At 39.5% G+C, this 264,728-nt stretch overlaps 4 protein-coding genes and 1 pseudogene across 10 annotated transcripts; 3 read left to right on the plus strand and 2 right to left on the minus strand.

Moving 5' to 3' along the window:
- Positions 1-27,084: 27,084 nt before the first annotated feature.
- On the plus strand, positions 27,085-105,180 carry Fam81b (family with sequence similarity 81 member B). Of its 3 annotated transcripts, XM_021180658.3 has the most exons (10): positions 27,085-27,220; positions 27,592-27,689; positions 30,206-30,270; positions 59,878-60,121; positions 65,561-65,679; positions 72,953-73,082; positions 78,379-78,485; positions 99,059-99,194; positions 101,299-101,494; positions 104,749-105,180. In XM_021180658.3, the coding sequence occupies exons 1-10, from the start codon at positions 27,211-27,213 to the stop codon at positions 104,880-104,882; spliced, it is 1,239 nt and encodes a 412-aa protein (XP_021036317.1). In that variant the 5' UTR covers positions 27,085-27,210; the 3' UTR covers positions 104,883-105,180. The 3 variants fall into 3 exon arrangements, with proteins under 3 accessions (XP_021036317.1, XP_085687070.1, XP_085687071.1); XM_085830944.1 differs by lacking the exon at positions 27,085-27,220 and having other exon boundaries at positions 27,596-27,693; XM_085830945.1 differs by lacking the exons at positions 27,085-27,220; positions 30,206-30,270 and having other exon boundaries at positions 27,596-27,689.
- On the minus strand, positions 76,116-77,576 carry LOC110308419 (small ribosomal subunit protein uS15m pseudogene; annotated as a pseudogene).
- Positions 105,181-116,458: 11,278 nt separating the features above from the next.
- Skic3 (SKI3 subunit of superkiller complex) lies at positions 116,459-203,568 on the minus strand. Of its 5 annotated transcripts, none has more exons than XM_021180671.3 (45): positions 203,502-203,540; positions 202,892-202,961; positions 197,235-197,298; positions 195,624-195,772; positions 193,723-193,813; positions 190,135-190,278; positions 189,685-189,776; positions 188,845-188,920; positions 188,246-188,386; positions 183,704-183,802; positions 183,500-183,608; positions 178,786-178,926; positions 178,011-178,112; positions 176,918-177,057; positions 174,753-174,839; positions 174,210-174,313; positions 173,075-173,201; positions 172,279-172,458; positions 171,491-171,615; positions 169,768-170,021; positions 168,286-168,388; positions 166,404-166,580; positions 166,164-166,308; positions 165,950-166,028; positions 165,799-165,860; positions 164,805-164,861; positions 162,886-162,954; positions 161,736-161,810; positions 160,622-160,763; positions 158,019-158,112; positions 156,012-156,089; positions 153,461-153,585; positions 152,388-152,511; positions 150,606-150,824; positions 149,405-149,477; positions 145,669-145,722; positions 145,381-145,492; positions 143,796-143,924; positions 133,097-133,218; positions 131,181-131,339; positions 126,105-126,257; positions 123,355-123,485; positions 121,117-121,240; positions 118,660-118,754; positions 116,459-117,922 (listed from the first exon to the last, which is right to left on the minus strand). In XM_021180671.3, exons 5-44 carry the CDS (start codon positions 193,810-193,812, stop codon positions 118,680-118,682), a joined length of 4,692 nt encoding a protein of 1,563 aa, XP_021036330.1. In that variant the 5' UTR covers position 193,813; positions 195,624-195,772; positions 197,235-197,298; positions 202,892-202,961; positions 203,502-203,540; the 3' UTR covers positions 116,459-117,922; positions 118,660-118,679. The 5 variants fall into 5 exon arrangements, with proteins under 5 accessions (XP_021036330.1, XP_029324193.1, XP_029324192.1 ...); XM_029468333.2 differs by lacking the exon at positions 203,502-203,540 and adding an exon at positions 203,445-203,468; XM_029468332.2 differs by lacking the exon at positions 203,502-203,540 and adding an exon at positions 203,062-203,408.
- A 116-nt stretch (positions 203,569-203,684) lies between these two features.
- Positions 203,685-231,823, plus strand: Arsk (arylsulfatase family member K). The gene is made up of 8 exons (XM_021180643.3): positions 203,685-203,953; positions 208,404-208,533; positions 210,589-210,748; positions 217,704-217,980; positions 220,607-220,778; positions 225,816-226,040; positions 227,177-227,401; positions 230,066-231,823. The coding sequence occupies exons 1-8, from the start codon at positions 203,819-203,821 to the stop codon at positions 230,443-230,445; spliced, it is 1,704 nt and encodes a 567-aa protein (XP_021036302.1). The 5' UTR covers positions 203,685-203,818; the 3' UTR covers positions 230,446-231,823.
- A 3,861-nt stretch (positions 231,824-235,684) lies between these two features.
- Gpr150 (G protein-coupled receptor 150) lies at positions 235,685-238,040 on the plus strand. Its single transcript, XM_021181091.3, has one exon. The coding sequence runs from the start codon at positions 236,048-236,050 to the stop codon at positions 237,317-237,319; it is 1,272 nt and encodes a 423-aa protein (XP_021036750.1). The 5' UTR covers positions 235,685-236,047; the 3' UTR covers positions 237,320-238,040.
- The last annotated feature ends 26,688 nt before the right edge of the window (positions 238,041-264,728 follow it).

Consider the following 264,728-nt stretch of genomic DNA (forward strand, 5'->3'; position numbering starts at 1 on the left):
CAGCTGCTGAATCATTTCAAAGTTTATTTGGAGTCTTAATATACTGGAATGGTACCAGATGTGATGGCAGGAACATAATCCCATAATTCAGAAGGCAGAGAGACAAGCAGAGTTCTGTGACTTGGAGGCTAGCCTAGTCTACATAGTGAGTTCAAAGAAAGCTGCAAATGGATATTAAGACCCTACCAACTCTGTGTGTGTGTGTGTGTGTGTGTGTGTGTGTGTGTGTGTGTTATCATGAAAACACTTATGAGAATATAGAGATGCACACAATGAAGCGATGAAAAATGAAATGATAACTGAGACTGGTGGGACATGCAGTGTAAGAGCAAGAATAATAGCTGGGTCACCAAGATTGACTGTCCAAGGAGAAAGAGGCAGTGTGATCAAAGCATAGTGGGTGGAAGATCCAGGCAGCACTATCCAAACTGCTGTGTACCTGAGGCAATGTTTCCAAAACTGCAGACCTTGTAACGTTAGAAATGGTAACTTTAGTTAATGCAAGGAGAAACATTTTATATGATATAGTCAGAAACTACATGTGCAGAGAGATCACACTTAACTCCAACAGGGAGTAAGAAAGCCCACACAGCAGCTTCTTCTGCAGGCTGCCTGTGGCACCTCTGGTTCCTAAGAAAGCCCCTGGCATGCATGTTCAAGAGCCAAGGACATTTTGATGGAGAACGGGGATCTGCTCTATGCCACTCTCCTGGCTCCTGATATCCCAGCATTCCTTTGCCTGCCCCATCTTATCATTTTCTCTGCTCCCCCCTCATATCTCTCAATATGTAACTGTCTCTGTGTCCAGATCACCTCTTTTGCTAAGGACAGCAATCTTATTGGATCAGAGCCCATCCTATTTTAAATTGGTTACCCTTGGAGACCCTGTTTTCAAATAAGATCCCCTTCTGAGATACTGAAGGATTTAAAAACAAGTCCAGCAATAATAAAAGAACTATATGAATGACCAATTTCCACACAGGCTTTGAGAATCAGGCTGTCCTGGCTTCAGTTCATTAAAGTAGAAATGTGTCACTTTATAGTTTTGCTGCCTTGAGGATGTTATGTTACCTGCTGTAATTGTTTTTTAATTTATAAATGAGTAGATATCCTAACATAGATAAGTAGTTACAAATTATTTTTATTTTGTAAACTCTTATGTTTTCAAAGAACAAAAGGAGTTAAAACAGAAGGCTTGAAAGTTAATTTTGCCAAATGTGGGCAGGACCAGCCAATCTGTTGCCAGCTCCTTCCTCCTGGGCACACAGCTATGTTGTATTTCCAGCCTCACGTGCTGTGAGTTGGCCACATGGTGAGTTTAGCACTAGAAGAGAAATAGGAAGAAATTAATATCTGCTTCCAGCCCTGTCCAATAAAAACCTCCCTCCTGCAAGCTTCTTTTTCTATGATTAACTCCTAATTGGAAATGAATTCAGAATTTAGTGAGCACAGAGCCACAGTGCTCTCATACTGATTCTGATTCTGGTCCCCCTAGAACACAAGGGACACTGTCAATACTCAGTTTCTACTAGAGGAACACACGTATTGGGCTAATCCACTTGGTGTTTGAGTACTATGACAGCCATTATTTCTTGATATACTCCAAATACAGACATTAAAATTACTATCTTATATCTCAAAAGGACAAAGAACTTAATATCAAAAAGTCTACAAAGAATATAATTGTAGAAACAGGACCAGTGCTTCCAGTTGAATAGCTAACTTAAAGTACACACAGTTACCTTGATTTGTTAATTTATTCATTCCCTCAAGTGTTAATGAAACATCGAGTCTCAGAGATGGATGAATCTACACTACTGAGATTCTTGTGCTCAGACAGGGTTCTCAGGCCTCTCTTGGGCTGATAGCTGGGCTGCCTCTTGTATGTTGCTTTATTCCAGCCAGATCATTCTTCATGGTGCCTACATCTCCCTAGTATGCTCATAGCTCCAAGTCCAGGGAGCAGGAGCAAAGGTCACTCTTATTTCTCCTGAAAATTTTTAGAGTGAGATAGGACCAGATCAGCTTGAGTCATATATGCTCATATCCATCAGAATGTTATAGGCAGGCAGATAGTATGGGTCAAGAAGACAGGTTGCAGTCACACCCAGAAGCAGTTTCACCAAGGAACTGCGCATTGTCCAGAAAGGAAATGGGATCCATGAGTCCACAAGAGTGGAAAACCTGTGATATAATGATCTTTAGGGTACAACTAAACTGCAGGAACTTAAGTGTAGCAAGGATTCTGCCTAACTTCTCAGAAGCATTTGTAACAAGTCACTAGAGAAGCATTGGTGCACAAGGAAGCAGTCTGAAGATTAAAGACAAGTGAAGATAATCAGGCATACAACATAACTCAAATAAATGAGCTTTTATTTATATGCAGATGTCAACTTCTCAAAGTCCAGAAAACTTACTAGTTTAGAATGGGAGCTCTCTTTATTAGAATCAAAAAGAAAAAAATGAGATAAATTTGGGCTACTTAATTTTTTTATTTTTCTATCTTTCATAATATTTTATGTACTATTGGCATCATCCATATGAGCAAATGCTTAGAGACAGTCAGCACTTAGTATTGTCAGAGCTGTGAGCCTCTTCCTTCTGCAATCTCGTGAACTTTCTCCTACTTAATACTTAATAAATAGTTAAATGTCCAGACAAGTACAGTATCTCAGACTTTCAGTCTGAGTCCTACAGAATTCAGTGTTTATCTAGATCCTTCAAATCTAGATCCTGGTTGCAGATTCTCAGACTTGCTTAAGAGGGAAGAGTGTAGACAGATTGTTCAGATTATAACAGCATGCTGGATTTACTTTCCCGTTTCCAACAATCTAGTTAAAGGTACATAAGAGGCAGCTCAGCATACATCTTTTAGAAATAATTGGACAATGGAGAATTTTCAGGTCCATGTCTTACAAAAGCCACAATGCAGTTCTCTACACCCTGGTGTTTGCAGGCTATTTTTCTTTTTATTATTGCTGCTATCATTGATTCAGTCAAGTCCTTCAGTATGGCTTCTCAAAGCCTTTGTGGATTAAGCTTGCCTCTGAACAATCTGTCTACACTCTTCCCTCTTAAGCAAGTCTGAGAATCTGCAACCATCTTTATGAATTCAAATCTCCATGTAAGACTATGCTGTCAGTTTTCTCTTCAAAGGAGAAAAAAAATCCACACTCCTACACACCCAATTATTAGTTGGAATGCTTTATAACACACATGTCAAACTTCTGTTTGGGAAATGATGTATTTGCAATTATTGGGAGGATCATTAATTGGAAAGATAAAATTTAGGAGTTTTTCTTTACTAGAGAGAGTTAACACTTTAGATTATTGTCAATATCAAAGATTTTAGTCATTAATTTTTTTAACAAGTACCTACTGACTTCCTAAGTTTCAGTCATTACAATCTAGGTACAGCGGTATTTAATCTTTTGCCATTATGTCATGGCACAGTGATCTATCTATAGAGTAATGGGGAGACATTCAAGAATAGCTATCCAAGGACTAGCATGGCACACATAGCACAGGTTCGACACACCTGTTAGGAGCTGGGGATGTGACACTAAGGCAAACAGACTCAATCCTGCTCTTACAGAGGGGCTGTAGGCAAGGGGTGCAAATACATAGACTACCAACAGGAATATGATGGTGTGAAAAATGCTGTCAAAGGAGTCAAATGGGTCAAAGATGGAGAGTTATAGCCGGCCACATCTGAGGATGCAACTGCTGAGCTGAGATCAACATGGAGAACAAGAAGGACACTCTGTCCAGCTGGACTTCGAAGGCCTTCTGGGCAGAAGAAACTCATATGCATAAATTCAGAGGCCACACAATGATTCTCCATGCTGCAGAAAGGACACCAGGGTGACTAGACTATGGTTTCCACTTAGTATCACCATTAAATCCAATTCAGAGGCTAAATATCCTAGACTCAATGTTTAATATCTTAGACCCAATGTTTTGAACCTAATGTATCATTTGAGCTTACTGGATAATAAACTATTAAGCAACTTTTATACTGAATGATTATTTTGCATGTACTTGGGGAGTTTTCAGTTATCTTAGATGATCATTAACTCTGGGAAAACTCTAGAGATTCATTGTGACACTTAACATATTGAAAGCATCAACTTCCACTCCAGTGATGAGAAGAGTTAACATACTTCCCTAAACACCCATGTTATTGCCAAGAAATCCATTATGCCTGAGCAAATCTGGCTGGCTATTTGTAGCCATCTGGTATTTAAAGTAAAACCCATTGTAAAGAACTGGCTACAATTTTTGGAAAATACAAAAACCAATCTTGATTTCAACATAACCATGAGTCTCATATCTATTTAACAAAGCTGTACTAGTCTTTGCTTCTTGATGACTGATTTTAATCATATTTCAAACGATCTAACAAAATGTCATGAAGAAAGACTGAGAGAACATTACTTTACTGTGTCTTTTGAGCTCAGCAGGATGCTAGCATGGGCTCCATCTGCTTCCTAAAAGCATGGGGCCACTGGGAACAAGCCAACCTGAAGAGGACAGAACGTTGACTGTGTTTGCAGCTCTGATACAGTTCAATGGCAGAAAGGAAGAGGGGATCCCTTAGCAAGGAGCACAGTAGTCCTGGGGAGGGTCTCTAACTTCAAGATGACTAATGTGTAAGTTCCAGGACCCCATTCATTGAGGGCTCAGACCTCAATTCTTAGTGAACTAAAGAATTTCTCCAGCTTCACCTTTAGCCAGGGTAGAAAGAGGTATAACTACTTAACTGTTTTAATCACTAAGTAAAATAATAAATGTAAACTGAATGAAAGCTTTCATTTTTATTATTCATTTAAATTAGCAGGTAGTCTACACAACTACCGGCAACATAACTCTATGTCCTTAAGGCAATCTGGCAGGTATGGAGGGCAGATAAAAGGGCAACAAGCCAGGAGACTTGTCTTCTACCTGTTCCTCCCAACAACCACCCAGTGTCTGCTGTCTAAGAACAGAGAGTTCAGGAGGAAAAGGCAACCCTAATGTCCTCACTGGTGAGACACCCCCGACACCCACACCCCACACCCCTCACCCCCGTCCCCAGAATTATATACAATCTTGAAAACCAGACACTAACTTGACCTTCTTACTTCTATGTTTTTTCTCCTAGATTCCTAGGTTGGAAATAAAACTTCTATTAATTCTCCTTCCCCTGAATTTATAGGAATCACCACTAGATTTCTGTTCCTGACATGGCAACCAGAAGCTCTGAAGCTTCCTTTCAGATTGTAAAACATCACAAATGATTTCAGATATTCACCACTTGATGGCGATATTTCCTATTCACAACCTACCAGCAGCTGTCAAGCTTTATAAATCGGCTCTTCACATAAAATGCTCTCTGAAAATGCCAGGTTTTCTTCAAAGGAAGATCATGAAACTTGAGACGTTATATTGAAGCATCTGTGTAGAAATAGTAACAGATTCCTTTTATTTGTAGATCTCTTTTATTGATGAGCATACTTTCCTCAACCTTTAATAATGAGCCTGGAGTCATGTCAGAACTGGTCCCATGTCTCTACTGTTAGGGCAGTCTGTTCCCTGACAGCATCAACAGGAAGACAACAGTGAGCTAATGGTCTTCCAACCGCTTCATAAGTCTTCTTGACCTGGCCCAAGGCTTTGCCATTAGTGTATTGATGATTATCAGAAAGCCCTCCCCAGAGAATCTGCCCATGGACTGGTCTTATGTCAAAGGAATCACCTGAGTGTATGGCAACATTAGAGAGCTACTGGCACATGTGCTAAAGTCTCTGTCTTTCTGACTTCACCTCTCACCAATCTACTCCTCAATCTTTGGTCTCCCCTTTCCTGGCTGCCTTTCAATTCTTCATATGCAACATATTCTTTCCAAGTTCCTGAGCACCTGCTGTTTTTCCTAATTGGAATGCCTTTGCCCCACTGGCTACATACATTGTAAAGAATGAAAGAAAGTCAAAATACAGCTATTCTTGCTCAGAGCAAAGATACAAGAGCCAAAGGACCAGAGTGCCTGCTGCAGATAGTGTTTTCTAGATGTGACAGGGAGGCTTCATTCCTTTCAATTTCAATGATGTGGTTGCCTAAACAAGACCTGTCTAATGATAACATCAGTCAAACACAGTAATCATGCCAACATGGGTGGAAAATTTTCACAAGACCCAACCTCTAGATGAATAGCTACAAGTGAGAATCAGTTTCACAAGACACCATAGGTTATCAAATCCCAAATGGTAAGTGGACTCAACAGTGTGTGTGTGTGTGTATGTGTGTGTGTGTATGTGAAAAATAAAGAATTTGTGAATTTGTGAGAATTTTGTGAATTTATGAGTTAGTTGGGAGGTACTGCAATGGGTGGAAATGTCGTATATAAAACACTGATGTATGAAATTCTCAAAAGCTATTTTAAAAAGAATTCCAAATTGAGGATATCAGAGTTTCATCTAAAGCAGATGACACTACCAAACACAGGGCCATGTGAACACCCAGATCTTGTCCACAAGACAGCTGGTCCCTGCTTTTGTTTATGCTCTCCAGCTAGCCAGCTCATCATCACCAAACTCATCACTTCTAGTTGTCCCCTTCTAGCTACCATATTCAAAAGTCTAGCTCCCCATTCAGCCTTTTAGAAAGCTTCCCATGTAAGCTCTGTAAGAGGAGCAGCCTACATCTTACTTTGGCTTTGGAGTTTCAAACTATCTGGAATGTACAGACAAGCAGTCAGCCAGTTGCATGATGGGTTAGCTCAGACAAGCAGCCAGCATGGTGCATGATGGGTTAGCTTGTCAACGTGCTTTAGGCCTAAAGATACTGAAGTAGGACTGGATTCATCAGAAAGCAAGCAGAAACCTATAAGGGTAATAGATGCTTGAGTAAAACCAGTACAAAGCTATTCTCTTCTGAGGAACTGCCTCTTTGTTCCCCCAGACAAGGCTTGCTTTGTAGAATTGCTTAATAGCTTTTATGAATTCTATACTAGACAAATATTCATATTTTTATTGAATAGTGGAAACATCCCAGGCACTCTATGCGCTATATTTAGAAGACAGATAGGTTTTTATAAAATCTCCTGGATGTCTCTGAGGGAGATCGAATAAATAGTGTTCAGACTCTAGAAGCTCCACAATACAATTCTGATAAGAGTCCCCAGAAGTGACAGGGCAAAATCCCCAAAGTCTGTTCTTGCTTCCAACACCATCTATATGAGCAGCAGATTCAGGACCCCTCAAGCACATCCCCGTGTCATCTTTTCTCTCTTTGTAGTTCTGGGCATCAAACTCAGTGTCTTCGGCAGGTGCATTAGTCCCTCATGCACACTTCAACAACTGGATATACAACTGAGTTCTTAAAGGAATTGTATTTTCTTTCTGCCAAAACATAATTCTGAGTAAAATTTAAGCATAGGCGTTTTTCTTAAAGGCATTTAACTACTTTTAAAATTCTACAGAATTGGTTGTGTCCGTTCAGTGGTTTTATAGCCTTTATAAAATAGTTTGATTCATTAAAGAAAGAAATATTGTAAGTCAGTTCTCAATTCTATGGGTTTTCAAGTCTCTCCAACCCCAAAGACAGACAGACAGACAGACAGACAGACAGACAGAGAGACTAACACAGAGACAGAGATGGTTTAAATGGATAGTATTCTTCATTGGTTATATTTCTAACTCACATCTAACTCACAATACTGTTCTATTTGTGCTTTTTCAGGGTTATTTCATAATCAAGTCAATATGTCTGTTTCGAACTTTAAAATGACTTGGGTGTGCCAGGCAGTCTACTTGTGCTCCTCTACAGTGTTCCTCTGCAGTGACCCTGAGAACTGCTTAGTTCCACCAACCAGCCACTGATGCCAGGGATCCTGCTGTATTGCCAGCATGTTGCTGTTAGTTGACAACATTTTTGTCTGACTTCTGCTAAAATTAACCTCACTCAGAATACAGTCTTTCTGTTTCATCGGCATAATTACTGGCCTAAAGTGCCTTCCTAAAGCTGTTGTTTATCATGATTCATGCAGCAGAAAATATACAATTTGGGTTTTGAGAGCCAAGGAATGACAATTCAACACTGTGAAATTAAAAAAAAAAAACAATCAGTATTAAAACCTCAATAGAACTGAAGGCTCCTTCACCCTTAAGGAATGACTGTTTTGGTGAAGGACATATATCTGTATGCTGACATGTCTCCTTCCCCTAAAACTCAGTGAACAACCATGTCATAGCTCACCTTGGCCAGGTTAACTACAGCATGGATAAGCCACACACAATGGCTCAATGGGGGACCGCTGCAGTTATTGTCTCAGAAGTGACAGACCATAAGTCCCAGGGCTCCTCTGAATGCTTTCTTTCCTGCCAAGTGGCTAGAACATCACCATTAGTGCCTTGTTCCTCAAGTTTACAAGTCCTTAGTTGATGGGCTATATATGACTAAAATCCCAATTTAAAAAAAAAAAATCTAACATTCCCCAGGGAAGATAACCTAAAAGTTTTCTTCCTCTGTGTAGAGGGCAGACAGATTCTTCATCTTTTCCCCCTCCTCTTCTCCCTCTACCTGCAGAGCCTCACTTGAAGCTCAAGTCCTGGTCCTGCTTTCCTCCTCCACTGCCCAATCACAGACTCTAACCTTTTATTGACCAGTTAAAATTGGGAGAAGGTTCATATAGCATCATTTTTGTGTGAGGATCTAGTCCTGGGGAGGGGGGAGGTGCAGAAAGGGGAGAGCACATCTTGAGAAACCAGTATTTAGCATTAGAATGCAGGCAGCATCAGACCAACTACAGTTAAGTGTTGTGTTTTCCACCTTTTTACCACAGACTTTTCTTTCAAGGGAAAAGGATTATATGTCCCAGTGAAGATTTTGAAGCCACAAAATCAGCGTCCAAAGAAAGTCATCCTTTTATTCTCTATAGCTCTTGACCCTCCTTTTTTTGTTTTTTTTTGTTTTTGTTTTTGTTTTTGTTTTTGGTGCCATGCTTATTAGCAAACTTCTTGTCAAGTCTCCATAATTTAAACATCTACAGCTCTAGACCTATCCTGTATTGACATAAGCAGGTTCAGATCCATGTATTCCAAAGGCTTTCTCTGTAGCCTTTTGTCAATTTTTATAATTCTCAAAGAAAAATGTAGCTTCTCCTCAAGGTTGAGATTGCCTGATTTCATCCATGACACTGTCTTACCTCTGGCATGTTCCCTAGCTTCCTTTCCTGGGCACTGATTCATCAGATTATTTTATTGACTTTATAACTTTTTATAATTTTATTTATTCTTGCTGTGATGGAGAAGGGGAGGATTAAAAGAAACCAACTCTAGAAATTCAGCTTTACTTTCACTACTGCTTAGTACTGATCACTGTATCTTTGTCTTTGAAGCCAGACCCCAGGGCTATTTGTCTCCTGACACATTATTCACAGTGGATAAACATTGGATCAATAGCCTGAAACCTCAGTAAAAACAATATACTCCTTCTTGCTCTGAATCTTTCTGAAATTGGGAGGAACTTAAACCTACTATGGAAATCATATTTGTCTTGCCTTTTTTTTGAAGGGTCATAGTCAAAAATATGTATTTATAAGCATACCTTCCTTAAGGTCTCTAGTGATCAATGCCACATTAGATTCCTCAGGATGAAGATTCTACTGAGCGGTTTTCTAAGCCATTAGTGCAATAACTAAAAAGTCCTAAGCAAAGTAAGAGTGGTAACCCGGTTCTCTGTCAGACTGTTATTGGCCATATTATTTCCAAGAGCAGAACCAAAATCTGTATTAACAGAACCCCCTTTCACATATTTCCTTCTTGAAAGTTCTTGACTCAACAGGACCCTGTTATAAAAAAAAAATGGCTATTGTTATCTCTATTGCTCTCTAAGGCTTCTTCCATATATCCCCCATGTCCATTGAGTGTTGCTTACAAAATATACCACTTTGGTTTACTGGTTCTTTCATCACACCTTATTAGCCTCTCATTGTTATTCAGAGTCTCTATTCTCTGAAATCTAGACAGAGTCATCCCAGTTAGATGCTTTATAAGATTCAGCTCACTGCCATAAGACCTGGCTTTCCGTTATATACTTGCTTGTGATTAATGGGTTGGATGAATCTTCTTGGTATATAAAGTTTCTTCTAGAACTGTGCAGCTGACTCACAACTATCTGAGCCCATTCTTTCCCACTTATGAAGAAAGATGTGTGCTTTATCAAAAGGAATTTACCAACTAAAGAAAACAGAATGTGAACTTGTCAACTACTCTCCATCAATTTTTCTTATTTTTTATAAAATCTCTGAGACTTACACAAGAAAACAGATACGCTGCAAGGGCAAGGCTCCAAAAATACGAGTCACAATTCTTCAGTAAGCAAGAATAATTTTCAGAGTTATCAAGAGTTGCCCGAGGGAAAAATCAAAATAGGCTCCAATCCCAACACTGCTTGGAGGAGAGACTGCAAAAAGGACAAGATCAGTGGCTTTTCATGAAAAGAAGTGATAGGTTTAGAGTTTTCAAAACCTACTTTAATAAGGGTTCTCAAACACCTCAACCCCACTTCTAGCCTACCGTCCAATGGCAGCGGAGAAAAGATGGCCAATAGGACAAGGGGATGTGGACGTGTTTAGAAGTAGTTCTTTGGGGGTGATTCCAATCTCTGCTTGTCAAGATAACTGCAGTTCAGTTCAATAGTGTCTGGATACCAATAGTCCAGTTCAAAAACATGAATCAGCAATAGCAGCATGATCCAGCAGAAACAGCCAGGCCTCCATGGAACTGTCAATGAGAGCAACGGGACTAACTGGAATGCCAGGAATTCTCAGCTGTGCCCCTCTCAATGAAGTGAAGATCAGAGAAGATGGAAGATCAATGCTAGCTACTCAATTGTCCCATTGCTGTCCATTGAGTGCTACTTATACTCTCTCCAAACATCATGTGTCCTCTCATGGGTCTTGCTTCAGCCAAACATCACAGAAGTCTGCATCACATGACACACCCGGAAATTTCCACTTCATAGCCCCCTTTTTGTTTAAAAGTTGTTCTTTGCTTTAAAAGTTGGGCATAGTGGCACACACCTTTAATCCCAGCATTTGGGAGGCAGAAACAGGCAAATTTCTGAGTTCAAGGACATCCAAGGAAGGCTACACAGAGAAACCCTGTCTCAAAACAACAACAACAATAACAACAACAACAAAGTTGTTTTTTCCCCTAGGATTAACAATCTACATGCAATAAAAAATAATTATAAAAATCATAAAGCTAGAACTTTACATCATATTGTAAATAAACAGCTTATGCATAATAGTCTAACAAAACAACCCTACGTTTCTATTAATATACAATATAATACACAATATATAATAAAATACAATACTTCAAACAAAACTACCTTAAATTTCTATCAATATACAATAAAAACAAAACAACCTTAAATTCTTATCAATATACAATAAAAATAAAACAACCTTAAATTTCTATCAATATACAATAATTTAAACAAAACAATCTTAAATCTCTACCAATATTCAATAATTTAAACCTACGATTCTAGATAATGATAACCATAACACATCAAACAACCAAAACCATTCACCCCAATTTAAGAATCAGGATGACAATCTTCTTATAATTGCTTTCTGCTGAATTGGCAGAAGAATCCTTGTATGGAGCCTAAGGAGGATGGGGATGGGAGGGTGGCTAACCTGAAATAAGCAAAACAAAACAAAGCTAGCTATAGCATTTGTTGCCCAGTCTCTTTTGTTATCCAGTCTCTGTGTTGTCTGTCCAGTCTATGTGTTTTCCAGTCTCTGTGTGACCAATCATTTGGGCTAGCCCTTTTGAAGCTGGTGTGCATGCATATTTTGAAGACATCAGTAACGGAGCAGTCTGTGAAAGTGTATCATCCAGACTTAATTGCTTTATGAAGACATTCATGTCTCAGATAAGAAGGTTTTTCCTGGTCAGATCTAATCTTTGCCTGTTTCCATTGGTTGGCCTAGTTCCTCAGATTTTTTCCAATAACCCAGTGTCTCTCAGTTGCTGTTGTTCCTATTTTCACCAACATTAAGAAAATTTAAAGTTAACAAGCATTTAGACTGTCCCTGGGGGTTTTTACTCTCCCTTTCTGTTTAATAGGCATTTCTTTTAAGGTAGGATTGGCTTTTTCTATAATTGCTTGTCCTGTGGGATTGTGTGGTATACCAGTAACATGTTTTATACTGCAATATGCAAAAAAATTGTTTCATGCAGGAGCATGGTTAGTTTTAATTTGTGCAGGAATTTCCATAATTGCCATTATTTCCATTAAGTGTGTAATTACACAGTTGCCCATTGAAACCCTGTGTACTTGTCAAAGGTATGGTGTATATACCTTTGTTTTCCAAATTCTGAAAAATGGAAAACATTCATCTGCCAATTGTCATTTATTTTGGTACCCCTAGAGTAGCAACCGGTAGGTAATGGAATTTGATTTTATAGAGAACATGCTGGATTTTTTTTTCCTTTGGCTTATTGCTAAGTGATAGAAAATATTTCTTTAAACCTTTCCCATTAAAATGATGTTTCTCATGAAAGTTTGAGGCTTCTAACACATTTCCTATCAGCAATTGGTCAATTTCATCTTTTCCTTGAGCTAATGGATCCGGCAGAGCTGTATAAGGTCTAATAGGAGTAATATATAATGGATGGTTTCTACTTGTGTTGGCTTGTTGTATAAATAACAAGGTTAATGCTGACTTACGAGGTACAAATTCAGCAATCTCTGTATACAAAACAATGTTTTCTGCACATAAAGAATCAGTAATTATGTTAAGAGATTCCAGATATTGGTTGGCTATAACAATACCATAAGGATTGCATATAATTGATTTTTGAACTGATATATACATACTTTTGAGCACCTTGTTTATTTTGTCTGATTTAAGAATCTGCCATCCCCATCTTGTTTGCATCCATATAGAATGTTGGTGTCTCTGGAACTGGTGTTCTCTTTACAATATGTGAAATAATCCAATTAGTTCATTTTATAAACTGTATACATTTTCTTTTTGGATACTTGTTATTAATTTTATCCAAGTAGTTACTACAAGCTCTTTACCAATCTTCATTGGTCACCCATAATGTTATAATCTCAGTGTTCGTAAGAGGTGTTACAATTTCAGCCACTGCTGTTCCTGACAATTGAGATGTTCTTATTCTACCTTTTATAATTAATTCAGAAATATTTTCTGTATATGTCTTCAATTTTTACTTTGCTTGTAAGCTAAAAAAAGAATCATTCCATAATACTATCTTCCCTTTGCATGATGAGCCCGGTAGGAAAATGAATTGAAGACAAAATGAGCAAAATACAATCAAATTTAGGATTAATTTGATCCACATATATATCTTGCAGTCTTTGTTCTACAAGAGTTAAGACTTTTTCTGCTTAAGCTGTTAGATATCTTGGACTGTTTAATTTGACTCTCCTTGTAATGTTTGAAACAAATTACTTAACTTACATGTACCTAATCTAATTGTAGGCCTCAGCCAGTTAATATCTCCCATTAATTTTTGTAAATTGTTAAGTGTCTGAAATTTGGATCTATACTTTTTGTGGTCAAATTTTTTATTGATTGCTTTTATAACCCAAACAACTAAGTGAATCTCCACTTTATTTTTCCTAGAGCAATCTGTAACCCCCAGCATGGCAGAATTCTTTCTGTTACCTTAAACATATTCTCAAAAACATCTTTATCAGAATCAGCAATGAAATGTGATCCATAAGTGACATATTAATGGAATTGCTTATGGATTATTTCTAGTGGTTGTTGCATAAAATACTGACATAAAGGTGTATTATTTAACATTCCCTGTGGAAGTATCTTCCAGTGGTATCTCTTTAGTGAAAGACTACAATTCAAAGTAAGTAATGAGAAGGCAAACCTTTCCCTCTCTTGTTCATGCAAGAATACTATGAAAAAGTAGTCTTTCACATCAATTATTATTATAGGCTATGATGTCAGTAACAAAGATGGTAAAGGAAGTTCAGGCTGTAACTGTTCTTAAATCCTTTGTCATCATTCACTTTCCTGATTTCTTTTCTACAACAAACACTGGGAAAAGACATAGGCTAGTAGACTTTTCTTGTTCTGGTTTGAATATGAACTGTCCTTCATAGGCACACATGTTTGAACACTTGATCTCCAGCAAGCAGCACTATTGGTAAATGTTGTGGAACTTTTACATGCTAAAGCCTTGCTGAAGAAATTGAGTTGCCGAGAGTTAAACAGACCTTGAGATGCAAGCCAGCCTCCTGCTTATGCCACATGTCTTCCTCATCTGTTGCCATGTTTTCTGCCATGATGCACCATATCCCTCTGAAACTATAAGCCAAAATAAGCATTTTATCTATTAAGTTGCTTTTGTTTATATATTTTATCATAACAATAAGAAAGTAAATAAAATATCTTTCTACATAGTTGGTAAACTCACTCATTCAAAACATGCAGCTATCACAAGTCATTCTCCATACAGAACAGTCAAACGTCTGTTTACTTTTTCCAAAAGCAAATATTGTTTCCCTAAGAATCTAATGAATCTCAAAAAATAGACTTTTATGTGTAAGTTGTAAGAAGAAATTAGGAAGTAAAGGTTTCAGAGGAGGTGATAGACAAGGTTGGCTAGAATTGTTCTTTCCCAGACTGATCACACACTCATCCAGATGTTCCCAAACACACATCCTTGCTATCCTCAGATCAGTTCCCTGTCAAACACTTTCTACAGCTTCTGAATTTCCCAGCTTCCTTGCTTTGACTGGATGAATGAAAGTCAGAATGACTACACTTTCTCAGCTACTTAGTTCCATCAAATAAAGATCACACATGATCTAAAACATTGCTGCCTTTACTATGAGTTGGAAGGCAAGGTCTTGCTGAAAGAATACAGTTTCAAGAAGGCCAAATGTTGTGTTCTTTATACCTTTTTATTCTTTTGTTATTATCTCATTGTTTTAAAATTAAATTGTCTTTGATAAAGGAAAAAAAAAAGGTATGTCCTGAAACATGTGTTCCTCGGGAAGAGAGGGTTACACAGTTATACATCTTACAGAGAATAAAATCTCATGAGTTTTAATGAGGGACACAGGGTATTCCAATGGCACAAGAACACTCCCCAGGGCTTTCACTGCACTTTCTATTGGTAAGACAGAGTACATAAAATATTAAAATCTGTCCTAAAGCCATTTAGCTAAATGTATAGCAGTCTGGGGCCAAAAGTACATTCATTGATTTCAAAACTAGAATCTATTTTTATGCTTTTCAAGCAGCGATCTATGGTGACCTTGAAACACAAGTGTGTTTTAAACTCAATGGTTGGGGCCACCAGTCTTAAGATTCAACAAAAGTTCCTGAAGTTCCTGGGGCCAGCACATTAGGAAGGCTGCCCTCATCCAGCTTTTCCCTTGGGCTGTCACTGACAGGGACTAGGGACTTTCATGTAGACTCCTGGATCCAGAGGTATGTGTGGTACATCTCTGATTTCATCTGTATTCAGTCCTGCAGCCAGTATCATTGAGGTGTTATAAACTAACTTACAAAGAAGCACAGGCTTCCTTGTCACTCCAGTAAATGCCCATGGGTCTTGCAGTCCGTGACAAAGTTATTACTCCAGTGGTCTGGGTGTGAATCTGTAATTTGTAAACCTTTGCACTTGCACTTCCTGTTCTGTGGAATTTAACTTCTAAGCTTTTGTTTGATACTGTGTGTTAGCATTCTGTCTAAAGTTACCTAGCAACAGCCAGGTAAGCTCCTCCCCACAATTACCTGGCAACAGCCAAGTAGGCTGCTTGCCCCCTCCTCCCTCTCTTATTCTTGCTTCCTCCTTGCTTCTCTCTTACCCTCTCCGGCTCTTCCCTTCTCCCCATGGTCAGCCTCTACTTCTCTACTCTTTCTCCCCCTTTCTCTACCCCCTTAATTCCCCTCCCCATGCCCTCAATAAACTCTATTCTATACTATACCATTGTGTGGCTGATCCCTCACGGGGAAGTGATGCCACAGCATGTAGAGGCACCCCTTTCCCCATATCTGACTACACCTTCGAGAAAACATATCCCTCTCTATCTTTTTATAAACACATCAACTACAACCAAGTGTTTAGAAGAGAAACTTTGTATTCCCCCCACCCCCAAAACAAACAAACAAACAAGTAGACTCGGAAGGCAGGGAACTGAAAAGATCCTGGAAGGAGGAGGAATACCCTGATAAACAGGAAGTAGGAATAAAAGCAAATTACTAGCTGACACCTGAGGGCAAGAGGGAGGTGGCTTGGCCCTGGGAGAAAGGGGGTGGGGTGGGCTAGGTAATTAAGACCTGCAAAAGCAGAAAACACTTCCAGCCCAGGCCAGAGTTTCTGAAAATTCATTCACATGAAGGACCTAAAGAACACTTTCCAGGAACATACAGCAATGGTAAGGTTACCAAAGTCGTCTCATGACCAAAATTACCTTCTCTGCCGGCTTCTTTCATACCTTTCTAGAATGAATGAGGTTACTCCCTTGAGGTTTTCATTGTGTGACCCTTGAATCTCTGACAATAAGCTTGTGTTAAACCTCTTGAGCTGGTGCCTACATCCCTGTATTTTAAAGAAGTCTTCCGCACATTTGCACACTAATGGGTCAGATGCTCGACTAAGACCTTGTTCCCTTATCAGGTACAAAGTCTATGCTGAAGAGGGTAGGTACTTTCTAATGGACAGCAGGAGAAAGGCAGGCAGGAATAGAATGGGACAAGCAAAATAATTGTGGGGAAAGAAGTCTTCTCTCTCCCTAATTGTCAGTGGAAGGTGCTAAGCAATAAGAGCACACCCCTCCACCCACCTCCCACACCTAGCCTCCTGTTTTAATTAGCATGTATTTATTGTATGTAGTGATGAGTTTCACAAGGACATTTATTGCAAGTGTATGATGTACTTTGACTGTATCATTCCAGGAGAAAACCACCATTCTCTTCTATCCACCTTCATTCAGTAGGTACTCTTCCTTTTTCACTTTTGGTTCTTTGAGACAGAGTTTCTCTGTGTAGCTCTGGCTGTCCTGGAAACATCTGGAAATCACAGTTGATTACTTTTCTATTTCTATTCTTGTATTTACATTGACCCCCAGAACAATCATTAAAATGCAAAATACTCAGAATCCTAAAAAGATGATTCCAAAAGTCCAAGAGTGCTAAGGTACTTGGTGGAAGGTCTGAGGATTGTATCTGTGTGGAATAGATCAGCTAGATCCACTTATTCAGAAACAGTCTAGGACATTCATGCAATGTTCCATTAAGAGGAGCCCTCTGAGCCCTCTGAGTTTTAATGGCTAAAACATGAATTCTTTCATTCACTTAATTAAGATTTATGGAGGCCCCACATAAGAAACTACACCTAGAAAAGTCAATAAAATTGACAAGTTTGACATAGAAGAACATGAGCTAACGCTTATTAACTATTTTGTTCAATGAACTATTTCTAAGAACTTCATATACTGGATTACTATATTACTACATGAATTATTATTTGAAAAATTAGTAAAAACTACAATCTGATTTTGTAGGTGGAAAGTAAACTTGTGCAATTTACTCAGATTGCCCCTTGTGGACATTACCACATAGTAAATATGGTATACAGAGAACCTACTGCCAACATTTTGCTAAACAGAAAAAAACTTGAAGTATTTCCACTAATACAGGAACAAAACAAGGATGTTCACTCTCCCCATTCGTGTTCAATGTAGTTCTGGAAGGCTTAGCTACAATGGTAAGATAAATGAAGGAGATAAGGGAATATAAATAGGAAATGAAGTATCTCTATTTGCTGATGATATGATACATAAAATATACTGAAGACTCTGTTAGAAATTTCCTATAGTTTATAAACATATGCAGCAAAATAGCAGTATAAAAAATTAACACCAAGAAACGAGTAGCACTCCTAGCTACAAATGACAAACATACCAAGAAAGAAATAAAGGAACCAGTAATCCCATTTACAATAGCCTCAAATTTTTGTGTGTGTGTGTGTTTGTGTGTGTGTGTAAGAAAAAGACCGAGAAAGACAGACATTCTTAGAATAACTATAACTAAGATAAAGATTTGCATAATAAAATTATAAGACATTCAAGAAAAATACTGAAGAAGATACAAGATGCTGCTCATGAATATACCCCTCATAGTCATGGATCCATATGATTAATATTGTGAAAATATCCATTCTACAAAAAACAACTTATACATTCAATAAAATCTCCATCAAAATTCCAATGCAATTATGTGCAGAAATTTAAAAATAATTTTAATTTCTTTATGAACACACACACACATAAAGGCTAGTTAAAATATTCCTGGACAATAAGAGAACATCCTTGATTCTAAGTTATGCTACAGAGCTATAGTAATAAAAGAAAAGCATATATTGGCATAAAAAGAGACATGCTGACAAAAGGGATGTAATTGAAAACCTGGATATAATTCCATGCAGATACACCCATTTTTTGTTGTTGTTGTTTTGTTTTGTTTTGTTTTTTACAAAGACACCAAAAAAATACATAGTGGTAAAAGACTGCATTATTTTAAAAAGTAGTAATAAAATAAAAACAAAAAATGAAACCCAGTGTTGATCAGATTGGATAGCTATGTACAGAAAAATGAGACTCTTACCCAGCAAAAAACTCAAGTCCACATGGATTAGGTACATCAAAAAACTAAAACTGCTTTAAGATTTTTATCTTACACAATGGCTAAGATTATTTTTTGAAAAGTAGCAAGCCATGCTGGTTGATGTGGGGAAAAATAGACACTACTGACTGCTGGTGGGAGTAGAAACTGAGGCAGACACTGTGGGAATCAGCATAAATATTGTTCAATATGACAAATATTCTATCATGTGATCTAGCTATACTACTCTTGAGCACATTCCCAAAAGGCTATCCTACTACAGACGTACTTGTTCATCCATGTTCACTGCTGCACTGTTCACAATAGTCAGAAAAGGAAAACAGCTTACATGTCCATCAACTGATGAGTGGATCATGAAAATATGATGCATTTACACAGTGGAATATCAGCCACCTGTTAAGAAAAACAAAATTATAAAATTCACAGGTAAGTAGATGGAACTGGAAGCAAGTTCATTCTGAATGAGTACGGTGGTTTGAAATGAGATGTCTGCCAGAGTCTAGATGATTTCAATACTTGTTTCTAAGTTGGTGGCACTGTTTAGTTAGGAAGGTATAGGAGGTGTGGCATTGCTGGAGGAAGTTTGTTACTGGGGCAGGCTTTGAAGTTTAAAAGCCTTGTGGCATTCTCAGTGTGCTTTCTCAGCCTTCTGCTTGTGATTCAAGATGTGAGCTCTCAGTTGTCTCTGCTTCCATTCCTGCCTGTAGCCATGCTTCCAACCATCAAGGGGATGGACTCTTATGCCTCTGGAGCTCTAAGCCCAAATCCTTCCTTCATTCCTCAGCTGTCTTGGTAATGGTGTTTTATTGAAGCAACAGGTAAGTAACTAACACAGTTCAGTAACCCATAGACAGAAAAACAAATACTGCAATTGTTTTTCTTATGTGTATGTAATTGTTGATTCTTTCAATATGTATGAATTAGAGTACCCATTGGGATTAGGAAACTAGTAAGGGGATATGGGAGAAGAGGAAAAATTTTAAAGCAGAGGAGAATATAATGACAAAAAGAGAAAAAGGAAACAGGAAATATGAAATGGGGCAGTGTGGAGAGCCGTGAGCAATCGCCATTACAAGATGGCGTCGGCTTCCACTGTGCCTAACTGGTAAACAAGCAATGTGTGCAGGTGCATTTTTGTTCTGAGTTGATTACCTGGACCTATGGTTAAGGGAAATGCAATTGCTGATTCAGCCACCAGAGATATGGTTTTATGTTTGGCAAATGGACATCACGCATATCCCAGCTTTTGGTAAATTACAATATGTACATGTGTCCATCGATACCAGTTCTGGTGTCCTACATGCCTCTCCCTTGACAGGTGAAAAAGTAGTTCATGTCATATCCCACTGCTTAGAGGCTTGGGTTGCATGGGGCAAGCCTCTAGTGCTGAAGACAAACAATGGTCCTGCATATACTTCTTTTAAATTTAGTCAATTTTACAAACAAATGCAAGTGAAACATATTACTGAATTGCCCTATAATCCACAGGGCCAAGGCATTATTGAAAAAGCTCATCGTACTTTGAAACAATATTTACAAAAACAAAAAGGGGGGATAGAGGCTATGACGCCAAAGATGGCTCTATCCCTTATAATATTTACTCTTAATTTCTTAAAACTGGATAATGCTGGGAGATCACCAGCTGAAAGGCACGGACAATGGCCTCAACCACCCAATGAAATGGTCAAGTGGAAGAATGTCCTTGATAATAAATGGTATGGCCCGGATCCAATATTAATCAGCTCCAAGGGAGCTATTTGTGTTTTTCCACAGGGTGAAGATAATCCACTTTGGGTTCCTACGCGACTGACAAGGACCGTGAAAGATCAAGATGAATCCCAAGATGATCCTGTTATTCTTACTCCTGATGATTGAGACCGGGATAAGTATGCTTTTGTGGGCCATAGTAAGATCATGGCCGGTACCTTTACTGTACATTCCAAGTCTTCTATCTTGCCTTTGTTTTTGGCAACTGAATATTTTTAAAGAAAAAGATTATCTCTAATTGGGCAGATTCCATTAGCCAAAATAAAGTGAGCTCTGGAGTGTTATTTAATGCTTTAACGCAAGTTGCTCAAGGAGCACAGTCAGGCTCAAGTGATGTTGGAAATAATGTAACTTCACCTATAAACATCACCATGATTATGATAAAGGGAAATGTGACTATTCCCAAAAGATCACGATGGCCTGTTGGCAATGCTACTGCTATATGCAGCGTGCCTTGGTGCCATCCGGACCTTGCATTTCCTATAGTTTTTTCACCTTGTCAATCAAAAAAATTTTCCTCAGAAAGAAATAGCAAAGGGTTTTGTTTTGTCACCTCCATTGGATTTTGCTGTAATGAATGATAAAGGAGATGCTACAGGAAAAGAAAATATTTGGTCATATTACCAATGGATTCTAAGTAATGAGGCAGGTGCTAGTACCAGTTTGTCAGCCTTTGCACGGCTGACTGGAACCTTTCATGAGATATTGAATGTTGCTGCCACACTTTCCAATATCTCTGCTCATTTAGATAATGTGACATCTAATAGAGTTATCAGAAATATGAGTACTTCTCCAGTAGAAGTCTGTGTTAATCCTCCATCTTTCTTTATATTGGCTGAATTTCAAAATAATATAGAATGGTTAGATTATACAAATGTCACTTGTTTTTTGACACAATGCTAGAATAGAACTAATTTCTTAGCCTTAGTGGTACATTTACCAACCTTTGTCCCTGTTGAGGCAGATCCAGAGAAGTTCCCAATCATGAGTCTTGTTCGGCAAAAGAGAGATTTTGGAATCACAGCTGCCATTGTTACTGCCATTGCAGTGTCCATGGCATCAGCGGTTACCGCAGGAATTGCTATGGCCAATCAAGTTAATACTGCTGACACCATAAGTCAGATAGCAGAAAAAACGTCTGAGGCATTGCTTATCCTGTGTATTAGTCAGGGTTCTCTAGAGTCACAGAACTTATGGATAGTCTCTATATAGTAAAAGAATTTATTGATGACTTACAGTCGGCAGCCCAATTCCCAACAATGGTTCAGTCACAGCTGTGAATGGAAGTCCAAGGATCTAGCAGTTACTCAGTCTCACACGGCAAGCAGGCAAAGGAGCAAGAGCTAGACTCCCTTCTTCCAATGTCCTTATATTGTCTCCAGCAGAAGGTGTAGCCCATATTAAAGGTGTGTTCCACCACACCTTTAATCCCAGATAAAAGGTGTAGCCCAGATTAAATCTCCTTAAACTCGGAGATTTAATCTTCTGGAATCCATAGCCACTATGGCTCAAGATCTCCATACCAAGATCCAGATAAGGATCTCCAAGCCTCCAGATAAGGGTCACTGGTGAGCCTTCCAATTCTGGATTGTAGTTCATTCCAAATAAGTCAAGTTGACAACCAGGAATAGCCACTACAATCCACTACACCCTGCAAAGGGTGGATTCTCATATCGCCTCAGGATTAATGTTAGTGAATCAAAGAGTAGATATTTTACAACATAACATAGAACAGATGATGGATGCCATACAAATGAGTTGTGTGGCATCAACCCCGCATGTGTGCATTACTCCCATTTGGTATATTAACAATTCTTTCATCAAATTACAGATTTATCGAATTATCTGAAGGGGAACTGGTCGCAGGAGTTGGAAAGGTTGCAGACGAAGTTGCAGATACAGAACCTGGACCTTAATGGAACCAGAGTGAAACCAGTGACCCTTGGAGATTCACCTCTTGGCTTACCTCTGCATTTTCTTATTTCAAGGAATGGGTGGGGGTAGTTTTATTTGGTGCTGCCATCTGCTGTGGGCTTGTGTTCATGCTCTGGTTGGTTTGCAAGCTCAGATCCCAACATAAACGTGACAAGGTCGTCATTGCTCAAGCACTTGCGGCCATTGAACAAGGGGCCTCCCCCGAAATCTGGTTATCTATGCTCAAGAATTAGTCGGCATTTGAGTTCTTCATTTTTTTGGCTGGCCTCTTTTGTAGAGTTCACCCTAGGTCATTTAGTAGTTACTGTCACATAGTACTGCGGTATCCTGGGACGGGCAACTTTCCTCATGCACAGATCAACCTAAGACACAGGGCCCGGTGGCAATAGGGTTACCCTGTGATGGGAAAGGCTGTGACATTAGAGGAACGACCTAAGACAGGAGCCACAGCAGATGGACATAACTGCAGAGGCCTAGACCAGCCTCATTTTAATAAAACAAAAAGGGGGAGATGTGGAGAGCCGTGAGCAATTGCCATTACAAGATGGCACCGGCTTCCACTGTGCCTAACTGGTAAACAAGCAATGTGCACAGGTGCAAGAGTGAATTCATGCCAAGTCACTGCCCATCCCAGGGCGTAGCAATGAGGTGATGGGCAAGCAACAAATCAGGTGCTGACACGCCACTCCAAGGTGTATATAAGCAGCACCATTTTCCGGGGTTCGGGGTCTTCCTCCTAATGAAGCAATAAAGCTTGCTGCAGAAGAATCTGGTTGTCCAAGTGTGTTCTTGCTGGCGAGAAACTAGCTCGGGACAGGGCAGGGTAGAGGAAGGAATATGGGAAACAATAACAGTAAAGACCCTTTTAAAAAGCCATATGGAAACTAACTACTGTTGAAACTTCCTAAAGTTAGTACAAAATCACAAATAAAAAGAGTTTAAAAGGAGTAACTCTATAACAAGAGTACAATACCCAACTAGACACCACATGCTAGTACCAGGAATAGGTTGTCACTTTTGCTGAATTGTTGGCCATTGAAGTCCCACAGACCCCAAAGCATTATAGGCTATTGCTGTTGCTCTTGGTTGCCCTCTAGAACCACATTCTTAAAACATAGAACATGGAAAAAAATCAAGTTTGGTACAGTCCTAGAAGCTTCATCCATATTGATTAGCTTTCATAGTGCTGGAAGGTGCTATGCACAGTACTAGAGGATGCAAATTCTGGGACTCTCCTGGAAAGATATGCTCACTGACACAATAATGGTATGAACATTTTGAAAGTAACCAACTACTTTTTGATTGAATTTAAGGCCTAGTCTATAAAATGGTATCCATATCTGGCATCCTTTTCAGGGCCTAAAACTTGTCAGTAGGTAGGTCTTAGGCCTGAGGAGAAAAACCTAGTACTATTATTCTGCTAAATGGACATCATATTAAAATGACTCCTGATGACTTATTGCTATACCTGTAGGTCAGTGCATCTCTCAGCTCTCATCAAAGAAACTTCTTTTGGTAGTAGATGGCATTAAAACAGAGATCCACAGCTGATAACATAGAGAGAATAAGAGACTGTAGAGTACTCATCCCTAATTGAGACATGAAAGTCATGCCAGTCCCTTTGTAGAGGAAGGGGGCAAAAAAGATAAAAGCCAGAAGTTGTGGAGAACTAAAAGTAAAAGTGTTTTCTGTACATACTACAATAGTCACACATATGAACTTATGTTTGTGACATCTGTGAACTCATATGATTGTGACACCGGTGACAGCACTTGTACCAGCTCAAGCCAGACAAAGTTCCAGCATGTGGGGGTAGGTGAGCACAAAGTTCTACCCCTAGCTAAAGATCTATTGGCATTTGGAGCTGCCAAGAGTGGAAGAGTCATTTTCTTTAAGAGTGTGAGCCTGGGTAGGTTAAGCACACTCTAGGACAGGCCTAATCCCAAGAGTATTTGAGCAACAGAAATTGGACTTGATGGGGGTAGATCTCAGAGGAATTGAAAATCAGGGTGAATGTAATCTAAACACATTGTATAAAATTCTCAACGGATTAATAAAAATATTTTTTTAAAAAGATTGTCCTCCAAAGAGCAGCTTAAAAAGCTGAATGAACTCACTCTGATACCAAAGGAAGAATTAAACACTCTGCCAGGTGATCTCTATGTTCTGTTTGACAACTAGAGAAGTCATTTCATTCCAGAGGAACAAAAATATACTTTTAGAAATCTACTTGCTAAAATGTCAACTCTCTGCTTTCCTTTGGTTCAAACACAGAGAACCCTTTTTGCAAGGAAGACAAATCTCCACATGTTAGCAGAATTCTATTAAATGTGTCTTTTGTGGGGTTGGGGGAGTTTTCACAAGACTAAGGTTTAAGAAACTTGGGAGCTAGTTGACTTCATCATTGACTCACGTGGGTTATTTAGCGTCGCTGAACTGCCTTGTAATTTTATTTGTAATATTTGTATAGTCATACTACCTTCCTTAACATACGAATCATGAGGTAGGCCATGAGGAATAATTTATAAACATTAAATGGTAAACACAGATCAGAGGTTTCTGTAAGACCAAAGAAGGTAAAATCAGAGTACCAAAGAAAAGGACTTAAGGCCCAGAGAAATATTCCATATCCAAATGAGTTTCCCTGGGTGGGGGTTGCCTAGTAGTGCTGAGACACCTCGTGGGGGCAAAAGGGAAAAGAAAGGCAGAAGAAGTTGAGTGGTTCAATAATAGCTGCCTACTTAGGCCCACGTGGAGTGAGGCTAGGTCAGCTGAAGACATAGCAGATACGCAGATCTGCATAGCCACATACACTGTTTATGTCGGTTAAAAATAGTTGCACCTTTCTCAATACTCTTTGATTCTATCCATCAGAAAACAGTTTTAGTAGATTTACTTTGTTAAAATATTCCCTGGTATGTACCTGAGAAATCATAGCAAATATAAAAAATGTACAGTGTGATTGGCAATCCCTAAGGCAAGCAGTGCACATAGTTTTGTCTTGAATGATCCTAGACACTGATCATCCCAACTCAGGAGTATTTCTTAACATAATTATTGATTATCAGAATATAGTCATTTTAAAAAAAACATGTTTAGATTGAACTTAAAGATTTTGGGGTTTGTACCTTAAGTTATAATTTTACTAACTCTAAATTAGCAAGAGTCATAGATCATTGATGTCCAGGAAGGATTTCACATACACAGGTCATAAGTAATGGTGTGTGTGTGTGTGTGTGTGTGTGTGTGTGTCTACGAGTGCACGTGTGTATGTATGTGTTAAACACACTCATTAGTCTATGAACAAATCAGCCATGAATATCTAGAGTCCAAATCAGTTAAACTATCCATTTAAGTGGGGCTCTTTTCTCTAGCCAAATACCATGGTTTAAACAATGAGTTTAACTAAGTTTGGTTGTACAAGACTGTATTTACAGGATTCTGGAGACAAGCAGTAGGATTGTGAGATCAAGGTCAGCCTGAGCTACACATCAAGTAAAAGCCTATCTTGAAAACAAAACAAATTTAATGAGCGAAATAATCCAAAAAGATTGGTGAACAAGATCAGATTCGGTTGTTTTTTTCCCCCCTGGAGCAGACCTTGCTTGAACCCATTTCTTAGATAACTCCTTGGATAACTGCCTTGTTAAATAATAACCAGTAGTAGTTACCTTTCAATTGCTTGATTCTCAGAAGAGAACTGTAAGCATGCAATTACATTTAATGGAATAATATCTGTTGCATTTAATCAGACACTTGATGGGACGACTATTGGTTCATCTTACAGAAGAGAAAGCTACAGCTTGCAGACGTGATGCATATTTTCCATAGTACATAAGGAGTCTGGGTTTCAAGCCACTCTCTTGGAACCCAGAACCATCTAATTTCAGTGATGGATTAGTGTCAGTCTCACTTGGTGCTGGATAAAAGAGTAACTGGACTGGGGACCATAGTCTGCTTGTAAACCCATTCTAGCTTTCAAAGCTTAGCTTAGCATTACAGGATATAATATTGGAGACAAAATCATGAGCTGTGTTTATCTCTGGATCAAGCTTTATCATTCACCATCCTAAACAGCCCAAAGTCCTTGGAGCGAGACAAATCCAGAACTGTAGTTTGAATAGTAACCAGTAGCTTTATTTCTATATATGAAAGCTAAGCAAATAATAACACATATGAATTCTAATTTTAAAACTGAGAAAAACATTTTAAAACTAAAATAGTTCACTTCATTGTGCAATTACTGAATAAAATTTTCTTCTAAGCCAAAACCCAGTATTTATTTAACTCCGGACCCAGGCCATCTGTTATTGCCACTCAACTGCCCATGGTGTTCCCCTAGTGGCCTCAAGGATTTAACTTCCTCAACAAGCATATGTGGACAAAGATTAAGTAATAGTTTTCCTTTTCTTCTTTCCTACTTCTAATTTGATGGACACCATGCTCTTGTCAAATTCATCAACTAAATCTCGTGTAGCATTTGAAATATTGGATCACGTTTCATTTAATGAGACAAAGTGAATGAGCAATTGGAATTGAGAATCCCCCTCCAAAAAACCTCATAAATCCTAGAGAGTTGAGCACTTGAGGTATGAGAGGGACCCCACTGACATCACAGATCCCTTCAAGTCACAATGCTCCTCAACTGCCCTTGGAAAGATGTTTCAGAAGTATGAAGATTTTAGTTTGAATGTAGTCAGAAATCCTTAGTATTTTGGCTTTTTAAGAAGGAAAGCTTAAACAACCTCCAGAACATATTTCTGTTCTCTTTCAAAAATAAAATGCAACTCAACAAAAAGTACTAATAATAAAGCTGGGAGATCAACTTCATGACTTCAGGTATCTATCCATGGACAACTCAGTTTTTAAATGTCTCATATTTCCCACTTACATTTCTTACTATATATAAACAAAGTAAAAAAAAAATCTCATAGACCCTTAGCTCTTCTCTTGGACACAATTGGATGTATCTCCCAATATTTTAGGTCTATTTAATCTCAGCTAATGCTTTTGGAAGTACCTGTGGAAATATGTTCTGCTCATCAGCTAGAGATGTGATTCTGGCAGGTGAGGGAAGTGGGGTGGGGGAGGGGAGAGGCAAGTGTCAACAAGTTGGAAGCCTCTCTTTAACCTTTGACACCTGTTTAGAAACTAGCTTCAAATCTTAAAATGCCACCAATGCAATCTGATTCTGCATTCTGGTTGCCTAGAAACAGATGTAAACACAAGTGCCTCTCTGCCTGCCGAAGAACAGCCTGATCCACCTGATGGCCCCCTTCCTGGCTCAGTCAGTGACCAAGAAAAGAAAGCAAGTACTTTCAGATATTCATATTAAGAGTGGAATATTTTGTTCAGTTGCTCTGAAGCTGGGGGTTGTCTAGAGCTTGAAGGAATCCCAGAAGAATGACTGTCTGTTTTTCTGTAGTTCCTGTTGTTTTGCCTTGATAAAGTAATGGAGCAGTGAGGTTACCATTTAAAACAAAACAAAACTCACTTTCTAAATATCTTAACTGGATTTTTTAATATGGGGCTAAGTTTTTTAATTTGATAATGATTCATTGTGATAGATTCTTTAAGAAAAAGAATAGTTATATGCAATGTTTCCTTTTTCAGTACTTCTCAAACTTTGTATTAATGATAAAGACCATGCAAAGCAAGTTATGTTTTGGACTTTGGTAGGTCTAATAACGCCTGAGCAGTCCCTTCTTATGAAAAAGGTACCAGAAAGCCAACATGACCTCAAGCACTGGCTTTAGGTCTCTGTGTTAGATTGGATGGTTGCTTAACTTCAATTTCCTCTTAGAGAAAATAGGTTACTTAGCCCTTGCTTTTGTCGTGCATTCCAGATTCACAAGTAAATAGGCTCAGTGTATAGTGATCACATGGTCCGTTGCTTCTCCGGTCCTCAAGTTCTTCACCTATAAAAAGAATCATCTTGAATTAAAGGAACTTTTGTCACATATGATGAAAACAATGATACTGATCTCATAGAGCTTTTAGAGCAACAAAATCTCTATACACGAAAGGATTCCATAGGCTAAAAATTAACAATATTTTAAAATGCACTGTGAACAGATGAAAATTGGCTCATGTAAAATTCCCATAAATAAGAAAGTTATTTGTGAAATAATTTTTACATACAACCACATCTTAGCACCTAAGAATACATTGAAAAAGCATATACATATATACACACTACACCCCCAAAGTAGACATGATGAGAATATCCTAGTAATTCATTTCCTTTGTATACACTCATTCCCCTTGGGGTTCACTGGAGCAGTGAGAAGGTGTCTGGTGCGAAGTCAATGATAAGTTCAGGACTCAGAGCATTTGCAGTAGCAAACAGTAGTGAGAAGATGTGCTAGGGTAGAAATCTGATCTGGTCCTCTAGGAACAATGGATGGTATCCAGGACACAAATGAATACAAGAGTATTCGCTAGGGCAGTGGTTCTCAACCTTCCTAATGCTGGTGACCTTTACTAAAGTTCCTAATTTCCTGGTGATCCCCAACCATAAAATTATTTCATTGCAATTTCATAACTATAATTCTGATACCGTTATGAACTGTAATGTAAATATTTGATAGACAAGATATCTGCTGTGTGACTACCAAAGGAGTCATGACTCACAGGTTGAGAAACACTGCTGTAGAGGAAGTCTAAGCAGGGACATATCTAACCTCATGCAGAGCCTAATTCACAGTATGTTCATGGACACTGTACTCTCTTAGAAGCTCACTGGCCCCCATCCCGAGAAGCTTGGAGCCTGTTCTGATAGCCTCCTGCTACCTGTGCTGGATCAAACCATCATGGCCACTACAAATTTTCTTGATAATAGAATTGCCTAGTTTTCAAATTTTGTTTCTTTTTTAGAGGAGGGGGATTTACAATTCAGTGTCTTAGCCCTAATGCAGGAAATGGTTGATTTCATTAAACAAGCTAAAGAACTAATTTCTGAATATTTTCTTAAACCCTGAGTAATTTCTTAATATTTTATTCTGTTGTTTTGTTATGCAGTAATATAACCCATGTAAAGTATCCAGCAAACATATCATGCTTAATTTGTTAACTGAAGAAGACTATCACTTACATTCCCTCCGCTGAATCCAGCTCAGTGGTTGGCTATTAAAATTAGAATAAGACTTGCTGTTTTGAAGCTTTAAAAAATGTATTAGACATTTAGTTGTTTTCCATATAAAGAAATAGAGAATATACTTGGTATCTTTTTTTTCTCATAGAAATGTTAGCAAATTATCAACCTTTGGAAGAAAATAGAACCTTCTAGAAGTAGCAAAATAGTGAATTAGAAATTTTCAGCTAAGTGTTCATACAGCTAACTTGTTTCATGCTACTAAATTATACATGTAGCTGTTCTATACTTTATTTAACATCTATAATAATCTGATATATAGGGTTTTTAGAATATAAAATTACTTAGATTGACTAGCTTTCTTGTGTGGGGCTGTTTTGAAAATTAGCTGACTACCCTAGGAAATTACTATGTCAGGCACAATTCATTGTCCTTGGAATTCTTTCAAAACCCAGCCAGTAATCACTGGAGCTTTCATTTTGCAGTTTTCATCTAGGAATGATGTATGGCTTTAACTTCCTGATGTGTTAGCATACCTATGAAGTGAAGCTCTTTAGGAGTGCCCCAGAACCTAATTTCAGTTTCAGTCAGTATCAATACAAGCATGCCATAGGTAAACTGTGGTATGTATTTTATTTAAAATAAAAACATTTATTTAAAGACAAGATATTTGAAGAATAGCCCACCACAGCATCACAGGGTACATTATGAATCTGTCATCTCTGTTTTAGGTAAGATTATCTCCAGTCAAAATGTCAACTAAGAACGCTACAGATATAGTTGAATATGTTGACAAGTAAGTCTATAAGTTAAGTCTATTTCCTGCATTTAATGAGTCAGTGGAGATTAGAATGGCTGAAGGAAACTTTTCAAATCATGTAAGTAGCTCTCTGCTCTGAGAAAACCTGAACAGCCTTAGACAGACAAAGTTCACTGTTTCTAAACACACGGTGCTACCTTCTCTTTAAGTGACTTCATAAACTCATACAGATCTGTTGGGGAAATAATACAACTGGGCCAGAAGTGACACATAATACAACAGATAAATAACTATAACTTCAAATTAAGCCAAGCAGATCCATTGACACTGTGACATCAAAACAAAACAACAACAAAAAACAAAACCCAGGAAACTTCAGACATTTTAATTATCAGAAAAAAAAATGGACTTTTTAAAAAAAATCAAATTCCACTACATTCTTACTTACAATGCTATACTTGGAGGCCATTGGAGTGGCCCACAGAAATTGGACAGCTCTGGTTCTTAGGATACAACTATCAGTAGATGCATATTGTTCAAAATACCACAGAATTTTATGTTTTTGGGGTGGCGTTTCAGAAGCACCGCATCTAGGTTGGAGCTGTCTTCTCTTCATGGAAGGACTGTTGTCTAGACTCCCATTAATAGCTGCAAAGCAATTTCATCATGGCCCTTGCACTATTGCTCTTAACTCTGGATTTGGGAAATGTAGTTCTTTTTTTTTTTTTTTTTTTTTCACTTGCAAAAATGAGAAGTTCCTGGTATCTACTGCAGCTTCAAAATAATCCAAATTCTGTAATATGCATTATAACCACAGGAGAAATGTGGCCAAATAAACAAAATGCATCAAGGAGAAGAAGCATAAATAGCAGTCTGATTTTTAAAGTCATCTTTGACGATGAAAATTATGAAATTTTAAATTCTGCTGTTCTCAGCCAAATGAATTTAATTCATTTCAGCACTCCGGTGTTTCTATTCTTTCCATGCTTTGCATATCCTGTAATTGCTCACATGAGTGTGGATTTACTATTTGGGAGGGTAGAGATCCAAACAGGAGAAATTATTTTTCTTAGTGTTTTCACATGCGCCATTATATAAATGAACTAGGAACAATGGATGTAGTACTTTCTGAATTAGTCAAAAGACATATTAGCTAACTTTAGCATCCTAGAAAAAAGAGAGTTGTTTCCACCTGTCTGCATGTGACAAATAGAATTAGAAATCATCGCTCTGTCCTAGTGAGATAATTCCAGTTGGAAGGCAGAGTGAGCACGTTCCAGGAGATACAAGAATAAACTCCTGGGGAAGGATAACAACCTTAAAATTTAAAACATTTTCTTGGGTTTCATTGCAACAAAAGGTTAACTACATTTATATATGTACTTTATATGTATATGTCTATGAGTATGTGTGTCACTGTGCACATGCAGAGGTCAGAGGGCCTTTGGGAGTTCGGTTCTGTCCTTTGCATGTGTGGGCTCCAGGTCACCAGGCTTGGCAGCAAACACCTTTATGTGCTTAGTGATCTCATCCAGTTGCATTTCAGCAAAGTTAAGACCAAGACTGGCTGCTCCCAGCATCCATTCCTGCCCCAATTCCCACTCACAGTCCCACCCCTCAATGCCTAAGTCAGGTGCCTATTTTATTTATACCTGAGCTCCTATGGTGCTCTTCCCTTCTATTCTCTCACACTGCAGCCTCAAACACAGAGGCTCTGGAACCTTATGCTTTTTAATAACCCTGAAGTAGTCTATCATGGTGCATCAACTATCAATTTTTGATGAACTGTAGCTGACAGACATAATGGAGAGGAAGGCAGGTGGTGGGGGCAGGGAGGTGAACTGGATGAGCTATACTAACAGAAGTGCTTATGGGATGCTGAGTAGCAGAAAAACAAAATGGCATTCAGACACTGCAACTATCACTGCAGAATTCTGAATTGACATATTTAATACAACAAACTCAACTTTTCTTTAAATAACTGTACCCTCTAAATCACCAATTGGCAACACATGTACTGGAATGCCAAAGAGGCACTTTGACAAGTGAAGATCATTGTCCACTTGTGAAACTACCTTAGAATGCATTACATAGCTTCAGGGAGTCACCCTTATAGACATTTATCATTATGTTTAAGGGTAGTATTCAAAAAAATGTACTAATAAGCTCGCCAAAGCAAAACTTGAATTACAAAAGATATTATACCTAGCCTATGAAAAAGTTCAGCTTAGAGAAAGGCATACTTAAGAGGCTGGATAATTGACTGCTCATGGAGTCTTTCTTGGCCTGTCAATTGTAGTAAAACCCACATAATTATCTATGTGTGATAATGTTAGGTCATATTAATAACACATGTGTGGGGCAACAGAATGTTTTCAAGTATTTATAAGACAATGGTGAAGATGTCTTCCTATTAAAGGGAGCAATTAGTTCTAAGGTGCATATTGGTTTGCTAATCTGTGACTAGCAGACATGCTGGCTTTATAGCCCTGTACATATGCCTATTTAAACTTAATGAATGGAAGAGCACCAAAGTCTTGTTTCTTATTGCCTTTCTCATGCTGATAGAATGCACACTAGTGGAGTCCAGGGCTTCCACAGCGTCCTCTTGAGGCCACAGTAGCTCAATTGGCTGTAATAGAGAAAGCTCCCTTCCCCTTTGTAGTCAGTTTCTGTCTTCTATGTAAGAGAGTAGGGTTTCAGTTGATCCAAGATGAGCTCTTGATACTTCTCAATTAATTCTGCCCATGATTTCCATCTACATTTTCTTATGTAATAAATTAGGTGATTGAAAATTCAGAACACATATTATCCTTTCAAAGGATTTAATTTTGAATGGAAAACAAATTGTGTGCATGAATCTCTTATTTTTATTTAATGGGCTATTCCACAAGGAGATAATTTTTTTCTCTCACCTTGGAATCAAATCTTTCCTGAGGTCCCTTCTCACCCTTCGGAAGCTGGTTATTAGTTATTTACTAGTATTTGCAAGCTCTGGGCTAGGGACTTACAAAATCACCAGTGAGCAAAGTAGACAAAGATTCCCACTTTCACCTACCTTTGATTCTGATAAGGAAGAGGCACAGATTGCTGGTAAGCCAGGCAGGACAATTTTTGCTTACAGGTTAGCATTTGAGCAGACCAGGATATGGACAGGTAGACACCTGGGCAAGGATGAAATTTGTCAGGCAGGAATGCAGAGGGGTGAAGATGGTTGGAGTAAGGCTAGAAATATAAACACATATTGATAATATCAGATATATGGACTCTCCAGTCTGTCTTGCCTAAGGTGAAATTTCTAAGTTTCCTAAATCAAAAGGAGGCTCAAGAAACAAAATTATAGTCAAGGCATATGTCAACAACTCTCTTGAGGGTACATTTTGGGAAGACAGGGGTCTAGATGCTAGTCAGACAGCATTTAAAATTGAAATAGATAAAATGTTCAATACATCAAATAAGACAATAAGTGGTATAACATCATAATAGAATGCCTGTCACTGTCCTAAGAAGACCTGGCAATGACTGTCTTCAGACCCTGTTTGCCACATTCTCACAAGGAGAATTCTTAATAGCCATTATATCAGAAAGTGACCTCATTAGAGAGTCGGGTCATTGCAAGTATTGCTAAGATGAGGTCACTGTGGAGTGAGAATGTCTGCTTATAAGAATGTGGCATCTACATATGCCCCAGTACAGGGGAATGCCAGGGCCAGGAAGCAGGAGTGGGTGGGTTGGGGAGCAGGCGGGGAAGGGTATAGGGGGCTTTTGGGATAGCATTTGAAATGTAAATGAAGAAAATAGCTAATAAAAAAAAAAGAACTACAAAAAAAAAAAAAAAAAAAAAAAGAATGTGGCATCTATATTTGTCAGGCTCTGGCAGAGCCTGTCAGGAGACAGCTATATCAGGCTCTTGTCAGCAAGCACTTCTTGGCATCCACAGTAGTGTCTGGGTTTGGTGACTGTATATGGAATGGATCCCCAGGTGGGGCAGTCTCTGGAGTCTCTGCTCCACACTTTGTCTCCATATTGCTCCCATGAGTTTTTGTTCCCCCTTCTAAGAAGAGCCAAAACATCCACGCTTTGGTCTTCCTTCTTCTTCATGTGGTCTGTGAATTGTATCTTGGGAATTCCAAGCTTTTGCCCCCAGAGATCCCAGGGGGGATCTAAACCACCAACCAAAGAGTACACATGGATCCAGCAGCATATGTAGCAGAGGCTGGCTGTGTCCGGGCATCAATGGGAAGAGATCCCTTAGTCCTGTGAAGGCTCAATGCCCCATTATAGGGGAATGCCAGTGTGGGGAGGCAGGAGTGAGTGGGTGGGTGTGCGAACAGCCTCATAGAAGCAGGGGAAGTGGGGAGGGAAGAGAAGGTTTTGGGGTGGGGGGGACAAGGGGTGGGGAAACTGGAAAAGGGGATAACATTTGAAATGTAAATGAAGAAAACATCCAATTTAAAACAAACAAACAAACAAACAAACAAAAAAACGAAAAGAAAGAATGTGACATCTAGGGTCTAAAGACAGTCATTACTAGGTCTTCTTAGGACAGGGACAGGCATTCTTTTTTTTAAACTTAACTCAATTTATGTCCCACCCACTGCCCCCCTCTTGGTCACCCCCTCCCAACAACCCTTCCTTCCCTCCCCTCTCCCTTTCTCCTCTGAGTGGGGGGGGGGGGGAGGCCCCTGAGAATCCCCTCCACCCTGGCACGTTAAGTCATTTTAGAGGCTAGGTGCTTCCTCTTCCACGGAGTCCACACAGGGCAGTCTATCTAGTAGAACATATCCCACATACAGGCAACAACTTTCAATAATCCTTCCTCCCCCGCCCCCTGCTCCAGTTGTTTGGAACTCTCATGAAGGCCAAGCCCCACATCTCCTACATTTATTCGGGGAGGCCCAGATCCATATCCTGTATGTTCTTTGGTTAGTGGTTCAGATTTTGAGAGCCCTAAGGGTTCAGCTTAGTTGACTTTGTTGGTCTTCCTATGGATTTTCTATCCCCTCCAGGGCCAAAATCCTTCCTCCTATTTTTCCATAAGAGTCGCCAAGCTCCAGCCACTGTTTGGCTGTGGGTGTCTACACCTGTATGAGTCAGCTGCTGGGTAGAGTCTCTCAGAGGACAACATGTTACTATCTACAAGCATAAGAGTATCAATAACACTATTGTGTTAGTGATTGGTGCTTGCTTATGGGATGGGTTCTATGTTGGGCCAATTATTAGTTGGCCATTCCCTCAGTCTCTGCTTCATCCCCCACGGTGACAAGCATTCTTTACTGATGTGATTCTCTATGCTTGTTACCATGTGAAGAAGACAGATCACTCACATCGTGATTCATGAGACTGGAAGGCAAGACTCTGTTGCTAAGCTTTGGCTGGGACATGGCAGACTTCCCTGTCATTAAGTACAGGCAGTCATTGGTTCTATGTAATCTGCCTATATTCACTTTTGCCTATCAGGAACAAGTTGCTGGTGATGAGTGGGTATAGCCACAGGCAGTGTGTGCTACTCAAAGACCCCAAAACCCATCAAAGCAAGGCTGCTCAGAAGAAATCCAGTTATCTCTGCCTCAGGAGGGTCTCAGTTTCTGCCATGTCTCAGACCCCATTCGAGCACAGACCAAATTCCATCTAAGTTCCCTAGAGAGACTTAGTGAGGCTTCAGCAGGAAGAGCTGTGAACCAAGACTTAAAAGATGACCAATGTTGGAAACAAAGTCCACACTCAAAAGTGTGCAATGGAGCATACACACACACACACCCTCTCTGAGGGTGGTGCAAAGGCACTAGAGAGAGGCTTTAAATGCCTAGCCAATGCTGTAGCAAGGGAGGAAAGATGAAGAAGCCTGGCGAGATATTTCTCAGCTGAGACACTATTAACTTCCAAGTCTCAGGAAAAGTTTATGTGACAAATGTCAGTGTAAAGTTGAAATAAAATTAAAATACAGTTCTATGAGTGAGGTGCTAACTCTAAAGTCTCTCTAGAAATAAGATGACACTAATTCAACTCCTTTATGTCTACTGTGCTAAGGTCTCCCTTCTAACAGCTACCACCAATGTTAACATACCAGGACTGTGATGGTCACCAGCACTCTGTAGATGCTGAACAAAAATGTTTATTTCACAACCTTGGAAGCTAGAAGTCCAAGGTCACAGAGTCAGCAGATTTGGTTGCAATGTTTGCAATACTCTTACTTCCAAATGAGGCCACATTCTGATATAAGGGCTATCAAGACTTCAACATATATTTTTTGGGTCACAGTTCAGCCCATTTTGCTACATAAAAATTGCAAGAATTTGAGTTCAGGCCTTTCAATTTGACATATAAGTATTTTTTATACTAAAGTCACTTAGACATACATGTTATTTATAGAGAGGTGAGGTGGAGGATGGCTTGATGGCACTACAAATTCTATGTGAACTCCAAACATCCTCAGCCACTGTTACTGCTGACATACATTTTATTTGTATGTGCAATTCAGACATCCACCCTGCTTCTACACACATGGGTTTTGCTTAAAACCTTTACCCACTCTAACAACCTCACAAGAAAAGATCCCATTGTACCACATGGTATTAATTTTGCAGTCTTCTTAAGACCTCATTGAATATGAGACATTCACATTTTATTGTACACAGCTTTTCATTGAGAAGATCCACATTCAATCTCTCTAGTCTCTTGGCTGTGCCACTATTTGGAATTGTCTCTTTTCTAGTCATGTCCCCATGTAGGCTCTGTCCTGGCCCAACCCTATCAGTCCTGGTTATCTGTCTGGACTCTACTCAAACTTTGCATTGCCTGTCTCACCCCTCAGAACACTCAGGTATTTTACTTATTTTAAACTCTTCAATGGAAGCTTGCTTCCACAATTCCAAGGTCCACCAGATGAGTGGTTATAGACAAGCAACAGAGACCTGTTTTTGGAAATATTAAACTGAACTCCAAGTTCCCGTGCTTAAACATCTCAGATCAGTTTATAATGACATTTATAGAAGGACTGGGTCCAAGCCTTGTACTTACAAAATTTTTGTATCAATAGAAGAAATTTATACCAGTGAAAACCTTGATTTTGTATTAAAATAAATTCTGTAAAAATTAAGAAGTCATAAGAAATTATGACTTCAACTTAGTAACAATTATAAAGATTTCAACCCAATGAGTTTATGGGTATATAATCAACTCTACCTATTTCCTCTCTGTTCCAATTATGACCATTACTAAATTCCCTAAAAAGGCAACCTTAGAATAACCACCTCTAGGAGGAGAAGGGAGCGCCATCTTGGTGCCGGGACTCCACCAAACTTAGGAACTTAGTCTGCACCACAGAGGCAGACAGCTTCTGGGACAGGCGGGAGCCACAGAGCCACTGAGGCAGCACCCTTTTGGGGCCACAGACATCCGGCACCCTCCCAGCCAGAGGACAGTGGTCCCACCCTGCACGGAGCCCTCTACCTCAGGAGAAGGGAGCGCCATCTTGGATCTGGGACTCCACCAAACTTAGGAACTTAGTCTGCACAGGTGAGAGTGTGCACCACAGAAGCTGACAGCTTCTATGACCAGCCAAAGCAACACAGCATCTGGGAAAGGTCCTGTTTTAGGCCTTCTTCTTTGGCCAGGAGGAGGTCCAAACACCAGATATCTGTGTAACTTCCCTGTAAGAGAACTTGTCAGCAGAGAGTGCTCTAACCACTGAAACTCAGAGGAGAGAGCCTGTCTCCCAGGTCTGCTGATAGACGGTAATCAGAATCACCAGAAGAACAATCTCTAAACCGAGACAACTATAACAACTCCAGAGATTACCAGATGGCGAAAGGTAAACTTAAGAATCTTACTAACAGAAACCAAGACCACTCACCATCATCAGAACGCAGCACTCCCACTTTGCCCAGTCCAGGGCACCCCAACACACCTGAAAAGCTAGACCTGGATTTAAAAGCATATCTCATGATGATGGTAGAGGACATCAAGAAGGACTTTAATAACTCACTTAAAGAATTACAGGAGAACATTGCTAAAGAGTTACAAGTCCTTAAAGAAAAACAGGATAACACAATCAAACAGGTAGAAGTCCTTAAAGAAAAACAGGAAAACACATCCAAACAGATGATGGAAATGAACAAAACCATACTAGACCTAAAAAGGGAAGTAAACACAATAAAGAAAACCCAAAATGAGGCAACACTGGAGATAGAAACCCTAGGAAAGAAATCTGGAACCATAGATGCAAGCATCAGCAACAGAATACAAGAGATGGAAGAGAGAATCTCAGGTGCAGAAGATTTCATAGATAACATCGGCACAACACTCAAGGAAAATGGAAAATGCAAAAAGATCCTAACTCAAAACATCCAGGAAATCCAGGACACAATGAGAAGACCAAAACTACGGATAATAGGAGTGGATGAGAATGAAGATTTTCAACTCAAAGGACCAGCAAACATCTTCAACAAAATTATAGAAGAAAACTTCCCAAATCTAAAGAAAGAGATGCCCACGAACATACACGAAGCCTACAGAACTCCAAATAGACTGGACCAGAAAAGAAATACCTCCCGACACATAATAATCAGAACAACAAATGCACTAAATAAAGATAGAATACTAAAAGCAGTAAGAGAAAAAAGCCAAGTAACTTATAAAGGCAAGCCTATCAGAATTACACCAGATTTTTCACCACAGACTATGAAAGCCAGAAGATCCTGGAGAGATGTTATACAGACACTAAAAGAACACAAATTCCAGCCCAGGCTACTATACCCAGCCAAACTCTCAATTAACATAGATGGAGAAACCAAAGTATTCCACGACAAAGCCAAATTCACACATTATCTCTCCACGAATCCAGCCCTTCAAAGGATAATAACAGAAAAAAACCAATACAAGGACGGGAACCAAGCCCTAGAAAAAACAAGAAGGTAATCCCTCAACAAACCTAAAAGAAGACAGCCACAAGAACAGAATGCCAACTTTAACAACAAAAATAACAGGAAACAACAATTACTTTTCCTTAATATCTCTTAATATCAATGGACTCAACTCCCCAATAAAAAGACATAGACTAACAAACTGGCTACACAAACAAGACCCAACATTTTGCTGCTTACAGGAAACTCATCTCAGAGAAAAAGATAGACACTACCTCAGAATGAAAGGCTGGAAAACAATTTTCCAAGCAAATGGTATGAAGAAACAAGCTGGAGTAGCCATTCTAATATCTGATAAGATTGACTTCCAACCCAAAGTCATTAAAAAAGACAGGGAGGGACACTTCATACTCATCAAAGGTAAAATCCTCCAAGAGTAACTATCAATCCTGAATATCTATGCTCCAAATACAAAGGCAGCCACATTCATTAAAGAAACTTTAGTAAATCTCAAAGCACACATTGCACCTCATACAATAATAGTGGGAGACTTCAACACACCACTTTCACCAATGGACAGATCATGGAAACAGAAACTAAACAGGGACACAGTGAAACTAACAGAAGTTATGAATCAAATGGATCTGGCAGATATCTACAGAACATTCTATCCTAAAACAAAAGGATATACCTTGTTCTCAGCACCTCATGGTACCTTCTCCAAAATTGACCACGTAATTGATCACAAAACAGGCCTCAACAGATACAAAAATATTGAAATTGTCCCATGCATCCTATCAGATCACCATGGACTAAGGCTGATCTTCAATAACAAAATAAATAATAGAAAGCCAACATTCACGTGGAAACTGAACAACACTCTGCTCAATGATACCTTGGTCAAGGATGGAATAAAGAAAGAAATTAAGGACTTTTTAGAGTTCAATGAAAATGAAGCCACAACATACCCAAACTTATGGGATGCAATGAAAGCATTTCTAAGAGGAAAACTCATAGCTCTGAGTGCCTCCAAAAGGAAACTAGAGAGAGCACACATTAGCAGCTTGACAACACACCTAAAAGCACTAGAACAAAAGGAAGCAAATTCACCCAAGAGGAGTAGACGGCAGGAAATAATCAAACTCAGGGGCGAAATCAACCAAGTGGAAACAAGAAGAACTATTCAAAGAATCAACCAATCAAGGAGCTGGTTCTTTGAGAAAATCAACAAGATAGATAAACCCTTAGCCAGACTCACTAGAGGGCACAGGGAAAGCATTCTAATTAACAAAATCAGAAATGAAAAAGGAGACATAACAACAGATCCTGAAGACATCCAAAACACCATCAGATCCTTCTACCAAAGGCTATACTCAACAAAACTGGAGAACCTGGATGAAATGGAGAAGTTCCTAGACAGATACCCGGTACCAAAGTTGAATCAAGATCAGGTTAATGATTTAAACAGCCATATATCCCCCAAAGAAATAGAAGCAGTCATTAATAGTTTCCCAACCAAAAACAGTCCAGGACCAGATGGGTTTAGTGCAGAGTTCTATCAGACCTTCAAAGAAGATCTAATCCCAGTTCTTCACAAACTATTTCACAAAATAGAAACAGAAGGTACTCTACCCAACTCATTCTATGAAGCCACAATTACTCTGATACCTAAACCACAAAAAGACCCAACAAAGATAGAAAACTTCAGACCAATATCCCTTATGAATATTGATGCAAAAATCCTCAATAAAGTTCTTGCTAACCAAATCCAAGAACACATCAAAACAATCATCCATCCTGATCAAGTAGGTTTCATCCCAGGGATGCAGGGATGGTTCTATATACGGAAATCCATCAATGTAATCCAGTATATAAACAAACTCAAAGACAAAAACCACATGATCATCTCATTAGATGCGGAGAAAGCATTTGACAAGATCCAACACCCATTCATGATAAAAGTCTTGGAAAGATCAGGAATTCAAGGCCCATACCTAAACATGATAAAAGCAATCTACAGCAAACCAGTAGCCAACATCAAAGTAAATGGTGAGAAGCTGGAAGCAATCCCACTAAAATCAGGGACTAGACAAGGCTGTCCACTTTCTCCATACCTATTCAACATTGTACTTGAAGTCCTAGCCAGAGCAATTCGACAACAAAAGGAGATCAAAGGGATACAAATTGGAAAAGATGAAGTCAAAATATCACTTTTTGCAGATGATATGATAGTATACATAAGTGACCCTAAAAATTCCACCAGAGAACTCCTAAACCTGATAAACAGCTTCGGTGAAGTAGCTGGATATAAAATTAACTCAAACAAATCAATGGCCTTTCTCTACACAAAGAATAAACAGGCTGAGAAAGAAATTAGGGGACCTGAGCAGCTGGGGCGCAGGGTCTGCTGACACTCGCCAACTGCCCACAACACCCGCCACAGGATCTTAAGACTTCTGGTGAGGGGAGCACAGCTTCTGCTCCAATCCAATCGCGCGGGACCTGAGACTGCATTAGTTAGGGAAGCAGAAACCGGCCTGAGTAGGGCCACAGGCCTCACCCGGCCGGATCAGCGCCAGGGTAGCGGGAGCGCAGGGTTGCCTGACACCCGCCAGCTACCCACGACCCCCGCCGCAGGATTTTGGGACTGCTGGTGAGTGGAACACAGCTTCTGCTCCAGTCCAATCACGCGGGACCTGAGACTGCTCTGGTTGGGGAGAGAGAAATCCGGCCCACACAGGGCCACAACCCTCTTCCGGTCAGAAAAGCACCTGAGCAGCTGGGGCGCAGGGTCTGCTGACACTCGCCAACTGCCCACAACACCCGCCACAGGATCTTAAGACTTCTGGTGAGGGGAGCACAGCTTCTGCTCCAACCCAATCGCGCGGGACCTGAGACTGCATTAGTTAGGGAAGCAGAAACCGGCCTGAGTAGGACCACAGGCCTCATCCGGCTGGATCAGCGCCGGGGTAGCGGGAGCGCAGGGTTGCCTGACACCCGCCAGCTACCCACGACCCCCGCCGCAGGATTTTGGGACTGCTGGTGAGTGGAACAGAGCTTCTGCTCCAATCCAATTGCGCGGGACCTGAGACTGCATTAGTTAGGGAAGCAGAAACCGGCCTGAGTAGGGCCACAGGCCTCACCCGGCCGGATCAGCGCCAGGGTAGCGGGAGCGCAGGGTTGCCTGACACCCGCCAGCTACCCACGACCCCCGCCGCAGGATTTTGGGACTGCTGGTGAGTGGAACACAGCTTCTGCTCCAATCTTTAAATAGTGACAACGATAACAACTAACCCCAGAGATTACCAGATGGCGAAAGGTAAACGTAATAATCTTACTAACAGAAACCAAGACCACTCACCATCATCAGAACCCAGCACCCCCACTTCACCCAGTCCAGGGCACCCCAACACACCGGAAAAGCTAGACACGGATTTAAAAGCATATCTCCTGATGATGATAGAGGACTTCAAGAAGGACGTTAATAACACACTTAAAGAAATGCAGGAGAACACTGCTAAAAAGGAAGAAGACAATAAAGAGGAAGCACAAAAATCCCTTAAAGAATTGCAGGAGAACACTGCTAAAGAGTTACAAATCCTTAAAGAAAAACATGATAACATAATCAAACAGGTAGAAGTCCTTACAGAAAAACAGGAAAACACATCCAAACAGATGATGGAAATGAACAAAACCATACTAGACCTAAAAAGGGAAGTAGACACAATAAAGAAAACCCAAAATGAGGCAACACTGGAGATAGAAACCCTAGGAAAGAAATCTGGAACCATAGATGCAAGCATCAGCAACAGAATACAAGAGATGGAAGAGAGAATCTCAGGTGCAGAAGATTCCATAGAGAACATCGGCACAACAATCAAGGAAAATGGAAAATGCAAAAAGATCCTAACTCAAAACATCCAAGAAATACAGGACATAATGAGAAGACCAAACCTACGGATAATAGGAGTGGATGAGAATGAAGATTTTCAACTCAAAGGACCAGCAAACATCTTCAACAAAATTATAGAAGAAAACTTCCCAAATCTAAAGAAGGAGATGCCCATGAACATACAAGAAGCCTACAGAACTCCAAATAGACTGGATCAGAAAAGAAATACCTCCCGACACATAATAATCAGAGCAACAAATGCTCTAAATAAAGATAGAATACTAAAAGCAGTAAGAGAAAAAGGCCAAGTAACATATAAGGGCAGGCCTATCAGAATTACACCAGATTTTTCACCAGAGACTATGAAAGCCAGAAGATCCTGGACAGATGTTATACAGACACTAAAAGAACACAAATTCCAGCCCAGGCTACTATACCCAGCCAAACTCTCAATTAACATAGATGGAGAAACCAAAGTATTCCACGACAAAACCAAATTCACACATTATCTCTCCACGAATCCAGCCCTTCAAAGGATAATAACAGAAAAAAACCAATACAAGGACAGGAACCACGCCCTAGAAACAACAAGAAGGTAATCCCTCAGCAGACCTAAAAGAGGACAGCCACAAGAACAAAATGCCAACTTTAACATCAAAAATAACAGGAAACACCAATTTCTTTTCCTTAATATCTCTTAATATCAATGGACTCAACTCCCCGATAAAAAGACATAGACTAACAAACTGGCTACACAAACAAGACCCAACATTTTGCTGCTTACAGGAAACTCATCTCAGAGAGAAGGATAGACACTACCTCAGAATGAAAGGCTGGAAAACAATTCTCCAAGCAAATGGCATGAAGAAACAAGCTGGAGTAGCCATTCTAATATCTGATAAGATTGACTTCCAACCCAAAGTCATTAAAAAAGACAGGGAGGGACACTTCATACTCATCAAAGGTAAAATCCTCCAAGAGGAACTATCAATCCTGAATATCTATGCTCCAAATACAAAGGCAGCCACATTCATTAAAGAAACTTTAGTAAATCTCAAAGCACACATTGCACCTCATACAATAATAGTGGGAGACTTCAACACACCACTTTCACCAATGGACAGATCATGGAAACAGAAACTAAACAGGGACACAGTGAAACTAAGAGAAATTATGAATCAAATGGATCTGGCAGATATCTACAGAACATTCTATCCTAAAACAAAAGGATATACCTTCTTCTCAGCACCTCATGGTACCTTCTCCAAAATTGACCACATAATTGGTCACAAAACAGGCCTCAACAGATATAAAAATATTGAAATTGTCCCATGCATCCTATCAGATCACCATGGACTAAGGCTGATCTTCAATAACAAAATAAATAATAGAAAGCCAACCTTCACGTGGAAACTGAACAACACTCTTCTCAATGATACCTTGGTCAAGGAAGGAATAAAGAAAGAAATTAAGGACTTTTTAGAGTTCAATGAAAATGAAGCCACAACATACCCAAACTTATGGGATGCAATGAAAGCATTTTTAAGAGGAAAACTCATAGCTCTGAGTGCCTCCAAAAGGAAACTAGAGAGAGCACACATTAGCAGCTTGACAACACACCTAAAAGCACTAGAACAAAAGGAAGCAAATTCACCCAAGAGGAGTAGACGGCAGGAAATAATCAAACTCAGGGGTGAAATCAACCAAGTGGAAACAAGAAAAACTATTCAAAGAATCAACCAATCAAGGAGCTGGTTCTTTGAGAAAATCAACAAGATAGATAAACCCTTAGCCAGACTCACTAGAGGGCACAGGGAAAGCATCCTAATTAACAAAATCAGAAATGAAAAAGGAGACATAACAACAGATCCTGAAGACATCCAAAACACCATCAGATCCTTCTACCAAAGGCTATACTCAACAAAACTGGAGAACCTGGATGAAATGGACAAGTTCCTAGACAGATACCAGGTACCAAAGTTGAATCAAGATCAGGTTAATGATCTAAACAGCCCTATATCCCCCAAAGAAATAGAAGCAGTCATTAATAGTCTCCCAACTAAAAAAAGCCCAGGACCAGATGGGTTTAGTGCAGAGTTCTATCAGACCTTCAAAGAAGATCTAATCCCAGTTCTTCACAAACTATTCCACAAAATAGAAACAGAAGGTACTCTACCCAACTCATTCTATGAAGCCACAATTACTCTGATACCTAAACCACAAAAAGAACCAACAAAGATAGAAAACTTCAGACCAATATCCCTTATGAATATTGATGCAAAAATCCTCAATAAAGTTCTTGCTAACCGAATCCAAGAACACATCAAAACAATCATCCATCCTGACCAAGTAGGTTTCATCCCAGGGATGCAGGGATGGTTCAATATACGGAAATCCATCAACGTAATCCAGTATATAAACAAACTCAAAGATAAAAACCACATGGTCATCTCCTTAGATGCGGAAAAAGCATTTGACAAGATCCAACACCCATTCATGATAAAAGTCTTGGAAAGATCAGGAATTCAAGGCCCATACCTAAACATGATAAAAGCAATCTACAGCAAACCAGTAGCCAACATCAAAGTAAATGGTGAGAAGCTTGAAGCAATCCCTCTAAAATCAGGGACTAGACAAGGCTGTCCACTTTCTCCATACCTATTCAACATTGTACTTGAAGTCCTAGCCAGAGCAATTCGACAACAAAAGGAGATCAAAGGGATACAAATTGGAAAAGAGGAAGTCAAAATATCACTGTTTGCAGATGATATGATAGTATATATAAGTGACCCTAAAAATTCCACCAGAGAACTCCTAAGCCTGATAAACAGCTTCGGTGAAGTAGCTGGATATAAAATTAACTCAAACAAATCAATGGCCTTTCTCTACACAAAGAATAAACAGGCTGAGAAAGAAATTAGGGAAACAACACCCTTCTCAATAGTCACAAATAATATAAAATATCTTGGCGTGACTCTAACTAAGGAAGTGAAAGATCTGTATAATAAAAACTTCAAGTCTCTGAAGAAAGAAATTATAGAAGATCTCAGAAGATGGAAAGATCTCCCATGCTCATGGATTGGCAGGATCAACATTGTAAAAATGGCTATCTTGCCAAAAGCAATCTACAGATTCAATGCAATCCCCATCAAAATTCCAAATCAATTCTTCAACGAATTAGAAAGTGCAATCTGCAAATTCATCTGGAATAACAAAAAACCTAGGATAGCAAAAACTCTTCTCAAGGATAAAAGAACCTCTGGTGGAATCACCATGCCGGACCTAAAGCTCTACTACAGAGCAATTGTGATAAAAACTGCATGGTACTGGTATAGTGACAGACAAATAGACCAATGGAATAGAATTGAAGACCCAGAAATGAACCCACACACCTATGGTCACTTGATCTTCGACAAGGGAGCTAAAAACATCCAGTGGAAGAAAGACAGCATTTTCAACAAATGGTGCTGGCACAACTGGTTGTTAACATGTAGAAGAATGCGAATCGATCCATTCCTATCTCCTTGTACTAAGGTCAAGTCTAAGTGGATCAAGGAACTTCACATAAAACCAGAGACACTGAAACTTATAGAGGAGAAAGTGGGGAAAAGCCTTGAAGATATGGGCACAGGGGAAAAATTCCTGAATAGAACAGTAATGGCTTGTGCTGTAAGATCGAGAATTGACAAGTGGGACCTCATGAAACTACAAAGCTTCTGCAAGGCTAAAGACACCATCAATAAGACAAAAAAACCACCAACAGATTGGGAAAGGATCTTCACCTATCCTAAATCAGATAAGGGACTAATATCCAATATATATAAAGAACTCAAGAAGGTGGACTCCAGAAAGTCAAATAACCCCATTAAAAAATGGGGCTCAGAACTGAACAAAGAATTCTCACCTGAGGAATACCGAATGGCAGAGAAGCACCTGAAAAAATGTTCAACATCCTTAATCATCAGGGAAATGCAAATCAAAACAACCCTGAGATTCCACCTCACACCAGTCAGAATGGCTAAGATCAAAAATTCAGGTGACAGCAGATGCTGGCGAGGATGTGGAGAAAGAGGAACACTCCTCCATTGTTGGTGGGATTGCAAGCTTGTACAACCACTCTGGAAATCAGTCTGGCGGTTCCTCAGAAAATTGGACATAGTACTACCGGAGGATCCAGCAATACCTCTCCTGGGCATATATCCAGAAGATGTCCCAACCGGTAAAAAGGACACATGCTCCACTATGTTCATAGCAGCCCTATTTATAATAGCCAGAAGCTGGAAAGAACCCAGATGTCCCTCAACAGAGGAATGGATACAGAAAATGTGGTACATTTACACAATGGAGTACTACTCAGCTATTAAAAAGAATGAATTTATGAAATTCCTAGCCAAATGGATGGACCTGGAGGGCATCATCTTGAGTGAAGTAACACAATCACAAAAGAACTCACACAATATGTATTCATTGATAAGTGGATATTAGCCCAAAACTTAGGATACCCAAGATATAAGATACAATTTGATAAACGCATGAAACTCAAGAAGAATGAAGACCAAAGTGTGGACACTGTGCACCTTCTTAGAATTGGGAACAAAATACCCAGGGAAGGAGCTACAGAGACAAAGTTCGTAGCTGTGATGAAAGGATGGACCATTTAGAGACTGCTGTATCCAGGGATCCGTCCCATAATCAGCTTCTAAACGCTGACACCATTGCATACACTAGCAAGATCTTGCTGAAAGGACCCTAATATAGCTGTCTCTTGTGAGACGATGCCGGGGCCTAGCAAACACAGGAGTGGATGTTCACAGTCAGCTATTGGATGTATCACAGGGCTCCCAATGGAGAAGCTAGAGAAAGTACCCAAGGAGCTAAAGGGATCTGCAACCCTATTGTTGGAACAACATGATGTACTAACCGGAACCCTGGAGCTCTTGTCTCTAGCTGCATATGTATCGAAAGATGGCCTAGTCGGCCATCAATGGAAAGAGAGGCCCATTGGACTTGCAAACTTTATATGCCCCAATATAGGGGAATGCCAGGGCCAAAAGAATGGGAATGGGTGGGTAGGGAAGTGGGGGGCGCTATGGGGGACTTTTGGGATAGTATTGGAAATGTAATTGAGGAAATTATGTAATAAAAATATTAAAAAAAAAAAAAAAAGAAATTAGGGAAACAACACCCTTCTCAATAGTCACAAATAATATAAAATATCTTGGCGTGACTCTAACTAAGGAAGTGAAAGATCTGTATAATAAAAACTTCAAGTCTCTGAAGAAAGTAATTAAAGAAGATCTCAGAAGATGTAAAGATCTCCCATGCTCATGGATTGGCAGGATCAACATTGTAAAAATGGCTATCTTGCCAAAAGCAATCTACAGATTCAATGCAATCCCCATCAAAATTCCAACTCAATTCTTCAACAAATTAGAAAGTGCAATCTGCAAATTCATCTGGAATAACAAAAAACCTAGGATAGCAAAAACTCTTCTAAAGAATATAAGAACCTCTGGTGGAATCACCATGCCGGACCTAAAGCTTTACTACAGAGCAATTGTGATAAAAACTGCGTGGTACTTGTATAGTGACAGACAAGTAGACCAATGGAATAGAATTGAAGACACAGAAATGAACCCACACACCTATGGTCACTTGATCTTTGACAAGGGAGCTAAAACAATCCAGTGGAAGAAAGACAGCATTTTCAACAAATGGTGCTGGCACAACTGGTTGTTATCATGTAGAAGAATGCGAATCGATCCATTCCTATCTCCTTGTACTAAGGTCAAGTTTAAGTGGATCAGGGAACTTCACATAAAACCAGAGACACTGAAACTTATAGAGGAGAAAGTGGGGAAAAGCTTTGAAGATATGGGCACAGGGGAAAAATTCTTGAATAGAACAGCAATGGCTTGTGCTGTAAGATTGAGAATTGACAAGTGGGACCTCATGAAACTGCAAAGCTTCTGCAAAGCAAAAGACACCGTCAATAAGACAAAAAAACACCAACAGATTGGGAAAGGATCTTTACCTATCCTAAATCAGATAAGGGACTAATATCCAATATATATAAAGAACTCAAGAAGGTGGACTCCAGAAAATCAAATAACCCCATTAAAAAATGGGGCTCAGAACTGAACAAAGAATTCTTACCTGAGGAATACCGAAAGGCAGAGAAACACCTGAAAAAATGTTCAACATCCTTAACCATCAGGGAAATGCAAATCAAAACAACCCTGAGATTCCACCTCACACCAGTCAGAATGGCTAAGATCAAAAATTTAGGTGACAGCAGATGCTGGTGAGGATGTGGAGAAAGAGAAACACTCTTCCATTGTTGGTGGGATTGCAAGCTTGTACAACCACTCTGAAAATCAGTCTGGCGGTTCCTCAGAAAATTGGACATAGTACTACCGGAGGATCCAGCAATACCTCTCCTGGGCATATATCCAGAAGATGTCCCAACTGGTAAGAAGGACCCATGCTCCACTATGTTCATAGCAGCCCTATTTATAATAGCCAGAAGCTGGAAAGAACCCAGATGTCCCTCAACAGAGGAATGGATACAGAAATTATGGTACATTTACACAATGGAGTACTACTCAGCTATTAAAAAGAATGAATTTATGAAAGTCCTAGCCAAATGGATGAACCTGGAGGGCATCATCTTGAGTGAGGTAACACAATCACAAAGGAACTCACACAATATGTATTCACTGATAAGTGGATTTTAGCCCAAAACTTAGGATACCCAAGATATAAGATACAATTTGCTAAATGCATGAAACTTAGGAAGAATGAAGACCAAAGTGTGGACACTATGCCCCTTCTAGAATTGGGAACAAAACACCCATGGAAGGAGTTACAGAGACTAAGTTTGGAGCTGTGATGAAAGGATGGACCATCTAGAGACTGCCATATCCAGGGATCCATCCCATAATCAGCTTCCAAACGCTGACACCATTGCATACACTAGCAAGATTTTGCTGAAAGGACCCAGATATAGCTGTCTCTTGTGAGACAATGCCGGGGCCTAGCAAACACAGAAGTGGATGCTCACAGTCAGCTATTGGATGGATCACAGGGCCCCCAATGGAGGAGCTAGAGAAAGTACCCAAGGAGCTAAAGGGATCTGCAACCCTATAGTTGGAACAACATAATGAACTAACCAGTACCCCGGAGCTCTTGTCTCTAGCTGCATATGTATCGAAAGATGGCCTAGTCGGCCATCACTGGAAAGAGAGGCCCATTGGACTTGCAAACTTTATATGCCCCAATACAGGGGAATGCCAGGGCCAAAAGAATGGGAATGGGTGGGTAGGGAATTGGGGGGGAGAGTATGGGGGACTTTTGGGATAACATTGGAAATGTATTTGAGGAAAATATGTAAAAAAAAAAAAAAAAAAAAAAAGAAAGAATAACCACCTCTACCTCCAAAGCCAAGGGAACTGGGACAACAACTGTTCATAACTTCTTCAAGCTGAATATGGGTGTTGAGATATTTTTGAAAGGGGGAGGGTAGGGAAAATGGGGAGTTGGTTGGCCTTAAGAAGGTCACACCAATGATTGTATTAGTCTCTGATGTGTGTCCTGACTGGATCCGACTGAAAGTCCAAACCATCAGGAGTTCAAGCAGGTCAGTTTAGCATGTCTGATGATCAGACTCGCCAAAGCTGTATATTCTGTAATATACAAATCTCAAAACAAAATTTTGGTACCATCAAGATTACTTCATTTTTGATTCTCTGGAATCTAGCTGTCTGGGGGGGAAGGGCTCCCTCTATCAAATCTGATCCACGTTACTCTGGAAGGTGGACAGACACTAATCACCTTCTCTAAAAATGCAAAGACAAATCCTTTCTCCCCAATCGGCGTATCCTTGAGCCAATAACCAGAAAACCTTTATGTTGACCTTTATATTCCCAGAGGAGTAATATAACCACAGAACTCAAAATCACACCCATTTTGAAAGTTAAAACAACCCAAAACAAATGAAGTAAACTAAAATACTGTATGTGCCTATTCTTAGGCCTTTTCTATTTTGCCAAGCAATAACTAATGGCTAATAACCCAAGATTCACGTGGAGCCCATGTTAGACAGAATTTGAGAATCCTGTGAGGCGTATTAGAGCAATACATCTTTATACCTTCTTTCTGCTTGGCTCTCTTCCTAGAGCAGTCATTCTGTTACACCATATATCTGTTCAGTTCTCTACCTGGAGCCACAGACATTTATTAATTAATACCTCTTATAACAGGTAATTATCACTGTCCTCTCTACTTGGAGTCAGTGACTAATTTTCCCTATCCTGGTTCTGAACCGTGGGTGAAAATCTTTGTCTCAGCCAGCGCTACCCAGCTACTCACTTAAAAAATAAAAATAAAAATAAAATAAAATTCTAATTCTCAGGCAAATAATCTTAAATTTCTAGTGGGTTCTTGCCCAACATGTTGGTTCACCCCCTGTTGCAGGAAATATTAAATATTCTAAGTTCCCCAGCTTCTCCCAGCTACTCTGAGCACTGGCAGTCTTGCGGGGCAGTTCTTATCTCTTGGAGACTCTCTGACTCAGGGCTCCAAAATCTCTCCACCCAGCTCGCTATCCCATCTAAAAAGCCTCTAACTTTCTCCTCTTCGTCCATCCAACCTGGAAGTTTTGCCTACTCGCCCAGTGATTGGTTATTCATCTGAGGGAAGGTTCACAAGAAGTCACCTGAGTACATGACTCATTCCTTGTTCCAGACAACCTCTCATGGGAAAGCAGAATTAACATCAAAATACAGGCATCACCAGGGCCATCTACAACGGAGAACCTATTGTTGGTTATAGACAAGCAACGGAGAACCTATTATGGACAGACAAGAAATGCAGAAACTATATCAAATACATATTTCTAACTCACCATTTCCATATTCTCATTGTTGTGATCATAAAAAGAGAAAGAGCTATAAGAATATGTTCTCGTGGGGTGTGGGGGAAGGAGGTGCCTCAGTGGGACCATGCTGAGGCATCTCTTCCCCCTGAGGGACCAGCCATACATAGGTATAAGGTATAGTATAGAATAGAGTTTATTTAGGGCATGGCGATGGGGAGTTAAGAGGGTAGTAGAGGCAGAGAAAGGCAGAGCAAAGGAGAGAGTAGATAAGTGGAGGCAGGCCATGACCATGTGGAGAGAGAGGGAAAGGGAATGGAGAGAGAGTGGGCACAAAGGGGCAAGAGGCAAGAGAGAGGCAAGAGGGTAAGAGAGAGAGAGAGAGAGAGAGAGAGAGAGGGAGGAGAGGTCAAGTATCCCCTTTTATACTCGGCCAAGCCTACTTGGCTATTGCCAAGTAACTGGGGGTGGAGTTTAGACAGAATGCGAATACTCATAGAATTATTTTTGTAAGCCATCAGAATAGTGGCTACATTTCTACATTACATTTTCTTACAGGATGCTCTAAACTCAGAATACAACTAATCCTTAAAGTTGATCTCCTGAAAATGTAGAAAACCTTCTCAGTATGGCTTTATTGTGTTTAGAAGAGGATTCAAGCTCTCCTGTTTTTGTCTCTGGCTTGCACAGGTTTCCAGAATGGTTATCTGAAGTTCCTAAGTAAATTTAGTGCTCTCTTCACAGGGACAGAATAGGCAGCAAAGTGAGGGCCCGTGTACCAGAGTCTCTGCCAGCCACAGCACAGCTGGTGTAAGTCACACCAACTCCCAGGGAAGCAGAACTCAGAGTCTGGGGAAAATCTGTTCAGATTCAGCTACAGTCAGTGATGTGTGCAAAGCCTCTCTGGAGAGACCCTCAGGATTTCTTTATCCTGTGGTTAGTAATTCCATCTGGATATGTCTGGAATATTGAGTTATTTCTTCTCTTCCAAGGTTAAATTTAAAACAAGATCCCCTTAATGTAGCATATTAAGATATAGCTGGTTTGGTTTTGTGTTTCTAAAACAAGGATAGTCACACAATTGCCAGTGAAAGCTCTCAGTTTATAACCCCTTTGAGAGTAACCTAGTGATTTGAATAATAGTACCATTAGGAATTTCCATTACATTAAACATATTCATAAATTTGTTCTTCTGGTTATTGCACAAGTAAGAAAAGACCTTTCCTTAGCAGTGGACATGGCAGGAGAAAGCAAGGCCTTTGACATCTGAGAATTCTGTGACTAAAACTAACAAATGGTGAGCATTATTAACAAGCATGATAATTATGCTCTAGGTGACAGAAAGCCTTAGGCATGACAAGAAACCTTCCAGACAGCTCTCTAGACAGAAAATACCTTTAAAATAAGCCTTTAAAACCACAGGAAATGAAGAACTGTAGCCTAGCACTTGCATATATCCTTAGGAGTCTCCATGATGCAAACACATTTGCATGATAATATGTGCTGTCTCCATAGTGTCTGCAGTAACATGCCCTATAGAGTAGCAATACAACTCAGTCAACTCTGACAGACAAGACCAGAGACAGGTGAGTTGATGGGCAGCCCTGCTCCACTGGTCTCTCTGCTGGGAAAGGTCTTCTTCATGCTCTGTATAAGAACAATTTTGATCACAGCTTATTGCATCTCCCAAGAAGAGGGTACTTGGGTCCATTATAGCCCAGGACTGTAGCATACTTATATGGCACTGGTTGGTCTAATACCTGCTATAGGCTTCTTGCTATCATAGGATTCTCACTATCACACCATTCATAACCAAACAGCAGACCATTCCTGTTGGCCCTGTTTGAAGATTCAGCAACTGAAACCCTTATTTTCAAAGCAACGATGGAGCCTGTATTTCATCCACAGACTATTGTGCTTTCTAACTTGCCAGCATGTTTCTGAATGTCTGCAGAACATGAGAGCTCATGTTTCACACTTCAACAACTCATTTTATATCCTGACTTCTCTTATTCATGGCTCACACTCCCAACACTGTGGTGCTCAATCTTCAGGGAACATTTGAATCATGTAAGTGCTTTCCTTATACATACATGATGGCTCTTCTGACCCACTCCAACATTGTTATAATAGGTCTCTGATGGAACCAACAAATCTGTACTTTACTATTCTCCCTGTACTCCCATATCACCAATTCAAATGTCTTTATGAGAAACATTGAATTACACTAAGTCACAGAGTAAAAATTTAGTAAATACTTACTAAGTGCTATATGCTTATTTGTAAATCACTAATATACAAGCAGGCAAGATGGTTCAGCAGGCAAAGGATGGGCTACCAGGACCTCCACACATGTGGTGTAGACCCCATGCTCTCACACACATATACATACACACACATACACAAACGTGCACACACACATACACACACAAAATAAATTAGTAATGATGTAATTTTTAAGTCACTAGGTACAGAAACATTGCTTTTGCCTGCACATAACAGAAACTCCAAGCAAAAAAAGCTTAACTATAAAGGCACGAATTAGCCTATATAATGATGACAGCAATGAAATCTAGAGTTTGCTTACTTTGGTGGCCGAACAAAATCATCAAGCAGCCAGGTGTTTTCTGTTTTTTTTTTTTTTTTCCCAGTGTTTCCTTTTGTTTTGTACTCACAAGATAAGTTCAGATTCCCAGCACCCACAACAAATAAAAGCCAGGTGTGGTGGCAGAAGTCTATAATCCCAGGGCTGGAGTACACAGATCCAGGAAGTTTGTTATGGGTTCAGGTCTAAGACATACCTAATGAGAATTTTCAGGTTTTGTGTCCCCTGAACAGTGAGTTAGACATGTGAATCATGATAGACCTGGAAAGAGAAAATGGCACTCCCAGCAGTAGAAGGTAAAAAACACACGTACGTGCCTGCTGAATTCTGGTCCTTTGTAGATTGTTAACATATGATCTACCTTCTCTTTGTGTATCACAGACGTGCTTTGTTTGTTACATATAGTCTTGGTGAGAAAAGATTTTCATATGTTTCATATATTTATCATCTGTCTCTCTAAGACCATGAGCCTAGAGGTGGGAAACACAGGCAAGCTCTGTCAGACATACAAAGGGCCCTCTGTCAGGTCTTTACTTTCTGCTACTTGGCAAGAAGCAAGTTGAGAGCCATTGCACTTTGAGCCTTGCAGGGGCAGGGGAAGGGGAATCCCATGAAGGAAATGTCCCGATCACGTGTGCTTCCTGTTTTCTTGTTATTGTGACTCAGCACTTTACAGAAGCCTACAGTTCTGCCTGGTTCTTCTCAAAGGTCCCAAGAGTCTCAAGTTTCATATGAGTAGTTTGTCCCCAGGGCAATAGAGAAGCCACAGGTAATGCTTGCTTCCTATTCACCCTCCCCCACACACTGCCTGTCTCTTACCCCAAGCCACAGAGGCCTTCTAACATCTCCAAAGAACTGGACATTGCCTTCCAAAGCCATTTAGAGCAAAGCAAGGCCTTCATGTTCACACACACAGCATATAAGCTGCCTCATTGAATCTGAGGAGACTTAAGGAGACTTCACTAAAGCAAGTTCCAGAGCAGGCCACCTGCTGCCTCCTGGAAGCCTGCCCAGCCTGGGAGGGGAATAAACTCTTCCTTCCTGAGAGCACAAGTGGCAGGCACATTATAACATCAGTGTATTTAAAAACTCACCTATTTCCTTAAACATGAGCACATGCACACACACACACACACACACACACACACACACACACACACACACACACGGCTCCAGAGTTTTTCACAGTTTTCTCTTCTCAGGTCTTCCAAGTTTTTATAGGAACTCTCTCAGGTTGAGAGAAGGGTAGTCATGCTAAAGCAACATTTTTGTCAAAACTGTTATCAACCCAAAAATTTCACCCCAAAGACCTAAGTCATTCAGGTCCCTTGGTTCTGTGCTTTGTCTCAGCTGATTTATGTGTTTTCAAGGCAGATGTAGATCAGCTGCCATGGTTTTAAGAGAGAACTCAATGAAAACCACTGGCGTGCTCTCTCTCCCCCTCCCTGCCTCCCTCCCTCCCTCCCTCCTTCCCTTCCTCTCTTCTCTCTCCCTCCTTCCTCTCCTCTTCTCTCTCTTTCCCTCTCCTCTTCTTCTCTCTCTCTCTCTCACATACACACACACACACACACACACACACACACACACGAGCGGGGGGAGGGGGGGAACCCGAGGAAATCTGGAAGAAGCAGAAGGATGTAGCTGACAGGAGAGGAGCCTGTGTCCTGGTTTAAGGTAGAAGAGGCAGTGAGAAGGGCCAGAATGCTAATGTGAACTTTGAAACCAGGTACATGCCAATAGATACTGAAGGAGTCTGGAGGCCAGCATGGGCTTTGATTTGTAACCACAGATATAGCCAAGGGAAGTGGTTCTTTCTGGCAGGCAGACTCCCACTTTACTGGCTCCTGAGAGTTGCTACTCCTATAGTCTAGCGTAAACAGAGCAGTGACTGTCATCTTGGAGTGATCACTGCCTTTAGGGGAATTGGGGTGCCTTTTGGACCTGCCAGTGGTCACATTAGTTCTTGAGGTTCTTCCTCTTTAAAGTCTTGAGTTCTCAAGGTGGCTAAAGCTGTTTGTGGCCCCTGAAGCCCCATCTAGAGCTAAGAATAGAATTGTATGATCTTGGGGCAGCCTCACCAGTGATTCTGCAGTTGCTAGGACTCCTGGGCAGAAAGGAAGACATTTTCCATAAAAACAAAGGCTGTTTCAGACATTCCAGATTTCTCCATGATCATATGCCAGGCCCCGGGCCTCTAGTTAATGTCAGGAAGCATCCAGGATTGGATATAGCTGAGGTTTATAATGAGGTAAAATAGAGGCCCAGGTGGACAGTAGGGTAGAGTAGGGCCAAGATGGATAACTCAGTTCTTTTCTATGTAAATGATGCTTGTGAGGATGTAATGTTTGCATGTGACCTCTGTTTAGACCACGGATTCTGCAGCAGCAGCTTCTCCCCCTTTCCTAGATACCTACTGAGACACTGTAAGTCTCTACCTGACAGACAATCCCAGTGGAGTGTCTATACGCACCTGGTATCTATAAGGTTGCTAGGAAATGTGGTCTGGTTAGCCTCTAGATCAAACTCAACAACAATACTGAAAATGCGTTTTCTCCATGACACATGTGCATGCACATACAAGGCACCAATCACGGTCAATTGCATTGTCTTCCCCAAATTCCAACTATTGCTACATTTTCAGATAACACCCAATACTCTATTTCTAGATATATCTCAGTCTAACCAATGATATATATATATATATATATATATATATATATGTGTGTGTGTGTGTGTGTGTGTGTGTGTGTGTATGTGTGTGTGTGTATATATATACCAATCTCACTATCTCATTTATTTTTCCTTACAGCTAATGTTTTTTTAATTGCAACTTTGATTAAAGGAATCATTGCTCATTAAAAACAGATTAGAATCTGTAAAATAACTGCTTTTCCCAAGCTCATTTCTAGTCTCTCTAGCTTCTGAGTGCTTAATCTCTATGATGTCTGTTCTCCCCTTGTGTCCAGAATCTTTGCCTTAATCTCAGGCCACCAATGTTTTGGGTACATCATTTTCTCTATTTCTTATCTACTGCCATATAGCAAAATCTGGCAAAATATAGTAGCATAAAACACCAAATATTTCCCCCCAATTTCTGTGGATTGGCAGTTTAGAGAGGCTCCCTAGGTGATTTGGGCTCAGATGGCCTCACAAGGTTATAGTTGGTTATTATCCAAAGGCTGGGAGATCTCTCTTGAAGTGTGTAATCTCACCAGCACATTGCTGGGGACCCCCCCCCCAGTTCCAGCCTGCTTGATTCATCAGTCTTTTCACAGTCACATAAACTGCTTTTAAATCTTAGAATCTGTCCATACACCATAGTTTCAATCAGTCAAAGCGACAGGGTGCCATGATGAATCCTCCAGAATGTTCTCATTTTAAAGAAGGAAGACTGGACAAGCTCACCTGATAAACATTTTATTCTTTGCTCTCTGTTTCTTCTGTTTGAAATATAGGCATAGCATGTCAAGGGGGTACAAGTACCTTCAGGCTGCAGGTAAAGGTATGCTCCACAGTGGTGAGGGTCCCAAAGGAGCTTTCCTGTTTGAAGGCTTTCCTGGTCTAATATACCACTGTTGGGCCATCTAACCTCTAGACTTCTGCTTACATAGACCCAATTCCCTATTTTCTTATGACAGTCTTTGAGAGTATTTACTATGCACACCTGTATACAACACTAGCTGATACATGAAGTCTCACACTGAAATACACCTTTGTAAAAAGTGTTCTTGTAGGAGCTCTGTGTGTCAAACAAAAGTCCCAAGGGAAAAAAAGACGCTTTTACTAGACCACAGCAAAATTAAAGTCCCCAGGAAATTTAATAGCACTACAGACTAGTTTAAAGTTAATATAATTCTTCTACATACATCTAATGAAATTGTAGCCTTTAAAGAGGTCAGAAACCTGCACTCAAGAGCATTGGCAGTGACCTGTACTCAGGAATAAAATAATCAAGTACATTAGTCATGTGTCTAGAATTACCTCAGGCAATTATCTACCTATTCCACAAACCATTTTCCTTCTCTGTGAAGCTAATATAATACTGTTAAACTCTAAGAAGATAATGCACAATATAAGTCACCAAGAGAAAGATACTGTATAGTATGTACTGTCCAGTTTTGTTTGGCTATAAAATCCTTTTGTGGTGGCCATTTTACTTACTATTCCAAGACAGATCTTCATAGAAACTCTGTAAACAGTATTGTGTGTGTGTGTCTGTGTGTGTGTGTCTGTGTGTTTGCATGTTGGACAGAAGTTGACATAAGGTATCTTTCTCAATCATCCTTTGAGACAGAGTCTCTCACTGAACATGTAGCTCATCATTTGGCTAAACTGGCTGGGATCTGCCTACCTCTATCCCCCACCCCCCCCCAGGGATAAAGTCACGTGTTCCCCACTGTGTCTGGTCTTGGATGGGGATTCTAGAGATATGAACTCAGCTCCTCATGTTTGCACAGCTGGCATTTTACCTACAGGTCCCAGGTCCCAGTTTGGTATATATATTTTTGGTATATATATATTTAACCTAAAAAAAATACAAGTTCATATATATGAATTTGTTTACAAGGATACCAAGACATACATCACTGAAGAAGGCTTCTCTCATCTTCCTTAAGGTTACTGTTAATTCCTTCCCAACTATTACCATTTTGGCTTTAAAATTGTTATCATTGTATATGAAATAACTCCAGAACTATGAGACATTTAATACAGTTCCAAGGCATAGTCTCATCTATTCCTTAGATGTGACACAAATCAAGCATTTGAATATTTCAAAGGACATGGGAAAGAAAATGAAAACGTAGCAGTAAGAAAGTGAGTTCAGGCTCCTAGTGTCTTGTTTTGAATGGAAATAGCTCCCATAGGCTCATATATACTTAGTCCCCAGTTGATGAACTGTTTACGAAAGATTAAGGCAGTGGTTCTCATCCTGTGGCAACCCCATTTGGATATCCCGCATATCAGATCTTTACATTATGATTCATAGCAGTAGCAAAATTACAGTTATGATGTAGAAATGAAATAATTTTATGGCTGGGGGTCACCTCAATATGAGGAACTGTATTAAAAGGTTCCAGGATTAGAAAGGTTGAGAACCACTAGATGAGGAGGTGTGATTTTTGAGGTTGCAAAAGCCTACACCAGGCCCAGTGTCTCTTTCTGCCTGCTGCTTGCGAATCAGGATGTAAAGCTCTCAGCTACCTCATGCCTGCATGATGCCACACTCACCACCACGATGATAATGAACTAAATCTAAATGAATGAAACTGTGAGCAAGACACCAATTAAATACTTTCTTTTGTTAGAGTTGTCTTGGCCATGGTGTCTCTTCATAGCAATTGAACAGTGACTGAGACAGATCCATGTTCACTCTTGTAACACTATGGTGTGTCCTTCTTCTGACCAGGGGCTGCCCCTTTCTTCCTGCCATGCCAAGCAACCAAACAAGTCAGCTAGAAGACAGGCTGAGTAACCAGGAGCGCACCGTAGCCTTCCTCCTTGAACAGGCCTTCCGAATCAAGGAGGACATCTCTGCTTGCCTCCATGGAAGCCAGGGTTTTCGAAAAGAAGAATCTCTTGCCAGGAAGTTACTAGAAAGCCACATACAGACCATCACCAGCATCGTCAAGAAACTCAACCAAAACATTGAGGTACATCTGTTTCTATGTTTTGCCATCACCACCCACCAAAGACTACTGACCGTCCAAATAAATTTTCAATTAAAATGTACTGCTGCTGCTACTCCAGAGAAAGTTAAACTTTAGACAGCTCACTATGGTAAAACGTAACAAAAACAAACCTTTCCTTAGAAAATGCTGTACATCATTTTTGAGACCAAAGAAAACAGGTTAGTATGACAGACATTGGGCTCATAGGCTTTCCTATTCTAGGTCTGTAAGGCTGACATACGTTGAAGTAGAGCTTTGTGTATTCGTCAACAAACTGAAGCCAACAATGGCCCTGCCACCCAGTCTTCTCTTCTCTCTGGCCATGCTAGCCTCCCTGCTAGGCATTGTGTGCTCACTGTAGTCAGACCATTTTCCCGTAGATAGCCCTTTGAATGTTCTGTATTTTCTTGAAGTTCCTGCTCAAATGCTCCCCTGTATGATAGCACTTCCCTTACATCAGAATCACCCCTTCCCTACAGTTTCAGCCTCCCATAAACTTTACTCTTTCTTTTTTTTTTTTTTCTTCGAGACAGGGTTTTTCCATGTAGCCCTGGCTGTCCTAGAACTCACTCTATAGACCAGGCTGGCCACAAACTCAGAAATCTGCCTGCCTCTGCCTCCCAAGTAACTTTACATTTATCCATAGCTCTTACAACTGAGCATAAGATTGTATGTCTGTCTGTTGTCCTTCCATATAGTACAATCTCCATGAGGCTTATATTTAGTTTAATTCACTGCTAAGTCACACACCAGCCTCCTAACCCCCAAAAAGCTTCTCTCTCTCTTTTTCTCTCTCTCTCTTTTGAGACAGGGATTTTCTGTGAAGCTTTGTCTAAAAATGATTTTTAATATGTTAAAAGAAACAAAGTTTTTTATCAAACAAAATTCCTACATTAAATGAAACACATTTCAATTACAGGCCTTTTGTTCAGAGTTCTAAGGGTTTTATATATCATGAGTCTACCCGCATAACTTTTGGCCAAGGGATCTGGAGTTAATACTTCAGGCAAAAGTTCAGAAATTGTAAAACCATGAAAAGTGACAACAATATTCTGCTCTGTACTTTCCTCATCAAGTACCAGTGAAATTTTGAGACAGATTTATTTTTTTTAAATAGAAAGAAAACCAGACAGCACACATGGGGTTAACTCAGTACAAGTGGCTTCTGTAAATTTAATCTTTGCGTATAGGTCTAGTGGGTGTAAGTTGAATCTTCATGTGTAGGCCTAGTGGATGCCACAAGGCAACCAGAGGATGGTGAAAATGTAAAACTCTCCATGAAGTCATAAAACTGAATGTGTGAACACTGTTTCCACTTCCCAGGCAGGTTGGCACATGCCTGTAACCTCAGCAGCTGCAGGCTGCTACCAGAAAATCACACGCTCCAGGACAGCCTGAGCTACATTGTGAGACTTTGTCTTGCAAAATCAAAAGCTGGAAGTATTGCTCAGTGGTAGAACACTTGCCTCGCTCATGCAAGTCCTGACACTGATCCTCAGGACCACAAAAATGCATTCAAAGTTTTAAGGTAATCAAATTAAACGTGGCAAAGCAGAAACTACTAGGCTAGCATTGGTAAAGAACTCAGTTAAAGAATATTGTATAGGGAAATGGACCCTATTCCAATATTTTAAAGGAAACTGGAGTCATCAACCCAGCTGGTCTATTGGCATTTTGTCTCTAAAGAGATATTGAAATATGAAATAATGTTTAACTCAAGTCTTTGAATGAATTGGTAGAAGGGTATCTTCCCACAATTGCAGCAGAGTGAGTGGCTTGATCCTTTTAAAGGTCAAATAGCTTATTTGAGACATGCTGGCCTTGAACTTGTGACCCTGCCATTGCTTTCCGAATACTGGGGTTACAAGCATGCACCACCAAACCCAGACAAACAAAAGACTTTTAACTAGGAATAAACTGTAAGTTTCAAAATTAATTTATATTTTTACTCAGTAAAGGAAATGTTTATGCTTTATTGCAGGGGATTTTCCCTAGTTACTGAAAGCAATGTTTCTTCATTATTCATTTGAAAGTTTAGGAAAAAATTTTGAAACCTAGGAAAATATCCTCACAATCCTACCACCTAATGGCTGTCTCTACAAACACCCAGAGAAATTCCCTCTAGTCCTTGCAAGCATTCTACTTAGGAGACAGACTCTCAATTCAACCACAGTCATTAGCATGAAATAAACTCACATCACTAAAATCTTTTTACATAAGTTATAGATCATGATTTCCTTAATTATTTTCTTAATATTGAAATATCCTTATGTGTAAAGTTATTTCTACAATATATATTCTTGGAAATGGAATTAGTAGGGTGTAGACACTATAAAAGCTCCTGATATATGTTGCTAAATTGGCTTCACAAGCCCTGCACTAATTTACACTCCATTAGTGTTATGTGGTATGCTTTACACTGGGCCTATGCCAAAATCGAAATTTATTATCTCAATCCTTGCTAATGTACAGAAATGAAGTACTAGGTTTTTTCTTGAAGATGTTGAATCCACTTGTTAATCTGCCTATGATAATTTTTATTTCCTATGTCATTTGCTAATATATCTTTGGGGCTTTTAGCACTTTTTAATTATGTTCAATACGATTAGCTCTTTTATATAGTAAGGATGATAGCCAGGGGCACATTATTAAACATTTAACAATAAGCTACCCATATGTCCCATGCTGTTTGACTCCACTTTTGTTATTAGTGTTTCCACTATGACTTTAACCAACCATCATGGTGCCCCAGCACACAAAGATGAAAAGACCTGTGCAGGTCAGCCTCACAAACAGGTACATGGTAGCTTCCTGACATCAGTGAAACACTTGGAAATGACATTTGTCATGTCTTCTTGTACTTTTATAGCTTAATTGTTTTTAAAGAGCATTTATATAGAGTTAAACATTTAAGTATTCTGTATTGGAACTAAAAAGTAACTAAAATACTGATATCTTTTGACATGGCCCTGCCCTAATGTGCACCACACACACACTCACACACACATATGCACTCTACACACATCCATCACACACCCTACACACACATACACACATACACAAACCCTACACACACACACACACGTACACACACGTGTATGAACACATGGACACCCATGTTTTAGTGCAGCTATTCCTTTCCCACGGTTACAGAAGCCTTCAATATGTTGCTATGTTATAGTACAGGACAATACTACATTGTGCTGAGATTGCAATATGTCGTTGCTATACTGATTTACTTGGTTTTGTCCTAGAAAGTACTCAATACTGAGCAGAGCTGGTTCCTTTTCCTCTGTTGGTGTTTGTTTGTTTGTTTGTTTGTTTTGGGGTTTTTTTGAGACAGTCACTCTTACTGTCCTAGAACTCACTATGTAGACCAATCTGGCCTCAAACTCACAGAAATCTCTGTCTCCAGAGTGCTGGCATTCATGCTGGATTAAAGGTATACACACCACACCATGCTCATCTCTGGTCTTTATTGAAGGAGAAGCAATGCAAAAAACAACACCGAAAACTATGCTTTAATGTTTACCTTTGAAAACATACACACTGTTTTATTAAATTTTCACTTTCATACATTTAATCGATTTTGTTTCACTTACATTTCTCCCCACGCATCTTTCCATATGCAGTTCCCTTTCTTGTCCCACCCTAATGTTTCAACCCCTTTTTAAAAGTTTGAACCCTATTTGAGTCCACTTTGTGCTGCCCATATACTGAAGGGCATGGGGTGGCCACAGCCTTACAGAAAACTGACCATCCTCCTCCAGAGGCCTCCTTTAGTCTGTGTCTGATGTTCAGGTTTTCCTTGCTCCTAGATTGTCCCAATCCACCAGTCAGAAATGGGGAAAATCTATATATAGAAGGTCTTTTTCAATCCTAGCACTCACTTTTTAAAGACTCCTTTTGGTTTGTAAAGTGCATCAAATTTAGGCAGAGTTCAGGCATTTTTCAGATGGAACCGAACTTGAACTTGTTTCTTCCAAAGTACTGTGCTTTCTTTCTCAACTAAACACTTTGTCATCATCTACTGACGTTAGTCAACTAAAACAGACTTTTAATAGATAGGCTTTTTTTTTTTTCATTTTAAGTTAATAGTTACAAATTGGTGTAAGATATTTTTAAAACCACTATTCCCAGCACACCACCTTGGTACCAACTTAGTTAAATGCCAGGATACGATTGAGATGTGACTACTAGGGATAAGTTTTTTAAAATCACTATAGAATGTAGAGTAGACCCTCTTTAAAATGACGTCTAGTTGGGGTTTTGTCTCTTCCATTATTTGGTAACTTGTTTTACACTTCTTTCCTATGTATATATTTTTGGCTGTGAGCCTAGCCTTTAATGACTGTGCCTTCTCTCCAGCCCTATGTGTATATATTTTAAGAAGCTTCCACTCTACTAGGTATCCATATAAGATTCAAATGGCCCGTGTTGTTATTTGTCCCTCCACCATAATTCCTTCCTAACTCCTCTTGGCTTCTTCTTTTTATTTAACACTCCTGTGCCAGACTCTGCCACATCTGTCCATAACTATATACTTTCTCTTCCTTGAGAGATTTTCCCAGACTCCCTAGACCCTTTACCCCTAAACTGGGTTACATGCAGTGTCACATGTCTATTGAATATTTAAAAGCTACTCTCCACATATAATAGAATACATAAATATTTGTCTTTTGGGCTCTGAGTTGGCTCCATCTATTTATCTGAGAATTTCATGATTTTGTTTTTTATTTAACACCTGAACAATATTCAATTTTGTAAAGTTACCACATAATCATTATCCATTCATCTGTTGGTAATCATCTAGGATGTTTCCTCTTTCTGGCTATTATGAATAGAGGAACAATGGACATGGATGAGCGAGTGTCTCTGTGGTAGGATGTAGAGTTCTTTGGGTAAATGCCCAGGACGAATACAGCTGCATCTTGAGGTAGATCTGTTTTCAGCTTCTTGAAGAACTACTATACTGACTTACATAGTAGATGCCAATATTTTAAATTTTCTGACTAGCGCTCAAAAATTATTGAGATCTCATTTACTCCTGGCAGCATTCAACTGAAACTACATCAGCTTCCCTCACTTAAAGCAAAATTCAGTTTCTCTCTCTCTCTCTCTCTCTCTCTCTCTCTCTCTCTCTCTCTCTCTCTCTCTCTCTCTCTCTCTCTCTCTCTCTCTCTCTCCCCCTCTCCCTCTCCCTCTCCCTCTCCCTCTCCCTCTCCCTCTCCCTCTCCCTCTCCCTCTCCCTCTCCCTCTCCCTCTCCCTCTCCCTCTCCCTCTCCCTCTCCCTCTCCCTCTCCCTCTCCCTCTCCCTCTCCCTCTCATCTCATCTGTGTAACCAGTTTAATATGGATTTTAGTGATGTTTCCTTATCATGAGAATTTGGAAATTAATGATGATCTTACCTCAAAATTACAGCTCCTGGAAGACCAAATAAGAATCCGAGACCAGGTGGCCACAGGAACTAACTTTGCAGTGCAGGATCTAAACATCAAACACATACAAGGAGTTGGAGACCTTCGGGGAAGAGTAGCCAGGTGAGAAGAAGCATGTTTAATTCAGGTTTTCCAGCTAGCTGTTGGCTAGTGAATATCTGTCAGAAGAATTTTACATTAAAAAAAAAAACAAAACAGTTTACATCAAGCTAAGTGGGTGACATTGAAAGTCTGAATGCTTGCTGTCAGTTCCATTAACCCTTACGTAGAATACCCAGGTTTGTTTTGTTTTTGTTTTTGTTTTTGTTTTTGTTTTTTCTACTAGAAGTTACCAGAGTCTTGTCTTTACAGACTTCTCCTGCCCAGGTGCCAACAGTTATTCTCAGAACACCCATATAAAGACACAAAATCACCACATGTAGTACTTCTGAGAAATAAAGTACTTAAAGTGTGCAGTGATTACAAATCAGCCAAACAGAAAAAGGTTTCAGTAACATCTTTTGTATGACAATTAAATCAAGAGTTAATAATGTGTGATACAGGAGAACAATCTATAGATAATGACAATGGTAGAAATATGGATAGATACATCAGAAATTAGGGAATGTCAATGACGGGACTACCTTGACAGGCACATGAGAAATTACTTGTGAGTGGGTTACCACAGCTATCTTCCATCTCTATATCTCTTGCCAGATTCTATTTCCTGTTCTTTGAATTTTCCACCTTCATCTTATTCGTTCCAACGTGTAAATCACCAATGAGAATTGGATGGCTGATATCTAAGTCAAATGTCTTAGTCCATCTATGCAGCTATCACAGAACACCCAACACTAGGTATTTAAAAGAACCAGACACTCAAGTGTATCTCAGTTTCAGAGTCTGGGAAGTCAATACTCCAGGACAATGCATTCCACTGTCTTGTGAGGGCTGCATCTTCCAGCCTGTGTGTCCTTGTGTGTCAGACACCTGAAGACTTCCATAAGGGCTTGGATTCTATTCATCTTCCATTGCCTACCACCTGTCAGAGGCCTTGCCTCTTAATTTTATCATACTAGCAGCACTTGGATTTGAGAGGACAGAGAGTTAAGTCAGAGAATTCTAGGATATGTATTTCATCAGTTGAACAAAATGCATTCATAGTCGAGCCTGGTGTCATATATCTTTCATCACAGTACTCAGTGAAAAGCAGGTGGGGTTCTGTGACTTTGAGGCCAGCCTGGTCTGCAGAGTGAGTTTTATGACAGCTGGGCTACTTCAAAAGACCCAATTGCAAAACAAACAAAAACCAAAACCAACTCATTTACTAATTCATCATTTACAATACACCAGGCTAAGATTCACAACACATCCCTTCTTAGTAGCTCTTCAATGTCCATCGGGCAAAACCAGCTATATCAACAGCTTGCCAGCAATGAGGATAATACTGCCCTGCAAGCCTGGTGTCCTGTGACAGTGTTCAAGCCAGACTGAGCAGAAGAGGCAGCTCAAGAAGGCAAGACTCAGAACAGACTCCAAAGTATCTGTAGTAATGATCCAAGAGAGGTGGGAAAGACACTTCACACAGGAGGGAAAGGCTTGAAGAAGAGTAAAGGGAAGGTCTGCTGGGCATGTCCCAAGCCTGACCTTGGGGACAGTGTTCCAGTTATGATATTGTTGGCATATTTATTCAAGTAAAGATGGGAGATAATGTCAAAGAAACAATAAAAATTGAAAATGAGGAACTTTGTAGGCCAACGTAAAGTGTTTGAACTCCATGTGAAAGACTGTAAATAGCTAGAAAAGGATTTTAGATAAGGTAATGGCATTCTAATAATATCTGAATTGGTGGTACATATGGAACAAGGGCATAGAAATTAGATGCATTCTATGGCAGCAGCCCAGGGTAGAGGTAGGTAGGCCCTGAACTACATCATTAGTCATAGCTGTTTAGTGCAGAGGACAGACATAGGAAAATAGAATCTATAGGATTACTACATGAATCAACATTAATTAGGACAGAGGAATACATGTCAAAGGTTTCAGAATACACCCAAAATTTTGATCTGCAAAGTAAAAAATTATGAAATGAGAGGCAGGTAGGACAAATAAGTAGAAGGTGCATTGGTCCCAAAAGTGTCCCTTCTGAGAAACCAGTAGGATCTTAGGCAATGAGCAAGGCATTCAAAGGGGAAGCTTAGGGGCAGAGATAGGGGAGGTGCCCTGGATTTTTGTTGTCCTCCAACACAAATAACTTAGCAGTACTGGGAAGGATTCTATGGTTCTGAGATGTTGCTTTATTCCCCTAAAAATACAATACTGTTTAGGAAATAATGTTCAGGGTTAGGAAGTCATCAGAGAAAAATTAACTGATAATCCAGAGACTTAGTAAATAAATACAATATTTATATATCATTCTATGTTTATTAGACAATATCTGATACATGCAAAAGAATGTTTAGATTTGGGTGGGTTATAAAAAAACGTAATACGATAAACATGAACGAACCTTTGGCCGGCCTTACTTAATAGGTTTTTGAAAACTTAAGCAACAAACACTTCCTTTTGAATGAAATATGATTTGGTTCAGTTTGGTGGTATACTGATAACATTTAAATGCTTATTTTTTTCTTATAAATTCTATTTTGTATATAAGGCAAAGAACAAATGGATTCAAAGTAGCTAAGGGCCTGAGAGATGGTCCAGTAGGTGTAAGTGTTTGTAGACTAAGCCCGTAGACCTGAATTCAATCTCCAAACCCAGAGTAGAAGGGGAGAAGTGATTTCTTAATCTTCACAGGTAAGCATTAGCACATGTCATACTGACACACACACACACACACACCTATACACGCACTGGCACTCATACACACTGACACACACACAGAGATTGTTTTTTTCTTTAAGTAACTCAGAAATCAATAGAATAACATCATGAAGATGTGACATTCTTTTTCCTTTGCTCCAATTTAATTTATTTTTAAATATTATTTTGGAGTCAAATCCCAGGGACTGTTCCCAGGCTAACCATATTCTCTATCTACTACTGAACTCCATTCCTCTTTATTGCCCTCTGTCTCTCTTTCTTTATGTCTTCCTGTCTCTCTGTCTTTCTCTATCTCTCTCTGTGTCTTTCTCCATGTGTTGAGACAGAGTTCTGCTGTATTACTAAGGAGAGCTGAAACGACTAATTTCCCACTTGCTCCTCTCAAGGACCTGGATGTATGGGTACTTGCCAGTACATGCCACTGTCTCCAGTACTTTCTAAGCCTTCATCCTCAATCTTAAGTAGTATCCATAGGGCAAGGTCTTGTTTCTCCTTGAAATGTCTAATATCTGTGGAAAATTCTGAAGACTATTTGGTTACCTGAGACAAACTCTGGCTAGAATTTGTCAGACTTAGATTTTTCCTCCCTCTCCTGCTTCTTTTCTGTGTTTTTTTTTTTTTTTTTTTTTTTTTTTTTTTTGGCCAAGAAAAAAAAAAAAGACTAATGGATAAGCCAAGGCATCTTGATTACTGCCTTTCCACATTCAGTCATTTAAATTCTAATTAGCATTTGCCATTTTCCATAAGTGAAATTAAGTTAATTATTTTAACATAATTCCTAGCAAGCACTTTAGTGTTTCATTAATCAGCCTCAATATTTAAGTTTAATATTTAATACTTAATTAAAGTTCTAATTCCTTGGATTTTTACTTCTCCCCCATCCCAATGTATTGGTATTTTAAAAGCTGATACTTCCTTTGAAGTGAGTTTCTCACTGTGGTACAGCCTCCCTGTGATATCTCTCTTCTGGCAGATTGGTCTTGAGTACAAAACAGATAAAGGTGAGTGAGCACGGGGTACCCACAGGAATGGTCATAACTTACAGCCTGTAGCAGCAGCAGCAGCCAGTGGCCAAACCACTGCCATGCTTGGTTCATTAGGACTACAAATCAAACTTGTATATTTTTTTAAATGAGAAATCATGTTGATTTGTGATTCAAAGCAATAATCATGTACTTCGAGTATAAAAGTTGAGAGAGAACATTTCTGTCTATACAGGACAGAATGAAGACATTTTGCTCAACTCTCCTTCAAGATATCTCAGAGCTAATGGAAAACTTAAAAGGAAAAAAACTTTCACTTTTAATATAATGTGGAGTAGATCAATACATAGATATGATAGATGATAGATAAGGAGATGGATTATATATAGATTGATAGTGTTAGATGATAGGTAGGTAGGTAGATAGATAGACAGACAGACTCCAAAAGGCTGGAGAATATACTTCATGAACAGAATTGCCCAGAAATAGAAAGCAAGACAAACTCAATGTCTCCCAGTTTCAAAGAAACTAAGAGAAATGAAAAACTTGTGAACTTATATGTGACTCTGTCTAAAGGTGACACATAAATTCTTTTCACACATAAATCTTCAATGAAGTTATTTTTCTCTTTAAAATGTGAACCCATTACCATGAGGGATACCAGAGAGTTTTAGAGTTGTAAAACAGAAGGGCATGTGAAAGTGGCCTTAGGAAGCTTAATCACAGCTCTTTTAAATCTCTATATAAAAGCAGAAGGTTATGGGACAGAGTTGAAAGAAGGTGCACCTCAGCCTTCTAGACAAAATAAGAATGAAAGAAAAATACTGCCTTAAGTCATTTTTCCATGTGTGTGAGAGCAGACTGCCTCCTTTAAAAACGTAAGTATCCATGTATGCTTGAGCTCTCCTTTTAAAATCAGAAAAGCAAAATCTGACCAACCAAGAAATAAATTAAAGGAATGGTGGGATGGCGGTGCCATGGTGTATAATGAAAATGCAGTAACTGTAGAGTTTTTAGTTAGAGAACACAACTCAAGTACCATACAATTTGACATTCTAGAAGAGCAAAATGTTTACAGAAATGCCAAAGGGGTAGATATATAAATTTATTTTTATCTCTTCCTGCCCCTGCTTTGGGGAAGTATGGGCAACAGACCCTGTCTGCAGTTGAGATGGCAAGTATAGAACGCCAGCCATTCCTGTCTGTGATGGCTTTTGAGGTACCTTATTTTAGAAATAATTATCTCCTGTAATAAAGAAGTACACAGCCAGCCCTCATATCTGTGGGTTTTATATCTACAAAGACAGCCAGCCTCAGACAACATGGTTTATAATGGGCTTGTAGTAGTAAAATTATCCTAGAAAAGGATGGACACAAAGAACAGCCCCAGGGAATAGAAAGCACTGCTCTCAGAAGTCTCTGGTCAACCTTGGATTTCAGCTTTGTGGTTAGGCTTTGTGAGGAAGTCAGGAGTCACTGTCAAATAGGTAAATAAGTTGCCAAGCCCATGTCTATGCTCTTAGAGTGCCAAGAACTGTCTAAATAATTCACTCATCACAACCTCCTGTCCTTAAATAGCACCAGTAAGAAATACTATTGGGAAGGCTACTTAGAGTCCTGGGGGTTGAGCAAGCAGCATTTCAGAAGGCATAGGCACACATCTGCCAATGAGTCTATCATCTCCTAGTAGTGTGGGGTAAAAATTATGCATCTGTTACAATGCATCAGTTTAGCATTATTGGCCCCTGAACAACTACTTTTTCAGTGTAGAAAATCAAAACTTAAGTGTTAAGAAACTCATTCCATATCACAAACCTAACAAGTAGCAGAGGAAAGGCCCAAAGCCTGGTCTATGTGCTTCTTAGTCAGCAACCCGCATTGTGCACACCAGCTGTCCCAGAGCTTGGGAAGTAAGGAGAGTGTGGCAGAAGGGGACAGGAAGTAGTGGAATCAGCAGCAACTCCTTTGTACGCTTGGGGGTTATATGGTCTCAACATGGATTCACACGAGAGCATCCTAACAAACCAACCAACAACAGAGTTGCCATTCCAACGATTATAGATTCTATACACAACTCTGTACAACAGTTTTGACCATGACATGGATGCATAGTATATGGTTCTTGTTCTTGATCAGACTGACTCCTAATTTTGTCTCCCACAGCCTCCTGCCTCCCAACCATAGCCTTCCTTCACAGAATGCTAGACAAGATTACTATCTTAATTCACTTTTGGCTCCAAAACTCTTAAAGAAAAAATATTAGCTCTGGGGCTTACAAACTATTAGTAGTCCTAAGATACTATGTTATTTGACATGATAAAAATGAAATTGCAGTTCCTAGTAAATGGCTATGACTTGATGGCAGTTATTTTATAGCATGACAACTGTCTGAGAGGGTCTGAGAGCTCAGCCTTATAGAAGGGCAGTTCTTTGGTGCTCTGTCTTCAAATTCATTCAAACAGGAGCAACAGCTGAAACTGATCCTTAAGGCAGCAAGGAGCATCCCCAAGAGAAGCTTGAGACACAGAAGAGAAAGGTTCCATGTTTTCTCTGCCATTCTCTGTCTCTCTGTCTCTCTGTCTCTCTCTCTCTCTCTCTCCACACACACACACACACACACACACACACACACACACACACACACAGAATTCCTTTCCTAAAATACTCAGTGCAGCCTAAGGACCGATGTACATTCAGGTGGCAGTGTGAATTGCCTTTGCCCCATGAGACAACACGAATTTGAGACAAGTTCAGGAAGGGAAGTTTTGTTAGGAGCTAAGAGAATTGGACATTGATTTTTGAGGATAGAGTAGAATATTTTGTTTGATTGAGACTTTTTTTTTTCCTAGCAAAAGGGAAATTGGCAATTGGCAGCTGAGAAAAGAAAGTAGATTCAGAACTTGATAGAGAAAAGGAAAAATTATCATAATTCCCTAACCATAGGTAAATGAATATAATATCCAAACACCAAAATCTATAAAAATCACCTAGCTTAACCAGGCAAGGTGGTACATTTCAGCACAGAGGAGGCAAAGCATGTATATATCTCTGTGAGTTCAGGGCCAGCCTGGTCTACATAGCAAGTTCCAAGCCTGTCAGAGGTACATAGTAAGATATTCTCTCTCTCTCTCTCTCTCTCTCTCTCTCTCTCTCTCTCTCTCTCTCTCTCTCTCTCTCTGTGTGTGTGTGTGTGTGTGTGTCTGAGAGAGAGAGAGAGAGAGAGAGAGAGAGAGAGAGAGAAACCGACAGACAGACAGACAGACAGACAGAGAAAAGAAAAAAGAAGAAGAGAAAGAAGAAAGTAATGATTGAAGGAAAGAAGGAAGGGAAAAGAAAAGACAATTTTGTGAAGCTGAAATGCAGTCTCTTTCCACTCCCCATGGTGTTCCTACAGTACCTCGATGCTGTGACTGAGCCAGTGTGACCAAGATAGCCTCTCTCCATCTCTCCATACCCCTTCTCATATCTGCCAACATGTTATTCAAAGAACTGGAGAAATTTGGTGTTAAGTGAATGCCTAGATCATACTGTAGATTTTACAGTTTGTGAGCCTGCTGATCTCACGCAGATTTCCATCTTGACCCTAGATGTGATTCAAGCATTGTGAAGCTGTCCGGAGACATCCAGTTCATCAGGCATGAGTGCCGACAGATGGAGAAATCAGTTCAAGAACTTGCTTCTTCCCTAGAAACCATTTCCAAGAACTTGGATGTGAAGGTAACTGGAAAGAGATAGGATTTGTAGGGCATTGCAAGCTACTATCAGCAGTATTGTGATAGCTCATCAAAAGGCCTACACAGAAAAGAGAATCCTTTACCTTGAAAGATTTAACATGAAGCTTATTCATATACGTTATTAGTTCAGTCAGTTGAACCAACAAACATTAAATGAGTGCCACTTGTGTCCCAGCACAGGCATCTACTGTGAGCATGGGTTGCTTCCTTCACTGCTGATATTTGCTCACTTGCTGGCTTCCTTACACACTCTGGAGCTCAGAATTATACACAAAAGCAGTTCTCCTGGGAGATATTATTACTAAAGGCCCAACATTTGTGTCACTGATAATGTTACATATCTATTTAAACCCTGTGGTGGGTTAGATCTTTTATGAAAAGATCTTATACTGAAAGACTCCAAAACTCCCAAAGGGAGGCACTTACTCAAGCCTCGGGTCAGCCGCGCACCCAAGAAGACACTGAGACCGGTACTTAAGATGTATAGAGAGTAAGATTTAATACAGCAACGACAAGAAAGCATACAAAAAGCACATATACCAGATATCTGGGGTCGAAACTCATGCAGCCTGCAAGGTGCAGAGGAGATTCGGCAACTAGCCCAAATTTTCACAGGCTTTTATAGGAAGGAGGCAAGGGGGGAGCAGGGCAGGGAAAATACAGGTTTTACGTCACTAAGAGATTCAGCCAAGGGTTTTTCCAAAGTGCTTTTCGCAACGCGTCCCACACTTTGGCCATGTACTTGATTCATTGGAACTGAGGTTTTTACTCACACCCTTATCTCAAAAATGTCCCTGGCACAGTCCTTAGTTGAGAGGGGTTGGACTCCGGTGTGAGAGTTCAGAATGTACTCTGGGGTGAGAAGTTCTGGTGGTCAGTAATTTTCCTCTTTCCTCTTTCAATACTTATACTTAGATCATAGACACTGCTTCTTTAATGGACCTGCCTAGTACTTGGGCTTTCAGACTCACCCTTTCTGCCCAGTGATACTGAGCTACCTGAAAATCACTACTTAACTAGATTTGACTCTTTCATGTCCTGTCAGTAGGTGACACATTCATTCTCGTTTCCTAGGAAAACTGTAGTTGCAGAATGGGTTTTCTCACTGATACTTGTTATTATTTCAGACCCTTTGAGAGGCAAATATAATGAAAGAATCAGATGAGCAAAAGACTCATTAAGGGACATCTGTGAGGAATAGTGGAGAGAGATCTGGATGGGCCAGAGAAATAGAAATCTGACTCTTGTGTCACAGACAGGGAAGGAAGGACTCTGTGAAATGCCAGGAAGAACGTGTCATCAAGTTCCATGAATGAAAAGTCCCTATGTGAGGAGTGGCACTCCTGGTGCTGGGATGGAGGGTTTGGGAAGGACACTCAGGGTACACCAAACACTGGGTTTTAAGCCCAGTAGTTAAGGTTTTGGGCCAAGTATGCTGTCAGAGTAGCTGTCAGAGACATGTGAGACACTATAATTAAAAGAAAAATTAAAAAAAAAATCTGTACTCAAATAGCTGGACTTTGATTTCTTCATATGCACGCTGTTCTATCAATTTCCACTTAGCAAAGTGCAGACACATAGCCTTTGCTTTTCTTCTTGCATTTGGAACATTTCTAAATTCCCTTTGGATCACAGTGATTACTTGCTTATGCACGGACGCTGGGAAAGAGTGAGCCAGTGCTAGTTGTTTGTGAGCATCATGGGCTGGGACATACATCTATTAAATAATCATTGTGTGAGGGTTAGTGTATGATTTAAGCTGTAGTAGTATTTCTTTTATTAACTGGTATGCTCTTGTTTTGAGGACATAGATGTTTAGAACTCAACTGTCATCTTGGCAGATTTTTCACTTGATGAATATGTTGTGTCCTTCCTTATCTATTTTGATTAGTTTTGGTTTGAAGTCAATTTTATTATATATTAAGAAAGCCACACCAGCTAGCTTGGGGTTCATTTGCTTGGAATATCCTTTTCCATCACTTTCCCCTTAGGTAATGTCTATCCTTGATGTTGAGGTGTGTTTCTTATATGCAGCCAAAGGATGGGTCCTGTTTTGTACTCATTCTGTTAGTCTGTGTCTATTTATTGGGGAATTAAACCAATCAGTGACCACTGATATCGATATCTCATTGAGTAATGATTGTTGGTTTTTGTTTTTTCATTGGTGGTGGTGGTAGTGGTGGTGTGTTTATGCTTCCCCTCCTTTGATTTTGCTGATGTGAGATTATTTTCTGCATTTTTGTGGGTGTAGCTAACTTACTTGGTTTGTACTTGTTCTTAAAACACCTTCTGTAGTACCAGATTTATAAATAGATATTGTTTAAATTTGAATTTATTATAGAATATCTTATTTTCTCCATTTATGATGATTGAAAGTTTTGCAACACATCTGTTCACAGCTTTCTGGATTTTAGAGTCTCCATTGAGAAGTCAGATATAATCCTAATAGGTTTGCCTTTATATTTTACCTGGTCATTTTCCTTTATAGCTTTTAATATTCTTCCTTTGTTCTCTATGTTTAGTGTTTTTATAGTTCTGTGGTGAGGGGAATTTCTTTTCTAGTCTATTGTATTTGGGGTTTGTATGTTTCTTGTACCTTTATAGGCACCTCATTCTTTAGGTTAGGAAATTTTTCTTCTATGATTTTGTTGAAAATATTTTCTAGGCCATTGAGATTCTCCTCTCTCTATTCCTATGATTTGAGCATCGGTCTTTTCATAGTTTCCCAGGTTTCCTGGATGTTTTATGTAAGGAGTATTTTAGATTTAATATTTTTTAATGGTTGTATCCATTTCTTCTAGGTATCTTCAATGACTGAGATTCTCTCTTCTATCTCTTGCACTTTGTGGTGAAGCTTGCCTCTGTAGTTCCTGTTCAAATTCCTAAAAACTTTCATTTCCAGGACTCCCTCAGTTTCTGTTTTCTTTATTGCTTCTCTGTTGCTTTTCAGGTCTTGAACAGTTTTTTTTTGTTGTTGTTTTTTGTTTTTTTTTTTTCCCCACGGGAACAGACTTTATTAGTTCACTTGGGTCTTCTCTGGTAGGGCATTTGAAGGGTTCTCTGGCACCCCTCATTTTTTTTCTTTTTTGGCAGCAGCTGCAGCAGCTTTTAAGGCCCTTTTTTGCTTCTTCAGCTTTTGCACCTCCTGGTAACCCCGAATGCACAGAGACTTCTTGGCCAGGAAGCGGCAGTGAACCTTTTGGAAACGCAGAGGGGGTAAGGTATATTCCATCCTCAGCTCCTTGCATGTCTTTTCGAAGACATCATAGTTGGTTTGACGGAGGATTTTGAGCAACTTTTTCCTCCGGTCGATGCTCATCAGCAGATGGCGTTTATGGGCTTTGTCCTTTCGATGTTTCTGCATGTGTTCTTCATAATTGCGGATCCTGACAGTCAAGGCAATGATTTGACCTTCCAAGGTTCTGGAATCCTTAGGGTTTTCCACAATCTTGTTCATCAATTCTTGCTTGATTTTTAACTTCTCTTTCCTGCTGGCCATTTCCAAAGACAAGATTCTTTTCACAACATCATCAACCTTCTCTATGCTGGGGATGATGTCCTTGTATTCTTTGATGAACACGGAGGAGGGTGTCCTGCTCGCGCGGTGAGCAGTAGACTCGGAGGCGGAAGGCCACACTGCACGGAGAGCAGACTGGCGCTACTTCCGCCCCTCGGCGCAGGGACTGGGGCCCTGTGTCACCGCCTGGGCACTAATGGAGCTCAGCGGCCCGCAGTGTGGTGACTCCCGACTGGAGGGGGGGGGGGGGGCGCACCGCCACTGTCCCACGGTGGATCCAGGTTAGATGGGCGGTTTGGGCGAACAGTTTTGTTGTTGTTTAAGAGATTTATTCATTTCCTCCAATTGTTTTCCTGGATTTCTATAAGGGATTTATTCATTTCCCCATTAAGGATATCTGTCATGTTCATAAAGTTGGTTTTAAGGTCACTGTCCTGTGCTTCAGCTATGTTGGCATATTCAGGGCCTGCTGTGGTGGGATATCTGGACTCTGATATTGCTCTAGCTGTAATTATTTGTGTGTGTGTGTGTGTGTGTGTGTGTGTGTGTGTGTGTGTGTGTGTGTGTGTGTTGGAGTCTGGGTATCTGGGTTTGAGGTGCTTATAGGTCTAGGTGTTGATTTCTGGGTTTGCCTTGGTTGTATTCCTTGGTTTTTGTATCTTCCCTAGATTTTTAGAGAGTGCATTTAATGGCTGAGTGTTGCCTGTTTTACTTGTCTGCTAGTCTGGTATGTTCACAAGAACGGTTGGTGAGGGCTGGAGTGATACTCGCTGGTGTTGGAGGTGATAGGAAGACTAGGCAATGGAGAGATATACAGGAGGGATAGGCGGGGAGTGGGGGAAAGCTGGTCATGGTATTCTGTTCCAGTGCTAGGAGCAACGATGAGAATTGTGTCTGGGATAACAGAGGGATGAGGAAGGTCTGAGAGCAGCCTGCCTGGTCTTCTGGCAGGTGAACCATTTTCTAATGCAGACATGATCTAGGCTTCTTCAGAAAGAAAGTCTTAGCTCCAAACTTTTTCTCTGTAACTCCTTCCATGGGTGTTTTGTTCCCAATTCTAAGAAGGGGCAAAGTGTCCACACTTTGGTCTTCGTTCTTCTTGAGTTTCATGTGTTTTGGAAATTGTATCTTGTATCTTGGGTATTCTAAGTTTCTGGAGGATGGACATCTAGAGACTGCCACACCCAGGGATCCATCCCATAATCAGCCTCCAAATGCTGACATCATTGCATACACCAGCAAGATTTTGCTGAAAGGACCCTGATATAACTGTCTCTTGTGAGGCTATGCCAGGGCCTGGCAAACACAGAAGTGGATGCTCACAGTCAGCTATTGGATGGAACTCAGAGCCCCCAGTGGAGGAGCTAGAGAAAGTACCCATAGGTGGAACAACAATATGAACTAACCAGTACCCCACAGAGCTCGTGTCTCTAGCTGCATATGTAGCAGAAGATGGCCTAGTCGGCCATCATTGGGAAGAGAGGCCCCTTGGTCTTGCAAACTTTATATGCCTCAGTACAGGGGAACGCCAGGGCCAAGAAGTGGGAGTGGGTGGGTAGGGGAGTGGGTGGGTAGGGTATGGGGGACTTTTGGGATAGCATTTGAAATGTAAATGAAGAAAATACCTAATAAAAAAAGAAAGAAAGAAAGAAAGAAAGAAAGAAAGAAAGAAAGAAAGAAAGAAAGAAAGAAAGAAAGAAAGTCTTAATGAAAAACTGCTGGAGGCTTTGCTCTCACATAAAAACATCTTTACTTTCATTAGGTAATGCAGCTTTTAGGAAAGATAGAGGCATCTGCCTCTGAGCACACCTCAAATTTAAAGATGGTTCGAGGAGATTATCATCATGAAATAAACCTCTTAGAATTCAAGTAAGTAAGTAGATGATTTTTAATTTTGTTAAGTGAATGTCAAAGAATTTTGTATAATGAAAACACTGGCAAGAAATAAAACCTAATCCAGAAATTTAAGCCTGGACAGGAAATAAAGTAGCCAATCATTCCAGGGGACGTTCCAGGCCGGTGTAATTTATACAGTGTTTATAAGGAATACATGTGAACACTAATTCGAACATAATTTATATTATTTAAATTTAAAATGTTACGTTATTAGATTTATTTATGGAAGCATGTTTGGCAATCGTAGGAGGACTTGAGGGTGTTGATTATCTCCTTCTAACATGTGGGTCCCAGGGTTCAAGTAAGGTCATCAGGCTTAGTGCCAATCACCTTTACCCTCTGAGTCATCTCACTAGCCTGTGAATATTAATATTGCTGTTTCCTTTGTTTACCAGCTGGTATGCAAAACTCTCAAACTTCCTATAGTGTAATTTTAATTTATTACCAATTTACATGAAAATATATCAGTGTAAAATTTTACTGAACACAGGTGATTACCAAAGATTATCTTTGGATATGCTTTAGAATAATTTTGGTTTAATTATGCTGTCTCTTCCTCTTTGCACTCACTGCTTACTTTTTTTTTTTTTTTTTTTGTAATCCCTTTCTGAATCTGGGCTTTACCTTTCCAAATTTACTTCTCCCCTACTGAAGGAGAAAGTAATAAAGAGGATTGAACTAATGTTTGGATGACTGCCACCAGTCTCAAGGTTCCCTTTCTTGTTTAAATGACCACTATGTCCAAGAAATATAGCACAAAGAAACCTGGCTACCATGATCTGAGCATTTCTTATATCTTGCTCTTCCCTCTCTGTCCCACAGCACCTGGGAAATACCATGCTTTCTCAATTCTCCACATCTCTTCTGAATTCATATTGACCACAAGGGACACTGTAATATTTGAACCTCAAAGTCACTAAGCTCACAAACCACAGGAAGACATAATGTATACTTTAGTCATAGTAAGATGGAAAATGTATGTAACCCGAAAAGATGGCAAACCAGTTATTGCTAAATTTTAGAGACATGGATTTCTCAAAGGGAACATATCAATTTCTTTATATTTAGGACAACTTTTCAGATTATAACATCCCTGTCCGATAAGATCACTCAGTAAGCAGCTATATGACTGATTTAATTAATCCCCTTACTTTTGGATTAAGACAAAAAATATTCCAAGGGAAAGTGAAAATGCAAACATTTTAAGATATACAATTTAAACTGAAAGCTGTTGCAGCTACCATGGAAGTTAGTATAGAAGCTCCTTAAAAAGCTAAAATAGAACTATCATATTACCCTGCTATACCACTCTTGAGAGTATACATCTGAAGCAACTCACTCAGGGTACCACAGAGACGCATGCACATCAATGATGTCACTTTTTTCTTCACACCTAAAAAATGCAATGAACTTAGATGTCCATCAACACATGGAAGGGTAAAGAAAATGTAGGACATATTCAGTGGAATTTCCTTCAATCATAAGGAAAAATTGAAATCATAAAATTTATGGGGAAGTGGAATTGAAAATAATTATGTTAAGTAAAATAATGACACTCTCAGGAAGACAAATATTTCATGTTTTCTGTTATCTGGAATCTAGAAATGGAGAGATGGCTCAGTCATAAAAGGCTAGGCTCACAACCAAAGTGTGTGGGATCTAAGTGTATGTGTACATGTGTGCATGTGTGTGTATGCATGTGAATGTGTGTGTGTGGTATGTTCAGATCAGAAAGTAGAAATGAAGCAATGAAAGAAAGAAAAAGATGTCCACATGGTGTGTGTGTATGTGTCTGAGAGGAGAAGAAGGAGGAGGAGGAGGAGGAAGAAGAAGAAGAGGAAGGGAGGAGGAGAAGGAGAGGAAGGAGAGGAAGGAGAGGGAAGAAGGAGAAGGAAGAAGGAGAAGGAAGAAGAAGAAGAAGAAGAAGAAGAAGAAGAAGAAGAAGAAGAAGAAGAAGAAGAAGAAGAAGAAGAAGAAGAAGAAGAAGAAGAAGAAGAAGAAGAAGAAGAAGAAGAAGAAGAAGAAAAGAAGAAGAAAAGAAGAAGAAAAGAAGAAGAAGAAGAAGAAGAAGAAGAAGAAGAAAGAAGAAGAAGAAGAAGAAGAAGAAGAAGAAGAAGAAAAGAAGAAGAAAAGAAGAAGAAGAAGAAGAAGAAGAAGAAGAAGAAGAAGAAGAAGAAGAAGAAGAAGAAGAAGAAATCCCTGTTGTGATAGTTTCTGGTTTCTATATGTTTTGCCTAGGGAGTAGCATTATTAGAAGCTGTGGCCCTGTTGGAGTAGGTGTGGCCTTGTTAGAATAGGTATGTCTCTGTGAGTGTCTGTTTTAAGACCTTCGTCCTAGGTGCCTAAAAGTCAGCATTCTGCTAGCAGCCTTCAGATGAAGACCTAGAACCCTAAGCGCCTCTTGCACCATACCTTCCTGGATGCTGCCATGTTCCTGCCTTGATGATAATGGACTGAACTTCCGAATCTATAAACCAGGCCCAATTAAATATTGTCCTCATAAGAGTTGTCTTGGTAGTGGTGTCTGTTCACAGCAATAAAACCCTAATTAGGACAGAAATTGGTACCAGGAGGAGGGTGTTGCTGTCATATGTATGACCATGCTTTGTTTGGAGGAATGTGGGTTTAAGGACTTTAGAAAGCAGTGAAATGCTTTAAGTTGGGCCTAATGGACTATCCTAGTAGAAATAGGGAAGACTTTGTTGCTGAGTGTGATTTGAACTGTGCAGACCTGGCCCAAGAGGTTTCAGTGGAGGATAATTTCAGAATGTCGCCTAGAGATTATTTTTGTGGTATTTTGGTGAAGAATGTGGCTACTTTTTGCCCTTGTCAGAAGAGTACACCTGAGTCTAATGTGAAGAGATTTATGTTAATTACATTGACAAAGGAAGTCTCAAAAAAGCCTACCAGAGTCTTTGTTCTCTAGTTAAGTCTCATGAAGAGCATTTTGAACAAGCGCAGTAAGCTTAGAAAAGAAAAATATAAAACAAATGGTTCAAGTATTAAAGGAGAACCAGGAAGTGAAGTGGAACTGAGTCCTATGTTCTGGGAGATATAACAGATTAACGGAGCAAGATCCTACCTAGCTAAGTTTAGATCCAGGATTGGTGGTACAGACTTTTCCCAGGAGACAAAGCTAAACAGATCTCTGAATTCCAGGCCAGCCTGGGACAAAGCAGGTTCTAGGTGAAGAAAAGCTTAAATCCAGGCATGGTGGTACACACCTTTAATCCCAGCATTACAGGAAACAGACTTAAGCAGATCTCTGAGCTCAAGGTCAATCTACAGAGCAAGTTCCAGGAAAGTCAAGCTTAGGCAGATAGAGACGGAGTTTGAAAACAGAAAGTTGGTAATCGAATAAGGGGAGCATATTCCAGCTCCAATAAGCACCAGAACTTGGCAGCCTCAGTCATTTGGCTCTGGCTTTAGAGTGGACAATAGAAGGGACCACTGGGACAATTGATGCTGGCTATCTGGAGCTAATAATTGAGTGGTAATTAAGAAGAGACCAGCATCACTGAGGTGAAATCTTCTGGGAAGTGTTTTTCGAGAGCACAAAGAAGTTGTGTTCCAGAGATAGCTAACATTGTACCTAATGCTGCAGCTGTACTTGGTAATATGTAAGAGTCACCCAGGTGGTACTGGTTTTGAAGGCATGAAGGGGTCATGAAGAGGAGCTGAGGCTCGGCACTGTGAAAGGCCATGGAAGGTAAAGGTTCATGCTCAGTTATAGTTGATGGCCCAGGACTAAAGGGGTCATGAAAAGGATTTGAGGCTTGGCACCATAAACAGAGCCTATGAGAGGCTATTGTTGAAGCCTACTTGCAAACCCCAGCATACTGGAGATTCCAGTACTATGGGATGATCACCAAGAACAATAGTGGCAGTGGAGTAGATCAACCTGATTGTAGAGTGCTACAGAGGGCAGAGCTGGAGAAGGGATGTCAGTCCTTTGGAGGAGCCCAGAAGATCATATGTGGATCCCAGACAAACAAGAAGCTATAAAATTAAAGTTGCCTTGGAGACCCCAAGTTATTCAAAATGCCAGAGCCATAGGCTATCTGCTAAGGAAAGCTGCTAACAGGGAGTGGAACCAGCCAGGAGAAAGAAGTTTGTTGCAGTCAACAAAGATGAAAAAGGAGTTGGAGATCTGAAAACTGCTTTGATATCAGACATGGAGAATCATAGTTTGGAGTTTGCCCAACTGGTTTCCTGTCTTGATTCGGGGATTACACTTAATGATTGGATGGATCTCAGAAAAGACTTTGAACTTTGGACATTTAACATTGTTATAGACTATGGGGACTTTGGAAGTTGGGCTACATGTACTTTTTAAAATTATGCTATGGCTAGACATGGTCCCCACAGACTCATATATTTGAATAGGTTGGGGCTAAGGAGTGGAATGTGATGGTTTCTATGTTTTGCCTAGGGAGTAGCATTATTAGAAGGTGTGGCCTTGTTGGAGTTGGTGTGACTTTGTTGGAGTAGGTGTGTCACTGTGAGTGTAGATTTTGAGACCCTACTGCTAGGTGTCTGGAAGTCAATATTCTGCTAGCAGCCTTCAGATGAAGATTTAGAACTCTCAGCTCCTCCTGCACCATGCCTGCCTGGATGCTGCCATGTTCTTGCCTTGATGATAATGGACTGAACCTCTGAACCTGAAAGCCAGCCCCAATTATATGTTGTCCTTATAAGATGTTGTCTTGGTCATGGTGTTTGTTCATAGCAGTAAAACCCTAACTAAGACACCTGTGATATAAAAGCAGAAGACTATCTAGGGGAAAGAAGGAGATCATTAAGAGAGGAGAGAACAGTGAACGACAGGCATAAATAAGAACAGCACACCCTTAATCCCCACAGTGGAGGAAAGCAGGGGCAAAAGGAAGAGGCAAATGGCTCTCTTGAGTTTGAGGCCAGCTTTGTTTATAGAGCTAGATCCAGGTTGACCAGGGCTACAAAGAGAAACCCTGTCTAAACAAAACAGAAAGAACAAAATGTACTGACATTTAAGCACAAAATGCCATAGCAAACCTATTACTTTGCATGCTTACTTTAAATTTTAATTAGCATGAGATAATAATTTCTAGGTCAAAGAGTATATTTTCAAAAAGAACTTAATTATAAGGAACTTGAAAATAAGAAAACAACATACAGTAATATTAACCAGGCCCAAAGTCTATAGAACTCAGTATAGAAACTTTTAAATAGTTAACTGGTTGGATTTTATAAGTTTCTTTCTCTTTCTTTCTTACTTTCTTTCTTTTAAGATTTATTTATTTATTTATTATATGTAAGTACACTGTAGCTGTCTTCAGACACTCCAGAAGAGGGCTTCAGATCTTGTTACGGATGGTTGTGAGCCACCATATGGTTGCTGGGATTTGAACTCAGGACCTTCGGAAGAGGAGTTGGTGTTCTTATCCACTGAGCCATCTCACCAGCCCCCATTAGTTTCTTTCTTAAATAGTATAGAAGTCTGCAGTTTATGCAGCCCTGGGCATGTATCCCTTTTAATGTTTGAAGTCTATCAGACGGAAAAATGGATGTGTTGTAATTTACATCATTTTCACTATTTGAACCCCTTTTCTGTGATTTGCCTAGTCTCATCATTTGTCTAATTTTGCATCACAATGTTAAAGCTATTTCTTATCAACTTGTAGGATTCCTTCCCATTAAGGCTCTTCATCTTTTGACTTAAGTGTGTTATAAATGCATTTTGACTAAATACAAAGTCCAGTGAGTAGATTGTTTAAAGTCGAGTATCTATGTTTTAACTTGGCACATTAGGTTTTATCATTTATCAAAGTTGCTTTTAAACAACAGTAAGTATTTCTGCAATGTTCCAAAAGTATGTCACTGCTGATATTAACATTTTGAGACATAAATTTACATTTTAAGTGAATTATGTATAGACTTTGCATTTTCATGATATTAAGGATAAATTAAAATAAGCAACTTCAAATTTAGAGACTTTAGCTAATGCCCATTAATTGAACTTTGAAACCTTGATGTTGTGTGATAGTGTGATAGCTATCATTTTGACACCTATTACTAAGTCTAACAGCAGACATGTGCATTGGAATTCTCTGTGGAGCCACTGCCTACCTGAGACACTTTAGCCAGCTAAGTGATATCCTAAGTCAACGTTTAATGTTTATATAGTAAGAATCTTTATATCATGAAAAGCAGCAATCTTTTAATTAGGGTTTGGCAAGGGCAGCCCATGCCAGTTACTACCTAAATATTTCTTATGGCTGGTGCTGCTTAGCAGATAGCTATTTATAAGAAAAGAAAAGAGGCCATTAGGTGAGTGGTATAAGAGCATAAAATTTAGTCTTATTGCCTAGCCTTGGAAAGGTTATCATGGTAGAAAAATATTCAAGAAAGGAAGACCCCTATGGCATCCATCTTTGTATACTTAGCATGCCACACATTCAAACTCAAACAGAAGCTGATGAATGAATAGGTGAACTTTGAGAATTTATGTATGTAACTTATGCTAGGCACAAACAGGTGGGAAGAAAGCATAGGTAAGTGAGATGCTAAACAGACAGAAAGCAAGAGTCAAACTGTTCAATGACATAAACAGATATAAAATTTAAAATATAGTAGTTGTTCATAAATACCTACCAATCTTTTAGAACTCAAGATTCCCAGGGTAGATGGGCCTGCATCTCAAGTCTTATCATTCCTCAAAAGACAGGGAAATTTTGAATTTTTGTGATTAAGTGATCTGCCCTAATCAAACAAGCAGTGAGTGCTTAACTGGAAAGCTCAGGTAGTCACTATCCATACATTTTCTATGACATTCATTCATTTTTGTTTATTTGGTTCAGTGCTAGAGATCAAACCCAGGGCCTTATACATACTATATGGATATTCTATTCATACAACCTACTCCTTAACATAAATTAATTTAAGAGAACTAGTAGAAATGAAGTTAGGAGAGAAATATATTAGTATTAATTTCTCATTTCTGAAATGAAACTCAAAACTGACTCAATCTCCAAAAAAAAAACCACAATAGCTACCATATACACCTAAAAACAATAATTATAGAAATGAAATTATCTCATGTGTTTATAAGTTTGTGACAATCCATTTTTTCTACTGTTTTCTCCTTTTTAATTTTTTTTTACATTCAATTTGTCAAAGCCACAGTTTTAAGTTTTAAAAATCTTTAAGTCTGCATCTAAGAAGATGATCATGTAATTTTTTTCTTTGAGTTTGTTTATATAGTGGATTATGTTAATGGATTTTCATATATTGAAACAACCTTGCATCCTTGCGACGAAGCCTACTTGATCGTGGTGAATGATGTTTTTTATGTGTTTTTAGATTTGGTTTGCAAGAATTTTATTGAGTATTTTTGCTTCAATATTCATAAGCGAGATTGGTCTAAAGTTGTCATTTTTGGTTGGGTCTTTATGTGGTTTAGGTGGTTTAAAGTGAATTAGGTAGTGTTCCTTCTGTTTCTATTTTATGGAATAGTTTGAGGGATATTGGTATTAGGTCTTCTTTGAAGGTCTGGTAGAAATCTGCACTACATCTGGCCCTGGGCTTTTTTTTTTTGGGTTGGGAGGTTTTTAATGACTACTTCTACTTCCTTATGGGATATGAACCTGTTTAGCTAGTTTATCTGCTCTTAATTTAACTTTGGTATGTGTTATCTGTCTAGAAAACCATCCATTTCATCTAGATTTTCCAATTTTCTTGAGTATAGGCTTTTGTAGTAGGATCTGATGATTTTTTGAATTTCCTCCATTTCTATTATCTCTCCCTTTTCATTTCTGATTTTGTTAATTTGGATACTGCCTCTGGGTCCTTTAGTTAGCTAGGGGTTTAGAACCAGCTTTTGGTTTTGTTGATTCTTATAGTGTTCTCTTTGTTCCTATTAGGTTAATTTCTGCTCTGAGTTTGACTGTTTCCTGCCTTCTACTCCTCTTGGGTGTTTTTGCTTCTTTTTGTTCTATAGCTCTCAGGTGTGTTGTTAAGTTGCTAGTATAAGATCTCTCCAGTTTCTTTACCAGGGCACTTAGTGCTATGATTTTTCCTCTTAGCAATGCTTGCATTGTGTCTCATAAGTTTGGGTATGATATGTAATCATTTTCATTAAATTCCAGGAAGTCTTTAATTTCTTTATTTCTTCCTTGACGAAGTTATCATTGAGTAGAGACTTATTAATTTTCCATGTGTATGTGGGCTTTCTGTTGTTTTTGCTGTTATTGAAAACTAGCTTCAAACCATGGTGATCTGATAGGATGCATGGGATTATTTCACAACACCCCTTCATGTTAAAAGTATTTGAGAGATCAGGAATTTAAGGCTCATACCTAAACATAATAAAAACAATTTACTGCATACCAACAACCAATTAAATGCAGACAGACTTGAAGCAATCCCACTAAAATTGGAGACAAGACAAGGATGCCCACTTTCTCCATATCTATTCAATATAGTACTCGAAGTGTTAGCTAGAACAATAAGACAACAAAAAGAGATCAAGGGGATACAAATTGGCAAAGAAGAAATAAAGGCATCACTATATGCAGATAATACGACAGTATACACAACCAACCAAAAAATTCTATCAGAGAACTTCTCTAGCTGATAAACAACTTCAGCAAAGTGACCAGATATAAAATTAACTCAAATAAATCAGTAGACTTCCTTTATACAAATGATAAACAGGCTGAGAAAGAAATTAAGGAAACAACTCCTTTTACAATAGCCACAAATAATATAAAATATCTTGGGGTAACTATAACCAACCAAGTTAAAGACCTGTATGACAGTAACTCTAAGTCTTTCAAGAATGAAATCAAAGAAAATCTCAGAAAATGGAGATCTCCCATGCTCATTGATTGACAGAATTAATATAGTGAAAATGGCCATCCTACCGAAGGCAATGTAGAAATTCAATGCAATCCCCATCAAAATCCCAACACAATTCTTCAAAGACATGGAAAGAGCAATTCTCAAATTCATCTGTAAAGGCCAAAGACCCAAAATAGCAAAAATAATTCTTAACAATAAAAGAAATCACCATCTGGGGAAATCACCATCCCTGACCTCAATCTTTACTGCAGAGCAATAGTAATAAAAACTGCATGCTACTGGTACAGCAATAGACACATTGATCAATGGAACATAATTGAAAAACAAGAAATAAAACCACACACTTGCTTGATGTTTGACAAAGAATCTAAAAATATACAATGGAAAAAATAGAGCATGTTCAATAAATGGTGCTGGTCTAACTGTATGTAGAAAAATGACAATAGACCCATATTTGTCACCTTGCACAAAGCTCAAGTACAAGTGGATCAAGGACCTCAACATAAGACCAGATACACTGAATCTAATAGAAGAGAAAGTGGGAAAGAGCCTTGAACTCATTGGCATAGGGAGAAATTTCCTAAACAGAACTCCAATGGCTCATGCTCTAAGATCAAGAATTGATAAATAGAACCTCATGATACTGGAAAGCTTCTGTAAGGCAAAGGACATAGTCAATAGACAAATCAGCAACCTACAGATTGGGAAAAAATCTTCACTAACCCCACATCTGATAGAGGGATAATATCCAAAATATATAAAGAACTCAAGAAGCTAACCAAAAAACCAACCAACCAAACAAACAACCCAATCAAAAACTGAGGTATAGAACTAAACTGAGAGTTTATAACAGAGGAATCTAGAATGGCTGAGAAGCACCTAAAGAAATGTTCAAAGTCTTTAGTGATCAGAGAAATCCAAATCAAATGACCCTAAGATTCCACCTTATACCAGTCAGAACGGCTAAGATCAAAACCTCAGGTGACAACACATGTTGGCGAGGATCTCGGGAAAGAGGAACACTTTTCCATGGCTGGTGGGATTACAAACTAGTATAACCTCTCTGGAAATCAATCTGGAGTTTCTTCAGAAAATAGAAAATAGATCTACCTGAAGACCCAGCTATACCACTCTTGGGAATATACTTAAAAGATGCCCCACCATGCCACAGGGGCATGTGTTCCTCTGTGTTCACAGTGGCCTTGTTTGTGATAGCCAGAAGCTGGAAACAACCCAGATGTCCCAGGACAGAAAAATGGATACAGAAAATATGGTTCATTTACACAGTGGACTACTATTCAGCTATTAAGAACAAGAACATCCTGAGTTTTGGAGGCAAATGGATGGAACTAGAAAATATCATGTGTGTGAGGTAACTCAGACCCAAAAGTACATACATGTTATATACTCACTAATAAGTGGATATTAGCACAACAAAAGTACAGAACACCCAAGATATAGTCCACAGAATTCAAAAAGGTCAACAAGCTAAAGCGCCCAAGTAAGGACAACTAAGTCCCACTTGGGAGGGAGAAGAAAGCAATCACAAGGGGGGTGGGAGAGTAGGGTCCTGGGAGGGAATGTGGATGGGGGTCGGAGGGGAACCAGATATGGTATTAGGTGAGGGAAAAGGACAGAAGCCCTGAGGGCCAGAAGAAAGAATGGAAATAGGCAACCTCAGGAGGTAGGAGGTTGGGAGGACCCTCTAGAATGCACCAGAGACCTTGGAGGTAAGAGGACTCATAAGGAGGGACCGTAGATGAAATGCCCAAAAGTAAGGAAAGGGAACTTAAAGACCCCACCTCAAGTAGGAAGACAAGGCACCAAGTGAAGGAGGGGGTCACCGTCCCACTGTCAAAACTGTGACCCATAATTGTTCCTGTTTGAAGAATTACAGGGATGGAAATGGAGAGAAGCCTAAGGAAAAGAAGGTCCAGTGACAGGCCCAAAGTGGGATCCAGCTCAAGACCTGACACTATTACTGAGGCTATGGAGCACTCACAAAAAGGGACTTACCATGACTGTCCTCTGAAAAAAACCAACAAGCAGCTGAAAGAGTCAGATGCAGATATTTGCACCCAATCGATGGACAGAAGCTGCTGACCCTTGTGGTTGAATTAGGGAAAAGCAGGAAGAAGCTGAAGAAGGGCGGTGCTGTAGGAGGACCAGCAATCTCAACTAACCTGTACTCCTGAGATCTCTCAGACACTGAACCACCAAACAGGCAACATACACCAGTAGATATGAGGGCCCCAACACACATACATCAGAGGACTGCAGGGTGTGGGTTCAATCAGAGAAGATGTACCTAACTCTCAAGAGACTGGAGGCCCCAGGGCGTTTAGAGGTCTGGTGGAGTGGGGTGGAGGGTGGGGACATCCTCATGGAGACAGGGGAGGGGAGGAGGTATGGGATGTGGAACAGTTGGAGAATGGACTCGGAGAGGAATAAAATCTGGAGTGTGTGTGTGTGTGTGTGTGAGAGAGAGAGAGAGAGAGAGAGAGAGAGAGGAGAGGGAGAGGGAGGGAGGAAGAGAGAGAAGAAAGAAAGAAAGAAAGAAAGAAAGAAAGAAAGAAAGAAAGAAAGAAAGAAAGAAAGAAAGAAGAAAGAAAGAAAGAAAGAAAGAAAGAAAGAAAGAAAGAAAGAAAGAAAGAAAGAAAGAAAGAAAGAAAAAGAAAGAAAGAAAGGAAGAAAGAAAAAAAGAAAGAAAGAAAAAAAGAAAGAAGACTAAATTAAAAAAAAATCTTCAAATCTTCTAAAACTGGCCATTGAATAATTCTGGCATGGAACTGCACTGGGGTCATGAGTGGCCTGGGTAACACTGATTTAGAACGGAGAGTTGAAGTATGCAACCTAGGCATTTGCATCATTAGTCTTCACTACAGCTCTGTGCCAGCCTCTGTTCTGCCTTCAATTTCCAATTAAGTCTCCCTAGAATTACCCTGAGTGTGAAATTTAGCCTTGTTTCATCTATATAGAAATTAAACAACACCAAAATGAATAGCCTGCATTGTCCTAAGGACTCTGACCATAACTGAAAATCTGGCTTTTGTCTTAAAACAAACAAACAAACAAACAAAAAAAAAAAACATTTTTAAGGACGATCTACCTACCAGTCTGTCTGCCTGATAGTATCTATCTGATTTAGTTAGGGTTTTATTGCTGTGAACAGACACCAAGACCAAGGCAACTCTTATAAAGGACAACATTTAATTGGGGCTGGCTTATAGGTTCAAGGTTTCAGTCCATTATCGTCAAGACAGGAGCATTGCAGCGTCCAGGCAGGCATGGTGCAGGTCGAGCTGAGAGTTCTCCATCTTCATCTGAAGGCTGCTAGGAGGAGACTGGCTTCCAGGTAGCTAGGATGAGGGTTTTAAAGCCCATGCCTACAGTGACACAACAAGCCACACCTACTAATAGTGCCATTCCCTGGGCCAAGCATATACAAGCCATCACACTGTCTGTCTGTCTATTTATCTATCTGCCTATCTAGCTATCTATCATCTACCTACCCACCTACCTAATCCTGGTTGAACTACCACTACACTAGACTTGATGATCTGGTAAATAAACTGTAAATTCATAAAATAAATTAATATTATATTTTAACCACTAGTTATATAATCTACAGAATTAGTGTAAATCATGTCCATATTCTTAGAGAAAATTCTAAGCAAAGATTTACAAACTTATTTTACTTTTTCTTTGAAGAAAAAAATGCTTTTAAAAAGGCCTTTCTGTTTTAACTTATTACTAGCAGATGTAATCTGATTTCTAATGTTATCAGGAAAGTCATTCTCTGATTGAAGGCTGGCCTTGTAACAAAAGAGTCACAGTAGTAATTGTGTTTCTGTATTTATTTTAATTTCAGAAATTCAATTAGCAACACACCCTTAAAGAAGATAGTACTTGGGTATAGTTAGTGTTTTCTTGTTCAGAGAGACATCCATACTGTATATGTGATAAGAGAACAAATGCTCGCATTCATTACAAGCAAAGGTGATCCTAAAGTCTCTGTAAATCATAACAATTAATCCTTCCCCCAGACATGGAGAAAAAGAAGATGAAAGTCAAAGCATATTAGGTTTCTAAATAGCTTGACAAGTTTTTTTTCTGACCATTTGTATTTTACCTTTTAATTTATAATCCTTATTATTAAAAAGAACTTAAAAATAAGTAAAAATATAGCACAGCAAAATTAACCAGACCCAAAGTCTATATGTTTTAGTGGCCTGCAGCACAGTTAGAATAGACTAGCAGAACAGAAGCTGTGGGACTGCTCATTAACTTTTGCACTCTCGGTGTTGAATGTATTTTATTCATGTATCTACTATCAAAACCACAAATTCTATGACAGCATCTAGAAACTGGATGCTCCACGACAGAACTAGTCAAACAATTAGCTTTCAGAGTTTTTCATAGCCTGTGTCTATTACCTGAAGTTTGTTCTTCCTCACTCCCATATATTTACATTCTTGCTCCTTTTTCTTTATATTGTGTTGTATCATATATACATTTTTTACACATATGCATACATTATTGGCTAGATTCTGCATATGGGAGAATGCAATTAATTTCTTTTTGAGACTGTGTAAATTTGCTTAATAATATACATTCTAAGTCCATCAATCTTTCTGCAAAAATTTTAACTTCATTTTTTAGAGCACTGATCTATGAGTATAGCACGACATAATTAGGGTTATTTTGTTACTGTCCATTGCAGTTGGTTCCCATATAGCCTCTTAAATGTCCTTCATCTCCATCCATCCTTCAGTACTCCTTTCTCACCAGATCCTCCCATTCTTGTCCCTCTCTGTCATCCTCCAAGGCTCTATTCTATCCATAAAATCTATTCTACTTCTGCCTCCAGGAGAGATCTATGTGTCTGGCCTAGCCCTCTCCTCTATGCTTATCCTCTCTGGGTTTATGAGTGTAGCTTGGTTATCATTTATTTAATAGTGAGTTTACAAATATAAGCGAATACATATCATATTTATCTTTCTGGATTCGCTATATCTCACTCAGCATGATTTTTTTTCTAGTTCCACACATTTGCCTGCAAATTTCATGATTTCTTTTAAACATGTGAACAGTACTCCATTGTGCAAATGGAGCACATTTTCGTTATCCACTCTTCTGTTGAGGGGCATCTAGACTGTTTCCAAGTGCTACCTCTTATGAAGACAACAGTGCAAACATGGTTGAGTGTCATTGTGAAAGGGTCCCTGCAGGTGTCATGGCAGGCAGGGAAACACCCACAAAGAGATAAGAATCAGAACTTGCTTCAGCCTGACTTGGCCTGGATTAAACTTTGGGAGCCTGGTGACAAGTGGTTTATTGCCAGTTTATTTAAATGCAGTACAATTTGGAAAATAGTTTCCTGGTGTAATACAATTCCCAGTGCACAAGACTTGATTACATTAAAACTCAACTCAAAGTACTTTGCTGAAAGCGTTTATCAACTGTAGGAGTTTCTAACTCCATTATCATACAACAGTGTTGGATTTTGTCAAAGGCTTTTTCAGCATCTAATAAGGTGGTCATGTGATTTTGTTCATTCATTTTGCTTATATGGTGGATGACATCTATTGATTTCTCTATATTGAACCATCTGTGCGTCTCTGGGATGAAGCTACTTGATCATGGTGGATGATCTTTTTGAAATGTTTTTGCACTTGGTTTGCAAGTATTTTACTGAGTATCTTTGTATCTATTATTCATAAGAGAAATTGGTCTGTAATTTTCTCTTTTTTTGTTTTGTTTGTTTTTGTTTTTTTGTTTTTGTTTTTTGTTGAGTCTTTGTATGTTAGCACAGGGTAACTTGTCAGGAGCCAACTAGGATAGGCTAAGGCTAGCAGGTGACCTTCCTGGAGGTGGCCCATCATGTTTTTGGTTGGTCTTCATTTGGTGAGCTCGATGGCAAGGTTCCAAAGAGACTTCATCTCAGGATTGCTTCTTGCAGATGATATGCCTTTCCTGTCAATTATTAAATTAGTATAATAATCCCTAACATAAAGATGAACTCTCATGGAGTGATGCTATTTAGCTGAATTAATGAGTCTATAGAATTCCTGATTTGATTTAAATAATTTTAGGAAGAAAGTTTTCAAAAATGGTCTTACTTGCTATGCTAGACAGATGTAATTAAGTATTACAAGAATAGAATGCATCTACTTCTCATATAGTAAGTGAAGGCTGCATAATAAGAAATACTTTTTTTCTTTTTTTTTAATTAGATATTTTCTTTATTTACATTTCAAATGTTATCGCCTTTCCTGGTTTCCCCTCCGAAATTCCCTATTCCCCCACCCCCCGGACTCTGCTCCTCTACCCATCCACTCCAACTTCCTTGGCAGTTCACTCCAACTTCCTGGTCCTTGGCATTCCCCTATACTGGGGCATAGAATCTTCACAGGACCAAGAGCCTCTGCTCCCATTGATAACTGACTAGGCCATTCTCTGCTAAATATGCAGCTAGAGCCATGAGTCCCACCATGTGTTCTCTTTGATTGGTGGTTTAGTCCCAGGGAGCTCTGGGGGAACTGGTTAGTTCATACTGTTGTTCATCCTAGGGGGCTGCAAACCCCTTCAGCTCCTTGGGTACTTTCTCTAGCTCCTTCATTGGGGACCCGGTGCTCCGTCCAATGGATGACAGTGAGCATCCACTTCTGTATTTGTCAGGCACTGGCAGAGCCTCTCAGGAGACAGCTATATCAGGCTCCTGTCAGCAAGCACTTGTTGGCATCCACAATAGTGTTTGGGTTTGATGATTGTTTCTGGGATAGATCCCCAGGTGGGGCAGTCTCTAGATGGTTATTCCTTTAGTCTCTGCTCTGAAATTCGTCTCTGCAACTCCTTCGATGGGTATTTTGTTCCACCTTCTAAGAAGGATTGAAGTATCCACACTTTGGTCTTCCTTCTTGAGTTTCATGTTTTGCAAATTGTATCTTGGGTATTCTGAGCTTCTGGGCTAATATCCACTTATCAGTGAGTGCATATCATGTGTGTTCTTTTGTGATTGGGTTACCTCACTTAGGATGATATCCTCTAGATCCATCCATTTGTCTAAGAATTTCATAAATTCATTGTTTTTAATAGCTGAGTAGTACTCCATTGTGTAAACGTACCACATTTCTGTATTCATTCTTCTGTTGAGGGATATCTGGGTTCTTTCCAGCTACTAACTATTATAAATAAGGCTGCTATGAACATATTGGAGCATATGACCTTATTACAAGTTGGAGTATGTTCTGGGTATATGCCCAGGAGTGGTGTAGCTGGATCTTCTGGTGGAACTATGTCCAATTTTCTGAGGAACTGCCAAACTGATTTCCAGAGTGGTTGTACCAGCTTGCAGTCCCACCAGCAATGGAGGAGTTTTCCTCTTTCTCCAGCATCTTCTGTCACCTGAGATTTTTATCTTAGCCATTCTGACTTGTGTGAGGTAGAACCTCAGGGTTGTTTTTTTGCATTTCCCTGATGATTAAGGATGTTGAACATTTTTTCAGGTGCTTCGTAGCCACTTGGTATTCGTCAGTTGAGAATTCTGTTTAGCTTTGTACCCTATTTTTTAATAGGGTTATTTGGTTTTTCTGAAAGGAGTTACAGAGAGCAAGTTCAGAGAAGAGACTGAAGAAATGGCCATCCAGAGACTGCCCCACCTGGGGATCTATCCCAGAAACAACCACCAAACCGAGACACTATTGCAGATGCCAACAAGAGCTTGCTGACAGGAACTTGATAAAGCTGTCTCCTGAGAGGCTCTGTTAGTGCCTGACAAATACAGAAGTGGATGCTCACAGCCATCCATGGATGGAGCACAGGGTCCCCAATGAAGGAGCTAGAGCCATCATCAAAAAAAAAAAAATTCTCCTTCAGTAAGATGAGAACTAGCACAGAGACTCACAACAGAGAGTGAGAGACCTTGGCACACTCGGACCTAATGGGATGTCTTCATTAAACTTCTCACCTCAGAGGTCAGAAAAATATGTGGAAGAAAAGGTAAAAGGATTTTAAGAGCCAGAGGGGATGGAAGACACTGAGGAAACAATAGATATGGCACATATATTAACTCACACATACTATGTCAGCATGCACAGGACTTGCACAGGTTCAATTCAGACTGGGTCCCAGAACTGAGAGGGGAAGCAGACACATCTCCCATCCCTAATCAAGAAGCTATCTCCAATTGAAAACCACTTGCAAATGAAAAAATGAGTTATTCATTTATTGGAGAAAACTTACTGGATGCATTATCCTCATGTTAGTGTAGGCCCCCTGCCTAGCAGTAGAAGGCCAACAAAAAAAAAAAAACAAATGGCACTGTGTTAGAATTTTGTCCTGTATTGCCTTGTCTGAGCGTTTTGTTTTGTTTTTATTTTCATGGCCTTTTGCTGGTATATTATGGTTTCCAATTTTGTACTTTTGTGGAATGTGTGTGTGTGTGTGTGTGTGTATGTGGAAGGGTTATGGATTTGCTGCTGTTGTTATTTCGTTTTGCTTGTTTGAGAGGGGGGCTTGGAATTGAGTGGATGGGAAGGTGGAGAGGACTTGGGAGATGTTGGGGGAGGGGCTACGATGATCAGGATTTATTGCATGGGAATTTTTTTTCAATTTAAAACATTTCCTCCCAAGATTAAGCATTTAGGAAAATATCTAACTAGAGAAGTGAAAGACATTTACAACAAAAATTTCAATATATTAAAAAAGGAAATCACAGAAGATACTAAATGATGGAAAACTATTTCATGCTCCTAGGTAGGTAGAATAAATATTATAAAAATGTCTATACTACCCAAATCAATATTAAACATATTCAGATTCAAAACTTCTAAGTCACATTTCACAGGTATAGGACAAATACAAGAATTTATATGGAACTACAAAAACCCAACACAAACACACACACACACCATAAGTAGCCAAAGCTATCCCAAGGAATGAAAACAATGTTTGAGATTTATACTACCTGACCTCAAATAATACTACATAGAGTTATAGTAATAAAGACAACTTGATTTTGATACAAAAATGGACCAATAGACCACTGCAATAGAAAAGAGAACCTAGAAATAAAATGGCAAAGCTATGCCCACTTAACTTTTGACAAATGAGGCCTGGTGGTTTGAATGAGGATGATGCAAGAGCTCAAACGTTGAATACTTGGTCTGCAGTTAGTGGAACTGTTTGGGAAGGAATAGAAGGCGTGGCTTTGATGGAGAAAGTGTGTCACTAGGCATGGGCTTTGAGGTTTCAAAAGCCCATACCAGGCCCAGATCTCTCTCCTTCCCCCCCATCCATCCCCTCCCTCTCCCCTTCCAGCTCCCCTCTCTGTTCCTACCCATGGATCATGATGTGACTGTTAGCTACTGCTCCAGTACCATGTGTGCCACCATGTTGTTCCCTGGCACTATGATAATAGCCAAGCCTCCAATTAAATACTTTCTTTTATAAGAGTTGTGTTGGCCATGGTGTCTCTTCATAACAATGAAGATGCAAGTGAATATCACATTAGGTAAAGGGTCCTCCTTCACAGGAGTTATTCAACTCTTGTTAAAACTCCTGTTACTCAACTCAAGTTAAAAGGGTTACTCAACAGAGAAGTAAGTCTGAATGAATGGAGAACAAGAGCAACAAAAGAAGCAGTCCGCAAAGAGGAAAGTGTTGATCCAAATAGCACTGCCCACACAACACTCATTGAACTTATTTGTCTGAGATCTAACAGCAATTAGACATTTTCATGGGTGATTGGGAGTCATGACACTGTTAAAAACAAGAAAAGAAACTGATTTCGTGTTCTTTAATGACAAGGAACTCAGCTAAATCAAGATACAGTTTATGTTGGTGTCAAAAACTAATGTGAGAAAATTTAGATGTGATGAAGATCGGACTTTAATTATCTTACTTTCTCCAGTCCTTGCCTATGTGATGCAAGTCAGGGTTTGTCACCTCTAACATTACTGATGGCTTGGTTGCATGATCTTGGCTGTATGCATCAGGAGGATGTGCAATAGCCACCATAGCCTGTACACTAAATGTCAATAGTGCCTCCCAGTGTTGACAGTGAAAATTGTCTTCAGACATTACTCAATATCCTCTGCAGTTTACAGCCACTGTTGTATATAGAAATTACTTTATTGCACCTATTTTGAGGTGGTTTTTCTCTCTCCTTTTCCTTCCACCTCACTTCTCTTTTGTTTTGAGACAACATTTCAGTCTGCAACCCTGTCTAGTCTACAGGTTAATAAGTAGACCAGACTTGCCTTGACCTGTGAACAATCCTGCATCTGCAGGCAAGTACTGGGATTATAGTTGTATGCTAAGATACTCAGCCGACATTTCCATTTGCTAATATGAATCCAAATACTTTTCATGACAGCCAGAAAGATATACGTATGTGCCATGAGTCCCTCACATCTTAAGTGATTTTGAAGGATTAATAATATAATCTGTACCTAATTTTGTCAGAAGAATATCAGAGCAATTATTGCTTTGTCAGCACTATTCATTGAGAAGGATTTTATCATCAGTGACACCACATATCATTCCTGTCAGTCTAATATTATGGCCTGTTCCAAATAGGAATTTGAAATTGCCGTATTAGGGACTACTCACACACTTCCACAATTTCTCTCTCTCCTTCTCAGATTTACTTCTCTGTCAATTCAAATATAATTCCCCTTTGTGCCACTGAGACACTCCACAGGGACATTTTATGTCAACTCTGCCTGTTTACAATGCTTTTAACCTCTGAAACAGTATTCACTCCCATTTGTTCAAACCTTCTGTTGTTATCTGATGATCGTATACTTCATCACAACAGCCAGCAATCCCTTTCTGTGTATTCTTCACTTCAGGGTTGGTGGTTTGGGTTCTTCGTTTTGCCGTGTGAGTGACTTGGCACAAAACCATCCACTCAGATCCACCAGTGGAAAGGAGAGGGTTTTGATGATTTTCCCAGGGCACACATTACCCAAAGCTACACCTTAGACACTGCTCGGCTGAGGTACATTTGGGCCTTGCCCCCACCTTCCTCTAATGACATTGTCAGTCCCTTTTGCTCTTCTCCTTGCTTCAGGTGGATCTTGTAAAGCAAGGGCCAGAAAACTGAAGCAGTTGAGTCTGACTGAAGGTGATGCATTTTATACTTTTGAGTAATTTTTTTTTTAAAAAGTATACTACATGACCTATAAATATTTTGTGAAATTTGACTCTGGGTATACAGAGAGTTTGAACAGAGCAGAACTATGCTATTTGTGTTGTTTATGGCTACTCTCCTATGACGGTAGCAGCATTCAAGCTATAGGGCCTGAAATACTTGCAATCTGGCTCTTTACAGAAAACTTGTCAGTCTCCACTGCAAAATGACTTGAGCATTTCTTTCCCTCACACAGAGAACTTCAAGCCTTGAGGGGATTTCCACATGGATACATATGCATTTCTGTATGAGAAAATTATCAGTACGCTTACCATATACCTGCCACCGTGTAGGTTTGCATTCTGAGGTTCACAAAAGGCTGCTGAAAGTGGCTGGCCTGGACTCCAGCCTCGGGCAGGACCCACACCTCCTAAGATGCTCAGGCCCGGAGACATTACGCTATTATATGTTCTTGATGATAAATTTTTAAATTTATTAATTTTATTTATATTTACATGTATTTATTTATAGATTTATTAAATTCACTTATTAAAATGTTTTCCCTTAGATTTAACTCACTTTCTACAAATATATATGAAGAAGTTGAAACCAATCAAAAATGGACCGAAAACCAGTTTATCAAGTACAGAAAAGACCACCTGAGCCACATGAATGAGTGTCTGAAGGTTGTGCAGGAAAAGCTGGTAAGGCGCTCCTGTGTCATGAGGCTAACAGCAGTGCATGGTGGCTGCCCCCAGCAGTGACAGGAATCTCTGCTGCATGGGCGAGTGCTTCTATTTTAACACCTCTGTAGGAGTCCAGGGCCTGCCTCTGGTCCAGGAATCGCCTCTCCAGATGTGGGAACCTACATTTCTTAGAATATGCTCTCCCTGTTCCAAAATAATTTGAAAACATTTTCTTTTTCAAGAACGGGAGGAGGAAGAGCAGCAGCAGCAACAATAACAAACCACTCTCAGCCCAAGGAATCTTCTCTGGAGCTCTCCTGTAGGGATCTGGGGCTCTAGACAAGTTTCCTAGGTGACGCTTGACCTCATGGCAGTTTAAAAGCTTCCGGAAGACAAGAAATTTACCCTATTTGAGATCTATAACTAGATGCAGAGTTATCTGTTATTGTCGTTTTGTTTTTGTTTTTGAGACAGGATCTTACTATGGAGCTCTGGTTATTGTGGAACTTGCTATGTAGATCAGGCAGGCCTGGAGTTCACAGAGATCTGCCTGTCTCTCTCTACCTCCTTAGTGCTGAGATCAAAGGTATGCCCCACCATGCCTGGCATAGATCCAAAGGTTTAAGAACTCTTTTCTAGATCGTACCCTGTGAAGCAAGTCCCAGTTTTCAGAGTGAGGCTGATGGGGCATAATGAGAAACACACCTATGTGTGGCCTTCCAGATTCTCTCATTGCTACTGGAACCCCAAGTCCTCCAAGAAGGGATAGCCCATGGCTGCCTCCCATAAAGACTGTACAGAAAAGATGTCTTGAGAACTTCGTTCAGTAACACAGTAACAATGTCTCTAGCCCACACATGAGTCTGCACATACCTGAATGAGGTAGAAGCTTTGTTGTTGCTATGACTAGCAAAGTCTTCGTTAGATTCATGGCTGCCAAGTGAGCCTGCTAGTTCTTCAACTCCTAAAGTACTCAAAGCCCTCTACCATTTATAAGCAGTAGTGGGTGATCCTGGGTCATTGTAGGGGGAAGAAAGAGACTGAATCCACCGTTCTTAAAGCAAGCAGTAGGAAATAGACTAACAGGAGTCATGGCATTTGTGCCCAGTCTGTCCTCCCTGATTCTCTGTAGAAAGCCCATAGGTCTAAGGCTGTTACTGTACCCACACTCACACCCTAGAATCACTTGGTGAGCATTTCTATTGTGCTAATTCCTGCATTGCATCATACACCAATTAAATCAGAACTCCTAGGGGAAGGGTATGACCTAGGGGATTTAAAAAACAAAGAAACAAACAAACAAACAGCTTGAAGTAGAGAGTCACCATTTTCATTGACTGGGGTCCACTTGGAGATGTAAGGTTCTATAGAGTACAGATTATTTGTAACACTTAGGAATACATCTGTTATCTTCCTTTGTGATACTTATTTAAAACTATCCAAACTAAATTCCAAACCTTCCAGGCACAACAGCAATAGCAGCCCCTCTACATAACATGTAGATGACAAAGTCAAACTAAATGTCTTAGTCAGGGTTTGTATTCCTGCACAAAACATCATGACCAAGAAGCAAGTTGGGGAGGAAAAGGTTTATTCAGCTTACACTTCCGCATTGCTCTTCATCACCAAAGGAAGTCAGGACAGGAACTCAAGCAGGACAGGAAGCAGGAGCTGATGCAGAGGCCATGGAGGAATGTTATTTGCTGGCTTGCTTCTACTGGCTTGTTCAGCTTGCTTTCTTATAAAATCCAGGACTACCAGCCCAGGGATGACACCACCCACTATGGGCCCTCCCACCCTTGATCACTAATTAAGAAAATGCCTTACAGCTGGATCTCATGGAGGCATTTCCTCAAGGGAGACTGTTCTCAGTGATAACTCCAGCTTGTGTCAAGTTGACACACAAAACCATCGAGTACACTAAGCAATCGACTCTCACACTTAGGAGCACAGTTAGAGGCACACACTGTTCATAGTCTTCATGAGAAAAACAGCCCTTTCTTTAAGCCAAAGCATAAATCCATTCCGCTGCTAGTTTGGGGTGTTATCACACAGTCTGTCTGTCTGTCTGTCTGTCTGTCTGTCTCTCTCCCTCTCTCTCTCATTTTTTTTAAATTTTAAGGAAAAATCTGAGAATAAGATGGAAGAAAAAATGCTGCAACTTTCAAGCAAGTTGGAGAATTTTATGAACTCCCAGAAACAGGAGGCAGAAGTAAACAAAGTGAAGGCCATAGAAAATAAAGTGTCCAAGAAAATGAGCCAAATAGAGAAGCGGATCTGGGGGGAACTAGAGAAAATGCAAAATGACTATCAATCAGGTGAGCAAAGAACACATGGCTTTCCCTTCCCTTCCCTTCCCTCCCTCCCTTCCTCTCCCCTTCATTCCCAAGTGTCTCTTTTCAGTGGGTCTGGTCATTTAGTGACATAATCATGCATTTAATCTGGCTTCCCTAAATGTCACCACCCACAATGGATCCTCCATTGTGAAGGTCAGCATAATACTGAAGGTACATTCATGAGTAGATGTTCTTTCTTCAATTCCACTTGACCATGTCTGTGAGATGGTCTGTTATTGCTGTGAGATGCTTTACTAATTAAGATATTTGCATTATAAATTTGTAAGATGTCAAGCTCTTGGGCTCACAAAGACCTGACTTGTGGCTCCATTATAAACTTAGGAGACAAAGTCAAATGGCCTTCTCATTGAACCGCAGGTAGTGGTGCTGGACAGATGTCAGCCTGGCAACTTGACCTTTAGAAGTGAGGAAAAGATGAATTAACAGAGTCCTTGTAATAACTGCTTTTCTTCTTAAGAGGCTAAAGGCAGCAGTGTCCAGCTGAGCTGACTTCAAAGAGAATTGATTTGAAAGGCTCATCTAAGTCAAAGAGAAGGAGAAGGAATGGGGGCTGTGGAGTAGCCATTGCCTTGAGTCACAATTCTGAAGAATGCAAGGCTCCTTTATTAGAGAAAGGAGGACTCTGTTGTGTCCTCCAGGGCTTAGAAAAATATGTGTAAGCTGGTCGTGGTGGTGCACGCCTTTAATCCCAGCATTTGGGAGGCAGAGGTAGGCGGATTTCTGAGTTCGAGGCAGGCCTGGTCTACAAAGTGAGTTCCAGGACAGCCAGGACCATACAGAGAAATCCTGTCTTTAAAACAAAACAACAACAAAAACAAAAAAAAATTGGAAAAAAAAGAAAAGAAAAATATGTGTAAATTCCACAAGAATTTGGTCTCACAGCGATGCACTGAAGGTACCTCCTTCCACCCAGTGTTTTTGGCACGTAAGTTAATGTGCTGCCTACAGCAAGTAACCCTCACAGCCCTACCTCCTACAGCCATAGCCCCACCTCCTACAGCCATAGCCCCACCTCCTACAGCCATAGTCCCACCTCCTACAGCCAAAACCCCCACCTCCTACAGTCATAGCCCCATGTCCTACAGCCAAGTTAAAATAGTGAACCCTGTGACCAGGTATCATATCCCATACTCAAATGACTCCTCCAACCAGGGACCCTCTTCCTATTTCATTTCAGTACCCATTTCCTATTTAATTATACTTATTGTTGCTTCGGAGGAATTGAAGAGATTTTTTCAGTCTTTGTTTTTGTTTTACTAAGTGGGGGTTCTAAAAAAGAGAGACTACAATGGAGTACTCCTTTATGCTTTGAATAAAAAGATGTTGATATGCAACTATGTGGCAGACCTCCTCAGGATGTAGGGTCTGAGCTTGTGGCCTGACAGTCCTATGGTCATGAGGGGTTAGACATGAGGAGAAAAGGTAGGAAGCCCCAAGAGGGATGAGGACAGTCACTCTTTAGCTCCCCCAAGCTGCTTACTTCATGAGGTAACAAGAATTGTTTTGAAGCCCACAAATCTTTTCTCAGCGCCTACAGAGAGAAATGTGTGTGTGTGTGTAATTGGATATTTTTCTTTATTTGCTTTTCAAGTATTTTTCCCCTTACCTGGTTTCCCACCATCCTAGTAACCCACCATTCCATCCCCGTCCCCCTGCTTCTATGAGGGCGTTCTTCCACCCACCCAGCCAGCCTTCTTGCCGCTGATTCCCCTATACTGGGGCATCTATCAAACCATCATAGGACCAAGGACCTTTCCTCGCATTGACACCTGACAAGGCTGTCCTCTGCTTCATATGTAGCTGGAGTTATGTGTACTCCTTGGTTGGTGGCTTAGTCCCTGGGAGCTCTGGGCAGTATGGTTGGTTGATTGATATTGTTCTTCCTGATATTGTACTGTTGGTTGTTGTTTATGGGGTTGCAAACCCCTTCAGCTCCTTCAGTCCTTTCTCTAACTCCTCCATTGGGGACCCTGCACTCAGTCCAATGGCTGGCTGCACACATTCACCTCTGTATTTGTAAGGCTCTGGCAAGGCCTCTCAGGAGACAGCTATAATGGGCTCCTTTCAGCATGCATTTCTTAGTATCCACAATAGTGTTGGAGTTTGATGAATATATGGGATGACTCTCCAAGTGGAAGTCTCTAGATAGCCTTTCCCTCAGTCTCTGCTCTGCACTTTGTCTCCATATTTGCTCCTGTGAATATTTTGTTCCCCTTTCTAAGAAGGAATGAAGCACCCACACTTTGGTCTTCCTTCTTCTTGAGTTTCATGTGGTCCGTGAATTTTACTTGGGTATTCTGAGCTTTTGGGCTAATATCCACTTATCAGTGAGTGCATACCATATATGTTCTTTTGTGATTGGGTTACCTTACTCAGGATGATATTTTCTAGTTACATCCATTTGCCTAAGAACTTCATGAATTCATAGTTTTTAATAACTTAGTAGTACTCCATTGTGTAAATGTACCACATTTTCTATATTCAATCCTCTGTTGAGGGGCATCTGGGTTCTTTCCAGCTTCTGGCTATTATAAATAAGACTGCTATGAACATAGTGGAGCAGGTATCCTTATTACCTGTTGGAGCATCTTCTGGGTATATGTCCAGGAGTGGCATATACCCAGAGTAGCTGGGTCCTCAGGTAGTACTATGTCCAATTTTCTGAGGAACCGCAAAACTGATTTCCAGAGTGGTTGTACCAGCTTGCAATCCCACAAATGGGAGGAATGTCCCTCTTTCTCCACATCCTCACCAGCATCTGCTGTCACCTGAGTTTTTTATCTTAGCCATTCTGAATGGTGTGAGGTGGAATCTCAGGGATGCTTTGATTTGCATTTCCCTGATGACTAAGGATACTGAACATTTCTTTAGGTGCTTTTCAGCCCTTCAAGTTTCTTCAGTTGAGAATTCTGTTTACTTCTGTTCCCCATTTTTTAATAGGGATATTTGGTTCTCTGGAGAAGAAAATAAAGTTCCTCTGAACTAGCCAGTATGATTACAGAGAGGGGAAAGAAAAGTATTCATAATAAAGCCAGATCCAGTTAAGCTACTACAAGCTAATTCATCTGTATATTTTTAGATTTGTCTTAATGGAATTTAACGTTCTTTGAATTAAAGGTTGATCAATTATGGAAGTCCTGCTAAAGAGCACATTTGGTGGCAGGGGTGCTCCAATGCATTGTTTTTAATACATTTGTTCTCCTTTCTTGTTCTAGGATTTAAATCAATCCACGACTCCCTCAATTCTCTCCAACAAATACAGAAAACAAAAATGGATTTAGAGAAACATAAAGTACAGAAAGACCTAAAGAAATTACAACGTAAAATAGTGGAACTTCAAGAAGTGTAACTTTGAAGACACTGTCTTTTCCAGCAGCTGGTGCAAGGGTTTGTTGGGAAAAGTTGTGAATAAGAAAGTGAATATCTTTAGGATGTTACTTCTGGTATTTCTTATCACCTCTAAAAGAAATCAACATTCCAGGGGGAAAAGACACAATAAAGCAAAAAGCTTCATGATGCCTTTAATTTCTTAATGAAAAATTAAGAAATTTGTTTTCATGCATGCATAGTTATATTTTTATTTTCCTACAAGTAAGAAAAGCAAAATTTGTATCATGTACCTGATGAATAAAGTAAGTTCAAGAATATGGCAGAGCCACTAGATGACTGATTATGTCTGAAAATATCAACCACTATAGTTTCATTTCTGCTCCTGTGTAAAAAATCCCTAACAAAAAGGATTAATTTGGCTTACAATTCATTGTAGAGATATCAAGCAGCAGGAGTTTGAAGCAGCTTGTCTTATCACAACCATAGTTAGGAACAGTGAGGAATGAATGCATAAATATTTCTCATGCTTACTCATGTTCAGCTGTCTCTACTGTTCTACACTTTATGACCCCTGACTAAGGAAAGTTACCACACATAGTGGGCATGATCTTCCCATATTGATTATTTAAAACATCTCCCTACAAATACATCCACATGCCAACTAAATCACAGATAATTTCCCACTGAGTTGCTCTTCCCAGGTGAGTCCTGGTTGTGTCAAGTTGACAATTAAAGTTAATCACTATGGGAACTAGTAGAAGAAGGCATTCTTACTTTGTGGTACACTGTTTGTGCTGGAATGAGGACTAATTTCTACCTACAGGTTTTATAAGCCTGACAAGGGAACCCATTACCAGATTTAGAAACCTTCCTTGGTTTGTAGATTTCTAAAAATAGTAACAATTTCTCCCATAATAAAGCAATTTTAACACCCAAATATTTCACCTACACCCACTTTGCTAATTTTTTAATCATGTAAAACATCCCTACTTACTGTCATTAGTGTACACATGGCTTCATTATCTCTGGAGGGAAAGTCATAGTAGACTTAAGAGTTTTAAACAGAAAAGCATCCTCTTGTAATCAAATGTCATGCTAAGGCTCAAGAGCTGATCCCCCAAGTAATCACAAATGTTTCTAAGTCAGCAAGAAAGTGATATATTCAAAATTTTATTTTCAGTATGGTCACAGGATATGACTAGGTAGGCGACAGAAAACTATAATAAACAATGGAAGGATGAAAAATGTTCACCATTGCTCTCAAAAGAATCAAGGGATCTCAGATACCATCTTCAGGTGGCCAGGCAGTGAGTTAGTTGATAATACTGCATGGACACGTGTGAGAGAGAAAAGAAAGCTCTTGTCGAGCATTGGTGAGCCTATAAACTGGTACGATGAATTAGAAGGCAATTTGGAAGCATCAATTAAACATTTTCTTCTCCCCTCTTCCCTTCATCTCCTGACTCTCTGTCATGCACAGACCCTGCAGAACTACAATTCCAAACCTGATCTATTACACAAAGCTCCCCAAAGCCTTGTAAAGACACACCCAGGACTCATACTCATGAGGGATTCTGAAGCTGAAGAATGGTTACACAACAATTTAACCTCTGTTCAGAGGACACTGGAGGACTGGACCTCTTTCCCTTTCCCCTTGCATTACTCCATTTAAGTTTCCTCAAAAATATTATCAGCATGAATGAGCTTCCTTTTTGAGAGAAGGTCAAGATAGAGCCATGGCTCTTACTCCATCTCCAATGCGTGTGCTTAATCATTGAGGAAATGTGAAGCTCTTCTCGAGGCAGACACAGGCTAAGGCTGGAGCACTGGAACTCTGGGATCATATCCAGAGTAGATGATAAGTAGCTCATGAGGTTTTTGTATCCTAATACCGTTTACACAGTCTTGGATAGTGTAAGTCCTGCTGTCTCCCAGCATTTGCTTTCCCTGTATTAGAACTTGCTTTTGGAAAATATTCTGGAAACTTCTTGACATTAGTTGTAGTAGTGACTTTTTGGACATAAGATCAAAGCACAGAGTGAGAAAAGTGTGACTACATCAAATAAAAGGTTTCCACATAGCAAGACAACAATATGGAGGGACAGCATAAGGGAAGGGAAACAAAGAGATGGCTCAGTGGATGAGAACATCTGCTGTACAAGTAGGAAGACCTGCGTTAGATTCCAGCACCCACATTAAAAAGCTGGCATGTAGCCAGGCGTGGTGGCGCACGCCTTTAATTCCAGCACTGGGGAGGCAGAGGTAGGCGGATTTCTGAGTTCGAGGCCAGCCTGGTCTACAGAGTGAGTTCCAGGACATCCAGGGCTATACAGAAAAACCCTGTCTCACAAAAAAACAAAACAAAACAAAAAAGTCCAGACTAGCACCTGCAGGGGCCAAGACAGGAAGTTCACTGGAGCAAGCTGACACCAGTACAACCGCAGGTTCAGTGAAAAGACCGTTTCAGGTGAAAAGGGTGAAAAGGGATAGGATATTTGATGTCTTCCTCTAGCCTTAAACGTCTACACAGATACATGCATACACACCTCAACAAACACACAGATGGAGAATATGGTTGTCCTTCAGCATCATGATCCATACATGTTGAACTCATGTAAAATCATGTAGCATTTGTTGAAGACCTATGCAGATTCTTATATTTCATTTGTTCCTTTATTGCACATTGCCACTAAGGTTGTAGTCTACCATGTCCAGATGGCTCCTCTGAGCAAAATGGAGGACTCCCATTTCTTACCAGGGCTTCCTCTTCTCTGTCTGATCTGGGGAACCTAACCCCCAATCTTCCACCTGAGGAATTTCGCATGGTCCTTGGCAACTTCCTCCTTCCTGATAAGAATCTGTCCAGCAAGTACATGGGATTCCTAGAAGGTCTCTCCATGCAAATGAAGCATTCATAGTACTCCATTTAAACTCCAGCCAATGAAACTTCACCTTAAGAAAAACATCTTCGCATTCTTCAAGGTTCATAAATAGCCCTTGTCCACACCAAATAGAGGTATGGGCATAAGCTAAGACCATGTAAGAGAGCTGTTTCATTAAAATCATCAGAGAAAGCCCTCCCCACACCAGGTTTGGCACTCACTCCTAGCCAGACCAGGATCCTACAGACCCCACCTGTTCTGGTTCCAGCCTAGTGTGTAGCGATGCCTGAACATACTGAAAGGGAGGAAACAGAGGAACCACAGGAGAAATCCCAGGACATATATCACATTCCTATGTTGGAGTGACCCCAAGTTTTCAAGCAGGTCACACATACACTCCACAATTCAGCCACATCCCTAGCCATCCATGTTCTTTTTTTTTTTTTTTTTTTGAGACAGGGTTTCTCTGTATAGCCCTGGCTGTCTTGGAGCTCACTCTGTAGACCAGGCTGGCCTTGAACTCAGAAATCCGCCTGCCTCTGCCTTCCGAGTGCTGGGATTAAAGGCATGTGCTACCACGCACAGCTGCCATCCATGTTCTTTAAACCTCACTAGATTATTGCAATGTCAGGATGTCAGTGCTATATAGTTTCGCTAAACCTTTTTTCTTCTGGCAGGGTTAGTGGGAATGATAACCAAAAGAAGTACATGTTCTATACAGTTCCAGTTTTAAACTACTTTTTACCAATGGTTGAGTCTACAGATGAATTACCTGTAGACTCAGAAAGGCAGACTTCATGTATTGACCATACATTTAATAGGAGGCTAATATCTTGCTCTTAAGGAAGCTACAGACTATGGAAAGCCCAATAATTGCATTTGCAAACACATGGGCAAGGCTGTGATGGGAACTAAGCCAAGTGGAGTAGAGTGGGAAGAGTCTGTAGGACAAGAGACTAAATCCATGAACTTCAAGAAGCTCAATATAGTCAGAGCCTAACATGTGTCCTGGAAGATGAGGAGGGGAGGAGCATGCAGGAAGTGGGTAGAGAGAGAGCTGGGGAACACTGAGGGTGTGTGTGGTTCAACCACAAAGGACTTAGTGTTTTATGTTGAGAAACTGGGCTTTAACCCAAGGGCCCATAATAGGCACTAAGAGACTTGCATTTGAGATTCCTTTGCCTAGAATGGGCAGAAGAGACTGGGAGGAGGAAGCACAGTTGGGCTGAAGGAAAGAGAAATGATGCAGCTGGGCAGGGTCTGTGTACTCAGGGATACACGGTATATACATTATATATTCTGGGTACAGTCAAAACTGTGAGTCCAGTGGTTTATGAGGAAAATGGGGCCTGGATAAAAATTCAGACTGTGAATTTATCTTTGGAAGTCACCAACAAAGTTTGTTGGAGTTATGCGTGGGAAAGACTTGCCTGAGCAACAGTCCCATGGGTCTAGGGGCATGGATACTGCAAGAGGAAGAAGGTGAACACCAAGTGTGAAGGAATAGGGATGCCCAGGTAGGGATGGAATCAGCAGTGGTGTAGAAGCGGTGCAGTAGGTGAGGATGTGACTGCCTGTGAAGGTCTTGGGCTCTGCCTGCAGATGGTGGCAATGATTCATTAGCATTTCACTGTCCTTGTTGGAAGGTAGAACCCACCTACCAAAGATGTCTCACCCAGAGACAGAATGACAACTTAAATGCTTTCTTGATTCCTCTCCTATTTCATAAATAAATGCATGTCTTTACAAACATACAGAGGGTGATGAATTTTTCAGAGAGGCAGGGCTGCTGAAAGGAAACAGGAGAGATAGATCGCCTGCACCCTATGCTACAAGGCTTTTCTCCCTCTCTGTTAGATCCTGTTATAAAGTCATGACATTTTCTGATTCTTTGGTAGAATGTAGCTGTTTCATTTTCAGAAGGGATACATACACATGACAAATGAGAATCTGAAATGACTGGTAGATTGACCACTATGTCATGAGCCAAGTCTACTTCAACAATCTCAGAAAAGAAATGGGGGGAATCTACTAGTTGTCAGAGAATTCAAGGGATGTTGAGTGCTAAAAACCCCAAATTTAATCCTGTGCCACAGTCACCATTCCTGTGGTTTTGGGTTTGTTCTGTAATTTTGGTTTTCTCATCTTCAAATGGGACAATACTGCACCTGCCTTGAAGGTTACTGAAATATGAGAAAGAACATTTATTAAGGTATTGCCAGGTATCAAGAACTGCTCAAGAAGTCTAAATGGATCATACTAGATACTAATCACAACAGAGAGATGAAGCGACTTACTTACTAGGTCAGGTTACTAGACGGAGCCAGAACTTGAACCCATCAGTCCAGAGAACTTGGTTTAAACAGCAGTTTGTATTTTTTTCTTTAAACACAAGCAGATCACCTTACATTAGAGTCTGATTTAGTGACGACTACATATTTACTATTAATAAATAGAGCATCTGACTTTCCTAAGGTAAGATGGGGTTCAGGGTACTCTTTATACAGCCCAGTTTCAGGTCATTATCTAAAAACATTTGTGCTTAAAAGACTCATTTAGTATGAATGAAAAAAAAATACTTCTGCTTTTACTAATCCTATCAAAAGAGAAAAGTAGAGAGAAAACAAAATAGATATTTCTTCTGGATAACCTGCTGACAATGAAACCTTGTCCCAAGGCTCTGAAGTGTGCTTACCTCCATCTCACAGTTTTGCTTATTGTTAGGTCTAAAGTGTGCCCCCAAGATGGCAGCGCTGGTGACAATGTCCTCAATGCCAAATGGAATCAGCTCAGGCTGGACTCTGACCAGATAAACAGAAGGCTCACTAGCAGATAAAACCTACTTAGCATTCCTCAGAAACATGAAGCAGGTAGGTTTCTGTTTGTCAGGATAAGCCTTTACTTCCTTATGCACATGCCCCTACATTCGAGTACCCCCACTAGGGACACCTGGTTTCCAATGAACACAAACAGACCAAAGTCCCCATGCTAGTTCCTAGGGTGTTCTACCCTGCACCCCACTCCCTGATTCTCTAGTTCTCAGGCTGTTCTGGCTCACATGCTTCCCCCAACCACTACCTGTCCCCCAGGGACTAAGCTATCATCAACACATGGAGTACACATGGCTCCAGCTGCATATGTTGCAGAGGATGGCTTTGTCATGCATCAATGGGAAGAGAGGTCCTTGGTCCTATGAAGGCTCCATGCCCCAGTGTAGGGGAATTGAGGGTGAGAAGGTGGGAGTGGGTGGATGGGTGGAGGAACATCCTCACAGAAGCAGGGGAAGGGAGGATGGGAAAGGGGATAACATTTGAAATGTAAATAACGAAAATATACAATTTAAAAGAAAAAAAAAACTAGCAAAGCTCACTCCCATTTGTTGTTCTCTATTTTTAAGACAAAGACAGTTTGGATCCACAATAAACCTTTCTTTCTATGGAGTGGTCCCACTTAAATTCATTGCACCTTGCTTACACATATCAATAAAATTTCAGTCAGTGTCTACCCCCCCACCCCTTGTAACTCCTCCTCCTTTTTCCATGAAAAACCATCTGTTCCATCTGGGTTCTTCATTGTGCCCAGACAAATCTGTGTCACAAACAAGAGAAATTAGCACTTCTAGAAATGTCTGTACTCAGAAAAATATGTAACTCAGTCTGTAAGACAGCTCTTTCTTTTCCTCACTCCCACCTGGCTTTGTCCTCATTCCCAAACCTAGGAGCTCCATATTTACCACAACTATCTCTACCTTTATTTTCTAAAAACATTAAATAGTGCAGATCAATTAAATCTTTTAAACTAGTATATTGAAGTTTTCCAAAAACAGTTATCACTGCCTATTATACAGCATGTTTTTTTATAGAGAGATCAAACAATGACTAAAATTTTTTGTGATCAAAGGGAGGAAATGACATTAAAAATGTAAGGGCTTAGAGACTGAAGTTATTTAAGATATATAAAACAGTGTGAATGTTCTATTTAATGTGTGTGACATTGTAAAAAGCACAGCCTATTTTGGCATATTGTAAGAGCAAGCATATAATTACATTGAACCATTCATGGAGGGTGGCTCCTGTGAAGCATCCTCTGAGTGAGGACAACTTTCCTTCCTAGTCTTTGATCCAAGACCACTCCCCTACATATTTTTACCTTATAATAAAGGGCTTCTCTTCTAAGGTTTATAGGCACAGGGGTTGCAATAGTTTATTCTAGTATTTTGTTTCTTTCATTTTGACTTGGAAAACTTCAGAGGCCTCATTAGAGGAATAGAATGTCACCAGTAGAAATCTAGCTAAGACCCAGAATTTATAAACTGATAAGACAATTCAAAGGCCAAAAAAAGACTTATATAGTCATAAATCTAGTCAATAATAAAGCATGCTTTAAAAAAACAAGAATTTCATAGTGCATACAGTATGTTTTGATCATATTCTCCTCCCACTGTCTCCCCTAACTCCTGCTAGATACACTCTCACACTCCCCTCCCCAGACATCAGGACCAAGTTTCAGCCCACAGGAGTTTTGTTTGACCTAGAGGGACAAAGGGCAAGAAGAAAGAAACAAAGACAGAAAACAGAGGACTGGGGAGAAGGGAAATTAAATAAAGGAGATAGAGAAGAAATATTTTTCCTGGAGGGACAAAGAACTGATTCTGGATAGAGAGGAGGCCTGGAGGCAAAGGGGAAACCCTGTGTTAGCATGTGCTTAACTTTGATTTAACATGTTAATTAAGTGAGCCAAAGGGAGTCTTTTGGTTGTTGGACACCTGGACCTTGGTGGTCAGCCTGGGGTTGAGAAAATGGCCCATAAGGGAATAGACCTTGGTTGCTAGCTTTAGGAATATAATGGCTTTTAATGGGAGAAGGGGGTGTAAAAGGTAAAATCTGTTAGTGCCATGTTTGCCCTGCTTGGGCCTGCTACAGCCCTTCAACCATCAACTGTCAACAGCACCTCAGCTGGTTGGGTGGAGGCTTGAGAGCCCCTTCTTGCTCCTCACTGGCTTGCTGACTGGCTAGATTGTGTGCAAGCAGCCACAGCTGTGAGTTCATGAGTGCAGTGGTCCTGCCATGTCCAGAAGATGCTGGTATGCCCAGGTCTTCCCTAACTTCCGGCTCTTATTATCTTTTGGCTCTCTCCCCAAAGTGGCCTTGATCCTTGGGAAGAGAGTGTGATATGTTCCATCTATGCCTGAGCAACTCAGATACGTGTTCTCTGTATTTTGACTAGTTTTGTGAGTTTCTGCATTAATCTTGTCCACTGAAATTTCCCTGGTAAATTCTGAGATCAGCACTGATCCATAGATATAGCACAAGAATTTAGAGGTAGTTTGACACTTAGCAAAATCTTACTAGTAGGTTCATCCCTTTGGTTTCAATCCATTGGATAGTTTTTGGCTATAATAACAGCACTCCCTGCGGAGTGGTTCTTAAATACAATCAGAAAATTGTGGTAGTATTGCACCCATAGCTGTATCTTGCTATACCTGTCATTATTGCCTGTCACAGGCATCACAACAGGGTAAGACTGTCGATTTTTCCCTCAGCAGCTTACCTAGCACTTTCCAGTACTATGCAAAGTAGCCAGGAAACCTGTTCAGTTCCACCTTGAATTCTCTAAGTCCCTTGATCAAGTATGTGGTGTCTTCAGCAATAGTATGGTTCTGTTGGGCAAACACTGGCAACAGTCTGCATTGTTTGGGAGTATCCAGGACTCTGACCAACAACTCAAAGGGAGGATTTTCACACCTGGCAGCTGAGTTTATTATGTGGCAACTTATGGCTTCCGGGAGGAGCATTATACTTTATGTAGGGTAACTCTAATCAACTCCTTTATATGAAAAACATGTATGTGTGTATATTTAGAAATTTTATGAAAATTACTTCTGTGTGTAGAGTGATGTGTGTATGTGGCAGCACATGCTGTGGTGTGCCTGTGGAGGTAAAAATGTTAGGTAGGGAACCTTGCTATTAAGGTAGCAGTCCCCCATGACTGGATGGCTTTCTGAGCTCCGTGCAAAATAAGGACTTCCCTGACTCTGCCTTTGTCTGGAGTGTCCCTGAGCACAGGTCTTGTCTGCAAAGTCACCTTGTACAGAGCTCTCTAGAAAGCAGCATAACTAAGCACACAGGTCCCACTTTGGCTTCCTGCCTGCATGATAATTCGGTGCTGTATTATAACCAATCAGCCCTTCCACCCATACCCATAAAAAAAGCCCTCATATACCCTACCCCTGAAACAATAATGTAGACTGGTTTCATTGCAGCAGTCTCCAGGGGGTCATTCTGTCCATACTCACGGCTGCCTGAACCTTGCTCTCTCTCTGTGTAGTGGTGTAAAATCCAAAATAAGTTCAAGACCACCCAGCCCCTTCCGTTCTGAAGGGACTTTCCAAACTGTAAGGTTTTAGTTGTCAAAATGACTAAGTTTACAGCTGCCAAAACAAGAAGAGCTGTTCTCAGAAAAATAACCATAACAAAATAGCAGTTCCCATTAAAATTCCCCTACCCCACCCCAAACTGCCCTAACCTTGTCGATAGAATTCCCTGTGATGTTAATAGCCAGCCATGACATTAATAACTGTGACGTTAATAGCTGACCCATATGTACAAAACATACTGCTGCTTTGCTGACCAATCATAATAACTCACCATAAAAAGAGTATAAAGGAGCTGTGTTTTTTGAATTTGGGGTTGACTCTCCCTTCGAGGCTGAGCAACCCCACGTGCATCAGAACAATAAACCTCTTGCCATTGCAGCGATCTTCAAGTTGTGTTTTGGGGGGGTCACACACCCAATACTAAGGCCTTAGGGTCTTACAGTGGCTATTCCTGGTTGTCAACTTGACTCTATCTGGAATGAGCTACAATCCAGAATTGGAGGCTCACCAGTGACCCTAATCTGGAGGCTGGGAGATACAAGTTTCTGACCTGGATTTTGGCATGGAGAGCTTGAGGCATAGTGGCTATGAATTCCTGAAGATAAAGACAGGGAGGACCTCTGAGTTCAATCTGAGATTAAAGGCATGGGGTGACACACACCTTTAATCTGGGCTACACCTTCTGCTGGAGACCTACATAAGGACATTGGAAGAAGGAAGATTTACACTCTTTCTCTCCTTCGCCTGCTTGCCTTGTGAGACTGAGCAACTGCTAGATCCTTGGACTTCCATTCATAGCTGCTGCATTGTAGAAAGTTGGACTGCAGACTGTAAGTCATCAACAAATTCCTTTACTATATAGAGACTACCCATAAGTTCTGTGACTCTAGAGAATCCTGACTAATATATTCCTCATGGCTTGTTCAGCCTCTTTTCTTTTAGAAGCCAGAACCTCCAGCCCAGGGATGGCACCACTCACAATGGGCTGGGACCTCCTCCATCAATCATTAAGAAAATGCACTATACCCAGATCTTATAAAGGCATTTTCTCAACTTAGGCTCCCTCCTCTTTGATGACTCTAGCTTGTGTCAAGTTGACATAAAACTAGCCAGCACATCAGTCAAGGTAAGTTGTCCACCATCAGAGGCAGTAATAATACCTGGAAACTGGGCCATTTCCAGCTCCCTGGCTCTGTGTAAACTGCTTCATACAAGGCATCCTGAGGATTGCTCCCTGTGACATGAGGAGTGTTATCCCTACCTTTATGATGAGGAAAGTTGGGCTTAACTTTGGTGGCTTTCCAAAGGTGATCCAGCTACCAGGTACTGGCGCTTCAAGCAGAGCTGTCTATTGGAACAAAGATCTGGAGAATGACCTAAAAGGAGTCAGACTCAGGCTACAGAGATTTTGGGCCGGGCCAGGTCCATGTCCAAGGCAGTCAAAGAGCTGGGAAGATACAGTGTGATCACCCAGGCTCTGATACTGATATGACAGCTGTTACCTCCATCAGGGAGAGGCAGGAGCTAGCATGACCATACATTGAAGGAATGAGGTAAAAAAAAGCAGTGGGCAGGGAGCAGAGAATGTTACATTTGCTCTGGAAACATCCTAGTCCTGGGATATGGAATCGGGAGAGATGTCAGAATGCCCTAGCAAGAGGGCTGGAGCCTGGAGACACAAGAACACAGAAATCAGGAATTGGACTTTGTACCAGAGCTGAAGGCTGCATACAGCCAGATGCCCTAGTGTGTGATATGGGCCAGATGGTAAACTTACAAACATTTGGAGGAATATAAACCATGACTAAGACATTCGGCTCCCTTTATCTTCTCAGGCTGGTGGCCAACAGCCCCCAGGGAGAAAGGCGGGAGCCACATGAGAGGACAACTTTGAGGAGTTGGTTCTTTCCATTCAACACAAGTTTCACAAATGTAACCCAGGTTGCCACGTTATGTAAATTTAATGCATTTAAACAAGATAATTAGACAGAGATACTTATTGGTGAGGCTAGTTCACATAATATAATAACTTCCTGACTCATTCATTTGCCTGCAAATTTCATTTTTCTTTACAGTCAAATGTGTATACGTGCCACACTGCTCTGTCCTTTTACTTAAATATTATCACACAAAAAACTATAGTACATGACCGCTCAACACCAGGAGAGGTCTTTGATGGCTATTTTCTACACTAAAAAGGGGTCATATATTGTAAACAATGGTATAAGTATTTAATCAATGGTAGCTAAATGGTGGGTTAAGAAAAGCAACAACAGAAAATACATTGTAGTTCTAAAATCAAATATAGGAATAACAATGAAATGCTGAATATTAGTCCTTGGAGAAATTAGCTTTAATTTCATTTTTCCACAGCTTTATAATGTTGATATGTTTCAAAGTGTGTTGCTTTAAGAATGTTGTTTAACACCAATATTAAAGAAGAAGAAGGTAAATGATCCCAAGTTTGGTACAAAATCCTTTGCATGTGCACATTCTAAATGCAAACAAAAAAAGACTGGATTTCCAGAAAACTCAGGGCCCTGGAAGTCAGAATTAGCAAAAGAATCCAAAGGCCATTGCTTGAATCTGGGCTGGAGCAAGGGCTAAACACACTTCAGTATACAAATCTTCATTAAGTAAATACATTCTCTAAACCAAAAATGGGTCACATAATCTAAATGGGGAAGGAAATAGCCTTGTGAATTACATGATACCCCCAGAAAGCAGATGGATGGAAGGGACTGTGTCTAATACAGGCAGATGGCAGCAGCCCAACCAGGAGGAGAAGACAGAAGGACGTGGGCACTGAGCTGCACAGTGCATTCTCCAGTATACACATAGCTGCCTGGGGGTCAGGCTGTACACACTAGATCAGCTTACTAGGGGGGTCAGGGAGAAAAACAACCAGAAGAACCTTTGTGTTCAAGTCTGTGCAAGTGTTAGACCTCCTCAGGCTCCATCAGAATGCTGAGTTCTGAGCCCTCCCACCCTAAGGCTTCTGATTGAATAACTGTCAGTGATTATAATGTTCCAACACAAATGGAAAAAAAAAACAGGTTACAGTTCTGTCTAAGAGAATAACCTCTGACATACAATTTAATTAAAGGATATTACCAATTCATAGGATTTCACAAAATAATACAAGGAGCCTGCTGGCTGAGAAGAAAAAAAAAACACATACAAAATTAATTAGACTGCCACATACCTCTGTACAATAAATGTTTACATCTGAAAAAAAAATTATTGAGACAAGATCTCACTACCAATTCTGGCTGGTCTGGAACTTTCTACATAGACCAAGCTAATCTCAAATTCAGAGATTTGCATGCCTCTGCTCCTACGTGCTGGTATTAAAGGCATGCACCACCATGCCCACTGGGATATTTAAAATCACAATCCAAAGTGAGTGACATATAGGTTATTTAAATATATAAATTATATTTTGAAAAAAATAGGTAACTCTGCTTTTAAGTTTTAAAACCTAAAATTTAAAAACTATGTTTCATATTAATAATATAAAAAAATAGGACACTGATTTTGTTTTATTTCAGGTCATGTCTTTTCATCATAAGCAAAAAAACTGCATGAATAATATTATCAGCATTATTTTCCCCAAATTTTCCATTAATGTGGTTTTAAATACAACCATATAACTGAGCATTCTGGACTTTATAGATATATCCATTAGCAGTCACAATCTTACAAACATTCATATTATGCTTCTTCAATAGGATCTGAGACGCAACTAGTGAGACAGAGTACAAGAAATGTAGATTTCACCAAGACTTGGTCTGAAGAATTCTGGGATTAAAAAAAAAGAAGAAGAAATTTTACTTTTTCATATTATTTGTAAAATGGTTACAAAGTTTTATTAAGAGGCAACCTCCAACAAGTACCCCATTATATCATACAAATGTAAAAAAAAAAAAAATTAACAGTTTGTGCCAGGTGATGGTGAAACACTTGGGAGGCAGAGGCAAGTGGATCTCTAAATTCAAGGCCAGCCTGGTCTATAGAGGGAAATTCAGAGCAGCCAGGGCTACACAAAGAAACTGTCTTGGAAACAAAGAAACAAACAAACAAATAATAGTTTTTAAGTAACTGTTAAATAACTAAGAATCAGGGTATTAACTTTCCTTATGGACCAAGTAAGAGGTTTCAGGTTAAAAGCAGACTAAGGGCTTACTAGAAAGTTACACCCCTAACTTAAGAACTTTGGTGTCTATAAAGAAAAAATTAAAAAGGAGGGAAAGCAATGGATCAAATGATCAAAACTGTAGCTTTAAATTTCTTTGTTTTTATTTTTTATTCTTTTCAAGATGGGATTTCATTGTGTACAGATGGCTGGCCTGGAACTCCATGCAGATCATGACGGCCTGGAACTCACAGAGATCCACCCACCTCTGCCTCCCAAGTGCCAGGGTTAAACTGGTGCACCACCACACCTAGCTGATACAATTATAATTTTAAAATACGGTGTTCTGGTGAGAACTCTTGATTCACTGCCTCATCTATAAGTATTTTCATCGGTTCCTTACTTAAGTCTCACAATCCACGATCACTGGGCTGACAGCTTCCGATTCAGTTCCAAAATTCTTTTATCACCGTGAGTCTCCGCATTCCTCACCAACACCTGTGTGAAATCATACAGAAGTTGGAGAAGCTACCATGATGCAACCGTTCACTTTTACTGTAATGAACTACTCAGCTAAAGTCGGCAATGGAAGCACTGTGTATTAGTAAAACTGCCAATAACTTGACTGCTCTAAGGATCAGTTGTACACAACATCAAGGACATTGTTTATAGCTTTGTCACCCAGAACCCTGACCCGACGCGCTGGTTTTTGCAGAGCTGTTCGAAGCCATGGAATAAGATCTGGGCTCTAGGTTTCAGGTTTTGTCAGGAAGCTTGTCTTAAGTTCTGCTAATGCCACCTGATCATTCAGTTGTTTTCTGTTTGTCTGCAAGAAGTGCTCTACTAGCAAACTAATAAGATAGCGTACAGCAATTTCAAGATTCTGCCTGATGATATAGGACTGCAACTGATTACACCAGACAACTAACTGCATTCATTATGGTATAGCCAGTGCATAGGGTAAGCTATCTGGGGCAGTGCTGGAGAGCTTGCCCTGGTGGTGTGGATGCTGAGAGCTGGTGGGCTGACCAACTCAGCTATCATACAGGCCCAGATCAAGGGCTTTGAGTTGGCCCAGCCAACATCTATCTCATCTACGAAGTGCTGAAGTATGTGAAGGGGCCAGCATGGATGATAGTATAGGGGAAGCCAGAGGCCTTGAACCAGACCACAGACTCTTTGCAATGACCATTTGCAAGTGAAGAAGTGTGGATGAAAGGGTATACACTGTGGGACACAGTGACACACTGCAGTTTCTACAACAAGGTTTGTTTGTTTGTTTTGGGGGTTTTCTGTTTTTAGGGGGCAAAGTTGCAGGGATGGAGGGCAGGTTCAAAGGGACAGGGAGACGAGTGGGATTGGGTTAGATGATGTGAAATTCATAAAGAATCAATGCAAAGTTGAATAAAATAAGAAAAAGAAAGTGCATAAAACTACACTGACAACTAAGATATGTAGGTGAGGATAACGTTTCATTGGCCGTATTTTAGCACAGAAAATAAAAAAAAAAATCTAAACTTGCACCTATGGTTACTACACAATTATTTATTTTCTTTAAATGACTAAGAGAAAGTTTATTCTGGAGCCAAATATGAGTGACCATGCCCAGGAACACAGATTTAGGTTACCTTAAATTTCATGCTCCAACATGGCTAACAATTTCATGATATTTTTTATAGTAACAGAACAAAGAAAGTCAAATATCAAACTACATTGATGGAAGCATATTTACTCTTACATGTGTGGGGTGAAATGATGGTGGACACATTCACAAGAAACTCTTGGTAGTCTGTTTTTCCTTGTACTATGGGTAGCAGGGATCTAAGTCAGCTTTCACAGCAATATCTAGATAGAGCATCTCGCTAGTGCCTCATGCAGTTCTTCAGAATACAGATCACAACTGACCTTGACAGAAGAGTTTGAAAGCATCAGTGCTAGACATTAGTTTAGACTTTGAACTCCAATATGCTCAAAGAAAATGTCATATGACTTCCTGTTGAATCTACACTGAACTAGTTTTTATTATTATTATTATTATTATTATTAGGTATTTTCTTCATTTACATTTCGCTATCCCCAAAGTCCCCTATACCCTCCCCCGTCCTGCTCCCCAACCCACCCACTCCCGCTTCCTGGCCCTGGCATTTCCCTGTACTGGGGCATATGATCTTCGCAAGACCAAGGGCCTCTCCTCCCATTGATGGTCAACTAGGCCATCCTCTGCTACATAAGCAACTAGAGACACAGTTCTAGGGGGTACTGGTTAGTTCATATTGTTGTTCCTCCTATAGGGTTGCAGACCCCTTTAGCTCCTTGGATACTTTCTCTAGCTCCTTCATTAGGGGCCCTGTGTTCCATCCAATAGATGACTGTGAGCATCCACTTCTGTATATGCCAGGCACTGGTATAGTCTCATACAAGACAGCTATATCAGGGTCCTATCAGCTAAATCTTGCTAGCATATGCAATAGTGTCTGGGTTTGGTGGTTGTATATGGGATGGATCCCCAGGTGGGGCAGTCTCTGGATGGTCCTTCCTTCCGTCTCAGCTCTGAACTTTGTCTCTGTAACTCCTTCCATGGGTATTTTGTACACTGAACTAGTTTTAAGCATAGCTTAATATCTTAGTTTTTCATGCCAAAGAATCTTAGCTTTCAAGATGGGAATTTTAAAACAGATGTAAAACACTAACTACAATTTAACCTTTAAACCATACATACAACTCTCTCTGTATTTTCAACAGCTGCAACATTAACTGTGGTATTTTCCCAAAGAACTTGATATTCATCTTTTAAAATTTCAATAATAATACAGTAAGTCTGAAAAGATAACTAATATTTGAAGTGAAGTTAACAGCTTACATCAATGAGTTCAGGGTCATCTTTCGCATAGAGGTGTCTTAAGAGGTACCACCGAGCGGCTGATACAATTGAGCTGGGGTATCCAGTCTGGTACACGACTCTCTCCAAAAGCCGCCGTGTCTCTCTAGAAGAATGACATGTACACTTACTTCAAGCATGGAAGTTATTATGGCAGATTTCACGTGCTAGTCTCATACATACATTACCTTTCTCATTTGTTTAAATATCTTTTTTGGGGGGGAGAAGGAAATTGCTTTTTTATTTTGTCTTTTAATTTTTCAGCTTAGCATATGTTTTCATTCTAGGTATTCATTGTACATGGCACTATGTCACACATGACCATTTTTTCTTTTTTTCAATTTTTTATTACATATTTTCTTCATTTACACTTCAAATGCTATCCCGAAAGTCCCCTATACCCCCCCCGCCCCCCTACCCACCCACTCCTACTTCTTGGCCCTGTTTAAATATCTTAACTGATTACTCTATGATGTTTACTTTGATAAGAACAGTAACAGCTATTATTTTATTATATATATTATATATTATTATTATTATTAAATGTTTAGTATGACTATGCACAAAGCACTATGGCATTTAGTCTCACTTAATATCACAACCTTATTGTTGTTTTTATTCCTACTGTAGACATGCAAATTAAAGCTCATTCAAAATACAAGGAGAAGACTCCAAATTATATGAGCATCTCTAGGTGTTCAACCTGTAATCTTTTTGACAAAAAAACAACAAAAAAAATTTGCAGAGAAATCAGTCAGGCATGAATAGTCTGAGCATGTCTGAAGCTCAGATCTAAGGAGGAGAAGGTGGAAGCCTCACAAGTCCAAGGCCTCTTGGGTTATACAGTAAGACCCTATCTCAAAAGTCCTCAATGAGGAAAAAGTTCTTAAACAAGTAACCAACCAACCAACCAGCCAATAACAGCCATGATCTATAATGGACAAGAACATTGATTACCGGCACAAGAAGCCACATGAGTAAAATCAAACACTTAGTGTTTTCAAGTATATGTTCAATATGTAAGCTCAACATACATAAATATCATTTATAGTTAGTTATGTTCTGACTTTTTTCTTTTATCTTACTAACATTTATGACTCAAAACTCCTTAGTGGTAAAAATAACATAAAATAACTAACTTCAGAACTGCTAACTAAAGCAATCATATAAATAACAATTGTTTTGAGCAGGAACTAAAGAAGTTGTCTTGAAAAAGTCCATTACTGTGTTACATCATAAGCACAGTTTCTTCCTAGAGGGCATGTTTAGGGCCTAATTTTTGGAAATGCTATCAATGGTAAAAAGAATGGCAGGGTCGCTGAGAGCTAGTGTTCTCATGTCCCTGATGTGCATCAGCAGGAACGGCTCACGGTTTACAGACAGAACATCCTCAGCGAAGCTGCATGCCCACTCGATGCACACAAAGAGCCCCTCGCCAGGTGAGTATTATAAATAGAGTTGGTGAATATTATAGAATTGAGGGATCTTAATCATCCATCAGTCTTTTTTGTGTGACTTGGCTTTGTGAGGGGGGCATGTTTATATATAGTAAGCTCTATTTCTATAAACCTATTCTATATTCTGTGTCAGCAATGTTTATTTCAGCCATTGGTTTATATATAGTTGACTTTTTAGAGCCAGATGTTATTTAAAAAAAAAATTTAAATACTTTTCACCTATATATGGCATCTAAATAATGTTCTTTAGATTTGTGATCCCCATCCCCAACCTCTAATAAATAATAAAGTTTTGTTTTAATCTGAACAGCCTTTGACTTTTCTAGACATGAAAACCCATATTTGCAAATAGGTTTATCTTTTCAACATTTGTTAATTTTTCCAAGCTTGTTAAATTAGCAAAATTTCTATTAATATAATCTTGAGCCAGAACCACTATGATTTTGACTGTTTCTAGAATCCACATTACATTATATCCTAAAATAGAAAAAAAAAATTAAAATTCTCAAGGGCATCTTCACGTGAAACGTTGACATGCCAAACCTGTCATATTTATACCTGTGCAGCATTTTCTGTTAAATAAATAAGAAATGTTTTATTCTTCACTACAATACAGAATGAGATGTTCCTAAAGTAGAGACAAAATATCCCAAAGCTTGATACATTAGTTTATCTCATTATAAATCTTCCCTCAATTATTTCATAGGAGGCTTTATAATCACCTAGAAGTTCCAAGCAAACAATAAACATAGATGTCTAATACCTTGCTCCCATCTTACGGTTGAACTGTAACAATGCTTGCAAGAAGACAGCCAGAGGGCTAAAGCAAACCTTCAAGGCCTCACTTGTGGCTTCTTGAACCAAGGATGACCAGTGATCACCTGAAACATTAGCCTAAAAAAATGCAAAATAAACATTAACTCTAAGTTTTGACATGGTCACTCTAAAAATGAGTTGGTCCCAGCACTGAGAAGGGAAAGTGGACATGAGCTCCTATCCCTATCCCAGATGCTATCTCCATCTGCTTGCTGAAGAAACGTCTCTGGGTACACTACCCACACTTCAGGGTGGGCTACATGCCCAGGAGTACAAGGCTACAACAGGAACTCAATGGTGTTTTTACAGAATTTTTGTCTCATGTGGCTTTGTTTGAGCATTTTGGGATGGGGTGGGGGTGGGGTCTTACTGGTATTTTGCTTATAAAGTATTATTTCCAATTTTGTGTTCTTAGGGGTTTTGTTTGTGTGTATTTGTGTGCCTGCGTTTCTTGTGCCTTTTCCTTTAATCCTGTTTTGTTTTACTTGCCTATTTCTTTTCTTCTTTTCTTCTTTTTAAATTATCTTTAATCTTTTTTGACAGTCCAGTCATTATCCCCCGTCCTGGTCAGCCCGCTCTCTGACTGTTCCTCATCCCATTCCTCCTCCCTGTTTACAAGAGGACACACCCACCCTACCAGGCCTCTCCACTCCCTGGGGCCACAAATCTCTTGAGGGTTAAGCACATCTTCTCTCACTGAGGCCAGACCAATTAGTCCTCTGCTATATTTGTGTCAGGAGGCTCTTATCAGCTGTTGTATGCTGCCTGTTTGGTGGTTTAGAGTTGAGAGAGATCTCAGGGATCTGGGCTAGTTGAGACTGCTGGTCTTCCAGTGAGATTGCCCTCCTCCACAACTTCTTCCAGCCTTTTCCTAATTCAACCACAGGGGTCCCTGGCTTCTGTCCACTGGTTGGGTGTAAGTATCTCCATCTGTCTTGGTCAGAGACTGAGGCTCACCAAAGCCATAGCAGCATGGTGCTCTTCCACTGTACACCCATTCTTTCATGAAAACTGTATTAATAGGTCCTGAGCAAGCTTTTGGAAGTTGATATATGGCAAATACTATAGTTGAGAAATGATATGAGGCTCTCCAGGCCTGAGAGATTTTAAAGGTGTTCTCTTATGATAGCTTTCTCAGAGACTTTTAACTTCAGAAGCAGGTGTCTATCTGCCACACAACACTCAGTTCTTAGTACAAAAATACAAGTGTTGAGAATTATTAACAGATTTAAAGATGGCAAATGAAAGTGTGGAACCCTATGTGGTGTCATTATTTCTTCATCTGCTCCACAACTATTTATTGGGAACTGATCACCTATCCACAAAGCATTGGTAAAGCCAAGGAATAAAACAAAGCATGGTCCATGAGTCAGTCTACAGCAACATCACCCATAGCATTCACCCCAAAACTCTTTTCTTTCTTAATCAAAATATATAAAGCGAGTTGATCATATTTGCATAGACTAATTAGGTAAAAACAAGCTATTGCAGGCCTGCACAGGACAGTCTCTTCTAGTCATGTAAAGTAGAAAGGACAGCTCATCTTTTCACTATGAGTTTTGTGAATATGATAAAATTTCAAAATACTATCAAAAGATAAGATTTTAAAATTCTCCCTTATCTCTAAAAGCCCAGTTCTTTTACTCAAAAGAGCTGTCATAGTTTTTATGTATTTTTCCATGAATTGGTATCTATGCACTTCCATTCTTGTATTTTTTCAAACACACATATATCCTGGTTCTTAAACATATAACAACTACAAAAGTGCTCAAACAGGATTATTGTATATAAATTGATCTGCAGGTTGACTTCACTCTCATGTACACATTGTCTTTAAGAATTTTACCTGCTGGCAATAAGACTTTTTGGTTAATATATGTAAAATTGGCATCAGAAAATAGGATATCAAGTCATAGGTCGATAGAAATACCATGAGGAATGTCAAATTGAATGAAGAAAAAAAATGTTAAATTCTGGCATCTTTGTCACAGTAAGTAGCAGACTTGAATTCTTAAGTTACCAAAAATACAACTTTTAAAATTACAGTCTTAGAGTGTTTCTAAACAATTTTGAAATTCTGTTGTAGTCTGTGGGTTCCTATTGCCCTATGTCTCCCTAGAGCTCAAGGTACAATCCACAAGAGACCACAGCAAAAGACAACAAAACAATGGGGAAATGCCACAGAATATCACTTTGTGAAAGGTTGTGTAATTAAAAAGGAAAGGGTTTTGTGATGTGTTGCAGTAAATGACCTCCCAAATATGCTCTGGCAATGAAAACCCAACACAGTTAATATGATTACATTCTGTGCGCCTAGATCGGGCAGATCTACTGCTACACTACCAGCTTCCACAGCTTATGAGACCCCTTAGAACTTGCGGTTTCTCCAGGCCATATGCTTCTGCTCTGCTTTTCTTCATCTCCTCCTTCTCTGCACCCTCTCCCTCTTCCATTTTCTCCTTCTCTCTCCCTACCTTCCACTCCACCTTCCCTTTTATCTGCCCAATCAACAGCTCTCCTTTATTTTACAAATTAAGGTGGGAAGCAGGCTTATAGGAAATCACCTCAGTGCTGACTCATTCCTTGTTCATACCCACTCACAGGAGAAAGGAATGAACATCAAATATAATTAGCCCTAGGGCTATCCACAACAGCGATGGAATCAAGTTTTCATGATTACAATTGCAATATGCTTACCATGCACACTTCCAATGCAAGAAGGGCTAGCTTCAACAGACTCGAGAGCTTCCCACTCCAGTTGCCCTGTTGGGATGCCACTTGGAGACTCTTTCTGTAACACATCTCTGCAGCACCCATCATTCCTTGGGACTGATACACCTGTGCCAACCACTAAGGAGCAGAAAAGACAGATGCAGAACATCTGAACTTAGTACAGAGTCTACATTCCCTACAAATTCAATAAACTCTAATGAACTTAATTTTTTAATTCAATTATTGTTATGTCTCATGTTCCCAAAATGGAGGGTAGTCACACAGTTTAATCTGCTAGCAACATTTTCATAGTCCTATCAAGCTGAAGTCTAAATGTCTCCAAAGATGGCAAGTCAAATTATCAAATGCAAAAAGACTATGTAAGTACTAATCCAAAGAAAGTTTGTGCAGCTGTAGCACTATCCAACAATGTAGTCTTTAAGACAAGAGCATGGAGAGAATAAGTTGATATTGTAACAGTACTCGTTCCACATAAGCATTTCTACATTTGCAAATACCCAGCAACATAGAATTCATGAAAAAAGTCTGACAGAAACCAACAGTAGATATGTTCCCAGTAACGGGTGATTTTAACATGCCTACTTCATCATTCAGATTAAGAAACACACGCACACACACACACACACACACACACAGAGTAAAATAAAAATTCAGCATGCCAACAAAAGATACAATGACAAGCTTGGTTACACTACCTACTTTAAGATACAAAGATAAACTTGGTTTACACTACCTACTTAAAACACTAATTAACACATGTTTTACAGCTACACAATGCAGGATTTACCAAGTATGCCTTTATGTTGGGTTATAAAACAAATCTTAAGCCAGACATATTGGATCATGCTATAATGCCAGCACTCTGAAGGCTAAGGCAGGAGGAGCACAAGATCCAGGAGGACACCCTGGGCTACTAGTGAGCCCCTTTTTCAAACACTATCACAAAGACTACATTTCAATAAATACCACCAGCCTGAAATCATAAAATTACCATCTAACTAAACGGAACTATGCTTGAAATTATTAACAGAAAAATATAATATACTCATATTAGAAAATTTCAAAGATGCTTCAAACAAATTCTAATGATAAACAGCATTTTGAAACAAATGGCAATGGAAATGCTACACTAGAATGCAAATTAGACAGCAGGCAAAGCACGAGTGATGCAAGTAAAGGCTAGACTTCAGAACTGAGCCGTGTGGGCAATAGTCCACTGGTAACGCCAGTGTCCAAGAAATGGAGAGAAGAGACACTCAGCAAGCTGGCGTGTCAGACTAGCCAAAACAATGAGCTCTGGAACACTCAGAGCAAGCTGGCGTGTCACACTAGCCAAAACAGAGAGCTCTGCCTTAGGTGAGAGAGACAGAGCAATTGAGAAAGGCACCCAATATCAATCTCAGGCCTCTACAATCATACACACACACACACAAACACACACACACACACATGTACACATACATGAGCATCCGTATACACAAATGAAACTACCACAAATGGGTGTACACACACACACAAACACACACCTGCATACTGTGAACATAAATACTAGAAAGGGGAAAAACCCCACATGTTAGATAACAAAACTCTGCCTCATGAAGTTATGGCAGGAAAAGCAAATCAACAGATTAAGATGAAATAAAACACAATGAAGAAACAGCAAAGAGAAGTAACTAGTAACATGAAAGGAAGCAGAAAAAGACCAACGCAGCAGGACATTAGTTTTCAGCAAATAAAGGACAAAGAATTAGGACCACAGATAAAAATACTTAGCAACCAACTTGCATGAATGAAAATTACAGGCCAGTTTCTCTTATGACTGCTGCGTCAAAAGTTCTACACATGAGAGCTAGAGATGGTTTAGCAGTTAAGGGTACTTGATGCTCTTGCAGAGGACCTAGGTTCAATTCCGACTACCCACACAGCAGCTAACAACCCAATGCAACTTCAGTTCCAGGGACGTCAGCAGCACGAGGCGCACACACAGCACACACACACATACAAGTAAAACGCCCTCAAACAGAAATACTTCTTAAAAAATCTAAACATGGTATTTGAAAATGACAAATCATTACATTAATGTATCATGATAAGTAGGACTTAAAAAGATTTGTTTACTTATTTTTATTGTGTGTATGTGTGTGTGTGTGTGTGTGTGTGCATGCGTGTAGCATGCATGTGTTCATGTTGGGGAGGGGGTATACACATAGAAACAGAGATTAAGCCGGGCGTGGTGGCGCACGCCTTTAATCCCAGCACTCGGGAGGCAGAGGCAGGCGGATTTCTGAGTTCGAGGCCAGCCTTGTCTACAAAGTGAGTTCCAGGACAGCCAAGGCTATACAGAGAAACCCTGTCTCGAAAAACCAAAAAAAAAAAAAAAAAAAAGAAACAGAGATTAACTATCAGGTGTCTTCCACAAACACTCTCCACCTCCTCTATTGAGCCAGGGCCTTTTGGAGAGCAATGACTGGCTAGACTGGCTGGCTGGCTAGGGAGCCCCTAGGAGTCTCCTGTCTCTACCTCTTTTATGTGTGTGCTAGGAATGCTGGCTCAAATTCTCATGGTAGCACAGCAAGCACTCTGCCCACTGAGCCATCTCCCCAGCTCAAGATTTATTCACTCTAAAGAAATAATCAAAAAACACTCACTAAATTCAGAATCTACTTAATCAAATTATGGTTCATCACTATTAAAAGTTGGCATAAAATAGCATTCAAACAGAAGCCACAGATGTGATAATATACATATATATGTATATATGATATCAACTTATAGAATGCAATTACATTTGTAAAATTTGATGAATTCCAGTAACTCATATGTAATTCACTTAGTTTATTAATCTCCTTAAAAAGCCAATTTAAAACTTATAAAAACATGCTTCAAAGAGAGTATCTGAAAGGTCTATGGCATTTGAGGAGTTGCTCAGCATCATTAGCCATCAGGTAAATGAGAGTCAGAACAACCAAAAATACTATGACTGACAAATCTAACAAAGTATGAGAGCAACAGCAGCCTAGCCACACCCGCTTACGGAAAGCTCATGTGCATATAAACCAGCACACACATATGCAATGCTTGGCAAGATCCGCAAACAAAAGAAGACATCTAAGATGTTCATTGTTCCATTACACACAATAACTCAAAATAACAAAATGAGATAAGAAACAGTCTGGCCACACACAAAAAAAGGATTCTCCCATAAGTAATATTAAATTAAAATAGACAGATACAAATGAGAATTCCATTTTTATGAAGTTCAAAACTAGTTAAAGTGAGATAGAAATGACAAAAGTAAAAAATCACAACTTCTCTTGTAGCTTTTAAGAGTGCAGATGTGTTGAGGTTTGGTCTTTTGCTATATATTGTAATGCTAAATACTGGTCTGCAAGGCCTGGTTGCCCCTTACGCGCTCTTTCTACAAGATGGCACCTTAGCCAGGTGGGTCTAGGCCTGCCACCCTTTCTTTTGTTGCAGGGTAAAGTGGGAGGAGTCTCGCCAATGGCCCTAATCTTCATAACTAGAACCTCTCCTAGCACATGCCTTGGCTGCAACATTAAGCTTTCTAGAGTTCCTTTTCTCTCCAAACTGTTCATTTTTTATTTCTTTCTGTCCACTTGCTCTTTTTTTTCTTTATAGATCTGCAACAACCATTCAAATGACTCAACATTATATAGTATTGAAATGCTCTGCATTAATGAAATTAGTTGATTAATCTTTGATTAATTTTTCATTTGCCTCCTGCAAGTTCTCAGGACATGGGCAGAAAGCAGGTAGATACTTGGCAAAAATGTAACTGAATGATCACTAGCCTAGTTGCTAAAACTGTTCCCCTCAGAAATCTCCCTTATCCTTTGCTACTGAGAAATGCCACTCAGATTTTACATTCTATAATTTCACATGAATGGCATCTTTAACTGCATTCATGTTCAAGTTTGTGGGACAAACCCCACGCAAGGGTTTGTCCCATTATCTTTCCTGTGCTGTTGGGTATAAATGCTAAGGTTGTTATGAATTTCCTCTTGGATGCTGGAGCTGACACTGCTCAGTCCTTTTCTGTTCTTGGAATGTCTCTGGTTTTAGGGCTAGAATAAATCTGGCTTCATAGATTATATTCAAAAGCATTTTACTCTCTTTGATTTTCAAGAGAATCTTGAATAGAACTGCTGTTATTTCTTCCTTAAATGTCTGCACTGTGCATCAGTTTCAGCACTTCAACCTTCCAGGCTCCTACAAAGATGGCCCTGTATGATCTACTTACAACATTCAAGAACCTTTCCCGTTCCAGAGTCCTGAAGTCTTCCACATTCCTTTACAAAATCCATGATCAGGTGTTTTAAGCAATTGCCCACACTCTGGTAACAATGTCTGTATTAGTTACTTTCTGTTCTTGTGCTAAAACACCATGACCCAAAGTGACTTTTGGAATACAGTTTATTTTGGTGTGCAGTATGGCAGGGATGGTGGCAGCTGGATGCAGCAGGCATGGCAACAGGAACAGGAAGCAGAGAGAGCAAACCAGCAATGAGCCAAGGCCACATACTCTCAAAGCCAACCCCTGAGACACATTTCTTCCCGAAAGGCCACAGTTTTCAAATATCTCCAAATAGTGCCATCAACAAGGGACAGGCATTCAAAACACACTTTCATTCAAACCACCCTGGAGCCATGAGCCAACATCACCCCCTCCCTTATGTTGCTCTTATCACATATTCTGTCAAAGAAGCAGGGAAAGTAACTAAGACAGTGAGTGGCCTTACTATAAAACCGAACATGTAGTCTGCTTACATTAACTCAAAGTAAAAGACAGGGCTCTGCCATTGTTTTCAACTGAGAAAATTTACAACCAACAATTAAGAATGGCTTAAAACATTATAGAAACAGGTCCTAAACCAATATTAAAATTTTAAAATACTCTTCAGATTTGGAAACTGGTGAATATCGTCTAACAGCAAGACTTAAATAGAGATGGAGGATATTCCCAACTAGCATCACAGCATATTTCGATTTAGGACTCACATGAGAAAGCAGAGAACTCACCTGCCATGCCGGGACAGAGGCTGAGTTGGACATGACCGTTTTTTGCAGTTCTTCCAGTACAGCATCTGGGAGGGGCTTCTGTGACTCCAGGAGTGATCTACACTGAACTTGTCTCAACAGTAAGATAACAGCTGGCTGGTCAGGGTTACTTTTCAAACTCTAAAAATTAAATCCCAAATAGAAACATATCAAAATAGGCTCTAAACTGAAATAAGTAAAAGGCAATTACACTGTACTCCATGCTAAAACATTTTATTCTCCTTAATTTAAACTTTTTTTTTTTTTTTTGGCTATTGAAAAAACAGGATCAAAAGTTAAATAAATAAAATGCTACACAGCCTGAGAATACTAAAGCATATGTACACTTAAATACTCTTTCATATAAGTAGTCGTGTTGTAGTGCTTGAGTCACTAAGTTTAGATTTAATATGCCCCGTTGTGTCGGTTTATTCTCAGGTGTTATACTAAGGTTCCGAATGTAAAATTCACCCAAGAAATATAAAAAGTAAAGGTTATCACTATTACAGTGGGACATACCATACTGTATGATTAATGTAACATTTCTATTTACTTATGAAGTATAGTGCCATAACTTAATACATATATTATGATATCAGAATAATTATAATTTTCATCTCAAATGTCAGTTCTGTAGGTTGGCAAACTTGCAACTCTTCTGTGTTGCTCCTCTTCAGAGAATGCTTGTCTATTTTTCTCTCATTAGCTCACAGTCCAATATATATCTAAAGTGTATTTGAAGGCTTTATCCTAAGAGAGATTAAAACTATAAAATGAAAAGGACAGACTCATAAAGCATTCCACATTCTAGCAAAGAGGACATTACAACTGCTAATTTATGCTTAGTCAGCATCCACAATATAATTAATACACTGTCCTGGATATAGAGCAGGTAGAATCCTTCACATGAAAGAGAAAATATATTATTCTGCTTTTCAAAGAATTGAAGGACAAAAGGGATCATGAAAGACCATTTTTATCTCTCTGTAAAATTTGTTTCTCACTTAAACCATTTCTAAGAAAACAACATACTTGCTCTGGTATTTATGAGACATAAGCATCCAGAAAAAAGCCATGTTTAAAACTCTTCTTTTTAGTAGGTCCATGAAACCTTTACCTGATTAACTGATTGAATAAATATTTATTTAGTCACTCTATGTGGCAAGAAAGATGCTAACAATCTACCCTTAAAACCTGCCAGCAGAGAGCCACAAAGCCCTAACCCATGGAGACGAAAAAGCAGTTCCAGGCACCAGACAGCAATCTTCAGTCATTCTACTGCTTCAGAACTTGGAACAGTGAACACATTCTTGAGAACAGTATGCTAACGGGAGTAATCAGAGACCAAAGGAATGGTACCCTAAGCAAAATAAACAGTCTGTACACAGAGTCCAGACAGGGGCTGGGAAGAAGTGATTAAGAGACCTCCTTGTTGAGGACTGAGTTCAATTTCCAGCGCCCACACAATGTACCTTATTACTGCCTATAATTCCAGCACCAGGATATATGATACCCTATGATCTCCTCATACACTGACACACATATACACACATGAATAGATAATAATAAGATTTCTTTAGCAAAAAAGCTATGAGGGTTTTAGAAGCAGTATAGTAGTAGCAATACACTTCTAGCTGCTGTGAGCTTCTTGGCAAATACTTAATATTTTTTCAAAAATGAATTTTCTCAGTCATAAAAAGCTTGACAATCATAAACATGTTCATCATTGATTGTTATAAAGCCCAGAAAAAATAATGCTAAATGGAAGGACTGACTTGCAGTAAGTAGCCAATGAACGCTGTGTGCTATTACTACCACCCTATACTCTAAGTACTACATGCTAGGGTTTTACTTAAGACAAAAAAGCATAACTTTCAAAGTTAATTCCACAATAGTACCTGTGTGCACAGAGATTCAGCTTCAGATGTTTTTCCTGTGTCAATCAGACCAGTGACAACTTGTGAGAAAGACCACTTTTCAAGCGACTGGTTGTAATTTTGCAAAATTTCTTTGTCCTTAACTGTAAAACAAATGAAACGAAAAAAAGAGATCAATGCTACTATCTTCTGCTATGTATAATGTGCTCTCAAGGGGAGGATCATTTGCTAACAATTTTAACAGGTTCACTTTACTTACTTTTTCTTAGAGACACAGTCTATATAGCCCAAGCTGACCTCACACTCACATTTCTGAAATCTCACAATTACCACTACACCCAGTGCCTGGGCACTAGACCACCACAGATTTACTATGAATATTTCTGATTGATATCTTAAGTATATACCCTGTATAAAACAATGAAAGTTCACTGAAAAATAATGAGCAATTTCTATAGTGTAACTAAAGTAAAAGCAGCTACATCAACTCTGAAGAGTTGTAGCTTATACCCTGGCAGACAAACGCTACAGCTGAGGCAGGACACAAGGTCACCATGAGCGAACGCCTTTGGCTGTCCCTGTGTAATCACTTCTGTTTCCAGCTCATCCAAGCTCCCTTATCCTCTGCTGCTTAGAAATGCCACTCAGATTTCACATTCTATAATTTCACATGAATGGCATCTTTAGCTGCATTCATGTTTAAGTTTGTGGGACAAACCCCACCCAAGGGTTTGTCCCATTATCTTTCCTGTGCTGTTGGGTATAAATGCTAAGGTTGTTATGAATTTCCTCTTGGATGCTAGCTAGAGCTGACACTGCTCAGTCCTTTTCTGTTCTTGGAATGTCTCTGGTTTTAGGACTGGAATAAATCTGGCTTCATAGATTCTCTTCAAAAGCATTTTAATCTCTTTGATTTTCAAGAGAATCTTGAATAGAACTGGTGTTATTTCTTCCTTAAATATATGGTAGAATTCATCAGTGGCATCATCTAGTCTTACAGTTTTCCTCCTGACATTTCAGTCTTGATATCCTTAGTAGACATGTAGCTATTGATTTATTTCTGCTTAAGCAAATTTTGAGTCTTATAGAATTTTATTATTTTTTCTGAGTTGTCAAAAGTCAGGACATGAAGTTGCTGTTGAAATATTAACATGTTAATAGCTGCAGTGACATACTTTCATTCAAATGCTTGTTTCCTATCTTCTTTTTCTTAGCTCATATAAGTGTAGATTTATTAACTGTACTACTCTTCTAAAAAAAAAAAAAACCCATGTTTTTACAATCAATTGATTTTTCTTTGTCTTATCTTTCCCATTTCTTTTTTTTTTAATTAGGTATTTTCTTCATTTATTTTCGAGTGCTATCCCCAAAATCCCCAATATCCTCCCCCCTCACTTCCCTATCCACCCACTCACATGTCTTGGCCCTGGCTTTCCACTATACTGAGGCATATAAAGTTTGCACAACCAATGGGCCTCTCTTTCCACTGATGGTCAACTAGGCCATCTTCTGATACATATGCAGCTAGAGACACGAGCTCCGGGGGGTACTGGTTAGTTCATATTGTTGTTCTACCTATAGGGTTGCAGATCCCTTTAGCTCCTTAGGTACTTTCTCTAGCTCCTCCATTGGGGGCCGTGTGATCCATCCAATAGCTGACAGTGAGCATCCACTTCTATGTTTGTTTGGCCCCGGCATAGTTTCACAAGAGACAGCTATATCTGGGTCCTTTCAGCAAAATCTTGCTAGTGTATGCAATGATGTCAGCGTTTGGAAGCTGATTACGGGATGGATCCCTGGATATGTCAGTCTCTAGATGGTCCATCCTTTCGACTCAGCTCCAAACTTTGTCTCTGTAACTCCTTCCATGGGTGTTTTGTTCCCAATTCTAAGAAGGGGCAAAGTGTCCACACTTTGGTCTTCGTTCTTCTTGATTTTCATGTGTTTCGCAAATTGCATCTTATATCTTGGGTATTCTAAGTTTCTGGGCTAATATCCACGTATCAGTGAGTACATATCATGTGAGTTCCTTTGTGATTGGGTTACTTAACTCAGGATGATGCCCTCCAGGTCCATCCATTTGCCAAGGAATTTCATAAATTCATTCTTTTTTTTTTTTTTTTTTTTTTTTGGATTTTTCCAGACAGGGTTTCTCTGTGTAGCCCTGGCTGTCCTGGAACTCACTCTGTAGACCAGGTTGGCCTCGAACTTAGAAATCCGCCTGCCTCTGCCACCCAAGTGCTGGGATTAAAGGCGTGCGCATTCTTTTTAATAGCTGAGTATTACTCCACTGTGTAAATGTACCACATTTTCTGTATCCATGTCTCTGTTGAGGGGCATCTGGGTTCTTTCCAGCTTCTGGCTATTATAAATAAGGCTGCTATGAACATAGTGGAGCATGTGTCCTTCTTACAGCTTGGAAAATCTTCTGGATATATGCCCAGGAGAGGTATTGCTGGATCCTCCGGTAGTACTATGTCCAATTTTCTAAGGAACCGCCAGACTGATTTCCAGAGTGGTTGTACAAGCTTGCAATCCCACCAACAATGGAGGAGTGTTCCTCTTTCTCCACTTCCTTGCTAGCATCTGTTGTCACCTGAATTTTTGATCTTAGCCATCTGACTGGTGTGAGGTGGAATCTCAGGGTTGTTTTGATATGCATTTCCCTGATGATTAAGGATGCTGAACATTTTTCAGGTGCTTCTCAGCCATTCGGTATTCCTCAGGTGAGAATTCTTTGTTTAGCTCTGAGCCCCATTTTTTTAATGGGGTTATTTGATTTTCTGGAGTCCACCTTCTTGAGTTCTTTATATATATTGGATATTAGTCCCCTATCTGATTTAGGATAGGTAAAGATCCTTTCCCAATCTGTTGGTGGCTCTTTGGCTTATTGACAGTGTCATTTGCCTTACAGAAGCTTTGCAATTTTATGAGGTCCCATTTGTCGATTCTCGATCTTACAGCACAAGCCATTGATGTTCTATTCAGGAATTTTTCCCCTGTGCCCATTCAAGGCTTTTCCCCACTTTCTCTTCTATAAGTTTCATTGTCTCTGGTTTTATGTGGAGTTCCTTGATCCACTTAGATTTGACCTTAGTACAAGGAGATAGGAATGGATCAATTCACATTCTTCTACATGAAAAACGCGAGTTGTGCCAGCACCATTTGTTGAAAATGCTGTCTTCTTTCCACTGGATGGTTTTAGCTCCCTTGTCAAAGATCAAGTGACCATAGGTGTGTGGGTTCATTTCTGGGTCTTCAATTCTATTCCATTGGTCTACTTGTCTGTCGCTATACCAGTACCATGCAGTTTTTATCACAATTGCTCTGTAGTAAAGCTTTAGGTCAGGCATGGTGATTCCACCAGAGGTTCTTTTATCCTTGAGAAGAGTTTTTGCTATCCTAGGTTTTTTGTTATTCCAGATGAATTTGCAGATTGCCCTTTCTAATTCGTTGAAGAATTGAGTTGGAATTTTGATGGGGATTGCATTGAATCTGTAGATTGCTTTTGGCAAGATAGCCAATTTTACTATATTGATCCTGCCAATCCATGAGCATAGGAGATCTTTCCATCTTCTGAGATCTTCTTTAATTTCTTCCTTCATAGACTTGAAGTTCTTATACAGATTTTTCACTTCCTTATTTAGAGTCACGCCAAGGTACTTTATATTATTTGTGACTATTGAGAAGGGTGTTGTTTCCCTAATTTCTTTCTCAGCCTGTTTATTCTTTGTGTACAGAAAGGCCATTGACTTGTTTGAGTTAATTTTATATCCAGCTACTTCACTGAAGTTGTTTATCAGGTTTAGGAGATCTCTGGTGGAATTTTTAGGGTCACTTATATATACTATCATATCATCTGCAAAAAAGTGATATTTTGACTTCTTCCTTTCCAATTTGTATCCCCTTGATCTCCTTTTGTTGTCGAATTCCTTTGGCTAGTACTTCAAGTACAATGTTGAATAGGTAGGGAGAAAGTGGGCAGCCTTGTCTAGTCCCTGATTTTAGTGGGATTGCTTCCAGCTTCTCACCATTGACTTTGATGTTGGCTACTGGTTTGCTGTAGATTGCTTTTTATCATGTTTAGGTATAGGCATTGAATTCCTGATCTTTCCAAGACTTATATCATGAATGGGTGTTGTATTTTGTCAAATGCTTTCTCAGCATCTAACGAGATGATCATGTGGTTTTTGTCTTTGAGTTTGTTTATATAGTGGATTATGTTGATGGATTTCCATATATTAAACCATCCCTGCATCCCTGGAATGAAACCAACTTGTTCAGGATGGATGATTGTTTTGATGTGTTCTTGGATTCGGTTAGCGAGAATTTTATTGAGGATTTTTGCATCAACATTCATAAGGGAAATTGGTCTGAAGTTCTCTATCTTTGTTGGGTCTTTTTGTGGTTTAGGTAACAGAGTAATTGTGGCTTCATAGAATGAATTGGGTAAAGTACCTTCTGCTTCTATTTTGTGGAATAGTTTGTGCAGAACTGGAATAAGATCTTCTTTGAAGGTCTGATAGAACTCTGCACTAAATCCATCTGGTCCTGGGCTTTTTTTTCATTGGGAGACTATTAATGACTGTTTCTATTTCTTTAGGGGATATAGTACTGTTTAGATCATTAACCTGATCCTGATTTAACTTTGGTACCTGGAATCTGTCTAGAAATTGGTCCATTTCTTCCAGGTTCTCCAGTTTTGTTGAGTATAGCCTTTTGTAGAAGGATCTGATGGTGTTTTGGATTTCTTCAGGATCTGTTGTTATGTCTCCCTTTTCATTTCTGATTTTGTTAATTAGGATGCTGTCCCTGTGCCCTCTAGTGAGTCTGGCTGAGGGCTTATCTATCTTGTTGATTTTCTCAAAGAACCAGCTCCTCGTTTGGTTGATTCTGTGAATAGTTCTTCTTGTTTCCACTTGGTTGATTTTGCCCCTGAGTTTGATTATTCCCTGCTGTCTACTCCTCTTGGGTGAATTTGCTTTTTGTTCTAGAGCTTTTAGGTGTGTTGTCAAGCTGCTAGTGTGTGCTCTCTCTAGTTTCTTTATGGAGGCACTCAGAGCTATGACTTTTCCTCTTAGAAATGCTTTCATTGTGTCCCATAAGTTTGAATATGTTATGGCTTCATTTTCATTAAACTCTAAAAAGTCCTTAATTTCTTTCTTTATTCTTTCCTCGAGCAAGGTATCATTGAGAAGAGTGTTGTTCAATTTCCACGTGAATGTTGGCTTTCTATTATTTATGTTGTTATTGAAGATCAGCCTTAGTCCATGGTGATCTGATAGGATGCATGGGACAATTTCAATATTTTTGTATCTGTTGAGGCCTGTTTTGTGACCAATTATATGGTCAATTTTGGAGAAGGTACCATGAGGTGCTGAGAAGAAGGTATATCCTTTTGTTCTAGGATAAAATGTTCTGTAGATATCTGTTAAGTTCATTTGTTTCATAACTTCTGTTAGTTTTACTGTGTCCCTGTTTGGTTTCTGTTTCCACGATCTGTCCATTGATGAAAGTGGTGTTTTGAAGTCTCCCACTATTATTGTGTGAGGTGCAAATCTTTCCCATTTCTTTATGCATCTTACTTTGGGTTTAACTTATCTTTTGTTTTTAGATTCCTAAAACAGAAGCTGATATCATTAATTTGAGGGAAGCTGTCTTCCATTCCCAGTGTAACCACTTAATATGTTAAAACTCCTCTAAGCCTTACTTTAGTTCTACAGTTCTGACACACGGTGCAAACTTTAACTCACTTAAAAAATATTTCCTAATGTTCCCCAGGACTCGTTATTTGGTCTAGCTTATCAGGAAGTGTGCTTATCAGGAAGTGTGCTATATATTCCAAATATTTAAGAATTCCCAGTTCAAAGTCTGTTATTTACTTCCAAAAGATGGGGAACATAATTAGCCTTCCACTAAAGGCTTCCTGTGTAGAAGACAAAAAACAGCCAGTTCTAGCTGACTGTAGGCAGCCTATTCTTGCAAAGTGAGGGCAAAAGGCAGACTTAGAAGCATGGTGATGCTCACAGATCAGAGTCACAGACTCACTGAGACTGAGACCACCTCTGCACAGGGCCACTGAATGCATTCTGTACTACACCACCTCACCATACCACTAAAGGCTTACAGCAGCTACATTAACCCTGAGAGGCTATAAAGAAAAAGAAATTCAAGTGTAAAAGACACAGTTTGTAGAGCAGAGCAAGCTTCAGGACTGGAGTCAGTACTACAGGGATGCTAGAATTCAGCAGGAATGCTAAAATTATTAGAAATTAACAGCTATGATTAATATGGTAAATTTTTCCATTAATTAAGCAGACAACAGACAACAAGAAATGAGCAATGTAAATTCTGAAAAAGTCAGAGACAATAAAAGATAACAACCAAAACTGTTCACAGAAACAAGTATTCACGATAGGCTTATTGACAGGTTGCTGAGAAAGAGCTTTCTGAACTCCAGGTTATTCCACTGAAATCACCCAAACAGTACAACAAAGAGAAAACATAATGACTATAATAGAAGGGATTTCCAGAAACCATAGGGCAACTACAAAAGACCTAAGCAAACCTAATGAGGTTGCAGAAGAAGCAAGAGAGGGGAACATATTTACAACCATAATGACTGAGAATGTCCCCAAATTAACACTGGACACAAGCACCAGCAAGGAAGCACAGAGGACACCGAGGAAGATGAACACCAGACAGAAACAAACCCCCAAAACTATATCCAGCTATGTTATCTTCGAACTATAGAAAATCAAAGATAGGGCAAAAACTCCACCAAGAGGCTGGAGAGGGAAAGAAAGATAACACCATATCCAATGTCTCTTCACAAACTGTAGAAAAGAAGAAAAGACCAAAATATTTCAAGTTTTAACAAAGGAAAGAGAGATTAGAATTCTGCACCCTGAAAATTTATCCTTTAAAAATTTTTTAAAAAAAATGTCTTCTCTAATTTTTTTTTTTCCTCAAGAGACTTAAAGTTCTTGTCATATAGATCTTTCCCTTGTTTGGTTAGAATTACCCCAAGGTACTTTATATTATTTGTGACTATTTTGAGAGTGTTGTTTCTCTAATTTCTTTCTCAGCCTGTTTATGATTTGTATAAAGGAAGGCTACCGATTTATTTGAGTTAATTTTATATCCAGCCACTTTGCTGAAGTTGTTTATCAGCTGTTCTCTGGTTGAATTTGGGGGGCTGCTTATGTATACTATCGTATCATCTGCAAACAGTGATACCTTTTCTTGTCTTATTGCTCCAGTTAGAACTTTGACTACTACATTGAATAGATATGGGGAGAGTGAGCATCCATGTCTTGTCCTTGATTTTAGAAGAATTGCTTCAAGTTTCTCTCCCTTTAGTTTCATATTGGTTACTGGTTTGCTGTAGACTGCTTTTATTATGTTTAGGTATGGGCCTTGAATTCCTGATCTTTCCAATACTTTTACCATGAAGGGGTGTTGTATTCTGTTAAATGCTTTTTCAACATCTAATGAGATGATCATGTGATTTTTTTTTGAGTTTGTTTATACAGTGGAGAGATATGTCATGCTTATGGATTGGTAGAATTATAATAGTAAAAATGGCCATCCTACCAAAAGCAATTTACAGATTCAATGCAATGCCCATCGAATTCCCAATACAATTCTTCAAAGATATGGAAAGATCAATTCTCAAATTCATCTGGAAAAACAAACAAAAAACAGAATAGGGAAAACAATTCTTAATAATAAAAGAACTGCTGGGGAAAAATCACTATCACTAGAACCAAGCTGTACTACAGAGCAACAGTGATAAAAATTGCATGATACTGGTATAGAGACAGACACATTGATCAGTGGAATAGAATTGAAGACCCAGAAATAAAACCACACACTTACAGACACTTGATCTTTGACAAAGAAGCTAATAATATACAATGGGATAAAGAAAGCATCTTTAATAGTGGTGCTGGTCTAATTGGCAGTCTGCATGTAGAAAAATGAAAATATTTGTCACCTTGCACAAAGTTCAAGTCCAAGTAGATCAAGGAACTCAACATAAAATCAGACACACTGAATCTAATAGAAGAGAAAGTGGGAAAGAGCCTTGAACTCATTGGCACAGGGTGAAATTTCCTAAACAGAACTCCAATGGTTCAGGCTCTAAGTTCAAGAATTGATATATGGTACCTCATGAAACTGGAAAGCTTCTTATGGACATAGTCAATAAGACAAATCAGCAACCTACAGTTTGGGAAAAAATCTTCACTCACCCCACATCTGATAGAGGACTAATGTCGAAAATATATAAAGAACTCAAGAAGCTAACCAACAAAAAAACCCAAACAACCTAATCAAAACCTGGGGTATAGAACTAATCTGAGAATTCACAACAGAGGAATCTAGAATGGCTGAGAAGCACCTAAAGAAATGTTCAAAGTCTTTAGTGATCAGAGAAATACAAATCAAAATGACCTGGAGATTCTACCTTATACCAGTCAGAATGGCTAAGATCAAAACCTCAGGTGACAACACATGTTGATGAGGATGTCGAGAAAGAGGAACACTCCTCCATTGTTGGTGGAATTGCAAACTGGTACAACCTCTCTGGAAATCAATCTGGAGTTTCTTCAGAAAATAGGAAATAGATCTACTTGAAGACCCAGCAATACCACTCTTGGGAATATACCCAAAAGATGCCCCACTATGCCACAGGGGCATGTGTTCCACTATGTTCATAGCAGCCATGTATATGTCAGCCAGAAGCTGGAAAAAAAACAGATGTCCCATGACAGAAGAATGGATACAGAAAATGTGGCTCGTTTACACAATGGAATACTACTCAGCTATTAAGACCAAGGACATCCTTCCTGAGTTTTGCAGGCAAATGGAAGGAACTAGAAAATATCATCCTGAGTGAGGTCACTCAGACCCAAAAGTACATGCATGGTATGTACTCACTAATAAGTGGTTATTAGCCAAAAACACACAGAATACCCAGGACACAACCCACATGACTCAAGAAGGTTAACAAGCTGAAGGGCCCAAGTGAGGATGCTTTAAAACCACTTGGGACAGAAAAGAAAGCAATCATGGGAAGTAGAGGGAGGGAGGGACCTGGGTAGGAGAGGGGACAGGGAGGGAAGGGGGAGAACAGGATCAGGTAGTGTGTGGGGGGGTGAAGTAGGGGGACAAGACTGAAGCCCTGAAGGCCAGAAGAAAGAATGGAAACAGGCAACCTCGGGAGGTAGGAGGTGGACTCTTCAGAATGTACCAAAGACTTGAGATATAAGCTTCTCAGGACTCAAAGAGAGGGACCTTGAAGAAAGTGTTCTACACTGGGGAGAGGGAACTTGTAGAGTCTACCTCCAGAGGAGGGATAGGACATCAAGTGAAGAGATGGGGTTGCCATCCCATAGTCAAAAGTTCCGACTCAGAATTGTTCCTGTCTTAAGGAACTGCAGGGACAAAAATGGAGAAGAGCATGAGAGAAAGGAGGTACAGTGATAGGCCCAAAGTGGGATTCAGCTCACAGGGAGGTCCAGGGTCCTGACACTGTTACTGAGGCTGTGGTGTACTTGCTAGGAGCCTAGCATGGCTGCCCTCTGAGAGGTTCAACAAGCAGCTGAAAGAGAACCCAGCCTATGGAGAGAAGCCAGGGACCCCTGTGGTTGAATTGGGGAAAAGCTGGAAGAAGCTGAGGATGAGGGTGGTCCCATGGGAAGACCAGCAGTGTCAATTGTCCTGGACCCCCAAAATCTCTCAGACACTGAACCACCAACCAGGCAGCATATACCAGCTGCTATGAGGCCCCAAAATATATACAGCAGAGGACTGCCTGGTCTGGACTCAGTGAGAGAAGATGCACCTAACCCTCAAGAGACTCGAGGCCCCAAGGAGTGGGGAAGTCTGGTGGGATGGGGGTAGGGAGGTGGGGACATCCTCTTGAAGATGGGGAGGAAGCAAAGAGGTATGGGATGGGGAGCTGTCAAGGAGGCAGACTGGGAGGAGGATGCAGTCTGAACTGTAAAAAGGGATTATGGAATAAAAATAAATAAATTAAAAAAAAGAAAAACAAGAAAAATTTAAAAAAGAAATAAAGACTTTGTCAAACAAAAATTGAATAACTATGTTGCCAGTAGACCTACCTTGCAAGAATGTGAGATGATAATTCTTTTACACAGGAAAGAAGTCATTAAAGTCATTTATCAAAACTCAGAGTTAAAGATAACTCAGAGATAAAACTCAGAGTTAAAACTCTGAAATAAAGAGTATCAGAGAGGATTTGTATTCTTATTTATTAACATGTAACAGCTAACTCAAAAATGATAGCAACAATGTCATTCAATCTTGTTTAGGAAAATAAAATCTGTAGGTAATGTTTCTGATAGCTGTGAGGAGAACGGTGTTCTCTAATGGAGTGACATTGGCTGTATCAACCACACTCCAGGGTAGGCCTCATGCTCAGGAGCAGTCGACTAAGACAAAATGGACTCCATGGTTTTTGTTTTGTTTTTCTTTTTTGTTGTTGTTTGGTGGTGTTTTTCCCTCTTTTTTGGCTTATCTTATTTTATTGGGTTTTTTTGTTTTGTTTTTTGAGAGAGAAAGAACATGAAATTTGGTGGGTAAGTAGGAAGGGAGAATTTGGAAGGACTTAGGTGACAGAAAGGAATATGATCAAAATATATTATATGCAATTAAAACATTTTAAATGTAAATATATAAAAATAAAACTTACGTGAAGCAGCAACAGCAGACCGCAATGCCAAGTACAAATCTACCCTCTTTGGCTGAGTGTTATTGAGTAAAGCCAGTTTATCATCTGCATGGCAGGCTGCCATCAGCCCAGCCCAGACAGCAGGGTCATCTAAACAAGAAATACAGTTAAAAGTCATATCACCATGCTGCTGCAAAACTATCATAAATAAAAGTTTATATCTTCTCCAATAAATTATATTTTTAAAAAATTCCATGACCTTAAAGGAAAGCTAACTTATTTTCCAAAAACAAACTTGTATAGTTAACCTTCAAGATTTGTAAATTTCTGAACATCTCATAAAGGAACTAGTTAAATAAATTCCTGTCTGTTCCATGGCTGGTTGGCTCAGTCCCTAAAGTACTGTGCTATTATGGAGAGTGCAGACACTCACTAGACATGGAGGACAAGTTTCAATGAGACACTCATCTCTATTACTCTGTTCCTAACAAAACAAGCTTGGTTTAAGGATAAACAAGTCAACATATTTTAGCTTTTGAAACTCAGGAAAAACTCAACATCGAACCTATGTTCTACCAGGAAAGCATGAAAGAATCTCATGGTACCGAGAGGGTGCTGCACGTATGATTGTGTGTACCAGGGAAAGGCAACTGTGTGACACTGCATTTCATAGTTAAGACAAAATATAATACTCTGCTTTATAACCCTACGAAAATTGACCTAACATTTCTGTGAGTAACAGTGGAAACACACTGGGATGGTAATATTTATTTTTCCTTACCTGTACAGTCAATAGCATAAATATGGCACAGCCTGCTAGAAATAACAATAGCTCGCTAAAGTGAGGCTATAGATTTCTAACAGTTACATACCTGTCAGTCAGTCTTGTTAACTTGATAGGACTTAGAATCATCATGGAAACACTCCTCTGGCTAGGTCTATGAAGGTGTTTGCAGACATATCTACTAGAGAAAGATCTACCCTGAATGCAGCAGAGCCATTGCGTGGGCTATACAGTTTCAGTCCAACAGAAAGAGAACGAGAGGTGAGTGGTAACTTTCACCTTTCTCTGCTTCCTGACTGAAATGGAGCATGATGGTGGCTTCTCCCCATCACCATGACTTCTCCATCTTGATAAGATTGCTTGGACTCTCAAATCATGACCCAAAATAAACCTTCCTTCCTTAAGTTGCTTTGTCAGGTATTGTCATAGACACAGGAAAAGTAACACAATACACAGAACGCACCCCGAATTTCCAGAGTTAACCACACACAAAAATACTATAGTAAGTAATTTAGTAGGTATAGATAAACTGTACTAGACTAGACTGATGGAAAATTGAAATAAAATAGCCTGAAAATGTCATTCATATTTTCAGTAACAGAAAATCAAGTATCTCTATGAAAACATTCCCATCAGTCTGTTTAAACTATTGATATATTATAATTAACAAGAGTCACATTCAGATAATCAAGTAATATGCAAAACTTTAAAATACATTCTTACAATTTCTTATATCATGAAAATACAAACTTTCTTCTTTTAACCCACAAGTGTAAATTTGATCACATCAAGATTAATAAGATGGATAGGTAATATATTCACCTGGAGAAAGGAAGGCTGCCTTCTGAATGGTCTTTAGAGCAGTATTGCTTTTATCTTCTGCTGTACTGCTTCCCACGGCCAACTGGTTCACTGCAGTATATAATAATGCCTTCTATATAAGAAGACAAGGAGGTGTGTTTATCAGTTCTCTTCACAGATCCCTCTTTTCAAAAGTAAAAGGCCTGTATTTAGGATGATATAAACCCTAAAGCAATGAGGAGCATTTTCTGACTCATTAATACTATTTAACAAGCTAAATATTTCCCTTGTATGAGAGTAAAAACTAACCTTTCCATGATTCAAATCCAGAATATGAGCCACACTGCCAGCTACAGCACCTCCCTACAACAAAACATATTATTTAGACAAATGCAGAGCTTTTCATGAAACAGTAAGAATGATAAAATCTTCCCTGCAAATCATTTGAGAAGTTCAGTTTTCAGCAAATTTACACTTGTAAATTCTGTAAATATCAATATATTATTAGAGTTTTAAGAAAGAAAATCTGTCTACTTTGATCATTTCACTTTTGTTATTATAATACAAAAAGCTCAAAATTAAGATGATTTTGTAGAGGCACGGAGTAAACGCACGTACTGCCTAACAACATAAACATGCTCAAAGAAAGAACAGGAGAAAGAAAGTGAGATGAATGGTAGCGAATATAAACCAGCACAGCTCACATACCTAGCTGTAAATCAACAAACTGATAATAAAAATGTGACAGATACATAGATAAATGGATGGATGCATAGAAGGATGGAAAGAAAAACAGATAAACAGACAGATGTAATGGAATACTGCTTAGCTCTCAAGAACAATGGAATCACAAATTTTTCAGGAAAATGAGTGGACTTAGAATACCACTCTATCTCAAAAGGAAAGGAAAAACATTCTCCAGTGTATGTGGATCCGTCTGCAATGTACACGTGTGTGTAAACAAATGTACAGGTGTGTACAGTAGACCACACAGAAGGGAGAAGCTGGATGCTATCAGTGAGACAGGAGAGAATACAGGACAAGGACCCATGAGTAGGGAGAAGAACAGAAAGCTAACTGTTTTATAGTTTTCACTCTGTCATTGAATTTTTACATTTTTGTGCTGGATGACTGCACAAAAACATAATCAAAAGTGAAGGAGTGTATGCTGGTTGGTTTGATGTCAACCTGATACAAACAAGAGTCATCTGGGAGGAGGGAGCCACAAGTAAGAACATAAGATCAATAATAATAATAATAACCAAATAATATGGCCACCATAAGATCAGCCCATAGGCAAGCCTGTGGGACAGTTTCTTAATTAGTGATTGTTAGGGGAGGGCCCCACCAGCCCACTGTGGGTGGTCCCATCCTTGGGCTAGTGATCCTGGGTTCTGTAAGCGAGCAGACTGATCAAGCCACAGGAGCAAGACAGTACCGAGCATCCTCCATGACCTCTCCCTCAGCTCCTGCCTCTAAGTTTCCTTCACTGCTTAAGTTCCTGTTCTGACTTCCTTTCCAATGACTAAAATCAAAGACAGAAAACAGAATTCTTCAAACCTCTATAGTCCTTAATATTAAATGATCCTATGTGAGAAAACTACTTATTGTTTCAATAAGCAATTCAATTGCTTAAAAAAAATCTAAAAATTTTAAATTCAATGTTGAACACTTTACCTTAAAAAAAAAAAAAAAAAGTAAATTAGAAGAATGATTTTTGCCAGACATGGTGGTTCATGCTGTAATCTTAACACTCAGAATGCTGAGGCAGAAGGATTACCATGAATTCAAGGCCAGCCTGGGCTATGTAAGACTGTCTCAAAAATATCAGCAGCAAATGCAATGGTTTCATCACATGTATTTTACACCTTAGATTTTATATCACATGTGCATTGGGCTTCACATACAGAATGCTGAAATAAAGCTTTGAAGGTATGTGAATATAAAATAAAGATGGATTAAGAAAAAGGCAGCATCAATGGAAAGAGAGGCCCATTGGTTGTGCAAACTTTATATGCCTCAGTACAGGGGAATGCCAGGGCCAAGAAATGGGAGTGGGTGGGTGGGAGAGTGGGTGGGGGAGCATGTGGGGGACTTTTGGGATAGCATTGGAAATGTAAATGAAATAAATACCCAATTAAAAAAAAAAAAAGAAAAAGAAAAAGGCAGCATAGCAGAGTGTGGAGACTCCAGAGTTAGAGTGTACTGAAAACCACCGACAACCATGATTTTCCTGTTACTTAACCTTACTCTTCCTTCTCTAGAAAGTGAACAGTCATTACTTTATACTACTGTTTAACATACACACCCAAGGGTACCAGAGTAACTCTCACACAATAAACAATTCACTCAAGTGTCCAATGCTTCCTATCAAAATAGCTTAGAGCCCATTACACAAATGGCCTGTGAATTAGGAGCACGGACGTCGCCTGGGAGGCTGTTAGAAACATAGACTCTCAGCACTGTCTCAGCCTTGCTAAATTACAACCTGCATTTAATACTACTAGGTGATGCCAACACACAGCCTGGGAACGTCTGAGAAGCACTGAGAAATATTTTAAAACATATTCCTAAAAGTATTGAATAACTGACAAGCTATTAAGGATTTATCAAGCTCAAACTGAAAGTTAAAGGGGCAGAACCTAGAAACAGATAGAGCATTTGTGCCATTTGTGGATCCCAATACTGAGGCTCATCTGCCAATGGGACAAGCCCAGAACTCCCACACGGAGGGTGTATATAGGAAGCCTTGAGAACTGCTGAACCTCTTCAGGATCATGAGACCCAGGCACAGAATAACTGTGTTAACACAGAGCCCCAATTATAAATGTGGCTGTAAAACATCTCACAGAAACGAGTACAAACTCTTTCATATGAAGCTATTTTAATCCTGAGGTTCAAATTATGTCTGCATATGATGTTGCAGAAGATACCATCAGTGTAAGACATAAAGTCATTGTGAATGAAGATCAGGAGACCAATGGACAATAGAAACACATCTACAAAGACGCTAAGTATCAAAATTATTACTAAACATGTTTTCAAAACAAATTAGGGGTTGCTATTATTTGCCAGCCACTTAAATGAAAAAGAAAGGAAATATTAATAGCAGAAACTAATAAAATATAGATATCTTAAAATTATGACTAAAATACAGTATATAATCACTTACAAAATGCCAGTGATTTCATGCTTATATTGAGATTTTTAGACATTAGCAATGTTTGTATTATTATTTATCTTTAGACAGTTTTTAAATAAAATCATCTTTTGGAATTTAAAAATATAATCCCTAATACTTATTTGTTATGCATGTTAATTATTCAGATAGGCATTGAGATAATCTGTGTATTTTCAGAACAATTTTAGGCAAAGAACTTTAAAGGCATGGGATGAACCAGATTATACAGCTGTAGGATGGAACTCTTACTTTGTAATATTCACAGCAGTTTGTAAGTAGATGGAGGGTACTCAGGCTAGTATTTGTGCAAATCATCATTGATTAAATGAGCATGTTTTCTTCATTGTACTTATAATTTTTTTAGGAAAATTGCTGTATTTTAAAAATATATTTAAGGTGGGTGTGGGTGTGGTGGCTGATGCCGTTAATTCCAACATTCAAAAAAGAAAGGTAAGCCGGGCGTTGGTGGCGCACGCCTTTAATCCCAGCACTTGGGAGGCAGAGGCAGGCGGATTTCTGAGTTCGAGGCCAGCCTGGTCTACAGAGTGAGTTCCAGGACAGCCAGGGCTACACAGAGAAACCCTGTCTCGAAAAACCAAAAAAAAAAAAAAAAAAAAAAAGAAAGGTAGGCAGACTCTGTAAGTCTGAATTCACCCTAGTCAACATAGGAAATTCCAGGCCAGCCAGAGTCACACAGTGAAGCTCACTCTCATGTTCTCTCACGCTCTCACTGTCTCTGTGTGTGTGTGTGGTCTCTCTCTGTGCATATACAAGTATATACACACACACACGTGTAACAATATACAGACGCATATATATTTAACACACCACTGGCTACTGGTTAGAATTATAGGCATTACTCACCTTTGCGCTCCGATGTGTGTACTGAGCAACAATTCGAGAAAGCAAAGACCAAAGAGCAGGGTCAGCAGGGTTACTAGAGGGAACATAAAAATGCTTGCCTTAAAGATGGGAGTTACTTTAACCACAAAAGGCACAGCAAATATTTTAAGCTTAAAATGTTTTAGACATCTAAGCAAGATCATATTAATTGCTCATGTTTAACTGAAAATACCTTAAATTTTTAGAAAACAAACTAAAACATGAAGGAAAACAGTAGCATGGTGATAAAATTATGAGACAAATAAAAATAGCTAAGGAAACACAGCATGTGTGTTCAGAAGAACTACAAAGAATTTTAAAGGCATAGTAAGAACTCCATTACACAACAGGAGGATGGAACTCTAAGAGAAATAGTTCATATTAATTCTTTGAGTCCAGCCAGAGAGATGGCTCAGTGGGTTAAGGCACTTAACCTGACCTGTGATTGAGGCTCTCAATCCTACCATACAATTCCTCATGGTGCAATGACCCTCCCACCCCACAGTAAAATTATTTTGTTGCTACTTTAAATAAAGGTAAATTTGGTGTTGTTGTGAGTCTTAATGTAAATATTTTTGAAGACAGAGATTTGCCAAATTGGTTGTGAGCCATAGGTTGAAAACCTCTGATGTATGGAAACTTTAACCATATGGGAACCATATGGGTTAACCATATAAGCTAGGAGAGAAGTGAATGCCATAATTGTCCTCCCATTCTGGAAAGTACATGCTACTTATGTGTATCTCACTCACCCCCCTCAGAAATAAATGTTATTAATATGAATAAATGAAGAAAGGAAAATAAATTAAAGCTACAACATATGAAAATAAAAATAATTCCTGTAAAATATCATTTTGGCTTGCTGTTGTTTGTGTGTTTATTTTGGTTTGTTTTGGTTTGTTGAGTCAGGGTCTCTCTGAATAGCCTTGGCTGTCTTGGAACTCTTAGATATGTGTTGATATGGATCAGTTAATGAACTGACAATATTACAAACAGGAATTATAGACTTTGATGTCAAAATAATTGAAGCTTCTCCCAAAGAAGGAAAAATTCATCAACTGATCAAAATAACAAGCAGTCTGATTTCCAAAACGAGAGGTATATTTCATTCAATCATCTTAGTAAAGCCTAAAAGCTGAACATAATCCCATCAAATACAACTAGTCCCCAGATGCAGACTCACCTGTGCACAGCCTTGGCCGCTTGTCTTTGTACTGCCACACTGCGGCCCTGTAGTGCATAAATTGCTGCCGTAAGAAGGCAGCTGTGATAATCGTTTTTGCGTTTGATATGCTTCAGTAACTCATTCAGTGCTGCTTTTGACAGTGTGGCATCGTGCATTGCCAACCCTAGAGCACACAGTGCTTGAAGACTTTCTGCAGTTGGTTCCTTTAAAATAGAGCTATAAATAAATATTTAATAGTCTGTTAGCCATTAGTACAGTAGTCTAATATCTATCAAGATGTTTTACTTAGTACAAAAAGCTATTTACTTAAACATTCATTAAAATAAGCCAATTTTGTGCTTAAAATAAAAAGAATTCTTTACATTTAAATATAAGAATTATCTGAGAGGAGCAAAATAACAATGGTCTTTCATAGCATAAATTGACAAATCTCATTTCAAGTCATTACGTCTATGTTTTAGAAACATATAAATTAGCCTCTTTGAGTCTCAGTATTAGGTAGATAATGAGAACAATTTTAGTAAAATGTTTAGTTTTAATAAAGCTCTATTTAATTAAAGGAAGGTCAGAAGTGAACTAAGGAGGGGCAGCTGCTTTGTGGTAGAACAAAGTGTCAGAAAAGCACTGCAGTCCCACAGTAGTGACAGGGACCACAAACACCAGAAGCACCAGGTTTTAGTACAGCATGGGTCAGGTGGGTGGCAGGTAGCAGGAGGCTCTCTCTGACAGAGGAGCTACAGCTGAGAGACTGAGGACGTTCCCTGGTCTCCTCAGCACAGAACCTGACCTTGCATGCTTCTAGCTGAAGAAGAAAGGAGACCCAGGGCCCCTAGGGCTGGCACTAGAGAATGGGTTCTCAGCCCTTCCCAGCAAAGTCACACAGAGTTGAAACTGGAAGCCATTTTCAGGTCTTATCACTTTCCCTCACTGCTTAGAGGGTCAGAAACCTCTTCATTTTTGTATATATAGGTTCCAAGGGTCTCTTCTCATCATGGCACATCAAGCAGTCAAGGACAGTGCAGACCAGGTAAGAGATTTTCAGTGTAACAGACATTCCTCCCTTTGGGACTGAGGGGCAGCTATGGAAGCAATGTGCTGTTCCTTGTCACAGAAACCAAGGAGAGCATCTATGTATGGTAGTGGAACCAGACTCTTCCTGAAGCGGGGAGGGGCCTTCTGTCCTGTGAGGATTCGTACCACTCACAAGCTCAGCAAACCTCATTGATAAACACTTTCTAATAGTCTGTATTAGCCATCTACTGCTCCTGAAGAATTGCAGCCAATCTTCTAAAACAAAACAAACAAGCTTCAAGAACTCAACAAGTACGGTATAAATAACTGCACTATTCCAGCTCATGTTAACTTGTTCTGAAACCAGAACTATGTTAGTTCCACAGGTATCTTTAAAGATACTTTAAATGAACCTTTTCTTCCTCCCTTAGATTAACTTGAAGACGAAGGGTGGGAGGAGGAGAGCCTTTTTTGAGGATCTCAGCAATCGAACAGAGTCAGCTCATGATTCCTTTCACTAAAGATTTATGGTCCATGTGGTCAATTATTCTTGATAATAAATAAGCAATATTGGACAGAGGCAAAGCTATGAATTAAGCCATGAGAGTTGACTCCACCTGTGATTGTCAACTTAGAACAAGGGAGGTCCAACTCCTTCCATGTACTTAAAAGTTCCTAAAACATTTAAAACTTATTTTACATTGTTCAAATCTCATCTTAAAGACTTTCAGGATCTGACTGGTAAGTGTTAAAGCCAGCTATACATACCATTTGAAGAGAAATGACTTGGCTGCATCCATTTTCCCTTGTTTATATTCCATTATTGCCATAGCTGTCAAGATGTGAGCTTTGTCTTGCTCTGATTTACAAACAGTCAAGGCTCTCTCATAGGCTATTACAAAGAAGAGGACAAGAAACAAAATATAAAAGTGATTCTAACTAACAGAACATGGCATTTTCCCCTCCCTAATCCACTTTTCAAAACAGATCTAACAGAAATTCCTTCTTCCTGGTTCTCTTGTTTTCAAGCAGACAGAATGAAACCTCCCATGGTTTGGCTATTCCAAAGTAACTCTGAAGATAGCTTTATGTTTGTTAGAAGTGACAATCCCCACCTCTGGCTACAGAATAGACATTGAGGTCACCTTAGGTAGAAAAGAAGACTGGGAAACACGAATGTCTGATCACACTCCTACTACAGATCATCACCTTCACCAACCAGGTAATATTTAAGTGTACTGTATACATATTGGCAGAGCCCATGTTTATCAGAATTTCTTCAGTTAAATTTTTTGGAAAAATAAAAATAAATTACTAACAAAAGCTAGGGCTTTTGCTTATCAAAAGAATTTCATTTAAGCAGTATAGAATAGTAAGTATCTGTTCTCAAATGCCAACTTACACATCCACCATGAAGACCTGTGCCTCAGCCTCCTCAAACGTCCAACTGACGCTCCCTTTAATTTCTTCATTAGGGTTATTCATCATCATCCCACACTAGTGAGATGGTGTTTTATGGCTCCTGACTCCTAGTCACATTTTAGTAAACACTGCAACCCCAGAGCTGGAGATACGGTTTAGCAGTTAAGAGCATGGGCTGCTCTTCTAGAGGATCAAGGTTCAATTCCCAGCATCCACACAGTAGCTCACAACTATCTATAACTCCAGTGTTCTCTTCTGGCCTCCAAGGACATTAGGCATACAATCGTGAACTAACATACATGAACTGACACATATAAATTTTTAAAATTTTAACGAGTGAACTAAATAAAGTCCTGCAACCCTACCACAATCCCTGTATCCTATTTCTCTGACAAAGTTCAAGGGGCATGATTACTTGCCTGAGCCGCTCTCTTTATATAGGCCCTTCATAAACAATGCCAGTGCAAACCCAATGATGTCCTCCAGCTCCACAAGGGGCGTCGACTTAAAGGCCTGGATAGCTCTGTCATAGTCACCAATGGAGCTAAGAAGGAAGCACAACTTACTTGTAAAATAAAAATGTTAATTTTGGTTATACAAAAATATTCAGACTTATTCACTCGACTACATTTAATGACTTAACTACATGTCCTTTTGTTATAGTAATTTGGCAAATAAAATACATTACTGCTCAAGTTGTTGAAAAGAATTAAAGTAGAAGGCACACATAAATAGAGTGGATCTGACTGCACCTCATAAATTATATGTGAAAATGAATGGCTCTGCAAAATTCTAGTTACTCTCTTAAACACTTTGTTTTTTCTTCACAAACATTACTTAAATCCCATTATAAGAACAATTTCAGGTTGGCTTTTATTAAAAAATATCTAATTTTTACATTTACTATGTTAGTTAAATATTACCCTAAGAGTATGGATCTAGATTCTTCAGTAAGTTATAAATATTTAGTCAAGAGTGAAAACCTAGCCTTCCTACAAACAATTTACCTATACAGCCATTCTTTGGATGGCATATTGACAAAATAAAATTCCGAGAAATTTTTATTGTTTTGTATTTCAATATATAGTCAGAAAAACTAACATGCATTAGGGATCATAATAGTGAAATAGCTGGCTGTTTATCTTCCATGAAGTCACATAAAGTCACCTGACATCACCTAACAATATCTTTCATTTATGTATTTGTGTGTCTGTCTGTCTGTGTGAGTCTATGTCACATGCATGTGGGTGACAGTAGAGGCTGGAAGAGGGTATCGGATCCCTAGAAGCTTGAGTTATAGGTGGTTGTAAGCTGCCTCACGTAGGTGCTGGAAACCAAACTCAGGACCTCTGGAGGAGCAGTGAGCACTCTAAATTGCTGAGCCAACTCTCCCACCCCAAGTCTTATCTAAATTAATATTTCTGAGACTCTTCTGGTACTTATCACTATAATCTAAAAGTTTCTTATAAATGTTATAGAAATATTTTTAAACACCATATTAATCTTTGAAGCTATAAATGGAAGTTAAAAATCCAAGCAACCTTTGCTTCAAATATGAGTTTATAAATATAAAACATAGTACAACTAAGCTCCAATTTTAAAAGAAGGCTATCCTTTGATAGATTATTTGTAAATATGTACATATATACTTCTTTAAATGAAAAATTTCAGAAATGTATAGGGAGAGAAGAGTAAGGGAAAGGAGGAAGGGGATATCACCATTATGGCTTTGTCTTTGAAACAGAAACTTGAAGCCAGCTGACAGATTATTAACATGTTACACATGAGTGGTGGCTACTCAACAACTTACACACTATAGCTTCTTGTGTACCATGAGCATCTATGTTCAAGATATTTCCAAATAAAACCAAATGGGGACTAAAGAGATGCTCGGTGGTTAAAGCATACACTGCTCTCTAGACCCATGGCAGTGCCTAGCACCCACTCTCGGTGGCTCAGGACAGTCTATTAACTCAGGTTACAAGTGCTCCAAACCCTTTCTGGCACCTCTAGGCATCAGACACACATGTTTCACATACATACATACATACATACATACATACATACATACATACAGATACTCACATAGACACATGAAATAAAAATAAATAATTCTTTTTCTTAAAAGAAAATAAATGGCAAATTTTCTATAGAATGTAATATTTTCTTCAAAGATAGTCTATATGAAACATCAAACTTAAGAAGATGAAATGCTTGTTTTTTATACTAGATATCCTCTACTTCAACAAAACAGAGTTAATTCTACCAACTACTAAAATATAAGAGTTTAAAAAAACTTAATAGGCAACCAGCAAAATTTCTCATGAATGGACTTGCTTAAGTTATGGTGGGGACAGGAAGAACTGGCTACCTCATGCCTCCATGTGCAGCTCCTTAGGAGAGGTAAAGACTGACCCAAAAGTACCAAGCTGCAATTTAATGCTTCAAACGAGACCATTCAAATTTAGGGCAACTATAGATCTAAGAACTCAGCCATGAGTCATAAACCCTCTCCCTAGCCATCTGTGCTAGGTGGGCTAGCTAGGGGGCTAGCCTCAACCCCTTAAAGCAACTGTCTGCCTGTTCTTTTCAGTCAGCAGACTGAGAGAACCTAAGGGAAGCCTAGCTACATGTCCTGAACTTTCTGTACTATATCAAAGGAGCTCCTAGACCATAATATTTATTTCCAATTTAAATATACAACCAATCCAAATTCCCCCCATTCCCCAACTAGTTAAGTAGGCTTCTATTCGAGAATTGGTCCTCTATCCAGTCCATAAAACATGGGCTCCAAGAGTCACTCTTCAGAAGGCACACTCAGGCTAGTTGTTAAGAGTACAGAAAGTTTAACACATTCTGGCCCGTGGAGTAAGGTATTCCAGGGTTCTGGATACTACTCTTCCCATCTGCAGGGACAAGATTTTCCCTAAGACACAGATTCATAGAATTCATGAGGAAAAACATCCTTACCATAACAATCTACCCCAGTTTCTTACTGCAACATTATAAGTATGTTGGTCTTCAGCAGAACGTAACAGTGCAGTTGCCCTTAAAAAAAAAAACAAAAAACAAAAACAAGGTATTTTGAATTCTGTATGTGCAACATTTTATTTTACATATTCCTCCTGACCTATATCCATAGATTTATATTCATTTGTTTCAATTCTACTAATTCTTTAATGCTATTAATGGCCACTTATTCATATTTCAGTAAGTTTATACCACAAAGGCACATAAATATATTTAAATTTTAGGTTGTCAGTAAAATGTAACATACTTACTCTTTTTTCACAAGACATTTATTATTGCATGTGAGTTATAAATATTCTAAAATATGTAATCGAAACATAAGCAATGACCATATCCATGTTATATTTTGACACACCAATATTTACAGAAGACACTCTTAAAAATACTTATGTAGGAAGGCAGAAAAATTGAATGCTTTCATGTGCTCTGACGATCTCCACACAGAAACACTAAAAGACAATGCGTTGACAGAAAAGATAAGAGGTCCCGCTGCGCTTAGACTACATTTACCAAGAGCTAAAGCCAACCTTTTCTTCTCCCACTGTGTTCTCTGTAGGCAAGGAGGGAAATGTCCTAAAAGCTAACTTTATTCTTTTAATGATTTCTTTCTTTTCTCTTTAAAAAGAGTCTGTCAGGAGAAATATCAAAAAAGGTTTTTTTGTTTGTTTGTTTGTTTTAATCTACTTGATGTTGCATGAAAAACAACTTGTTCAAAAAACATAAATGCTACAAAAATTAAAACTACACTTCTGATTAAATTTATGTACTATTTATGCTTCAAGCCTCAAATATCACAACATATAATAGTTGCTGTGGTCAGTTAAAAAGGAGTGGTACGTATTCATGGGACTGAAGCTTGGTGATGTCAGAGTCAGCAACGTCTACAATAACAAGAGTGTAGTAAAAAAAAAAAAAGAAGCAAACACTGTGAGCTGTCTAGTTTTATGTGTTAACTGCTATACTCTATATTTTATTTACTCTAAGTTTACTGACATTGTAATAAGAAAATTGTGGGGGGTTGTTTTGTTTTGTTGTTTTCTTAGTAAACCTTCCAGCAACTGAAAAAAATAACATCATTGTATAACCTCCAATACCATCTAGTGATTATTACTTTGAACTATATGGGAATTCGCAAAAGAATGTAGTTAATTATTTGGGATACTTCATATCTTCTGAATATTTACTTACATCTGAAATAGTGGTGTGCCTTAAAGCTAGGCAATCAGCTCTTTTAGTAGTTATTTAGTAGTTACTCATGAAATGAATAGTTATTTTCATGCTGACTTAACCTTATAAAGGAAAAATAGTTTGTTTCATTTCCTACCAGTCTCTAGGATAGTCACTACACTCTAGTACATGGGTTTTTTTTTGTGTTAAATATAGCAAACTCCTTCCATTTGGGAGTACTTGCTATCACTCAATATAAAATGCACCTTCCCATTTCTCTGACCCTAGAGCCTATTCTAATTCTTCCTTAGCAACAGTTAGTAACCAGATATTATTAGCTTATTGAGTATCTCCCATTGAGGAGTTCCATGAGATGAGGGCCTCTGTTTATCTTAATTCCCTGATAAATTTTTCATGCCAAGGACACTGCTTGGCACCCCGTATCCAACAAACATTTATTTACACAAACAAATATGTGATAGATAATAAGGTAAGTCAAGCAAATATTCATGTTGTTATTACCTGTCTGACTACAGGGGATAGATTTTTTAAAACAGAATCTTCGAGGATTTGTTTTGTGCCCTGATCTGTGACCCACACCCTAGGCAATGGAACCCAAAATGCAGCTGAAAGCTTGGAACTGCATCTTTCCACCTTCCACAAGGTATTACAATGACGACCAGGAAAGGTGACAAAAATCGCATTAGTTCTTTTGTGAAGAGACTATAAACAGTAAGAGCAGTGACAACATGGTGAGTGACCAAAGGAGCACAAGCCTACCTCTGGTACGCCTCGGCGGCTTCCTTTTTCAGCTGCAGATGCTCGTTTAAATAACCCAACATTGTGAAAGCTGAAGCGGAATTCTGAATTCTTTCTGGAAATTCACAAATATCTTTAATTTGTATATTCATCCTGACTATATTTACAAAAATAACATAAATTCTTCTTGTTTCAGTATCTCAAAACGAACTGAGTTGATGGTATTATTAAGAATAATCGTCTAATTTATCTTGAACATACCAGTGATCTTTGATAATTTTTCTAAATTACTGAATAATCTTGAAGAGTTATGTGAGGTTTTTAGTTATATTTATAATTTAAACATGTTTTCTTCAAGCCCTTGGAACACAACAGCTCTAACTGAGATGTCTCCATCAAATCCCTCCCCTCAGAGCTCAAAGAACTCAGCAGAAGAGGAAGAAAGAGTCTAAGGGCCAGAGAGGATGGAGAATACCAAAACAAGGCTCTCTGAATCAACTAAGCAAAGCTCATATGAACTCACAGAGGATGAAGAAGCAAGCACAGGGTTGGACACACACACACACACCAGCTATCATCTTAGTGCCCACTCTTGGGGCTCTTTTCCTTCTGTCCGGTTACATTGTCCAGCCTTAATGCAATAGTTTTTGTTTTATCTTATGTTTTATCTTGTTATGTTTGGTTTAAAAAAAAAAAACACGTTTACCTTAAAGTAAAATTATTTGAAATTATAACCCACCAAAATTAGTTCCAACACTATATTCAGGATTTTAAAAAATTTTTATTAGTTCTTATAAAATTTCATACTTTCTGGGGGGAGCTAACCAATTAAACCTCTTAAGATTTAATTTACCAATGATTTTCTCTTGGTGGCTCTATATGTTGTAAAAAAATAATTCAGTTCCTCATACCAGGAACAGAGAAATGGATCTAGGCACACTCTTGCTCTTTTTTTTTTGATTTAAAGATTTATTTATTATTGTATGTAAGTATACTGTAGCTGTCTTTAGACACACCAGAACAGGGCATCTCATTATCGATGGTTGTGAGACACCATGTGGTGGCTGGGATTTGAACTCAGGATCTTTGGAAAAGCAGTCAGTGCTCTTAACCACTGAGCCATGTCACCAGCCCAGATTTGGCACTTTGAATGTAGTATTTTCCAATTTTAATATTGAAAGTGCACTGCATTGGACAAAAAAAAAAAAAACATTACCTTATCCAGTTCACTTAAGGTAGTACTGAAGAACAGGTTTTCACATCCCCAGCGGTGTTTAATGAGGTATAAGGCAAGTAAGAGTCTTATGTGGTAGGCGGGTTTTAACATCAGAGGAAAATCATAGTCCAAGTCATTCTCTAAATCCCTAAGATCACTCTACAAGATCACAATACCATAGGGAAGAGTTAGAAGCTCCATACGCCATGTTACATGAACTTAGTAGGACAGACAGAGATGGTCTAGACACGCTCATCAGATTCTCTCTTTGTTCTATTTCTACTATGTTAGTGTTTCTGGCCAAGCACACAGCATTTACACAAGTCTATGAAAATAGTTCCACTGTTTAAGAATCAGCTGTGCACATTTGTTAGAAAATTTTGTTCATCATTTTAGGTATCTGCATTTTATTAAGAGATTTACCTCTTTATCTAAATCCTTTAAGTTGTTTTAAAGTAAGGAAGGTGGCGAATAAGATTTCTGAGTTAACACTTCCTTATCTCTGGGGACTTAGCTGTGTCCTTCCTGTCAGCACACTGCAATAGATGACAACGTCCCGACATGCTCATGGCTGTGAACACATTACCCTCTCTCTCTGCACATAGTAAAGGCACAAGAGAACGGAATGTCGATTCTTAGGTAGAACCCTTTTCTGTCCTGTGTTTTATTCCATGTTATTCTGCTGCTACTTTCTATAATGACTATTTCTGCCAAGTGCCCAGCCTACCACTGTGTAGCACTCATATCTCTGAAATAGAGACAAGTTCCTAAGTAGTGGGTACCTTTCCTTTCATATCACAAGACAGTTGAAATTCAGTTGTACAGTCCACCTAAGGACTCAGTGAAGTGGAGTGAAGATAAAAAGCTGAGTGGTGGTTTTATTTTAAAAACAAAGGAAATTATTACCAGGTAAAGCTAGTAAACTTTACCACTCTGCCAGTTTCCTAAATCTAAGTGTATTTTTTCCAACATTTTACAGGGTAATCAGGAGTTAACAGGAAAGGGTAACATCCCTGGGTGTGGGCTCAGAGTTTCCTATATATTCTCTTTTCTAATTCTCCTAACTATAACTATACAACTTGGGAATTGTGATCTTTTTCCTCAAAGATGAAGTAAGTATAAGCTAAGGGAAGTAAAATGTCTGGTGCCCACACTGAGAAGGACTAGAGGAAAGACAGCAGCAGTGACTCAGAACCACTAACTTTCTGCACACTTCCATTAGCACAAGGATATCTTCAGTCAGAAAGAAATAAAGGGGGGTTAATCACTTTTTCAAAGTCATTACTTTCATTTAATAATTGTACTCCTTCCAAGTAGCAACAAAAAGTCACGTTAGCATCTGAATGGGTGAATTTTAAAAAATTAAATCATTTCAGGAGTGTGCTACTGCACTATATCCAATACTTACCTACATATTTACAGAGAACGCCCTGTGCCGCAGGGATAGCATTCATTTCAAGGATGTTGTACTGGTACAGCTCTGTTTCTCTGTTGCTCTTGTCTTGTAATGTAGTACAAACCCAATATGCATAACCTATTGCTCCTTCAGTCTTAAAAAAAAAAAAAAAAGAACTTAGAATAATAAATATTTCATTAAAACTAAGAAATAAAATAGCATATTTCAATAACAATAGCATCATAGCTTAGTCTTCCTTAAGCCCCTTTAACAAAAGATTCCATGGGGGAAAATGGTTGGGATCAATTTAATATCGCTTCTCTAAACCTGAGGAAAATCAAATGCAATAAAGAGTAAAAAACAGAGGCTTGCCAGATGGGCTGATTTTCCCCTTCTCGGACCATTTCCACAGGTTAAACAAAACTAACTCAATGTATCTCCAGAGCCTAGTTATCAACTAAAGCCATCATGTCTATTCTTTCTTATAATCTCAATTTCTTTTCAATATTACTCTTATTACATGTAATAAATCTCAATGTGGAGGCTGGAGACACAGCTCAGTGGTTAAGAGCACTGGCTGCTCTTACACAAGACCCAGACTCAGCTCGCAGCACCCACATCATAGCTCACAACTGTCTGTATTATCAGCCCCAGGCCCTCCAATGCCCTCCTCTGGCCTCCATGGACACCTGGCACACACTTGGTGCCATACAGACATACAGGCAAGCAAAACACCCATAAACAGAAAAATAAATCAATAAAAAATGTAATCTCCCTGTCACTTTTTCATCAGCTTGAACACTGAAGATAAAAACAAATATTTCCCATAAAGACAGTTTATCTGCGATAAGACAGAGTAAAGACAATAGCTATCGTTAACATTTTATACCACTTTATACCTCTATGCCACTATTTGTTTTGTTTCTTTTACTTTTTATTTCTGGTTTTGGTTTTTTGAGGCAGAACTTAATGTAGCTCAGGCTGACTTCACACTTGCTCTGTAGCTGGACATGGCCTTGAACTCCGGATCCTCCTGCTCGACCTCTGGAGGGCCAGTATTCCCAGACTCTTATTCATCTTGTTAGCAAGGATAATGTTTGCCCAAGAAGAACATTCAGACTCTTACATGCATACTGAGCTCTGTAGTGTGCCTGAAGAGATCCATGGTATCATAACTTCCAACTCTTTCTGCAATAAGAGCCTATTAAAAGAATTTTTAAAACATTTTAATTAATTTAAAAGAAATAAAAATGATGATAATAAATGGTTTTAGAAAAACCAGAGATTTACAAGGTATACTTCAAAGCAAAGTTAACTTTCACTTCCATGTTCCCATTTTTAACTAAGGCTATGAGTAGTATCCTGAGATAATTATTTTAGAGAACAAAATATTAAACATTTAACATGTGGGTAACTCTGTTAGTATTTATTAATCTGGAGTAACACAACGGACCCTGGAAGAATCTCATCATAAGATTGACATCTGGCAGAAATACAATCCCAGTGTTCCCAGTCTAATACCTGATACAGAGAACAGCACAAAATGCCCTGCTCCCAGGTGCCACTGCACTTAATGAGGAGATTGCCCTGCTATTTCTGCTCGAATCAGAGAACTCAAATTAGACTATGGTACAAAACCACAGTAAGAGACACACCTAGTCTTTAACTAAGGTTTCTGATGCATGTGGTGCTACTGCTGCTGAACTATTCAGCAATTCATTACAATTCAGACAAGTCATCCAGTCACCAGCAATACAGTTTTTTTAACTGATATGACTAGAGTAAAATAATCAGTGACAGATCCAAGCTACTAACAATGAACCTGATTCTATGTGGCAGTACAGAAATCTAAACTTGGTCAAAGAGAAAATACTCCTAAGTACACATCACAATATGAAGATTTTATAGAAAATTAGAAAACAACAACCATAATAATCTTTGTAAACGTGAATAATCTTTGCAAATGCAAGCTTATCAATAGTTCTAGGTTGATTTCTTAGGCAAACTAATAATCACATTCATGGGATTCAAAGTTTAATAACTGCCAGCTGGGTCACAATATTTACAACATCTGAGTTTAAATGTCTACATCTTTAAAGAGTATAGCAGTAGCCATAACTCAAAGAATTGACAACAGATAAACTAAAATTCTGTATTCAAAGCCCAATGATTGGCATGCAATGAGTTTTCAAATGCTACATGCAATATTATCAACATTAGCACTAATAAGAGGTTATTTTACAATGATAAGTTTGTTAATGATTGTTGTATCTTACCTGTCCAATCCAGCACAATAAATAAGATGGATCAAGGGACTGAGCCATTTTGAACGCTTCATGGGCTTGCTAGGAAAAAAACCAAAATGTAAAAAATATCACATCAAGCCATTTCATAAACTTCAATGGTTTAAAAAGCATAAGAAAATTCAAACCTGTCATGAATATACATAAATATAAAATTCCGTTACTAAAGCACAACTAGAATTCATGTTTTAGCTACACAGTCTTAGAGATTCCTCTACAAGTGAAGAGCTCTGGTCCCCTACAAAGTGATAATACTATAGGTCTCTATCTTTATTTGGATCTCAATCTCTATCTGTAGGTCTCTGTCACCTAGTCTGCACAACTTTCAATACCATGTGCTAACTATGTATAAAATAAAAGATTAAATAAAGCTGAATATAGTTCCCCTTATTGAGGGAATAACACACACAACCAATGAAGCTGAAGATATGACCTGCTCCTGAAGAAAGAGAGATTAACAACACAATTCTACAATAGGCAGTCAAGCAACATTAAAGATACCTCTTGGACTGTAAGTTCATATGTTCCCTTGCCCCTGCTTTAAAAACAAAAACAATAACACACTTAGTCCATACTGCTTTCTGCTGTTTCTGTATATTTCATGTGGTGTCAGGAAAGACTTTCTTTTAAGAAGAAAACTCATCAACGATTGTGCCTAGTGAACATGAGACTGAACCTAGAGCCTTGCCCACAACAAGTGTTTTCTTTCACTGAGCTACACAAAACTACAACACATTTACATATGTCAAAATCTAATTTATGAATTTATTTCAATTTACAATCTTACAAAGCTAATCATTGTTGCAGTTAGTGACTACATAGAATCACTCACTTAAAAGAATATTTTTTTAAAAATATTTAAATAATTTTTAAAAAATACAGAACATTTTTCTGTCAAAGGACTGGATCTAGCACACTGACTACACTAAGAAACAGTAAGATGTGGCACTTTCCTTGACTTCCCACATATGGCCTATAACATGATTCCAGGTACTCCGCTCCATCAGCTCAACTGGGAGGAATTCCACTGGGATATTTAAAGGTAATAACATTTGCTAAAGCCAAAATCTAAATTACAACATCAATGGTTAAATTTAAGATATTAAAAATTACTAATTGTCTCTCATCTTCACCCACCCAACCTTAACATGCTATACAAACAAACATCTCTTATATTTGTGCTGTTACCAAAGGAATCCATAAGAGAATTGTTTTCATCTATAAAAACTACCTAATGAGGCTGATGTTAAGAGAATGGTGTACTGGCTAGTTTTGTGTCAACCTGACACAGCTGGAGTTATCACAGAGAAAGGAGCTTCAGTTAAGGAAATGCCTCCATGAGATCCAACTGTAAGGCATTTCCTCAATTAGTGATCAAGGGGGAAAGGCCCCTTGTGGGTGGGACCATCTCTGGGCTGGTAGTCTTGGGTTCTATAAGAGAGCAGGCTGAGCAAGCCAGGAGAAGCAAGCCAGTAAAGAACATCCCTCCATGGCCTCTGCATCAGCTCCTGCTTTCTGACCTGCCTAAGTTCCAGTCTTGACTTCCTTTGGTGATGAACAGCAATGTGGAAATGTAAGCTGAATAAACCCTTTCCTCCCCAACTTATTTCTTGGTCATGATGTCTGTGCAGGAATAGAAACCGTGACTAAGACAAATGGCTACTACATAGTGAGTTCAAGGCTAGTGTGGACTATATAGAAAAACACTGTCTCAGAGGCAAAAAGGTCTTATATAAATATAAAACGAGAAGTCTCATGAGTTTCAAGGAAAAATAAGTCTTACATATTCATTATTCAACATAATAAAGTAAATGCCACACATTAACTAGGATATTTGACATACTGGATAGATAATACATATAGGATTTCTCACAATTGATAATTAATTATACCTCGATGTTTTCAGTCGCAAGGTATAACACTCCTAAGTTGGTCCATGCAGCAGCATTCTAAAAGACATTTAAAAACAAACAGGTCTCATTCAGGGACGCTTCTTTTTACAGTAGGCAGCAGTTAATACAGACTCACAAGTAGTGAAACTGGTAAAAAAAAAAAAAATAGTGGCTCTTCAGTGTTCAGCCCTAAATAGGACATCTACAGCACACCCTCCAAGGCTCAAGAAATACATGTCAGAGAACAGCAGAAAGATCGTAAGAGTTGGAGGATGGGAGGGGATGCTCAGGCTTCTGCACAGGACAACACTGGCTGTTGCACTCATGAAGTCACAGCAGCTACGGTTCCCTGCACAAGATCTGTACAAGACTGAGCACATCAGCATCCTACTGTGCAGCTGAGAGGGAGCTAACGGCTAGGCTAACGGAGAATGGGAGACGTTTTTCTACAGTGGAGTAGCTACTGTTAGCATGTTCACACTCCACAACTAACTCCCTATCCATGCTCACACAAGCAATCCAATTAAACTCAGTAGTTCTTTTAAAGAAGAAGAGAAGAAGACAGAGAAAGAGGTGGAAGAAGAGGAGAAGAAGACCACGACGACGACATGAAAGTAGGAAGGGGACTTGGGAATGAAGGGGTCAGTGGAGGAGGGAGGAAGGTAAGAGCATAGAGAGCTGGATATTCTCAAAACATCTTATGTACGTGTATAAAACTAGCAAAGAATAAATTAAACTCCTCAACATCATCCTGACAACCACATTTACACAATCACACACAAGTACACAGACACACATACTCAGTAAATAAGTATAATATTTTTAAAGTGAGAGAGACCCTTCCTCAACACAGTAGACGGTGAGAACCAACTCCATCCCAAAGTAATCCTCTGATGTCTACAGGCACACCTGCACGCACAAAATGTATTAATTTTAAAAGCAAATTAATACACGGAATTTTGCAGTTTTCTTTGTAGACACACAGAGCACTTACAATTTGTTCTGCCTGGATTGATTTGATGAAACAGTGCTGAGCAAGGGCATAATTTCCAACTCCTGAAACATACAGAACTTAAAGTAACTGAACTTTCTTGCTTGAAAACAAACATCTTATGAAATAAATAAAAGTGTTACTCAATTCTCACCATGGTAACATGCAACCACACCAAGAGCATTCCAATGTAAGTGATTATTACTGTCCAGCCTCACTGCCTTTTTCAGACACTAAAAAGAAGAGAAATTAAATTAAATTATTTCTTGAATAGCAGCATTTATAAAAATAAAATGTAGTCTAATGTTAAAACAAAGTATTAATAGCATCTTTCATAAAAACACTTGTTCATAAAAAACTTTTCATACATGCAAAGATTTCTCCAGTAACTCAGTAAGATCATTCATGCTGCTGCCTGTTTCTGCTAGATGTTGTACTTGACGGTAATAATTGATTCCAAGGTCACACCATGTATTAGATGTAGACATCAATTTTAATGCACGACCGTAACACCTACAGAAAAATAAAAATGAATGGTATAGGTGTGTTTAAAATCTAATGTTCAAATACAACTCTAATGCCAATGACTGGTAATCTCTGTAAGTCACCTTCCTCCAAGACTCAGGAGCTCATCTTTCTTTAAGACTTCTTGCCCTTCTTTTTGGCCGAGAAGGGCTCCTAAGACATGAACACGCACTTTAGATGGCGAAACAGGATGCAGACAGGTACAGGCATCTCCCACAAGTTTCCAAAGGCAAGACACATCAGCTCGATGCTGCAGGGCCCTGCCAGATAAACAAAGGCTTTCAAAATTGTGTCCAAAAGGCTGTGGCTCAGGACTTTGTATCCTTAGAACAGAAGACCTATATGCAGTCCTGACTGAGAATAATGTCAGGCTCTGTGCATGTCTCACTGGTCAAATAACAGAACTATACCCTATCACCTCCTTAGTAGAAAGAAAAAGATCTAGAAAAGGCAAGGTGGGAGGAACTGATCATTTTATGTGGCAGGAAATTTTGCATTTTTTTTTCTTTACCGTAATTGTTAAAAGTGGTCGAAGGCAAATCCCAATACCCAGCTACTACAAACTGCTATGTCACAAGCAGACGGAGCGTTTTCATAGCCTTTCCTACTCCATGAGTCTAGTCAGAACCCATTTCCTAATGTCTTCCTGAGAAACACCAAGCATTCCAGTGACCCAGCCCAGCCCCTGTGAGACTCAGAAGGATATTGTTCCTAAGTTCCTTTAAACATCTTAGTCAGATCTCTAAAGCTGACACATGAAAGGAGAAAAAAAAAGCAATAGCATTCTTTTCTTTTTTTAAACAATAAACCAACACGGATATTTTACTATTATTATTATTATATTATTTTGGTTATTTTATTTACTTACGTTTCAAATGTTGTGTCAGCTTCCCGGTCTTCCCTGCACAACCCCCATTATCTCCCCCTCCCCTTTACCCTTAAGAGGGTGCTCCCCTACCCATCCACTCTTGCCATACCTCTCTAGCATCCCTCTATGCTGGGGCATCAAGCCTCCACAGGACCAAGAGCCTCTTAAAAGCCCAAACTCATGGCTTTTCAACTTCAATTTAAAAAAAAAAAATAAGTTTTAAAATCAGCTCACTGTTATAGTTGCTCTTGGGTGTTACTGAGACTGTCTTTGAAGTTGTTTTCCTCCTGCCTTGCCTTCCCTTCCCAAGTAGTTTGGATTACAGAAATGCAGCAGTGTGCCCAGGATAGTCTATAGACTTGTTGCTGCCTGTGTGTGGGACCCAGTAAGACTCAGCGCTTCTTGGGCTCAGCCTCCCAAAACAGCAGTTAGAGGCACATGTGCAGACATAGCCAGAATGAGTGCTGGGGTTAAACTCAGGTCCTCATGCTTACCCAGCAACTGCTTTTACCTGAGAGTCATCTCCCTGACCCCTATCTAGTATGTGGACTTTTTAAAGTCATCTAACACAAATAATACATTGCACTTCTATAACATTCTAGATTTAAATTTCCCAGATTCTTTCTTAGTAGATACACCACCTTTGTCTTATATCTTCTCTCCAGGACTAATGGGAAAGCTTGTTTTTCTTTACCTTCGGCCCATCTAAAAGCAGAAGCAGACCCTCCTGATGAGTATAAAGCACACTCTGCATGTGGAGCTCCACTCCTCTATCCTGTGCAGCAGAGAACCACCACGTCAGAGTCAGGAGAAAGAGATCTAAGACGCTGACAGAGCTAATGTTGCACAAGAGGCTGCTGGCTCCCTCCTCTCTGCAGCACAGCAGCCACTACAAAGAGCATAAAAAAGTCTCTTTCTCCATGTGTAAAATAAATTCAGTTTGTATGCTACAGAATTAATTGGCTAGTCTGTTATTCTTTATGTCTGACAGTCTGAATAACTGCTATATCTAGCAGCATAGGCATAGAATTATATTCTAAATTTAGCTTTATTATACTACCAAGCAAGTAACAGTGCTAAACAAAGATGGTACTAACCGGGTGAAATATCCCAGCGCTTGTTCCACATAGTCCACAGCTTTTCCATCCAGAAAATCCACTAAGGCCACCTTCCCCAGCAACAGGTGGCACTCACCCAAACCTGCAGTCAGGGAAGGTTGTGTACCATTAAAATATACAAAAGGAACACTTAGAATAAACTTGAGATAAACCAGTTGTTCTTTTAAGAACATTTCCCAGAAAACAAGGACAGTTATTTTATAAAATTATCTCTAAATACAATCTTGATACATTTAGAAAAGATCTCAAATGTCAAGGTTCTCTTGCAATAAAAAAAAAGCACTAAAACTCACAGGAAGTTATCTGTACAGAGTTGCCTTGACTACAGATGCCAGTTTAAAAAACAGTATTCAAGACAGGTGGTGGTGGCACACGCAGAGGCAGGCGGATTTTTGAGTTCAAGGCCAGCCTGGTCTACAAGTCAGTTCCAGGACAGCCAGAGCTACACAGAGAAACCCTATTTCAAAAAAACAAAAAAACAACAACAACAACAAAAAAAAAACCCAAAAACAGTATTCAACCATTTATTTTTAAAATCTGTGTAGAAAACTATACAGTAAAAATGAAATGAAACAGTAAATTCCTCAAGTGCCAAGAAATATTTCATAAATGTAGGCTCTTTCTTTCTCTTAAGGAAAGTTTTATAAATGGAAAAAGGGAAAGAGGTGAGAGGAGAAAAAGACAAGTGATTCTAGCTGCAAACCAACACAGGATCTGAAGAAGAACCACTCAAATAAATAACAGGCTTCAGTTTATAAACGGGTAATACACTCTCAAAAACTCAAAAAGCTACTGTAACTTATAAAATAAATTTTTAAAAAGGATTAAGATATTCTGGGAATGTAGAAATACCAAAACACATGTGGTGGTTTGAATAAAAATGGCTCGCAAAGACTCTTAGTGGCACTTTGGGGGTGTGTGTCACTGGAAATTGGCTTTGAGGTTTCAGATGTCCGAGCCAGGCCCAGTGTAACTATCTGTCCCTGCTGCCCTCAGATCCAGATCCAGAGCTCTCAGTTAATTTTCCAGCACCGTGGCCTGCCTGCCACCATGCTTCTGCCATGATGACAATGAATAAACCTCTAATTGTAAGCCTGTCCCAATTAAATGGTTTCCTTTAAAAGAGACTGCTCTTCACAGCAACAGAAACTCTAACTAGGACACATAGTACCAGAGAAAAAATTTTGGAAGATATATTTGGGGTCCAATAGCTTTTGATCTGTTTATCTAAAAGTTAAATCTCTACCATATTACCACTTATGAGCTGTTGAGGAAGCAAAACTTGACCTTTTTATAATCAAATCGAATCAAATAATCAAATCAAGAAATTCTTAATAAGCAATTTGTTTCAGATACTTGCTATTGACTATATTATTTTCAAGTTATTTAAATACAGGTAGGTAGAAAATTTGGAGGTTTTATAGTTCAATATTAAAAAAGGAAGTTTTGAAAAGAAATTACCTTTTAAGGCAGGCACATAATCTTCTTTCATTTTAATGATCAGCTGATACTGTGCAATCGCCTCTGAGTACCTGCCTAGGATTTGCTGTATCGATGCCACCTTAAACACACTGTATGTGGAGTCTGGGTTGAGCTCACTGGCTTTCATAAAAGACTTCAAGGCTGTGGTGTAGCCACCTCTGCTTAAGTATGCCTCTCCTAAGGATTCCCAGCAATTGCAGTCCTTTGGGTCTGCCCTTAATGCTGCCTGTAAACTTAAACATTTAAGAAACAGGGAAAGGATTATAAATGACAGATCTCCATCCACATCTAAAGGAATGTATAAAATAAGCAATTCAGTTAAATCATCCATACGCCCCTTGATTTGCAAAGGTGGTACTTAAAACGGTCTTCTCTCTTTCTCTTACAATGTGAATGTTTTTAATAGTAAGATGACTTTCTGAAGCAATTTTTAAAAAATAAGGACCAAATGCTCTTTTGGGAATATGCTGACCATGATGTCTTTTTCTGTATTATCTGACAGAACTTGTTTTCTAACCTACCAGGATAAGTGGACGTCTCTGTTTGCCTGTCAGTCTATCAGCCTGTCAGTCCTCCTACTAAATACCTGAAATATAGGACTAAGAGGGATGCTTATCCTTCTAATCAATTTGCATTCTTATAAAAAAAAACAGATTATTTACTCTCTAGAAATTAACATACATCACAAATGACTTATCTTCACTCAATATTTTTACCCTGAAATTCAGTTCAGAACAAATGACTAAAATCCATCACATATGGGCCTCTCCAAAACGCCCTTCAAGCTGCCACCACAGTCTCCCTTGCCTAAGCCAATAAGTATCAGTGTAACAGCAGAGACCTCAGCTTTCATTACTGAAATGTCTTCTGAGGGATCTACTGAATTATGATGCCAACAAAGACTTAACGGGCTAACTCCTCAACCAAGTGCATGTCTTGACCACTTTAAATTCTACTGCCCTGCAAGAAATAAATACCCAATTAATCATAGTAACTTTTGTTACCTTTCCCTCAAAATGCATCTTGGTAAGAAACCACTTATAAAGGTCATGTGGTTAGCAAAGAAATTTAAGAACGCACTATACTGTTTAAATGTAAATACAGTAAGTCAGCTTACTCAGCCACTGCTTGAGAATGTTGGCCAGCTTTCAAATACAGTAAATACAGTAAATACAGTGAGTCAGCTTACTCAGCCACTGCTTGAGAATGTTGGCCAGCTTTCAAATACAGTAAATACAGTAAATACAGTAAATACAGTAAATACAGTAAATGCAGTGAGTCAGCTTACTCAGCCACTGCTTGAGAATGTTGGCCAGCTTTCAAATACAGTAAATACAGTAAATACAGTAAACACAGTAAGTCAGCTTACTCAGCCACTGCTTGAGAATGTTGGCCAGCTTTCAAATACAGTAAATACAGTAAATACAGTAAATACAGTGAGGCAGCCCACTCAGCGACTGCTTGAGATTGTTGGCCGGCTTTCAAATACAGTAAATACGGTAAATACGGTAAATACAGTAAATACAGTGAGTCAGCTTACTCAGCCACTGCTTGAGAATGTTGGCCAGCTTTCAAATACAGTAAATACGGTAAATACAGTAAATACAGTAAATACAGTGAGTCAGCTTACTCAGCCACTGCTTGAGAATGTTGGCCAGCTTTCAAATACAGTAAATACAGTAAATACAGTGAGTCAGCTTACTCAGCCACTGCTTGAGAATGTTGGCCAGCTTTCAAATGGTAGAGTCCTCTCCTCAGCCACGCCCACTTAGCTGCTCCAGCACTTGCCTTCTGAGTTACTGCTGTCAAGATAGCTAAAGCAGTTTCCTAATGAGAACATATCAATGTCAGGGATGCTAAATATAAAAATACAGAACAATTATACACAAGATATAGACACATTTTCGGTTCCCATTTTTAGCTCCCAACTTACAATGAAATAATGTAAACTAATTTTAATTTAAAAAATGAGAAATCAGGAAGTTAGCTAGAATAGAAGGACCTGAGGCCAGATCTGTAGATCTCATGTGAAAGCTGGGGGTGGGCAGTGCTCCAGAAACCCCAGCACTGAGGAATGGGGATGGGGACCAGACACAGCCCTGAAGCTCACTGGCAGGTTAGCCTGGCTGAACCAGTGAGCTTCAGGCTCGGTGAACAGTCCACTCTCAAAACGTAAAAACATAAATCTATCAAGGAAAGACACCTGACAATGACCTCAGGCCCATACACTCATGCACATATACCCATGAACGCCATGCATCCATGTGCATAGCCATGTAAAAGCACACGTGGAAAACTGACAAGTAATTCAGTATCTATCTACCAATGAAAAGAAAATGTAGTTTATAAACAAATACAAAGATATTTCTATTTTACCTACGAAGAAAAAGAAAAACTAATGATAACTTTCAGTTAAGTATATCATAAAAACCATTTCCATTTATTTCCTGGGGTAAAAGAGTAAGAGACAAAAGTGGTCATGAGACAGACCGTGTCTTCAAGCTCCAGGCTCAGGTCAACTGCAGCAGCTCCAGACTCAGCATCACTGTCATCTAATTCAAAAGCTTTCCTGTAACACCCTCGGGCTCTGTTTCTATCTCCAGCCACATCTCGGTAATAATGGCCTAAGTAGCAGAAAACTTTACCCATGTGTGCATCCAGTCTCGCAGCCTTGAAAATAAACATCAATAATGTGGTATTAAAAGTTTGTCTCAATGCATATAGTATATATATATTGACACAGCACACTAGTTAAAAAAGAAACTATTTTATTAAAAGTATAGCATTATGCCAAACAATCCTTTAGTGTGAAATTTAAAACAGAAGGGAAAGCTGGCCACAGTGCCTACAGAATATAGACACAATAAATAACTAACGGTTCTTTGATAAGACAAATGTAAAATTAAAGCCATTGTCAAATTACTATGCTCTCCTAAGAAAATCAAAATTTAAGACATAGATGCTAAATGTCTATAAAAACAGGAAGCTAAAAATATAGACTCATGGACCACAAACTACAGAGTCATCAGCTAAAACAGTGTTTCTTCCACAGTCACCAGGCTAGACTTCCATAACATAGATTTCCGAAACAGATACTTTTATCCTTTCAGGATTTGAATTTTTACCTAGAAGACCCCACAGAATGCTTTCACAAAACCTCTTCTGAGACATGAAATGCAAAAAGATACTTCAGTAACTAGTCATTTTAAATAACTAATCTGACACCATTTGATTGTTTAACCAATCTCCACTCTAACCAAAACACTTAGCAGTAGTGCTGGTTTACCTTTAGAAAGTGGGTAAGAGCCTTTGTTCTGTCTTTTCTTGTTTCTTCACCCATGAACCAGTATGTCAGTCCAAGCTGGTAATGATATTCAGCAACTTCAGCATCTTTCTCAAGTGCTCTTTGGAAACTAAATCACCAAAGGGAAGTGAAAAGGAGTATTAAATGTGTAAATATGGGTTTGTATGTATAAATGTATGTGTGTGAATGTATGTGTATGCGTGTATTTATGTGTGCATTGTATTTGTATGTATGTGTATATGTGAGTGTGTGTTTGTGCATGTGTTTATGTATATGTATGTCTATGTGTGTATGCACACATGTGTGTGAGTGTGTGTAAAACATAAAAGATTCCAAAATATATGTATACATGTACATGTGCATGTGTGTGTAAAACCTAAGAGACTCCAAAATAAAACAATCAAGTTAGGTAATTCAAGAATCCCAAATGTGGGAGCTAAAGAGATAGCCCAAGGTTAAGAGTACCTGCTGTTTTTCGAGGGGACCTGGGTTCCTAGTACCAACACAGAGGCCCAAAACTGTAACTACAGGTTCAGGGGGTCTGACACCATAACCTGAACTCTGCACTACCTGGCACACATGTGGTAAACATATATACAGGCAATACACCCATAAGCAGAAAATAAATAAACAAAAAATTCCCAAATTTAAAACATGTCACGACTCCAGAATTTAGACTATAATAAGCAAAAAATTATGTTATTGAAGAAGAGCTTTTAAGAAGCACAGGGCCAGCCAGGCAGTGGTGGCGCATGCCTTTAATCCTAGCACTTGGGAGGCAGAGGCAGGCAGATTTCTGAGTTCGAGGCCAGCCTGGTCTACAGAGTGAGTTCCAGGACAGCCAGGGCTACACAGAGAAACCCCATCTTGAAAAAACAAAAACCAACCAAACAAACAAAAAACCAAGCACAGGGCCAAATATTACATTGGCTAACTAAGCATTATGATGAGCTAGTTAGATTACAGAAAAATTTATAATTCCTGTGCTACAAGTGAAATTAAACACACACACACACACACACACACACACGGCACAGGGATCTAAAATGAGACCTTCATCATGCCCATTTCAAGTTTTTGAGAGTATGTAGGATATTACTGGAGCATAGAGTCTTACCTTACTTCTGCTTGCACGTAGTCCTTCTTAGTAAAGTGAACCCGACCCTCAAGAGTGTGAGCCTCAGCTAGATCAGGGTAAGAAGTTACAAGGTCTTCCATGATCTGCGGAGGAAATACCTGTCAACTCCATAGCCATTAAAAACAAATGGGGGCTGGAGAGATGGCTCATGGGTTAAAAGTGCTGGTTTTTCTTCCAGAGTCCCAAGTTCAATTTCCAGCACCCACATGGTGATAACCATCAGGAATCCCATGCTCTCTCCTTGGGACCCAGGCACAAACATGGCACAGGGACATACATACAGGAAAAATACCAAAACACAAAAAAATACAACAAAATATTTATAAATGGCTCTTGAATTTTATTTCTTAATTGGGTGTTTTGTTTACTTTTTTTATTTTATATTCAATTTTACTCTATTTTTGGTTCCTGGGACCAAAGTTAGGGCCTTAAACTATGTAACAAATACTGTACCACTGAGCTAAATCCACAAACCCTCTTTTAGACTTCAAATAGTTTTCCACTTGAATGAAAAACACCAACCTTTGTAGCCTTGTCCACAGCGCCTGTGTTCAGACAGGCGAGGCCTTGGAGAACCAGCAGTCCTGGGGTATTATCTACGTCAGAAATCTAGATGGAAAACAATGGATATCTGTTACAAGTCTCTCCAGACAGGTTGGGGGTATTTACTCTACTTAAAGAAGAACCACAGAAAAACAAGGACTTACAGAATTTAGTCATAGTCCCATCACTACCAAGATTCTGAGTCTTTATCATTCAATTGGGAACACTTCAAATACCCAGGAAAGTTAAGTCCAGCAGCCTTGCATTACCCACTACCCAGCTACAGAGTTATAAACTCAGATGCTCTGTTTTCCCAGGAATAGACCCACCTTTTGCCATACCCCTCAGATGAATTTCAAACAAATGTCAGGTATCACTCATCTGTGATACTTCAGCACACACACTTAAGATAAAGTCATTTGTAAATGGCAACCTTACTATCATTCTCAGATACAAAGCCAACTGTATGGCTCTCGTAGCACCAGATTTCCTAGTTGCACCAGGAAGAATTTGAGAGACTCGACTTTAGTCAAAATTTAACTAAGGTACATATATCTCAATTAGATGATAGCTCTTTTAAGTAACTTTTAAAGTATAGGGTCCCCTTCTGCTTCTCTGGTTTCATCCTTACAATTTAACTGACAGTAGAGTCTATTTGTCATAGTGTTATAACTTTACGTTTTCATTAAGTATGTTCTCATGCTACTTGACCTTCTCACTGGACCCTGTGTCAACACGTGGGGCTGGATGCCTGACGTGATACGGGTCTGATGTTCTCATGATAATATGCTATTTGTCGTTGTTGTTGTTGTGGTCAGACTATCTTTTTATCTATGGAAGCCACTGATCCTTAACACCTACATCTCTTTATTCACTAAAGATTATACAATGGAGATTTCTGGTCTATCATAGGACTTTTCCTTATCATGCAGAATACTTAAACCAAGAGAAAGTTCCCCTATCTGTTTGGCTATATGAGGAGCAGTTCATAGGGAGGCAGGACGAATGCTTTCACACTTTACTGTGTGTTCCTTAGCATTAGCCAGTGATGTTTTCAAAAAGCTGTTCTAATTTTTTTCTTTGTGGTAGCATCACACACATTGGAACTTAAACACATTTAAGCATGGTTTCCCCTCAGTACACGTCCTGTTGCCCTCGGTGGACAGCTACGATCCTGTGTCTTCTTAGTGTGGTTCGTTTATCGTTTCTTTGTTTTCTAGCATGACATGATGTTTTGCCCTCAACAAGTTTTCTGTTTCAGATATGGACTCTACAGTTTTTAAAGAAACTTTCCATTATGTTTTCTGGAAGGATGGGGAAGGTATTGGAAAATTATCTATAAAGCATCTACACAAGATACATACTGAGAAAAGACAAGGACAGTATAAGATGCTAAGTTTTCTAAGCCAGGGTCTCAGTGTAGCTCAGGCTGGCCTGGAATCATCATGTACCACAGGTTGACCTTGAACTCATGACCATCCTTCTGCCTGAGCCTCTGTGCTGGGGTACTAGGCATGAACTATCACATCCTAATACTTAAAGAGTTCTTGAAGGAGGCCAAGGGCTGATGTCACTTAAAGAAATGACATAGAATGTAAAATCCTTTGAAATACACAGAGCAATGACTTAAAAAAAAAAAAACTCGCAATAACTAATATATCCAACATAGCACTAAAGGAACAGTGTTGCTAAAACTCATGATCTGCCCACTGTGTTCTCTCACTAAGGATTTTCAATAGCCTGAAGAAATCAGTTCCCTCCTTTAAAAGCAAATCAACGTCTGAGGATGAGGCAAGCATTACATTTTTTAACATGAAGCTATTAAGTCATCAGTTGATCAATAATCTATAAAACATTTTCTAAAGAAAAAAGTCAAAGTCCTAAATTGTTAATAACCAAGTAGTGCTATTTCAAAGGCACAGAAAAAAGATGGGAGAACAGGCACTGAGACAAATTCCTTGCAAGAAGTACTGAGGGATTTAACCACAAGGCACACAAATAGCAAAGAGTTTCAAGAGTGAAAGATAGATACTAAACTTGTGTCTGTAACTCAAAATGTATGGTGGTAAACATATGAATGGGAGAGACGGCTGGTGCCCAGTACCTGGAAGCTGAAGTTGAAAGGGAAGGCTCAGACTACGTACCTGATCAAGGGTACGGACTGCCTCCTCCGAAGATGCACCATCTGAGAGTTTAAGCAAAGCCTCTGCTTTCAGACGAAGACAGAGATTCCTCTGATGAAGACTGCCACCTGATGCACCAACGTTATCTATGGTCTTCAGAGCTGACAAGATTAAGGACACAGGACTTGAGCTCTAGTGATTCAATCTGCTTGCTTTGTAAGAACGGTATAGAGCCAGTGAGACAGCTGGCAATGGTGCTTGTCTAGCTCGACAGCCTGACTGCAGTGCCCAGGACCGTATGGTAAGAGTGACAGAGTTCTGTAAGTTGTCCTCTGACTTCTTCACTTACATTATGGCATGTGTACATGTATACATGCACACATACAGAGAAAGCAAGGAAAGAAGGAAGAAAGAAAGAAGGATAAAAGAAAGGAAGGGAGGGAGGGAGGAAGGGAGGAAGAAAGACAGGCTAAAAAAAACAAACAAAACTTTTAAATAATGACATGATGGCTCTGCAGTTAAGAACACTGGCTGCTCTTCCAAAAACCCTAGGTCTGATTCCCAGCCCCCACAGGGCAGCTCACAATCATCTACAGTTCTTGTTCCAGGGGATCCCATGTCCCTTCTTCTGCCCTCCACAAGCAATGCAGGAAATGATGCATAGACATACATGCAGACTTTCTCATACACATATTATAACAAAGGCTACTAGTCCTCTGCAGCTAGCAAATTCAGGGCAGTGGAAGAGGAGAGAAACTGAATTAGAATCCACTGTCAAATGCAAGGTTGTCAACTAACTGGGTCAAGGACAAAGAATTATCTCTCATCTATATCTATGACAGTAAGAATTCATGAAACTCCTAACCATACCAGAAAGTTCCTTGTTGAAACATCAAACATTCATACCTAAGCCCACACCTTAAAGCTAAATACACTAGCAGACATGCATACAGGTTTAGCATTGATTTCTCTTCCTCAGTGCAATTTAAATCAACCACAAATTTAATATAAAAAAAAAAGTCCATCATTGGGACAATAGTATCTTTCTCAAGTTCCACTAAGGCAAACAGCATTGGTCCCCCTTATGTACAAACACAAAGTCCATCAAGAATACCTTGATTGCAAGAAAGAATAGCTTCCTTAGGTCTGTGCATTTTGACTTGGGCTTCGGCAAGATGACACCACCCAGCTATGCAGAGAGGGCTTTCCTTCAAGCCTAGAAGGATAAGGTAATCACAGATACTATGGGTTCCAGGAATCAAACTCATGTCCACACATGCACAACAAGCCCTTCCTGACTGATCGACCTCCCTAGCCCTAGCTGGCTAAAACCACAAATCAGAATATAATACAATTCCTGTGCTTAGAGCTTTCATGGGCTCCTGCTGTCCTCCGCAGCATGCAGCATAAGCTTTTTAACAATGCTTGTTAGGCTATGCTCAGCATCATTTCCTGTCCTTCCCATACCCAGGCTTTACAGACCTACAGAGCAAGTTTTCTTCTTTGCTCTGCCAGTCCATAAATGTATTCTTTGACCTCACTGTCTCTCTCCCACACACAGTTCATCAACTTTCCTCACTCTGTCAGGCATATCTCAGCTTGAATGTAAGTTTATCCAAATCGCCACACCTCACATGACTTCGTTTAGCTGCTCTACTTCTAAGGCTTCCTCAAAGTTTCTCTATTGTACAAAAGCAATCACTACGACACATAAAGTTGAACTTTTCCACACTCTTACACGGAAGAGTTGAAATTTAAACCTAAAAAGCAGGCTCCAGAGTATGTATATATATTTTCGTATTAGTTTATCTCCTTACATGAGGCTAATAGTCCCTACAGACTGATTACCTATACACCATATTAAATGCTACACACTGTACATTCATTACCATCTGTTAGATGACTAACAGCATCTTCATACTTCTTGTCTTGTAAAGCTATAATGCCTAAGCCAATAAGGCCTGGACCACTTTTTGAATTCATTTCCACTAGCTTGTAACAATACTGGTGTCCCTCACTGGTCAGGCTCCCTGAAAGGAAAAAAAAAAGGCATTATGAGCATATATATATATGTGTGTATATATACATATATATACACATGTATGTGTGCAAATACATATATACATAAAACTATCAATATCTAGATATATAAATGTCATACTTCATACATAATTTACCAAGTCCTGACTTAAGGAGCTAAAATCATAAATAAAGCAGCAAATACAGAAAACATTAATGACTCATTAACACGTTTAAACACTGGAAGTAAAACTACTTTACATTACACTCTGAAACTGAATTCATGGTCAGGAGGATTCAGGTGAGAGGCCTATGGCTCCTAGTGCATCTGTCATCCTACAGATGATTAGAACAATTCACTGGAGCATAAACTCCCTGTGTCTTACCACACAGATGAGCATCTACCCAACCCCTCTGTCACCGTGACACAACTTCCCATTCGGTTCTACCCAATACCCACCCTTAAATGCACTTCAGGAATACTTGTTTTGTTGTTTTGTTTTGCTTTGTGAGACTGAGTCTTATGCAGCCTATGCTGGCCTCAAACTTGGTGCAGATTAACTCCTGCTCCTTTTACCTCACCCTTTCCAAGTGCTGAGATCACAGGCATGCAACGCCATACTCAGCTTTTAAATCAGTGTTTTCTCATCAGTCAGGATAATCCTTTCACTATGTCTTTATTATCCTTCACACACACACACACACACACACACACACACACACACACCTCCTATTCCTCTTAATCCCCCATCTGAAGATAAAGCCCAGGCCTCTTGCAAGCTAGACAACAACTCTCACTTACCAATCTGCTACCTTTCTAAATGCCCATAGGATGATACTGGGTTTTATTTTGTTTGATAGTCAGGGTTTTATACACCATTTAATTTTTGTTTCTGTTCTATCCAATTTACTCTGTGGAAAGCCGTGCAGCGAGCAATCGCTGTGGAGAGCCGTGCGCGTGCCTCGAGCAATCACCATTATAAGATGGCGCTGGCCTCCGCTGTGACTAACTAGTAAACAAGCCTTGTGCGCAAGTGCGAGAGTGAATCACTCCTAGTCACTGCCCATTCTCGGGGTGTAATAATGGTGTGATGGGCGAGCAACGAATCAAGAGCTGTCACACCACATCAGGTGTTTGATAGTCACGGTTTTACACCATTTAATTTTTGTTTCTGTTCTATCCAATTTACTCTAAAGCATTGTCTAAGTAAAATCTCAAATCCATTTTATTGCAAATAAGTAAAGGAATGCTAGGTAGATATGCATTTTGATGAATCTTATGTTTGAAAGTGTCTCATTTTTTCTTATCCTGTAATTCCGACTGATGGAGGAAGGAAAAGACTCTATCAGAGAGATCAGTAAATTTACATGTGAAACTCTATATCGATGGGCTTGATTCCAGAACCATGTTTATACAAAAACAAAACAAAAACAAAAACAAAAAACCACCATACTATAGGCAAATTCATGCTTACTGAGGAAGCAGTCAGTTTTGCAAAAGAAACACCCAAATACTAACCTACACCATTTGAAGCAGACAAAGGAGAAAATGGTGCTAAACAGAACTGGAGACAAAGTAACCACTGGTCACAAATTCTCTCTCACCAGCAACTATAACAGCCACAAAGGCCACATCCTTCTGGCACACACTGAGTCTTATGCTAAACTCTGAAAAAAACTGGATGATTCTGAAATAAGGTTTCCTATGAGATGAGAAACAAAAATGTGTATCTCCTTGTCACCACAAGGGTTGATGGCTGCCTTGTCAATCTTGCCTTCCAAGGGCTTAACACAGCATTTTTCATGTTCAGTCGACCCTTCTTGCAATGGTCCAGAGAAGACATCACCATGATCCTCCTCCTGCTCCTCTGAAAGATTGCTGCTCCATCACAGGCTTCGCTTTCCCTGCTTTTCCCATAAAGGGTTCTTTGGAAAGTCAGTTGGATGGTGTTTGCTTGGGCAAACACGTGAAGGAACATTTTGTTAAAGTGAACACAGGTGTGAAAAGCTAAGGCCGAAGGAACGTTTGGTGAAGCAGACACAGGAGAAAGGATGTTCTGCTAAAGCAAGAACGTGAAAGGACACATGATGAAGGATTCTTTGCTAACTACACACATGTATTGGTCTGCCTTACACTGCATACTTGACACTTCCGTGGACTGAGTAGATACATGTGCCAAGGCACATGCCGAGACAAGGCACATGGAGGACACATGATGATTGGAGAGTATAAATAGGACTCCATGAAGTGACAGAAGGAGAGGTTGGCTTACTGGCACAGCTAGCTGTACAAACCTTGTGGGTCTCGTGTCTTTGTTGATCGTCACTTCCCTGAGAGGCACGGCTGAGAACTTCTCCTGGTCCTTCCTGCTGACTCGAGCCGAGCCAAGGCTGAGGCCTGGCTATCTCTGCTAGGTCATGTAACAGATGTTGCTAACCCAACTGGACTGAACTGGACTGCTGGTATCTGTGAAGTGTTTGCGAGTGGCTCAGGCTACCACGGCTGACCTGTAACTGAACTGCTGAGTTCCAGACAACACAGACGGGAGCTGCTCCAAACAACCTTACTAAACAGTTCCATTTCTCCCCTCTCCCTGCCCCATATCCTTTATTTTCCACTGCCTCTGGTGGGTGGTGGGCCACAAGGAAGGGTAAAGCATTTAAAAGCCATCAGTAAAAATAGGTTTTGAAAAAAATTAAAGTTACAGTAAAGTCCCTCAATTACTTTTCTTCTTAAACGTCTAACTACTTCAATTTTACTACATCATTATTTCAACTCAATTAACTGTAAAGGCCTTAATACTAGTTTTCTTGGTCATAAAATCAGTTACTCAGTCTATCATAACAGTCTACAATATATTCCTTTCTGAAATATTCTTTCCTGTCTTCCCATTAGCCCCACTTCTTGATCTTTAGCCTTTTCTTCCTCTTCTCTAGCCAGACAGCACTGCCCAAAAGCCATCCTCAGTCCATTGCCCCTCAGTCTCTCTGATGTCAACCTCTCCACTGATTTCCAAGCTACATGCATAGCTTTAGTTTGCAGATTTCCCATTTACAAACAATTGATGGGTTTTGACTATTTTGAAAATAATGTTGCCCTTCCCTATAAGACACTGAATACATTTTTCCATTCATCTTTCTTTTCTATTACCACATTATATTTCCACTCATTTTTCCTTTGTATCATGGTATGATATTCCAAGCTCATTCACTTATTCCTGAGGTCACTTGGTTTAATCACTCTAGCCTATTGCAGACCATCCTAACCCCCTGTACTTCATAAAGTAATTCACTCTGATACTTTTGGTACTTTTTCATGATAGTTAAAAATACTCTTTGAAATTAAGAAAAAGATCTCCTTACTTGTTGATGGAAAGTCCAAGACTAGAAGTATGATCGTCTGTCTTCATACAGACCAGAACTTGAGGAAGGGTGATGAAGGAGAGCAGAAACAGGCAGAAGCAGAAGAGGCACAAGAGCCAAGGTCTGCCCGGAGTCCTCCCTCAGTTCCCCCCAGAATGCAGCCACATTTCCTACTATGACACATGTGAGTAACTCATACAAAATGTTCTAAGTATTCACCAATTTTGCACCCAATTGAAAAAAAGATTCATTGCACAAGGAAAGCTCTGAAATAATCACAGCTTGTGAGTGTGTGCAATTTCCAGTCTAGTCTCATCACTCACTTTTGTGAACCTGTTTATCTCAAGTGAATAAATGCCTATGTAAAAGTGTATTCCAGTCACCATACAGCATGCTATTCAGCACAAATACAGAGGACAGAGGCCAACATGAAAAACCACGACAGTCAGTCTGCACCAATACCAGTCTAAGTCACAGATAGACCTGGCTTCAGATGAGCCAATTCCTATAACTCAGCTGAGAATAGTCATCTCTCTCTACCAAGAAAGTCTGAGAAGCAAGAACATGATGCACATCAGACATACCTTCCAACTTGAGCACTCCAGTTCACTTACAGACCAACAGTTCACAATGCTGAAGACGTTATAAAAACAGATCATCACTATGGCATTAACATCAACACTGTGAAACTCAGTGTTCCAAAAACCCTTCTCATAGGACTCAAGACCTCATTAATATAATCCAACCTATCCAGTCAGAGAGGTTTCGGTTATTCCTTCTGTATCTCGTGCCACAACTCTACACCTTACATCTGCACTACCTGTCAGATCTCCTCTATCTAATGTCAGAGAAAATTCAAGACATACTTCAAGTCCCACCACCAAAAGGACTTCACTGAATTAAAAATAAATAAATAAATAAATAAACTTCACTGATGTACCAGTAGCTTTATAACCTACAAATCCTGAATCACTCTACTTTCCTGTATTTGTCAGACTATCTGTAAATAGCAACATTACACAACTGTATTTATGTCCAGAAACGCCAACTATGTATATATGTGTGTGTGTGTGTATATATGTGTGTGTGTGTGTGTATGTATGCATGTATATATGTATATATATGTGTATAGTATTTTATACATAGTAAACAGTGTTTAATTGATTGCAATATCACACTTATATAATCACACATCTCTGGGAAGCAATATAGCAAACTTACCTGAGTCAATTAAATACAAACAAATCACTTCTAGTGGGTACTGTACGGTAGGATAGATAGTTATCATTTCTTCACAGGCCTTCTTCAACTTAGTCGTCTCATGAGGAAACTTGAAAATAAAAAAGCATAATAAAGTGAATCCTGTTAGCAGGAAAGTATATGCATAAGCATTTGCATAACTGGAGATGCATGAATGTCACTTACTTTAGATAAACACTGAATGAAATTCCTGTAAAGTACTTGGTGATCTTCACTGGGAATGTTATCTGCTAAGTCCAGTGCATTCTCAAATGCAGTTAAAAGCTGAAAGGAACCAAAAAGCTATTATGTAGCATACTTAATGAAAAATGTGGTGAACGCTAAAATGAACTAAAACTCCTTTATCAGAACTAAACCTTCAACTGTCTGGACCTCATAATTCTTCCACTTGGTTGGTTGGTCAGTTTTGTAAGGCAGGGGTCTCAGTCTGTCATCCTAGCAAACCTTGAACTTGTGGAAATCCTCTTGTTTCAGCCTCTCAACTACAGGGGTTACAGATAGAGCCACCACAGTCTGATTAGTCCTGACAGTGCCACTCACCTGGGTACGTGCTTTCAACCCAAGCACCCCCCAGTTACTCTTTATAGAAGCACTTGTAGTCACACTCGTAGATATGCTGATGACCTCAGTGTTTCTTAATCCAATCAAGTTGATAAAATTGGTCATCACAACCGAACTCTACCATCTCATTACCTCAAAATGTTATCGATGGCAATTTAAATATAAAGGCTGTAAAAATTTAACTATTCAAATAAGGGTAAATAAGGGTAATGATCTTATAACAAAAAAAATTTTCAACTTAAAATTATATATCATAGTTATATTTTTCAAATAACAAAGCAAGAATTCCAAATGGAAAAATATGTAACAGTTTTCTCTGAGCACTCATTAAACTTCATCCCTTATCTTTTTAATGATTTATCTGTTTAATACCTAGAAATAAATTCTTAAAAGTCTATTACTAAGGACAGAGAAAAAGGAGTTCTAGAGAGAACGGCAGTGTACAGGTGATGAATAGGAAAAACAGGGCAGGGACTTGGATTAGGGAGGGAAAGAGAAGAGTGGGGAGGAGGGAAGGAACATTAAGAAAGCAAATTATTTTTTATTTATCCAAAATTAGATATAGTGCATATATATATGATATATATATATATATATATATCTTATATATATCTTAAATGAAGTTAAGCTGACAATATTTCCCTCAGGAGCCATACTCTATCTAACTAAAACTCTAATAACAGGTATGATAAACTCCCTTTCGGTGTTTCGGTACTGCAGGACACTGCTATTGTCCTTGGCTGCCGCTCAGAGGCTGAAGGTAAGTCCCTGCTGTTGAGACACCATGCACTTTGGATACAAGACTTGGAAGATGAGAACTCGATCTGACTTGAAAGTATCTTCCCTGAATGCTAACTCTACTGAAGCCTAGGAATCCCAACAACAAGAAGCCTGGCAAGATATCCTAAAGATGCACTGGAGGCACTCATACCTTGCGGATAACCAAGATCTGCCTAATTGGACTTAAGGGCTGCTCAAAAGGAGGGAAATCATACCTAGTACTAGAAACTTAATCGACTACTCAAGGCCAGTAAACTATGGATCTTAGAAAAGAACCAGCACAGCTCACTATCTATAAAATACATGTAGTTCAACTCTCACTGGAGAAGCTTCTCTTTGTATCAGAGGCCATTAGAGAAAACCACAAATGGTCAAAATGCAGAGAACAGCTGACCTTGGGGTGCCTAGCCTAAAGAGATACATCTCTTAACACAACATCTGCATCTGAGGCTCAGAGAAAACTGCAGAAGAGAGGACAGAAAGATTGACGAGCCATGGGAGTAGGAAATCTGCTATAAAACTGTGTTTTATAGAAGCTACAGGGAAGCACATCTCTGATACCTCAACAATATGGCTGCTGGGAGAAGACCTGAGCAAAGAAACCCACCATGGTAACATGGAAGGGGGAAGTCTCATGGGCCCCCATCTCTAGTCAAACAACTACAGGTGACTAAATGCTGAGAGTAGGAGTTGACTTCTCCAGGATGGTGTCCCTAACTAACCAATTAACCAACTCAACACCAAGTGGTCAAGGGCTCCTATAGGTATAAATGTGTGTATGCACGTACATATCCTATAAGAATTAACATTTATGCATATATACATAACAATGATAACAATTAAAAGAAGGCCAGGGATTTCAGAGAAATTTGGGCGTAGCATGGAGGGGTTGGAGGAAAGAAAGAAAAGGAGAAAAATGTTGCAATTATATTTTTAATTTTTTTAAAAGGACTATGAAAAGTATAGGAGGTAAGGAGAAAGAATAAAAGGTTGTTGGGTATGATCAATGAATGTTTTATGTATGAATGTCATAAATATGCATGGTTAATACATGTTTATTAAAAATTGTTAGATACTGTGATATACTTCTGTAACCCCTAGTATACAGCAAACTGAGGCAGAAGGATCAAGAATACAAGCTAGCCTAGGCTGCAATGATGAGACACTGTCGCAAAATCAAAAACAAAACAAAGACGCAAACAACAAAAATGTGTGTGTGTGTGTGTGTGTGTATGAGTGAATGTGTATATGTGCATATATGTATATGTGTATGTGTGGTTTGTGTGTGTATCTATGTGTGTATATGTATGTTTGTGTATATGTGTGTGATAGTGTGCGTTGTGTGTGCTGGTATGTGTATAAGTGTGTATCTGTGTTGTGCATGTGTATATATGTCCATGTGTTTATGAGTGTGTATTTATGAGAGTATGTGTCTGTGTGTACATATTTATATGTGTGCATGTGCATTTGTGTTTGTGTGGTTTGTGTGTCAGTCTGTGTGTCAGTCTCTCTGTGTGTGTGTGTGTGTGTATGTGTATTAACTGGAGACAGAAGAGCTCTGTGCTCAGCATGATCCTAGAATGTGTAGTACCCTAGATTCAATTGCCAGCATAGAAAGAAAAACAGGAGGAAGAAATAACGGGGGGGGGGGTATGAAAGAAGAAATGAAAAAGGAAGAGAAGCAAGAAGGAAGAGAAGGAATGAGAGTGAAATGGGGAAAGAAGAGGGGAGGGAAGGGAAAGGTGAGAGTGGAGACAGGGACAAAAAAAAAAAAAAAAAAAGAAAAAGACAGAGGTATACCATAAACTCAGGACTTTAGGGCCAGCCCAGGCAACATAGTAAGATACTACTTTTTTTTTTTTTAATGAAATATCTCCCATGAAGCATAAATAAATCAAAAACATACTTAATTAACTTTGGTATGGTTGATACTCTGTTAACTAAGAGCATTTTAGGAAATCTAGTAAAGCTACATTATGTAGCTAGAGTTTAAGAGAAAGCGAGGAGCCACCCAACTCGTCACTACTAAGCTTCTCCCACAGCTGCTTATGCAGACAAGTCATTATTACTGTATGTTAAAATACGGACCTAAAAATCACTGAAAGCCATGCGTTGAGGGTTTCTCACCAGGCTGTAGTGTTCTTGGTAGGTGGCAGAAACTTCAGAGAGTAAAGCCTAGTGATCGAAGGCAGGTCTCCCTGGAGGAGGTACTAGACCCCGATCTTCCTTCGGCTCTTTCTATCCTAGCCAGCACATGGGAACAGCTCTGACCTGCATGGGCTCCTGACCTTGCTGCAGCTCTGACCTGCATGGGCTCCTGACCTTGCTGCAGCTCTGACTTGCATGGGCTCCTGACCTTGCTGCAGCTCTGACCTGCATGGGCTCCTGACCTTGCTGCAACTCTGACCTGCATGGGCTCCTGACCTTGCTGGCCTCCCATGCTGTACACACGATGCAGCAAGCAGATGGTCAGTGCACTCTCAACCTCTGAAGCTGTGAACCACAATACCCGTTCTCCTTTTAAGTGGGTTTCTTACACAAACATTTAATCTTCAACCCTTTGGGGACTGCCTGATATACAGTACATTCTCAACATTATTTTCTGAACAAAAATACAAATTACCAAATAGACAAGTAAACATATAAAAAAAGTTTTCATTGTGTATAGTTTGTAACTATTATTTTTAACTGGACTCAATTTAACAAGCATACATTAAATAGCTATCTATTTCAATAAAAAATTAAGTTACTATTAAACTTACTAATAAAATATGTAAGATACTCCCAACTATGGTTCAAAACTAAGGTTTTATATTTTAAAACTCTTTCAATGACTTGGAAATCAATACACTAAAAAAGAACATTACCTAATAAAATCTAAATATATAGATATCTATATATATACATATATATGTGTGCGTATATTCCAAATGAATTATTAAGTAATTATTAAGTAATTCAGTACCCTTAGTTAACAAGTATAAGGAATAATAGCAACAAAGTACAACTTTCCAGAAGTTACAGCAGTTTTGTGAAAGTCAGTTTTTACATATTTTCCTTTCTACAGTGACTAAGTTAATGATCTATTGTGGATTCTTATGAATACAAGTGCCTGAAATTCTAATATTCTAAGACCCAAGTTTACCCCTTCACATTACATGAGACTGTAAGCAAAGGTTTCTCATTTTATCATCAGCAAGAACCTCTAGGAATTGCAAGCCGAGCACACACAGTGCTCACTGTGCAGACACACAAGACTTTCCTGTGTCACTTCACTGCGTTTCCACTTTCTAATTTGAATTAGGTTATGAACATAACCTATGTCTAGGTCATGACATAGACCCTGAGAATCAAACCAGACAATACCATCTGCTGGGTCTCATTATTCTGATCTTCTATATTCTCAGCCAGCAATTGACTCAATTTCCTCCACAGCTCAAAAAGCTCTTGTCTGTCTGCTCCATCTTCCTGCCGTGTCTTTATCAATCTATGCCATGTCCGAGCCACCTGGTGAAAAGAAGATTGAAATAGTTATGTTACCATAAACTTAAAATGCTAAACCTAATGGTCAAAATTATTTCATCCATTAACACGTAAAAATAGCAAAAGTAATATACCCCATGCTATATGAACTCTGACCAGAAAAAGAAAAAAAAAAGTTAATTAGGCAAATTACCAGAACCGAAATATCACTAAGACACAAGACTACATCTCCAACCCCCACAACTTAGAAAGTAACAATATGGCTTTCTAAGCTCCACAAGTACACTACTGAGGAAACTTAAACTAGTGTTAAAGTTTTGAAGTTAAGATATCCTAAATTATAATTCAATTTCCAAAACATTGTAATTTATTTCTCAAAGTTTTGATATCATACTGCGTCTTAATTTTTAACTTTCATTAAAGCTAGATGAAAACTTTTTTCTAACATTTTTATGAAAGTAGCTCAGACGTCACTAGCTCACCTCTAGGTGTTTCTTTTCCTGGTGATAGAGAGCCACAAGTTTCTTACACACGTCACACCACTTCTGTCTGTCAACACTTAGGTTCAAGAGAAAAAGAAAAAGAAATCTTAATTTGATAGCAGAAACCAAAGACTTAAAGCCTGAAGCATTGATACTATAGTATTATTTTATATAACAAGCCTAAAGACCATCTGTCAATATCTTGACCATAAATTTTAAAATTCTAAATTGAGCCAATCATCTTAATAGTCTTTTCAGTCTATTTCAACCACAAAAAAAATTTGTGACAAACTTCTGGAAGAAATGGTTTCTGAATTCTCAGTAAATGTTTACAGTCCTTCTACCTCTGTAGTGATTATTTCTGGTTGTCAAGTTAACTATATCTGGAATTAACTAAAACCCAAGCTACTAGGTACAGCTGGGAGGGATTTTTCTTGATGGAATCATTTGAGGTGGGAAGACCTACCTTAAAATCTGGACCCCATCTTCAGGTAGCAGTCAACATAAAGGACGTAAAAGACTGGAGCTGCTCTTGTCTGCTTTCCCTCACTCTGGCAAGTCCTTTCCTTCACTGGCTGTAGAGCCCACTTCTCTGAAATTCCTGAGTTTGCCCAAAGACCATTTGAAACATCCAGCCCCAAGGACCAAATTATTACTGGGTTCATGGACTTTCCACTGTTGGACCACAGCCTGTCAGCCACTCTAAATAAAGCTATTTATATATGTAAATTCATTCTATCAGTTTTCTTTCTCTAGAGAGGCCTAGCTAATACACTTCAATGAATAGAACTATTCTAATTCAAACTTGTAAAGAGACCCGCCTTTCCCACGCAGTCCTACCTTCCATAGAGCTCCAACAGCTTCTGGTAAACACCAGGTAAATCATCCTTAGCATTTACGTGATTGCACTTCTCATACAAACTCGCTAGCCCCTAAAACAGGAAGCAGCAATGGTTATTCTTAGCAAAATTTCATACGTCCCGAAATGTGTTTATTATGTGAAATAATGTACTAACATCCACAAATTAGCATAGTTTATAGCAAAACATGTGTGGAATTACCCTCCAAGTAAACTAAAGGTGGTAGAAAGACTTTATAGTTAAAAGTCTTTATATTTAAAAATAATCTACTAGGTAGGTAGTTAAACAGTAACAAATAGTATCTTTGTCATCTAAACCTAACTTTTAATTTAAAAACTTTAATTTTGTTCATAAGGCAGGTTTAACTTCTTCTGTTAACACTGGAACGTACAGTTTGCCCTATATTACAAGAACTAGCACGTCTCCATACCTGCCAGGCGAGTAGCTGTTCCGGCTCTAGTTCAGCAGCTTTCTTATAGGCACCCTGGGCCTGATCAGGCTGTTCTAGTTCAGCTGCAGCAACACCAATAAAAACCCAGGCATTATAGTTATTTTTCTCTTGTTTTAACACTGTCTGATTAAAAAAATTAAGAGTAAGTCATTACATTTTGGAAACTACTTAATAAACAACAAAACAATAGTCTGTTACGAATCTGCCACCAACAGCAACCTTACATTCGTAGCTAGCTAGGTACTGTAAATGAAAAACTGTGAAGGGTTTGGAAAATGAGGTGCTTTTCTGTAAAGTGCCCAAGTGAACTTGATTACCTATATCAAAAGCCTCGCCCACCCATGAGAATGCTGGGTAGAAGAGAACAGTAATGCCTAGCCCCATTCCTGTCTCCACAGCACTTCATCCAACACCAGTATCTTCTTTTCCATAATAATACTTTCCCATATTAAAGATGGATTCTTCATGGCAGCTATAAGTCAAGTCATCCTAAAGTCAATATACCAAACATGTTCAAATACACAATGGCAGTAAATATTTAAATAACCCCAGCCATCTAGAACAAAGGTGTACAGGGATGATGCTTTCAGAAATAAGAGTAGCTGCTAACATAAAGTAAATAGTTTAAGGCGACAATTAATATGTTCTAGGGAAAGGAAAAAAAACAAAAGAACCAGGAGCCTCTCAAGGTTTTGCCTATTCTAGGGAAAATCACCTTTCTATGAGTTGAACCTCTCCAATAATTAGACTTCTGTACATCCACACACTTCCAGCCATCTGTCATCCGTGTACAGTACAAGCTGTACTCAATCCAATAATGCTGCCTCCTGCAAAACTTAACCAGGCGTCTGCCAAAGTGAAACCCTAACACTAGGGCTGGTTCTGCTCGTGTTCTGAACACCGAGTACAACTGGTGGCACATAACTGCCTCTCAACTGACACAGCTACATGTCAGCTACCAACCACTAATTACTGTCTGACTAACAATCAGAGCTTCAGTATCTGAGATACATTTTAAAGGAAATAATCACATACAAAAGAAATGTGGTGAAAATAGGCAGAAAATTCTGAGAGGACACAGAAATTAAAGTACCTAACTGTATGTAACGAACCTAGAGCCAGCTTCCCCAAAGGATGCTTATGCCATGTTGCAAAGCTCTGAGACAGAACCACAGCAAATACACTCCTGGGTAGTTTTTCTTTGGTGTCAACCAGTTCTGGCTTACCTCAGATAAGAGACATCTGCCATTGCTTTGTCTCCACTATAAATTATAAGCTACCTGATGAAATTCATGTCAAAATTTTACCAGAAAGATACCCATCTAAAATAAGGTAACAGGAACATGGGCCAGCCAAATGGCTCAGTGAGCCACCCAGGCTTACTACAGAACTAAGTTCACTCCCTGAAACTCAACGCAAAGGTGGAAAGAGAACTGGCTCCACAAAGTTGTTCTCTGATGTCCACATGTGTATGCCCCATACCATACACACATGCATCACACACACACACACACACACACACTCTAACACTAGTAATAACTATGTGGGCGCGCAAGCATACGAGCATTATCAGTTAGATAAGCTCCGTGCTGGAGGAAACGGTTCCTCTCCTCTCACTCCATATATACTGCATCCTCCATCTGAACAGACTCTACCAGATTAGTACCATTATGGCTTCATATGTCTGCTAATCTCAGTCATCAATATATTTTTATGAATAGATCTCTTACATTCAGAGAGGCTGGTACCTTTGCTGACCCTCATAGCCAAGTAAATAATAAACTTTGAGGCCATTAAAGAATTAGAATCAAATCAGGTGTGGAGACACATACTTAGGATCTCAGCACTTAGGTGTCAGAGGCAGGCAGATCTCTGTGAGTTCAAGGCCACTCTGGTCCACAAAGAGAGTTCCAAGGGCAGGCAGGGCTACACAGAGAGACCCTGTCTCAAAAAAATAAAACTAAACAAAGCAAAACAAAACAAAAATCTTGCTGTGTGGTTAGCCTGTTGTTTAACCTGCCTTTAAGAGTGCAATGTATCCATACCATGTTACACAGCTTTAATTTTAAATAGCATATTCTTTCATGCTCCTGACTCAAAAAGTAATGCACGTGTGTCTATATGTCCACTATGATAAACAATTGCTGAAAACAGCAGAAAGGTCAAAACTGTCCATAAACAAATACCCACCATAAACACTGGAAGCAGCATGGACATAAGTCTGTTGAGGCTTCACTGTCATGTTTGCTTTTCTGAGTGCTCTCAACCAGTAAAGTTCAAAACTCTATTAAAGAATGCCTTCCCTCTGTGATGCTGTCTATGCAGATTAGGCTTAGCAAAAGCCCTTTAGGAGGGACAAACAAACAAGACAGCATTCAGGCAGGCACAGAATGAGACTCATACATCAGACAACTACGGAACCATAAATTACAGACAGATAGGTCACAGGGAAAGAAGCAAGGAATCAAAATTGCGCTTGTTCTTGGCCGCAGTACTGCAAGAGGAAATGCTTTGATTTCATCCCATTCAGTGCACCAGTGTGCTCTAGTGCCTCTGAGGTGATGTCTAATGTGTCTGATACGCCTACCCGACCAATCAATTACTGTAAAGGTCTCACTGTAACAGCTCTGGACCTCAGACTCTCCTTCCTACTCCTATGGCTTGACCCTTCCTTACGATCCATCACTGCCACACCTCCTCCCTCCTCTCATTGCAGCCTCCTCTGCCTCTCTCCTCATCATTCTTACCATCCAAAACTGAACTCCATCAGTCACAGATTTCACCTAAGCAGCATGAAACTTCAAAGCTTCAAATGGGCCCTTGTGTCACCAAAAAATAGAAGCCATCAGAGAAAAAAAAAAAAATGCTCTGATCTTCTCATCGCCCTGTATGTATCTGCACCTATCTTTTTCCTGCTAAAACAGAAGTGGAACTAAAGGCCTCCTCTCATGATCTGGGCTGCATCCTGTCACCTTCCTAAGGACTTCACTTCTACCACCATCCTTTCTATAGCAGTCAATTTCTCTTTAAAAGGAACATTCCCATAGGCGCACAAGCAAGCTTTAGAATCTTGATTCTTCTACCCACTGGTCAGATAGAATTCAGAATTTCAAATACCATAAAATAATAAAAATGTTGAGTAGGCCCAGAATGCAAGGTTCTGGCTATCAAATCTAATGATTTGAGTTCAAGCCCCAGGACCCACATGGTAGAAGGAGAGAAGTGATTCCTACAATTTGTTCTGACTTCTACAAGCACAATGCACATAACAGGCACATTTAAAAATATAGTACAGCATAATAAAACAACAACAACAACAATGTGTAGTGACATTCCATAATGCAAGATGCTTTTGATACTTCTGCCTTTGAAAACAGCTTTGATAATTTAGCAAACAAGAGTATTAAGTGCAGCAATAGACACCTACCCCACTTATAAGGAGAGATGAGTCTAACTGCTCTTCAGGTATTACCACTTGACTCAATATGGACAATTAAAGACTTATACCTACAAATAACTCATAAATTGGTAATGTATTTGATTGCCCAAGAAACAAATACCCTTTACCTTGCAATGCTTCAAAGCTTCTTTGTACTCTTTGTTTCTGATTGCATCTCTTGCACTTTTTAGAGCAGTCTTCACTTCTTTGCTGGACATTCTATCAAAACAAGAAGCTGGAGTGAACCTACAAGAATATCTCCCTAATGATGAGTCCCAGTAAACATAACCGTCTGAAAAAGAACTATCTAATTTCTTCTCTCTGGAACATGCTTTCCCTCCTGCTATACACACAGTTCATTCCCTCCCTTCTTCAGATTTCTATTCAACTGTCTCCTCTCATTGGACTACTCCCTGAACAAGCTTCCTAAGATTTGAATTCTTCCCTCTCCTACTTAAAATCACCCTGTATGCCCTTCTCTTGCTTTATTTTACTTCCAAGTACTAACACATCTCCTGTACCATATATTCAACATCTCTACTCTATTATGTGTATCCTAACACCAGCAGAATCTAAGTTCTGTATAAATAGGATTTTGTCTGTTTTTGGTTTTCTGTCTCTAGGACTTAGTCTGACAAATGCAGTTGACCAATAAATATATGTTGAAATGCAGCTGTATTAGAATTATATCCACGCTCCACACGTTTAGCTATAATTCAGAGGATCTTATGAACAAAGACCTACAATATATAGTAATCCCAAGCCAATTTTAAAGCAAGATCCAATAAAATAAACTCAAGGAGTTCAAGGCCAATCTCTGCTACATAGCCAAGTTTAAAGCCAACTTTCCCTAGATGAAACCTAATATTTTGTACAGCAATTTAATTTTTAAAAATTATTTCAAAAATTTAAAAGATTTTTCTTTATAGGCAAAGTACTTCATTTAATAAGAAAGTACATTAATTTAATTTAAACTATAGTAGCCCATGTTAATATTTTATAAATTACAGACTTATCTAAACCAAATGCAATCACAATATAATTCTTTGCTTTTAATAATACAATTCTTAAAAGAGAGAAACAATTGCATTTTCTGCTGACTTGACCTCTTTCTAATTTCATCATAAAGATAAAACAAAATTAAATACTAAGCAGCTCCAAATTCCAGATATTCTGAGTAACAAACTCCCAGAGTATAGCACCACTGTATTCAAATACAGTAAGGGAACAGAGTAACTACTCTCCCACAGTAAGTACACTAACATATTTCACAAGCATAGTACATGGGCACAATCCATTAACATAGTATAGCAACACAGTAGATCAATGTAACACTAACACAAACACTGTATATGAACACAGTACATTGACACTTTATACAAACACAATACACTAACACTACACATACAATACATTAACACAACACACTAAGACGAACATTAACACAGTACACTAATGAAGTACTCTAACACTGTACATTAACAAAGTACACTAACACAATACACTCATGCAGCATACTAATGTAGTGCACTACAATATACTAATACAGTACATTAACACTTTACACAATCACCACATACTAACATTTTATACTAACATAATACACTCATGCCATACACAAACTATACACAAATACAGTACACTAACATATTATGCTAATATAATACACTAACACACGACACTAATGTACTACATAAACACACTATATGCTAACATGCTATACTGATGTAGTGCACGAACACGGTACACTAACATAGCACACTAAAACAAAACACTAACAGAATACTACCATTACATTCTAACCAAACTGAAATGCACAAGTATGAGACAAAAGAAATCTATGAAGTTAGAGACTTATAGATAAGGTTGTTTTAACTTAAAGAAACCTAATATTCAGTATAATATAAAAATTATAACACTATAAAATCAGTTTATCTATGATACATTCAGATTTCCCATATATAACATCTTGGTGCAATAATTACCAAATTACACATCACATTATGTCATCTTTGAATGACTACCTTACCTGAAAGATTCTTGGTAATTGATTTAGAGATGAACTAGAGAAAAAATGCTTTTGGTCTACGAGTCTTAATGGCAGTAGTTAACAAAGTTTAGCACTGATTTCACATTAGCTTTCTCAAGCCACGTTCCTTCAGCAAGGTAACCTGTAGACTGAAAAGAAAAGATCAGTGAGGATAGCCAATTCAGACAAATAAAGAGATCCAAGTAAAAAATAAAACAAAGAAGACCTTAGGTGGGTGAATAAACAAGGAAGAAACAAGAGACAATCTCCACGTGGGCACCGAGCTCTCCAATGACAGACAAAATACAAAAGGCCCTGCTGCCCTGAAGAATACAATCTAAATCAGGAGAAACATCTATGGCTTCCTATGAGCCCTTAGAGAACCAAATGCCAGACTAAAGGTGAAACGGGCAGGTACAGTACGGGTTTAGAGAAGACACACTGTGTGAGGTAATAAACAACTATGAGGAGAAGACAGGCCACAACAATGGAGAGAAGAAAGAACATCGCTCCAGTCAGAGACATCACATAAGGGGAAAGGAGAGAACAGGAGAACAAGAAAGGAAGCAAGAGAGAATGAGAAAATTACACTGAACAGACCACAGTAGATACACCAAGTATCAGAAGCAAACTGGAATTAAGTAGAGCCTCCAAAGATTACAGACCTGGAGAGTCAGGTAGACCAGCTTAGACAAAGGACAGCTGAAAAGCATCAGAGACTGTATGTTACATTTGAAGCCCACTAGAAACGCCCACTTTCTCTTGATAACAGCTGCTATATTCAGGATCTTCCATATCTACCCTCTTCCACATGAAATTCTTTACACGGAAATGGAACCATCTATTCTCTTCCCATTCCTTCTTCACTTAGCCATAGGACACAGGTTCTCAGGTACTCCTTTCTTCTAACACATATATACACGAATGCACATATGTGCATGCATGTAAGTTTCAAACACAAAGCAATTTGTCCCTGAAAGTAACTATTTTTAAATAGGACAAGAAGAGGCCTATTAACCATTTTTTAAAAATAAACATTAGAAAACTGACCACTAACTAAGTAACATTCAAAACCCTTTTTTTTTTCATAAAAAATCCATTGTCTAAAATTATTCCATGTACCCCTACACTCCTCTATTTGGAGTATTTCCCTCAATTCTAAGCATTTCTAAGAGTATAAGTCCTTTGAAAGGCTGCAATGCTATTCCACAGTTCTAATAACACTTTTCCTAACTCCTCTCCTCCTCCTGTTTGTCTTTCCTCCCGAGATAGAACTCAGTATACTATGCTAAAAGAAGCTGAGCACAATAACTGATTACCAAGAGAAAATGCATACACTTTTGCATAGTTTTATGCAATGAAAATTTTCCAACTAGCAACTTTAAAATTTTTTACTCAAATTAAGCTTAAAAGTAGCAATAACTGTATTTTCAAAGAGTTAGAAAGTAAGTCACAACAAAAAGTAATAAATAGTCTAAAGGTATTTGTTCTGACCTGTAGTATAATATAAAACAGTATCCATCACTAGTCCTGCTGTTGAAGGACCTGGGATCGATCGTTCCATAAAGACAGGCTGACTGCCTGTGATTTAGCACACTGCTCCCCCCTTACCTGTTACCATGCCTGCATCTTCTTCATGAACTGAATGTCAAGTTGTTCCTTACCCATTTCTCACCTAAATTAAGTAAACACAAGCATGAGATAGTGATACCCAACACCCAAATCCTTCCATATTTTTTTTTAATTAGACTCATCCTGATCATAATTTAAAACATGAAAAATAAATCTATACGGTTTTCAGTCTTTCATCTTTCAGAGAGCTACTAATCTCCATCTCCAAAGTTCTGAACTGGTTTAAACCAGGCCGTAAGCTGTTCCAAGCACGCCTCCTTTCCTCCTGCAGAATGTTCCGCAACCCCAGGTACAGAGGCATAGAAACAAAGGTATACAATCAATATGACAGCAAGTCATAAAGAAATTCATTTTAAAACAATGATTTTGTATACACATAATTAATTAAAGAATCAAGGGCTGGCGAGATGGCTGGGCTGGCGAGATGGCTCAGTGGTTAAGAGCACAGACTGCTCTTCCGAAGGTCCAGAGTTCAAATCCCAGCAACCACATGGTGGCTCACAACCATCCGTAACGAAATCTGATGCCCTCTTCTGGAGTGTCTGAGGACAGCTACAGTGTACTTACATATAATAAATAAATAAATCTTTAAAAAAAAAAAGAATCAAGAAATTTGTATAATAGTGAAATTAATGTTTATTCCTACATAAAGAATTAAATCTTGGCTGGGTATTTGATACAGCACAATACACAGTATCTTCAACAACTTTCATAACTTTCAAAATCACTATTTTGATTTTAGATTGTCAATGATAAGAACACTCCTTCCCGTGCATACAAAGACAGTAGCAGAAGTGACAATAAGGGTCATTTCAGAAACTGTTGGAAATCCTGTCGTCATCCCAAATTCAAAATAATACGGTTACGTAAACAAGACCTAAGAATGACAGTGCCAGCTGAAATGCCAATATGGATGCTGAAAATCACAAAAAGCTCCACCTCTAGATGAAGAGCTATAGGCAATTAAGAGAGATTTGAGAACACTAATTTGTTATCCAATACCATGTAGTCAACCCTAAAACATATACATATGAGCAACAATAAATTGACTCAGCAGTTTGTATTTTTATATTCATTTCTATATATGTGTGTGCATGTGTGTATATAACAATAATATTTTTTTTAAAGGTTAAGAATTTGAGAGGAGCTAGTTGTAGGAAGACATGAAAGGCACCAGAAGAATTGTGGAAATGAGGTAAATATAGTACACATAAACAATTTTTTAATTAAAGGTTGCAGGCAAGTTTGTTGAGTATTTTCCTAATTAGTGATTGATGGGGAAGAGCCCAATCCATAGTAGGTGGGACAACACCTGGGCTGGTGGTCCTGGGTTTTGTAGAAAGCAGGATGAGCAAGCCATGGGGAGCAAGCCAGTAAACAGCACTCCTCCAAGGCCTCTGCATCAGCTCCTGCCTCCAGGTTCCTGCCTTGGTTGAGTTCCAGTCCTGACTTCCTTTGATGATCAAATGTGATGTGGAAGTGTAAGCCAAATAAATCTTTTCCTCCCCAGGTTGCTTTGGTCATGGTGTTTCAACACAGCACTAGTATCTCTGCAACTACGACACAATCCTGTTGAGTAGTACACATAAAACACACGACGGACGATCTAGCTTCCAAAGTCTAGATCACCAAGAGGCATGTGTGAATACTCACATTACTCTTTTGGCGAGCCCTCCAGTATTCTACCTGTGTATCCTTGCTTCTCTCAACTGTTCAGCCTGCTCACTCTTACTTTTGCCTTGTCTCATTTTACTCTTAACAAGGCCATGTTGAAGTGTCAAACATACAACCTACACCATACCAAGTTCACACCAGTCCTATCCTATAAGATTTTTGACCTATACCAGCATTTCCAAAAATATATTCCAGAGAACATGCTTAAAGGCATTACTACATGGTGCAGGAAATTTGTGGCTACCATACAGATCTCAGTGTCCCATCACAATGTATACTGGATTCTTAAAGTCTCAGGAAAATCCAAATACCCTATACAGCTGAATGCAGCAACTCTAAACTCCGCCATCACAGAACACTCAGTTCAGTGAAAGTGAGCTGACATTTTGAAAACCCTAGCATGCTCCAGAAAATAGTTTGGGTTATTACTGCTTTGGGGGAGGGGGTTGTATTTTTTTTCATTCAACTATTACCCATACTTTTTAATGCCTTTTCTAGTCTTAGACTTTTACAAGTATGTATATCTATGTTTCCCAAAACTGGAAGTTCTTAGGGAAATTCTCTTGTTCCTTTGGATATTAAAAGCCCTGCAGAGGCTAGATCCAGACTGTTCAATTGAACACCCACCCTCTAACTTCTTAAGAATAGAATTTTTTTTCTAAACCAACCTGTTCCTAACATGGAAATCACTAACTGATGATGTAAACCTGATAGACACAGACATACAGAGATCTGAGCCTGTTGTGGGATAATTGTATCCTGTTATGTTATATAGAAATTTCTTTCAAATTAAAACATTCCATCCTGGTGGTAGGCTGCTTAAGACTCAAAAAATAAAGTTTATAAGGTTCAAGAAATAAACAACTCACAAGTCTCAGAAAGCACCTGAAACTGACATGATTTACAAGGCTCCTCTCCCAAGGTAAAATAAGTAGTAACAAAATGAAGTGCAGGATACTCTCTCAAGTGGCTGAGGTATTCACAGGTTATAAAGGGAGCTTCAAGAACACAGCCTTCATGAATCATTGCCCATGTTGCAATGGCTTTTCAGTGATGCAGCTACCTTTGAGTCATTCATATTCCCCTACATAACTCCACACCCATGCTCCGTAAGTAATTCCAAGAAGCTCATTAGTTCAGCCTGCTTGATCATGTTTCCATAAGAAAAGTCAAACAACACCCCAAAATTTATACATCATATGTGATAGAATTTCAGAATACAACACTATTTGCAAAGTACAAAGGCAATGAAGACTAGATGAATTTACATCTGAAGAGTAATGAAATTACTCTTTGAATTTGGACTTCTAAACTTCAGAATTATGAGAAAATAGATTTCTGTTGTGGTATTTTGTTATATCAGCCCTTGTGAACTAAACCACAGCCTCTATCCTGAATACTACCTAACCATATAAACACATGCACACATAAAAGATCCTTTGCTCACGGAGTAACTCGGTGATTAACAGAAACATCTATGTCCAGAAGGCAGTCACTAAAACAAGAAGAGACAATCCTGGGGTCTGGTGGCCCATGCCTTGAATCCCAACACTTGGGAGGCAGAGACAGGTGGATTCTCTGAGACTTCAAGGCCAGTCTGATCTACAAAGTGAGGTCCAAGACAACCAGGGTTTGTTTCACAGGAAACCGTTGTCTTGAAAAACCAAAAAAGTAAAAAGAAAAAAGAAAGAAAAAGAAAAAAAAAAGAAAAATTAAGATGTACCACATTTTCTTTATCTATTCTTTAGTTGAAGGACATTTGGGTTGTTTCTAGTTTCTAGCTATTATGAATAAAACTGCTATGAACATAGTAGACCATGTGTCCTTGGAGGATGGGTGATCATTCTTTGGGTATATACCCAGGAGTGGTATAGTTGGGCCTTGAGGTAGAACTATTCACAATTTTCTGAGAAAATACCAAATTGATTTCCAAAGTGATTGTACAAGTTTGTACTTCCATCAGCAACCACATCCCCTCGCTCTACCTCCTCACCAGCATATGTTATCTGTCGCTTGAGTTTTTGATCTTAGCCATTCTGATGGGTGTAAGATGGAATCTCAGAGTTGTTTTGATTTGGATTTTCCTTAAGACTAAGGATGTTGAACATATCTTTAATTATTCCTTGGCCATAGAAAATTCCTCTGCTGAGACCTACAATTTGTCCTGTCTCACAATTTGTCCTGCCTACCAGATGTGCAGGAGTAAAGATAAAGCAGAAATTGAGGGAATGACCACAAAATGATTGATCCAGCTTGAGACACACACCATGAGCAAAAGAGACCACCCCTGACACTACTAATGATATTCTGCTATACTTGGAAACAGGAGCCTAGCATAACTGTCATCAGAGGGGCAACTGATGGAAACAGATACAGAGACTCAAAGCCAAGCATTAGGCAGAGCTTGTGGGATAGTGTGGAAGAGGGGGAGAAAGAATAGTAGGAGCCAGAGGGGTCAAAGACACCACAAGAAAACCTACAGAATCAATTAACCTGGGCCTATAAGGGGCCCACTGAACCTCCAACCAGAGAGCAGGCATGGGACAGACCCAGGTCTTTGGCACATATGTAACAGTTGTACAGCTTGGTCTTCATGTGGGACTCCTAACAATAAAGGCTGTCTCTGACTCTGTGGCCTGTCTGTGGATCCCTTTCCCCTAACTGGGCTGCTTCACCTAGCCTCAATGGAAGTAGATGGACCTAGTCCTGTGGCAATTTAATATACCAGGGCCTGTTGATAGCCATAGGAGGCTTCCTCTTTTCTGATGATAAAGGGAGGGATGGGAAGAGGGGAGAGGAGGAGAGAGGAGGAGACTGAGAGGAGAGGAGGAAAAGGAAGCTGCAGTGGATATGTCCAGGAAAATAATTAATTAGTTAATTAAATTTAAAAGGTTAAGATTCCAGGAGAAAACAAAAAGAAGTGAAGCAACCTGCAGTAAAGCAATAACTAGCTGAAGACTAGTTAGCAAGACTGAGAAGACTACTATTGGAGAAGAAACAGGAAGGCAGGCTTTTATCAGTGTAATATCAAAGCACAATGAATTAATGAGTAGCTAAAAGTAGAAAACTGTCCTCAGCTCTAAATCAGAACTTTAATACTTAAACCTCCACAAGTATAGAACGAGCTGCTCAATGGAAGTTTTCCCACCAGGGAAGGTGAAGCATGGGCTGGACAAGCTAGCAGGGAGGACCATTATATGCCCCACTTCATGTCTGATGAAAAGTACTTTAAAAAAAAAAAAAAAAATATATATATATATATATATATATATATATATATATATATAAGATCTTCCTATCTTAGGATAGAATGTTTAATTTTTTTTTTTTAACCTCTTAGGTTCTAGCAGCCCCTTGAAACTGCGTCCCTCAAATACCTGTTCCACCAACCTGCTACAGCGCATGCTCTCATCTGACACCGCAATTACAGAAAGAAGAAAAGGATGCGCTCTGTCCTCAGAACAAGGGCCTGCAGAAACAGAGCCTTCAAGGATCATCAGTGTTCAACGAATCATTACTATGCAAAAAAGGAATACCAAATGTAATTTTTATAAAACTAAGCACCAGTTGATATTGTTTCTGTAAAGTATGTCTCCTACATTCCAAATTTACTCAACACAAGTCTGGGGAGTGTGCCCTGTTTAGGAGGTAATCTACTTAGATAAGCTTTCTCACCCCTGAAAAGTTATTTAACCTCTCTGTCTGTTTCCGAATCTGTAAAGTAGTCTAAGTGAAGATTACAGAGTGCATTCCACGTAAAGCACGCTACACAGTAAATATACAGTAAAGCTTAACAGACACTAAACACATACCGCTCTGTATGAGATGTGTAAGGTGTTTTCTTTATTACAATTAATCTGTACAAAAGGCTGCCAGATATGAGAGTTGAGATTTTAAATAAATAGCATTACTTTTCCTGCCAGAAAATCAACACCACTGGTGTAATGTACAATTATATATACCTGAAACTTATCAGTGAATAATTTGACTTGAAAATAGAAACGTGCTTCTTCCAGAATTCTCCAAAGGAATCTAACAATTAAAAAAGGAACAGCTGATTATTCTATACCCAACAATGTTACTCCGAGCATACATCAATTAACCGCACACTTCACACAGTCCACATCTGTACCTTTTAGAACCGGTCCCTTTTGCTACTCCAAAGACAAAGAACAGCCAAGCTGTTCCGTATCTGGAACCTGAAACTTATTAGGCCCGCTCTTCAACCCATATGAGCACAATCCTTACAGGTCAGCAAAAGGAGGAAATACGATGAGGGGGGCTTCCTGACTAGGGTTCCGGAACGCAGCAGAAATCCACACCACTACCCAGACCACACACGAGGTGACCTAGCCTAAAGTCCCATATAGGCACAACCCAATCCAATTTAAGTGACAGAATCACTGCCACCTCATCACCGTCAAGTTCACTTTGTCAGCGAACATTGAGCCCCGCACGAAAGGAAGACAGCCCGTAACATCACGCTCATGCTCAGTATTTTCTCCCCCTAAATACCATTTCTACTGCCTTTAGATTTCAACTTCTGCCAAAACCGAAGCAATCAGAACCCACCTGGGCATGTGGGACTGCCAAGTACAAGTCTGAACAACGCATGCGCGCTTCCCCAGACATCGCTTGAGTGAGAGGAACTGGCAGAGCTATCATTAGCTCGAAATTTGATTAAAACGGTCTTCACATGGGCTGAGCGCGATTGCTTTTGCGCATGCGCCTACCCTTGGCCTGATGGGAGGTGTAGTTTCTAGGTGCCGCTCATATTTACTTCTGTATTTGTAAGCCAAACTTCTAGTCTTGTCCCTGGAGTCCGGCCCCTGCTCATGACTGGAGAGCAGGCGACAGGAAACCCGCTCAGCAGCCGCTTCTGAACGCCCATGCCCGCGATGCTGCTGCTGTTGGTGTCGGTGGTCGCAGCGTTAGCACTCGCAGCACCGGCCCCCAGAATACAGAAGAAAAGGATGCAAGTGAACCAGGCGCCTAATGTGGTGCTGGTCGCCAGTGACTCCTTCGTAAGTACCCAGAGGACGGGGAGCAGACACCGCCCAGAGCATGCGCACACCTGCAAGCACACATGTGCATACTAATAAAGTAGTAGAAAGAAGCCAGTCTCTTAACTCCTGGGCTTTGCAATCCTTCTGCCTCAACCACACCAGAAGAGACTACACCTGCTCACTATGGGCACAGATTAAGCATTTTTACCATTATTAACATTTAACCAATATCCAGGTTCAATTCCGTTTTGAAGGAAAACGCATTGTGTACTTCCATAAAACTGTATTCGTTTTCCAGAGTCATATGTCAGTTGCCTACATTTGCAAAACTTAATGCTCGGTTGAGAATGAAGGAAATTTAACTTTATTCACTAGACCAGCAATTCTCAACCTGTGGGTCTCGATCCCTTGGGAGAGGTCGAGTTACCTTTTGCAGGAGTCACCTAAGACCATCGGAAATATCAGATATTTCCATTACAACTCACACCTAACAAAATTACAGTTATGAAGTGACAACAAAAATAATATTATGGTTGGGAGAGTCACCATAATATGAGGAACTGCATTAAACTGTTACAGCATAGAAAGGTTGAGAACCGCTAATCTAGACATTCTATACTTGTGTTAGCACTGATTTAAAGAACTTATATGTGTATGCATAACCTTAAATTCGATTTAAATTCATATGGAAAGTGAAAGGACCCCGAATTGGGAGGGGAGAAAAAACATGAAAAAGAAGACTGATTTAAAAAAAAAAAAAACTTTTAATTTCAAAACTTATGGTAAAGCTACAATAGCCACAATAGTACTTTACATGCAGAACAATAAATATTCAGACCAGTAGAGTAGAATTAAGAGTCCAGAATAATAGTCTTATAAACAAGTAGTGCTGGAAAAGTAAATATATACATGGAAAGGAACAAAATTGGGTCCTGCCTTCCACCATGTGTAAAAACGAAAGTTAGTCAATGGTTTAAATGTAAAAGCTAAGGCTATAAAACTCCTTCAAGACAATGGAAGTGTAAATTGTCATAATCTTGGATTAGGCAATTTAAAATGAGCCAAGGATTTGAAAAGACATTCCTACACAGAATATATACAGATAGCCAATAAGCCCATCATAAGAAGGTTAGATTCATTAATCATTAGGGAAATGTAGCTCAAACCAATTGATCCCCATAAGGATAGCCAGAATCAAAAGGCATAAAAATAGGAGGAGGTCATGTGAGACGATATGGGGAGAGCCAAGGGTGGGGAGGAGGGAATGTGGAGGTAAATATGATCAGAGTATGAAACTGTTGTGCTTATCCTGTTGTTTTTTTACAGTTAATATGTCAGTTCTTTAGTACACACACACACACACCATAAACAATAACCAGAGTTAATGAGAATATGGAGGAATTAGAAACCTCATACATGGCTGTTGATATGCTTTGTAAAGTGGTGTGGCCACCTTGGAAAACCATTTGACAGTTTTTACAGTGACTAACTATAGAGTTACTATGCAATGTAGCAATTCTATTCCTAGATGTGTATGCTTGTGTTTGTGTCCAAGAGAAATGAAAACATAGTCTGCACCAAAGCTTCTACATGACAGGATTATTCTAGAAGATGAGAAGTGAAAACAACCTAAATAGCCATGTACTGGTAAATGTATAGATGGAATTTGGTAGTATTATTCAGCAACCAGAAAAGAAATCCAAAACTCATGCTTGTTACAGTGTGAATGGACCTAGAAAACTATTTATTCAAAAGAAATGATGACAGACTATATTTTATATGAATCCATTTATATGAAATGTCCAAAGAAAGCAGCTATGTAGAGACAGACAGCATGTTAGTCATTGCCTCAGTTTTAAATGAGCCCAGGGTGAAGGCTAAGGGTGCTTCTGGGAATAATATAAATGTTCTAAATGACTTTCTGGATACACTAAAAACCTTTGAGTTGCACATTTTAAATGTGTAAGTTGTATATAAATTATATCTGAATAAAAAGCACTTCTGCCTGGACCTTAAAGGACAAGGGCACCCCCTACACCCCTGCTTCCACACACACTGCACCTCCCCACTGTTGCGGCCACGCTGGTTTTCATTTCATGAGGTTTCAGAAGTAAATAGTGGGACAGGAATGTATACTATGGAATCTCCCATAATATAACTTGGCGTGGTAGATAAGTAAGAGAAGGCACACAATATGCTAAGGCCTTGCCATAACAGATAAGTCATTTTTTTACGACTTAACAGGATAATGCTTTTTCTAGTTAGCTTTAATTGTCAATTTGATATAGCCTAAAGTTATCCCAGAGACATTGCCTAGATCACTAGATCACACTGACCTATGAGCATGTCTGTGGGGGAATCTTAATAAGTATTTCTATTCTTGTGATAAAACATTGTAACTGAACACATGCTGGGGAAGAAAGGCTTTGTTTCATCTTTAAAGTATCAGGTCACACTCCATCCAGTCAGGCCAGGAACTGCAGCAGAAGTCACGAAGGAAGACTGCATACGGCTTTGCTCCTGTGGCTTCCTCAGCCGACTATCTTATATAACCCAGGGCTACCTGCCCCGGAGTAGCACTGTGTACAGTTAGGTGAACATTCCCACACCAATCATTAATTAATCCCATATTAATCAAGAAAATGCTCCCCCATACTTGCCCACAGGCAATCTGATAGCGGCATTTTTTTCATCTGAGGTATAATAACTCCAGCTTGTGTCAAGTTATAAAGGAAGAAGAGGAAGAAGAAGAAGAGGGAGAGCGCCTTGATTATTCATAGGTATAGGAGAGCAGGGAGCATTGTGGGCATCAGTATCTTGTGGCCTGTCTAGCTTACAGCCTGTCTAGTTTACGGCCTGTCTCGGTGGTTCTGGGGCTATATAAGAACACTAACTAAGCATAAGACTGTGAGTGAGCAAGCCAGAAACCAAGCCAGCACACAGTGTTCCTCCATGGTTTCTGCTCCTCAAGATCCTGCCTAATTCCTGGCCCAACTTCTCTCAGTGATGGACGGTAGCCAGAGCTAATAAACCTTTCTTCCATAAGTTGCTTTGAGTCATGGTTATGTTTGTGACAACAACAAAATCAAACTAGAACAGTGCTTGAAATCTAAGCTTTTCCTTTGATCCTCCTTGTCTCAGAAGGAAAAAGAACTAAATGCCATGCCATAATTCAGAAACAGCAATTAGAATGTATTGAAATGTATAGCTATGTGTGGGATGCAGATCACATGGGACTCCTCTTGCATGCACAAAGCTCTGGATTCAATTCCCACCACCACACAAAGAGGTTGCAGTAATGTATGCCTATGATCCCAACAGTCAGGAGATGGAGTCTGAGAATCAAAAGTTCAAGGTCCTTATAGCAAGTCGAAGGCTGCCTAATATGCATGAGACCCTGTTTCAAAGGATAAGGTGTATATGCATGTATATACACAAATACACACGTATAATTCATATAAGTATCCAAATGTAGTGGTTTGAATAGGTACAGCCTTCATAGACTATGTGTTTGAAAGCTTGGCCTATGGGGAATGCACTATTAGGAGATATGGCCTTGTTGGAGTAGATGTGGCCGTGTTGGAGGAAGTGTGTCACTGTGGGTGTAAGCTTTGAGGTCTGCTATGCTCAAGCTACACCCTGTGTAGAATCCAGTCTCTTCCTGGCAGCCTTCAGAGCAAGATGTAACTCTCAGCTCCATCTCCAACACCATGATGGCCTGTATTCTACCATGCTTCTAACCATGATGATAATGGACTAAATCTCTGAAACTGGCAGCCAGCCCCAATTAACTGTTTCTCTTTATAAGAGCTGTCTTGGAAGCCGGGTGTGGTGGCACACGCCTTTAATCCCAGCACTCGGGAGGCAGAGGCAGGCAGATTTCTGAGTTCGAGGCCAGCCTGGTCTACAATGTGAGTTCCAGGACAGCCAGGGCTACACAGAGAAACCCTGTCTCGAAAAACCAAAAAAAAAAAAAAAAAAGAGTTGCCTTGGTCATGGTGTCTCTTCATAGCAATGAAACCCAAACTGAAACATGAAACTTAATTTGCTACTGTTTTTTTTTTTTAATCTCTGCTACAGGATATAAGTTTTATGGATATGAAACTCTATTTTAACTCACCTTATCTCTCTCTTTATCCTTAGATCTTGCAAGATGCCTGATACATAAACACACATGTCAAGCATTTAATGTTTATTAATATAATTTTTAAATTATTTCTTTATCCTCCAAAAGAGCTTTTCAAGAAGTTCTTTAACTTAATTTTTGTAAATGGATTTGAGCATAACACTTTCAATTTTTATTTGAGCACTGGATCCTTAATAACATACCTCTGTGGTTGTTTTTTATTCTTTTTGAGATTTTGAACAAACATCCTGAAATCTTTTGGGATGTGAATTTTGTGTTTAAAATTAAAGGAAATAATTTTTTTGTAGCATAATCAGCAGTGGTTGAATTTCTTTATTTCAGGATGGAAGACTAACATTTCAAGCAGGAAGTCAGGTAGTAAAACTTCCCTTCATTAACTTCATGAGAGCACACGGCACCACCTTCCTAAATGCCTACACTAATTCACCCATCTGCTGTCCATCACGTGCAGGTATGAATGTACCTTTAATGCTCCTAATATTAATGGAAAGAGTCAGACCACTAGAAGTACATTCATATTCAAATTATCATATGCAAAAACCTATTGTAAAATCATATTTCATACCTAATAAAAAATACCTTGGTGTAACTGGTGTGTTCTAAGATATGTTGAATGTTGGGTCATTTGAATTTCTAACTTGTTTTTCTGAAGAAAGGCTTTTTCTTGCCTGGGATGCTGTCTAGTTCCATTTCATTTTTTCACTTAACTATCAAAGCAGATGAACAGGCAGTCATAAGTCAGAGAGCTGTGTTTTCAAGGGAGTCTTTCAGTGAGAGCTTCAGAAGGACTGGAACTCATACCACAGAGGTGTCAGCAGGCTCTCTGGAAGATCCTTCGTAGGCAGAACTTCTATTTATATTTATCTAAAACTTTCCAAATTATTTCAGAATATATACTTCATCTCTTTCTCTTCTGTCTCAACTTACATCTATCACCAGACTAAGTGCTCCCCTTATTAACAAATAGGCACGGTTTTGGTGGTAAGCTTGTCATTGGCCATATGCCATGAGTTTAGAAAATGAACATTTGTTTTCAGACTCTTGTCTGAAAGTTGCTCTCCTGTGCCTCTGTCCATGTGGTCTGTGGTTTCCTGTCATGGAACTTGTAACTGACAGCAACAGTTTGGTTTCTCTCTGAGCCAATAGAGACATAGAGGTCATGTGTAAAAATGTGTTTGCTAATTTCTATACTGTGTTGAGTAGAATGAGCCCTGAGCTTGGGTAAGGTGATTCTAAGCCTCAGTGTACCCTGTAATGGAAGTAACCCAGTTTCCCCATCTACAGAATGCCAAGTGTGCTAAGTCACTGTTGGCGATTGGAATAGTAAATGAGAAAGTGGTTAATGAACTCTGAAGGTGATACAAATGGTTAGTATATTATTACTGTAGTTGGAAATAGTCTTCTAATATTTAGAAGTATTCCTCATAAGTCCATAAGCATGTTTATTATTAATAGCCCAATTTGCAGAAGAAAACTCAAACAAAAAGATTGAATAACATCAAAGAGCATACCAGAACTATGGTTACTGGGATTCATACCCAACCTCTCAGACAGTATTTACTTAGATCAGAAAAGAGGGGCATGGAGTATGGCTCACTTTCTGAAGTGCTTGCCCCATGGTCATCAGACCTGACCTTGAGTACCCAGCACCCATGAATTTAAGCAACAATAATAAGCTGAGTGTGACAGTGCATGCATATAATGATGCTACCACTTGAAGGCAGAGACAGGAAGGTTCCTGGGACTTGTGGACTGGCCAGCCAAGTTCAGTGAGAAGGTGGAAGTAGGAAGGAAGGGAGAGGGGGAGGAAGGGATCTAGGGAGGGATACCTTTTCTCAAAAACTATTTAGGAAGACAATCTAGACATGCACATGCACACACACAGAAAAGAAGGCCTATCCAGCCTACTATGTCTACACACAAAACGAGAAAAGGAAAAGAAACATTTATTAAATGTTAGAAAATGAAAGAGAACACATAGCATCCTTTTTTCTTAGAAAAACCTAGCAGAAAGATAATTACTAGGAAAACCCTTGAGAATATAGGGAATCAAGGTCTATAATTGTCGGTGCACTAACTTGTGGTTTAAAAAATTAGACAAAATACTTACAGGCAGCTTTTATGACTGAAAAAATGCTAATGATGTTCAAGCCCTATATATAAAATCCAGCCATAAATACAACAAATACCTTAATCAACTTAACCTCTAGGCCTTGGTGAATCCATATGAAGAACAGATATATTAACCCCTTGTAGGGTTTCCCTCCAGTAAATTGAAGTAGCAATGAGGAATGTCTGTGAACTGCCCCAGCTGGTGGCATTTCTTATTCCAGACCACAGACTCTAAACCAGCCAGCCATGCTCTCGAGTAATTCCTTTTAAATTTGAATTGTTAAATTTTACCTTCATCAGTTTCTTTTATTTCTTTTATTTTTGTGGGTTTTTTTTATTTTTGGATTTATTTATTTTATTTGTATTCTTTTATTTCTCGTTTTTTAACCCCCAGCAATGTGGAGTGGCCTCTTCACTCACTTGACAGAATCTTGGAATAATTTTAAGGGTCTGGATCCAAATTATACGACATGGATGGACATCATGGAGAAGCATGGCTATCAGACACAGAAATTTGGGAAAGTGGACTATACTTCAGGACATCATTCCATTAGGTAAGAATTAAATTAACCCCACACCATCCTCTGTCGCACATTCAATGGCTCTTTTTCACCACTTGCTTTACCACTAGGCTAAAATTAAATCTCTTAATCCCTCAATTATGCCAATTTGGCTAAAACTTAAGATTCTTTAATCTTCTTAAAATATTAAAGTTCCTAATATTCTGCTGGGTTTTTCTTTCCTAAAACATTAACATGAATAATGGCTGGGTTTTTCTTTTCTAAAACATGAACATGTATAGTTACTGGATTTTAGCAGCCTGGCATTGTTGGTAGATGACTTTAGTCCCAGTACTCTATGAGTTCCAGGACACTCAAGGCAACACAGAGGAAACCTTGTCCTGAAAAGAAACAAAAAAAAAATTATACTTAATGGATTTTAATATTTTTTTATTTTTTTATTAGATATTTTCTTTATATACATTTCAAATGCTATCCCAAAAGTTCCCTATACCCTCCCTCCGCCCTGCTCCCCTACCCACCCACTCCCACTTCTTGGCCCTGGAGTTCCCCTGTACTGGGGCATATAAATTTGCAATACCAAGGGGCCTCTCTTCCCAATGATGGCCAACTAGGCCATCTTCTGCTACATATGCAGCTAGAGATATGAGCTCTGGGGGTACTGGTTAGTTCATATTGTTGTTCCACCTATAGAGCTGCAGACCCCTTCACCTCCTTTGGTACTTAGCTTCTCCATTGGGGGCCCTGTGTTCCATCCAATAGATGACTGTGAGCATCCAGTTCTGTATTTGCCAGGCACTGGCATAGCCTCATACAAGACAGCTATGGCAGGGTCCCTTCAGCAAAATCTTTCTGGCATATGCAATAGTATCTGCATTCGGTGGCTGATTATGGGATGGATCCCCAGGTGGAGTAGTCTCTGGATAGTCCATCCTTTCGTCTTAGCTTCAAACTTTGTCTCTGTAACTCCTTTCATGGGTATTTTGTTCCCTATTCTAAGGAGGAATGAAGTATCCACCCCATTGGTCTTCTCTCTTCTTGATTTTCTTGTGTTTTGCAAATTGTATCTTGGGTGTTCTATGTTTCTGGGCTAATATCCAATTATCAGTGAGTACATATGTAATGACTTCTTTTGTGATTGGGTTACCTCACTAAAGATGGTATCCTCCACATACATCCATTTGTCCAAGAATTTCATAAATCCATTGTTTTTAATAGCTGAGTAGTACTCCATTGTGTAAATGTACCGCATTTTCCGTATCCATTCTTCTGTTGAGGGACATCTGGGTTCTTTCCACCTTCTGGCTATTATAAATAAGGCTGCTATGAACATAGTGGAGCTTGTGTTCTTATTACCAGTTGGAACTTCTTCTGGGTATATGCCCAGGAGAGGTATTGCTGGATCTTCTGGTAGTATTATGTCCAATTTTCTGAGGAACCTCCAGACTGACTTCCAGAGTGGTTGTACAAGCTTGCAATGGAGGAGTGTTCCTCTTTCTCCACATCCTCACCAGCATCTGCTGTCACCTAAATTTTTGATCTTAGCCATTCTGACTGGTGTGAGGTGGAATCTCAAGGTTGTTTTTATTTACATTTCCCTGATGATTAAGGATGTTGAACATTTTTTCAGGTGCTTCTCAGACATTCGGTATTCCTCAGTTGAGAATTCTTTGTTTAGCTCTGAACCCCATTTTTAATGGGGTTATTTGAATTTCTGGAGTCTAGCTTCTTGAGCTCTTAGTATATATTGGATATTAGTCTCCTATCAGATTTAGTATTGGTAAAGATCCTTTCCCAGTCTGTTGGTGGCCTTTCTGTCTTATTGACAGTGTCTTTTGCTTTACAGAAGCTTTGCAATTTTATGAGGTCCCATTTGTCAATTCTTCATCTTACAGCATAAGCCATTGCTGTCCTGTTTAGGAATTTTTCCCCTGTGCCCATATATTGAGACTTTTCCCTACTTTCTCCTCTATTAATTTCAGGGTCTCTGGTCTTGTGTGTAGGTCTTTGATCCACTTAGACTTGAACTTTGTACAAGGAGATAAAAATGGATCAATTCGAATTCTTCTACATGATAACCGCCAGTTGTGCCAGCACCATTTGTTGAAAATGCTGTCTTTTTTCCACTGGATGGCTTTAGCTCCCTTGTCAAAGATCATGTGACCATAGGTGTGTGGATTCATTTCTGGGTCTTCAATTCTATTCCATTGATCTACCTGTCTGTCACTGTACCAGTACCATGGAATTTTTATCACAATCGGACATTAAGTATGCCAGTTTATTTCTGGGTTTTCAATTCTATTCCATTCGTCGACCTGTCTATCTCTGTACCAATACCATACAGTTTTTATTACTATTGCTCTGTAGTACAACTTGAAATCAGGGATGGTTATAACTCCAAAAGTTCTTATATTGTACAGGATTGTTTTAGCTTTCCTAGGCTTTTGTTTTTCCATATGAACTTGATAGTCTTCTCTTCCAAGGTCTGTAAAGAATTGTTTTGAAATTTTGATGGGACTTGCATTGAATCTGTAGATTGCTTTTGGTAAGATAGCACTTTTCACTATGTTAATCCTACCAATCCATGAGCATGGGAGATCTTTCTATCTTCTGCTATCTTCTTCAATTTTTTTCTTCAGAGACTTGAAGTTCTTTTCATACAGGTATTTCACTTCCTTAGTTAGAGTCACACCAAGGTATTTTATATTATTTGTGGCTATTGTGAAGGGTATTATTTCCCTCATTTATTTCTCAGCCTGGTTATTATTTATATGAAGGAGGTATACTGATTTTTTTGTTGTTGTTAATTATATCCAGCCACTTCAAAGAAGGCGTTTATGAGCTGTAGGAGTTCTCTGGTAGAATTTTGGGGGATGCTTATACATTCATATCATCTGTAAATAGTTATACTTTGACTTCTACCTTTCCAATTTATATCCCCTTGATCTCCATTAGTTGTCTTATTGCTCTAGCTAGAACTTCCAAGTACTATGTTGAGTAGATAGGGAAAGAGTGGGTAGCATTGTCATGCCCCTGAATTTAGTGGAATTGATTTGAGTTTCTCTCCATTTACTTTAATGTTGGTTATTGGCTTGTTGTATGTTGCTTTTATTATATTTAGATATGGGTCTTGTATCCCTGATGTCTCTAACACTTTTAACATGAAGGAGTATTGGATTTTCTCAAAGGGTTTTTCAGCATCTAATGAGATGATCATGTGATTTTATTTCTTTCAGTTTGTTTATATGGTGGATTACATTGATGGATTTTTATATATTGAACCATCCTTGCATCCCTGGGATGAAGCCTATTTGATCCAGGCAGATGATGTCTTTGACATGTTCTTGGATTCAGTTTGCAACTATTTTATTAAGTATTTTTGCATTAGTATTCACAAGTGAAATCGGTCTGAAGTTCTCTTTCTCTGTTGAGTCTTTGTGTGGTTTAGTTATCAGGGTGACTGTGGCCTCATAGAACGATTTTGGCAGTGTTTCTTCTGTTTCTATTTTGTGAAATAGTTTGAGGAGTATTGGTTTTAGATCTTCATTGAAAATCTGGTAGAATTCTTCACTAAAACTATCTAGTCCTGGGCCGTTTCGGGGGGGGTGGGCATTTAATAACTGCTTCTATTTCCATAGGAGTTATAGGACTATTTAGATGGTTTTCTGGATCTTGATTTAACTTTGATAAGTGGCATCTGATTAGAAAATTATCCCTTTCATTTAGATTTTCCAGTTTTGTGGAGTAAAGGCTTTTGAAGTAAGACCTAAAAATTCTTTGAATTTCCTCAGTATCTGTTGTTCTGTCTTCTTTTGCATTTCTAATTTTGTTAGTTTGGATACTGTCTCTGTCTTTTAGGTAGTTTGGCTAAGGGTTTGTCTATCTTACAGATTTTCTCTAAGAACTACATTTAGGTTTCATTTATTTTAATTTTTTTGTATTGTTCTCATTGTTTCTAATTGATTGAATTTCCTTAGTTTGATTATCTCCTGCCATCTACTTCTCTTGGATGTGTTTACTTTTTTTTCTAGAGCTTTCAGGTGTACTTTTAAATTGCTAGTATGAAAACTCCAATATCTTTATAAAGTCACTTGGTGCTATGAACTTTTCTCTTAGCACTGCTTTCATTGTGTCCTATAAGACTGGGTATGTTATGCCTTCATTTTCATTGCATTCTAGAAAGTCTTTAATTTCTTTGCTTACTTCTTCCCTGACCCAGTGATCATAGAGTCAAGAGTTGTTCAGCTTACATGAGTTTGTAGGCTTTCTGTTGTTTCTGTTGTTGTTGGAGTCCAGTCCTAACCCTGAATCCATGGTGATCTGACAGGATACAAGGAGTTATGTCAATTTTCTTGTATCTGTTGAGGCTAGCTTTGTGACCAACTATATGCTCAATTTTGTACAAGGTTCCATGTGGTGCTAAGAAGAAGGGATATTCTTTTGTGTTTGGGTGAAATGTTCTGTAGATATCTGTTAGGTCTATTTGATTTATAATGCTGGTTAGTTTCATTATTTCTCTGTTTAGTTTCTGTCTCAGTCACCTGTCCATTGACAGAGATTGAGGTGTTGAAATCCCACACTATTACTGTGTGGGGTTCAATATGTGATTTAAACTTTAGTAATGTTTCTTTTGCAAATTTGGTTCCCTTGCGTTTGGGGCATAGATGTTTAGAATTGAGACGTCTTGGTGGCTTTAATAAGTATGAAGTGTCCTCCCCCATCTCACCTGATTAATTTTTGCTGAAAGTCTATTTCGTTAGATATTAGAATGGTTACTCTAGCAATTCCAGTCTGTTTATCTCCTCTCTACCTATTATAATTTTGTAATATGACATGATATTTGTTATATTTTGACCCGTCCAGCAGGTCCAGTTATTTGAGGGTCTTGAGGGTCTCGAGGGGACCTTCTCCTAAGAACCAAATGGGAGGTAGAGAGAGACGAGAACCTTGTGCAAATAACGACACACACGGAAGCATTCTGAGTAGCATCAAGGTCCCACTGTATTAGCCAGGCCCAAGGTTTAAATGCACAAGCAAAAGGGGAAGTACTTCTCAGCAGGACGGATGGGGCAGCGGAAATTTTTCTTTTGGCGACTACACGGGGAAGCAGGAACTTGGTGGTATCAGGGTACATCTTGAGGTCAGGACATCGGGCGCTGACTTAGGGCTTGAACAATCTGTGGTTGTTCTCGGAGCAGTGCGGTGCGTCGGTGGCCCACTTTTGACCCCCTTTCCTTCTGGGGGCGGGGGGAGAGACCCAATTCAGAGATCAGGACAATAGCGTTGTCTTAATAGCTCCCAACAATATTTTTAGATGGCTTCTCCACAATAAGGTTATTCTTAAGAAGAATAGGCATCTTTGTAGTTTCCTTTAGGCCTCCCCATTTTACTGTTTTTAAATTTTGGTGTTCAGAAGAATGATACATTGTCCTGAGTATACTCTCAGCATCATCTTTATAATAATGAAAAATGTTTTGGGTTTTTGTTTGGTTGGGTTTTTTTGTTTGGTTGGGTTTGGTCTGGTTTTATTACCCAGAATCCTTCTGATAGTTGGAACATGTGCAGCAGAACAGGCTCAAGAAATCCAGAGGTTTCATCTTCCATGATTCAGATTGTTGCTTTGCTTCATTTGTGGTATTGAAACCAGGCCTCACACAGGCTAAGAAAAGTCAGCTAAATCCCTAGCCTACCCACAATTCGTACCTCCAGTTTCATAAACCACAGAAGTAATACTTTTGAGCCTGTAAACTCGTTACAAGTCGTAGGGATTTTTTAAAGTTTCTATTCCTGAGGTAATAAAATACGTTTAGCTGTATATTTTTATAACTTCACCAAAAGTGGTATTAATAATGTTAATCAACAGAAAGGCTAATGATCTTCCTTGGCTCTAGATTGATTTCTGAGTGAATCGTAGGGTTGACTATGGTACAGACTCAGCATGCTACAAATGCTTGTCCACACCTGAGCCATTCCAAAGATGAGCAGCTAGTTCCATTGCATTACCAGTTTGTTTCTTAGTAATTTCTCAGTAATATTTCCTGTAGAACACTGCTAAGTTAACAAAAAGGTACTTTGCTTCCTCACATTCACATATCACAATGTGCTGCTTCCCTTGAGCTCCTTGGACTCTACTCTGAACACCAGTAATGTTATGCATCTAGTATAGGAACATTGCTTGGCATGGTATAAACAAAAGACTGAGACACTAATGTCATATGCTTTATAGTATAGGGAATTTTTTCCCAGAAAATCCAATTTTGAAGTCTCATATCTGTTAGAATTAGTTAGAAACTATTAGGTGCAATTCTGCTGAAATCCAACTGTTTGATATCTTTTTTAAAGTATATTAACTATGTACTATCAAAAATATTTTTATTATAACTGCTTCAATTTCTTTGTCTACCTTCAATGATCAAGGGGGAAAAGGAAAACTTTTTATTTGTGCTCATTATCCATGGGCCATTGGTCATTTTCTGGTCTGAAATTTCTTCTGAGTATTATGTTTTAATATGAAATATAGTTTTGCTGGACTTATTATCTAGATTCTTAAAAAAATATTTCTTGTCTGATAGAGCACTTTAAAGGCACTTATTAATGGGCACTATAAAGCAAGTTTCTTGGCAATGCTGACTATGCTCCGTAAACAACATCAGCTTCATAAACCTGGACATTTCTTTAAAATAACTCTAGCTTGTTTCAAATTGACCTAAGATCAGCTAGCACAACTAAATACCTTTCTCTTAAAAAAAAAATTAACTATTCTAAGTAACTTGTCCTAATCTTAGCACAAATGAATATTCGTTTGTTTTCCATAATTCTTAAATCTATACTACTCACCAGCGTTTTAACTGAGATGTGATACAGTTACCTAAACACCTCCACAAGGGAGTGTTACAACCATTTCCCCATTGCTTTCCAGCATCTGGTTAGCATCTGGTTTCTAAGTTTGCATGAATGTTTTCTCACACTCGTCTTCTTACACCCTCAGTAACCGTGTGGAAGCATGGACAAGAGATGTTGCATTCTTGCTCCGACAAGAAGGCAGACCCATAACTAATCTTATCCCTGATAAGAATAGAAGGAGAGTGATGACCAAGGACTGGCAGAATACAGACAAAGCAATCGAATGGCTAAGACAGGTTAACTACACCAAGCCATTTGTCCTTTACTTGGGATTGAATTTGCCACACCCTTACCCTTCACCATCTTCAGGAGAAAACTTTGGCTCTTCTACGTTTCACACTTCCCTTTACTGGCTTGAAAAGGTAAAGTGTTCTGTGTGTGCTCAAAAGCAGACACTGAGATTTGGAAAGTCACCTGGCATTAGCTCATTCTTACTTTTATTATTCTTATGGAAAAATCAGGGACTTATACTTTTAAACTAAGCCGGTAATGAATTTGTTCAAAGAATAATATTTTTGAAATAAAATATTAGAGCTTGCTAACTATATAGAGGTACATGTGATATGTCTATAAAAAGGAACTAAAAGACATTATCTTTGGAGTGCAGGTAGGCCTCACTTCCTCCAGTTCATGATGGTAAAAATAACCATACAGAATGAAACTATGAAAAACCTTCTTCGTGGTCAAAGGAAAAGATTATCATTTTTTTTTCTAAAAACATTGAAAATATCTGTCAAAATATTTAAAATTTTGCTTTGGAATGTCAATAAAAATAGAAATAGCAAAATGTATTATGTAGTATACTGTACTGAAAACAGAAGTTCTTAGGCTCAGTGTTGTAAAAAGCATACTAGGTACAGTGTGAGCAGTGCCTGCCTTCCCCTGTGCAGCTGACCTGCAGTGTGAGCAGTGCCCATCTTCCCCTGTGCAGCTGACCTGCAGTGTGAGCAGTGCCTGCCTTCCCCTATGCAGCTGACCTGCAGTGTGAGCAGTGCCCATCTTTCCCTGTGCAGCTGACCTGCAGCAAGCATCTTCTATTGGCTTGGCAAATTGTAATATTTTTTCTCTATTTGGATCACCTCCTATATTTTACTTTTTGGCTTCCAATATATATATCTGCAATAGTTCCTTTAAGTTGAATATTTTTACCAGTGCCTCTCCTGCTTGAATCTTTATCCTTTTCAAACTGGTTTACCTACTTAGATAGAAGTCCTGTCCCTAAGTTCCTTTCACTATGAATCTGGATTTTTGGGGATGACAGCACTGTCAGCATCCAAGATCAGCCTTTTCTTCTATAATTTCATATCTGTATGATCTGAATTCACTCCAGTCTTAGTGTGTTGCCTTTCTTTGGTGAATAGTCATCCTTATTGAGTTTTCTTTCATTCCACTTTTGTGAATTGTCACTGAGAGACAAATCTATCCTCCTATTAACCTTTGAGGAAAGCCAGGGAAAATCCCAAACACCCCAGCTCCAGATAGCATAAATAAGTTTTACTCAGCCCATTGCTAACTCAGAGAATTATGCATCATAGCCATTCGTTTCTTTTCTTTTTTTTATTTTATTTTTGTTTTTTTATTGGATATTTTCTTTATTTACATTTATGTTTTCCCCTTTCCAGATTTCCCCTTAGGAAACCCCCTATCCCATCCCCCTCCCCCTGCCTCTGTGAGGGTGCTCCCCCACCCACCCACCCACTCCTGTCTTCCCGCCCTGGCATTCCCCTACACTGGGGCATCGAATACCCTCAGGCCCAAGGGCCTTTCCTCCCACAGATGTCCAACAAGATGTCCTCTGCCACATATGCAGCCAGAGCCATGTGTCCCTCTATGTGTACTCTTTGGTTGGTGGTCCAGTCCCCGGGAGCTCCAGGGCATCTGGCCCTTTGACACTGTTGCTCCCTCCACGGGGCTTCGAACAGCCTTCAGCTCCTTTAGTCCCTTCTCCAACTCCTCCATCAGGGACCTGCTCTCAATCCAATGGTTGGCTGCAAGCATTCGCCTCTATATTTGTCAGGCTCTGGCATATCAGCCATATCAGGCTCCTGTCAGTGAGCACTTCCCAGCATCCACAATAGAGTACTGGTTTACTAACTGGATGAATCTGCAGGTAGGGCAGTCTCTGAGAAAGAAATTAGGGAAACAACACCCTTCACAATAGTCACAAAAAATATAAAATACCTTGGTGTGGCTCTAACTAAGCAAGTGAAAGATCTGTATGATAAGAACTTCAAGTCCCTAAAGAAAGAAATCAAAGAAGATCTTAGAAGATAGAAAGATCTCCCATGCTCATGGATTGGTAGGATTAATGTAGCCAAAATTGCTATCCTGCCAAAAGCAATCTACAGATTCAATGCATTCCCCATCAAAATTCCAACTCAATTCTTCACAGAGTTAGAAAAGGCAATTTGCAAATTCATCTGGAATAACAAAAAAAAACAGGATAACAAAAACTATTCTCAACAATAAAGAACCTCTGGGGAAATCACCACGCCTGACCTCAAACTGTACTACAGAGCAATTGTGATTTAAAAAACAAAACAAAACAAACAAAAAAAACTGCATGGTACCGGTACAGCGACAAACAGGTAGATCAATGGAATAGAATTGAAGACCCAGAAATGAACCCACACACCTATGGTCACTTGATCTTGGACAAGGGAGCTAAAACCATCCAGTGGAAAAAAGTTTCAGTGTCTCTGGTTTTATGTGGAGGTCTTTGATCCAGTTGGACTTGAGCTTTGTAAAGGGAGATAAGAATCATCAATTTGCATCCTTCTACATGCTAACCGCCAGTTGAGTCAGCACAATTTGTTGAAAATGCTGTCTTTTTATCCACTGGATCAGCTCCAGGTGCAGATGGAAACCAGAAGCTATTCTTTCCAGTCATTCTATGTAGGAAACATTTTGAAGTTCACCACAGATACTCATTGGAAGAAAGGGATTTTTTGATTTGCAAATGTAAAGCTTTTTCTTCTTCCTTTTCAGGTAGCTTATGATGCAATCAAAATCCCAAAGTGGTTGGCTTTGTCACAAATGCACCCTGTGGATTATTACTCCTCCTATACAAAAAACTGCACTGGGAAGTTTACTGAAAATGAAATTAAGAACATTAGAGCATTTTATTATGCTATGTGTGCTGAGACAGATGCCATGCTAGGTAGGTGGTATAATTAATATGCAATTTCATAAAGAAAATATTTGTCCAACAAATTGTGCTACTTGGGGTTTGCAGAAGCATCCTCAGATATCTCATAAAGCAGTTGCTTAGATACCTAAGACTTAGAACTTTGAGACTCTTGACTCACAAAAATAACAGAATAAAGGGCCCTTTGTATTTTAATCATTCATAAGTTCTCAGATTTGTTCATACATAAAAAAGAGTCATAGAAAGCTATTTTCTTTGAAACAAAATACAATTCGCCTTGAACAGGTCTGCACTTTGCTGAACACAGTCATGTGGTAGGTAATTAGAAGGCAGCTTACTTCCAAGAGATGAAGAGTTTGACATTCCAAACACTGATGAAGAGGAATCAATTTGGTGATTCGTGACCATGAACTCCTTCTGTGGAACCTGAGAATTTGCTGAATGGTCCTCAGAAGCCCAGTGGATAGACTCAGAGGAATTCAGAGTAGAAAATCTTTTTAATTTTTCTTTAAGCATGTTAATTTCTTACACACACTTTGTATCATTAGGGGTCGCATAATATTTTTATGTAAAGTTAGAAAAAATACACTTGTTGATAAAAGTTGTAGATGAAATTATTTCTAGAAAATCATTCATATGTATTAAAGTGAGAAAATTCCAGTACAAATGTTATGATTACTGGGAAGGTCGGTCTTAGGAGTGAGGCAGATGATAAGTTAAGGTGTTGTAGAGAGAGCTTACAACTAATGTTTGCTTCACCGTATCACTTTAAACATATTGAAAATGCATCCTAGAAGCGGTGGTATAGCATAGTAGTTGTTCAGAGTAACTGCTGCTCTTGGAGAAGACCCATAGGTCAATCTATAGTTCCAAATACATTCTGTTTTTAGTGTCAAGCCAGTGAAAATAGAATTCCAGTTCTGTTTACTGTATTCTTCTCACTCAGAAAGATCAACAGATAGCCATTCAGCATGTACATAGTATCCTAGAAGAACACATTAATACTCTAAAGGCTAAGACTCATAGCCAAGAGGACAAGAAATATATTACCACTATTTTATAAGTCAAAATTGGGAAGCTATTATCATCAAAATGTTAAATAATATAAACAGATTAAATGTAGTCCCATTAATTTATGAGATCTGTAAATTTTTTTGCTAATCTCCTTATTAGTCCAAATATGTTCACTGTGAGGAAAAAATATGTTTAGTTTAAATAATTAACCTCTCAATATTTACTCTCTTGTTGGTTTTACTAAATATGTACCAGTCTCATTTTAGCACCTCTAATATTTTTTTTTTTAGACAGAGACTTCTTTGTTAGTGTTTATAAACTATTTCCACACTTGTAATACCTACAAACAAATTCATTCTCCATAGATTCTTTAGAGTAAGAGTCACCTACAACTCTGATCCATTTCCTCTGATGACTGCAGTCATTGGGTTTCTTGACACTCAGGCTCAAGACAAGCCTGCATCCATAAGATGACTGAGGAAGGGTTCTCGCTGTTGACTAGAGTACTGTTTCCAGTTTCTACTGAAGAAACCTTGTTTTTAAAAACAACAGTTTTGATGACAAGTTATTGTCACACCATTAGTTCATTTACTTTGCTATATTCTGAGATAAGTGCATTGGTAAAAGTGTGGGCAGCACTTCTTTCTACACACCAAAACACTTTGAGAATAACCACCCAGTGTTGTTAGAAGTACTCACTGAGTAAATAGAATGCAACAGAAAGAAAAAAAGAAGGCATGTGGATACATTATTTACATAATCAGTGTAAATATGAAAAAGTAACAAGGACTTTCCAAGTTCTCATGGGGGGTGAGGGGGGAGAGAGAGAGAGGGAGGTAGAGAGAGAGAGAGAGGAGTTGTCAGGGGGTCATGTTGCCCAGACTAACCTTGAGTCTACTATGTAGCAGAGGCTGGCCTTGAATTCCTGATTCTGCTGCTGCTGTCTCCCAAGCATTAGCATCATTACATACCACCACACCTGGCCCCATGTTCTCCCCCATTAGGACAGTAGGACAGTAAGATTTTAAGTGTTTCTTTAGCCATACCTCCATCTGACAGTTGAGTTGTACTTCACTGATATTTCCTGATGCTGGGGAGTGTCTAGTCACCTGCATCTTCAAATTGCTTTCAAACGTTTGCAAGTGCATCTACTAGAGTAGAACGGTGCATACTCCATGCTGCTGTAGGGAGTGAGACAGTACAGCTCATGAAGTGTCTTCACAGAAAAGACAATTAGCAGATGCTCATAGATGAGCAGACCACGGTAAATGTGATGTAAATAGTGGAAGGTATAGATGAAAGTAAATGGTGAATTTTCTTATTTTAATTCACATAGAAATAATTTTATAGATATAATTTTATCCACAATTTTTATCAGCAAATGATTTTTTTCTAACTTTAAATTTACATTTTCTTTTTTTCTAACAGAGTATCTGGGGTAGATACTTCTGAGAATATGGTTTGTGAGCCAAAAACTGGGGGAAAAGTCAGCCATGTAAATAGCAAAAAGGACATTTTAGGCAGATGAAGCATAAAATATAAAGGCCTTGGGATGGAGAAATAATTGTAATGTCTTAAATTAATGTGTTTTTTTTTAGAGAAGAGATGAATAAGATTTTAAATATACCTTTTTTAACTCTATATGCTTTATAATTTATACTTTTTAATCCCTGTACATTAAGAAAGAAATACACAGAAAGAATATAATTTCTTAATGGTTTTCAACATAGTGCCCAAAACAGTACCTGATAGCTCAGGATTCATCAGACAAATACAGTGCAGCCAGCAAGACGGAGCAGTGAAGTGCGTGTCACCAAGCACGTGGAGGAAGGAAAGAACCACCTCCCAAAAGTTATCCTGACCTCAGCCCTGATACTATGGCTCATGTGTACATGTAGATGGGCATACATATAGCTAACCACTAGGGTTTATAATATATTGCTGTAGTTGTAAACAAACCATAGGGAGCTTAGAGAGCCAGTGATTGGGTGTGGAGGAGCAGAAAATGTAAATGTTGCTTTTGTTTCCTCAGGGGCAAGATGTAAATGTAGTTTTTATTTGCTAGATGTTGTCTCAAAGGCTTATTGCTGAATATGCTTATCCTTTCTACCTCTTTCTGAATTCTGGCTGGCTGGGTCAACTCAGTTGTTCTGGATCAAATTCCTCTCCAAGCTGGCTGATTCAATCTGGCTTCTCTCAGATTCTCACTGAATTGTTCTGCTTGGCCTCAAGCTAGCTCTAGAATTCTGTTCTAATCTTATGGCTCCTTCTCATTCCCTGGCTCATTCTGTCTTCACCTGCAACCTGTCTGTATAAAATGGTCCTGGTAAAACTGTTCTCGTTCTCTCTCTCTCTCTCTCTCTCTCTCTCTCTCTCTCTCTCTCTCTCTCTCTGTGTGTGTGTGTGTGTGTGTGTGTGTGTGTGTGTGTTTCTCTTTTAAGTCACCTCTCTTTCCTGTGGTATTTCTGTGAAAGTTGGGTATATCCTATCTCTCACTGACCCTGTCAAATCTTTCATCACTTTGTCTGCCTCTGAATTAGACATTACTTTCAAACATGTTTGCTTTCTTCTAGAAATTAACCTTACCTACATTATTAGGAATTAAAGGTGTGTGATTAGGGCATGTCTATATTTCAGCCAGAGGGATTAAAGGTGTACATTAAGAACATAGCTGCATTCTACCTGGATCACTCCAACCTAGGTTTTGTTTATGATTCCTCACTCAAGGAGCCAAATTGCTATATCAAATTTCCTCTACAAGAGGTGTCACCAGCCAATACTTGAGCTTGTTCACAAAATAAGGGTGAAAACATGACAGAAATGTAGGAGAAAGGGCATTCACACAGAGGCAAAAAGCATAATCTAATACACTTTTCAGGGTATACTGTGTGGTCTAGGACTACTTGATTTACCAAATAGTTGAGGATGCTAAGTATAGAGAACTTAAGATGAAGAACTTGTGTGTCCTGCTAAAGAGTTAGACAGAGGGAAGCTGCAGAAGGTTTAAGACCAAGGACACACTACTCTGAACATGCCTAATATTATCTGAAGTTTTAATTAGACATGTGAAAAGACCGGGTTATCAGATTTTTTTTTAGGAATAGGATATCAAGAAAGAAAGAAAGAAAGAAAGAAAGAAAGAAAGAAAGAAAGAAAGGAAGGAAGGAAGGAAGGAAGGAAGGAAGGAAGGAAGAAAGAGGATAATCCATTGAGTGTAGCAGGAATACTATGGAGGGAAAGAGGAGTGGGATGGGTTTCAGATTAGTAAGCAGTTCTTTAACTCTATAGAGCATCGGACCTCAACTCCGACTGGACCTACAATATATGTATTTATGTATATATGTATGTATAGACTTTGGCACCCCAAAATTCAAGATCTACCAAAATGAAAATAATTTTTCTTTTATTGTGATTTCATAATTCCAGTGAGGAGCAACTTCCAAGTCAAAGAGACAAGGCCTCTCAGAATGTTGCTGCTCAGTTAACTAAGTCATGGCTTGTGCTGTCTATGTGGCTCACCTTTTTTTTTTTCCTTCTTCTTCTTCTTTATGGGTGGAATATCCATAATTTTAAGCCAGCTTTAGGAGCAGAAAAGAGCAGTTGCATAAGGGGCTAGGATCAAAGGAAGCATGGAAGTTCTGAGTGCTCATAGCTCTTCTTATTGTGCAGAAATTGTGGGTAAGTAGTGATATCAATCTTTGTTAACATCTGAATCATGCACGTAGTGACTCCAGACTTGTCTGTCTTTCCTCATTTGAGGCACTAAAAGGAAGAAGGCCTTCTAGCCTCAGGTGTTCTCTGACAGGAACATAGAACTCAGGACAGCAAGACATCAGCTAAAGCAGCTGAACAGATGATCAGGTAGACACTGTCTGTTCCCCTTCCTCTCTCCAGTCTGTCAGCTGAGGAGGAAGCAATTGCAAACTGTAGGCTTTATTCAGACGGTAAGAAATATCCCAGCAAACTCAGTCCAGTTGTGTGATGAACTAAAACACAAGCTAAAACTAATTTTTCTTGATTTTTTTTTTATGGTAGGTGAAATTATTTTGGCTCTTCACAAGTTAGATCTTCTTCAGAAAACTATTGTTATATATACTTCAGACCATGGAGAGATGGCTATGGAACACCGCCAGTTTTATAAAATGAGTATGTATGAAGCTAGTGTCCATGTTCCTCTTCTGATGATGGGACCAGGAATTAAGGCCAACCTACAAGTATCAAGTGTTGTTTCTCTTGTGGATATCTACCCTACTATGCTTGGTAAGTACTGTGGTTTTGTTTGTAATACTGAGAAAAAAACACAAGCAAAGTATTCAGAATCCTCCTGCCTTGAGCATCTCACTCATAGAGTCAGAAAGGCAAGGATGATGGCTCACAGTCCTATGGCCTTCAAGGATGATGGCTCACAGTCCTATGGCCTTCAAGGATGATGGCTCAAAGGTATATGGTCTTCACCATATTCTCTTCAAAAGATTCACAATCAGGATATGGCTATAACTTTATTTTATTTATTTATATACAGCATTCAACTTTCTACCACTACCTCCCAAAAATATAAGTATTTCCACTATGGAAGCTTTTATCCACCTTTTACAGGGTGTATTGGTTACGTTTCTGTTGCTGAGACAAAGCACGTTGGCCAAGGCTACTTTTAAAAGAAAGCATTTAATGGGTTTATTTTTTCAGAGGGTGAGAGTCTGTGATGATGGAGCACAAACATAGTATAGTGGCAGGAACAACTGAGACATCTTGATCTACATCCATTAGGCAGAGAGAACACACTGTGAACCACACCTCAGGTATTCTCTGACAGAAAAATAGAATTCAGGACAGCAACACATCAGGTAAAGAAGCTAAACAGATTATCTAGTATATACTGTCTGTCCCTTTTCCTCTCTCCATTTGAAAGCCTGCCCTCAGTGACACACCTCCTCCAACAAGGCTACATTTCTTTTTGTTTGTTTGTTTTTTGGTGTGACCCTGGCTGTCCTGGAACTCACTCTATAGACCAGGCTGGCCTCATATATACTAATTTTGACTGAGGGACCTTGTGTGCCAGACACTGTTCTCAAATTTCAAGTAAGTTAGTTTTCACCAAGACTGAACATTTCAGATAAAAGTACTACTATACTACTATTATATCTCTCGCAGAAATGAGGAAACAGTCAGAGGAGTTACTACCTTACTCGGGGTAGCACGGTCATGGTGTGAGCACCTCAGTCTAGGAAGTTAGGTTGCAAATCCATATGTGATCTCCATTCTGCAACCCTTAGTGATGGGATGATGTTTCTGAATGTTCAAATAACTCCAAAAAGAATTAACACAAAAACGGACAAAATATAATAATAATAATAAAATAATAATAATAATAATAACACTTTCCTTTTGTTTTGAAGACATTGCTGGAATTGCTCTGCCTCCAAATCTGAGTGGATACTCCTTGTTGACACTGTTGTCAAATGGATCTGCAAATGAACAGGCATTGAAATTCCACCGTCCACCTTGGATTCTGAGTGAATTCCATGGATGCAATGCAAATGCTTCTACCTACATGCTACGAACTGGCCAGTGGAAGTACATAGCCTACTCTGATGGTGCTTCCATGCAGCCTCAGCTCTTCGGTAAGCTGCTTGATACAGATGACGTGCAATGAGCAGATCTGCACCCTATGCTTGAGAGAGTCAGTAATTGTTTTTGAAATAAATGAATATCTGTTGCTTCTCAGGATGGGATAGGCTACAATAGGCCACCCCAGTCTCATGGTTTAGAGTAAGTGTTTATTTAGATCTAGTCTCAGTTTATAAAACCCACATGTACTCTCTAGTCTATTGTGGGGAAATGGGCTATGCACAGACAGTCTGGTCTCCAGTCGAGCTGAGGTGTGGAACCCCGGTACCCACTGGTGGTAATTCCCACCTACATGGGACGGAAGGCGTTCCCCCGTGTCTCCTGGACACAGCCCCCACAGGAGAAGTGTGGCTTTTAGTCACATACACAGTGTCCCAAGCTTCTGTCCTTCAGGCTAGATGCTTCCCAGTTACCTAGCAACAACAAGATAACAGCTCCAGCCACAGACTCTCACCTGCATGGGAACCTCTCTCCCTCTGCCCTCTCTCCAGGCCGAGGGTGTTGCTCTGGGACCCCTGGCATGGGTCGCTGCCCCTTGTCCATCCCCCTGCCTAGTGGGATCAGTAGCTTCACACAGCCAGATGCTCACTCAGGCCCAGGGCTGAGTGGAAAGTGTCCGGTAGTCCTCCCGAGTCTGCCTACCCAGAGCACAGGAACTGTGGCCAGACGTGGGCTCTCTCCCTTCCCCCTTCCCTTACACCCCCTTAGGGCCCACAGTCTGTGACTGTTGATGGTGATATGAGCTGTCAGTGTTCCATTAATGAAAGAGGAGCAGCTGCCTCGCACATCAGCACCTGAAACCAGAGCCAGCACAGAGCCTGCTATCCAGATCTCATTGAACCTTGTTTCTTGGAACGACCTTCTGATGCCTGTTGTTTCTTCATCGCCAGTCAGCATTCTCAGTATACCTACGTTTTATCGATTCCAGATGACTGACGCCTAGCTCTTGGGAAGTCCCCACATTCTAACCACATCATTTAATGTCACCACAATGCTATGAGATTGCATCCTTCACTTTACAGAGAAGCAAACTGGGGGTCAGAGAAAGTCTGACAGACATGCACGGCCTCAGAACTAAGAAGTCATAAAACTAAAAGTTCAGCATAGATTTACAAGCTTCTCAACCCACTGAATAACATTTTTTAATTTATTGTTTTTCTTATCTTTTCTCCCCATGTTGTATATAAAATAGGTTCAAGGCCTTTATTAATATTTACTGCTTCCTAAGCTTGAATCCTAGTTACAAATATAAAAATTATTAATTGGAAATAATTCTTTAGGTGCCAAAATTACTTAAGGTTTAAGAACCGGGGGACCTGGCTTCCAACAGAGAAACTCATGTACATTAGACGTTGTTGTTAAATGAAATCTGCAGAGCTCCTACATCAGGCCCAGCAAACCTAACCACAGTCACTCCAGCTCAGTGCCATGTAATCAAGCTGTCTTTCATAACAGCTAATCCCAAGGGTCTCACATCTTAGCAGCTGACTATAGTGAGTCCTCCTCCATTTGACCATTGATTAAAAATTGATGTTGTCTGTTCCTGTTTTCTGATTTCTTCATACTTTCTTGGCTTGAAAACCTTCCTCTTCCCTCTCTTCCCCCTCTTCCTCATATCAGCTCATCATAATACTTTGTCTGTTTTTAAGTAGACATTTAATTCATTAACAAACCACTAAAGAAAATCCATTGGCATCTTTACAGTTGTTGAAATCTTTGGCTTTAAAAGATATTCTGCAACAGCCAAACGTGACTGAAGAGTCAATAGGTGTACCAACCATGACATCCATGGTTCTTGTATTCAGCTAGCAAGAATTTCATTGAGTATTTTTGCATCGATATTCATAAAGGAAATGGTCTGAAGTTCTCTTTCTTTGTTGGGTCTTTTGTGGTTTAGGTATCAGAGTAATTGTGGCTTCATAGAATGAATTTCTATTTTGTGGAATAGTTTGAGGAGAATTGGAATTAGGTCTTCTTTGAAGGTCTGATAGAACTCTGCACTAAAGCCATCTGGTCCTGGGCTTTTTTTTTTTTTTTTTTTTTTTTTTTTTTTTGGGTTGGGAGACTATTAATGACTGTTTCTATTTCTTTAGGGGCTATGGGACTGTTTAGACCATTAATCTGATCCTGATTTAATTTTGGTACTGTCTAGGAATTTATCAATTTCGTTCAGGTTTTCCAGTTTTCTTGAGTATAACCCTTTGTAGTAGGATCAGATGATTTTTTTTTCCTTGTGTTCTGTTGTTATGTCTCCCTTTTCATCTCTGATTTTGTTAATTGAGATACTGTCCCTGTGCCCTCTAGTGAGTCTGGCTAAGTGTTTATCTCTCTTGTTGATTTTCTCAAAGAACCAGCTCCTAGTTTGGTTGTTTCTTTGTATAGTTCTTTTTGTTTCCACTTGGTTAATTTCAGCCCTGAGTTTGATTATTTCCTGCCATCTACTCCTTCCTTCACTTAAAACATAATGAGTCATTATGAGATTATGTAATCTTAGGAGAACATGGTTATGAATGTGGTATGCTGCTAATGTGATGCATACTGCCCATCTTACACCAAGAAGAAAGGAAAATGAAAATAAATCCTAATATGTTATCTGTCACAATGATATTCTAACAAAACTATTTTCGCACATAACTGTTTTATTTCTTTTCTTTCAGATCTTTCCTTGGATCCGGATGAGCTAACAAACATTGCTACAGAATTTCCAGAAATTACTTATTCTTTGGACCAGAAGCTTCGTTCTATTGTAAACTACCCTAAAGTGTCTGCTTCTGTCCATCAGTACAATAAAGAACAGTTTGTCATGTGGAAGCAAAACGTAGGGCAAAATTACTCAAATGTTATAGCACACCTCAGATGGCATCAAGATTGGCAGAAAGATCCAAGGAAGTATGAAAATGCAATCCAACATTGGCTCACAGCCCACTCCAGTCCACTGGCTAGCAGCCCACCCCAGTCCACCAGTAGCTCACAGCCCACTCTTCCCCAGTCCACCAGTGGCTCACAGCCCTCTCTTCCCCAGTCCACCAGTGGCTAGCAGCCTACTCCAGTTCACCAGTAGCTCACAGCCCACTCTTCTCCAGTCCACCAGTGGTTAGCATCCCACTTCAATCCACCAGTAGCTCACAGCCTACTCTTCTCCAGTAGCATTAGACAATAATAAAACTTTCTCAACCTATATATGAATATGTTGGTACATACTAAACTGAATCAGCCTTAACAATTGTTAAAATTACTTATTTTCAAAATATGTACTATATATTGCTTGCCAACGAATACAGAATTCATATTTTCAAAACTAGTTATACTAAGACCTTATTGTTGCAGACCTCTGACAGTTTAATGTCAGAAGTATTTAAAGAATAGAAGCAAGCATTCTTACTGTTTCCCTGGATAACACAGAATATGAAATATTTTAACAACTATCAGTTATTATTTATGAATCATGATGTCTCGTGACTGACTAGTTTTTTGGTAAAACTCTTTGGAAGTATTTGATGTGTTAGAACTATTTAATGGGACATAGACTCTGAATATAGTTGATTTTACTTTCTGTTGTTTAAAAAAAGGAAGAAAAAGAATATGAAGCCCCCTTCCTTTCCTGATTAACTTCTTCCAAAGGACAACCACAATCACCTTGCTTGTATCTTTTTGTGGACAAGCTATACATTAGTCACCAACCAAATGGATATATTCTTTACACATGCATGCAGGCATACACACAATTGATAATGTGCTATATAGTGTTTCTTTTGGCATATTGTGTTCTGGCTGTTATTTTCTAGTTCCAATTAACAATAGATGCTGAGGAGTAAAATTGCTGAACCAGAATCTATAAAAATGTCTGTAGATTTTCCCAAGTTGTTTCTAAAGAAGTGCCAGCTGTTGGCATTCCCACCAATAGGTAGCAAATATTTTATTTTTATTTATTGAGTACTGACATTTTTTCATATATCTAATAACCACTAAAATTTGCATCAGAACGACTCCCACTATGTCTGTTGGCCATTTTCTCTGTAGGTTGTTAGCATTGTTATTTTTTCTGTTACACATATGTTTTAGATACTAGCCTTTTGAAAAGCAAAAGAGAAAAAAAGGACTTGCTACTCATCAGAGGACTAAGGTCCAAGTATTGGCACCCACACAGTGGCTCACAACTTGTGTGTAACTCCAATTCAGGGGAGCTAGTGCTCTTTTCTGGCCTCCAAGGGTGCCAGGTAAACATGTAGTACACAGACGAAATGTAGGCAGGACACTCATTCATATACAATTTAAAAAATAATAAACAAATATATTTTTTAAAATACTGGAAATAATATTTTTCTAGCTTGTCTTTTGATATTGACCTGGAGGAAATATGTATTTTCTTAATTATAAACCTTTGTATCAAATAAATATGATTTTTAAAATTAAAATATTCTTTAAAATGTGTATCCATCTTTATTTTGTGCCTTTTAGAATTTGTGTCCTATTTAGAAAGTTCTTTTAGCCTGGCGTGGTGGCGCACGCCTTTAATCCCAGCACTCGGGAGGCAGAGGCAGGCGGATTTCTGAGTTCGAGGCCAGCCTGGTCTACAAAGTGAGTTCCAGGACAGCCAAGGCTACACAGAGAAACCCTGTCTCGAAAAACCAAAAAAAAAAAAAAAAAAAAAAGAAGAAAGTTCTTTTCTCTGATGTTCATAAAGTTTTGTTTTTAGCCCTTAGATCTTTGATCCATGTAGAATATTTTTCATATTAAACATCTAACTTTAGTTTTCAGTGTTGCTGTTTTCTTCAGTTTTGTTTAACTGCTAAGAGATTAATCTTTTGGGGTGGGGGGTAACTGTACCTTCTCCTACTGCACTTCATTACATAACATCTGAGGTTGAATCATCATTTTTCCTCCGCTGACCTGATTGAGGGTATCCAGGTCCCATGAGTCCATACTGAGTCTTCTGCTTCTTCCATGTAGACGTCCTGTTAACCTGGGGCCCAGTGCCACATGTAGTAGTCTCTTTGTCCCAGCTACTCTTGTTTAATTTTTTCATACAAATTTGGACTAATTATCAAAATGTATAATTCTTTTTTTTTCTTTTTTGTTGTTCATTCACTTGTTTTTTGTTTGTTTGTTTGTTTGTTTGTTTCTTGAGACAGGGTTTCTGTGTATGGCTGTGGCTGTCCCAGAACCTAATTTTTTAGATTAGAATGGATTTGAACTCAAAGATCTGCTGCCACTGCCCTGAGGTCCCCTTTAACATCCTTTTAAATAAAGTAATTAAATTTATAGCCTAATTTAGAGAGAATGAAGTTCCTGACGACAGTCATTCAGAATATAGTCTCCTTTCTCTCGTTGTTCACCCCTTGGCATAGAGGCCAACCTGGGCTACTGAGACCTTGTCTAAAAGGGAAAAATAACACCCACTCACAAGGATGACTGAGCACTCTCTCGCTACTATGTCTGTAAAGCCCTCCTGTCAGTGATCCCAATGTGAAGCTGGTGTGAATTTATTCCTAGTTGTTACATTATTTACTCTGTTTTGCTGTGGAGTATCCACTAGAGAAGACTGGTTAGGCGTGGATTTAAGCCAATATCAAGCAGGCAACTACACTAGGTGTTCAAAATCCCAATGGAGCTCCAAGCCTTTCTCAGAGTGAGATTTTTAAGCTCAAAAAAGCATGTCCTAGGTTGACGTGCTTCAGTTAACCAGAGCAGAGTTACAGGAGCTGAAAAGCAAGGTTAATACATTTTGAGACTTTCTGAGAACTATGGACTTTAACAGATTAGCCTTGGTTTTAGTTTTGAAAGGTGGTGCTTGTGTTACAGCCTAAATGGTACTACCATTGTGGAAGTTGTGCTGAGGCCTGTGGGCCTAAGTCTGGGGCCTGTTCAGTTTCTATTTCAATAGGCCATCCTTTATCTCATCCTTTTTTATTGTCTATGCAGACTCTGTCTATGCAGACTCCTTTCATACCGAACCCTTTTACTACTTACATTCACTTTTCCTTTTTTAATTTATTTTTTTTGTTATTTAGTATTAGTTTTAAATATGTGTATAATGTTTGTGAGTATGTCTGTGGAGGCCAGAAGACAACTTGGGAATCAATCTCAAAGGGAGGCTCCAAGGCCTGACACTGTTACTGATGCTATGAGGTACTTACAGACAGGAGCCTAGCATAGCCGTCCTCTAAGAGGCCCAACAAGCAGCTGACTGAGACAGAAGCAGATACTTACACCTAACCAATGATCTAAAGTTAGGGAATCCCTGTGGTTAAATTAGGGAAAGGCTGGGAGAAGCTAAGGAGGAGAAGCAAACCCATAGGAAGACCAACAGTCTTAACTAACTCAGACCCCTGAGACAGCATGTGCTAGCTTGTCCAAGGCCCCCCGACACATAGACAGCAAAGAACTACCTGGTCTGGCCTCAATGAGAGAAGATGCACCTAACCTTCCAGAGACTTGAGGCCCCAGGGAATGGGAGATTTGCTGGGGTGTGTGGGGTGTGGGGACATCTTGGAGACAGGGGAGGAGGAATGGGATAAGGAACTGTCAGAGGGCAGAACAGGAGGGGGATAATGACTGAGCTGTAGAAAAAAAAAGATTAAAGATAATATTTTTTTTTAAATAGGAGGAGGAAGACATGGGGGAGAAGGCCAGGACCAGCTCGTCCTATGGGTTTTGCATGGCCACAACTGATTCTGGCAACCCAAGCAGCAGTGGTTGCCATTTACCCTGGAAAACAACTATTTTTTTTTAAATCAATATTTTTCAAGTCTTTCTAAAGTTCAATGGAATAAACTTTCAGTGGTAGAATCTTGGTATATTATTTATGAGAACATTCCAACAAACTGTAGAATTACTTTGAGAAATAATTGAACTGACGTTTGGTAAGGCAGTCATGGGTTGCCAAGTACTGCTCAGAAATGAAAGACTGGAGCACACGGTACCCAGAAACTCTTCATTGTAGCCACTGTTCCTATTCCTTCATGTTCCAGCAAAGAGAGACGTCAGCATCCACACACCCTCAGACCTTACTGGGCTCTTCTAGATGATACTGGCACCAAAGGCATGAAAAGCATCTTATGTGATACATTTATAGTCAGGACCAGAACTTTGCTCAAAGTTATCTGATATGCCTTATATTGGTACTAATTCATCAACTGGATATATATTGACTGATTGATATCTGCCATGTATCAGGACCAATATGAGGATCTGGATAGATAATGAAAACAACAAATGTCTCCAGCCAAAATGATAGACCTTAGAAAATGAGATTCCTACAGCAACCAGCAGGGTGGTGTGAATCCTACCAAGTCCCCCTAATTCATGCATCTGTAGGTTGCAAACATTCCCTCAGCCTGGGAAGCAACAGACACCCATCCCTCCCTGGCCCAAGACCAGGAAGTACAAGGCATTCTACTTTCACCATGATTAATGTGATGGATGCACAAACTGATGCTTCCAACAGGAAAACTGAATTGTTTGTGAAGTGAGGCTAAAAGTGGCAGCATTAAATCTAAACCATTTCCTGTGAACTGGATTTCTTTTTTAAAAATTGGCTGCTGTATGTTTTTCTTAGTCACCTTTTCTCTGGGCTTATTGGAGGCGTAGTTCCTCCCAGCAACCTCCCATCTGCTGGAAAACAGAATCAGGAGAAAGAGACGCCAACGTGACACATCCATCACTAGAAGAAAATACTAGGAAGGACTCAATACATGAACCACCATTTGTATAAAAACCTGTTAGTACTGTCTTCAGACTGACAAAATGAGTTTTGCATCACTGAGAGGAGAGAGCAGCTGCCCTCCCCTGATTCTAGTAAAGAGAGTATTTATTGCAAAGCATCTGCAGACCTCTCTGTTCCTAATTGCCAGGCAAAGGGAAGGCCCATAGTTCTCTCCAATTAAAGCCCTAGCACTGCAGGCTGAGGAAGGTATACCCCTATCAAAGGCTCACCTAATGACTCTGCTCAAAAAGCTATTACTACTATTTAGGACTGGGTGTAGTTCTGTGGTAGACTGCTAGCCCAGCAGGGTCGGAAGTGGAGAAAGAGAGGAACCCTGCTTGGTTTCTTGTGTCCTTGTATTTCTCAAGCTAGCGCAGACGTATGGCATTACAAAAAAAAAATTTTTCTTTTCTTTTTTTTATCAAAAGTAGCATTTGCAATTTTTCCTGTTAGCCATCACACAATTATCTCAGTCGAGGAACTATCTATCTCATAATTGATTCTGAGTTAACATTTGTTAGCCTTTGCAGTGGTCACATGCACAACTTTCTGTCTGGCTATATGTCACAGGGCAAGATTTCCAGAGCCTAGAGGTCCACGGATGCCACTGAGGGAGGCGGCTGTGTGGATTAGAAGATGTTCTGCTGGGATCGGTGGGGGGGGGGGGCAGTGGGGGGAGGAAACGAAAAGCGGAGAAGGTGGAGAATAGGGATCATGTGTGTTCCTCGAATATACAACCCACATTTGAGTGACAAATACCGAGAACAACCTATACAAACAACTAAGCGCAAATCCACGCCTATCCATCTCACCCTGGGTGTGTGTTCTTTTTCAACTAACTTTGGGAAATCGCCGAGACCCAGCGGTGTGGCCCGCGCCACCTCTCCTACACTTTGGCCTTTTAAGCGGTATCTCTCTTTCCTCCGGATTAAGGATGGAAGATCCTTTCAGCCTCACAATTCTGTCTCCAGCATCCAACCTTTCTGTACCCACTCAGCCAAGCTGGAGTCTCAACCTGACTTCTGAGCAGGGAGCCTCTGTCCCAGGATCGCATTCGCCTTCACGCGGGCCACCCAGCCACCGGATCCATCTGGTCTTCTTGGGGATCATCCTGGTGGCCGCGGTAGCTGGCAACACCACTGTGCTCTGCCGCCTGTGCGGCGGTAGCAGCGGACCCTGGCCGGGTCCCAAGCGTCGCAAGATGGACTTCCTGCTTGTGCAGCTAGCAGCGGCTGACCTGTACGCAAGTGGAGGAACAGCAATGTCGCAGCTGGCTTGGGAGCTGCTGGGCAACCCGAGACCAGCTCTGGGCGACTTGGCTTGTCGCCTTTCCCATCTGCTGCAGGCATCGGGGCGGGGCGCCTCCGCCCACCTGGTGGCGCTCATTGCCTTGGAGCGCCAGCTCGCGGTGCGCAGTCCTCAGGGCCCTCAGTTGCCAGCACGCGCCCTGGCTGCCCTGAGCTGGCTGCTGGCTCTGCTACTGGCGCTGCCTCCGACCTTCGTGGTGCACTGGGATGCTCCTCCATCTTCAACCGCCAATGCCGGGAAGCATTGCTGCAGGGGCATCTTCGCGCCCCTGCCGCGCTGGCACCTGCAGGTCTACGCGCTCTATGAAGCTATCGTGGGCTTCGCGGCGCCGGTCGCTCTCTTGGGCTTCTCTTGCGGCCACCTGCTGTGTGTCTGGTGGCAGCGTGGGTCTCAGGTGGCTAGGATGCCCTGGTCGCCCAGTATGGCCAGAGCCTCCTTGCCCAGCGCGTTGCCCCAAGCCAAGGTGCAAAGCTTGAAAATGAGCCTGGCGCTGGCACTGCTCTTCGTGGGCTGCGACCTGCCCTACTTCGCCGCTCGCTTGGCAGCCGCCTGGTCATCGAAGCCCGCGGGTGACTGGGAGGGAGAGAGCCTAGTGGCGGCGATGCGCGTCCTAGAGGTGGCCAACAGCGCCGTCAACCCTTTGATCTACCTTTTCTTCCAGGCGGGCGACTGCCGTCTCTGGCGGAGGCTGCGGAGGCGCCTAGGAGTTCTGTGCTGCGTGCGGGAGGAAGAAGCCGATATCAGTGAATGGGCTGGGGACCACCAGGCACTCCACCGCCATCGCTGGCCCCACCCTCATTATCACCACGCCCGGCGGGAGGAGCGGTACCAGGGCTGTCTGCGCCCACCCCCGCCACGCCCCAGACCGCCGCCCTGCTCCTGTGAAAGTGCCTTCTAGGAACTGCTGAACAGACAGGTCCTTGGTCACTGTAGCACAGCCTTCAGACAACACAGGGTGTAAGTGATCTGCCTAAGTCACCAAGAGTGGAACTGTCTGCAGGAACTACTGAAGCGACCCGCATCCTATATGCAACAGTTATTTCCTTCTAATAACGGCATGGTTTTCACTTCCTGTTAGTTTTCTTCCCTCTGGTTCCTCTCATAACGCCCATTTTGAGGAGACCAAACTCTTGGAAAGTTGTAAAACAAACAAACAAAAAAAAAATCTGAGTTCCAGAGTTAATATTTTTGCGATTCTCTTTTATACTCCCACTACGTTCTAGATTAGACAATTCATTTTAACTAAATTGACAAATATTCATTCGTTGCTATTATGTTTGTAGTGATTTTGAATTGTGCTTAAATCAAGTGCATCTTTGGGGAGTAGCAAATTTGATGTTCCTTCCAAGAGGAAAATCCCCATAATGCTCTTCCTGGGGAGATCTGGAGTGCTGTTAGCAGCGCTGTAGGAAAGTGATCATGCTGTCACGTTAGCGACAGAGCATTTGAAAAATAAAAGCATTTCCCACGTAGCAGCTACAACATTTTTTAAAAACGTAGTAATGTGTTTTCTGGGAAGAAAATAGGTGTAGCTTTTATTTCCAACTTTCACATCAATAAAAACTGAGAATCCTGGAGGAGAACATAAGGTTTTTTTAGTCCTTTCCAAGCATGCCTGTATTCTGTTAGACACAGAGCTATTGTGCCCAGACCAGCCTCTAAGTCACATCAAGCTCCTAAAGGCAGAGTCTGGAGGGAAAGTGTCAATTCGATGTGGCAGGATGGTACTTACTGTTCAAGTGCTCTGAGCTCTGCAGGAGAAAGCTCTGTGTAGGTAGAGAACTGTTTAAAAACAAACCTAAACAGGTGTAGTAGAGGCCCTGCCAGTGATCCCAGCACCCAGGCAGGAGCATTGTCTTGAATTTGAGGCCAACATCAACTAAGTAGTGAGTTTTGGAATAGTCTGGACTACATAGACTCTTTGTCTTAAACAAACAAACAAAAATGTCTAGCTTATTCATGTGAGTCAGAGAGAATTAAATCAGGGAACAGTTGATGCATGACCTCTTCCTCTTCACTGTTCGTGCTTCTAAGGGAAGTCATAGCGTTTCTGAGCACTATACAATGTCCTGCACCTGAGAACTCACAGCTTTCACAAAACTTGAGTTTTTGTCCATAAGTAAATATGCCACTAAGAGGCAGAGGGGAAGGGACTGGCTAAAGGTTGTTTACACAAGTCATAATCTGTGAGGATTGTGTTTTGTTCGTGGATAATTATATACTTCTACAACATGTAAAACATAGGAGCCGCTCAGTGCAGATTTGTTGCATAATTTAGCAAAACTTGATATAGGTAGGTTACATAAAAGATAAGCTAAAGGAAATCTCCATTCCTCCAGAATACATTTTCTTAGCAGATATACAAGTTCAGCCCACAGTAAGTCCTAATAGAAGGGACCCAGGTCTGTCCTCCTTTGTACTAGTTGGATATTTGGAGCCTGGAGGTTGGCATCATCTTCCCTGGAGAGGCTAGCTTATCTAGCTGTGAGCTGCCAAGAAATGGCAGGTACAGAACAGCAGCTACTCAAGGTACATTTATCCCACTTGTTCAACCCAGCAATAATCCCAAGGTGTTCTTCTGTGAGAACCTACTAAGGGTTTCACCTAGCAAGAATGTGTCCTTGCACCAGCTTTCCATGGATTCAACATCGTTTCCCCTACTCTCTTGCCCCTGGAAAGAACCTTGCTATAACAGAAAGAAGTCTGTCCAAGGAAGGTCTGGAATTCACTAATGCTTAGAAAACTCTCTAAGCACCTTCTGGGTGAGCTAGCTGGACCTGTTGATAGAAGCCAGACAACCCTGTCTTACATGAGGATATGGATTCTTCTATCTAAACTTGGGGTAAATTTGGCTCTGAGTGTTTGATTCTTAATATTTTCCACTGAAGGTCAGCTATGCAAAGCATGTGACAACTTGGTCAAAAGGACCCTCTAGTATATTTCTCAAGCTCCCTCTGCGCCTTACTGCTCTGTTCAAAATGGCAGAAGTGAGCATGTTCCTCTTGTTCTGTCCTTCACCAGTCTTCTAGCATTTGTGATTCCTGCAAAGTGAGGCACATTTAGTGCAGAGTAGACAATAGACAGAATCTATTACCAGGTAAAGTGGGCTGTTCTCAAGATCTGAAAGTGGCCAGTGGCCCAAGGGACCACTGTGGGGAAAAACACTCAACGGATGAGAGCAAACAAGGACCTAAGAGAGCATCAAGAAGGGAAATACTGTCAAAATGTGAGAGTAGAAAATGGACAGAGATAATTGTGGAGGAAAGCGCGCTCAAGGGGAGAGAGTGGACAATGAACATAAAGACCATTGCTCCATCGTATATTTTAAGGCAGGCTTTATATCATGTCTGCATCAGATTACTTCCTACAGGGCATCTTCTTGTCCAGATGACTGATAGGCCCTTTGGACTAACTCTTGGATTAGCTATCAAGAAAAGGGACAATGTCACCTCTGTTTTTTCTTTTACCAGAAGTCCTTCCATTAGATACTAACCTTATAAACTTCCTGGGAGTTTAGAATGCCATTTCTCCACCAAAGACCAGAGATAAAACTCAGATCTCATTATTTTTACCATTAATCAAAGCCCTACAGTTTCTGCTCCTGGTTTTACAAGCTGCTGACTAAAATGGAAGGGTCAATCCTAAAGAGCTTTCAAGACTTAAAATCTGGCTAGCAATGTGACAGCAGGACATGACACAAGGTGAACATGGGTCATTCTCCAGCACACAAATCCCTTCTTTACAGCCATTGCCTGCCCACAGGGGCAGTCTCCCCAACTGAATGCTATGCTGGTAGAGTGGAGATTCAGAAAACTGTTTTGCCCTTGGTTGAGGCTAAAAGATCCTGGGAGACACTTTCTTTTCCTTCAGAATTTGGAAAATAAATGATACTGAGCTGCAGATGGTCCTAGCTTTCGTTGATCCTCCCCACCTTGTTGAGTATGTTATAGTATGAAAAATAGATCAGGCAAAGAGAGAATTCAAGATTCTTCACAAATCCTAGCCTGGTTTACAGCTGTTAAAGTCCAAGAATCACTGAAGGAAGACCTCAGATTCAAATAGTATGTGAAGGCAAAGAGCAGAAATTACTACCATTCAGGGGTCAACCATCCATCAAAATGATCATAACCAGAGGAGCTTATAGGCCCCATTTTTATATAGGAATAGGGGAATTTTCTAGAAGAGCAAGGTAACTTCTAACATGATTGATAGGGGGTAAAGCAGTGGCATTAGTACAAGTTTGATTGGTTGCTGTGTTAGTTCTATTATAACTGGTGGTACCTTGAAGAATTTTGGAAACCAGCTCAGTTCTGGCCTTTTTAGTTCTTCCAGCTAGGTTTCCCAGGAGCTGACTCAGCTCCAAAACTTATCCTCCCTAAGTCAGGGCCATCATTAACTAAAATGCCCATTGTTAATGGTTCCTTCTGAGGAACCAAGTATGTGTCCTGGGGAACTGAAAATTTTTATTCCCAAGGCTTTTAGACCTCACAAGAGTTACTTTTATATTCATTAATTAACATTTATTAACTGTTTATGCCAGGAGATATGCTAAAGATTGGAAAAACTAAAATTAACAATATACTTTTGCCTCAAAGAAACAAAATGGGCAGATGTAGGAGACAAATTGACAATTATAACTCAATGCCACATGGTTTTGATAAGTTATTCTCAGTCAGTATTCATATACTCTGATCTCAAGGCAGAGGGAAGGAAGAAAAGAGAGTGTGCATCCAGAGAGAGAGAAAATTCAGAGAGAGGGAGAGAAGAGAGGAGAGGAGAGGAGAGGAGAGGAGAGGAGAGGAGAGGAGAGGAGAGGAGAGGAGAGGAGAGGAGAGGAGAGGAGAGAAGAGAAGAGAAGAGAAGAGAAGAGAAGAGAAGAGAAGAGAAGAGAAGAGAAGAGAAGAGAAGAGAAGAGAAGAGAAGAGAAGAGACCAAAATGATTGGAGTATATAAGAAAGGGCTTCTGGGGGGTGGGGGGGAGAGAAGCCCAGCCCCTAGACTAGGAAGTTCAGAGAAGAGGGTGGAGTATGCCAGGTAGGGACTGAGGTATGCTGGGAAAACCTGGAGGCCAGGGCCACTTTGGTATATTAAACCTCATTTGTTTGTCCCAGTTGTGAATCCCAACTGTTCTAATAGGGGGTTCAGTCAGAAGGTGTTGGGAGCACTGAAGGGGACCATCAGACACCACTGGAAGACTGCGTAGTTGAATTTATTCATTCTTTTTTCATCACTGTAGCTCCCAACACTGCTCTGTGGTTGTAGGAATTTCAGTGCAAAGCAGTAGGTATTGTGTGGTATTCCTTGTATGTGCCACAGCAGTAGGAGTGCACAGCAGAAGTATGGCTTATTCACATCAAGAAGTAGGCAGTTCCATAAAGAACCAGAAACAGATAACACTTCACAGCCTTCATGACCAATTTTGTTTAGTGTTAATCCTGAGAGTCTCCAGAGGAGGAAAAAAAAATAGCTGTAAATTTTGAGCTAAATTTGAAGGAAGCATTAATTAAATACTGGCCAGGGTCCAGTCCTGGGTTCCTAGGAAATGGCAACAAGTCACATTTTACAGCAGCTTAAAAAGGCAAAACCACAAAGCTACCATATTTTCCATAAGGTCCAATCAGGAGCGAGTATATATCCTGATGTATTTCTTGCCTACATATGTCCCACCTACATGTGCTCAAGCACATCTGATGCAGATGGGTCAATCAAACGTAGGACAAACAGGAACTTATTTTTAACTGTCCTAGCTGCAAATAGAACCTTTATTTTATTTTTCTCTTTTTTATTAGATATTTTCTTTATTTACATTTAATTACATTTCAAATGTTATCCCCTTTCCTGGTTTTATCTCTGAAAACCTCCTATTCAAATGCTGATTTCTCTACTCTCATATCTTTTTTGGTTGGGACAGCATTGTGATGCTTAGTCAAGAGTCTCCTGTCTGGACCTGGAGGGATGGCTCAGCTGTTAAAGGCTAGGCTCACAACCAAAAATATAAAAATCTCCTGTCTCAAGTTTGTAAATAATTCTTACCATTTATTCTTTGCCTTATGCTGATCACACAATGGATGGGCAGAACAGAAAATAAAACAGGACTTCAGCCAGCCAGGGAAAGGGGAGGGAGAGAGGGACAGAGAAAGACAGACAGACAGAGGGGGGAGGGAGAGGGATAGAGAGGGATAGAAAAGAGGAGAAAGAAGAAGAGGAGGAAAGAGTTCTTGAGAGTTCACCTGGAGAATAAAAGACCCTACATGCGGGCTGGCGAGATGGCTCAGTGGGTAAGAGCGCCGACTGCTCTTCCGAAGGTCCAGAGTTCAAATCTCAGCAACCACATGGTGGCTCACAACCACCCGTGATCAGATCTGACGCCCTCTTCTGGAGTGTCTGAAGACATCTACAGTGTACTTAGATATAATAAATAAATAAAAGACCCTACATGCAAGTATTATGGGATATTGGCTGGGAGGTAGGCAAATTAGGGGATTAATAAGTGAAGCTTGAAAATAAATCTTGGTCTTTCTATGTTGTTATTGGAGAACTAGCTCGGATAAAGACATATGGCTGTATTAATTTACAGTATACACTTATATTAAAGTTATACTTTACACATCACCTTAACAGTAGTTTAGGAAGGCTAACTTGGCAGTGGGTTAACTCACAAATTTCACACCCATGTCACTCAAAGGAGGGAGAGCAATGTTGGTTGCTTTGAATGTGCATGTCTCTCACTGGTTCAGGTGTTTGAATAGTAATTATCATCCTGTCTACTAAGAACCTGTTTGAGTAAAGCAAGAAAACACACAAAAAAGATGGGCATATAAATCTACAGTCTTTTCTTGAATTGAGATATCAGAGCCTGCAAATCCTAGGGTTTGCTCCCTTCCTCCAACACATCTGGTTCTTGGGCATTTCCACAGGCTTTCTTGCTTCTCTGGTTTTTACACACATACTATGGAATTGTCAGCCTCAGTAGACATGACATTCAGGCCAGTTCCTTTTGAGGTCAGTAAATGCTTGTATCACATTCAAATATACAGCCCTCTGGCTGTTCTTAGACAACTCTCTTTTTTTCACTTTTCATGAGAAGAGACATTCCTTAAAAGCAGCACTCTCCTATATAGTTCATTAGAACTGTATCATGTGTTGGGCTTTCTAACAACTGCCAAAACTCTTTTGTCCAAATTCTGGAGCCAAGTTACTCAGTTTCCCATCCCCCATCTCCCACTCCATCTCAATGACTCAGCACCAACAGTCCTGCCATCACTAAGGGCCAATGCAATGGAATTCCAGTTATTTTATTTTTCCTACTGGCATGCTCCATACCCATTATAAAGCTTGCCATCACAGCCTGACCTGTCAGTGGCTGTCTCTATCCCTGTTAGAGGAAGCTATTTATTGTTCTCCACCTCCCCAGTAAGTCTCTTGTGAGAAGTCTGTTGCATGTTATAAATTTTGTGGCATTCCTTGACCCAAATCCCCGAGATACTCTTTCGCTGCATAACCCTTTCAGTGTGTCTACAGCTATACCTGTAATTGCAAGGGAAACAGAGCGACCATTATTTGCATGGGACAAAGAACAGTGGATGGAACAAAGGGTGGAAAAAATAGTTTCTGCAGCAAAGAAGAGGAAATGTGTTTTAGAAAGACAAGGTTAAACTTTTTAAATAAACTATAAAAGTCTTAAAAAGGGTGAGCCTCACAATTCCATGATGATCTTTCAACTGATTGCTAACTATAAATTTTGAAATTCTCCAACAAGGATAGAACTATATATTACCACCTAAAGAAATTAATTTGAAGACCTATTAAACTGTTACTTAAACTTTATAGAAGATTTAGTTAAGACCAATTCATACAGAGATGCTTATAATTAAGTAGTTCCCTCTAATTTTAACTAGATCTCAAATTTTAATATATATCTATGCAATCCAATTACTACTCCTGGAACTATTTATAAGTCAATAGCATTGAAGCATTCTGTTATCTTGGCCATCTGTCATTTTTTAGACCAAGGAATTTGAACTCTTTTTGAAAACCGAGATTTAGTTATATCCTAGTATGGTAAGAATGGCGCTTATAGGTTCACATAATTGAATTGGTCACTAGGGAATGGCATTATTAAAAAGGTTAGGAGGTGTGGCCTTGTTGAAAGAAATGTGTCACTGGGGATAGGCTTTGAGGTTTCAAAGGCCCAATCCAGTCCTAGTATCTCTTTCTTCCTGCTGCCTGAAGATCTGGATGTAGAACTCTCAGCTACTTCTCCAGCACCATGTCTGCCTGCATGCCCCCTTGTTCCCTGCCATAATGACAATGGACTAAACTTCTGAAACTGTAAGCAAGGCTCAATTAAATGCTTTCCTTTATAAGTATTGCCAGGTCATGGTGTCTTTACATAGCAATTGAACACAGACTAAGTGAGGAAGACTTTGTTGTTTGTGTTCAGACAGTTGCCAACATAAGACATATTATTCATATTATACAGAAAGGCTAAATTAAGCAAGTTGACCTTCAAATTGCCTTCCTCTTAAGATCAACCAAAAAGGATGATGAGAGGCAAAACTAGATTCACATATTTGGAGTTTAGAACAATCATATTTACCCCCACCAAGCCATTGTACATAAGCCTGAACTGCAAGACTCCAAAGGAGTCTGTACACATAAATGATTTTGCATCACCCCACCAGGAAAAAAAGCAATGTGACAGCTTTGATTTTGGTAGGATAATGTGAAGAATTCTATTTCCATCAAAACAAAGCAAACAAAACCAACTAGACACATAGCAACATATAACTACAATAGGGAAACATAGTTCTATGATGTCACATGAAACAAAATGTAAACACCAAATAGGTGTAAGAAAGTACACAACCAGGGACTAGCTACAAATCTTATGTATACACTGAACAACTTGGTTTATTCATGCAGGAAAAAAGGAGATTTTTTAAGTGTTTTCTTTCTAACTTATATTTTACAAAGCATGGAAGAATTTAGAAAACATGATTTTCTTTTCTATTCCTAACAATGTTTTCACTGGATCACTGGAAACTTTTATAGTAAAAATTAATGTTCTGATAAAAGTAATTAACCTTGGAGTAGTGTAATTTAGTGACAAGAGCACAATATTCCATGTCGGAATAGCCAGGCTTGGCTGCCATCCACATAGCAGCAAAGTAAGCTTAGGTAGCTTGCTTTACCGTTTATTCTTTATTTGGTACGTGCTATAGAATAGAGCCCAGGCCTCAATCACCATCATCTCAGCTTTTTCTAGCAAGCTCTGAATTTGTGGTTTCTCTATAGTCAGTGGACGTATAATTTTATTTGTATGATTTATGAATGTAAAGTGCTACACTAAGTGGGAATAGGGAGCCTTGGTTTCTCTCTTCAGATTCTTGTTATTTTCTAACACTGGAACAGGGGATAAAAATTCAATTGAATATTATGTGACAGAAGCAAATGATATTAGGGCACCATGATGGAAGATGAATGCCCCTTAATGGTACTTCATAGTAGGAAGTTATGGCCATGGTGGACTGATTAGCCAGAGTGATTGGTTTCTAGTAACCATAAGTCTTTCTAACATTTCTTAGATTCATTTCAGGATGGCTATATGCCTTTAAGAGTAGTCAGGTGTTCTGAGAGAACTCCAAAGTTGACCTATTTCTCACTCCTGATTGGGGCTTGATTATACCAGTCAATATAACTCCACTGCCTCTAGCACCATGTCTTACTCAGCATGGAAATGATCCAATTAGTGTGAATGAGACTGAGGGGACGTTTTAGCAGAATGAGAATGTATCTAAGAAGGAAGTTCAGATCTACACTGGGTGGACCATGGACTTGCACTCTCTCACATACTCCCTGAAGATAAATGAATGAGCTTGCAGCAGGAAGAGCCAGTTGAAGACACTTCCATGTGGCTTAAGTTGAGTTGAATTTTTCGTTAATTGTAACAATAACCAGTTGCTAACTGAAGTAAAAGCTTGGCAAGCAAAAGGAAGTCCCGTTTTAGCCTGTTGCATAAGGATTTATGCACTTTATCAGAGAAACAGAATGCTTTCTTAGAGCACTTTAATGTAGTCTATCAGCCAAAGTGCACAATGTATGGAACTGTATGGGACTCTGCATTTCACAGTAGAGCAAATCTGTCAAAATCAAAATTGTGACTCTTGCATTTAAAAATATATATGTTAAATGAAGAATCATAATTTTCATGGTAAACCTTTGTGGGCCTGTATACTGGAGGCTTTCCACGGAGATCTCTGGCCTGACTTGGTGTGAGGGTTCTGGCAAAGGGGAGAGAGTGCAAGCAGCAAGTGGAAGTCGATTCCGCTGCTTCCCCTGCTCCAATTGGCTCCATCTCTGTCTCCGCCATGCCATCTCAGTTGCTCCACATCACCTTGCGCTGAGTCTGGCCAGGCTGGGCCCATATCTAGGGAGGAGTGTGGAGGAACTTCAGATGGTGTTTGGGAGAGCAGACCACTTCCCAAGTGTTACAGTTCTTATGACAGATGCTCTCAGAAGACAGAGTAGTTCTCACACATCTTTAATCTTTCTGGATTGGACTTATATACAGTTTTGGGGTGGGTCAGGGTCTGACAACAGGTACTTCTCATTGGCTTGGTCTGAGAGCTTGGGGAAACCTTTGCTTGTGAGAGGGTTTGCTGCTGCTCCTATATGCCTGATGGCCACAGACCTCCGGGGGGGGGGGCTGTGGGAGGGGTATAGCTGTGACAGAACCCAGGCTGTCCCTTGCAGTGACAGTCACGTGCTGGGTCTCGCAGGTTTTAAGCCTGAGCTTGACCAGGGACCAGGCTGCCTACACACAGCTCACCACCCCCACAAACCTTTGCTTAAGAAATATCAGCCTATAATGACTAAAGTTAGAGGATGTTTTAGTTTCCTGGTGCTGTGACAGAATACAATGGTAAAGGTATCTTAAGGAAAAACGGGTTTTTTGGCTTATGTCCATCATGGTGGGAAAGCGTGCGATCAGGAAGCAGAGTGATCCTCTATCATGCACACACAGGAAGCATGAAGAAAGAAATGAAAGTGGAGTCATGCTCTAAACCTCAAAGCCTGCCCCCAGTGATGCACTTTCTCCAGAAAGACTCTACCTCCCAAAGGTTCTATAACCTTCCCGAAAACCATCACCAATTTGGGGACATCTGTTTCCATGAACCTATAAGGGACATTTTTCATTCAAACCACTAAAAGAGATTATTATTTGCAAACACTTTCCATTGGGAACTGTATAACTGTATTGATTTATTAGCTAATTGTTTCCTATTATTTCAGTTGCATCAAGTACAAAGAAAGCCTTCACATAATTGTGTGGAAAATGCTTAGATCCTTAACACTTATCACAGACATCTGTTCCACTTAAAAATAAGTTTTTAGCTGTAAACTTATTTTGCTATTCTTTACATAGCCAGGTCAGAAATGACAATGATAAACATGCAGGAATAGATTATTATAGTAATGGTTCATAGAGACTCAACCCCATACCCACTCTCCACTCTGTATAATCTCAGCCCATACTCACGGAGACTAGGCTTGCTCACATGATCTGTTTTAGAGAAGGAGACACAAGCATATGTTTCACAAACCAGATGATTGATAAATACTTGTAAATGGATGGCTGAATGCCACTTCTGAGAAGTTTCCCCTGACGTCATCATTCTATGAAGAAGCTCAGAAGAAAATATTGCATGGAAGCAGAGGGTCAGTCACTCAGTAACTTCATCAGGGTGCAGCCTCCAGCTGATCCTCCAGTTGTATGTATCCACACATGTGAACCAAGGAGAAACTGTAGACCCGCTGATCAAAGCGCAGAACTCCAAGAAACCATAATCATAGTGATTTAAGCCATTAAATATTGGAATGATTTGTTTCACTGAATAAATAACTAAATAGGAGAAAGTACAACAGAGGTAATTCAAAGTTATCCTTGCTATATAACAAGACCTTTTCTTAAAGAAGGGAGTAGAAAACTCAAGATTGAGTTCTAGTCTCCAGCAGCTTGATGAATTGGAGTATTTAACTGATTATCACACAGCTTAATGAGCTGTCACACTAATGTTAAATAACCCAACAAAGAAACTAAAATTCAGAGTATAGGCTCAGGTCTTAAGACTATATTTTCATGTGGTGAAATCTTATTTGACAAACTGGGGAAGTCCTAATATCATTTTCTTAAGTCTGGTGCTACTGCAAACCATAATCAAATTGTTAAAATAAAAAATGAGAATCCATTAGACTGCTGTGTCTTTTATATTCCTACTTAAGCAAACTGAAACCTAGCAAACAACTGAAAAGAAAATAGATCTTAAATTTAATCAACTACAAGAGGACAACTAGGCAACTGGTATCACTAAACTCTAAGCCACTGTCTTAGAGTTTGATTGCTGTGAAGAGATACCATGACCATGGCAATTCTTATAAAGGACAACATTTAATTGGGTCTAGCTTACAGTGTCAGAGGTTCATTCCATTACCATTATATCTGGAGAGCAGGGTGGCATGAAGGCAGATATAGAGCTGGAGAACACAAGATCTACATCTTGATTCACAGGCAGTAGGAGTCAAAGGGACACTATCCTGGCTGGAGTATCTGAGACTGCAAAGCCCTCACCACTAGTGACATACTCCTTTGATAAGACCACACCTACTCCAACAAAGCCACACCTCCTAATAGTGTCACCACCTATGGACCAAACATTCAAACTTGAATTTATGGGGACCATTCCTATTCAATCTACCACAGTTATTTTTCATTACCATGACAAAATACCTGAGAAAACAATTTAAGAAAAAATTATTTTGCATTGTCTTACAGGTTGCAAACCACAGTCTTTGCTGTTTCAAGGCTTGTGTTAAGACAGAGATTATGGCAGCAAAGAGTTGTGGAACTTCCTCTTAGCAGAACACAAAAAGGCATGTCCAGGACAGGATTAAACCCTTCAAGGCACAGCTTTTGTAGCCTATGTCCTCCATCCAGACCCTGAGACCTCAAAGTCTGCACCACTAGTGACACACTTTTGTTAATAAGGCTGCACTTACTCCAACATGGCCACACCTCCTGTTTGGTCAGTTTGAACTCATCAGTGGAGTAGGTACCTGATGAACTTGGTATAACAGTCACTTCTCAGAGTCTAGTCACCTCTTTATAGCACCACTGGTTGGGGGATCAAGCATTTAACACGTGGATTGGAGGAAGGATATTGTTAGCTCTGGGGCAGAAAAAGAAGAGGTATGAGAGAAAAACATTGATCCAGACATATACACACATATGGCACAACATGTTATATGGTAATATATATAAATATGCACATATATGGTATAAACTTTGTTAAGAGATTTATTAACATTACAGATAGTAAAATAGGAAGGCAGAGGTATCAGTCCTACTACTAGACAAAACAATTGTTTTCTTTTAAAGGTTTCCAAAGGAAGGGAAGGTCCTTAGAACAGGAAGGCAAGAGCCAAGTTAATATGTAACTTATGCTAGAATGATGGGGGTTACAGAAACACTTTAGGAGAGGACTTGATTAATATGTGACTACACTCACACTGCTTTGGGTCAGTCATGATAACACATGCCTTTAATGCCAGTGCTCAGTTGGCAGAGACAGGCATACTGTGAGTTTGAGGCCACCCTGATTTTACAGAGCAAACTCAAGGCCAGGTAAGGCTACATAGCAATAGTGTGAATTAATAACACTGCCAGGATCCATCTAGGAAAGGCTAAGGCTAGCAAGTGGCCCTCCTGGAGGTAAGCCACCATCTTTGTATGGTCTTCAGTGAGTGAGCTTGGAGAGGCAAGACCTCAAGAGACTTCACCCTAGGATTGCTTTGTCACTATTATTTTAGGGATTCCTGGGCATTAGCCCAACCTATAAGCAGATTTTCTGCAGATCAATATAAAGATGAACTTTCATGAATTAGTGTTGTTTAGATGAATTAATGATTTTATAGAATTCCTGATTGATTCAAATAATTTTAGGAAGAAAATTTTAAGATATGATTTTAGTTGTTCTGCTATAAAAATGTAATAAAGCTAGAATCAAGAATAGAATGTGTTCTTCTGGTTTGAGCCAGTGCCCTGAGCAGACCTTGGACTCCAGCTCTGCACCAAATCTCACAACACCCAGAGGAAGCTGGACTCCCAGGTGCTCTGACACTCCCAGGATCATAGGCAAGGAGGTCACAACATCCACCCCAACACCGTGAGTAACTAGGACTCCATGAGATCCAGGGATGCAGGAACCCCTGGCCAGCAAGTGGCACTGGTTCCTTCCAGTCAGAGCCAGTTCCCCAAGCAGACCTTGAGCAGTAGCTCTGCAACAAGTCCCTCAAAACCCAAGGGAAGCTCAATTCCCAGGTGCTCTAACACACCCAAGACCATAGGATCAGAGGATCAGAGGATCTCAGGAGCTTTGTCACAACAGAATTTCAGGATTCCAGAGGCAGCTTGACTCCCAGGAGCTCTTAAACCCAGGATCTCAAGTTCACAGGATCAAAGAGATAGCTGGACTCTGAGGAGTTCTGAGACAACCAAGATAACAATAGGGGCAGGCTCCAGTCAGAGACTGTGAGTGCAGGTAACACTAGAGATTGCAGGTAACACTAGAGATAACCAGATGGTAAGAGGTAAGCTAAAGAACATAAGCACCAGACACCAAGGTTAGTTGGCATCATCAGAACCCAGTTCTCCCACCATAGCAAATCCCGGATATCCCATCACAACATGAAAAGCAAGATTCAGGTTTAAAATTACATTTCATGATGATGATAGAGGACTTTTTAAAAGATAAATAACTTACTTAAAGAAATACAGGAGAGCACAGGTAAACAAGTAGAAGCCCTTAAAGAGGAAACACAAAAATCCCGTAAAGAAGTACAAGCAAACAAAAGCAACAGGTGAAGGAATTTAATAAAACCATCCACCAGGCGATGGTGGCTCACTCCTTTAATCCCAGCACTTTGCAGGCAGAGGCAGGCAGATCTTTGAGTTCTAGGCCAGCCTGGTCTACAGAGTGAGTTCTAGAATAGCCCAGGCTACACAGAGAAACCCTGTCTCAGAAAAAAAAAATACATCCAGGATCTAAAAATGAAATTAGAAACAATAAAGAAATCATAAAGGGAGAATAGAATGGAAATAGAAAACCTAGGAAAGAGAACAGGAGTCATGGATGCAAGCATCACCAATAGAATACAAGAGATAGAAGAGAGAATCTCAGGTGCAGAAGATACCATATAAAACATTGACACGACAGTCAAAGAAAATGCAAAATGCAAAAAGCTCCTAACCTAAAACATCCATGAAATCCAGGACATGGTGAGAAGACTAAGCCTAAGGATAATAGGTATAGAAGAGAGAAAAGATTCTCAACTTAAAGGGCCAGTAAATATCTTCAACAAAATTATAGAAAAAAAAAATCCCTAACCTAAAGAAAGAGATGCCCATGAACATACAAGAAGCCTACAGAACTCCAAATAGTTTGGACCAGAAAAGAAATTCCTCCTGTCACATAATAGTCAAAACACCAAATGCACAAAACAAAGAAAGAATATTAAAAGCAGTAAGGGAAAAAGGTCAAGTAACATATAAAGGCAGACCTACCAGTATTACACTGGACTTCTCACCAGAGACTATAAAAGCCAGATGATCCTGGATAGATGTCATACAGGCCTTAAGAGAACATAAATGCCAGCCCAGGCTACTATATCCAGCAAAACTCTCAATTACCATAGATGGAGAAACCAAGCTATTCTATGACAAACACAAATTTACACAATATCTTTCCACAAATCCAGCCCTACAAAGCATAATAGATGGACAACTCCAATACAAGGAGAAAAACTGTGCCCTAGAAAAATCAAGAAAGTAATCTTCTTCCATTAAACGCAAAAGAAGTTGGCCACACAAGCATAATTCAACCTCTAATAACAAAAATAACAGGAAGCAACAATCACTTTTTAAAAATATCTCTTAACATCATTGGACTCAGTTCTCCAATAAAAAGACATAGGCTAACAGAATTGACACATAAACAGAACCCAGCATTTTGCTGCATACAGGAAACACACCTCAGTGTCAAAGACAGAAACTTCAGAATAAAGGGCTAAAAAACAATTTTCCAAGCACATGGTCACAAGAAACAAGCTGGATTACCCATTCCAATACCGAATAAAATCAACATTCAACCAAAACTTATCAAAAAGGATAAGGAAGGACACTTCATACTCATCAAAGGAAAAATCTTCCAAGAATAACTCTCAATTCCGAACACCTATACTCCAAATGCAAAGGCACCCACATTCATAAAGGAATCTTTACTAAAGCTCAAAGCAAACATTGCACTGTACATAATAATAGTGGGAGACTTCAACACCCCACTCTCAGCAATGGAAAGATCATGGAAATAGAAACTAAACAGAGACACAGTGAAACAAACAGAAGTTATGAACCAAATGGATTTAACAGATATCTATAGATCATTTTATTCTGAAACAAAAGAATGTACCTTTTTCTCAGCACCTTGTGTTACCTTGTCAAAAATTGATCATATAATTGGTCACAAAACAGGCATCAACAAATACAAGAAGATTAATACCATGCATCCTATCAAATCACCAAGGATTAAGGTGGGTCTTCAATTATAACAAAAACAATGGAAAGCCAACATACGCATGGAAACTAAGCAATGTTCTACTCGATAACTTAGTCAAGTAAGAAATAAAGAAATCAAAGACTTTTTAGAGTTTAATAAAAATGAAGAGGCATCATATCAAAACTTATGGGACACAGTGAAAGCAGTGCTAAGAGGATAACTCATAACTCTAAGTGCTTCCAAAATGAAACTGGAGAGAGCCATACATCAGCAGCTTAACAGCACACTTGAAAGCTCTAGAACAAAAGAAGCAAATTCATCCAAGAGGAGTAGATGGCAAGAGATAATCAAACTCAGGGCTGAAATCAACCAAGTGGAAACAAAAAGAACTATTCAAAGAATCAACCAAACCAGGAGCTGGTTCTTTGAGAAAATCAACAAAATAGATAAACCAAGACTACATACAGGGCACAGGGACTGTATTCTAAAGAACAAAATCAGAAATGAAAAGGAACATATAACAACAGAATCTGAGGAAATCCAAAAAAATCATTAGATCCTACTACAAAACCTAAACTCAAAAAAAAAAACAAAAAACCCTGTACAACCTGGATGACATGCACAATTTTCTAGACAGATACCAGGTACCAAAGTTAAATCAGGATCATACTAATGCTCTAAACAGTCCCCAATCTCCTAAAGAAATAGAAACAGTCATTAATAGTCATTAACAGTCTCCCAACCAAAAAAAAATCCCAAGTCTTCTCAAACTATTCCACAAAATAGAAACAGAAGATACTCTACCCAATTCGTCCTATGAAGCCACAATTACTCTTGATACCTAAACCACATAAAGACCCAACAAAGAAAGAGAACTTCAGACCAATTTCCCTTATGAATATCAATTAAAAAATAACCAATAAAATTCTTGCAAAATGAATCCAAGAAAACATCAAAACCATCATCCACCATGATCAAGTAGGCTTCATCCCAGGGAAGCAGGAATGGTTCAACACATGGAAATCCATCAACGTAATCCACTATATAAAGAAACTCAAAGAAAAAAAAAACATGATTATCTCATTAGAGACTGAGAAAACATTTGACAGAATCCAACACTCGTTCATGATAAAAGTCTTAGAAAGATCAGGGATTCAAGGCCCATATCTAAACATAATAAAAGCAATATACAGCAAACCAGTAGCTAACTTCAAACTAGATGGAGAGAAACTAGAAGCAAACCCACTAAAATCAGGGAGTAGACAAGTCTGCCCACTCTTTCCCTACCTGTTCAATACAGTACTTGAAGTACTTGAAGTCCTAGCCAGAGCAATTAAACAACAAAAGGAGATCACAGGAATACAAATTGGAAAGGAAGAAGTCAAAATATCACTATTTGCAGATGATATGATAGTATACACAAGTGATCCCAAAAAATTCCCCCAGAGAATGCCTAAACCTGATAAACAACTGCAGTGAAGTACCTGGATATAAAAGTAACTCAAATAATTCAGTGATTTTTTTTTCCTCTACACAAAGGATAAACAGGCTGAGAAAGAAATTAGGGAAACAACACCCTTCACAATAGTCACAAATAATATAAAATACTGTGGGGTGACTCTATCTAAGATTGTTTTGATGTTCATATTTTGGACAATCAATATATGACCATAAGGATTTCTCATCATCTCAGCTTCCAAACAAGTCAAGTAACGAATTCATTTGCTAGAAGTGAAGAAGCATACCACTTAGTCTATCAAATCTAGTCTTCTCATACATACCTGCTCAGTCAAGGACCACATCTCTAAGCCCTTTGTGCTCCTAGATATATATGAAGTGACTCAGTTCCCAGCTGTGGACTGTGACAGTAAGTAACATGTGTGCCTTCCAGGCATGGGTTCTGCCATGTGCTTTCTTTTTCTGAAGTGGCCACAACTCATGGTGGGATAGTGACTCAGGTTCATCCAGGCAGATAAGCAAACTGAAGAACCAAACTGCATCCACCTTATGCTTAAGACATTTTATAGTAAAGGCAAACCAGGTGCGTGCTTGTTCATGACTAAACTTCTATTTTTCAAGGATTGGGCTATGCCCTACCTATAACCTTAACTACAAATTGTTCTGTATCTCCTGCTCCGGAAATGGCAATAATAGCTTTGTTTCAGGAGATAATTATGACTAACTTGTTATGCTTATGTTCTGCTCCTGTAACCCTGCCTATTTTGTAAGCCAAATCCCTTACTTGGAATCCTCCTACCCCTGAACTACAAAACCTTGTCTTTCTCATGTCCAGGGTTTCTCTCCAAAATGCTGATAGAGAATGAAACAGTTAGCTGACCAGAGCCAGTGCACCTCTCAAATAAAGCTTGTTTTAATTAAATAATCATGGATTTGGTCTTTCTCCTTACAATGTTCAGGTTTAAAAGAAACATTCTGGAACCTGGCAGATCACCATCAGGAATTCAATCTGAATCTTTTGGAATCCTGTCGTACAGAGGCAGGCCAGCCTAGGCTGAGGATCATATGGGATTGTACATCTATCATCTTTAAACCACTGCACTTGGTGAGTTTTTGTTACAATAGATAAGCTTTCCTTTTACATAATATTCCAAGGTTCTACTAAATTAGACGAAGATATGGCTCATCCTTTAGTTTTCTGTTCCAGGGGCTCTCTGAGTTTCCAGGACATGCTGGTGTGAATTACACAGACACAAACTTACACTATGACACTCCTTAGGGGCTTAAGGATAATCTAGATTTTGGCATGTGGCTATAGCCAAATTGCATCTATGGGGAAATTGTTCTATGTTCCCCAGAGGATGTCCCTTAATGTCAGAAAAGACTTTGTATCCACCTAAGAGTGTTAAAGAACCTTATTCTCAATTACAATAGCAGCAGTCAGGCAGAAAAAGCTGTGGTCCCCATTATTAACCCCTGTGCTTGTCCTGTCTTGCTAGCAGAAGTTGGTTTTATTCAGGATCTATGCTCATATGCTGTTGCTGAGTAACAAAATACTGCAAACTTTATGGCATAAAATAGCCATTATATGATTGTGTTCATGCATTTCAGAGCTAGAGTTCAGATCAAGTACACCAGAATGACTTGTCTGTGTGGCGCTTCATCTTGAAGGAAAGAAATGGGAGAGGCTGTAATCACCTAATAGTTTCTAACTTGGTACAAATAGTACCTTGGATACAAGAAAGCTGGGCTTATCAGAATCAAAATCTACTGACTAGGGTACATGTTCTTCCAAGTGGCCTCAAGAGATCCAGACTTATCAGTCTTCAAAAAGATGACATCCTAGTGATAAAGCAGAAGGAGTATGCTGTTGTATCAGTGCCTCAGAACCCAGGCAGCATTGCTATCTCTGTGTCCTACTTATCAAAGCAGTCACCCACCTGCCAGATGAATACAGAAGTAATACAAACCATTCCTTCTCATGGAAGGAGTCTCAGAAAGGCTGCTGTACTGCCATCAAGCTGCCATGCCAGCCCTCATGTGAAGGAGCTATGTCCCAGTCAAGGAGGTGGCTAAACAATTGGTATGGTCTAGATATGGCTTGAGTGTGTCTCTCAAAGAGTCATATATGTGGCCTCCCTTCCCCCCAGCCTGGAACCTGCCTGCTCAAGGGTGGAGCTACCGGCTCATTCGTCCTGCCACGCCTACCTACTGCTGAAACCTGCCTTTGCTGCCTGGAGGCACACACGTGTTCGTCCTGCTACTGGACCCTGAGTTACTTGGCGGGAAGTTGGGTTCCCTCCCCCTTCCTTTATAACTGGATGTCTGAAATTAGTAAAATTGAGCCTTGATCAGAACTTGTTGTCCTGGCTCCATTCTTTTCTTCCGTCCCGTCTAGATTCCTCTCTTTTCAGCCTGAACTGCCATTCTCAGTTGAACCGTTCGTGTTGTGGACTGCGGGCAGGCCGCAACAATATATACAATGGTTGTTTGAATATTTTATCACTCCCAGATAACATTACACTTAGAAGTTGTATTTAGGAAAAATATAGGAAATATTCCTAATATCTTCCGTATAACCATTCAGGAGTTGTTTAACAACAAAGGCACTCTCCAACTGGAATAAGGTAAAAGTCCTTGAAATTAGGAAGTCCATGAACACAAGATAGTTTTGAGAAAAGCTGGATGGATCCGGATACAGAAAATACATCACCAGAAACATCTGTTCTTTCCCTTACCTCTCCATTTCTTTTTTTTTAATTAGGTATTTATTTCATTTACATTTTCAATACTATCCCAAAAGTCCCACACACACTCCCCCACCCACCCACTCCCACTTCTTGGCCCTGGCGTTCCCCTGTACTGAGGCATATAAAGTTTGCACGACCAATGGGCCTCTCTTTCCACTGATGGCCGACTAGGCCATCTTCTGATACATATGCAGCTAGAGACACGAGCTCCGGGGCCAGGGGGGATACTGGTTAGTTCATATTGTTGTTCCACCTATAGGGTTGCAGATCCCCTCAGCAACTTGGGTACTTTCTCTAGCTCCTCCATTGGTAGCCCTGTGTTTCATCCCATAGCTGACTGTGAGCATCCACTTCTGTTTGCTAGGCCCCGGCATAGTATCACAAGAGAAAGCTCTATCTGGCTCCTTTCAGCAAAATCTTGCTAGTGTATGCAATGGTGTCAGCGTTTGGAAGCTGATTATTGGATGGATCCCTGGGTATGGCAGTTTCTAGATGGTCCATCCTTTCATCACAGCTCCAAACTTTGTCTCTGTAACTCCTTCCATGGGTGTTTTGTTCCCAATTCTAAGAAGGGGCAAAGTGTCCACACTTTGGTCTTCATTCTTCTTGAGTTTCATGTGTTTCACAAATTGTATCTTATATCTTGTGAGTTCTTTTGTGATTGTGCTACCTCACTCAAGATGATGCCCTCCAGGTCCATCCATTTGCCTAGGAATTTCATAAATTCATTCTTTTTAATAGCTGAGTAGTACTCCATTGTGTAAATGTACCACATTTTCTGTATCCATTCCTCCGTTGAGGGGCATCTGGGTTCTTTTCAGCTTCTGGCTATTATAAATAAGGCTGCTATGAACATAGTGGAGCATGTGTCCTTCTTACCGGTTGGGACATCTTCTGGATATATGCCCAGGAGAGGTATTGCTGGATCCTACGGTAGTACTATGTCCAATTTTCTGAAGAACCGCCAGAAGATTTCCCGAGTGGTTGTACAAGCTTGCAATCCCACCAACAATGGAGGAGTGTTCCTCTTTCTCCACATCCTCGCCAGCATCTGCTGTCACCTGAATTTTTGATCTTAGCCATTCTGACTGGTGTGAGGTGGAATCTCAGGGTTGTTTTGGTTTGCATTTCCCTGATGATTAAGGATGCTGAACATTTTTTCAGGTGCTTCTCAGCCCTTCGGTATTCCTCAGGTGAGAATTCTTTGTTTAGCTCTGAGCACCATTATTTAATGGGGTTATTTGATTTTCTGGAGTCCACCTTCTTGAGTTCTTTATATTGGATATTAGTCCCCTATCTGATTTAGGATAGGTAAAGATCCTTTCCCAATCTGTTGGTGGCCTTTCTGTCTTATTGACGGTGTCTTTTGCCTTGCAAAAGCTTTGCAATTTTATGAGGTCCCATTTGTCGATTCTCGATCTTACAGCACAAGCCATTGTTCTATTCAGGAATTTTTCCCCTGTGCCATATCTTCGAGGCTTTTCCCGACTTTCTCCTTTATAAGTTTCACTGTCTCTGGTTTTATGTGGAGTTCCTTAATCTACTTAGACTTGACCTTAGTACAAGGAGATAGGAATGGATCAATTCACATTCTTCTACATGATAACAGCCAGTTGTGCCAGCACCATTTGTTGAAGATGCTGTCTTTTTTCCACTGGATGGTTTTAGCTCCCTTGTCAAAGGATATACCTTCTTCTCAGCACCTCATGGTACCTTCTCCAAAATAGACCATATAATTGGTCACAAAACAAGCCTCAACAGATACAAAAATATTGAAATTGTCCCATGCATCCTATCAGATCACTATGGACTAAGGTTGATCTTCAATAACAAAATAAATAATCGAAAGCCAACATTCACGTGGAAGCTCTCCCTTTCTTAGATTGTTTCATTCTGAGTCTCTGTCCCCATAAAAACTAAGGGCTTTCTAACAACATACAGTTGAATGTAGCCAATGGAAATATATTGTTATATTATTTAAGACCAGCAAAAATCACAGGACCAACCTTACTCACTTGGACATGTGACAAAATTTGGATTATGTGCCCATGCTTTTTTAAGGACAATGAATATTGGATCCTCCTGGGGCTTCTGGCCAGGAGAGTTGGTCTACATCATTGTACTTGAGGTAATACTAAATAAAGGATCCAGCTAATGAATACTAGACATCCAATGTACAAGTTTCTAGCTTTACCATTCTGAGCACTGTGTTAACTGCATTCAACTGATTCTTCATCCATAGACTTTATAAATACGTTTTGAATTTCTAAAACAACTTTTTATTTTTTACTTAACATTTTCTATTGTTGCATATCTACTATATTTGTATACTATATAAATATGCCATGTATTTACACAATATATAAGTAATATATGCACATATATAAGTATATTGTACATAAATATATTAGTATATATTTAAAATGTAGATACGAAAGCCTTACCCTATGCAAGAACATCTAGAGTACACTCCTCTGTGATAATGCTGTGGCCCTGACATTATGAGGAGAAAGAAAGTATTTCAGTCATATGTTTGGAACATTAGGTTAAAGAGATTTTTCTTCTTTTTAAAAGCTTTTTATTGTAAAATATACAAAAACACTGGGAGTGTAATACAAAAGAACACCCACATATTCAGCACTGAATTGCAACAGTTGTTGGCATTTGCTGTGTTTGCTTTTGTGTTCATGTCACTGACAGGGATAAGCTGAAGAGCTCTTGCAGGCATCACAAGCTCATCTCATTACACTTTGCCTCTGCCTCTGAGCACATAACTGCTAACACATTCTTACATAACCCCAAAAGCATGATCTCACTTAAGGAAATTAGCAAAATGATTTTCCTAATAACTGTTACTTTTTACTGATTCTTTGTGAGTTTCCCATCATGTACCCAACTCCACTCATCCCCCCATCCTCTCTTATTTGCCTTTGCAACTCCCTCCAAAAGAAAATAAAAACCAAAATAAGCAAACAAAATAAAGCCTAGAAAACATCTCGTGGAACCTGTGGTGTGTCACAGTGTGTCCCACAGAATAACACTCTGTTCACATATCTTCACTTGCAAATGTTCATTGCAGTGAAGTCATTGGTATGGTTTGAAGCCTCTGGCTTCTGTGACACCATCAATATTGGATTCTCACAATTATCCTGTAGTTGTTCTGTGTTGTGGAGATCCTGGAGCTTGGGATCTGCAGGACTGGCCCTTTCAAGAGTTCCAGCAGTTCATAGGTGAGGTAGATGTTGATCCAACTCATAGCCTGGATCTGGGTCTGGATGGTAGCTGAGCTGGTCAGCCTGCCAGCCCTCTCACATGCACACCATCAGGGCAAATTTTCCATCACTGCCCCGTTAGATCACCCAATGCCACAGCTGGCAAAACATGTGACCATCTCATCTGAGTGAGCACACCTTTACTGTGCTGCCCAGAAGAGGTACAGGGCCAGCTCTCCATAGTACTGTAGTCACTGAAGAAAAACTCATCTCTGCAGAGCCACTGGATATCTGTATGGTCTCTGGAAGCAGCCCAGACCAGGGACATCTATATCGTCTTCAGTGGTGATATGAGCCAAGGACATGGACACTGATCCCTGATGCTGGATGGCCACAGACCCAGATATATCCCAGAACAGGCTGGGACTCCACCATAGAGGCAGGGCAGGCCACTCCTCTCCACCCTCTTGTCTCCAGCTTCACCTCTCTTCATAATACTCAAACTGTTCCACCTCTCCTTCTCTCACATCTGTTGACCACATTCTCGCACATTGTAGTGGCTCCTGCTGCAGGTGACCCATGAGGCTGGTTGGTGGCCTCTGGGTGTCTTCCACTCTCAAGCCATGACTAATAACTTTTATACTCAGTTCACAGACACATGTTCTCTGTTGTCAGTATAGCTTGAATTTTTTTCCTTTGAACTCAAATTTAATTGCAATCCATTCACTTAATTATACTGTTTTGTTTAAAAAAAAACTTTTGATCTCTTTAAAACAATGATGCTGTGTATTTAAAGTAACTAGCTATCTTGTGAGTCTTCTAAAAATCCTTCTTTTTTATTGACCTAATGTGTGTGTGTGTGTGTGTGCGCGCATCTGTGTGTATATGTTTGTAAATAGACACTTATACAGTGTGCCACAGACCATCTGTGGAGAACAGAGGACATCTTTTAGGAGTTAGCTCTCTCCTTTCACCATGTAAGTTGAAGATACAGAATTCAGGTCATCAGGCTTCACAATAAACACTTACCCAATAATCCATCTCACCAACCCAATCGCACATTCATTTGTTGCTAAAACGTTAGCTATCACCTTGGCATGGGCATACCAGACAAGTCATTTAGTAAACAGTGTGAATAGTCTATAAAGCATATAGAAATATCCTACTAAGAACTACATTTATTTAAAATTCATCTTCTCTTTAGGCCAAACCCAAAAGTGAATGGCAAAAGGAAAAGAGACAGTGAATCTGAACTCTTGAAACTAAATTATTATTTTACAGATTTTACAAAGATATTCTACCACTATTATTTCTATTTCTTCCCTCTCTACCTCCATTTTAAACAATTCAGTCCAGAAGATGAGAAAAATACAGGTGGACACTATCCTAGCTGGGGACCTGGGGTAGAGAACCACAGTGTCTCATAGTAGCTTGATAGGGTAGATGACAATGTCGTTGTACAATGAGGCAAACTAATGAGGCGAGAAAAGACAAAGAGCTCAAAGCTGATCTCTGTTAGCCAACCAAGAAGAAATATCAGACAAACTCAAATTGAGAGGCATTAAAACCGTCAATATTGTTGAACATAGTAGCTTACACCTCTAATCTCAGTACTTAAGAGGCAGAGGTATGAGATCAGTTCTCATCTCAAAAAGTAGAGAGAGAAAGAAGTCATCCATGTCAGAAATGTTAAGAAAATACTGAGGAATTTGTGTTGCTGGAAATCAGGCTTCCCTTTCAGGGTTTCTAGTTTTACTAATAAAAGACTTTTAAACTAGATTTAGAAGTTGCTTAGGCTTGTGACCAGTGTCTGAAAATAACCTGGAAGAAAGAAAAGAAAAAGCTACTATCCTTTGAGTTAGAACTTGGGAAGGGGCAGGTTTAACAGTCCTGTGGCAGAAACTAACCACGCAGGCTCATGGAGAGGGACTTGTGGGAAGGAAAAGCATATTCTTTTCATTAAATACGTAATTATTCCTCTCACCTTCTTATCAGATTTTCTGTGGGGTGAGTCTCTGGACAGGTGATGGGCAGGCACACCCAGTTGGATTAACTTTAACAGAAGAGACAATCGTAAGTAGTGTCTTAATCTTCAAAGCAGATTAGAGTCCAATGTTTCTGCCCAAGGCCAAATGTAGAACTCAGGATTCATTCTTTTGACTGTGAGAAAATAGTTTTCCCTTGATGAGCCTCAACAAAGTCCCAGGGAAATAGAAGATAGAGTCTGAAACTGGCCATGAGAGAGGGTGTCCATCTTCAATGGCCTCTAAGATTGTTAATCCCTTTAACACTCTCCCTAAGAACTGAAACTGAAATGATTTAAGAGGTGGGTTGAAATTGGAGTATAGAAGGTTTGAGGGATGATGCTGGGCCTTGGAAGGTGGTCATGAGAACTCAGATAGTTGGAATTAGGTTGCAGCAGGAGCATCTGAGTGCATATGGACTGTGAACAAAAGGAGATAAAATTAAGATGGTAGCTGAATGCACAAGGTTGCAACTATATCTTCACTACTAAGAGTCTAACAGCTACAACTCTTTCCCACCCCGAAAACCCTGAGATCCAACTGCAAGGCTGCTCACCAAAAGGAGTGGGCATCTGGCTCTCACTCACATTTAGCTTCCAGGAAGCTGTGTGAAAGTAGATGAAAAATTTAAAAACAAGCAAACAAACAAACAGACTTGGAACTAGAACACCCAGATACCACTTTGGGCATTTCTGGCTTCTAGTCAATACAGAACAAAGAACATACCTGACAAAGGACAAGAATAGAACTGTGTGTTTTCAAGGTCTCTGCCTGGCTGATTCATTAATTTAATCTTAAGGAACCCAAAGAAACATGGCATCTAAATAGAGTCTTGGTTCTGAACTGGGTTTCAGAATTAGATGATAGGAAGGAATCCTAGCTAACTTCCTGATTTTATGATGTAGAAAGTATCTTTGTGTTCAGGAAATGCACTCTAAACCCTAGGGACTGATGAGGCCTCAGAATGGGAGCTCTACCCTGGAAAGGTTCCAGGCATGGAGGAAACTGGAAACCTAAGTTCTATTAACATCACTACTTCTTCTAATAACAGCATATGCTACTCTACCCACTGTTGTCTAAAAGTCCAGTGTACTGAAAGACAGCCTTTCTATAGTCTCAATTTAGCTGTGTCTGGTCTCTAAGGTCTTTGTCTTTTTGGTCTTTCTTCATTTGCTGAGAGTGTAGATGGCAGGCATTCTGGGCACTGCTGGTCAGGAAGCAGTAGCTTATATTTAGAGGCCCTTTACTGGAACTCCTTAGCTTTGTGTGCATTTGCTAAACCAGGCTTGGTACTGAAAACTTGCTACAGACCCAGTGCAAAACCCCTGTTGAACTCCTGTGTTTCACCATCTTCTATTGTGAACTGTGTATTGATTGCTGAATGTTAGGTCACAAATTTTACCAGAAACAACAAAAAATGTTTCACCTGCTCACTTCTGATCTCTCTCTCTCTCTCTCTCTCTCTCTCTCTCTCTCTCTCTCTCTCTCTCTCTTTCTCTCTCTCTCTCTCTCTCTCTCTCTCTCTCTCTCTCTCTCTCTCTCTCTCTCTCTCTCTCTCTCCCTCCCTCCCTCTCCTGCAAAAGAGGATAGAGTGGGGTTTGTTCTTTCAAAAGGACCAGAGTAAGGAAGTGTCTACTTGCATATGTAAATTTAATTCCAGAGGCTGTTAGCAAGACTCTTTAAATGCATATTTAACCCGCCCCAATTAAGATGTTTATGATTAAATGAAGCTTTCGTTGTTCTCTTTCCTTCTATTCTCAACTGGTTTTCTCAGGCAGAAAAGAAAGTTGATATGGTTTTACCAAAGTGCAACAGAAATAAAAATAATGATATCTACAAGATGCTCTCAGTAGCTAAAAGATGAAGGACAGTTACCCAAGGGTATTTCCAGAAACAGATCTGAACAAAACTGGTTTTGGCTTAGCTGTGAGGATGATGTCAAGGGACAAAGGAGTCTTCTCATGAGCAGTCAGAGAGTATTCTTAACTCCAGCAATGAAAGCACAGAATGTGCAATGTGCCTGCTAAAGGAAGCCTGCTAAGAATTGGCACTCAGAATTTTTATTGGAATCCATAAATTTGCACTTTTTTTGTCCCCTCTGTCTCTTTATGTAACAATATTGACTTTCTCCAGGCTTATGGTAGAGACCTAGGTGTTCTTAGCATAATGTCTCTTTACATAGGTGACCAGAGATGGCTGTCCCTAAAAAAGTTCACCTTGCTAGCTTCACCCTTGGCTGATGTTTTGGAA

Source organism: Mus caroli, unplaced genomic scaffold, assembly GCF_978045245.1.
Source record: "Mus caroli unplaced genomic scaffold, Mus_caroli_1 scaffold_15, whole genome shotgun sequence".
Classification (NCBI taxonomy): Eukaryota; Metazoa; Chordata; class Mammalia; order Rodentia; family Muridae; genus Mus; species Mus caroli.

Bases quoted from the DNA above. Each gene is read 5' to 3' on its own strand.
- Fam81b (XM_021180658.3), top strand. The intron at 27,690-30,205 runs GCAAGTACTTTC...TCTCTGTTTTAG, and splicing joins TCAGTGACCAAGAAAAGAAA to GTAAGATTATCTCCAGTCAA. The intron at 30,271-59,877 runs GTAAGTCTATAA...TCTTCTGACCAG, and splicing joins ATAGTTGAATATGTTGACAA to GGGCTGCCCCTTTCTTCCTG.
- Skic3 (XM_029468331.2), bottom strand. From the start codon at position 193,812: ATGTCCAGCAAAGAAGTGAAGACTGCTCTAAAAAGTGCAAGAGATGCA. The intron at 173,202-174,209 runs GTAAGACTCTAT...TTGGTGATTTAG, and splicing joins TACGTGCAAGCAGAAGTAAG to TTTCCAAAGAGCACTTGAGA. The intron at 166,029-166,163 runs GTATGAAAAGTT...TCTTCTTTTTAG, and splicing joins TACTGGAGAAATCTTTGCAT to TGTCTGAAAAAGGCAGTGAG.
- Arsk (XM_021180643.3), top strand. From the start codon at position 203,819: ATGCCCGCGATGCTGCTGCTGTTGGTGTCGGTGGTCGCAGCGTTAGCA. The intron at 208,534-210,588 runs GTATGAATGTAC...TTTAACCCCCAG, and splicing joins CTGCTGTCCATCACGTGCAG to CAATGTGGAGTGGCCTCTTC. The intron at 227,402-230,065 runs GTAAGCTGCTTG...CTTTTCTTTCAG, and splicing joins CATGCAGCCTCAGCTCTTCG to ATCTTTCCTTGGATCCGGAT.
- Gpr150 (XM_021181091.3), top strand. From the start codon at position 236,048: ATGGAAGATCCTTTCAGCCTCACAATTCTGTCTCCAGCATCCAACCTT.